This window comes from Canis lupus, chromosome 2, assembly GCF_048164855.1.
Source record: "Canis lupus baileyi chromosome 2, mCanLup2.hap1, whole genome shotgun sequence".
Taxonomy (NCBI): domain Eukaryota; kingdom Metazoa; phylum Chordata; class Mammalia; order Carnivora; family Canidae; genus Canis; species Canis lupus.
In genome coordinates, this window is record NC_132839.1 from 59,979,780 (window position 1) to 60,264,432 (window position 284,653).

The 284,653-nt window shown below is 51.8% G+C and overlaps 3 protein-coding genes and 1 pseudogene across 15 annotated transcripts; 2 read left to right on the forward strand and 2 right to left on the reverse strand.

Moving 5' to 3' along the window:
* Positions 1-588: 588 nt before the first annotated feature.
* PPP2R2C (protein phosphatase 2 regulatory subunit Bgamma) lies at positions 589-134,866 on the reverse strand. Of its 3 annotated transcripts, none has more exons than XM_072802507.1 (9): positions 134,675-134,866; positions 52,449-52,546; positions 50,200-50,365; positions 47,387-47,499; positions 42,623-42,800; positions 26,423-26,587; positions 16,218-16,387; positions 11,499-11,590; positions 589-3,381 (listed from the first exon to the last, which is right to left on the reverse strand). In XM_072802507.1, the coding sequence occupies exons 1-9, from the start codon at positions 134,742-134,744 to the stop codon at positions 3,090-3,092; spliced, it is 1,344 nt and encodes a 447-aa protein (XP_072658608.1). In that variant the 5' UTR covers positions 134,745-134,866; the 3' UTR covers positions 589-3,089. The 3 variants fall into 3 exon arrangements, with proteins under 3 accessions (XP_072658608.1, XP_072658618.1, XP_072658599.1); XM_072802517.1 differs by having other exon boundaries at positions 134,598-134,740; XM_072802498.1 differs by lacking the exon at positions 134,675-134,866 and adding an exon at positions 97,383-97,491.
* Positions 134,867-188,075: 53,209 nt separating this feature from the next.
* LOC140609532 (epididymis-specific alpha-mannosidase-like) lies at positions 188,076-193,744 on the reverse strand (annotated as a pseudogene).
* Positions 193,745-196,386: 2,642 nt separating this feature from the next.
* On the forward strand, positions 196,387-229,263 carry MAN2B2 (mannosidase alpha class 2B member 2). Of its 11 annotated transcripts, none has more exons than XM_072802603.1 (20): positions 196,387-196,401; positions 197,693-197,893; positions 199,803-199,949; positions 202,400-202,505; positions 204,127-204,299; positions 205,063-205,151; positions 206,321-206,498; positions 207,919-208,117; positions 209,984-210,174; positions 211,084-211,222; positions 212,792-212,925; positions 214,545-214,819; positions 217,949-218,140; positions 218,642-218,894; positions 220,032-220,142; positions 220,222-220,414; positions 221,942-222,082; positions 222,991-223,094; positions 223,506-223,618; positions 226,009-226,145. In XM_072802603.1, exons 2-19 carry the CDS (start codon positions 197,756-197,758, stop codon positions 223,602-223,604), a joined length of 2,862 nt encoding a protein of 953 aa, XP_072658704.1. In that variant the 5' UTR covers positions 196,387-196,401; positions 197,693-197,755; the 3' UTR covers positions 223,605-223,618; positions 226,009-226,145. The 11 variants fall into 11 exon arrangements, 10 of the variants coding, with proteins under 10 accessions (XP_072658704.1, XP_072658679.1, XP_072658660.1 ...); XM_072802578.1 differs by lacking the exons at positions 196,387-196,401; positions 222,991-223,094 and adding exons at positions 196,451-196,590; positions 224,453-224,573 and having other exon boundaries at positions 226,009-226,287; XM_072802559.1 differs by lacking the exons at positions 196,387-196,401; positions 222,991-223,094; positions 226,009-226,145 and adding exons at positions 224,453-224,573; positions 228,919-229,263.
* Positions 229,264-239,267: 10,004 nt separating this feature from the next.
* Positions 239,268-269,975, forward strand: LOC140609546 (epididymis-specific alpha-mannosidase-like). Its single transcript, XM_072784769.1, is given in 17 exon segments — positions 239,268-239,288; positions 239,427-239,454; positions 241,566-241,652; positions 242,178-242,342; positions 244,296-244,403; positions 247,188-247,230; positions 249,411-249,585; positions 254,175-254,466; positions 257,061-257,256; positions 259,303-259,494; positions 260,029-260,281; positions 261,419-261,529; positions 261,610-261,802; positions 264,162-264,302; positions 266,192-266,642; positions 267,264-269,483; positions 269,842-269,975. Coding segments are annotated over 15 exon segments (2,340 nt in total). The 3' UTR covers positions 266,527-266,642; positions 267,264-269,483; positions 269,842-269,975.
* Positions 269,976-284,653: the final 14,678 nt, after the last annotated feature.

Genomic DNA, 284,653 nt, shown 5'->3' on the forward strand with positions numbered 1-284,653 from the left:
ATATTTTCAAGTTGATGTGAGAGTGAAAAAGATCATGACAGTGTGAGAATACTGAAAATCATGGTGGACTATGTTCACCTGCTTCATTTTTTTTTTTAAAGGGTTTTATTTATTTATTCATGAGAGACACAGAGAGAGAGGCAGAGACATAGGCAGAGGAAGAAGCAGGTTCCCTGCACTGAGCCTGATGTGGGTCTCGATCCCAGGACCCCGGGATCACGACCTGAGCCAAAGGCAGACGATCCACCACTCAGCCACCCAGTTGCCCCTGTTGACCTGCTTCAAAATAAAACAAAAAAAAGGGCAAAAACAACGATTGTTTATTGAGAGCTTGTGTGCCAGACATTGTGCTTTGCAGGCACCATCCGATCCAATTCACTGTCATCTATCCCCTAACACCCCCAAATTACAAGGTTAGCTTCATTTCCCCAGTGCTGAAATCAGAGTTCAGAAAGTTAAAAAATTTTGTGGACAGAGGAAGCAGAGTCTTGAGGCAAACCAGCCCTCCCTGTCGGCCACACAGCCTCTTGACGGCACCCACTGCCCTGGGTTTAGCCTCGTTAGAAACAAACGGCGTCCTGAGTCTCATTTTCGATGTAACATTTGTTATTTTATTGGAAAAAGCTGGTATTAACATATTTATAATTTTATTCAACAGTTGGATAATCTGCGATACCGAAGAAAAACCAGAATGCACCCATGAGTTATGGAGTTCAAAATGATCGAGTCTGTCTACCTACCACCACATATCCAACGCCACCCAGAGCTCAGTCCTCAGAGTAGGAGAATAAAAACGAAACGACCCAACAACTTCACAATGACTATGTGAACGCTCATACATTCAAGAGCAGAAATTTTAAACAGAGTAAGAAGCAGAGTTTGTGACAATTTTACTGGCCCGTCTGCCGTGTCTAGTCTTGCCCCTCCCCCCCAACATGTATCATTATTCACAACTTGCTTTGGACATCATGATTTTCCAGGGATCTGAAGACATGCTTTTCCTCCAAGATCTTTTTCTTTCTTTCTTTTCCTTTTCGGTTTGGTATCCAAAGTTTAAAACCAGAGTGAAGAAGCAGGAGCTGTATTAGGACCTCCCTCTGAATGCAGTGTAAGAGTCGTAATCTGCAGACGGTAGATGCGAAACCCACGACCTGACAGTAACCTCCAGCTGCAAATGCAAGTCTCCTCTTAGCGTCCGAATCACGAAGGGAAATGGATTGTGCCAAATATCCGCGTAGTTGTGTAAGGCCCTCAGAGCTGGATTTTGGCTTCAACGAGATTTCTATACAATGCACCACATTCTTGAACCTCTTTACAAAGGGGGAAAAAAGGAATGCAATCCTGTGATCGTTAATTTTAATTAGAATAGATATGTACATATAATACTGTCCAGGTCACCTGGATTTTACAGTGATATATAAACAAACATTCTTCATTCTTGTTGATTAAAAAAAAAATCAGAACAAAACAATGGACCCATTTCCTTGTGTAAATATCATATGGCCAGAAGTGAATGCACATGCGTTTTGTGCTTTGACACACACAAAAGTACACCATTATCCACTGAGAAAAATCTCGGGTGGGTCTGTTTCCTGGGTTGGGTTACATCTTGTAAAAAAAAAAAAGTTGGCTTCGGCCTCTGCACGCACTGTTCTCTGAATCACGACGCACAGCCAGTGGTTCCCTGTAATTCCACGCCGAGAGGCGGAGTGGGTGGGGTGGGTGGAACCGGTCTCCAGGTCCACGCAGCAGGAGCAGGTGTTGTGGAGACGCGGCATTCAGTGTGGCCATCAGGAAAGAGTCCTCCGAGGCCGGGTCATTAAAGGAAATGTATCTTGAAATGGTCATAACATGCAATTTCCTCTTGGAGGCGGCTCAGTACCTGAACAAAGGGCTGGGGCTGGGGTACAGATGTGGGTGCAGCCTGGCACTCCAGAGGGGGGGTCTGAAGTCAGCACACAGAGCTTGGCACCACCGGGGTCTTCTCCATTCTCTGTGCCTCGGCTTGGGTCACCCCAGACTCTCATCATTGCCCATCTGCTCTGTTCTGCTTCACAAGACGAAGAGGTGTTTCCAGAACCTTCCAGGCAAGAACGTTGCTTTAACATGAGCTGCCAACGTGGTGGACTAGAAAGCGCCCAGTGCAAGTGAAGACCGGCTCAGGATCCCTGACTCCACCACTTGGCCGGTCCGTGCTTTGGACAAACTGTTCATTCTTTTGGAGCCCGTTGCCTCATGCATGTAGTGGGGATGATAACAATTCACCTTTCATCCCAGGCACCTGGCACAGCGCCTGGCACTCAGCGAGGGGCTGGTGTGTATGGAGTAAGTGAATGGATACCCACCTTAAAGGGTCACAGACTGAGCCGGCATAAGCTCTCATGACGTGCCCAGTGACCGGGAAGCATGACAGGAGAGCCCCGCAGAGCGGGCACCGAATCCATGTGCCCAACGGGTCGAGCACTGTGCCTGGCCCCCGGCCCACACTCAGCAAAGGCTGGAATAAAGGGTGAGAATAAGAGGCACACACACACGGGCGGATTTCACCGCCCCCTCTCCTCTCAGGGAACGCCAGACCCGGGGTATCGAAAGACTTTAAAAAGAGGAGCTTGCACCTGCCGATTCTCAGCATGAATTCACGATCCAAAAAGCAAAGGGAAAACCCTCAGCTCTGAGACAATGGAAACTGCTCCACTGATAATCAAAAGAATCCCTAGCTGGCTTGTTCAAGTCCATCATCTGTCCCAGAGCCCTGATCTGGGGGCCCGGGAGGCTCCTAGGGCGCCCGCTTCCTCCTAAAAGTTGCTGCTGGAAGAAGGGAAGCCGTGAACCCGGAGACATCCACGTCCTAACAGTGGAACGGGCAGCACAAGGTTATATCCAGGAACAGAGGCCTGGACCCCAAGGCGACAATCACGTCCATTTCACCGTTTGTGGCTGTGAACCCTCCTTACTCCTGTTTTCCAACAGAGAGTGGCCAGCAGAGGCGGCCTGGCCGGTGGGGAGAGCCGGGAGGGGACAGGGCTGCTCCTGCGTCGCCCTGGCTGTGCCCCATGCGGGTGGCATCGGGGACAGGGCCCCGCGCCCACCTAGTGCATCTCGGAGTTCACTTTGTCCTGGAAGATGTACAGGTTGTTGGTGGCCGCGATGGCGATGATGTTCTCGGCCGGGTGCCAGGCTGTGTGCAGAATCTTCTTGGTGAAGTCCAGGCTGTCCACGCTGATGTCGTCCCGCCTGCGCTTGCCCCCCACGCACACACGCCGTGGCTTGAGCACGGCCCGGGGCTTGCTGCTCTCCCTCGACGCCTCCAGGGTCACGTCGCGCTTCGTGTTCCGGTCAAACATGCGGAAGAAGTTGTTGTAGGCCCCGGTCATAATGACGCTGGTGGGAGGAGGAGAGACGTCAGGTGGGGAGGACGCGGGTGGAAATGTGCCACGCTGCAGGTGATATGCCCCGGGCTGCAGGGCCATGCTCCCTCCTGGGAAGGCTACCCCCCACCCCACTCCCCAGGGTGGAGGAGAAGAGATGGGTCCCAGTCCCCACCTTCCTCTCGGGGTCCCCTCCTTCGTCTCAGGCTTCTGTCCTCCCTCATGGCTCAGCTGCCATCTGCACTTGGCCTCTGTGGCCAGCAGCTAAGACCCCTTAATGCTCTGCCCAAGACATCACTGAGAAAACCCACCTGTACTCTCCTTTTCCTCCAGGAGATGCCTAACCTTCCAGAGAGACTAAGCACCAGCAGAAGGAAAGCCAAGGGTAAATAAACACAGAAGCTGAGGCCCAACTGTAGACTCCAAGGCTGACCCAGGGCTGGTCCTGAATTGACCTCACACCAGGCCCTTCATGGCAGGGACCCTGCTATTCTAGGGAGCTGAGGGACTACATACTCTTTGCACACCAGTGAAGTCCAAGTGTTCACGGACTTCCCTGTCCTGCTAAAGAGAATTTGACACTTGTCTTTGCACTCCATTTCTCTTCCCCCCACCTCCTCTAAGGAGAATGGGTTCCTGTGGCATGGGAAAGAGACCATGTTAGTCTGCTTGGTAAGAGCTGGGACAGCCATCAGGGCCTAGGCCTAGAGAAGGGGTTTGAGGGTTTGGCCCAGGAGAGAGGCCCCAGGACAGGCAGGGAGGGAGTGTGTGTGTGTGTGGGGGGGGGGGTGCAAAATAACTGAGGAGGGAGGGAGAGGATTCCACAAAATGGGGCCCCCTTCATTGTTCTTCAGGAGGGTGCCTACAGACTGGAGTTCCTTTCTTCCCTCTGGAAGCTGAATGTGTCCCTTAGAGGTGACACAGAGCCCTGCAGACCCCTGGTTCACAAGGGCTATGCACGTATGGTGTGTCTTTAAGCTTGCCCAAGTCAGGGGAACAATGCTGGGCAGAGGGGCAGGAGATGCTGGAGGCGAGATCCACCTGGACAGACCAGGCACCTGGGCTGTGGGAGTTCAGATGCATGGAGGGGCTTGGGGGCCCTGGGTGATGCTGAGTCACAGGCTGAGAGGGACACGGCTCCTGGTACCAAGTTCCCTTCTGTGGGAGAATGTGAGTTGATAGACATGGAGAGAGTGAGTACCCCAGGCCCCACCTGCAGCATCTCTACGAGAACTGGGGAAACCAGCCTCCTGGGGCCTGCACCAGACACACAGGAGTCCCCGTCACCTCACCTGTGGACCATCTCTCAATGTCAGTCCCTTCTAGATGGTGGGGCAGGGTGTATGGTGGGGAGGCCTGCTGCTGCCTGGCTCCTGGACCTGCCCGAGGGGAGAGACCTCCCCAGCGGAGGGCAGGGGGTTTGCCTCCTTCTGCCTCCTTTCTCACTGAGAAGGCGGCCCCTCAGAGTTCTGATCCTTCCTAGGAAGGGCCTTGTGTTCCCGGGGCCTGGCAGGTCTGGGACGGCAGCTGCTTTGCGGGAAGTACAGGCTTTGGCTTTCCACCCATGAGTGGCATCGGGCCTCCCCTGCACACTCTGCACGCGTGGTTCCCGGAGCTGGCCTCCACCCATGAGGCGAGGCTTTCCAATGCGGCCCATGATCTGCGGAGGTAGCATCGGTGTCCCCTCCCCCTGCCACCCAAACTGCTTTGTCAGACCTCATGTTGAGAGATCTGTGAGTGAGGATAGGAAACCTCCTCCATAAAGCGCTTCTTCTGCGATGTTCCTGGGGTGTCCAGGCAGGCCCAGGCGAGGATCAGAGGGCAGAAGTCACACGCCAAGTGGGTGACTGGAGGACTCCGTAAAGAGGTTATGCACAAATGTTCTGGAAAGTTCTAAGGGAACCACAGGGAAACTGCCGTGCCCTGAGGCTGGAACTTTTGGAGATTTTGTTGCCAACCCCCCAGGCCTGAGTGGGGAGGGGAGGAGAGCTGACGGAGCCAGAGCTAGAGCCGGATCTGTGTGGAGAGGCTGGCTGGCTGATGGGAGAAGCACCCAAAGGGACACAGTCGGCTGAGAGGACAGGGAGGGAGGTGGGACAGATCACCTGTCTCTCTCTCCCACCTTCAGACCTCCCTCCACTGTCCCCACTGCTTAAAGCTGGCCAGAAGCCAGAGGTCACCAGGCCTATTAAGGCAGGGCCTGCATGGTCGGCCTCAGGGCACAGGCTAGGGGAGCAAGAGGGGCAGGCGGGGGACCCTCATGGCGCTAAGCTAATCAGCGTGGGCCAGTGTCTGCGGGGACCTTGTCTCCACTGCTGGGTGGGGGTTCTTGGGGCAGGAGTGTCTTGTTTGAGCCCCAAGGCCCAGCTTGGCCTCATTGGGGAGAGGGAGGGAAAGAATGCAGAACCTTAGCCGCAGACACAGAGGCAGACCAAGTCGAACCCCTGGCCTGGTGCTCGAGGAGAAAGCAGCGAATGCTCTGTAAACTGCAGGGAAGGAAGTGCCCAGGAGCTTCTCTTACTCACTATTCACAGCCACACCTGCGAGTTCAGAGGTACGTGCCCCCCAGGTGCTCTTGAGGATCTGCTGGAATGAGGGAATGCAGCAGAAGGGTCACAGGCCCTCACAAGGACCTCGCCCATCCACCCCTCTGCATCTGACCTGGGATGGAGCAGGGGGTGGGGGTGGGGGCTTCTCTGCACCGGCTTTAGCCTGCAGTTTAGAACAGACCAGGCCACAGGAAGGAGAGGGGTCGGCAAACTCAGAGACCCAGAGCTGTTTTCCGGGGGAAAGACAGGTCCCCAACATCAGGCCCCCAGGAGACCTAGGGATGCCAGTTGGGGACACCCAGCCTGTGGAGTGCTCATAACTGGGGCTTTACATGGCCCATGCTGGAGGACAGAGCTAGGGCCGGGGACCAGGTGACGTTAGCATTGCCACCAAGGCTGGGGAACGGCAAAAGGGGCCACCCTGCAGCCCAGTGCCACAGTCCCACGGCCGAGGGGCTGGGGGCTGCAGGAAACAGGGCTCACTAGCTCCTCTTGATATAATAAGCAGACACTTGGTGGCCTGTTCATCGTCAGATCCTCGTGCAGCCCAGGAGGTCATGACCTCTCTCGGGAGCTTCTGCATCACATCTCTTGCTTCCCGGAACCGGGTGGGGGTGGAGGGCGAGGGGGGAATGTTTTTTTTAAGGCTCCACCCAGGTCCCTGTGGCAGCCAGTGGACGGGGACCCCCGGGCCCTATGGCCACCCACAAGGGTGTATGTGACCCGGTACCTGGGGTGGTCTGACTCTAAACCTTCCCCTCTACCTTCACCGCCCACATCACCCTTGTCCCTGGCCCCGAGGGACAGCTGCAACAGCCTGCTCACTGGTCACCCTGCCTCTGATCTCCAGCCCAGCCCCCAAGCCCATGACACCCATGCTGGACTCTCATGGCACCCACCCCAGGGAGGCCCTAGAGCACCTATGAACCCTGAGACTTAACCTCTGCCCTCACCTCCAAGCTATGGCCACAGCAGTTGTTCTTTTCCTGAGGCTTCTGCCGTGATGCTCCCTCTGCCCCAATGCCCTTCCACCCCCTATGGGCAAATTCCTACTGGTTTCTTGAGACTTGAAGGCACCTCTTCCAGGAGGCCATCCCCAGCTCCCTCCCCTGATAGGCCTCCACCCATTCCCCTCCTGCCCAGGCTTCCTGCTGAGCTTTGCTCTAGTCTGTGCCCTATAAGCCACATGGTCCTCCCACGGAGGCACTGGATCCCATCTCCGCTGTGTCCCAGGTGCCCTGTGCTCTCGGGGATGCCAAGGCTGGAATCTGCAGATCCCAGCTGATACCTGCCTAGACTCTGCCATGTGCCTTGTAGAGAGGGATGCTTGGACCTCGGGGGTCACCAGCTGGGATAAACTCTGACCTCCCGACCCAGGTCAGCAACCCATCAGGCCTGTCTGGCTCAGCAGACAATAAGTGGGGGCGGGGGGGGGGACCTGCCTGTGGCCCTGCCGATGCTCCCCATCAGTCCCACAGTGGGTGTCCACTGTTGTCAGGTGCTGGGCCAGGCTGGGTCACAGGGAAGGCCCCACCTGCCAGGATCCCACAACAAATGTACAGTGAGTAAGTGCTGATAAGCCCAGATGCCCACGGCCCCAGTCTTTATCAGAAGGTGATTCCTGCTTTCGCTCCTTCCTCATCACTCGCTGTGTCCAGCTCTGGGACTCACGGGGCAGTACTGAGATGTTAGCAAGAGAAGGTGGACTCTCCCCCTCCCCCAGGGCGAGCAGCTGCAGCACCTACTCCCTCATCTGGCTTCCACCCTATTAGGTGGTCACTGCCAGAGCCTGCAGAGGAAAGGCATCACCTGTTGGCCACAGACCTACCTGAGGAACTCCTAGAACCCATGCCAGCCCTGCCCCGGGGTGGACTCAGCAGCCTGGGGCCAGGGCACGGCTGTGGTTTCCGATACCCAGGCTGGATGGGGACACCTGAGATCCCTATGGGGTCAAGGTCTCCCCTCTCTGTGCCCAGAGTGGCTGCTGTGGAACTCCGACTGGGGTCAGGAACCTGCCGGGCTGCCCCAGGCGCCTGCAGTCTGGGCATGGTAACTGGCCTCACTGTAAAATATGGGGTCTCTCCCCACTTGTTTGCTTTTCTTGGGCCTAAAAGGCAAAGGCACGCCCCCACACCCAGGTATTGCAGGCAGGTGCTCAGGCCAGCCCACCTGGGTCCAAATTCTAGCTCTGCCTCTACCATGCTTCCGCTTCCCATCTCTCCCTGGAGGTTTTTCCATTGATAAAATGGGGGTAACAAGGGACCCTAGCTCCCGATGAGAATGGAATTTTCAGTAAAACGGGGCAGTATGGTGGCCCTGGGAAATTCTGCCCTTCGTTATACTACATGCCGACAGGTATTTCTTGATTTGAATCATCTTCCTGGCCTGAAGCCCCGCTGGCTAGCTCTGAGAGGGGATGCGTAAAATAGAGGAGTAGAAGGAACAGGGATGAGAACCAATTCTCAGGGAAGGTTCCTGTCAGGGGCCACACCCTCCCTCCAGGCCAGGAGGGCAGAGAAGAGAGGAAGGCATCCCCCCTTTGCTCACTTAGCCAGTGACAGCTTTCATGCAGCTCTCCCCCTTCTGGTCCACCAAGGGGAAGGTGGGGTGAGGTCACTAAAGTCCTGGCAACCCACACAATTGTTAATCCTCCTCCGTTGAGATGCAGGATCCAGCTGACATGGGCGGGGTTGGGGGGGACGGAGCCCCTTCCCCACCTGCAAGAATGGTCTCTCTCATCTCAGAACTCCAGGTCCCAGTACCCTGCGACCCACACCAGGACAGAAGGTTCCTTTAACAAAGTAAAGGGCAAGCCCCTGGCCTCTATGGTGTCTAGGCAGGTTGCTTCACCTCTGCTAGCTTCATCTTCTTCACCGGGGACCTCAGTGGTTGCTCTTTCCTGGGTGGGAAGGCTCTGGTTCCTATGCCAGCAGGTGGGGGCTCTACACGCCCCCTGCTGGCCAAGCGTGGCATGCAAAAATCACGTGCATGCTGACAGACTCCAAAAGTGAGCATGTAACCCAAAGGCAATCCAACCCTGACCCTCCGGGAGAAATTCCCATTGACCCGGGGACAGCGGCAGGCTGTGATATCAAGGCCAGGGGAACTACTTGGGACCATCATCCCCAGCAGCGACTGGAGCCTCAGCACAGGTTGAGGCTAGTGTGTAAAGAGAAGCAGGGAGGCACAGAGATAGGAATAGACAGGGAAAGCGATGGCCCAGGACACATCAGAGCCCTGGGGTAGCCTTGTCTGCACCTGCTCAGAGCAAGCTTAGGCTTGTCTGACCTCTGCAATTGGAAGACGCCTGGTTGACGCAAATCCCTTTGTCCCAAGCAGAACAGGTCAAGGAAAGCTTCCTAGAAGAGGTGGCACTTGAAATGGGACTTGGAGGCTCAGCAGGGTTCTTTGACGTGGGTAACAGGTATGTGCAAAATAACCAGAACTTCCACTGCCCACACAGACCCACAACCTTGCCAGGAGCCTCACATGCAGGGTCTCAGCTGTGCGTTTATTAGAACTGTGCACCAGGTGAGCAGACTCAGGAGACCCGGCAGCTCGTTCAAGTGCAGGACTGGAGAGTGGTGGAGGGTAGACCAGAAACCCAGGGTGTCTGACCCTTCCCTCTGCACCACGCTGCCTGTCTTGGTCTTGCTGGCGTTTGGTACGATGCCACCGTGAGGGACATCAGACAGCCAGCAGACCACTAAGGCTCCCCACTGATATCAGAAGCACCACTCGTGGTGAGCCTGTGGGGTTCAGAGAGTTGCTTTGCTCTGCAAGAGTGGGGTTCCCAGGGGGCAGTACTTGCTTCTCTCCTTAACCCCTGAGCTCCTAGAAGACAGGGACTCTCCTCCACAGGGCACAACAGGCTCAGAGGAGCGTTCAGGATGAAGTAGAAGGGGGTGACACACCCCTGTGCCTTCTGAATATGAATAGCCACCGGCTAGACACTCCTAGGGCCCCGCATGAACTGCTCAGGATGGGCTGGGCCACAGTCGCACCCTCATGGGCACGTCAGCCAACAGGGCAGGCAAACAGAGACAAGGAGAAAACATGATAGATGCTAAGACACAAGGGGCTAGGGGGGCCAACAAGGTGGAGAGGGCCCTTCCTGGAGGAGGCGGCCTTCAGTTGGGTCAGTAATCTCAGGTGCCAGCAGGAGTGAGCTAGGTGCAGTGTGGCCAGGATTTCAGGGCGCGGGGAGTGGAGCTCGTCGCAGAGCTACATCCCCTGAGGTGAGTAGCAGGACCCCCAGGGGTGGGGGTGGCTGTCATGTAAAGTGCATGGCAGGAAGTGGTGTGTGAGAGGCAGGACAGCTGAGCTCCAGGCTGGGCTGCAGCCAGGACAAGCTTGGCGGCTCCTGTCTGTTGGGAGCCAGGCATTGCCTGTTCACGAGTGCCCCCTGGTGGTAATGTGGAAGAAGGGCGTGCAGCGGCCGCAGCCAGAGGAGACTCCCCAACACATGCACACACGCACACACTCACACACAGTAGTGTTGGAATCCCCTCTGGCCAGCAACAGTCCCTCACCTGAAATTCTAGTGAACCCCTATCCCAAGACCCACTGCCAGTGCTCACCAGGGAACCCCTATGTGTCAGCGTCTGCAGCTCCGGGGTATGTGAGAAGCCCTGTCCTGGGTGGGGGTGCGAGGGTGTCTGGGGTCAGCCAGGGTGCGGGCACCTGGAGTGCCATGTGTCCCCTGTGACCTTCTGAGTCAGCCTGGTCTCCAGCCAGGGCCTCTACCCTGGTTTTCTGAGTGTTACTCAACAGACCCCCTGTGACCAGCATACTGGTCCCTGATGGAGAGCACTGCCTTGCTCAGAGACCCCAGGGGGCTAGGTGAGCCCCAGGATGTCAGCAGCAGCTATAGGGCATCCCCACCCCTGGCCACGGTGGCCTAGCCCCACATGGGGCCAGCCTGTATGCAGGTGGCTCCCTCCCAGCCCCATCCCTGTGGTTTCTGGACCTCCTCCCCACCCCAACCCTATGGTCTCAGCGTAGGCCTTCCTGTCCGCACCTGCCCTGGGCTGAATGAACCATCCATGGGGAGTCAGGAGCTCACATCAGGCCATTTCCCGGGTGGGTGGGTGGGGCTGTGAGAGGTGGCCAGACGTGGGGAACCCTGCCAGCCCCAGAGGCGTGGGAGCTAAGATATGCCCTCCTGCTCCAGCGGGACTGATATAGTGGAGCTGCAAGAAAGAGGCAGGTGCAGCCACAATCCAGGGTGGGGGTAGGGTGCACACAATGGCCGAAGCTCTCTGCCCCATGGGTGCCCAGACGCTGGAAACACCCCTCCTCCTGACAGCCCAGGGAAGCAGCCGTGTGCTAGGGACCCAGAATGGACTGAATGCTTCCACTACCGCTCAGGAAACCAAACCCGGGGCTCAAAGTGGAGGCAGTGTGGTTGAGGATGTGTCCTGAGTTCTCGTGGGTGCTGCAAGAAGAGGTGCTCAGCAACCTCCCCCTGCAACCCCAACACCTTCATTCACCAAGGCTCATTAGCAGCAGATGCTAGGTCAGCGGCCGAGGCCCTCTCCAGCTAGGGGATCACTGTCCTAGGATTGGACGGGGGGGTTACCTGTCGCTTCCGTTCCAGGCACATTCAAACTTGTCGAAAATGCAGTCATTCTCATATAGGGAACAGAGCTTGCTCCGAAGGTAATCATGGACCTAGTGAGAGAAGGGGCAGGGTGAGCTGATGCAGGGGGCACGTCTCCCTAAGTAGTGAGAGGCTGTGCCCTCCGGGGTCTGGATGCCCTCCCAATCCAGCCCTGCTCATTGAGATGGGCCCACAGCCTGTCATGGCCAATCCCTGAGCTGTGGCCAGAGAGAGGACAGTCGGGATGACAAAGGGAACAGCACATCGGGACCAAATCCTGGCCTCTCCCCTCCTACTGCTGTGTGATCCTGGACTAGTAACTTCACCTTTCTGGGCCTTGGTTTCTTCTTCCTTAGAGTGCTTAGAGCACATACCTCATGGGCCGTCATGGGATCAACCAGAGACTGCCTGGTGTAGGGTCATGCCCCCTGAGGACAGTGACAGTCACGTGAGCCCAAATCGTGGATGAAGGGGAAGGGGAGCTCACACAGGCTCCTTAACATGATCTCAGTAGATGTCACTCGTCCTGTTTTGTGGATGAGGCACTGCCACTCAGAGAGGGTAAGTAACTGGCCCAAAGTCACACAGTCAGGACCCTCTTCCAGAGTCACCTGACACCCTGGGAGAGATGGCGATGCCCCTGTGGACCATGGCCACCTGGCAGCAGCCTCATCCCACAAGCTCTCCCCCACCCGAGGGCCTCATGAGCACCAGCTGTCAGCCGGGGGTGTGGCCCTGCCTTCAGGGTGGGGGAGTGGAGGGCACCCAGGTCCCCAAAGCCCACATGCCTGTCTCGACCCCTTACTGTGTGACCCAGAGGGTCCCTTAACTTCTGTGTTCTGTGAGCCTTGGGTTTCCCATCTAGAAAGGGGGTCGGGAACCTCTTAATTCATCTTTAAAAAGATGGGTGCCCACCGGCAGCCTCGATGGGTCCCAGGATGTGCTGTCTCATCCCCTGCGGCTCTCCCTGGAGGGGCGTCTGTGGCTCCTGCCCCAAGTTTCTGTGTGGACCCCTCCTGCTCCGAAGGTTCGCCCCCATCTTACACAGGGACCTCCTCACGGAGGGAGGAGGCCACAGGGATGGGCGAGAGGCCCCTCCAGGCTGCCCACGAGCCCCCACTGACGAGCCCCCGGGCCCTCCACCAGCCTCCGTGCTCCCCGGTACTAAGGTCACAAGCAACAGCATCCCTCCCCCCACCTCTGGCTGGTCACACCCCACAAGCGGCTGGTCCAGAATCCAAAGTGATCCGGGGCCCAACTGCTTCTCACCGCGTCCTGCTGCCACCTGCTCCCAGCACCATCTCTCGGCAAACACCTCCCGACCGTTCTCCCCGTGCTATGCCCCCAACTCGTCTGTCTCCATAGGCAGCCGGGAAGACCCTCAAGAAACCACTGTGGATCATGGCACACTGCTGCTCGAGACCCTCCAGTGCTCACAACCCACCCCAGGCTCTGTCCCCAATTGCTTCTCTGACCTCAGAGTCTTCTCTCCTCTCTGCTCACTCTGCTCCAGCTGGCTCCCCACCATGGCTTGACCACCGCACTAACCATGTGTGCCTGCCTCAGGGCCTTTGCACTTACTGTTCCCGCCTCTGGGAGCACCTTCTTCCCCAGATGGTGGATGCCCTCACCTCCCTCAGACTCCAGCAGCCCTACTTTCTTTGCCCCAGCCCCTGGTTTGCTTTATTTGTCACACATTCTGCAGTTTGGGATTATTTTGTCTATTTGCTCAGTTTCTGTTCATCTCTCCCATTGGAACGGAGGCCCCTCGAGGCAGGATCTATCTTGTTCCTCACAGTTTCTCAATGGGGTGCACAGGGTCTGGTACAACACAGGGGCTCTATGCATTTTTTTAGAATGAACAAATGGGGTTAGAGACCCGGTTTATGGCTCCCCAGGTGCCACAAGGCTCTGGGTCTGGGGGAGGGCATGCAATGGGAGGATGATGGGCCTTCATCCCCAGCCAGAGGCCAGAAGGAGAAGGGTGAGACTTGCAATGGGCTGAGGAGGCCGGGAAGCAGAAAGGGGAGAGCCCAGGGTCTGTGCTGCAGGACCCAAGGGAGGAGGTGGGATGGTGGGGGGTGGGGGTTTTGTGCATCAACAGCACCTGGAGGGAGGGAAGCATAGGGCAGGGCTCAGGGACACCTGGGATGGAGCCACTGTGTCAGGGACTCCTGCCCTCCTCCCATGGTGAGCCCCCCTCCCCTGGTGAGCATGTGGGGTGGGGAGCTTCCTCCATGGGAGCCGGCAGGGCCAGGAATAAGGCTGCACAGACCTCGGGAGGAGGAGCATTGCCAGCTGCACACTGGAGCCCAGGCTGCCTCGGATGGGACCATGGCACAGATGAGGCCACACAGAGGGGACCCCTGATGGCTTGTGAGTCCCCGAGGAGCCAAGTGACAGAGGCCAAGGCAGCCCTGGGGGAGCCTGAGAGGAAGGCTGATGGACACACATGAGAGAGCACCAGGGGTGATGGAGGATGCAGAGCGGGGAAAGGGGAAACAGATGCGGGAGGGTGCTGCTATCTCCTTCAGACAGGTGCCCCCCTCGGGGAGCCGCCCCCTCCCAGGGAGTCCCCCGCTCCTGCAGCGGCACCTGGCTGAGGCTCACTGGGTCCCTGTCAAGGGGGTGAGGCTGTGGCCCCTACCTCTCCCTGAGCCCAGGCTCTCGCCAGGCACAGAACACACCTGCCAAACATGTGTAACCACCCAGATAGATGAGGGTGAATGGTGACTCTCAGGGGCTCGTGTTCACCCCTCCAGATCAGCACTATCGTGTGTGCTCCGCTCCCTGTGGGGGCACAGCAGCCTCACTGCTACACTCGTCCAAGCACCTCCATGCACTGTCCTGGCTCTCCCTCTCCAGAGCGGTGAGTGCCTCCTGCCCTCGGGTGGCAGGCCAAGGAAGAGCGTGGGCTCTGGGGAAAGCCGTGAGCAGCCACCTCAGGTGTGCGTTTGCTAGCTCTACTCCCACAGATGTACCGTTTCATTCCATTTTCTCCAAATAAAATGCGATCAACAGAACACTGGCCCCACTTCCCAGGGCAAATGTGAGGCTTTAAAGTAGAAAACTCTGCCAAGGACTCAGCTCGAGGCGGCATAGGCTGAGGGCTGGCTCACTGACGCCCTTCCCCACCCCCTCTCCCCTACCTTCCTCAAACACAGAGGCCATAAAACTCATTCCCCAGCCTGGTCACAGACCCATTCTGGCCAACGACTTGTAAGAAGTCTTCTGAGGAGTGCTCTGGGAAAGCTTGTGTACTCCCAAGAAAACATCCAACAGACCCAACTAACACAGCCTTTCACATTTCCTATTTCCTCCTTGGAATGTAGGCATGGAGTTCCTGGAGGTGTGGCAGCCGTTCTGCCACCATGAGGTGTCACACATGACGGCAGGGTGGACTTGATCACAGAAGGAGCTGCTGGGATACCATGGAGGTCCCAGAGCCATTCTCTGTTCTTGTGGCTTCTTGTGAAAGGAGAAAAGTCCCTGTGTGTTCATCACTGTGCATCAACCAACCGCACCCCTGCTGAGCCCAGTCCTAGAGCATAATAGCCAAAAATGTTAGTTACCATCTTGGTTTCATGTAACTATTTTATGATAGGGTCAACAGGCCAGGAGGCCAGAAGCCAAGCACCCAGCTCTTGGCCTTGTCTCCAAAACAGTCCCCTTCCACGTTATTGGGTCCCCACATACTTTGAGGATCTCTGGAGGCTACAGACCCTCTCTCTGCAAAATGCCCATGTTAAACATCACACCTAGTTTTGGGGTCTGTGGGTCTTTACTGATGACAGGGCCATGGAAGGTTGTCACTCCTGCATCCCTACCCCAGGCCCTGACAGGGAGGGAGGACAGGGAATGGGCTGGAGGCCCCCCTGGGCTCTGCGTCCACCACCGGCCAGCTGCAAGGCAGCTCCCACTTGTCCTGGCCTCTTAGCACCCAAGTTCCCTTCCAGCCAAGTGGAGCTGATGGCACCCATTTTGCAGGAGCGGTAAGGAATTGAAGTGACGACTGTTAAGTGTGTGACACCTTGTGGGCACCTAATATTTGGTGACACTGTGAGGGTCTGACCGGGGGAGCTTCCAGTGGGTTTCACTTTAACATCACATGAATTTCGTTTTCTACCCCCTAATATAACTGGGTAGATCATAACAGAAAACTGATAAATTATAACTTTCCTGGAAGGTGTCCCTGGCTTCAGCCTACGTGCCTGGCTTCCAAGGCCTGTGGTTGAGGATGTAGAAACAGAGCATGCCACCCTGTCCCCACTGCCTGCGCTCAGCAGGTGTCCCCTGGGGGAGGGCACTGTTTCTCCCATTTTAACCTAGGGCTGCAGACGCTGCTCCGAGGAGGCACAACATCTGTACCCTTAATCATCTGAACCCTCAAACTGGGCTGAGCCTGATGCTCAACCTTGTTCATCTGGGCCCCGGACCGCAGAGGCCAGCAAACAAGTGGACAGCACCCACCGACCCAGTGAGGCAGGACAGAGCAGGTGCTTCTGCTGGGGCTGGGGACGGGCTCCCTGATTACCTGAGCCTTAGCATCTTCGCCTACAATACAGGTGTATGAAGGCCACTTCTGTGGCTGGGGACACCCTGTCTGGGGGAGTTCTGGGCACAGGGCACGGAGGCCCGGGGTGGGAGGGTCTCCTACTCTGCAGAGGGGCTCCGATTTTTCTGGGCTGTGGCACCTACCTGGTAGGTCTCTATGGGCCTCGCCTCCATGTTCAGGTCCCAGACTTTGACCGTGAGGTAATCCCGGGTGAGCATGTACCGGCCGCTGTGGCTGAACTTCACGTCCGACACAGAGGAGATGATTTCCGAGAAGAAGGAGCGGTTACTGGGGTCCTCAGGCTCTTCAAACACTGTGAGGACAGAGAATCCATGGCCATCACAGGGCTGCTCGCCCCCACGGGCCAGAATAACAGACCGCTCTGTTTTCCATCCTGGGCTCTCGCTGTAGGGTCACTCATTCATTCCTCAAACCTGTAACTGAACACCCACTCTCCGAGGCAGTGGGCCCAAAGGGCTGTCTGAGGAGGGAAAGAACAGCTTTCGGGACAATGTTTATTGAGCATTTATTCTCAGCCTGATTCTGTGCAGAGCCCTTCCTGTTCATAACTCATCTAACCACCTAATAAAAACATCTGGTCAGTACCACCATCATTCCCTTTTCATAGCCGGGAAAACTAAGGCACAGATGGCTGAAATCCATGGCCGAGGCACTGAGCTAGAAGAAAGTTGCGGAGTGGGGATTTGGACCCAGAGTGGCACTCGCTGTGCTGCACTCGACAGCCGCCTGCTGGTGATGCTGAACACCAGGACAGCGAGGGGTCCTGACATTCTCGCCTGTGTTGGGCAGTGTCCTGGGCTAGCCTGGGCACTGCTGGTGGCCCTAGGGCTCTGCCCATGCAGCACTGGGCGCTTGCGCCTGAGCCCTGCTGGCGGGCACGCTGTTTGGTTGCCGCAAGGATTGTGGCAAAATCAAATCTCGCTGCCACAGACAGAGCTCCATCTCCCATCTCCTATTACCTTGGACCAGGTGCCCCACACAGGGAATTGCTTAGGCTCCCAATGGTGACAGCTTGCTGCCCCAGTCGGATGATCCCACTCTGGGGCGGAGTGCACGGTGAGCACCTCCCCAGGCAGCGCCCCCTCTCTGCTGCCCCCAAGCACCGGGCTTTCCTGACACGCAGAGGACCCCACACAGCAGGACAGGCTCTTCTGGGCTCAGTCTGTGGCTGGATGTCCCACCAGTCTGAGCACCAACAGCCTCATTGGCTAATCAGATCCTACAGTGGTCCTGGTGCTGGAGCAGGTGGGGACCAAACATGACCCAAGCCTCACCTTAGCTAACCAAGCACTAACTCGTAGGAGCTGGGGCACAGGGGGGCCCGGGGAACATGGAAGAGGATGGAGTGGTGGGCTGGCAGCTATTCCCCAGCCAGTCTGGAAGGTCTTAAACATCTGACAACCTGCCTAGCTGTCCCCATGGAAACCAGCTGAGTAGCTGCTCCACCTGCTGGCCCCTGAGCCCCTAGACCTGAAACAGGGAAGCAAGAAGCAAGAGAGCTGATCACATGTCCTTAGAGGCTCACAAACATGCCCTGCCGGCCGGCACCGCCCCCCCATCCCAAAGTCCCTCATCCTACTTCCCAGGTAGGTCTGTCCCAGCCCTGTATTCCCCCCTATTTGGGACACCAGATCTCTCTTCTGTCGCAGGTAGATGCCAGTTCCTGCCACTAGGGGTCAGAACAAAAGATGAGTTACAAAGACAAAACGTGGTCTCTTAACACCCCAACTCTGCACCCCAGGCCTGCCCTGGAGGTCTCTGGCCAGCCTCCATCGAAACCCCCAGGGCTGGTCCTGCTCACTTCACCCCTGCACCGTGCAGAGCATCTGGCATGCCTTGCAGGGTAGGTGGTGGCTTGGGATCAAAATCACAGAGAAGCGTCCGCACTGAACACCACGGAGCCATGGGCTTGTCTCCTGCCAGCTTCAAGGAGCAAGACACCGCAAAGGTCAAAGGCTGAGAGGATGCTCTAATCAATAGCTGAGAACAGAAACACCAAACGGCCCTCTGTAACCCGAGCTCTGGCTGTATGCGGGCATTTCTGATGGCTTTTTGAGCACAAAAGGACTGGTGCTGCACACAGTTAATGGGAAGAGATACTGACAGGTGTGAAAAAATTATATCTAAAAGTCCTTTTTATTTTTCAAAAATTCCTGTGAAATTTCTGATACCAGTATTTTTTTTTTTTTTTGTCAAAGGGTTGCAGAATGTCCTCTTCCATGTCAATTCCCGTTCCCCCCTCCCTGCTACCACAGGCAAGCCGCACGTCCCCCAGGGCGTCAATAACAGATAAGGGAGTCTCCCCTCTAATTGATGGAATCACGAAGGACAGTTCACAGTAATTATTGCTGCCAAGAGTTTAAAGAAATGCATCCCAGAGCCCCTGTCATTGTGACAGGCTCAATCCCCCGCCCCATTCTCCCCGATTACGTTCAGGTTGTAGGGTTCCGAATCCCCAGAAATGTCCTATTTCCTTTTAATGATTTTGCTAATTAAGGCTCTGTGGCCCCGGTTGGTTCCCTGAAAACCACCTCCTCTTGTCTGGGTGTCCATGGCATCGCTGCTGGCATACAGTGGGGAAGGGTGAGAAGCCCTTCACACTCCCCAAAATGAGGTGAAGGGGTCCTAGGGAGCCGAGCTCTGAAGCACCTGTGCACCCCAGGAATGGGAAGGTGAAGCCAGAGGTTGGGTGCGGGCCTTCCTCTCCAGCCTCGTCCGCAGTTGAGCGAGCGTTCCTCTGTGGCTTAAAGCTCTCTATGGCTTCCACTGCCTACAGGATCAAGATTCGGGTTCCTACAGGTAGGACGACAAGCTCCTTCCTAACCAGGCCTTCACCGGCTGCTTCTCCAGCCACCCTCCAACTGCCTCTCAACAGGGCCCCAAGGGCCTCGAAGAAGGCGAGGCCAAGCAAGGCCCCCAGGGCAATACACTGAACAATTCATTCTCAGGGTCCCCTTAAATGAATGCCTCTTCCAACACCCTGTGCTGCCATACCCAGCATCAGAGCAGAGCAAGCTCTGTGTGCCCTCTGGCAAGCCCCTTAGCCTGAGCACAATGTGCCTCACCTGGACAGCAAGCACGATGGGATCTCCAGAGGGAATCACCGGAAGCACCCAGCTCAATGAAGGGCGGGTCAGTAAAAACGTGTAGCTATTTTTAGAGTAATTTTTTCTCATTTTCTCTCCCTGAAATTTCCTTTCCCATTTTTACTCCTTGTCTTTCTTGCCAACTCCTATACATCCTTCAGAACCCTAATTCAAATGCCCTGTTCTACATGCATCTCATCCAGATTCTCTCCAAAGAAAATACTCAGCCTTGCTGCCTGCACAGCCTGAGCCTGGGGTACTCTCCTGGATGGCATCCGCAGGGATATGTGGTCACAGTCATGGGACTGTGAGCTGTTCAGGCAGGGCTCCTTCCTCTGTCCTTGGTCATCTGAGCATCCTTGCCCAGGCTGGAGCCTTACTCAGAGCCCAGCCCTACTCACAGGGTGGAAAGAACCTTCAGTGCTGCCTGTCAATGCCACCTCTTCTTGACATTTCTTCCCCAACCTAATATGATCCCACTGAAGTTTCTAGGCTTCACTCACCCACTGAAGCCTGTATCTGCTAGAAGTGGCTTCTGAGTGCCTGCAGCTCTTGCTCTGTGTCCCTCTGGGTGGCACCTGCTCCATCCCACTCCTGTCTCTGGTCATGGGTGGGTAGGAGAGGGTGAAACGGAACCAGGAGAGTTGATCAGATGGGGACAGGATGAAGGAGGGATCAGACTTAGAGCTAGACCTGCACTGACTTGAGCCACACGTTCAGCCTCAACTGTGCAGGCCAGTGAGGCCTTGGAGAGAAACAGACAGATGCACAGAGGAGGGGCTCTGGGGGGACACAGGAAGATGCGGGCCTGAAGGAGCAGATGGGGTCCTGCCGGGTTGTTGCTCATGCTGCCCTGGCATCGAGCCCCTCCTCCGCCCTGAATGATGAGCACAAGTCCAGGCTGGCCCCCCATCAGGCTCCAGGAGCCCAGGCTAGCCTTGCTGGGCACAGGAGGAAGAGTGGATTATGGGTCACAGGGCACCCCCCTCCCCTGACGGACACCTCATTGCAGCCACTGCTGGGGGAGAGGCCACCTGCATGACAGCCTCCCGGCCCCTGACCCCTGCAACCCCTGGCCACTAGGAAGGTAGAGGGGGTTCCAAGTGGGGAGGAACAGGGAGTCGTTACAAGGTGGTGGGTATAATGAATGTTAGCTGATGAAGAGCTGTCAATTGTCCCCTGCTCAGCACCGTTTGATGGACCTCAATGGACAAAATGAAACCCGATCCTCACTGTGGCCCTGGCCCTGCATGATCTGTCGCCACCTCTCAGCCAGCATCCATCAGCCTGCTCCTTCCCCAGTGCTGCAGCCAGGCCCCTCCCACCCGCTGGACTCCCCCCCAGCCCCGCCTCTTCCCAGGCTACTCCCACCTGCTGGGCCCTCAGCCCCGCCTCCTGCCCCCCCTTCCCAGGCTCCTCGCATGTCCTAGGGGCCCTCAGCCCTGCCTTCTGCCCCCACCTCTTCCCAGGCTCCTCCCACCTGCTTGCGGAGGGGGGGGGGGGGGGACTCAGCCCCGCCTTCTGCCCCCTTCCTTCCCAGGCTCACTTGCTCTCTTTCATCCTTTGAGGTGTGCCAAGAAGCCTCTTTGGACCATAGTAATCGCAATCGAGAGCCAACTGCAGCAGGAGACATCCTCAGAAACGTCCCCCGCTCGATGCTCCTGTTTACTTGGCATTTGCCTACCTCTCCACTCAGCTCTGTAAGGGCAGGAGCCTGCTCTGGGCACAGAGCCTGACGTCACCCCACCCTCTCCATTCCGGTGGCCTGGAGGGCCAGCAGGCTGGACTTTGCAGGGGGCGGATGCAGGACCTGACTGCCTCCCCTCCTCCACCGTGTCCCCCCGACTTGCGCATCAGGGAAGGGTCCCTGTGGCTCCTGTCCTTTCAGAGTAAACCCAAAGAGCTGGCATGGTCTGTAAGACCTCTGCCTGGAGACCTCTCTCTAACCACACACCTCTCTGCCCTCACTTCCCATCTCTGCCTGCTTTACTCCTGCCTTTGCACTGGGTGTTCCCTCTGTTGGAGACCTTTGCCCTGGCTCTGCCTCCAGATATCTGGAGCCTTCCTGGCAGAGGTGGCTGGGTCTGGTCTTCCTACCCCAGATTTGTGATCAGGAGTGAGTCCTGGAAGTCGGCCCCACCTGGCCCCTTTCAACGATCCTTGCTCATCCACAATCCTCATGAGAGTTCTTAGTTCTCAGGCTGTGAATCTTAGTGAAGATTAAGTGAGAAATGTACAAGTTCATAGGCGTGGGACCATCAGAGCCTCTATCCTAGCTCCACCTAGCTGTGTGATCTTGGGAAAACACCTTAACCTCTCTGTGCTGCAGATGTGGGAAACAGCAGCAGCCCCTAAAGATGTCCACTTTCTAATCTCTGGAACGAGACATATGTTACCCCACGTGGCAAAAGACTCTGCAGATGTGGGTAAGTAAAGGATCTTGAGCTACAGAGATTATCCTGGATTCTCCAGGCAGCCCCACTGTAACCACAAAGGTCCCTATGAGAAAAGTAGGAAGGTCAGAGGCAGAAGAAGGAGACGGGACGATGGAGCAGAGGTTGGAATGCCACACTCGAGATGACGGAAGGGCCGTGAGCTGAGGGATACAGCAGCCTCTAGAAGCCAGGATGCCTTTGCGGCTGTTGCAAATCAGAACACAAATGGTTGTTGTTGAAGCTGAGTTTTTAAACAGACCCAAAGATGAGATCTTTTCCTTGATACCTCGCTTCTGTCCACTGATCCAGTTGCTGCCCAAACTAAGGAGTGGCTGGTAGTGGCACTCAGAGATTCATGGTCAAGACAACATCCTCCCAACAGGTGAAACAGGGACTTGCCCTTCACTGGATGAAGGGTGTCCTGGATCACGAGTGGATGTTGATTCTGGCACAGGACAGTTAAGGAAATCGAGGCACAGAGAGAGGTGCGGTGGCTTCCCTGGGCCCTCTGTCAGGGGCAGAGCTGGGCTGCTCAGGCCACTCCACTGCCCAGCCTGCATCCTCACATCTTCCTCCATAGCAGTGGAAATTCGAGTCTTTTGTCTGCTAGTCATTATGACAGGGTAACCATGGAAACACCATCCATGATGCCTCAAAATAGACAGTTATTTCTGCTTTTGACAGCACAGAGCCTGTGCTGTGCCGGGGCATGGAGTCCCTCGAACAGGGGATCACGTTGGTCGCTTCCCCCTGTGGGATTCCTGTGATGCGCTGGCCCGGAGCTCGGGCAGCAACAGCCCAGCTGACGTTTGTTGAGCGCTTGCGAAACACGGGGTGCTGTTCTGAGTTTATGTCTCGGATCCTCCTCCGATCATCTGATCTGGGGAAAGCAAACACTCCGTCTGCTCACTACTGAAGGCAGGTGACGCAAGAACCAGAAAACAAGCCGCAAAGCACGCTTGGCGCCAAAAAAGACTGTGGATGATCCCTTGACTGGCATTAAAGGGAAAGTTTCTTGCAAGATACTGAGTTTGAGAACGAAAAAAAAGAAGTCTAGAAAAATTGAAAATACAGAATCTGTTCCAATAGCAAACCTGCATAATCCAATCATCGAAACAGATCTACACATGAGTTTCACTAAGACTTCAAGGAGCAAATGCTAAAATAACTTTTAGGCAAAGAAAGAGTGTGGCCCACCTAGCTTGTTTTATAAGAGTTGAATAATCCTAATAAAACTGGACAAAGAGTGAAAAAAAGACAGTTGAAGATTGTAATCTTCTTTATAATCATTTACATCACTTGTAAATGTTTATACAAAATGCAGAATTTTTGCATTTATGGAAAAATGTCTCTGCAAGAGCCCTGACCCCAGGGCTGCCTGGGCACAGCGTGAGGTCATGGTGGTCGGAAGCTACAGAGACCACTCCCTCTTCATGCCTTGGCCCTACAAACGCCTTCTGGAATCTCAACGTGATCTAGGAAGAGGCAACTCCAGTTACTATGTTCACGGCCACTCCGGGAGAGGAGGCCAGAAACACAAATGGAGTTGAGTCATCCAACATGAAGGTCTAATTCTTGCACTCTTGAGGTTGTGAGTGATTCACCTGCAGCGCATACACCCCAGGGTGTGTGACAGCTACATGCCCGAAATCCATGTGCGTGTGCCTGTGCTCTGGAAGCCTGCAAGTGATGGCTGCCCTGGTAGGTGGCCACTCACTCAGACCCCCGGGGAACCAGATGACAGAAGCCAAGGGGGACTCTGACTTCCCCTCCAGCACTTGAGAAACATCATTCAAAGAGTGCAGGGTGCACGGAGCTCTCTACTCCCCAGATCCCAGCCTTCCTGCACACGCATGTGTTTCCTGATTCAGAGTTAAAATCCAAGCTAAAATGCAAATACACAGACAGCTTAGATAGAGAAGGATACTGTATGACTTTCTAGAGCCCGCCATGCAGGGACCATTGCTTGGCATGTTTCTTGTCCCTGTTTCCTGTTGCCACTATTGGGCGAAAATAGTTTTTGCCTGGCTTTCTTACCCCCACAAAATACTTTAACATAACCTTTTCCTCGTGTCATTAAAAATCTTCTAACTCAATATTCTAAATGACCAGACAACCTTCCAGGATACAGATGGCACCGTCATTCACTTGTCGTTTGCTCTGTTGGATGTTTAGAGTGTTTCTGAATTCAGCCCCTATAAAAAAGGCTGGACCATGAAGTCTCATCCTCCTTCCTTCCTATGGGGCTCACATGGGCTCAGGCTGGCCCAGGAGCAGAGCCCAGGCTCTCCTCTCTTCACCTTGTTCTGTGCCAGTCTGACCCAGAGCTGCACACGGACAAGTCTCCATCCTGAGCCACAGGCTGCGGGCACAAGGTGGTCTGGGATGGGGGTGCAGAATAACAGCCCCAGAGCGGTCTGTACCCTAATTCACAGCACCTGGCAATATGTTACGTTATGTGGCAAAGGGGAAATTAAGATTGCCTATGAGCTCAATCATCCAGGTGGGCCCACTGTCATCACCAGAGTCCTTAAAAGTGGAAGGGGAGCAGGAGAGGCAGGGTCAGTGTGATGCAGCATGAGAAAAGCCAGCACTGGCTACGCAGTTGGAGGGAGGGCTGCAGCTGGAGGGAGGGCCAAGAGCCAGGCACTGCAGGCGGCCCCAGAGGCTGGAGATAGGGATGCATGGATTCCACCCCCTGTCCCCGGAGCCTCAGAAGGAACCAGCCCTGCTGACACCTTGATTTTTGTCGGATAAGACTCATGTCAGACTTCTGAACTGCAGAACTATAAGAGAAAAAAAAATCTGTGTTGTTTTAAGCTACCAAGTTTGTGGTCATCTGTTTAGGCAGCTCTGGGACCCCAATGCAGCCCTGGGCTGCTCTTAGGGGCCTGGGCACTGTCCACACTCACATCCTGGGCTTCCTGTCCATCCACACACACTGGAAACTTCATACGTTTATCTCCAGCCAGGACCCTGTCCCGATAGCCCTCCCTGGAGCCCAACACAATCCCACACGTACCGTGTCCAGAACAGGCCTGTTGGTCCCATCTCCGCTCCTGGCTGCCCTGCGCCCAGCATGTCTGCTGTCTGGCCCCTGGACAGGACCCCACCTCCACCCACCACACAAACCAAACCTCCGATGGAGTCATCATGGTCCACACACCACTTGGCAAAGCCTGCTAGCTCAGGCTTCAAAGAACACCCAGGATGGGACCTGTCTCCCCACCTTTGCTATCCCACCCAGGGTCCACTGTTTATTCTCAATGAACCCTGGCAGGGGCTCCTCCCACCCCTGCTTCCACGTTGACCTCTGCAGTTTCTTTTTTTCAAACACGTGTCTTGTGACATCCTGCCCTGCCCTCAACCTTCTGCTGGTTTCTCTTCTCATTTAGAATAACACCAATCCTTCCCCTGACCTGCAGAGTGCTGGCCACTCAGCCCTCTCAGCGCTGGAGAGAAGGCTGTTCCTGGGGCTGAGCATGTGCATGAGGGCTCTGTCTGGGCTCCCCTGGAGAGGTTTGGGGCTCATGGATGGGTGAAAGCTGCTTGAGCAGGTGCAAACCCAGAAAGGACACTGTGCCCAGTGAGGAAGCCCCGGACACTGGAGCATGGACGTGCCCAGGGAAGAACAGTGTGGTGAGAGGTAGGGGGACGGAGCTTGCCAAGGAGGGGGAGGGGCTGGCAGCTGCTGAGAGTCCTGAGCCTGAGTCCCTGTGCACCGGCTGAGAGCCACCCTCTTGGACTGTCCAGGGAAACTTCGTTCCTGAGGTGAAGAGAGTGACCCAGTCCCTCCCAACAGACCTCTGATAAACCCGCCTCCGCCAGCCTACTGGTCACTCATTCGTTTGTTCACTCAACAAGTACTTATTTCCAGACGCTGTTGTAGGCACTGGGGTGCATACAGAGATGAACAGCAGTCCCCGCCCCCCTGACTGGGTCCTGTCTGTCCCTGTACCCCTGCTACCATGGCAAGGTTACCTAGGAAGGACACTGTGGCCTGACTTCCCCTGATCCTCTGCCTTTGGGGGCCTCTGGGGATGCCAGCACCAAGCAGCCCAGCCTGGTGGTGAGAGCACCAGCTGGGACATCCCAGAGGCTTCAGGTCCTGCCTCACCACTTTTCACTCTGGGTGATCTTGGACCCATCCCTGGAACCTAAGTTTCCTGTTCTGTTCAGGACTCCGTCAGAACTCAAGTGAGGGTGAGAGGATGTGGCTGAGAGTTGTCTGGGCACCCAGCTCAGCGCATCCAGTGAGTGAGAGCTGTTGTGTGGTCGTGACAGTCGTCCTCTGGCATTCCCTGGACCTTGCTCAGCCCGGATCCCCACAGCACCCCTATGGCATCCCCTCAGCGGGTCCTGTAGTGGGTTCCAGCACCAGGAACTGACCTCGTGGAGCTCACAGGCTGCTGGGGGAGACTCCCCAGCCCACAGAAAGTTCTACAGGGTGTGGCCAGTCCATGAGAGGGAATCTCTGGGGACTCTGGGGGCAAAGAAGGGGCCCGAACCAATGTGGGGGTCAGGGAAGGCTTCCTGGAGGAGTTGACCACTGAGTATGGTCCCTCCTAAGCTTCTGGCTCCCAGCCTACTCCCTGACCCTTGTTTTAGCTGCCTGCTCCCTAGAAGCTGGGCAGCTCCTCTCGGGGAACCCGGGGGGCAGTGGGAGGCAAGACCAGGATCCCCCCAGCCCCAGACAGTGCAAAACACACCTATGCTACTCCCACCCGCCCCGGGTCACAGCACCAGGATGGCTGCTGCCCTGCCACCCCCACTTTGTACTGGGTCCTGGATGGTGTCGACACTTACGTTTGGAGTGCTTGTCACACAGGGCGGCTGCACGCATGTCGCAGAGACGCAGAGAGCCCTTGCTGCTGCTGTAGACAAAGAGGTTGCAGTGGTGGGGGTGGAACTCAGATGCTGTGATCACCTCTGTGAGGTCTTCCATGTTGGCCGGCTTGATGTCCACGATGTCTGGTGCTGTCAAGGAAAGGGCAGAGAAGGGAGGGCACCCTCGCCGCACTGCCTTCCCATCCACCCTGCATCTGTGCTGCGTCTCTATTCCTGAGATTCTTGGACAAAGCCCCAGACAGTATCTGTGCTGCAGACCTGCATGCCCAACCCCCCACTGGCTGCCCCTGCTGGGTGCCGTCTACTGTCCCCATCAGCCTGGACCCGCAGCCTCCCATCTGACCTGTGCTTTCTCCCAGCTGGCTCCCACCAGGTGCCCAGCCTCCCCTCCAGCCCCCTCACCAGGGGCCAAGCAGAAGGCAAGGAGGTTTTGAGTGCCTAGTATGTGCTGGGCTCCTGGTAAACAATTTCGGTTCTCCCCATCACTCAGTGAATTGTGCCTGGAGCTGAGCGTATGGGCACCCCCACCCCCGGAACCCACTCCCCTTCTGTCCGCAGCATCGAGATTCTCCCTGGCAGAAAAAGTTCTCTGCCTGTCTGGGTTCTCCGCTCTCATCTGTGCCTTCCCCTCCACTCGCAATCACCATGAGTGATGAGCACGTGGCCTCGGAGGTGCCAACAGAGGGGCTCCAGGCTTGAGACGTGGGGAATGCTGGGAGCAGCTCTGTCCTCTGCTGGGCTGGGTGGTGTGCAGAGGAGGGGTGCATACTTGCTGCTGTGACAAGGGAGACCTGGAGTCCACGGGTGGGGTAGATAGCCCCAAAGATAGACTGGGGGGAAAGACCTGGCAAGACCATTTGAATCCTGAATCAGGATTCATCAGAAGCCATGGCCCTTGGGTGATTAAGCGTGGAAGCCAATAAATCCACTTTCTGTTTAGGATCAAGTATTTTGTCGCCTGCAAAGAAAGTATCCCTGACAGATGCTCTAGAGCCCAGAGAGGGTAAGCAACTTGTCCAGGATGGCTCAGCAGTGAGTAGTAAGTCTGGGCCCCATCCATTGCTTGTTGCCTACAGCAGTGAACCGGAACCCCCTGGTGTAGCCTTCAGAGCCTGGCATCGCCCCTCTTCCTCTCCAGCTTCAGATCTGACTAGTCACTGGGCCCTAAAGTCACTTTCCTCTCTGACAGCAACATCCTCGTCTCTGGTCTCCCCAGCCCTGTGTGGGGCTTTTGCCCTCTCCTCCCTATGAATGTGCGTGTGGGCCCAGGAGTCCAAGGTTCAAATCCCAGCTCTGCCACCTTTTGCCTGTGCAGTCGAGGGGCTCTTCATGCCTCTGGTTCCTCACCTATAAAATAGGCCAACAGTTCTAACACAGTCTTGCTGTGAAAATCAGAAGAGGCAAAGCCCCTCGCTCACTGCTTGGCACATTACAGAGCTCAGTGAGTATCAGGGACATAAGTATTTTTTATCATGCGGAAAATTCTGATTGAAAGTCAGACTCACCGGCCATCAGCCCTCCCTCCCCCTCCCACCGCAGCCTCATTAAGAGGCATTTTCTGACTTTTGTGAACATGAGAGTTTATAAAACATCATAAAAGATGGATCTAAGTGACCAGAGGCAGCAAGGAGGGTCTGTGCACTCACACTCAAATACTGCTGCTGGAAGCACCTCACTATATAACCAGAAAATTAGAATCACATAAAAATAGAGAGAGGAGGAAGAAGGAACCTGGGCTGGTTTCCCAGGAAACTGCGGTTTTCTGGTATGATAAGAAGCAGAGATTAAATCATGAAAAATGAGACAGAACAGTAGGAGAGAAAAAGCCAACACTTCTGTGCCAATTCCCTCCCCATCCTCCGGGGGCTAAGCGCCTGCAGACACCTGCTTGGGAACAGCTTCAGTTTCTCCCCCAACTTATTTTTTTTTCTCCCCCAACTTAAAGTGGTGTCCAGGGAAAATGTGCGGTCATTTACGAAATGTCATGCACATTAGCACAGCACCTGTTTGATGCTCTGCACCAGAGGGACTGAATTCTCTTTGCAGAACGCAGGCCACAAAGGTCCAGTGAAGCCTGGGGGACACAGAAGCGCCCAGGCCTCAGGGGACGCAGGCTGGCTTGCAGTCGACATGTGTTTACGCTGTGTCATAGGGCTATGACTTCCCCGGGAGCAGGATGCAGTGGGATAAGGTGGAAACGCCCTGCCAACCACTGCAGCTTCCCTTCGGGGGCAGGGGGATTTGTCCACGGGCCCCCGTGGGACTCAGGGCAGCCACTCCCTTATTGCTCTTCCTGATGAATGGAAGGTGGAAGTGACAGGTACCATGTGTCACTCCCAGGCTGTAGTGGTGAGAGCCAGCACGTGGTGTGCAGTGACATGTTCCCCTCTGCTCTGAGACCCTCACCTTGGGTGGCCTGCTCTATGAAATACCCCTGGGCTGTTTCAAGCCTCTGAGATTTTCCAATCGTCTGTTTCTTCTGCACATAACCTACCCTCTCGACCCACTTGGTGTCCAAAGCCTCTTCACAGGCCCGCCTTCACATCCCACAGGATGTTCTAGAACACACCTCAATGGAGAAGGATCAGAGGGGTGACGTCTGAACTCCAATGGCGCTGCTTCCACAAAGACCAAAACTTTTACGTACCCGACGACAACGACAACTGTTCTGTTTACGACCGTTGTTCATTGTGAGTCATAGGCCATGTGCTCAGTCACCGGCCACCCACATTTACTTAGTGTCTGGCTCGTGGGAACGGAGGCTGGTGTTCATGAAAATCTTTTCACAAAGATAGGAAGACCGGGACACTTTGCACACTGGTGCCCATAGAGGGAGCACAGTGTGGGGGCTCAGAAGCCTCCTCTCCAGGGCCCCACCTGCCACTCTGAGACTCATGAGGGGCCCATGGCCAAGCCTTTTTGCTCAATTCCAGAGTGCATGCCTCCTGTGACCCCATGATGCTTAACCAATCCTGGCAGCCTCATGACAACATTTGTTACAAATATGTACGAGGCATGACGGCTTTTAGAAGTACAAGGTAGTCAATTATGTCTGCAGCCTTCTGCATCAAACAGGCCAGAACCAGGTGACACAGAGCTGGCTAAGGATGATGCACATGGATGGAGGGTCCTGTGTGTGGGCTCAGGAGACACAGCGTCCCCTGCCAGGGTCCCGCTGACAGCCCAGGACCCAGAGTTCTTAGCGCTCAAGCAACACTCAGGAAATCTCTTGCTGTTTCAAACAAAGGACTCTGGCTCCAGTGGGTGCTGGAGAGATGAATGGGAAATATTTCTATGTGATCCCAGTGGAGGAAGACAAAACCACAGTCATGGCCAACAGGCCAGGGCCCCTGTAGAGCAAGGGCTCCTGAGGCTCAGCAGGCAGTCTCACGCCTCTGAATCCCAGGGCAGGGCCCAGAGCCGTGCCCACATCTCCCGGGACAGCACAGCATCCTTCAGCGCACGGGCACCAGACCTGACTCCAGGGCAGCCTCTCCAAGACCTCGGGCTCCGCTCACCACAGGACCTGCCCTGCACCTGCTCCCCAGCTCCCTGCAGGTGCAGGTGGGTATTGAGTAGGGCCGTTCCTGTCGAGTTCCCTTCATCACATCACAGAGCCGGGCTGGAAGACAGACTCCTGACAAGGGAGGTAGGTGTGGATGAAGACTCCACGGCATGATAATTACATTATATAGATACTGCAGACCCTCCTCCTGGACTCACACTGAGTAGCCTTGTGCACGTGGGCCATGGGACATTTGGTCCAACTGTGACCATATGTGGCGGCTTTGGCTTTGGCGGGACCTGTGCTGGGTCAGAAGCTGGAGGCCTTGGGCTAAGTGTGTGGTCTTCATGCTCTCTGGACTGCTCAGTGCCACGCGCAAATGTCATTCCTGTTCCTAAAGCCTGTTTCTCCCATTTGCAAAATGAGGGGTTGGGCATGATCCTGGAGAACCTTTTCATTTGAAGCATTGACCCCCAGGTGGCCTCTCCCCCATTTCATGGTCAGTGGCATAGAACCCACTCATACATGGTGCTTGATGAGGTTCATGGCAGACTGGACTCCCTGGAGACTGAGCATAGTTAGACTCATCTATAAGCACCCCCCTGCTCCCCACCCCAGCAAAGCTACGTGAATTATTCATGTTCTGTTTTCTTTTTCTTCTTTTTTTTAATTTTTATTTATTTATGATAGTCACACACAGAGAGAGAGAGAGAGGCAGAGACACAGGCAGAGGGAGAAGCAGGCTACGTGCACCGGGAGCCCGACGTGGGATTCGATCCCAGGTCTCCAGGATCGCGCCCTGGGCCAAAGGCAGGCGCCAAACCGCTGTGCCACCCAGGGATCCCTCATGTTCTGTTTTCAATCTAATTGCGCTCTACCTGTCTGATGGGCTTCTGTTTAACCTCCAGTCACACCTTGACAACTAAGTTTGCAGACTAGGGAGGTGGAGAGAGGAGTAGGTTGTGTAGGGAGGAGGATGATGATGATGACAACTCCCCTGGCGCCACAGCTCCTGACTGAGCACGAGGGATTTTTTCCAGAACGGTAGGTTAAATGGTAGCCCCTTAATACCTATCCATATCCTAATCCCAGAAACTGTGAATGTGGCCTCATTGAGAAAAAGAATCTTTGTAGAATATACTGAAGCATCTTTAAGAGGAGGCCATCCTGGATTTCTGGAGTGGGCCCTAAACCAGTGACAGGTGCCTTCTAAGAGACCCCCACAGAGGCCATGTGACCACAGAGGCAGGCTGGAGTCAGGTGGCTGCCAGGAAGGCCTGAGGCCACCAAGAGCTGGGAGAGGCAAGACAGAGCCTCCTGGGTAGCCTCCAGAGGGAGCACAGCCCTGCCAGCATCTGGACTGCAAACTTCTGGCCTGCAGAACTGGAGGAAATTTCTGTTGTAAAGCCACACAGTTTGCAGACATTTGTTCTGGCATCCACGGGAAACTCAGACACCAGGCTGCTTCTGGGAGCCGGGCAGCAGTGGCGTGGCCATCGTACTAGTAGCCCAGTGCTCGCTGGTTGACTGCCCACCTTCCCAGTCTGTCAGGGTCACTGCTGCAGCACCCAGCATACAGCAGGGGCTTCTTAGGATAGCTGCTGAGGTCAGTGAGCCAATCAGCCTGTCCTCATGGGTCCCTGTGACCCGGGCCAGGCCGGGGCAGCGCAGGAAGAGTCACACCCATCTCAAGGGTAAGAAGCCCTTAAAGTGGAGATGAACCTGGGCTCAGGGAGACGCCAAGCCAGGGGAGCAGGGTGGGGGCCCTTTAGCAGGGGGCTGTCACTGACAAGGGCCATTTAAAAAGCCATCACCCTGCAGCACACAGGAAGCCTTGCTGCAGCCACATGAGTGCTCAAGAGCGCTACTCATCGGGTTTCTGCAAGGTTCTTGGGAAGGTCGGATTCCCCACAGTGCCTTCCTTAGGTCCCCACTGCACTCTGCTCATAGACCTGCTAGCACTGAGCTTTTCAGGCTGCAAATACTATCTGTCCTGTCTGCTTCACTCATCTGAGTGCGGGCAAAATTGTGTTGCCATTTATACACCTAACTCCAGCCCAGCACCTGGCACCTATATGCACCTGATATGCCCTGTGGGATGGCCACGATCACCCTGCTTCACATCTGTGTCTTGTTCCAACCTCTCCACCTGCAAGTAACATGCACCCCATCCTGTGGATGGGGACGTGGAGGCTCAGCAAGGAAAAGCCGTTCCTTGGGACTTGGCAGAGGGTCCCAGCCCAGGACTGGCTAAGCTGGATTCTAGAGCTAGCAATATACCCGCTATGACAGGGGCAAAGCAGAGCAGGGGTGGGAAGTGCAAACCCCAGCCCCTGACAGCCTGAGTGGGCGGAGAGGCGTGCTGCTCCCTGGAGCACTAGCCTCAGGGGAGGTCTCTGGCTCCTCCCGGCTCCTCTCCTGCCTCCTGTCATACAATAAATCCCTTTACCTTCAGTGTGAACGGGTGCTCTAGATCCAGGGCAGGTAGAGGTCTATAAAAGGCTAGAGAATAAACATTTTAGGCTTAGCAGGCTCTAAGCTCTCATCTCCACTTACCAACTCTGGTGCTCTATTGCAAAACAGGCACAGACAACATGTAGGTGAATGGGAGCAGCTGAATGAACATAAAATACCAAGAGGGGGGTTCGGGCCCTAGGGCTGTACTTGGATGGCCCCAGGCCTAGAAGAAGGACTGCAATCTTGCTTTTGTCACAGCAGTCTCCCTCCTTGATCCCACACAGGACCAGGGTATAAAGCAGCCCCCCTGGCCTGACCCCACCCCCTGCCACCAGCATGAGGCCATCCTCCGGTGCCCCCTGTACCCTGTGAGCTCCAGGCCTTCCCTGGGGGAGTCCGCAAAGCTCAGAAACAGGCATTCATCCCATCCTGGAGCAAAGTCTGTGGCTCTTGCTGTCAAGGACACTGGAATGTACTCCAGGCGGGCCTTCTGCAGAGTCATCAGGTTTGCAGAGATTTTTATAGAAACTCCTTCATCTCCTGCTGCCAAAGGCATGGCCTGATGGCCTGAAGCCAGCCAAGGTCACATCGGCATGGAGCACCGATGTCAGCCCTCAATCCCTGGGCTGCAAGCCCATGAGGCCCCACCCGGAGAGCCCCTGAAATGTCGGGGAGAAGGTCACAGGACCTCCAGTGGTCCCATTCTTCTGAGGTTTCCCTCTGAGCCTCATCTCCCCTACTCGAACAGGGGGTGGGCACAGGTACACAGGGCCATCTCTCATCCTTGGCCAAATTTCCCCTGGCCATGAAACAAGTTAGGCACACGAAATGAATAAATATCATTGGTTTGTTTGGGAAGGAGTTCAAGTGAGAAGTGGGTATGGAAACCATCCCAGAAACATCAAAGAGGTACACAAATATTAACTAACATCACAACAGGCTCTAGCGGCAGCACCACAACAGATGATGCTATAAAGATGCAGCAACTAACTGAGGTTGAAGACACAGTCAAACCTTCAGAGAGCTGTGGAGGGCAGCCCTGGACCCCGCATCTATGGGCCAGGCACCTCGCATCCCTGTGGGAAGGACTACCTACGCTCCACGTCCATGGGTGCTCCACAGGGCTGGCAAGTGACGTGCCAGGGACCACATGCAGAGCCCAGCAGAGCAAGGATAGAGTTCTGGCTTCCTAACTCCCAGCCACTGCTCCTCCCTGTACTCCCTCTGTTCTGGAGTGAGAGCATCTCCACACAATATATACAAACCCCCAGGCAATGCTTCTGGGGCACCCTGGACTGGCTTGTGACCCTGCAAGAAGGGTACTAATAGCGTGGTGGGGAGAGTTCAATGATGAGAAGGATGCAGCCTTGGGCTCCATTGATTGAACTGAGCAAAGCGTGGTTTATCTAGATGTCTCGGCTGGAACACGCTCTCAGGATGGGGGAGGCGGTTACCATGGTGACCGAGCAGCCACCACATGAGAATGGAGGCAGCTCCGCCAAGGACCACGCCAGAGAAGCCTTCCCACAGGCTCTCCAGAGACACTGGGTGCAAGTACCCCGGAAGGCCTCCAGCACACGGAGATAGTCCTGTTGAGGCACAGCCGGCAAAGCTGCCTTTTTTTTCAGCAGATTTTCTCCAAAAGATGACCTGGTTACAAAGATGAGCTAGAAGTACTCTGGCCAAACCCTATCGGATCCTGTAAAGAGGTTCCTGGCAACCTTTGCCTCTGTATGAATTTGCTAGGGGTTGCCACAACAAATGCCATAGATGGGCGGTTTAAACAAAAAGTTATTCTCTCCTAGTCCTGGAGGCTGGAAATTCAAGATCAGGGTGTCAGAAGGTTGATGTCTTTGAGGCTTCTCTCCTGAGTGTGTAGATGGCTGTCTTCTCCCCGTGTCCTGACATGATCTTCCCCATTATGGGTCCTAACCTCCTCCTCTTGTAAGGTGGATTAGGACCCATCCTGATATTTGTTTCACCTTAATCACCTCTTTAAAGACCAAATACCATCACATTTGAGGTCCCAGGGTTAGGATCTCAACATATATATTTTGGTGGGATGCAACTCAGCCCATGACAGCCTCTTTCCCTTCTCTGCTCAGAGCCTTACTAACTATGATGGTACCATCCTGCTCGGGGAGGATGCAGTCCTGCTCAGAGAGAAGAGTCAGATTGCTGGGACTATGTGGGGTCATGAAGAGGGGCGATCCCGTGTAACTGCTCACCACACAAGCCCATGGAAGCCCTTGTGGGTCTTCTCCATGCAGTGAGCCAGTCTACCCATCTCTAGCACAGCCAGCTTATGCGATTCCCAAATACTGAGCCAGAGAAGAGAGTACTCAGTTCTGAGTCACAAAGACCGAGGCTTGAGTGTCTAGCCCCATCACAAATAGCTGTGAGACCTCCAGAAAACTTCTCAACCTCCCTGCACTTTGCTTTTCTCATCTATAGAATGGACTGATAAAATCTGTTTGCAGGCCTATGATGAGGATTTAATGAGATGACATAAGTCAAAGGCCCTCACAATGAAAATAAATAAAATGACTTAGACATTTATTTTTTTTAAGTCCCTAGAACACAGTTAGTACTTTTAGCAAGAATTAAAGTTCATTAAATCAGAAGCAGAGTCTTTCTCTTCCTCTGGAAAAACAGGAAATTAAGCGGATTGCCAAAGGAACAGTGTATTCCCCCCGCCTGAAAAAAAAAAAAAAAACCAGGACTTGAGGGTTTATGCTGAATTGTATGCTTTGGCTCCTAAGATCTGGGAGAGAAACCCCAGACAGGACGGAGCAGGACGCACAACCAGGTGGCTATCTTTTCATGGTCACTGAGAAAGGGCAAACCAGAGCCCATCCTGACCTCCCCATAACCAGGCCTTCCGGCCCAGCAGTGAAGCCAAGAGGCCCACGATGATCATCCGGGAGAAACACACAGGGTACATGGGATGGGATTTTTGGGGAGGCCCTGAGCTGGTCTGGAGAGTCAGGGAGGCAGGGGTATTAAGCTGAGGACTTACAAGAGTAGGAGTTATCCAGCCAGCTGGAACCCGATGGGGAGAGGGTGGGAGAGGAGGCTCTGGAGTGGGGGCTGGGGTGGGTGGTTAATCTGGAGCATGTCACAGAAATGCCACAGAGGCCTGTCAGGAGGGATGAGAAGCACAGGAGAGTCATGCATTCCCACCACTAGAGGACACAGCAGCCACCCCCCCCCACTCCTCCCCCCCTCCCCGTGCACCTGGCCGCCTGTGTCACCTGTCACCTCTGTCACCAAACAATCCCCACTCTGGCCTGAAGTGGGGCAAAAAGCACCTGCTCTCCCTTAGGATCTAAAAGTAGAGCCAGGAAATATCACTGCCCAATGGGGCTGGACGAGCTTCTCAGAGCTTCTCAGGGCTCATCTCCATGCCACCCACAAAACAGAGAGAATGACAGGACCCCATGACAAGCTGATGTAAGGGCTTGAGGCGCTCCTGCCTGCAGACTGGAGGTGAAATAACAGTGGCTGCTGCGGGGCTTGCCGCTCTCACCACTGAGAGGCAGTGCAGCATGACAGTGAAGCGTGTGGGTTCTGCACCCAGAGGGCCTGAGTCTGAATCCTAGGCCCTGGCACTTCCCAGCTGGGTAACTCTGGATAATTACTTGCTCTTCCTGTGGCTTAGTTTCCTCGTCTACAAAAGAGGGATGTTAATAATGCCTACTCCACTGTGTTGTCAGGAGGATTAAAGAGAATTAGTATGTGCAACGTGCTTAGAGCTCTGTTTGGCACCGAGTAAGTGCTCACGAAGGGGTGACGGGGTGTGTGAGGTGGTCGGGAGGGGGACCCACAACACCAGCTGCCAGCAGAGTCAGCACCAAGGACAGCTGCACCGGCACTTGGGCCCCATTGGAAGCCCGGCCTTGTTGAGCCCGGAAAGCAGCTGTGTGCAGGCAAACAGCTTAACCACAGGCTTTCTGGTGGAAACCAATTTGGGGGATTCAGATTCGGGGCATTTCTGAGCAGATGTTCTTGTTCCTTCTCTGTAGAGTGGTACTACAGGAGAATGGAAAAAGGCAGCCTGTAGGGTGCCTGACAGTGGGTCAGGGCCCGTGTGGGTTGTGTCTATAGCTCATCAGGCCCTGCGCTCATTGGCTACTCCACCCTCTAGCCCCCAGCACAGGAGACACACCTGCACTGAACTGACGAGGAAAGCAAGGCTGGGGAAGGCTAAGTGACCAGCAGGGTCACCTGTGAGTGAGCAATGGAGGCAGGCTGGACGCCAGGCTCCAGGATTTTTGGCCCTCACAGAGCCTGGCACATGGAGGGGCCTCAGCCAGTCCCTTCCTTTGTTTCCTGCAAGGGGAACATGCCTAGCCTGCAGGTGGCCATGTGCAGACTGGGGTTTGGAGCCTCTGCCCCTACTGCCGCAACATCCCGCCTAGCTTCAGGACCTGCTCTCTAAAATGGCAATTAGAAACTTGCTCCAGACCGAGGCTTGGTGCAATGCCAGCTTCCACCATGAGAAATCGCTCAGGGGGGGAGAAAAATCAATTGAACCATCTTCGCAATTCTCCAAGTGCTAAAAATAAAGCAGAGGCCCATCAGCTGAGACCCTCTGTGCAATCTGTTACCTTTAAGAGGCATCGAGCTCCAGAAAAATCACTCAGAGCCGCCTAACTGTCTCAAATGTTGGTTAAAGGACGTGAGAGGTTGTTTAAACAGATGTGGACACAGCGCCAGGGAAGAAAGGGGGCTTCAACAATCAGAGACGACGCAGGGGTTTTATGAGAGCCAGCCTCAAAGATCTGGGGAGCTGCTGTTTAAGGAGGGAAACACGGGCCACCTGCTGGGCCCTGATTACTGCCAGGTCTCTAACGTGCATGATTTCTTTATTCCTTACAAATATCCTTAGGACAAGGTAATAGGCCCATTTTACACTGGGGGAAATTGGTGGCCCCGGAGGTTACACAATGAATCTAAGCACAGGTCCACTAGACCCCAGATTACTGCTCTTTAGGGGCTAGGGTCTCTGGGTCCCCCGGAACCCAGATTTATAAGGAGGTGTCTACATCCTAAGACTACATGGGGACTGGAATCCCTCCATCCAAAGTCACCATGTGTAGCTACTCCTAAGCACCTACTATGTGCTGGGCCCTGCATTATGTATGGGGATACAGAGAGGGCTCAGACTGGGTGCACCAAATCTCAAGGTTTTCACCAGAAAACGGGGCAGGCATCATACTAAGAGATGAGGAAAGTCCAGTGTGACCAGGGAGTGAGGGGCTCTGACAGCCTAGGAGGCAAACAGAGTGGACAGAGTCGAGATGACTGGGTGAAGGGGGCTGTGAGTGACACTTATGGGCAAATGGGAGCCAGCCAGGCTATGAGAAGGAGAAAGAGCGATCCAGGGAAGGAAGAGCAGAAGGCAGAGCGCCCCCACCTCTCAACCCCCCAAAACATGAAGAGAAACCCAACAGCCCAGAGGTGTGAGGAAGCCTGATGCACAAGAGTCACCAAGAGCTTTAAGCCAGGGCCCCACAAGGTCAGACCAGAGTTCTGCTGAGACGTGTGGGATTCAGGCAATGGGCCAGGCAGGAATGGTCTGGCTCCAGCAGGGCCTCTGGCAGGGATGGAGACGAAGGCATGATTCCAGAGCCAACTAGGGGGAGAAAAGAAAGGGCTTGGCACCTCTTCCCATCTAGCGGGTGAGGGGGAGGAAGGAGGCGCTGCACCATGTGTGTGCCCGGCACACAGAGAGGCTCCGTGAGCACCAGGCTCCCCTGCCTCTCCTCTCAGAGCAGCCAATTCTCAAATTAGCAGCAGAAAGGTCCTCTAAGCTTTCTTACTATCTATTCTCATTGGTCAAAACAACGCCCACCTTTTCTTCTTTATTACAAAGATTTTCCTTTCTCTTAAAACCTTTGCTGGAGATCAATTCTCCAGCCTAGGTGGAAATCGTTGCTATTTCGACATGAGGAGGTGGTGCTGCTGCAGAGAACTTCTGGTGGCTTGGAGATGGAACAGCAGCATTATGGCAAATCAAGACACCAGAAGGCATGAGTCAAAGGGAGGGTAAGCCCCAGGCCCAGACGCCCCCCCCCCCCAACCACGGGCTTGCACAAAAAGGGTCTCCCAATGCAGAGCCACTCTCCAGCTTGGCAGGCCTTGCCGGCCTCCTCCCATTTTGGAAATGAAACGCCTTGTTTAGTTACTCAGCTGCACAGGACCATCATCACGGCCACAGCCCATGGTCCTGAGGCCTTCCCTGTCAGGAGGCTGGCCTCTGCAGGGCAGGTGCTGGTCTCTGTGCTGGGGTGGGAGGGGTGACTCTTGTCACTCTGGTGGCCAAGCAGCAGCAGGCCCTGGGGAGCTCCCTGGGCCTGCTCTCCAAGGAGCAGGGAACCATGCAACATAGTTCCCTGATGAATTGGTCTCAGCAGGGGAGGTTTCCACAACCACCACGCACCCCTGGGGACTCCTCTCCGCCCCTTCCATCAGCCTACTGGGTACTCCCCTTCCACGGGCAGGAGCTGCCTGGAGCCCAGCTTGGCAACCATCAGTGTTCTGCAGTACCCACACTCCTCCACCTCAAGGGCCAGGTTGTCTTTACATTGTGATCAACTACCAACTCACTCGCACAAAATGAAGACGCAGCACACATGTTTTAACACGGAGTTAGGAGGCAGGACAGCAGAGAAGACTCTGGGTTCCCAGGAGGTCCTCCCCCCTCCAATGACTGATGTTCCTCTCTCGTCACTAGCCATCTCCTCCTCCTAGATTCAGGCACTGTCAGCTTCCTGTCTGCTTATTTACTTGGCAAAACCCCCCATCCTGGCTCATACTCCACCTAACCCACACCTGCAGCCACAGAGATAAACAGGGCTGGGAAAAATGCACACCACTGCGCTCCGTGGCCTCACTGCACTTGTCAGCTGCTTGCATGCTGGGTATGTTATTTGTTTACTATATTAATGGTTTATTGTCTGCTGGCTCCAGGAGGGCAGGGCTCTTTATCTATCTAATTCAAAGTCAGGCACAGAGCCCGGTACACAGAAGGTGCTCAATAAATACAGCGGTGAATGGCATGCTCTCCAGCATATGGACAGGGCACAACCTGCAGTGGATCAACCCTCTTTTCTTATTCAGGCCTAGCTTGTTCCAATGTCCTGTGGCCACCTTGGTCCTAAAGACAGTTATGAGACAGCCCACTGCCCCACTATGCCACTGCAGCCTGCCCATGGCCAAGCCCCTGCCTACCCATCGCCACCTCTCCTTGGATCTCCTTGCTGGGCTCCTGGCCTCTGGGCTTGCCTGCTGGAATCCAGTCCACCCAGGACACACATGCACAGCTCTCCTACCATCCTTACCCACCATGCCCCGCTATGACATGCCCACTGCAGCTCGTGCCGGTGCTGCCCTGCTCACAGCAAGGGTGATGTCCCTGATACCACCTGGAGGCCCCCACTGGCAGGGCCAAGTTTCTTTCATTGTCCCTGTGTCCCCGGGGCTCAGCATGGGCCCAAGTCAGAAGACATACCAGGAATTAATGGCTGAATGAAAGGGAACAGTAACCCTTACATAGCTGCAAGGCTTTACAGTTTGTAAAGGGCATTTGCAGTGTTCCTGAGTCCTTACAGCAGCCCAGCAGCGTCAATTGGGCAGGGGCTGCGTCCCCAGCATAGCCTGCGATGGGGGCTGCAGCCGGCAGCCTAAGGGCTGGGCCAACAGCCTGGGGCCAGGCTGCAGAGGCCCGAGCGCGAGTCCCACTCAGCTCTGCTTTGTCAGCCAGTTCTGTCTCCCAAAACCTCTATTTCTGCATCTGCAGAATGGGGTGATAATGCACCACTGCTTCCAGCTTTCATGCCAACATGAAGGCCTTGCGAGATAACGAATGGCAAACTGGTCTGTGCACTGGAGAGTGCTGGGAGGAAGAGCTGAGGACAGCCAGCTGCCATGACACAAGTCCCATGCCCCCACGCCCACCCCGTTTGCAGATCCGGGGCTCCCACATGACTCATTTTATTCTGCTAGGAGGCTGGTCAACACCTCAAAGTTGGCAGCAGACATCTGCCTGTGCATCCCACCATGGGAGCTCCCAACTGCTGAGGGAGTGCCTGCTTCTTCTGAGGGGACCCCCCGCTACACACTGACCCTCTCCAGCTCCCTTGGCTCAGACCTGGCCAGTCAGAGCATTGCATCCCTCACCCACAGTCACAGGTTCAGAGGGGCCCCTGAGGCCTAATCAGAGCCATGGGGTGCCTGGGGGGACAGTTCACAGAAAACTGGTCTCTTTTCTCTTGGGCTTTATTCTGGGAGGACAAGGCACGTGTCACTGGCCCTAATTTGCCACCATGTGGCACCTGAGATGAGCCAGAGCAGAGAGTAGAGGCAAGAAGCAGAGAGAACCATCTAATGACATTGTTTTAGCCCTTGAATCCACCTGTGCCTGAAGCCTTCTCACGGTCCCTAAGTCAGTAGAGGCCTGTGTTTTGCTTGAACCAGGAGGGATGAGGTGTTCTAAGCCTTGCAACCAAGAGTCCTGATCAACTGAAGCTCTAAGCACCGGGACAGGGGTAGGGCCCACTGGGCTTCCAGCCTGAATGGAGGGCCAGGCAGATGCCTAGCCCAGCCTTCTCCACCACACCAAATCTGAGCTTCCATTTCTTCTAAGTGGCTGCAGCTTCAGCCCCTCCTTGAACTTTTGTGACCACCTCAATCCACTTCCACCCTCCCGGCTCAGAGGGCACCATACCTTCGGGGCAGGAAGGAGACATGCAGAGCACTAGCTCTGTGCTAGGTACACCCAGGAGGGGCGCACTGAGTGTGCACGACACAGTCCTAGTGGAAAGGGGTGAGTGAGGCTCACAGGGATCCATTACTCACCAAGGTCCGCGAGCTGGAGGGAGCAGAGCGAGACTCCCACAGAGGCTCACACTGACCGCAAAGCCTCACATCCTCCTGCTGGGCTCAGGGAACAGCATGTGCTTGCTCGCTTCTCTGCTCCTCTGAGCCCCAGGTCTCTCTGCCTAGTGGCCTCCAGCCAGTCCCTGGCTCTTGGGCCTCAGAAGCTATTTGCTACCCCCTCTCTCTCCTTCAAACCCTCCAGACTGCTGCCTCCTACTCCCACACTCCCTCCCAGTCCATCCTGGCTTCTGCTCTGAGGGACACAACCCCCTCCTGACAGGTAAGGCAGCTGCAGTAGCAGGTCCGACACCCTGTGTTGGGAGCTTCTGCAGCAGGAGCTCCCTGGCACCAAGCACAGAGGGGGCACTTGGGGGACCATCAGCTGGCATGAGAGCTCTCAGGTGGGGCCTCCTACCCCATTCCATTGCACATCTTGGGGGACAGACTTCACAAAGGGCAGTTGAACATAAAGGTTAGAAATGGGGAGTTGGGGCCAGGGAGCCTGGGCTAGACACTTGCTAGATGTAAGCTTTGAGCAGGTCAACTTGGCTCCCTGGGACTCGGTTTCCTCATTTGTACAGGAGGTCATGATAGCACCTGCCTCCTGGGTTGTCGTGAGGGTGATATGAGTTAATATGAACATGTCGATGTCAGGCACAGAGCTGCACTGTGTAGGTTTATTATTATTGGTCTGCACAGAGTGACACAGTAGCAACCTGGCTGCTCTGTCCCCTGCGGCCCCTCCCAGGCCCATACTTGCGTACCAAGTTCTTCACCAGTCAGCGGGACCTGGAGTCCAGCCTATTGCCCCTAGCTTGCCTAGACATGGGGGACCACCAGGCTGAGCCCTCCTTTGACCCCATATAACGGGGCTTCTGACACCTTTACTGTCTGTCACTCTAAGCCCTGGGCGGGGGGTGGACCCCAAGGCTGCTCATCAAACACTGAAGCCCCTGCCTTGAGCAACAGGGAGGAGGGTCCATAGGAGCCTCTGGCTGACTCTCCCGTGGCTCACCCCTCTTCCAGGAAGTCTGACCCCAGGACTCTATCTCCTTTGTCGTCCCTGATGAGGTCCCATGACAGAGAACACAGCCACTTGGAGAAGGCAACAGGCTGAATACAAGCCTTGGCAGCCATGGCTTTAAAGTTTCATAAATCAGCTCATCAGGATTCCAAATTTGGGCCTCACTCACTGAAGAAGCTGAACAGAAACAGAAGCCCCCAAGTCGGCTCGCTTACAACCGAGCCAACCAGCCCCACCCAGAAGCACCCTGCCCTGGGAGATGGTGGGTGGCCACCACTGGAAAGGATACTGAAGCTCCTGTCAGTGATGGCCAGGTGCCACAGGTTGATGCGCAGGTCATCCGCTGACATGTACGTCTCACAGTCACTATTGACGGAGATGGAGTTGATGTGGTAGGTATGGCCATTAGCGAAGACTCTCCGTGGGCTCACCTCCACCATCAAATCCATGGGCTTCAGCACAGGTACCTGCAGAGAGGAGGGGGCAGTCTAGAGGATGATGAGGTGATAGGAGGGGGAGTGCAGGGGGGGTAGGTGCCTAGGGCAGGAAACGGCATGCCAGGGCTACATGATCAAAACTGGACACTGGGAATGTGCCAGTGGGCATCCATTCTGCACATGCTAGAAAGAAGCAGTGCCATGTGGCCAATGTCCATCACCCGCCAGCCCTGCATGAAAGCCTGGCCTCCTGGGATTGGCGCTGAGCCTGCTGCATGACTCTGAATAAGCGGCTGAACCCCACTGCCCCCAATTTCCTCACCTGTAAAATGGAATGAGAAAATATCGTGGCAGCACCAGCCAATTATCCACCATTTTTGTTCCCTTGTCACAAGGAGGTGGTTCCCCCCGCAAGAACTACATTTCCCAGCTGGCCATGTGACTAGTTCTGACCAATAGATGTGAGCACAGTGACACAGGGCACTGGTGAGCTGGACTGTTAAGAGGCAAGGTGTGCCTTCTCTACCTGCTTTCCCCTTCCACTGCTGGAAGGTGAGGACCCAAGCATTAGGAATGAAGGCCCATGGGATGGAAGGACCCTGCATCCCTGCAGGAGAGTCATGGGTCAACCAGGAACACCGATCCTGGACCTTTCTGTGAGTGAGGAATACATTTCTATGTGTTCCGCCCTGCGATGCCGGGGTTTTTTTTTTTTTTTACAGCTGCTGTTTGCCTAACTCATACAAAGTCCACCCTGGAGGGTTGGTGTGACAAGTCCCTGGACAGCACTGGGTACTATGCTTTTGCTTTCTTCCACATTCTCTGCCTGGAATGTTCACCCTGTGAACACTTAGTTAACGGACTCCTCCGGCAGGGCCTAGAAGCAACAGCCCCTCAGATTACAGCCTGCCCTGAGAGTGGGGCCCCAGGCCTGCTCACCCCCACCACACTGCACACATCTGTATCAAGGCTCATAGCATATGTTGCACTGTGCGTCGGGCACAACACCCCATCCCAGGAAACTGCGAGGTCTTTGAAGGTCTGGAGATAGGCAGACAGATGGACATGGCTGCATCAATCTCTCCCAGGCTTGGCCCAGACTCTGCTCAGGAAATGGGGACGGGCATGGCCATCCCATCCTGGGTGGGAAGACTGCATGCCAAGATGACCTGACATGTCGAAGTCACAGAGCCAGGAAATGCAGAGCCAGGGACGACCACCCCTCAGAGCATCCTGTTGGAAAGGCGGATACTTGAAACCCTACTGCCCTGCTGCCCACTAGGGTTACCCTCACTGGGGACCTCACTACTCTGGGCCTTAGTTTTTTAATTTCTTTCTTTTTTTAAAAAAGATTTTATTTATTTATTCATGAGAGACACAGAGAGAGTCAGACACAGGCAGAGGGAGAAGCAGGCTCCATACAGGGAGCCTGATGCAGGACTCGATCCCAGGACCCTGGGATCACGCCCTGAGCTGAAGGCAGATGCTCAACTGTTGAGCCACCCAGGCATCCCTGGGCCTCAGTTTCCTTAGCTCTGAGGAGGGGTACGCTGGCACCTGCTCAAGGGCTTCTGTGAGGACCCCACGAGTTCCTGCAGGTCCAGTGCCCTGAGAATGGAGACCCATATAGGGCTAGGTTGCAGCCAGAAGTAGTGCCCGATCTCCTCCTCAGGAAGTGATAGGGGCAGGGCCCAGGCTGGAACCCATGTGGCTGTGTGAGGGCTTCTAAGTCAGCTCCTAATCTTCCCTTCCCTTGCCTCAAGGCACAGCCACTGCCTCCCCAGCTCCCCCCACCCCCTAGGCCCCTGGACTCTCTCAAGTCACACCTGTTCCTGGAGAAGGTCAGAGCATAACTGGCCTAGCAAAGGCTTGGATCTCAGTCTGCCTTCCCTCCTTCTGGCAACATCACTTCCTCCCGGCAGCCCTGACCTACACCCAGGGCTCCAGTCAGTCACTGCCATCCCCAAACCATATTTCAAAGCCATTAAAAGAACAGAGGAGAGGAAGAGTGAAAATAAATTCGCCATGAAGGTTTGAGTGTCTTGTGAATAAAACACCTCCCCTCCCCCAACACTTCTAGAAGCCCTGGTCTAATTAAGGTGAGAAGCAGGAACCTAAACATTAATGACAGAACACTGTGAGATACAAAAAGCTAGAATGCACAGAAGCAGGATGAGGTTTCTTATCTGACTTGCCTAGAAACGGCTTTACAGAGGAGAAGGCTAATAGGGTTTTAAAGGATGAATAGGAGTTCGCCAAATCAACAAGGTGGAGAAAGGCCTCCCTTGTGTGTCCATCTGCCCAGTACTGACCACCAAGGTTGGGTGACCCCATGTCTGTTTCCTTGGGGGGCTGGGGACACTTTGGGGTCAAGGACTCAGCCTACCCTGGCCCACCTCTGAAATCCAGGGATCTAGAAGAGGTCTAGCGCAGAGCCACTTGTCAGTGAGTAACAGCCCAAGCCTCCAGTGAGCTCGGCAGGGATTGGGGAAGAGCTGCACGTGGCTGGGTGGCTTCGGGACACAGGAGGAGACAAGGAAAAGGCGAGAGCAGGAAAGGCCCAGGTGCCCCCATTCTCTCTCCCTTCCTCCTCCTCCAGCCTCAGCGGGAAGGTCAAGGGCCGCCTTGAGGCGTAAGTGAGACACAGAGCAAAGTCTCTGACGCTGGGAGGGAAATAAATGGATTCCCGTGGGCCACCAGCGCTGCCGCAAATGCCAGGCCCATCAAGAGGTGATAATTGCATCCTTCCCACTAGATGAAAGCCTCATAAACTTCCTGGGGGCTGGGGGTGGGGCGGGGGTGGGGCACGTCACTCCCATTACTCAGCGTGGAAGCTAATTGGCCTCCTTTCTGTGTTCTAGCTTTCTCAGAATTTATTTGCACAATTTGCCAGTCATTTAGAGGCGGATATGTTTAAACATTTATTTCTCCATCTCAAGAACAACACTGATTACCGTTTCGTATTTACGACAATAGGCTGGCCATGTAGTGAGCGCGTACGCTAAGCTGTTTTGGGGAAAGTGAGTCCTCATCCCCATTTGGCTGGTGAGGAAACCTAGGCCTAGGGCAGGGCCCTGCCTACGCGCCTTACAAGCCTTGGGTGGCTCTGGGAGCAGTCGGGGAGCCCAGGGCAGGAGCTAACACCCCTGCGCTAGGCCTCGCCACTGTCCCCCCGCAGCCCCAGAGTGGTGCACACTCATAGCTGTGAGTTGGTCCTCCTCTCCCAGGAGGACAGGCAGTTCCTGGGATGTGACCCCACCTTTTCAAACTGGCTAGAACATGGAAATGGGAGCTGAAGAGAACAGTACCCATGATGCTCATTCATGGGACTTGGGCTGCCTCCTCGGAGCCAGGACTGTCCCAGGAGCAGGGACACTAAGACTCGGACCCAATCTCGCCCCCAACCGCTCTGTTTCCCTGAGAGGTCTCCCAGGGCTGGGCTCAAAGTGGGCACTCAGTAAGTGTGCGATGAATGAATGCATCCAAATAAGCTGTGCCCCGGCATGACCTCCAACAGACGTGAGGGGGGCACCCACTGTGTTCCAGGCTCCGATCTGCAAGCCAGACATAGACAAGGTGGCCTCAGTCTACTTCTGCCCTGCTGGAGAAGGATGGGGGTGAACTTTCATGGAGTCTTCCAGCAGGACACCACGGAGCACCCCCATGGCCTTCCTGTGAAGCTGGAACCTCGTTCCCACTTCACAGGGGAGCCTGAGATGCCAACCCTGGAGCCGGACTTCCTGGGTTTGGATCCCAGCTCTCATTTCATCTGTAAAATGGGGTTGATAATCATGTGCCCCTTTTCTAAGACTTCAGGGAGGATTGAGTTACTACTATAGGCAAAGGGCTTGGAAGACACAGGCTCGCCACAAGGAGTGTTTATCTCACTCCAGATGGGGAGTCGGAGGCTTATGGAGGCCAAGAGCCTTGCCCAAGGGCACACCACCAGGAGGTGGCCGAGGCAGGATTGGAACGCAGATCCTGGGACTCCAGAACTCTTTCTGCCACGTCTCATAGCCCCTCCCCTGGAAAAAAGAGGAGTTCTTTTGCCTTTTAATCATGTGTGGATGAGAGTGTGCTTCAGCATGGCCCTGTAGCTCAACCCTCCTAGCCTCTTTTAAAACAATAGCCAACCTTCTGGCTGAGCCTCTGTAGAGGCCACAAGAATCACGGGTTCCAAGCCTCTCTCGGGCCCTCAACAAAAGGGCTTTGAATCCACAAAGTCTGGCCCATAGATTCTTCGTCCTGGCTCCACCACTCATACAACTGAGTGGCTGTGGGGGGACCGGCTGCTTCTCTTTGGGACTCGGTTTCCCTCTTGGTGCAGCGAGGGGTTCTAGTACTTGCTCTGCACCTGCACTTGCAGCTGAAGAATGCTTTATAGACACACATCAGCCCGGGAGGAAGATGACTGTCCCTGCTATGCTCACAAGGAGACCAAGGCTTGGAGCAGATAAAAGCCTGTGGCCACCTTACACATAAGTAGCCCTGCCAGGCCCTGAAGCTGGCTCTGGCTCAAATCTCAAAGGCCCTTCAAGTCCTATAGTCTTACTGTTTCATAAAAGCAGCACACACTGCTTCCCACTTGCCGGAATCTTCTGTGTGCCACATCTTACCTGCAATGACGTCACCGTGGACAGGTCCTTAAGCTTTCCTTCTTCATCTTTTAGGTTATAGCCCTCGGGCCTTTTATCTCGTTCGGTAATCTTCCATAATTTGATAGTTTTGTCTTTAAAAACAGAGCAAATGAGACAAGATGAAGAATTAACCCAAGCCCAGAGAACAGTCCACGAGACAGGGGCATGCTGAGCCAGGAATTACTGGGCTGTTAGCGTGCTCTTGGACATGCGGGGTCTTTCTCCTTCTGTGTACCCATGCATGAACATGGCTGCATTCTCTGGTTCCTCACAACCGATCCCAAAGGTGGAACTGCTAGGTCCAAAAGGAAGGTGCCTGTGAGGGCAGCTAGCACACCCTAACTAAACCCTCTTCCAGAAAGAATAGACAGATGTGGCTTCCTACTTTTTAAAGTCCTGCAGCAGCAGACAAAGAGAGGGTAACCCATTGGCGATTTCTGAGCTACCTCCAGACCCTGCAGGGGGCAGCTTCCCAGTGACCTCCCTTCTCTGGCCTCCAGCCATGAACAGCAGAAGAGTAACCTAGTGGCTGTGATGGTTCATCTATGTGTCAGTGCAGAGAAGCCAAGCCACCCAGATATTTGGTTAAACACAGACGGGTGTTGCTGTGAAGGTTTTTTGTGTTTTTTTTTTTTTTTCAGGTGGCATTAACACTTACATCCCTAGGGTGCGGGCTGAATGAAGCCTTAATTTGTTGTTGCAAGACTCTAGTGCTTTCCTGCCTCAGTTGTGGAAGCCCATATAGAAACAGGGGATGGAAACTCAACATAGTTTGGAATGCTGAGCCCCCATATGGAGAGCAGTTGTTCTGGAGAGTCCCACAGCCCTGAGATGGACTTTATGGGAATGAAAAATAAACCTTTGTTAAACCACACACGCACACACACACACACACAAAAGGAAAAAATCTATAGAGTGAAGCAGACTGCTCTCTATACTGCAGGTGGGCCTCATCTAATCAGTTGAAGGCCTTAAAGACAAAAGACTAACCTTCCCCCACAAAGAGGGAGTGCTGCCAGCAGATGGCCTTCAGACTCAAGCTGCAACATCAGCTCTTCCCTGGATCTTCAGCCTTCCAACCAGCCCTGCAAATTTTGGATTTGCCAGCCCCCACAATCATGTGAGACAATTTAAAATAAGCCTCTTCCCATATATCTCTATCAACATGTACATCCCTACCTACACACCTACACACACACATATGCTCATCGTATCTGTCCTGGGTCCTGTTTCTTCAGAGAACCCTGACTGCTACTGCAGCCAAAACAAACACAGCCATGCTCAGAAGGAAGACGGAGACAACTGGTATTGATTAAACCCTTGATATATACGTAGGATATGACATTAAGAAAGATGGGATTTAAACCTGGAGTAAAGAAGCTTTGAGGGGGAGTGAGGGTATAGGGAGCCCCTGAAGCTGACCCTCTCCCCAGAGGGGCAGGAAGAGAACAACACGTCCCACTTCCATGGTTCAAGTAAAAGCTGCACATTTGTGTGGCTCAGGAAGCACTGACCCTGTTCTAACCCATGATGGCCTCGTGTCATTTCATCCTCCCAATGCCTCCATGATGTGAAAGTGGCAGGGCCAGGATGTGAACCACATGAGGGGCTCTTATCCTTGGTGGCGGGGGGAGAGTATTCAGTGCCCCTGCTGCCATGCAGGGAAGGTTCCCCAATGGCTGAGCATGGCCCCATGCTAAGCGCCCTGAGGATCTCAGATCCTGCACCTGCCATGGTGAAGGATGAGAACAGCAGGAGCCCAGGGGTCAGGCCTAGGGTTAGGAGGGGCCTGAAGGGGCCAGGATTGCCTGCAGGAGGAAGAGTAGGCTCAGCTGAGAAGTCCATGAAGGCTCAGGGGGGAAGGGAATTCCAGTAGAGGTCTAAGGGACGAGGAAGGGGTTGGCCAGGTGAGGGACAGAGAGAGCAGCCTTCAGGCATAAGGGTGGGCTGGTAGGGTTGAGTCCGAGCAGTTTGAAGGATGCCTTCACAGATGCTCTGTCAGGGAAGGCAGGTGGCATCACATTGTGAGGTTGACACACTTATACACGTGACTCACAGCAGGGCTGGCTGGTCTCAGGTGCTGGCTCAGTGTGTCCCATGACCCCTCATCACAGCCCAGGGAGCTGTGTCCACATTGCCACACAGGTGAGGAGGGAACCAAGGCTCAGGGAAGCAAAGCCAGTGCACCAAGGCCACCAGGCAGGGATGGAGTCCAAGCCTGTCCAGGATGGTGGTGATGTCTCACCACTGATGACAGGGGCAAGAGATGCAGGACGGGGAGCAGGGGGAAGCAGAGCCTCTGGCCTCGGGAGCCATGCTGGGTGGGCGACAGCATAGCAGGAGTCTGGCCAGGGGAGTACCTGAGGTCTGGGGGTGTATGCGCTCTCTCTGGGGCAGAATGGTCAAGTGGCCAGCCAGGCTCCTAAACCCACGCCTGTCCCGTAGCCCAGCCCACACAGCTGAGTGACAACCCCACCCGGGGCTGCTCCAGGATTCCAGAGCAGTTATGTTTGCCTCCTTCATCAGGAATACAAAGCTCCTTCCACCCCCCAAAGAACAGTAATCACAGAGATGTTCCCGGAGCAGCCACCTGCAGCAGTGCAAACGAGCCTCATGTCCCCCTGTGGGCCAAGACTGAGGAAGCCCCAGGATGGTCACTGAGTGGAATCTTCTTGCTGCTCAAAATATTATTTTTGAGCTCTCAGGACCTAGAAATATGCTCATGATATAAGTGAGCTGGAAAAGAACATTTGACAGCCAGCGGTGATAGCGCCCCCGCACAGGCCCCTCACCGTTGGTGGACAGCAGGGAGTGGGCGGCATTCTGCTGCGGAAGCCACTTGATCTTGTTGATTTTTTCCTCTATCTCCAGACTCTTGAGATAGTCAAACTCCGGCTCGTGGCTCTGGAAGGTGCTGTAGACGTCATACTCGCCCTGGCTGTGAGGTGCATTTTTACTCTGCAAGAGAAGCCAGACAAGGGGGCCTGAGCTCCAGGATGGCAGGGGAGTACGCACCCCTGACCAAACCCTCAGAGGGCCTGACGCCACTGGCAGACCCGTGTCCAGAAGTGCTGGTGGATCCGATGCCAGGGTTAGAGGAAGCTCTGTAATTTAAGTGAACAATAACTTGCCACGTGGCTGTGGCCAAGCTTCGTCCCCTCCTCAGTCCAGTGAGTAAAAACAACAACAACCAGGCCGGCTCATGTTTACTGAGCACCTACTATGTGCTGGGTGCTGAGCTGAGTGCTTCTCACTCCACATCTTGTTCCATCTACACAGCCCGTTGGCAGTGGGCACTGTGATTCTCCCCATTTTACAGATGAGAAAGTGGAGACTCGGGGGTGAACTGACCACCCTCCTCAAGGCCATGTGTCCACTAAGTGCTGCCACTTGCCCCTCTAAGGTCTGTCTGACACCAAGGCCAAGACTCTGTCCTATTCCTCCAGTTGAGTGTCTGACCTGGTCGTGACTCAAGGAATGCATGCGTTACAGAACAGATTTTACACTGAGGCAGAACATTCTAGAATGTCAGACTGGAGATAGACCATCGTCCCCCCTCCATAGGTTTAGGCAGCAGAGTTCCTAATCACAAGGGCCCTCTTGATAGAGCCCTCAAAACAGTGGTGAGTCCATCGTGGGCACAGGGAGGGCTTTCACAGTAGACAAGTTCAGAGTTTGTGGCAATATGGAGCTTCAACCTGATGTATAACCTGCCTGGGAGCAAAACAGAGACATTCAACCAAGCACAATCTCAAGTTTCCTGTTATTTTTTTTTCTAAAAGCATGTATTGCTAAGTTTCTACATCTGTCCTGCTTCTGGAAAGCTTTCGAGTTCTGTACGGTTGCCTCTAATTCCCTTTATCAGCCATGAGCATGGTCTACGACTAAGGTCACTGGGACCAGAATAGAGAAAAAAGATTAAAGGAGAAAAATCCCAAAGTTGAGAAACTTGCATCTTCCCATTTAATTTCTTTCTGCAAAAAGGAGGCTTGGCTTTGCAATCCCTGGTGGGCTATACCCTGGTCCTTCTCGTGAAATCGGCACACTCCGGCCACAGGACGGTGCTTGGGTAACCCATTCTCAGCTGTCCGCTTTCTGGCTTATGGTCCTTGCTCAGCTACGGCACTCGCTCTGAGATCTGGTCTCCCCTGCGGCATGAGGATGCCAACAGCACCTACTGGCACCACCGGGGTTGTGGTGAGGGAGGTTACGGTGGGGGGCACACAGCTAAGGACAGACCTCAAGGACAAACCTCAAGGAACAGGCACTCTGGAATTGAATGGGGCAGGGATGCGTCTGCAACATCTCCCCTGCCCTCCCCATCCCCTCCTTCCTGCTTTGCTTCTCACTCCTCACCCCTCTTCCCTCTCCCTCCCCGCTGCCCCATCTTCCACCTCCTTGGTTTTCACCATCCTGTCTTCAGCATCTAATCCCCAGGTGTGTGAGTCGTCCCCTCTCTGGGGCAGGGTGGTTTGTAAGCAACAGAACACATGGTCTTGGTTTCGGTCCCTCATCTTTGCTCACCAGCTGGGGGGACTTCTCCAAGTGTCCTCATCTGTAAAATGGGTGTTGGTCTCCACCTTCTGAGGTGGGCAGTGGAGAGTAAATGAGAAAAGTATGTAGAGGACATAGCAAGGTTATGGCACATAGTAGGTGCTCAACCAGCAGGGGCTTTTTTGTCATGAGGCTCTTGCAGCAGTTCAGAAACAGCGCCGCTGGGGGGATTGTTCCAGGCTGCTCTCATCTTACCTGGAATTCTGTTGGACAACCAGCCTCGCGAGAGTGAGCCTGGGATTGAGCCAAATGGCCAACCCCAGCCTTAAGGCAGCCCCACAGCTGCAGAAAACTCAGTCCTCCTGTCCCCCCACCTCTGGCCGGGTCTGTACCGGCTCACCCATGTGGAGGGCAGTAATTGGAGGCTTAGCCCAGGGCAGCAGGTGGCCCTGCCTGTCCTGAATGCATTCCTGGGGTCCAGGACAGAGCAAGCGAAGGCCTGGGTTGGGTGTGACCCCCCTCCCGCCACCACCAGGTCCCGCCGCACCTCCGGCTCCCGCTGGAAGATGACAACCCGGCCACCCTTGTCGCCTGTGGCCAGCAGCTCTCCGGTGTGGTTGAACTCAACGGTAGAGATGATATCGGCTGTAGGGGGAGAGACAGGAAGGTGTGGCTCATTAGGACCCCAGTACTCTGCAGCTCAACAGAACTGAGCCTGCCCACTACCCAGAGCCTGCACCCTTGGGCCACCATCCAGAAGCAGGGGCCCAAGGAGTCAGGAGCACTACTGAGGGGCTGGTGGTTTCCCATCCCCTCCTGGCTGGCTGAGGACAGAGACCTTCCCTCTGTCTCCTTCCTCCTTCTCTTGTTTCCCTAAGCAGCATGGGGGTTTATGTGCTGACCAGGTGGCCGGGCCACAAATCTGACATTAGCCCTACTCTGGAGGCCACCAGGGCCATGGGCTCCTCATCGGTGGGACCCTGTAATCTTCACATTCCTGGCCTGGACTCTGTAGGCACCAGGATCTCTGATCCAGGTTTAGCACAGTGGAGCTACTTTCAAACAAACCACAGCTCTGATCACTGCCCCCACTCCATTCCCCTACAGCCACCAGGGTGGTTTGCCTCCTGAGTCACGGTGTGCTCTGCCCGAAACCCTCCAATGATCCCCCAAACCAGATGATGTTCCCTCCCAAAGCCCTTCTGGGCAGCGTCCCCCTCAGGTGGTGGCAGCTCCATTCTCCCCTGGCTCAGACCCAAGCCTTAGAGTCTCTCTGACCCCTTTCTCTGTCTCCCTCTCTGTGTGCCACATCTAATCCTAGTAGCTCGGCCATTGCATTATATCCGGATTCCACCCGTATCTCCCCACTTCTCACCTGGAAGATTCCAAGAGCCCCCTAAAGAATCTCTTCGCTTCCTCCCTGCCCCAGCTATAAGCTAACCCCAGCAGAGCAAGAGGAAGCCTGCCTGAAACCCTTTAGATCAAATCTACATTTGACCTGGGAGTAAAGCAAAGGTCTCAGAGTGGTCTAAAACCTGAATGGTCTGCAGTCCCCGGAGCAGACCACATCAGAAGCCCAGACCTTTACCCTTCTCCTGTATCTGCACACAACCTGGCCCTGCCTCCCATCCAAGGCTGGGCGATCACCCCAACCCCCACCCCCACCACACTCCCTGACTCTGGGGTTGGCCATGTCATTTGCTTTGGCCTATGGGACACCAGCAGACAAGCCACCATCCAGCCCCTGCCACTGCCAGAAGGACCTGCCCAGGAGGAGGGGGACGAATACAGCTGAGTCACCAGCCATGCCAGCCCTGAGCAGGGCCCCTGCCCACCCGTTCACGCAGCCCAGCCTAGCCCAGCCCAGATCAGCGGGATCAGCAGGTGCGTGAGAAAAAATGTTCATTGTTGAACCCACTGAGTTTTGTGTTTTTCACTCTCTCCCCCAGCCTCATCTCCCCTCCTGCCCACCTCGCTCTTCCACTCAGGCTGGGCCCCTTGCTGCTTCTCAAAAGTCCCGACCATTTCTCATCTCAAGCCCTTGACTGATTTGCACATTCCTGTTCAATAAACGCCTTTTGCTTTGCCAGTTAGTGCCTTTCAGAGGCAGCTTCTGGCTTGCACGGGCTTCTGAGCCATAGGTAACTGCCAGCTCCAACAGCAAAAGAAAACAGGAGAGAAGGTGGTTTAGAAGCAGGATGATGGGCTGGATATTTTCATTGATCAAGATAAAAGCACATTTCATTGAACTTAGAAAAACAAGACAAGGAGAGCAGCGGTCTGGGAGCGAGTAAACGTGTGCTGAGCACAGAGCTGGGAGTGCGTATGGTCCTCCACGGGGCGACCCGCCCAACCACCAGCAAAGATGAACTGGAGCCAGAGCCCCACACTGCTGGGTTCCCGGGCGGACAGCCCGTTCCTGCTCCTCTATGAGCACCCCCAAGGGGCAGAGAGCAGGACGTAAAATTGTATATAAAATGTTTTTAATTATATAGACCAGTGATCACAGCCGTGTTAAATAGCAAATACAATGGGCAGAGGAAGAAAAGCTGAAAACTGACCACCCACCACATGAGCAGAGGGTGCTCTGGGATGGCCAAAATAAAATATTTTTGCTTCTTTTTCTGCTTTCCTATCTTTTCTTGATTTTCTGTATCAAATGTAATTTTTAACAAATGTAATTTTTAACAGCTTTATTAGGATATAATAGATATACACACATCTTTAATATGTACAATTTTATGAGTTTGGATGTATGCATAATTTATATTATTTTTACGATGGAAAAATAAAATGCTATTAAATTAAAATACCAATGTGACCACTGGTACCCAGAGTGCATGCAGTCCATAAATGCTGGGCGGTTACCACAGTAACAGACACTAACATCTACAGGCAATTTACAATTTATGTGTCAGTTTCCCATCCGTAGCCTCCTTTGAAACTCACTCCAGCCCCTGAGGGAGATACCACTATTATTTCCATCCGCAGCTGGAGAGACGGAAGCCCCTGCAGCAGGACAACCTCCTGAGCTGCTTGCAAGCTGGTGGGAAGTCCTGGGTGGGAGTCCTGGCTATAGAGCCTTGGCTGGGTGGCCTTGAGTTGGTCACATAACTTCTCTGAGCCTCAGTTTTGTAGCATGGCTATAATAGAGTCTGCTCCGGGTCAGAAGCTCCATAGGGGCTCTAGGGTGTGAGGGTCAGGGAGGAAGGATTATGACTCTGAGGAACAATGAGTTAACAAATATATTGGATAGGAAACTGAAGCTTCTTCTCATCCTCGCTTCTGGCTTCCACAGACTTCCCAGTAGCTAGCTCAGAAGTGTGTGTGCAAGATGAATGGTGGTTCAACTTCACTGTGCAGGTTTGGAAGTTTTGACCTCCAGCACTGTACTAGTTCCATCCTACGAACACTTATGGAGTAAGCAGACCATGACATTGCTTCCTCAGGCCTTGGGGCTGGTAGATGTTTCACATCTATTCATTGCAACAGGAAGCATCTTCTAGGGTTTACCTTAGGAAAGATTGCCTCCCCTGAAAGCTAAAATTCTCATCAATAAAACTTTGAAATCAGAAAGTCTATTCTCTCATCTTGGAATGTCTGACACATGTCCAGTTCCAATACCACCTCCTCCAGGAAGCCTTCCTAGAGAGTTCCCTTGCCCCCCAGTTCGGTGGTCTCTCCTACAACTACAGTCTCATGTCTACTGTGTGCCCCTCATTGAATGTGGACCCCTTCCTACGGGTGTGTCTGCGTCCATGTTGCTTCTCATCTTGACCACAGAAGGGAACTTAGCAATGTGGTCAAAACTCACATGTTTACGTGCTCATTTGCCAGGCACTCTGTTCTAAATCTCTCCACATGAGTTTTTGCTTCTGGTAATAGCCTGATGGCTCCTGTTGGATCAACTCCCTCACCAATCACAACTATAAAGCCTGAACAGAAAAACAACAAAACCTAACTACCTGAAGGCACAGGAGGGGACCAAATGCAGGTGGAATCTGCAGGAAAATTAGCAATTGAAACTTACCCAGTGAGCCATTTTCATGGCTTTTACTCTGAGGACAGGCCTCTGTGTGTGCATGTAGCTGCTGAAACTCAGGTAGAAAGTCCTACTCTTAAGGCTCAATAAACTAGGTCACAGAGGCTGGGGAAGCTCCAGTAGTAGCTAAAAAGTGAGGAAGTAAATTCCAGAAATGGGATGCCCAGGGGAGGTCCCCAAAAGCAGCACAGAAACTCTGCCCAAAACTTTAGTCACAAAAACATTCATGCACATGACAGATCAGCAGCCCCACTAAGGCTAAAAGAGATGAACAGGGGTTTGTGTTGCTGCCTATCACCCCAGAGATGGGGTCTGCAGTTGAGTTCAACCAAGTTAACTGTTCATAAGATAAAATAAGACAAAAATGCTACAAAAATGATGTAATAAATGTCTAGAATCTCTACAATGTTATCATTCCCAATGCTTAGTATATAATCCAAAATTATATGAAGGCACACAAAGAAATAGGAACACATCACCCATACTTAATATAAGGATAATTGATGGAAACTGGCCACAAAATGCCCTGGATGTTGGAATTAGCAAATGAAAAAGCTTAAAGTAGATATTATAACTATGTTCAAGGATGTAAAGGAAAATTTGTTCCATTGAATGAAAAGAAAGGACATTTCAACAGAGAAAGAAAACTATTTTGAAAATAACCAAATAGACATCCTGTAACTAAAAAATACGCTATCTGCAATAGAAGACCATTAAATTGCTTAACAGAATATTTGAGACGACAGAAGAAAGACTTAGTGCACTTGAAGATACATCAATACAAATTACCCAATATGAACAATAGAGAGAAAATAAATTTAAAGAAGAAAGAACAGATCTTCTGGGATCTGTAGGTCAATATCAATTGTCTAACATACATGTAAGTGGAGTTCCAGAAGAAGAGAGAGATGATAAAGTAGGAGAAAGACTTCAAAGAACAATGACTGCAAAATTCCCCCAAATGGGAAAAGACATCAATGCACACATTTAGGAAGCTCAGTCAACTCTGAAGAGGATAACTATGAAGAAAACCACACCTAACTGTTAAACAGCTGAGGACCAAAATAATGATAACATTTTGTAAGTAGCTAGAATAAAACCATGTTACATTCAGAGGCACCAGGACTCAAATGACTGCTAATTTCTTATCAGAAATACTGGAGTCCAGGGGCACCTGGGTGACTCAGTCAGTTGGGCAAAGAGCTCTTTATTTCAATGTGGGTCATGACCTCAGGATCCTGGGATGAGCGAGCCCCATGTGGGGCTCCATGGTCAGTGGGGAGTCTGCTTCAGATTCTCTCTTGCCCTCTCCCTCTGCCCTCCCCCGTTTGCATGTGCATGCTCTCTCCCTAAAATAAATCTTTTAAAAAAGATTTTCTGGGGCCCAGAAGATGTTCAAAGTGCTGAAAGAGAATTTAAAAATCTGTGAGCCACAATTCTGCATCCATTACAAATATTCTTCAAGAATGAAAAGCAAGGGAAGATACTTCAGTTAAAGCCTTCTTCTGTGGACCTGTAATCTACCTTTAAAACAATCCTGTGTTGTCATTCTCTCTTTACAGATAAGGAAACGGATTCACTGAGAGGCAAGACACTTGCCCAAAGTCATACATGCAGCAGGGCCTCTGCAGTGTGCACTTCTGGCATGTCCCTGCATCCACACCACAGAGCCTCATGGTGCCACTGGCTAAAACCTCAGAGTGCCACTGGTTAAAAGCTCAGTGTCCCAGCTCAGCCACTCAGTGAGGTCTGCCAAGCCCACCCATGACTAGTGGGTGCTCCCAGTCACCCTTTCTTGGGTGAAGAAAAATCCCATGAAAGCCCATGCTGCTCTTTCACTTGGGAGGTCCCCTCTGCCTTCTGCTGCAGCTCTGGGGAGTCCCCCAAATGGCAAGGCAGGGTTGGAAGAGGCAGCTTGGACCATGGCAGAAGGAGACACCAGTTAACTCCCTAGAACTGGGCATCATGAAGCCCTGGCAGGAGAGACCCAGAGCTGCCTGGTCAGGACACCAGAAAGCCACACTGTGACCCAGGGCAGGCTTAGGGAGAGGTCAAAGGTGGTGTCCAACATGAGCAGCCAAGTGACAGTTCCACACTGGAAGCTGGACCAGGGATGGTGCTGTGGGTTGAATGGTGTCCCCCAAAAGAATTGATGAAGTCATAACCCCCAGATGATCAAGTGAAGATGTGGTCATACTGGATTATGGTGGCCCCAAATCCAATGACTGGTGCCCTAATAAGAAGGCTAAGTGATGACACAGGGACACACAGACACATCAGAAGGCCATATGACAACAGGGACAGAGATGTGATGCATCTTCAAGGGGAGGAACATCAGGGATTGGTCGGGGATTGTCGGCCACCACCAGAAGCTGGAAGAGCCTGGAACAGATGCTTCCCTGGAGGTTTCTGAGGAAGCAGAGCCCTGCTGACACCTAACTCTCAGTCTTCCAGCCTCCAGATTGTGATGGATGGGATCCCTGTAGTTTTAAGCCACTGAGTCTATAGTCCTCTGTCTCGGCTTCCCTAACCAATAAAGAGGGAGAATAGGACTAAAACAAGAGGTAATGCACACGCCAGCCCCAAGGACGCAGGCTGCACACACCCTGGGCTGTGGCTCCAGCTGGGGTGGGGTGGGGGGCTGGGTCAGCCTGAGGGGAGGATCAGCCTGTGATCTCTGGGATACCCACCATGGCTGACAGCAAAAAGAAGATATTTTGGTCCCAGCCCTAGTACTAGCTTGCTGTATGATCCCACCCCAAATCACTCACCCCATCTGAGCCCTAACTATTGCACTAGTAGGATGGGAAATGTATCCCTGCCCAGTCACAGTTCTCCTAGGGTTTATGCCTGGACTGGGAAGTTCCCTGGAAACTCTGGCAAAAGCCTGAAAATGCAACAGGGAGATTAAGATGCTTGGTTGGGGGGGCCTCTTCCCTGCTCGTCCTTCACCGTCCATCACTGTAAGTGCTGCTGACACCATTAATGATCCATCAGATGTCGGGGCTCACTGCAGAGGGGGGCCTCGGGAAGCCCAGCCTGAGCCTTCTGATGGGAGCATTGCCTTTAATTAGTATTGTCAGAGGCATCAGGCTGATGAGGTGGGAGGTGCAGGCAGAAAGAGGAGGGGAGGGGAGTCTGCCTGCCGTGGAAGGCAGCTCAGTGAGAGAGAGGCGGCCTGGCAGCGGGCACCAGCCCGGGACAGGACATGGTAAGGGGGCTTCCCCAGTATCTTCTCTGGGCTCCCCTAGGAGGAGGGGGCCACGTTGTCAAGGGAATCCAGGGTCCAGGGAGCCACACGCAGGAGGTGAAGATGTGGCTGGAGGGGAGGGAACTTCAGGATGGGGAGCAGCAGGATTCGACAGGGTCTGGAGGAGCCAGGAGGAGTGGCTTCCTGGATCCACACCTGCTATGGTGTGACTCTGCAGCTCTTCCCATCCAAAGGCAGAGCCTGTTTCCCATGCTTGACCCCACACGAGCCTGTCACCTGCTTTGGCCAGCAGAATAGGGTGGACACGAGAGGGGCTGGTTCTAAGCCCAGGCCTCACAAGGCCCTGTGGCTGCTGCATTCTTTCATAAGGACCCCCTGCTCCACCACGAAACCCTAGGCCAGCCTGCCGGAGGATGACAGGCAAGTGCAGCAGGGATGAGCCACAGCAGCTGAGGCCATCCTGGGCCAGCCTACAGCCAGTTGGTCCCCAAACATGGGAGACGGCCTGCAAAGACCAGCAGAGACGCCTTCCTGACCAAACTACCACCGATGTGGGAGTGAGCACAGCCAACATGCAAGAACACCCAGTTGACCCACAGCAAAAATAAATGCTTATTGTTCAAAGCCACTGAGCTCTGTGAAGGTTTCTTACCAGAGGGGGTGCCAGGCAGAGCTGCATCACAGTGTCTTTAAAACAAAGAATGGTCCCCCATCCAGCTCTGCTCTGCAGATTGCCTGCTTTTGGAGGTGAGGCAGTCATTGAAGAGGGAAGACTTTCCTGATCAGGACAAGCTCTCAACTATTCGCTAGATTTTCATGTGGGTGCACACTCCGTCCCCTGCCAAGGGGCCTCTGACCACAGTGCTGTCCCTTCCCGGCTCACCTGGACAGCTCTGATCATTCTCTAGGTCTCAGCCCAAGTGTCCAATCTCTGGGGGAGCCACAGAGCCCTCCATGCTGACACCCGGTTCCTTCGGGTCATGGTGGCCTGTGATGGCCCTGGGGATGCGAGGCAGTGGGAGGCAACAGGACAAGAGGCTCTAAGACCAGAGTCGGGCTCAAGGCTTCTTTGTGCACTGACCTGTGACCCAAAGCAAGTCTCTCCCCTGAGACTCAGTTTCCTCCATAACAGGGATAATGTCATCGGACTTCCAAGTAGCCCAATATGACAGGGATCAGGGCAGCAAAGGGAGCAGGAGTTCTGAGAACCCAGCCGTGTGTGGCTCTAGGACTCTGAGCCCTGGGACCAGAGCAGCTCAGAGTAACAGTTAACCCTCTGGTACTTCCCAGGAGTGACGCCATCGTCCCCATTGTACAGATGAAGAAACCGAGGCAGAGAGTGGATTAATAACTTTCCAAAACCTGCCCACCTGTTGTGTATGGGGCCAGGACTCACTCTCAGGCAGGTGGCTTCACAGTCCTTGCATTTGACTCCCAGCCTGGCATTTCTCAAGACGTTTACAGGGGTCAGAGATGGGAGTGGGGGGTGGGTGAAGACATTTGTTGGGAGAACGCAGGTGCTGAGGGGAGGGTCCCACTCATACCTTCCTTCTTTGGGCTTTGCAGAGCTCCAAAGCACGCCTCCTGACAGTAGGGGAGGGGACCCAGGCCCGAGGCTGGGAAAGCCAGGGGTTGGGGTTTGGCTATGCTGGGGACACAATGGCTTGTGCCCATGTGCTTCCTGGGGACAGCAGACAGCTGGCCTTGGTCATCTTAGCCTGTCTGCTGGCTTTCCAGAAGGGCAAGGAAGATGCAGGAGGGGGAGGCCACTGCACCCAGAAGCCGAGGAAAGCCACCTGACGTACAGCTGTGATTGCCTGGGTCAAGGGTTCTGTGAGAAAATGTTTGGCAGGAAACTTCCAGAACAGCTGGGGAAGGACCCACGAGAAAAACAGGTAGCTGTGTCCACTTGCCAGGTCCATCCAGAGCGGACAAAGCCACCAGAACTAGGAGGCGGCCTGTCTCCCTGGTGGCCCTGCCATGGGGGGCGGGTAGCAGCAGAAGCCACAAGACCCTCCAGCCCCTTCCCCTGCCCCACTGTCGGCCTCCAGCATGAGCAGGCTGCTGTGGGGGTGCAGAAGGGGACATGCCCAGTCTGATTTGGCTTCTGCACCATTACTGCATATGTGACAAGAGGCTACTCAGCTCCCCAAGGGTGACCATTGAGGCACTGCCCCATCCAAGTTCTTGTTTAAAGGGAACATGTTGGCTAGAATTTGGTGTTTTTAATGCAGACTGTGGGATAAAAGACAAAAAAAAAAAGCACAGAGTTTCTGTTTAGGACAATGAAAAAGTTCTAGAAATGAACAGTGGGGTTGGTTACAGGGCACAATAAGTGTAGTTTTTTTTTTAATAAATGCAGTTAATGCCACTGAGTTGTACGTTTAAAGATGCTTAAAATGGGGGACACCTGAGTGTTATGGTTGAACATCTGCCTTTGGCTCAGGTCATGATCACCGGGTCCTGGGATCGAGTCCCACATCGGGCTACCACAGGGAGCCTACTTCTCCCTCTGCCTGTGTCTCTGCCTCTGTCTCTCATGAATAAATAAAATCTTTTTAAAAATGCTTAAAATGGTACATTTATCTTGTGTATATTTTACAATAAGAAATTTAACTTATTCAGGCCCACCCAGGGATGCCAAAAAAGTTTTCAATTTTTAATTTAATTTTGTTTATTTATTCATGAGAGACACAGAGAGAGGCAGAGACAGAAGTAGGCTCCATGCAGGGAGCCCAACGCGGGACCCGATCCCAGGACTCCGGGATCACGCCCCGGGCCAAAGGCAGACACCCAACTGCTGAGCCACCCCATGTCCCAAAAAAGTTTTCAATTTAAAGAAAGAATAGTAACTGAGTACCTACTGTATCCCAAGCAGTGTTCCATACATGGGGAGCTCTGCAGTGTACACTCCCTGCAGGAAGCTCACTCTAGTGAAGGACACAAAGAGTAAGCAGATGTTTGTATACATATGTGTCACTTTTCTGGGGACAGGGGAGGAGCTAAGATGAAAAGTAAAGGGGATGGAAGCGGTGGGAGGTACTATTTTAGCTGGGGAAGTCAGGGAAGACTTCCTGGAGGAGGGGCATTTCAGGAGAGACCTGAAAGAAACCAGGGAGGGAGCCACACAGGTATTGGGGGGAAAGGGCAGCACATGCAAAGGCCCTGAGAGGTAGGAGGGGTCAGCTTGGTCTGCAGATCAGCAAGGAGGGAAGTGTGTGTGTGAAGGTGACAAGGGCAGGATGTGAGATCAGAGTGGCAGTCTGGGTGAGGTTCCTGGGTGAGGCAGGCCAGGGGGACTTGGGATTTGATTTCAAGTGACAGAAACTGCAGAGCATTTTGGGCTGGGGCACCTCGATGCGACAAGGATTAATGGCTGCTGCTACCTTTGTGTATGTCTCTCACTGAGGGAGATGAGCTCTTTCAGGGCGCAAAGTCCCTTCTCTGGGGACTGCACTTCGACAGTTTGGGGCCTCCTGTGTCTGACCTCTTTACCCTGTGTGTTCTCGACGTTCATCCACATGTAGCGTAGGTCAGCGCTCGGTCCTTTCTCGGCTGAGAAATACTTCACTGTGATCAGGATGCTCTCTAGAACAAGTCCTATTCCTTTTAAGCAGAAACTCAGGCCCCAGAATGTTTGAGTGGCAGCTGGGAACCCGTGAGTGTCCCTGCACCCTGAGGCCCCTGACCCATGCAGCACTTAGCTCTGCTGGTAAAAGGGCTGCTGTGGAAGCCACAGTGAAGGGAGAAGAGTGCTGCTTCTTCCACGGGTGCTCCCCAAGGGGCAGGGGCTGTGGCTGCCAGTTCTCCCTGCCAGGCCAGATGGGCGCCTGCCGGGTAGCCGTTGGCCTGGCCGGCACAGAGGCAGATGGCCTTGGGGGAGGGTGGGGACAGCGGTGGACTTGCCTATGGTCAGCAGGACCTGGTCAGGCCACCGGGTTTGATTTTGGGCCAGGTCAGCTTGTGCTCAGAGCAGGGGCAATGCCTCAGATCCGACTCCAACAGAGCCCCAGGCATCATCCCTCAATCCGACCCCAATGGTCCCAGAAGGTGGCCAGGAGGCCTGGGGCCAGCAGCTGGCCTCGGGACAGGGGCAGGGTGAAAGGGACCCAGAGCAGACCACCTGCTCCCTGTCTGCTTCCTCACAGCATAAGCTCCAGGAAAATCCCACAGCTCGGTCACCTGGGTTCTCTCCTAAAGTTGAAGATTCCTAGCATCCTGTCCAGACCCAGGGCCCTTCCCAGATCCAGTGGATCAGAATCGCTGGTGCCTGGAGTTTCCCTTTTGACAGTTTCTGTGATGTGCCAAGATGTGTGAGCCACTGGTGAAGTGCTGGGAGGTTTGGGAGTGAGAGAGAGAGTCTCAGTTCACTGGGGCTGTCTGAGCCTCAGCTCCTCGAGGTACATGCTATCATGCACAGTGGGTATCATGCTATCATCTCTCAGGGCTGGTTGTGCAGACTTGAAGATACATATACAAAGGTGCCTGACAAGAAACTCCTCAAAATTGAGCTGCAATCAGTAGAACATTGTTATTATGCATACAGACCAACAGAACAATCTGGATGCTGCAAGAAAGGGCATAGGGGAAGAATTAATACATGGGTGGGGGAGTTGAGATGTGCTGAATTTGCTGTTGGGGGACCTGGCTATGAGCCCCACTGAGTCTCAGTCCCCCCACTGTGTAATGGTAATGGTCATGGTATGAGCTGCCCATGCTAGAGGGCTCTGGAAATGGCAATGTGCTTTCTCGGGCCGGGATGACAGTGTGCTGTGGAAGGGAGGATGGAGGCCCGGTGCTGACCTAGACTGACCACTAGTGTCAGGCTGGGCCAGCTGGCCAGGGCCTCCCAGCACCTGGGGCCTGTAGGCCCCGGCTTCGCTGCTCAGGATGCAGCCAGTCCCTCTGACTCCTGCTGGCAGATGGGCAACCAGGGCCAAATGGCCCGATGACAAGGACACCCTTCGGGCCTCATCACATCAGCGTGTCCACCAATCCCTTTGCCAGACCTGTGTCTGCTCTGCTCCAGGGCTGGGCACAGGGCTTGGGCGCTGAGGTCATGGCTGGCACAGCCGGCCATCCCCTCTGCCCGCCTCTCCCACCTCTGCCCTGGTCCCAGCCATTGCTTCTTCTCTCCTGGAAGATTAGTTTCCTGCCTTTGCCCAGCCAGGTCAGAGAGTCTTTTGTGAAGCTGAAACCCTGTCACACCATGACCCTCCTTAAAATCTTCTGTGGCTCCCCATTGCCTTCTCCTGCCTCTCTCTCTCTCTCCCTCTCAACACAAACCCAACCCCTTAGCCAGCCTGGAGTTTCTGTATTTCCCCAAATGGGACCATTCGTTTATTCACTGAATACTTACTGACCACCAACTAAGTGCCAGACCTCACGCTAGGCAATAGGAATCCAGCAGTGCACCTAACAGGCACCTAACAATGCTTGCTGTACACATTCTTCCCCTTCCTCTTGGGAGGGCCCTGTGGCCCACCCTTGGGTGCCTGGTCCAGTGTGGGATGACAGTGCTTTCCTGCTAAGGTGTGGCTAGGGTGTAGGCAGTGCCTGGATACCCCCACAACAGGGGCTGGAATACCCATTGCAGCCCTGAGATCAGGGGTGCCCCACAGTTGGAGGAGAGTGAGGTGAGGGCATGGCCTTGGCAGCAGATGGGCTCTAGCTCTGCAGTGGCTGAGGACCACTGGCAGCTCAATGTCCAGAGGTTCACTTTCCTCATCTGTAAAATGAGCATGACTGTGCCTATGAAGTGGGATGCTGCTGGCAAAGGCCAGCAGGGAGTGTACCTGATTTTGCTGCTGCTGCTGGTCCTCCATGGGACCTTGTTCACTGGCAAGGAGCATCCTCAGGACACAAGGCTCCCTGCCCTACTCCTTGGTAGGAAGGAGTCCTGGCTTCCCTGGGGTTCCTCTCTCCAGGCCTCGAGGCTGACTGGGTGATGCTGCTGGCAGGGCCATTCTGTTTGGAATACCAAGGCCATGGACAAGGAGACATCCCCATTGTGGTCTGTCCAGGAACCCTGGTGGAACCTGGGTCCTGGGGGATCTGACTCACTAAGAGCCACCAGGTGCCGGACAGTGGCCAGGAACCCTACCCACATGGTGCATTAACCCCATTGCAGCTCTGGGGCTTTGGGCCATTCTACCATTTCCATGTAGGTAAACCTAGGCTCAAGCACATTGTATCCAGGAAACGCTGTGTGGGTGCCAGCTGTGGGGTCAGCATGGTGACTTGAATCTGGCATCACAGGGGATCCCTGGGTGGCACAGCGGTTTAGCGCCTGCCTTTGGCCCAGGGCGCGATCCTGGAGACCCGGGATCGAATCCCACATCGGGCTCCTGATGCATGGAGCCTGCTTCTCCCTCTGCCTGTGTCTCTGCCTCTCTCTCTCTCTCTCTCTGTGACTATCATAAATAAATGAATTTTAAAAAAAGATGAAAAAAAATAAATCTGGCATCACGATCACTGCCAGCACTTCGCACCTATGACCTGACTTAATGGCTGTGATGGCCTTTTGGGGTAGCATTACTCTTTCCCCCACTTACAGATGGGGAAACTGAGGCTCCTTGGGGATGAGGTCCTGCTGTGCTGGTAAATGGTTGACCACTGGCTCTTTAGGGAGTTAGGGGCGAACAGAAGCAACCACCCTGATTTGTGTGTTTGCTGAGCCTGAGACTTCAAACCACTCACAGTTTAACAACTGGCTTGCAAAATCCCCAAAAACTTAATAACCAGGGCTGAGCACAAAATTTCTGACACAAGACAGGTGTGCCACACCCTGGGCAGAGTCCCCCACATCCACGCCTATGTGGGTCCCAAATCTAGCCCCAGTCCCAGCCTTTAGCCTCCAAGCAAGATGCCTCTCGCAGCCCCACCGTGGCCCTGCGAGGGCAGAACAGCCCCTGGAAGCTCCATGTCTAAGTTAGCAGGACCCTCACCCCAGCCTCCAAGCCCACATCACGGACACCCTCCCAGCCCAGCATCACGGACGCCAGGACCAGGGCACCCATGGAAGACAGCCAGACTCCCAGGACACCCACACTCCTTCCAGCTGCAAACACTGTAGAATGGGCTAAATAGTCACATCTGCCTCAGGGGGCATTAAGGATTAAATGAGTGAACATGTGTTCATGTTAGATCAGGGTCTAGAGCAGCCAAAACAGTTTTACAGAACAAGAGCCAAGTTGGAGGCCCTACCCAACCTGATTTCAAGACTTCCTATAAAATCACAGTAATCAGACAGTGTGATATTGATTCAAGGACACACCTACACAACAAGAGAATGAAGTCAGAAATAGATCCACAAATCCAAAGGTGCCCAGGCAATTCGATGAAGAAAGGATGGTCTTCCCAATACATAAATAAACGTATGGGAAAAAAAAATAACATCAACCCTTACTTGTTGTCATGTACAAAATGACACTGGATTAAGGCACAGACCTAAATATAAAAGCTAAAACTACAAAAAACTAGATGAAAAGATAGGAGAGAAAAAAAAGGAGAAAATCCTTGCAGCTTTGATTTCTTAGGCAAGACATAAGCGTGAATGACGGGAAAAAATGAATAAATTGTACTTTACCGAAATTTAAAATTTGGCTCTTTGAAAGAAGCCATTAATAAGAACAAAAAGGCAAGCCATGGAATGAGAGATAATATCCACAATACATATATCAGACAAACCACCTGCATCTAGAGTGTGCACAGACTTGACTTTGTATAACTCAGTAATAAGACTGTGAACCACTTAAACATGGGTAAAAGATCTGATCAGATATGTTTTTTTAAAAGATTTTATTTATTTATTCATGAGAGACACACACACACACAGAGAAGCAGAGACATAGGCAGAGGGAAAAGCAGGCTCCTCGAGGAGAGCCCAATGTGGGACTTGATCCCAGGACTCTGGGATCACACCCTAAGCCGAAGGCAGACGCTCAACCAATGAGCCACCCAGGTGCCCCTGATCAGATACTTCTTAAAGCAAAATATATGAATGGTCAGTAAATATATGAAACTCAACATCACCGGTCACCAGGGAAATGCACATTTAAATCCCAATGAGAGGGCACCAGAGTGGCTCAGTCAGTAAAGTCAGCTCAGACCTGCCCTTTGGCACAGGTCATGATCCCCGGGTCCCAGGATCGAGTCCAGCATCAGGCTCCCTGCTCAGCAGAGCATCTGCTTCTCCCTCTTCCTCTGACCCTCCCCCTTCTCATGCTCTCCCTAATAAATAAAATCATTTAAAAAAATCCCAATGAGAGGGGTGCCTGAGTAGCTCAATTGGTTAGCCATCCAACTCTTGATTTCTGCTCAGGTCATGATCTCAGGGTCATGAGGCTCTGCGCTGAGCATGGAGTCTGCTTAAGACTCTCTCTCTCCCTCTGTCCCTCCCCACCCAGATCCAAGTTGGTGAGGATGTCACACAACTGGAAATCTTCATTGCTGGCAGGGAGGCACAATGATACGAACCCCAACAGCTGGCCAGTTTCTTACAGAGCTCAGCATATGTCGCTCATATGACCCAACCATTTCTTGTCACCACAGAATAACAAAGCCCATGGACACAGAGACTTGCACATACATGTTCATAGCAACGTTATGCACAGCAGCTCAAAACCGGAAGTGATCGAATATCCATCAACAGGTGAATGCAGAAAGAAACTGTGGTGTGTCCATACGGTGGGATGCTGCTCGGCAATAAAGATGGACATGCCAGTGATACATGCAACAACAGGGGTGAATCCCAGAATAATTATGCCCAGCGAAAGAAGCCAGACAAAAGACTATGTGGTCCATGTATACGAAGCTCCAGAAAAAGCAAACTGATACGCAGTGCCACAAGGCAAATCAGTGGTGGCCAGGACACTGGGCACGGTCCAGGACAGACTGCACAAGAGAACAAGGAAACTTTTGAGGGTGATGGAAATGTTCCGAATCCTAAGCCGGCCATTTCCTAAGTGTATACAGCTGTTAGAACGGTGAGACTCTGCACCTAAGCAGATCCAGTGTATAGCGCTTAATAACACTGTTTTTGAGTTTTTGTTTGCATCAAAGGGGAAAAGGAAGCCACCACAGCAGGCACCTACCATGTTCTGAAGCCTCCAGCAAGTGCTGATTTAATACTCTCAGGGCTCCATAGGCAAGCCAACCACCCGAGTAATTACATTAAGGGAAACAATCATTTGGTTCATTTTTCATCAACTGAGATCATTCATATTTATCAAGTTGCTAATTCATCTCGATTTGTCCAAGGAGGTCTGACCCACCCTGGCCTGGGCATGAGAAATGCATTGTGCCAGGCACTCAGTAAAATCTTAGTAATTGCACGTTGAATTAATTAATAATCATCCTGCTTCCCCAGGCACACGGAGCTCATCAGCAGCCAACGGGAAGCCAGAAGCCCACGTGAAGAGCCTGAGCTGACCCTGAGAGAAACCCAAGGTGTGCCCCCCTCCACAGATGGTGGCTTTACCAGGGCGTTCTCAGGTGCTGAGGCTTGGACCAGCCAGTGAAGGCAGTCAGGACCATTTTGATGCGATGTTAGGGGGTGGGGTGGGCAACATAGCAGTGAAGCTTGAAAACTTGTGAGCAGCTGATCCAGCGTCAAATGCAGGCTTCCACCAGAAATGTCCAGTCCAGCCGGATGATAGAAGTCTACAGCTGGATATAACTGCTGGGGACAGTAGAGCCAAAGCACGGGAGTCTTGGCTGGGGTTCTCAGGTCAAGCCAGTATTTTCTGGATACTGTCAGGGCTCTAAGATTCTGAGCTTCCCTATCCATGGATGAAGTAACCTGGGGTAGTGGGGGTGGGGGGGGGTGAGTTATGCTTTCTCTTTGGGCTTCATCCATCACCTATATCAGCAGTCCTCAGAGCTTCCAAGGACCCCCGGATGCTCATGGGGGTCATGCGTCTTCCAGCTACGTATTTGCACGAGGCTGGATGTTCTCCCACTTTAACCAGACGACAGATCCAAACAGGCTGAATGCAGAAGCAGGTGTGAGGACCCTGCTGTCATCTATTAAGCCAGACATTAAAGAGGTTTACAAAAATGCTACTCTTCTCGTGAATGCTTTTTGGTTTTGGAAAAAGGGACTTTTCCAGAGGGGGAAAAAAAGATTATTTATGTTAACATATAATGGACTTTTTTTGATTTTTAAATAAATAGATACATAAATCTTTTTAAGTGTCTCAATTTTAATTTCTAATATGATAAATATCGAGGGCAATAGCCCACATACACAGAAGCTTTTAGGGAATCCACAATAATTTTTAAGAGCGTAAAGGGTTCCTGACACCTAAAAGGTTGGCAACCACCACCCTAAAAGCATGGTAGGTAATTTGGGTGTTTGATCTATTAATGTGTCTACTAATCCACGCAACATTCCTTAGCTCTTAGAGCTCTTTGGTCCATCAAGGACCCTCCCATGCTCCTAGGCTGGTGCCATTTGTCACAAGATGCCCAGAGCCGAGAGGAGACATGAAGGTGAGCCAATGAGATCCTGACAGCACACATCCCAGAATTGCGCCAAAGCTCGCACCAGCAGGCTTGCGGCTCTCGTCCCTTATGATGCCCTGCCTCTGCTCACGAGGTTGCTGTGGTCAAGGCAGTGAGGGAGGGAAGCTCAGCCGGGAGGCGCCAAGAGAACATCTCAAGGGGGATAAAATGATCTCAGCTCACAGAGACATTCTGCCAAAAGCAGCAGTGTGTCCACTACACATTTAGCCAAAATGGTGCATGGCTGGATGCTACCATCAATACTTGGCCAAAGGTAAATATCACCGCCATAGAAAAAACTTCCAGATTATGAGACTAAATCTGAAATTGTATTCAACATTTGAGTCATGAACCCTATTGGAAATGTTAGCACACCATTCAGCTCGCCTGTCCTAGAAAAAAACCGGTGAGGTTGACAACACTTCTCTCCATCCCCTGGACCCAGCTGACAGCAAGGTTGCAGTTTCAGAGATGGACACTTCGGCCAATGCTTAAGGAAGGCACTTCTGAGTATTTCCAGCCTTCCGAAAGCCTTCCTCTGCTGTATATTGTTAATATTTCTGCACAAGCTTGCCCGCGAGTCGTTATGCACAATGTCTGTAATAGCAATCTCACTGATCCCCGTGAGTTCAGACAACAATGAGTCAGTTACTTGGCCTTCCAGAGACCAAGGACAAGGCCATGCATGGAACAGAAGCATGGGACTCCACGCAACTCAGAGCCCTATACCCTAGTGCATCCTGGTCTGAGATGCCCCGGAGCCGGGCTTGCATGTAGCATCCATGAGCCCAACCGCCTTCCATTGTCATACTTTATCCAAGTGGCTCCAGGGGCCACAGGTCAGCTCCAAAGTGTCCTGGCTGTGAGCTCACAGAGGAAAATTATGAGCAAGACAGGAACAAGCCTGAGCCAACTCTTCCTGCTGAACAAACAGCAGAGTCTGGGAGGGGAGTCTCCCACTTGGACACAGCAGGGGAGGTTACTGCAGAGTGTGTTGGCATGGTGATAACGGTGCCTGCCACTTAAGCACCCCCAGCAGCCAGAAACAATAATGGAAGCTTACATACTGGAGGCAGTGGAGCAGCACAATCAGTGGCACCAGTATCACAGCCAGAAGATTCAGGTTCAGATCCTGACTCTGCCATGCACTGGCTGTGTGATTTTGGGCCAGTTACTCAACATCTCTGTGCCTTGGTGTCCTCATCTGTACACCAGGGTTGATGATGAGGCGGGTGTCAAGTTCCTCGTGGGGCTGTGGGGAGGACACTCTTAGAACACTGCCTGGGCCGGTTTTCCCTGTTCTGACTGTCTCCTCTGACCCACCAGCAACCCAGGAGGTGAGTGAGGATTGCGGTCTCCACTTTAGGCAGGAGAGAAGCCACACTGGAAGGCTGAAGTGCCCTGTCCAAGGTCCTGCCTGACCCCAAGTCCTCTGCACTTTGCACTTCACCTGTGGCTTTTTCTTTAAACCATTCCTGTTTCACCAAAGCAAAAAGACACTCTTCTTTGCTATTTTAGACCTAAGATGGAAAGTAGGAGTGGTGCGGTGCTTGGCTCTGCCCATTCCCAGTCATGTATCCTCAGTGTTCTCATCTACAAAATGGACACAGTACTACCTGCCCTCCTTTCCTTCCTTCTTTCTCTCCTTCCCTCTCCCTCTCTTCCTTTCCCCCTCCTTCATTACAGCAGACACATGCTGTGCCACCACAGTAGGCACATTCAGTAGGCACAGTAGGCACATGTAGGAATTCAGACATGGAGGCCCCGGTCTCATGAGCTCCCAGTCTCCTCAAGGAGTCAGAGAGCTAAACAAACACCATGTGGTGTGGCCAGTGCTTTAAAGGAGAGAGACCTGGGGACTGTGAGGTCCCAGCAAGGGCAATCAGAAATGGCTTCCTGGGGGAGGTGGTGCAGAAGCTGGGTCTCATAAGGTCAGTATGAGCAGAAACAAGGCTGCTGGGGAGGCATTCCAGGTGGCCAGGGGCATGCACACGCACGGCTGGAGCACCCACCCTGTGAAGGGGCCAGCAGAGAGGGGAGGTAGACGGGGTCCTCAAGAGCCACTTCTCTGCGAGGCTCTGACTGGCCTGCTGAGAAAGACCAACTGAGTCAGGAAATCTGTGCATCCTCTTGCTGTCGCGTGACTAACTCACAGCTTCTAGGACCAGCTGGTAAATCTGGAGGCAGAGAAGCTGTAAACTCTACCGGAGCCAGAAGGAGCCAGTCTGGGCTAATTAGAACCACAGAGCTGTCTGAGGGTCTCAATTACTGAGCTCGGCAGGACGCGCGTCCCCACCGTTTGCGGGGTGATTAAGTCCACCGGGACATCGCTGGCGGCACGAGGTATTAAAAAGAAGCGGGGTCCCAGAGCAATTCTGTCTTGCTTAAATGGGCAGATTGTTCATCTGAGGGGTCAGAGCCTCAGAGGCAGAAACGCAGGACCGGGGCAGAGTCTGCGTTGGGAACTGGTCTGAACACAAGAATGGGAAGAATGACTCCCTCCCCTCCTTCCCTCCTCCCCTCCAGCCACTTCCTGGTGTTTTACTTAATTAAAAAATATATAAGACAAATGAAACTATGCTGAAATCACAACTCTGTTTCCAAGTGTGTAGAGTTTATCAGAGATGCAGGACAGAGCAGGTGGCCGCTGGCTGGGCCGGGCTGGCAGGAAGCCGGCAGGGACACCACTCAGGGAACGTGCTGACCTGCTCTCTGAGCCCCGAACCTCTTCCCCTGGCGGGGAGATTTAGTCCTGGGGGTTAGACATATGAACTGCTACCTCTGCCATTCTACCCTGTGACGGTGAGGGGACAGAGGAGCACCAGAAAGCCCCAGCTCCCTCCCAAGCCTGCCAGCGCCTCGCTGTTCAACCTTGGCTCCGGCGCTTGGCCTCTCAGGGTCTCAGTCTGGTCATCTGTGAAGTGGGTAGTGGTAGCTGGAGAATCAGGAAATTAGAAATTCTGCAACTCTACAACTTCCCAACATATAGAGGGATGGGAGTTGCCACATTGAGACATGACAACCAATTAAATCTGACCTTCACATAAACCACCAATCATTTTTTACCATAAGCATATCCCAAATATTATAGGGGACATATGCGTCCTAAAAAAATTGTTCTCCAAAATCAAATTTAATTGGGCAGTCTTTATCTTTGCTAAATCTGGCACTCCATCAGGCACAAAACTTACTCTAAATAGAGGAGGCAGTGATTCTGGCAGGGCGGGAGGAGGAGGGGAGGCGAGGGGCAGGGAGGTGGATCTTGGGCCTCCCATTGGAATCTCTGCATGTCACTCCCCTTTGAGAGTCACCAAGACAGGAACAGCAGGTGCCATGACTTCTGAGTGGCAACCACAGCTCCTGGTTGACCCCGGATGCTCATGGGAGCCAGTTACTTGGGCCAGTTACTCAACATCTCTGTGCCTTGGCATCCTCATCTGTACACCACGGTTGATGATGAGGCGGGTGTCAAGTTGTCAAGTTGGGGTGCACTGTGCTCATGACACTCAGGTGTGCCTCTGTGTCTCCCGACAACCCGGGGGTGGGGCGGAACTGTCATGCTGCTATTGTAAAGATGAGCAAAGGAGACCCAGAAGTGTGGAGGGACCTGCCTGGACTCACATAGCCAGTCTGAGGCCAGAGCCACCCTATGCTCCAGGAGCAGAGCGGTCCCCCCAGGCCTACCTGGAGTCTCCCTCAGACCCCATGTCCCACCCAGATCCTGGGCTGAGCCCTGGCCTCTGCAGCCACCCCCACTCAGTGACTCCCAGGGCCTCCCTTCCAAACTGCCTATCCTTGTCCCTTTTAGCTTAGTTCTGGTCAGCTGACAGTGACCGACCACCTGCTGCGCTGGAGCAGAGAGGTCAGGCCCACGTGGGCCTCCCAGGAGTGCACATCCTCACTGGTTAACACCTTGACTGTGATGAGTGAAGCTCCTGCCATGGCCTTGGGAATGCATGTGCACCACGCCACTGACCCTCCCACACCTCCTCTAAGGTATTTATTCCTATATCCATTTCTCAGATGGGGGAGCTGGGGTGCAGAGGGGTTAAATGGCAGGGCCAATTGTCAGAGCTGGGACTAGAACCCACCTGCAGTGTCCCAACTCCCTCCTGGAGGTGCTCAGAGCTTGTCTCCCTGGGAGGATCTGGAGTCTTTGAAGAGGGACTGTGGAAATTTCCTTCCTGAGCCAAGAAGTTGGGTTGCTCCCCAGTTCTGGGCTCTGTAGCAGGCCTCTGGAGAGCAACCTTGAAAAATGGGAGGTGTTGTGGGTCCCCTCCCCCATGCCTCCATCTCCCTGAAGTTCAAGTTTCTCTGGTGGCACCAACACCCAACCACCTCTCGCTCCCAAGTCAGACAAGGCACTGGCACACACAAGGTGCCCCGAAACTGCATGTGGAACTTGCTCTTCCACAGCCAGGAAAGCAGCCACTGGAAGTAGATGCTTCCAGCCTGTCCAACCAGAACCATCCAGGTCCACGGGGAAGTGCTGCCCCTGATGACCTTGCCCGACCACAAAGCACTTTGCAGATTCAAGGTGCATTTGTTCTGTTCACTTCCTGCGTCTGGCTGAGTGTTTGCAATGTTACCTGTGAAGCACCTGGGCAGCTGGCCATCCAAAGACAAAGGAGCTGAGACATGAGAGCATAACCTTCAGTTCCCTACGGGGCAAGTTATCAACCTGCAGATGCATCATAATCTCCCAGGGAGCCCGTAAGGAGATGATGGGCCCTGATATTTCTGAGTTGAGGGGGCCAAGAATCTGTATCTGTCAGGCTCTGCCGGGGAGGCTGGAGCACCTCGGGGAGCAGGGGCTGCATCAGGCCTGAGGGCAAGTAGGTACCAAAATTGTGGGGCGGTGGGGGGGAGGTTCGGGGTACCAGGTAATTGCAGCGGAGGGCCTGATGTGCAGCATGGGTGAGTGGGGGACCCCGTGTGTGGAGAGGCAGGAAGCTATGGGGAGAACTAGATGGGTTCATGGGTATGAAATTCTCAGAAGAGCCTCTGGCACAAAATGAGCACTACAGAAGCATCAGAGTCCTCACTGCCTTCACTGCCCCATGCCAGGTGTGTGTGGGGTCATTTCCGCCACCTCCTTCAATTCTCAAAGCTGCTTTGTAAGACAACTGCTATTCTATTAGTTGCCCCCAAATGAGAGGAGTTACAGGACTCTCCCAAGGTCACAGGGCTCCCAAGTAGAAGACCTGGGTAAGGTTGGCCGGGCTGCTCTTTGAAGACCCCACAGCCCTTCTTTCCCATCCCACAGGAGCCCGGCCACCTCCTACATCCTCTGTTGCAAACAGGAAAGACAGCATTGGAAACTGGCTCTAAGTGGGCACTTGACAATGGTTTCCTGAACAAATAAATGGATGAATAAATGGGCAAGTGGGGGTGGTAAGGAGTGCAGGGACAAAGGGAGAAAAGGGAGAAAGAACTTTCACATCCAGCTCAAAGGCAGAAGAAAGATCCCCACTGCAATGACGGGGAAGGGCAACCCCATGCCCGCAGTAACACAAGCTCTTTCATTACTGTTTATGGTTTCCTGGGCCCATTAGCAAATCCCCCAGGCTCCTGGGGGTGATTAGGTAGTGGGAGGGGCTAGGCCTGCTCCTAGGCTACACCGGAGGGTCTGGGTCTGGGAAGCATCCCATCTTGAATCCAGATGCTGACATGACAACATCACAAAATCTCATTTGCAAACCCAAATTAGTGCCATCCTGATGATCATATACAAAAAGGATGGGCATATAAAGTGAGCTGTGAACAAGCATGACCAAGGGTAATGGCATCACCAAGGAGCCAGGAGAGCTCATAAAGAAAGGCTTTTGTCACCAAAACCCATTTGGTGACTTACAGACTCAGCTTAATTCTTTGTTTTGTACCTTGGCAGGGGCCTCTTCTCTAGTTCATCGATTATCATCCTCAATAGTAATATAAAGGTGTATGATATGGATATAAATATACAATCATGATAATCACCATTGCAATGATGAGATGTAGCATTTATTAAGTGCTTGTACTGAGCTCGGCCCTATTCAGAGCATGGGACAGGTATCACCATATCTACTTTTGAGCAATGTAAGGCATCCTTGTCTTTCTGCATGCAAATGACTTACTTATCTATTAACTCCTGCCCAGTCCTGGCCAAAACGGTTTAAAGCCCAGCCAACATGAACCAGCACTTGTCCCCGGCACTGGCAGATGTGCTGGGTTAGTGTGCCTTTCCTACAGCCCACCGTTGCTGCAGGCATTCTGCAGCCTAGAAAAAGAAAACCACGTCTCAGCCTCCTCACATTTTCTTTTTTTTTTTTAAGATTTTATTTTTTTATTCATGAGAGACACAGAGAAAGAGGCAGAGACATAAGCAGAGGGAGAAGCAGGCTCCCTGCAGGGAGACCGATGTGGGACTCGATCCCAGCACCCCGGGATCATGACCTGAGCCAAAGGCAGACGCTCAACCACTGAGCCACCCAGGTGCCCCAACCTCCTCACATTTTCATTTGTACAAACACTAATGTTTCACTGTGGTGGGCCTGCAAGACACGTGCCCACGTTTTAGCCCCCAGAACCTCTATGTGTGGCATTAATTATAAAAAAGGTCTTGGTAGACATAGTAAAAATTAAGAATCTTGACATGAGATCATTTAGGGTCAACCCCTTACCTGCCACCAGCTACCTAGTGGTTCTCTGCAGCATGACTATGCCTCCACGCTGCCCTCAGCGGATTGGATCAAGGGGCAGACACACCCCCTTGAAAGCAGCCAATCATCAGGCTGCTGAAAGAGCTGAGCCAATCACCTTGCCCCCCCACCAGTAGGCCCACGAACAGTAGTGGGCTGTGAGTTCAGCAGGTGTAAGGCTTCCTAGGGGTTGCAGGACGCATAAGCCAAGGCCACAAGAACATGAATAATCCAGACCAGGGCATGATGACTTCCGTGGTGCTTGTTAAGAATGCAGATTCCTTGGCCCTGTCCCCAGTCTGGGTGGGACCTGGGAAGCTGTGTCTTAAACCAGCCCCTGAGTACATCTGCCACAGGAAGTCTGTGTGTCACACTGTGAGAAATCCCAAGGGCAAGGGTTGCAGAGGTTGGTGGGTAAAGAGAGGATAGGACAGATCAGGGGTGGCTGCCTTGGGTCCAGTTCAAGGGGCCAGAGCCAGTCAGGAATGTCACTGTCTCAGGGTCCCCAAAAGGATCCCAGGGCACTCACACCACAAAGCCCCCATCCTGTGTGGCCTCACAGCTTCGTGGAAAACTGGCCAGTGGGTGCCAGGTGCTCAGCCCTCTAATTTGAGCAGATGGATCTGCAACACTCTTCCTTTCTTTCTTTTGGCATCTGTTTGATGAAAACTCCATTTCACCTCCCCTTGAAGTCCTAGCTGGTTCCAGAGTTAAGGGCAATCTCTCAGGAAGCAGTTTATAGGAGAAGGTACACTGACGTCACCATCTGAACTACATATGTCCCTCATAAGCCCTTAAACTGAGGGCCCCAGCTCTGTGCCTCCGGCAAGCCAGCAAGAGATGAGTATGCCTGCGTAGAACTGGGCTCCCGAGCTCAGGGCCACTTTCTGTGGAGCCTGAGGTAGAAGCCCACCGGTGGCTGCTCCGAGCTAATGGAGCCACGTGTAACTGTAATTACACCAGCTCACGAGCCTGCACCGGGTGCTGGGCGTGCTTGTTCATGCAAGGCCTAATGAAGCATCCCATGTTCTACAAAACTTGCTGTGTGATTTAATTAACCCTCTGCTCCAAGTGTGCCCTAGTCACCCACTGTGAAGGAGGGGACCCCAGCCTAACTTGGGGAGCAGCTGCAGAGACCATGTAACTGGGGGTGTGCACCAGAGGGAGGTCTGGTACTGGGAGAGGGGAGCTCATGCACCCGCTAAGGGGGGGGGGGTCTGGGATTTGAGTTCAAATTAAGAAGGAAGATAAAATATCAAAAAAGATAATGAAGGGGATGCCAGGTGACACGTAGCATTTGGGGCAGTGGCAGGAAGGTCCAGCATGAAGGAAGGGGCCATCAGGGGGCATTCTAGCTGGTGTGTGGACAGGGCTTGGTCAAACATGAGGCGGTGCGGTGTATCTATAGCCAGACAGATGAGGATGAAAGGGCTCTGCCACTGACCACAGGAGCAAGTCTGGGCAAGTGGCTCTCTTTTAGAAACACACAGGATCAGAGTCCTTCACATACACTGAGCACTTGATCCTCACAGCAGCCCTGTGTGCGGGACAGTCATTACTTCCAGTTTAATGATGAGGGGACCGAGGGTCAGAGAGGACACGTAAGGTGCGCACAGTCAGGCAGGCAAGGAGTGCGGCTGGGATTCCAGCCCAGGCTGTCTGTGCCTACTTCTAGGGCACATAGGAGTGTTAGTGCTAACGCGTGGCACTCAGGCACAGAGCCTGGTGTGCAGCAAGGAGAAGCGGGAGAGAGGTTCGCTTCTCCCAGCCCATCCTGCCTTCCTCCCACCTCTCCTCCTCTTCACCCCTGCTCCACACAACCTGTGTTTTTCCCTGAACTAACTGCACTCTATACATTTTCAAGCTGGCGTCTCTTCTCCACCTGGGCTGTCCTGGTGTCTCTGCCATTTACATAATATTCATAGGGCCTCAGTTTCCTCATCTGGGAAATGAGAATAATAATACCTCAAGGGATTGTTTTGAGGACTAAACGAGTTAATAGTCAAAAATGACTTAGAACAGTGCCTGGCAAACATCAGGTTGTCTTTAAGTGTTAAATATGAAAGTCACTGTTTCCCTTCTCTTCCTTAGCGCTTCTTGCTGGTGGGAATGGGGGTGGGGGTGGCAGGCCCTGCCTCTACCCAGCTGGCGGACCAGACTTGGTATCGGGTCATATATGCCAGCCCAGCTCTGCAAAGGAGCACTCCAGGGTGTCTGGACCAATAATAAATTGACAGTGACCATGGCAGCCAACCGTGACTGGGCACCCATGTGCCATGCCCAATTTGGGTGCATGACTCACCTGCTATACCTCCTTCACTCCCCATGACAACTCTATGAAACATTGAGTGAATTCCCCCATTTTATAGATAAGGAAACTGAGGTGTAGGGGGTAGTACTCCTATGACGTTACCCATTTGTCACTCAGCAGGGGGTGTGCTCATAAAGACCAGGGTGCCCATGACAGCCACCAACTTTGAACAGGGCCACAAGGACCAGGGCATATGACAGTTGGAACTGCTGTGTGCTGGGTAGCTGGGTTTGATCACAGACATGTTATTTTAGAGCAACAGAGACAAACCCAAGTGCATTCTGAGCAGAACACTAAGGGGGCAGAAGGAATCCAAAAGCCTGTTCCAAAAGGCACCCTGGAAGGAATGTGGGATGCTTAGCCAAGACAAGGCTCACTCTTCAGGTGTCTGATGGGTTTTTATGGTTAAGAGGAAGCAGAAATTGGTCTGTGTCCAAACTGGTCCAGTGGGTGGACACTTAGGGAGGGAAAGTCAGCTCAGTTTATAGATAAACCCACCAGTCAAAGCTGCAGGTGGAATGGTGGGGAGATGGTGATTCCCTGGCACTGGACATGTGTGAACAGAAGGTGCAAATTCCCATGTAGAAAATGCTGTATCGGGAAACAAGCCATGCCTTAGGTGCTGGGTCCCCTCCAGCCCTGAGATTCTAGGAGTGCACGTTCCTGGGAGCAAGTCTGTCCCCTCCCTACTCGGGCACCCCCAGGGCCCTTGCCCAGGGAGGAGCATAAAGAGGGAGCCTAGGAAATCCTCACTGGATGAAAAGGTTTTGAAAAAGCTACCTTGGATAAAAGGTCTGTTTTAATTACATATATATATAAAACATTCTCTTAACAACTTCGGAAGTCTGATCATCATTTGCCAGTCAAAACCAGGAGGAGGATGTGAAGAGATGGAACAGAGTATTTATTTACAAATCATGTGTGGGGCCCTTGCTAAATGTTGTCATTGTTCAATGCACTGAAATAACCTGAAAATATCCTGCCCCATAGGTGGCATCACCCCATCTTATAGGTAAGGAAGATAAGGCTCAGAGAGGTCAAGCTGGATACCGAAGATGGCAGTGACTCCTGCCTCTACTGATATGTCCCCAGGCACACAGTAGGTGTCCTTAGATGCCAGCTGTGTGCTTGAGCAAACAATGAAAAACCACCCAAATAGCACCACTCCTGCGGGCGAGTAAGTGCGCAAGGGCGCAAGGGCTCTGAGAGCTTCACTGGCCCCACCCTATGCTTTTGTGCACTTGGAACAATCCCATGGCAGCCTCATTTCACATCCTGCACAGGAGACATCAGCTGGGTTCCAAAGAAAGTTCTAATAGAGCCATAGCCCCTGCCCACAGAATGGACATGCAATCCTTTCTTCAAGATTTCCTGCCCTTGGGACACCTGGGTGACTCAGTAGTTGAGCATCTGCTTTTGACTGAGGTCGTCATCCCAGGGTCCTGGGATAGAGTCCCACATCAGGCTCCCCACATGGAGCCTGCTTCTCCCTCTGCCTATGTCTTTGCCTCTATTCTCTATTTCTCTCATGAATAAATAAATAGAATCTTTAAGAAAATATTTCCTGCTCTTTTCCCCCAGAATAAACAGTCACACACACACATAGATTTGTGCACACACGTGTGCACACTCCCACCAGCTGAAACTGAACCCTCTGTTTATTCAGCAGTTTGGGGTCAAAGCCAGGGCCTTCAGATGTGGGGATTCACCCAATGTTATTGCTGCTGAAGCCCCATCAACGACCCCAGCACCACCTAGCTCCACCACAATTACACTACCAGGCGACGGTGCAGGGGCACATTCAGAGCCCATGCATATTTGTCTTGGCGCCATCTCCAGAGCCAGGACCTGTCCCCTGTGAGTGGAAGCCACCTCCTAGCTCCTTGGTCTCTGCAAGAGCAAAGCCTTGGGTCCCATGATGACAGCAAACATCGACTTGGGTCTCCTCTGTAGGGTTTTGTGTGACCCGCATTTTTAAATCTAGACACCCCAACAATCCTCTTGTTGGCAAGTGGAGACACCTGGGCTGGAGAAGGGGGAGTGCCTGGCCCAACAGCAAAACTATCAGGAGGCAGAGCTGGACTCCCACCCAGGGCCAGTCAGCTCCCAGCCACCACCAGCCTCTGAGGCCCCTGCTCATGCCCTCCACCCCCTCCTATGGGTTCATCCTCCTGCATCAGAATCAAGAATCGTCACTCGTGGCTCTGCAGTCAATGCCATGCTGCCAGTCAATGGCCAGAAACAGATCAGTAGGACCCAAATCTACCAAATAACGCTCAGGACAGCAATAGAAATTGCGTGTGCATGCATGTGGGTATGGTGTGTGCTTCGACAGATAAACATTCAAAGAAATGGAACACTGCCGATATGTCCTGCTCCTGGCTGGAGCTAGAACTGGTCTGAGCTGGTAAGTTGCTCAAGATTTATTCAGAAGTGCTCGGTATTGGGGATCCCTGGGTGGCTCAGTGGTTTGGAGCCTGCCTTCGGCCCAGGGTGTGTTCCTGGGGTCCTGGGATCGAGTCCCACGTCGGGCTCCCTACATGGAGCCTGCTTCTCCCTCTGCCTGTGTCTCTGCCTCTCTCTCTCTCTCTCTGTGTCTCTCATAAATAAATCAATAAATCTTACCAAAAAAAAGTGCTCAGTATTATTTTCTACCTGAACGAGAAGAGCTGGTTCTCGAAGATCTGCGCTAGGTGTGGGAATGCTCTGTCCGTGTGCGCAGTGGGAATTCTGGTGGAGGTGCTATGCGGGCGGCTCTGTTCCCTGCTGGGGTCAGGGCAGTCGGACAGGGAGTGGGAGGCCATGGGTGAGCACCAGGCAAACGCTACAGTCCCTTTAACTGTACAGGAAGGAGACAGACACTTACAGTTTATATAGAGCTAGTATCAGGCTCTCAAGTCACCAGTTCAAAGAGCCTTGCAAAAGTGGCAAGTGTTCCTCCCATTGTACAGATGGGGAAGCTGAGGCACAGAGACGCAAGAAGGCAGGGAAGAACACTCCGGGTAAGCTGCTGGTGTGTTCACGAGGCCCTGTGATAGGTGCCATCTAGAGCGAGGCCCTACAGTGTGGAGGGAGGACCAGGGAGTAGAGACCTCAGCTCCTTCATTGCTCCTGGCTGTGAAACCTCAGCCCAGTCACCCAATCCCTCTGAGCTTCGGGGCCTCCTGTGAAAGCACTTCCTGCCCAGGGCAGTGAGTGATGCTCAGCATGTGCTGCCAGCTTCCTGCACCAGCCTGCTGCTCCTGACTCTCCCAGTGGCCAAAGCACCATCTCACTCATGCTCACGATGATGGGATGGGCGGTGACAGCAACTGGTGCTGTCTGGGGGGACAGGACCATGAAATGCCAGGACAATGGATGGACAAAGAGCCCTGTCCTGGCACAGAGCTGATGGATCACAGCCACACTCTTGACCACATGTTCGAGGACCAGCTGCACTTCCCTTGCTCAGAGGTAAACATCCGGGACGGGATGCCTCCCAAAGGGCCCACGCCTGCCAGTGCCAGCGGGTCCGCCCTTACAGCCCGCAAGGGCTCAGAGCCCCTTGGAAACCACCAACGACACGTCTCAAGGTTAGACTTCCAGGTGTTTAAATCTATTTGCATTTGGCAGACGCTCAGCAACTTATTTTAAAGGCAAATTTGTGCCTGCTTTACTATTTCTGCTTAACACACACACGCGCGCACGCGTGCGCACATGCACACACACAGAAACCCTGGGTAAGCTTGTGCAGCCAAGGCTCAAGCAGGTGGGGACCAGGGCGACAGTTACACTTTGAATCCTGTGCAGAGGCCAGGCAGATGCCAAGGGCTCTCGAGAGCTTCGGACACACAGGAGGACACCTGAAGGTCATCCAGACCAGCCCTCTCTGGTGTCCTCTTTCCACGCCCCCACAGGTAGACCTCCAGCTGACTCTCATACCTCCCATGATGGGGACCTCACTACCCCCTTGCACAATCCATTCCAATTCAAGGTAGCTGTGGTGGGGAGAACATAGTTCCCCAAGTGTTCCCCTGCTGGAGTCCCCTTTTCATCTCAGTCTGCCTTCTGGGCCCACACAGAGCACATAGCCCCTGTACCCACAAGACAAGGGATAGGGACCCCCGGTTCAATTTTTTGTTCCAATCCTTGTTTGTCATATTAGGTCTTTCTACTTGGATTTCTCACAAGACATTGAAATACAACATGTCTAGGACTGCACCCACCGTCTTCCAAAACAAACCCACTCCTCTGCTATGTCCACCCATCAGCCCAGGTTCAAAGCCAGACTCAGCTCAATGCCCCTCTACCTCCCTCGGGTCAACATGCTAACCAGGATACCATACCCATGAGGCTGCCCAGCCCTGGGCCAGGTGCCCTATATGCACACCACAACTCCACAGTGGGGAGCTTCTCCCATTTCACAGATGAGAAAAGTGAGGTTCAGGGAGGTCATAGAACTTGGCAAAGTCAGACAGTGACCCAGAATGAGAGCCAGGATTCAAACCCAGGTCTGAATGAAATGTCACGGCCAATCCAGCAGCGCAGCCCATCCCTTCTGTTGTCTTGACACCCTTATCGTGCGTTTCTGGGATCCCCCAGCCTCCCCTCGGCATAGCGCTCACCACCACTGCCTCCAGCCTGGCTTTTCCCACACAGCAGACCAGCTGCTAGCTCCAGGAGGAAGTGGGAGCCCTGGCTGAGCCCCCAGCACCCCAATTAGGCTTCTCTCTTGCCATCCCCCCTCCCTCACCTCTGCTCCAGTTACACTGACCCACTGACTGAGTCTGTGCTGCCAACATGCCCTCTGGCCACACAGATGTCAAGTGGCAGAGCCAGGCTCTGTTCCTTCTGTTTCTTAAGATTTGGGCTCCTCCCACTGGGCCACACAGTCACCACCCCCACAGGATGGCTGGGACCACTTGCCAGAGTTGGGGGGACACCTGTTCCAGACTCCTGCTGCATCTCTGCAGGGGAGGCCCTCCTCCTGGGAGGGAGGGTAACTAACTGGTGCATCTGGAAGGAGGACTGGCACAAGGACCTCCACCTCTCCCCTCCCCTCCCCTCCCCTCCCCTTCTTCCTCAGAGCCAGGTGCCCGCAGGGAGGCCACCCACTGTGCTCTGCCCCTGCATGCCTGCCAGAGTCTAGAGATTGGTGGGTCTGCCAGGCCAATCCCGGAGTTCACTGTTAGGAAGCCCATTTGCCAAGATACCTAAGCCATGTCCCCTTATAGCCTGGGCACCCTGTAAGGACGTCCTCAAGGATGAGCAGGGGAGGGAGTGAATGGAAGGAGACGGGGACGGGGTAGGCGGATGCTGCTTTTGAGAAAACTAAAGAAAACAAGAAGAGCTCAGGGGTGCTCAGGCCCCAAAGACAAGGTGTTCACTCATTAAAGGCATGGCCCTTCCTCCAATCCTACCACCTGTGGACACAGGCTTTGGGCCTTGGACTCTTCTAAGCAGCAGCCCCTTTCTGGGGCTCCTGGTGCCCCCACTCTCTGTGGCCCTCCTGGGGCTTCCTCCCTGCAATATATTGCAAACAAGCTCTAGCTACTCGAATCCCAAGGACAGCTCAACAGGATGCATTTCCAGGCCCCAGCCTGCCTGGCTCCCCCTGGACCCTGCTCCAGTTTCTGAGTAAACACATTCTCCTGCAGAGACTCTTTGAGTCAGGGGCCCCCAGGGACCCCAGCCCACGGCCTCAGCCCTGTGGCAATAATTCAAAGATGACTCCTATGTGAGGACAATCAAACAGGCCTTCTTGGGACAGACTACAGACTGATTAAAGCCAGGAGAATCTAATCAAGGGTAGGCTCCAAGCTGTGTGTGTGCCTGGGGAGGGATGGGGGAGGGGAAGGAGGAAGAAGGTGGGTCCATGGAGCAGCCAGCCAGGAGGTGCTCAGTGGAGTCACCATGCCTCAAATGGCAGTGTTCCTGATGGATTTCTGTCATTCAATCCAACAATTTAAGATGACGGAGGCTTCTCTTAGCTCTGGCCAATGTGGTCCAACCATCTGTGGCCAAGACAATGAATGCCTTGAGCAGGCAGTGACTCTGGGGAGGTTGGGGGGGCAGGAGGAGGACCAGGCTGCAATCCATTCTGCCCTGTGCCTTGCCTTGTGGCCTCAGGTACATCACCTCCCTTGCTGAGCCTCTATTTCTTCATCTGTAAAATGAGGGTAGCCAGAACAACCCTTGCACAGTGCCAGGATGGGAAGGACCCAAGGGGATAGGGGACACAAACCCACTCCAGAAGGAGAGAGGCTTGGCAAAAACATGAGGCTTTATCCTTCAGAGCCACCTGGAAACCAAACTGTTAGGAACAGCAAGTGCCCCTGTATGCCAGGCTGCTCTATGCCATGCACTTTCCTTACCCTGTCCTCAGGACACACCCAACAGGAAGGCCTGCTGTGCCCTCCTCCAGAGGAGCCTGAAGCCCAGCAAGGTTAAGACATTCATGCAGGGTCACACAGCTGCCATGCTGCAAAGCTGGAATCCCAATCCGGGTCTGACACCAAACTCCATGCTCCTAGGACCGGCTGGCACTGCTTTTAGAAATCATTTCCCTCTTTTCTAGGTTCTGCATCTGGGGGACCAAAGCTGGGCCCTAGCACTTCAGCTGTTGCCAGGGTTGGGTGCGGTTCAACTCACCCGACTAGCTCAAACACCTGTCAGACATGCCTCACTTTCTCTGGCTCTTCTCCTCCATCATCAAATGCTGTATGGAGATGACTCAGCCAAAGGACCTGCCCTCCCGAAGGGACAATGACAGCATGAAGTCACTGCTGTGAAAGCGGGACCTGAGAACACCTGATCCAGAGAGAGCTTCTGGAAAGCTCCCTTTTCTTCAAACACTCTCCTCTGAGCTCCTGCAACGCACCAGACCCTGTGTCTAGCAACCCAGAGTGAAACGTGAACAAGATGGACAGGCCCTTGGCTCGGACACACAGATATGCGCCCGCCTAGCACTGTCCCATGGCCCTCACTCAGGAAAACCAGCCCTGTTCCCACTGACAGGTGGAAAAACCGAGGCCTGAGGGGCTCCAGGCCGGCCCCTCCAACAGCATGTGGCTGATGGCAGAATGCAGGACCCTCTGGCCAGGACAGCTGTGCGTGGGGCTAAGGCTCCCCATAGGCAGGGTTCATGCCTCAAGTCCAGGGGCTGGCAAACTACAGCCAGTAGTTTGGGCCAAAGCCAATCCAAGATCAAGAATGTTCTTTTGCATTTGTCGGAGCATCTGGATGGCTCAGTGGTTGAGCATCTGCCTTTGGCTCAGGTCGTGATCCCAGGGTCCTGGGATCGAGTCCTGCATCAGACTCCCTGCAAGGAGCCTGCTTCTCCCTCTGCCTGTGTCTCTGCCCCTCTCTCTGTCTCTCTCGTAAATAAATAAATAAATAAATAATCTTTAAAAAAAAAAGAAGAATTTGTTTTGCATTTGTCAGGGTGCATGTGTGGCTCAGTCGATGAAGCATCCAACTCTTGATTTTACCTCAGCTCATGATCTCAGGGCTGTGAAATCTCAGGGTCATGAAAGCTCAGGAGATCCTGAGATTGAGCCCCGCTGGGCCCGTGGAGCACACTTAAGAGTATCTCCCGCTCTCTCTGCCCTCCCCACCACCACCAAAAATGAGTGCCTTTTCCATTTGTAAAGGGTTGTAAACTTTTTTTTTAATTTAATTTAATTTTATTTATGATAAGCACACAGTGAGAGAGAGAGAGGCAGAGACATAGGTAGAGGGAGAAGCAGGCTCCAGGCACTGAGAGCCCGATGTGGGATTCGATCCCGGGTCTCCAGGATCGCGCCCTGGGCCAAAGGCAGGCGCCAAACCGCTGCGCCACCCAGGGATCCCCCATTTGTAAAGGGTTGTAAAACAAACAACAAACAATGACAACAAAGCAATGAAAACTAGGCAACAAACACAGACACTGTCAAAAATATTCTGGATCTGGCTATTGACAACGAAAATGTGCCACCCCCTACAGTGTCCAACACCTCACTTTGCAGAGGAAGAAAATTGGGGTCAGCGAGCTAGGGGCTGGGCTGGGTCTGTGTCTTTCCCGGTACACATTCGGAGGCTGGAAACGATGGAAATGTATTGTCTCACGGTTCTGGAGGACAGAGGTACAATGTCAGGGTGTCAGCAGGGCTGGTTCCCTCTGGAGGCTCCAGGGCAATGCCAGTCCTTTCGTTCTCCTAGCTTCTGGTGGTTGCCTGCAGCCCTTGGCCTCCCTTGGCTGGTATGCGTGTCACTGCAGTCTCTGCCTCTGCCTTCACATGACATTCCCCTTGTGTCTCTGTGTGTCCCTTCTCTTCTAAGGACACCAGTCATTGGACTCAGGGCCCACCTACTCCAGTATGACTTCATCATAAGTAATTACACTTGCAAAGACTCTATTTCCAAATAAGGTCATATTCTGAGGTTCTGGGTGGGTTCAAATTTGGAGGGGGACACTATTTAACCCACTACAGTCTGGAGCTCCCAATTTCTGCCCCCCACTAAAGCTGCCTCCCCTGGAGAACCATGTTATCAGGGGTGTGGACAATTCTGTCTCACTCGCGCATGCACACAGATGTTCTACTCCACAGGACAGGTGGGCAAGACTTCCCAAGGACAGGCTGTGTGACAACACGCAGGCTGGCACATGGCCACAACAAATGGCTTATTTTTTGCCAAGCCCCACTGACAATGCCTCCTTCCATGAGCACGAACCACCAGCGATAAAGGTGAGAATAAGATCATTTGCCGTGTGAGGATGGAGAATGTCCCCTCCCTCCCGTCAACCAAGCAGGCAGCAAGGCTCTCATAGGGCCTGGATTCAGAGCTGCCTGCGCAGCTTCTGGTCCCAGGGAGCAGACTTGTTCCAAAATTGTCAGCTTCTTCCAGTGAGCCAGCCGCAGGGGCAGGCCCCTCGCTGCTTCCCTATGATCACCTCTAGCTCCCACCTGCTCAGGTCTGGAAAGGGAACTGCTGGCGGCTGAGCATCTATGATCTGCTGGGGACACTGTCACCCATGAGTTTATCATCATGCTCTTCAGCACACCATGCAGATGCAAGTGATGAATTCCAGGGCCCTGTAGAGGGTAGAAACAGAGTAAAAACAAACCTACTGCCCAAGAAAGAAGGTTGGTAAGACAAGGTACCATGGCCATATATGTGCAGTGCCACTGACAATGACGGGACCGATGTGAATCTGACGTGTAGAGATGGTCCCAACATTCCTGACACCAGGGCTGTGCCTGCACACGGCATGCTCACTAAATACATGGCTGAACATCACTAATCGGATATTTGAGGTGACTGTAGCATCACCTGTTTACCAAATCTATGCTTTCTCCAACTGGCCAAGCGGCTTTGGGAGGGGCCTGAGTGGGTGGTCTGCTGGGCTTGAGGAGGGCTCCATGGAGGAGGGGTGCAGGCCTGGGCTGTGTAGAGGATGGAGGGTATTCCCAGTAGAGGGATCACTGGGTCAGAGGCACCAAGGCTTGACCCCATGTCAGTACCCTTCACCCCAAGTGCACTGGGGGACGTGCAGTGGGAATGGTGGGCATCTGCTATCCTTTTGGCTGCTCTGTGTGCACCGCCTTCCTATTTGGGGTGAACCCCCACTGCTCACATCTGCAGAAATACAGTGGCCAGAGACCCCCCTCTGTGCCCCAACCACAGGCAGGTAGGAGACCCGGGCTTGGCCAATCACGGGCTTCCTGGCTGCCACATGACCTGCACGGGCCAATCGGATGCCCGTAAAGAGAAGGAGCCCTGAATTCGGTGGTGGCCATGGTAGCTGCACCTGCAGTCTGTCTGTTCCATCCAAGGTCAGTGCAAGCTTCCTGGCTTCCCAGGCTGCCCGTTGACAAATCTGGCTCTGCAGCTCCTGCCTGGTCTGCAGGCCCCAGCTGGGACCAGTACCCGGTCCCATTCCTGGCAATCAGGCACCCCACCTGACACCTAGGTGTTACACTGAATGTTCATGGCTCACCGTGATGGACAACTCTGGAGAGAGAGCATCACCTGCTTTGTCCCAGGTGCCCACCGGCTGCCGCAGACCTGGCTGGCATAGTGCCTACCAACCAAGTGGCTTCCACTGCCAGTGAGCTGAAGGAAGAGGGAAGGGCGCGGGACACAGTGCTGCAGAGGAGTACCAGGCCTGCCCCTGCTCAGATGTGGCTGTTTGTGGGGTGTGGTCAGCATCAAATGAGATGCCGGTGAAAATGGGCTTAGTAAGTAGGCCAGGTTACATATGTACATACATTCTACAAAAGGGTTTGGGCAGGAACCTCTGAGCTTAGTGGCCTTGGGGGTGAAACCAAGTCCACCCACTTGGCCTGCACCAGCTCTGGAGAAGGACACAGTCACACTGGGAGGTGCTGGGGGTTAGGACCCAACATATGAATCTGGCGAGGGGACACACAGTTCAGCCCACTAAGAGTAACACATGGAAAGGCTCTAGCACATAGCAGAACCTCAATAAACGTCACATCTGCTTCGCCAAAGTCTCAAAATAATAACCAGCACTGAGTGCCCACCAAGTGCCAGTAACATGTTGTGCATTTTATACACATTGTCTCTATGTCTCTACGCCAGGGAACGACCCAGCGGTTCACAGCCTGCCCCACGGCCTGCTAGACACTCCCATATTCCCAGGGCTGTGCCCTGCATGGGAGGGACTGCAGTGCATACACCCAGCACTGGCTCATTCCTTCAATGAATATTAGGAGCCCTGCTGTGTGCCAGGCCCTGTGCTATCCATGGGGGGAGGGGCAGCTTAGTAAGCAAGAAACCTGTCCTTAAGAAACTTCATTCCTGCTGGGGAGGCAGACGTCAAACAGGCAAGCAGTGTGACTGAGAAGTACCTAGGGGAGCCCAGGAAAGGCCTCCACAAAGCAGGCTGTGCGGGGGTCTGGACTGTTGGTGGGGTTTGACACTGGGGGAGTAAGGACACTCTGGGCAGAGGGGCCGGGTGTGCAAAGGCTCAGGACTGTGCCCTATGTGTAGAGCTCTCTGGCAGAGGCAGGTGGGGCAGTGACCCTTCCAGCCACCACACCTCCCACAAGACCCGGGACAATGACCTCACCTCAGAGAGTCTACTTCTTCACTCACAAATGGCCAATGCTAAGACCTCAGAGGCACTTTCTAGGTTTTAAATCCCGACTCTAGCGCTGTCTAGCTGCCTGGCTGGCCTCTCTGTGCCCACTTCTTCCTCTGTGACTTGGGGATACATGTCTCCAGCTCGAGGATTATCCTGGGGAAGACTTAAGTTAATATAGGCAAAGAATTTAGCATGAGCCTGGGACCTAGAAGGCTCTAAAGACTATGTTCGCTGTTCTGTTCTCATTCATCTGGGGATGTCTGGGAAAGAGAGGAAGGATGTGGCAGTGCTGTATGCCCTAAGGCAGAGGCTGCATGGGGTAGGTCAAGGGCCTTCCTTCTCTGCTGGGTCCCTACAGTAGCCTATGCCCTGCCCTCCCCAACCCTGGTGAGCTATTCCCCGTTGGCCCCTCCGAGAAGACCCTGCGCCCAGCCAGGGCAGAAGCTCAGCCACACACCCTCCCCACGACCACTAAGAGCAGGCTCAGGAGCCCCATGCTAGCCACCCACAGCTCTGTGCCTCATTCGCTGTGTGTCCTAGGCATACACATAACCTCTCTGATCTGAACTGCCTCAGAGCAGTGCTGTCACCTGGAGAACAGGATCATGCCAACCCTTCCTTATGAGTCCTGTGAGGACCCTGGCCAGCCAGGTCTGACATGGCAGCGCTTCCCAAAGCCTAGGGGTGCCATCTTTCTATGGAGCAGCCCTCGTCCCAGTGCTCCATGAGGATTCAGAGCACATGTGCAGAAGCACAGACTCAGAAGCATCACATGTTCACCTCTGCCACCTGCCCCAAAGTGTGTACATGTGGCTTTTGGATCCTGAGCAAATGCAAAACCCTCTACCTTTCTGCAGGAACAGAGTACCAGGCAGCCCAAGCAGCTGCAATTTCCTGTTGGGCACACACAGAAACCCTTAGAAAAGCTTGTCCCTGCCCGTCCCCAACAGAGCAGCACAACCCTGCACTTCTGAAGCCACTCCTGCATCAGATCCTTTGGGCCTAACTTGAGGCCCAAATCCCCAGTGTGCTAGTATTTGGAGGTGGGGCATTTGGGAGACAATCAGGTCACAAGGGTAGAGCCCTCGGAGGGATGAGCACTCTCCTAAGAAGAAACAAGACAGCTTGCTTCTTCTCTCCCCATCATGTGAGAACAGGGCGAGAAGGTGGCCATCTGCAAACCAGGAAGAGAGCTCTCACCAAGAGCCACACTGGCTGGGACCCTGACTATTGATTTCTAGCTTCCAACACTGTGAGAAATAAATGGTTGCTGATTAAGCCTCCAGGCTACAGTCCTTTCTTAGGGCAGCCCGAGCTGAACCTGAGACAGCGGGGAGTGGCATTCTTTTGGGATTTGGCAAATCTGTGTGCAGGGAGAGCAGGGCCCCAGAATCACTACCTGAGTGTGCCCTGGAGGGCATTTCCCAGAGACAGGCTCTGATCCACGCAGCCAACCCAAGGAGCCAGGAGACACCCAGCCCACCCAGCCATTGCTATGGTGCCCACGGGGCCACGGCCCATCACTTCCTTCCTCAGGGGCTCAGTCCTGGGGACCAACTGGGTCTCTCTGCCGAGCCTGGGAGGGCCAGGATGTAGCTCCTTGGATCAGAGGTAGCCAGCAGTCTATAGCCCTCACATGACACGCTCATCATGGAGGGGAGAGGCAGCCTTGCAGTCCCACTACTTCCATGGTCAGCTGCTAAAAATCCCATCAGCCACAATCCTTCCATTTGCAGATGTGTTTCTACAAGCTCCTCCTGTGGGCCTACTGTGTGCTGGGCTCCAGGCGGACTGGAGAGGGAGACTGGACACAAGACAGTGCCTGGCCCTCAGGTGCTCATGGCCTCAGGACACAGGGTTTGGGACCCGCATGGGGAGCAGCTGGCTAGGTCTGCTCAGGGAGATGTGTGTTTGCTACAGGCATTCACACCTGCACGACCACGTGGTCTTTATGTTTCAGCTCCAAGGACCACGTCATCCCCATGAAGCCTACAGCAGCCCCACTTTATTCTGTGCACCCTGCCAGCATTCCAAAGCATTCTCAATGGCAGTGTTAGAAGACAGGATGGACCACTCTAGAGCAGAGCAGGAATGGCACCATGGAGGGGGTGGTGCTGGCCAGGAACCTCTAGAAATCAAGTCCAGCCTCCCTTTATAGAAAGAGGAACGAGCCCCCAAGAAGTTGGGTCAACTGCCCAAGGTCATCCAGTAGTCACCTGACAGAGCAGGATGCATGCTCAGCTCTGACAGGAAGCCTGCGATCTTCCCACCCACACAGTGGCCATCCCCAATCTCCTCTTTGGTCCAGAGCCTGGCTCTTTGCTAATAAGACCCTCACAGCTGGGTTGGGCCACCGTCAGACCCCTACTTACTGCTCTTAGACGGCCCAGAGGGATCTATCAGGCCCCTGCTGCATGCCCAGTGCCTAGAACAGGTCTGGCACACAGCAGGTACTCTGGACATGTTTGCTGAGCAAATAAAAGAACTGAGCAGAGAATGAGGGGGCTCAGCCTTCAGTACCTTGGTGCTCAAATGAAGACAAGGAAATCCTCACAGGACGATTCCCTCCAACTAACTCAACAACCACATCCCGGGTGTTGTCATCTGCAATCGGGCCATGCTGGGGCCTTCCCAGGATGATGCCCCTGACAGCATCGCAGCCTCCTCACTCCTTCTCCCACACTCAGCTCCAGCCAGACAGGAATGGGAGCAGCCTCCCCACTGCGCCTCTGGGCTTCATCCAGCTGACCCCTTGCTTGACCTACAAGGCCATGCCCTCTCTTGCCCTCCTCCCCATGAACCCTATCCATATACCCAGTGATGACAGCCACCACCCCATCTCTGCCACCTCTCTCTGCCACAGTCACTGGCTGAGATGCTCCCTGGTTATGTGTCTGTTTGCACATCTCCTGCTAGACGGTGAGCCCCCCACAGGAGTGGCTGCAGCAACAGAAGCCCCATAAGCAGTTAAAAGCAGAAGGAGGTTCCCATCTCACAGGCATGACAGGTATAGAGGTAGAGGCTCCGGGTGTCCAACCTACATGGGCACAGCACAGGCAGGGTGGTGGGAAGGAGGCTCCTGGGCCCAGGTCACAAATAATCTTAGCTCCCCCCTGACACGGAGTGCCACTGAGGTGGGTACTGGTGCTTCTGCTTTGCAAATGAGGAAACAAGCCACAGAGCAGGCCAGGTGAGCAGCCACGATTTGCACACACCTTCCAGGTCATCCAGCACTGAAGCACTTTCTGTACCATCCTCTTCATGCACCTGCCACAAGCTCATCCCATTTCTCCCCACAGTGGTTCCAGATCCCTAGATGGGGCCCCTGGGAGAAGACCTACATGGTCTCTGTTTGCCTCTGGTTCCTGTCAGTGTGGCTGTGCCTGACAACTTGTAGCAGCTGCTTGGATAGACACCTCTCTACAAGACTCGCTCACAGTAAGAAGTCAGGACACAGCTTGCCTGAAGCGCCCATCTTCCGACCACATTCATAGGAGTTGCTCTCAAGTGACACCATCCCAGTGTCCAGATCCTGGGCCCAGGTGACAGTGCAGTCCAGGGGCTTGTTTGGTTCTATGGAGGGTGCTAGGAGACTGTCACAGAGCCACCTGTGATTCTATCATCAAAGGCCAGGACCTCCATTTTTTTTTTTTTTTCTGGCTCAGAAACCATATCTTGGGACACTGGGTGGCTGAGTGGCTGAGTGTCTGCCTTTGGCTCAGGTCACGACCCAGGGGTTCTGGGATTGAGTTCTGCACTGGGGTCCCCGTGGGGAGCCTGCTTCTCCCTCTGCCTAAGTCTCTGCCTCTCTCTGTGTGTCTCTCATGAATAAATTAAATCTTTAAAAGAAAGAAAAAAGAAATAAAGAAATGAAGAAAGAGAAAGAAGAAAGAAAGAAAAAGAAAGAAAGAAAAAAGAAAGAAAGAAAGAAAGAAAGAAAGAAAAGAAAGAAAAAGAAAGAAAGAAAGAAAGAAAGAAAGAAAGAAGAAAGAAAGAAAGAAAGAAAGAAAGAAAGAAAGAAAGAAAGAAAGAAAGAAAGAAAGAAAGAAAGAAAGAAAGAAAGAAACCACATCTTGTCAGGGCAGCTGGAGTTTAGCAGCCCTGGCAGGCCAACTCCTCTGAACCAAACTCACAAGAGACTGATGAATAAGCCAGGCAACTTACTTACAGTGATAACATTGACAGTGATGGGAACAGGCACCAGGCCCCTTGTTAAGTGTCTCGGTAATGAACAATGGCCCTGCAAAGTGGGCAGCAGGTGACCGCAAGCTCCAGGAACAGAACCAGAATCCTGAGAGGTAAAGGGATCAGCTCCAAGTCCCAACCAAGAAGGGACAGAGCTGGGATTCAAACCCAGGTCTGCCTGACTCCGAGGATATGCAGTCTTTCCCTACGGATGGGTCTGACCCTGAGCCACACACTTTCTTCATATAGAGGGTTGGCATATGAGTCAGGGAAAACTAAACTAATAGGATGTTTATACAGAGAAAGAAATCTAATAAGGAATTGGCTCATGTGATTATGGAGGCTGAAAAGTCCAAAAGCTGCAGGGTTGGCCAGCAGCCTAAAGACTCAGGAAGAGGTCATGTTGCAATTTGAGTCTGATGCTGTCTTCTGCCAGAACTCCCCCTTGCTCAGAGGACGACAGTCTTCATTCTATTCCGGCCATCAACTAATTAGATGGGGCTCACCCATATCATAAAGGGTGTTCTGCTTAACTTCATGTCTACTGATTTATTTATTTATTTTTAAGATTTTATTTATCTATTTATGAGAGACAGAGAGAGAGAGACAGAGAGACAGAGGCAGAGACACAGGCAGAGGGAGAAGCAGGCTCCATGCAGGGAGCCCGATGTGGGACTCGATCCCGGCACTCCAGGATCACACCCTGGGCTGAAGGTGGCACTAAACCGCTGAGCCACCCAGCTGCCCCGATGTCTACTGATTTAAATGTTAATCACGGCTAAGAAGACCCTCACGGAAACACCTAGAATAATGTTGGACCACACATCTGGGCACCACCGCCCAGCCTAGTTGACAAATAACCATCACAGTTGGCAAACACTTTCTATAAAAGGCCAAAGAGTCAACATAGAAAGAGCATGGGCTGCACAGCTTCTGCGGCAGCTCCCCATCTCTGCGTGGCCATGCAAAGGCAGCCACACACAATCTGTAAATGAGCAGGGGTGGCTGTGTTCCCATAAAATTGCATGTAGAACAGACAGTGGGTTGGTTTTGGTCCACGGGCTGTCCTTGCCACCCTGGCTCTAAACCACACGACGGGGCAGAAGCAGCATGAATTTCTGACAGTGACATTGAGTTTCTCTAACTTAAACATCACATCTTTATTTTCATGTCTAGGCTTATTGTCACATCCCTTAAAAAAATTAATGTGTGGCTCAAATCAGATAATCAACAGTCAATTAATAGTAAATCTCAGGCCTTCATGCATGGTTAAAAAAAAAAACATGATGAGGACTACAAGCCTCACTAAGATGTGTTTTAATTTAAGACCATAAAGAAGGAAAACCATGAAAGTAATAACAACAAGGGGCACCTGGGTGATTCAGTGGTTAAGCGTCTGTCTTCAGCTCAGGTCGTGATCCCGGGGTCCTAGAATCGAGTCCTGCATTGGGTTCCCTGCAGGGAGCCTGCCTCTCCCTCTGCCTGTGTCTCTGCCTCTCTCTCTGTCTCTCTCATGAATAAATAAAATCTTTATAAAAAAAAAGGAATCAACAAATATTTAAGGAAAACCGAAAAGCAAGCAGTTCAGTATGAGAGAAAATGAATTCCAGCCCATTGATCAGAATTACACCCCAGTCCATGGTCACAACCAGCACAAGGGGCCCTAGTAGTCCTGGATGTTGCTCCAGATTAAGCTCACCCCAAATACATTGTGCTGCTCTCTCTTCTTCCCTTTTTCTGTAGTGAGAAAGCTCTGACAGGGATGAAAAGCTGAATTTATGACCTGTCCCATAGCATTTAACTGGCTCCTTGAAGCTTTATTGTATGCTAACACCATGGGCATCAATTCTTGACAGAACAGAGTTCACGGTCAGGGGATAAACGAATGCCCAGTCACGTCCAAGAAGCAAGGCTCCAGGAGTACAGGCAGGCTCCCAGGAAGCTTCCAGAGGTCTGAGGATGAGGGGGTCCTTGCTGCACATGGCCTGCTCCAACTGGTCTGTGCAGAGAGGGTGTAATAAGGGCACAGGCTCAGAGGGGCGGACAGCCTTGCCCAAGGTCACATATCACGTCTACAGGGGCCTGACCCCCATCTGAATGTCCCAGGTGCCTAGGCTAAGGGTGCCACTCAGAGCCTAGCCAATCATACCACCTCCCAATTGGGCCTGGACCAAAGTTGGGATGTGAACGTCCACTTAAGTGGCCACATGAATCCATTTCCTTCTCCACAATCAGCTGCATTTTGCCTAGTACCAAAATCAATGAGAGTCCGCCACAACTAGACCCTTGATGGGCGTGCTGCTTCACAGCTGCCACCCGCATGGTCTCCGCTGATCTCCCCTGAAACTCTGGGAAGTCCATGGTGATCATTCAGATTCCCTAGAAGGAAGGCGAGGCCCAGTGACGTCTAGCAAGCTACCTGAGGTCACACAGCCTGCGCCAGCAGTCTGGTTCCCAAATCTCTTCCACTTCTCTTGCCTTGTATCAGCAAAAAGCCAAAGGCAACCACAGGTTCAGGAAGAGAGAGCCCCCCCCCCCACTATGTGACAACAACCCCCTCACCCCATCACAGGGTGCTGGGAAAAACTGGTTTTCAGAGTCTCAGTGTGCAGTAAGGCCCACAGCCAGACATTCGCGGTTATACCGAGCACATAATCTCAGAGTGAGCCTACCCAACCCAGCAGCTGAACAACAGAGGGAGGAGGGGGCTTTACTGTAGTATCTGCCAATCTCCCTGGGGGAAATACTCAGACTATGGCCGAGTTCAGACTACTACCAAGATAGTGACCAGCTCACAAGACTAAAAGCTTAATAATTGGCTCTCGTGAGTAATTGGGCCACTTCAGAATGTGATGAAGTGAGGCTCATTTCCTGGGAGAAAATAAGGCAAGGCCACAGGACTTCCAGGGGCCTCCGCAGAGAGGAGGGCGGGGCAGAGAGAACAGCCGGCCGCCAGAACCCTGGAAGACCCAGAGGTGAGACCACTTCGCCCTCCCCAGTCTGTATCCCCAAGGGGACTGAGCGCCAAGCCTGCACAGAGGACACTGTCTTCCATCCATTCCCTGTTTCCCGTTTCCAAGCTCCCCCACCCTGGTTTCTCTGTGTGCTAGCTTCTGCCCATCTGCACCTAGAACTCTCTTGGAAAGATGCCCTCCAGCTCCTGGAGCTGCCTTCCCATACCCAAAGAGAGCAAGGAGGGCCTGGGAGTGGTGATGACTTTCCCCAGCCCCAGGTCCATAGGAGTGATGGCTGCCTTACCCCGGGTGATGACAAGGCACCAGGATCACCAGAAGCTTCTTTCACCTGAAATCATACCCTGCCCTGCCCCGCCCTGCTCCCCCACAGCCCTGCTAGTTACCCCTGGGAGTACTTCCTTAATCGCTTGCACACCTGTCTTGTCTCAGGTGTGGGGGACAAGGGTGTCAGCTTCTGGGAAAGCCATCCCTTAGAGCCTGGATTCTCAAGATCTGAAGCCTACCTCGGACACTTTCCAGCTGTGTGGTCTCAGGGTGAGGCTCGGCCAGCTCCCACTGACACTTCTCCAGCCATCTGCTCTCGGCTCTCCCCTCCATCCACGCCCTCAACCTGGTCTCCAGCTCCCTTTCCATGCTTGCCCACTCGGAGCCGTGCTCCAGCAACTGGAAGGGGTGGGTGGCAGTGAGTGAGCGTAAGTCAGAGGAGGTCCCAGCCCTGCCTTCCACAGACTACACACCCCGCCAGGAGCTCCGATCTGGGCCAGTGCCCCATGCTGAAACACGTTTCTATTTCCGTAGCAAAACATACGAAAATTCACACTGAAGGGATAAACAGAGACTAGAAATCAACTTGAGACATCAATTTAAGTCAGGTTTTGCTGCCAAACAAGTTACAAAAAAATCTTTTTGGAGCTTTTGGATTTGAGAAGATCGGTGAATGGTTCTCGTTGGGCAGAGCTGAAGAGTTTTTCTGTCCCAATACCCCAGGGAAGGGGAGAGCTGGACCAGAGGTGGGGGTAGCTTTCCCATGTCTCGACGTTAGCAAATCCCCTCCCAGGAGCTTGCTCTCATCTTTGCTTCTGATGGCAGTGCACGCGCATCTCTGCATCTCCATCTGACCTCTGCCTGGTGCTGGCGTTGTGAGACCTAAAGAGCTTGGCACATCTGAGGCGTTATGAAAGGGGACGGTCTCATTTCCCCATCTACTCGTTGTGACCCAGCAGGATGGCGAGCCCTGAGAAGCCTCCCCGTGTCGCCCAGGATGGACAGGTTGTCCCTGCTGGGCACCCAGCACCAGACCTCTTCCTTTCTGGCTGTGGCTGATCCAATGCTGGGCTGAGAGGCACATGGGCTCCGAATCCAGGCCCTACTTGTTCAGTCACGGACACAGTAATCGTAGCGCTAATTTTCCCGTACTTCTTATGGTTTGCCTAGTCATTGCACTTGAATTACGTCAGTTAATCCTCAACAACCTTACATGGTAATACCCAGCCACTCCAGCTGCTACAACAAAATACCATAGACTGGGTGGCTTATGAACAACAATTATTTCTCACACTCTAGAGTCTGGGAAGGGGAAGTCCAAGGCCAAGGCACCAGCAGATTTGGTCTGCGCTGAGCACCCACATCCTCAGCTGTCTTTTACTATGAGTCCACATGGTGGAAGAGACAAGCTAGCTCTCTGGGGTCTCTTTCTGAGACAGTATTCCTAACATGAAGGCTCTGCCCACATGACCTCATCACCTTCCCAAAGGCCTCACCTCCTAATACCACCCTCTTAGGGGTTAGGATCCCACATATGCATTTTGGACCACAGCAGGCAGGTACTACCCTTAACTCCACTGTACACATCTGAGACCCACAGAGGCCACGCAGATGGTAGGTGGCCCAGCCAGCATTTGGACTCTGCAGACTCTAGGACTTCTGGTCATAACATTTCTAAGCTCTGATCATGCAAATGTACAACAAAGCCAACAGTGACAACGAGCCTCCCTCACATGCTTCTCCCTCCTCACCTGCTCTCCTGCTTTGTGGCGATCTCTGTTAAGTTTCAAGCTATCATCCGGCCAGAAATATCATATAGAAAGCAATGACAACATGTCTCACTTTCCTAATCCATGGTATCCCAGATTGCCCACTACTCTGCACCTTGCCCATTTCACCTAAAACATCTTAGACATCAGCCCACATCAGGGTGCCTACGGCTGCCTCACACTTTCCATCGTGGAGCATCACCAGACTCTGGGATAATTTGCCTGGCCAGTCCCCTAATGATGGCTATATACCCCTACCCTTTGGTGTTGCCAGCAACTGTACGATGCATCCATGGATCAGTGTCAGTCCTCACTCATTGGAGTGTCTTTAGAAAGCAGTGGTCAGAAGTGGGCTTCCTGAGTCCAGCACTGAGATCATTTCCTCATTCCTGCCTCCCCTACACTCTCACTGGCACCTGCATGATCAGCCATCAGATCCTCAGCTCTATGATGGACAAAAATGGTACCTCATCTTCACTGTAATTCTCCCCAGTGTGTCTTTCCTCTTACTCACTCACTACACTTCCTTTTGATCCACAATTTCAAACCTTCTCATGTTTAGAAAGTTTCCTTGAAATTCTGGTTTACTTAATCCTTTCCATTCCCACATTCATGGACCTGTTAAGTGTATGTTGGATCCTCTCTGTCTCCTGTGTCACCTGCCTTTCTCCTCCTTGATGTATATGCACCTGTCTGGCTTTTCCCAGTCCCGCCTGCTGCATCTCCCAGTGTGTCTCTGTATTTCCGGCTGGGGTAACTCCATGGTGGACTTGCCCTCTCGGAAGGGTCTATTTTTCGGTCCATCTGCTTCACAGGGCCCTACCATGTTGCCACATCTCCTGAGTTCTTGCACCCCAACATCGCACTTCCATTTTACAGGTGTGGCCACCTCATGTGCCTCTCCTTCCAAGACATTCTGCACAGCTGAAATTGTCCTCAGCTTTGTGGCAACTTCTTCCTCGTGGACATTCTTCATCTCTTACTTTCCTGGTTTTTCAGAGTAATTTTGTATGGAGTCTGTGCTGGTTCTTAGTGACTATGACTCATCTTTGCATGAGGTGGGTTCTTCTCAAGCCACACATTCATACAAGATCCAGCCCCAAAAGTGAGACAGTTCTCATGATACTGGGCAGCTCTATCAGCCTTTACTGTTTTCCAGGCAAAGGTCAGAGGCCACAAGCATGCACCCCACACAGAACCTCTTTTTCCCCCACCCTGCCTCCCCAGAGAAAGCTTCTGGAAAATGTGGTAAGTCCACTTGAGACCGTGTTCAACCCACACTTCCCTGTTTTCCTTTGTATAAAACTAGACTGGGAGGGCTCCATGCCAGGAAGGCATCATTTCTGCTGCTCCACGGTGTGGAGAATTCGGCTTCCCTGCTCCATCTGAGCTCTGCAGCCCCGAGCATCTTCTCTCCCTCTGGAGGCTTCCTGCACCCACTTCTGACCCTTGCTAACCTTCCCCACACATGGGGTCCCAGATGTCACAATGAAATCTCCATTGTTCTACTTGTTGCTTCAGGATAACTTCCAGAGGAAACAAAAGGGGGGTGGAAATACTGTCTTTACCCTGTCGTTTTAAAGCTGGAATTCTCCAAGCCAGGCTTTGTACTCAGGTCATTCTGGTTCCAAATCCAGAATGTTTTCCCTGCCCCACAATGACCCCCTCAGGGGTTGGCACTCTTTTTCTGTAAAGGACCAGAGAGGAAACATTTTAGGCATTGCAGGCCTCACTGTCTGACAATCGCTACACTCCACCCAAACTTTATTTACAAAAACAAATGGCAGTCCAAATTTGGTCTGTGGGACATAGTTTACCAGCTCCTGATGTGGACTATAATGTAGAGATCTCAAATGCCCAAGCTGTCCCCTGGAACCCTGACCCGCACATGTGCTTTGGCCCAAATAATGTCTGAAAGCCTCTCAATGAACATTTGGAAATTTGCCAGATTTGACATGCAAACCTGAATTTCTGATTTCTTCTCAGAAATTGTACAAGCTGGCCACCCTCGAGTCCACCATGGCTACGCTTGCCAGCACAGCACACTCCCCACACCACTCCCTGATGCCTGCATGGAGTGTCCCCATGCCACTCCCAGCATCATACACATGCTGTGTCTCTTTAGGTGTGCCCGACCTCCCTGGCTTCTTTGGACATGCAGGTTTAATGGTCACCAAAGTAAAGGACAAGCCTCTTGCTCCATTTCCTCAAAAACGTTGGTAGAGTGCTAGGTGAACATTGCCATCAGGAGACATAACTGGAGTTGCTCAAAGGGAAATCACACTTCTGGCTTAAGCCATCATCTGACCTGCTGGCAACAGGGGAATCTGAGACATGAGGGCTGGAAAGGTCTTGTAGCCATCTGGTACAACCCTTTCCTTTTATTTATTTTTTATTTTTTAAAAAGATTTTTGTTTATTTATTCATGAGAGACACAGAGGCAGACACAGGCAGAGGGAGAAGCAGGCTCCCTGTAGGGAGCCCAATGCAGGACTTGATCCTAGGACCCCGGGATCATGCTCTGAACTAAAGGCAGATGCAACCACTAAACCACCCAGGCATCCCAACCCCTTCCTTTTAAAGATGGAGAATGAGATCCCAGAGAGGAACTTGGCTTGACCACAGCCAGAGAAGCCAGGAATGGAGCTCTTATCAATGTCCTTTCACCCAGGACTCTGTCATTATAAACCTGAGAGGGTCCCATCTTCAAAGCTGAGGCTTTGCCTCCAATGAGGCAAAGAGGGAGGGTAGAGAGAGCTGTGTCTCTTGCCATCTGTCTCCTGTGTTCACTGAAATGTACTTGGAAGGTCTCAGAAACAGGCGTAGGAACTTGGTGCACAAAGACACGCACAGTAGCTTCCTGCAGAAATGACAGGCAGTGGAGTTCAGCTGCAGGAGCGTATCTTTGCAACCTCAATGGCACTGCAATGCCACAGCCACCTCTGCTGTCTGTCCCTCCATACCATAGTTCATGGAATCCTCACAACACCCCTGGGCCTCGATCAAGCACCATCCTCCTCCCCACTGCCCTGCGTGAGTGAGCTGCCGATTCCTGACTCCTTAAGCAGATTTTCTCACATAACAACTATGGACCCTGGTGAGGGAGGGGATATAAATGTTTGAGCTAGTTCCCCTCCTCTCAGTCTGGACCAAGCCCCAAGAAGCACTGCTGTTAGCTTAACTACAGCTTTATCAGGTCTTCTGGAAGGCAAATAAGAGCACAGAAAACCTCTCCTTCCTGCCCTTTGTCATCATAGGTGCTGGATGAACAGTCCTGGTCCCAGCCCCACTACGGCGTCCCCAGCGCATGCTTGACAACACAGCTTACCATCCCACAAGTCAGTTGGGTTGCAAAGCCCAGTGGCTCACGTGTGATTCGCAAACAGGAGAATGATGTCAGGGTAACAGGAAAGTTGGATTGGCCCAGGCACGATTTTTCTTGGTGGGAGAATGTTTTGTGCCAGCCGGTGGAAGCAGCTGAACACAAAAGCCTCTCAGAGCTCAGCACAGCAAGACGCCAAGGGAGACCGCACGGGAAACTGTGCCAATAGGCTTGCTCCTTCCTCTTGGCTCAGTCTGGAAGGGTTTGGTGGGCAGGTCTCTCTTCTGTACGGGGACTTGTCTCCGCCTGTACATCAAACAACCTTCACCTTGTTTTGCAAGAGCAAATTATATAATTGCTCCAATATTTATTAGGAATTTAACATGTTTTTTTAGATTTTATTTATTTATTTGAGAGACAGAGAGAAAGAAAGAGAGAGAGCACATGCATGAGTAGGCGAAGGGGCAGAGGGAGAGGGAGAAGCAGGCTCCTTGCTGAGTGGGGTGCCTGACATGGAGCTTGATTCCAGGACCCTGAGCCACCCACCCACCCAGCACATTTAACTGTGCCAGATGTTTAGAGGATTGTTACTGCATTTGGTAGTATTCTGATTCAAGGCTACATAGATTTCCAGTGCTCTGCCCTGACCTCATTCTGCCCACCAGCCTGGGGTCAATGTGTGATTGAAAGGTTTCTCGGCGGCAATCTATACATCCTGCTCATGCGGAGACACCCACACTTATCTTTACTTTTCACTTTTCACTTTTGGCCTGATTTGCTGGTTTTCCATTGATGGTAGAGGGCCGGTTTTTAAAGAAAAATATTAAGCTAATAATAACATGCACAGTGCAGAAGTGGTCCCTGACCCACAGTGGTTTACGGGGTAGAAACCCGACATAGCATGGGCACAGAGCAAACACAAGATCAATGCGAGGACCAGATTGGGGTGGGAACACGCAGAAGTGATTACAGCATGTTCCCAGGAAAAGCCTGAGATCAATCCCAGGACCTCAGAACACAGAAGGCAGAAGACATCTGGACAGAGGATCCTTTCATGCTGAATCTCTCAGCAGTGCTAGGGATGTGGGAAGAACTCAGGAAATCATGTTTGTTACTATTATTGCCACACCTATTTATGGAAAAGGCAAGAATGAAATAAATGAGATGTTTCCCCTCTACAACCAGGCAGAAGAGCTCACAGCGACGTCCATTCAACAGCAGAAGCAGTTCAAATAAACTTTCTTTCCATTAACCCTGCATAGGCGCTGGTTTCTCAGCATCAGCAGAAATTACTAATTACTCCAGTCTGAAGCCCAGAAAGATAAAGAATTAGATTTGTTATAAATGCAGGGTGTGCACTCATGCAGAGATGACTTGCTCTATAGCTTGTGATGTGCACTGATTTACAGCAAGACGTTCTATGCTGCCTTTCCAGTTTCTAGTGCTCTAAATGAGACACAGATTACAAAGACCATCAGAAATCTAACTTTGGCATGGTTCAAAATAGTTCATTCACTTCCATCCCAGAAGAGCAGAGATGAAAAGTATCTCTCTTTCTTCTCAATTAAGGAGGCACAATTTGGGCTGGCGGGTGCTTCTGGTCACAGCCTCACAGCCAGACACTGGGACCAGCCTTCTCCATTCCCCTGGAAAGTCTGCAAGTCTCCCCATTGCCCTCTTCCCACCAGACTCGCTCGCCTCATCTCCTGTTCCCTCCAGACCCAGAGAGATATTTCTACATTGAAAATGTGACTCCACCACACTCCAGCTTAAATATCTTTGTTGGATGGCTATCCCTTCAGGGTCAAGTCCAAATGCACTGGCACATGCCCAGGAGTCCTTGCTAACCAAATCCACACTTCCAGCCCCAGCGTAGCCAGCTTAAGCTTAACCCACACGCAGCTATTTACCATTCTTCATGCACATCGTGCTATTTCACATTCTTCAGGGGCCAACGCAGCCACCCAGCCTGCCCTCTGCTTTCACTTCACTGCCTGGAAAACTCTGCTAATCTCTTAAGACCAGCTCAAAGAATGAGCCATGTTCCCCATCCCTCCATTAGCACATAGAGGTTTCACAGTTCCTGTGGCATCTTCCCTCCCAGAACTCATCAAAATGACACACACCGTAGTTGTCTCTTTGTCCAACTGTCTCCTCCCATCCACAACTACTTCCCCAAAGCATGACCTTGGAGACAGAGCCATCTCTAGGTCCTCAGTGCCCAGCATGGGGTCAACAAAGGGAAAACCATCCACACTAGATGGGTGGATAGATGGACCAGTGAACAAAGGCTTCACCCATTCATTTTCTGGGAAGTCCTCAGGAAAGTGTATCTATCTACCTTCATACCAGTGAACAACAATCCGTCCCATGTCTCAGCAAGCTCAAGGCAGAATTCCAATCCTATGCACAGGAAAGCAGAAACTGGGAAATCCAAAGTCCTACCAGATTCTGTCCCCTGGGGCCAAGGATTTGCAGGGTGGGTGTGGAGGGAGCAGACTAGCAATTTTTTAAGGGAGGCCCAAGCCCCTCAGCACAATGGCACTGATCAGAGGATGGCCTGGTTTTCAGCAGTGGCCAAAGAGGCTGGAGGTGAAATGCCCAATTTTTAAAGACTCCATTGTGGTCCTCGAGGCCTAGCCAATGGGGAGACACAAGGTAAAGAACCCAGGTGCCCACTCCCACCCCACCCCACCCATCGCTGTGCTGTCCATGGTGCTGACTTCAGCTTCCCGTTCCGCTCAGGCCTCAGCACCTCCTTCCCCATCCGCCTTTGCCTCCGAGCCCCCTGACTGAGCTGACAGCCACTGCCTGGGTCCTGTCTCATTGTATTTCCCCCGAACATCTTTTTGCATGAGGACCTCAGCTTCTTTGCTGCCCTGTATTAGGCTGGGTCCAGACGTGGACTCTGAGGCAGGTTCTGAGCAGAAATGATTGGTGCATGTTCCCAGGAAAAACCAGAAAGAGTGCAGAGAATGGGACCAGGGCAGGAAAGGAGACCAAGAGGGCAGTGAGGCCAAGAAAAGGCTTAAGGAGGACACCCTGGCTCAAACCTGAAGGGAACTCTGGGGACAGTGTAGGTCACCCCGCATGGTGTCCCGATCAGGAGCAAGGGGCCAGGGTATTTGTACCATGGCACCTGCTAGTCACTGCTGGCCCTCAGAGGACACAGATGCCCAGGATCCTTGAGCCCCACCCCAGGGCACGGACAAGGGGAGCTCCAGCAGCCTGATGGAGACCCAGCTGCAGGCTCTTGTAAAAGAAAGCACTTTGGTGGACCTCATGCACAAAATAGGTACAGGGCTCTGAGGGGGCATGGCAGAGGCCTGACAACATCAGCCACGGCCCCTCCCCCAATCTCCTCCCTCACTGATGCCACAGTGGCCTTCCCAACACAGCTCTGGTCTCTCCCTCCTCAGCTCAATGCCTTTGCCACTCCCACCAGGTGCCAGGAAAATCCAGTGTCCTCAGCCTGTCCCACGGGCCTCCACGACCCACAGCCCCCGATTCCCACCCTGTTCTACAGTTCTGCCTTACTGGGTGGACTGCAGTCTCCCCATGCACGCTTGGCTTCTGCCCTGCCTGTGTTCAGCTGTGACCTCCTCCTGAGAGCCCTCCAGGCTATCGGCCTCGGCATCACCCCCTGCAACAGGGTTACCAGTCGGTACACCTATGTCCAGGCTCTTCGCCCTCACCTAGACCTCTGTTCCTCAGCCTGGGCCTCTGCTGCCCTACTGGCCATCCCCGTGAGAAGCAGAGGGACCTCGGAGGTCAACTGAGTAAGTAATAAAGGGGTAGTGTTGTACAAGGAGAGGGAATGGCCCTCACACACGTGAGCCGATGGCTCCCCCAGGCACCATGTGTCTCTGCGCAAGGACCCAGATCCCGTGTCTTGTGTCTTCATGGGCAGCTCAGGATCACAGACCCTCCTCCGGCCACCCTGCTGTGGCAACTAAACACCTGCCGGGCAGCAGCTCCGCCCACCTCCCCCACCCCCCACCCACATCTCACACCTGGCCACCTGGGTGAGACCCAGCCCAGAGCCCATCTGAGTCAAACATGGACTGCTGGTAGGAGAAGCCAGTTGGCCAAGATGACCACCTCACTCCCTGATTCATCCTGTTCCTTGAGCTGCTGATCTCGGGCTGTCATATTCTGATGTGATTCAGAAAGCTGTGACATGTGGTGTCGTAGCATGCAATGAAAATGCCAGCGGCTTGGGTGGCCCCAGGGCAAGGAAGCCACCAGACTGTCCAGCATGCCATGTCCAGCGTCCATTCCCAGCACCTGGGCTGCTACTCCCCGCCATCTGCCACACCAGCAGAAGGCCCATGTCCCTCCCAGCCAGGGGCTGCAGATGATTCTCCTGCCCAGGAGGGGGAGGATCAGCTCCTGCTTGCTCTTGGCAGGAAGGTGGGCGAGTGGGCAGAGGTCTGGGCTCAGGACCAACCTACTTGGACACTCCAAAACTCACATGGGGAAGCAAAAAGTGCCCTCAGCCACCTGCTTCAGCCCCTGGGGCCGCCAAGCCATGATCATGATGCTCTGCTGACCATTCAGTTCAGTTTAGTTTCAGGTGGCAACAGGCCTCATTGCACACCACAAACGGCCTGGTGCCAAGGGGTTGGGCGACATGGTGATAATGATGCTGACCATGGTGGTAATCAAAGCCACCAAGACAAACAGCACTTTCTGTGTCTCAGGGACTCACAAAGTTTCTTTACGGATTAAATCATTTAAGCTTCCAATAATCCTAGAGCAGGATTGAGTCCCCTTTTATCATCCCTGTCATCCCTGTTTTACAGATGAAACTAGGCACAGAGTGGTTAAGTAACTAACTCTGGGCCACACAGCCAATAAGAGGAATCAGGTTTTGAATGCATGGAATAGCTGCAAGGCTGACTCCAGTGTTCTCCATAATGAGTTCTGGGTCCTCAGAATTCACTGAAGAAAGACACCTATATTTTCCCTATCGCAGCTGTGGAAATTGAGCCTCAGAGAACTTGCATGACTTGCCCAGGGCCACACAGAGGACCTGACCTTGAGTCTGCTGGGCTCTAAAGCACATGTCCTGAATTAGTGTGCTTGACTGCCTCCCTGCAGGCTCCTCACCGTCCACCACCCATTCCCACACTTTGGGGGAATCCTGTCTCCTTAGCATCATGGAAAATAGAGCCCTCCTGTGGCCCCAGTTTTTTAAAGTTCCAGAAGAGATGAAGCCCCTTCCCTCTCCCTTGCTCTGGTAAGGACCTGGTAAGACAGCCCAGCAGCCACCTGGCAGGACTAATTTTGCACACACACCAGCCTAATCAACCCTAATACTGTTAGCATCATTTCTCAGAAGTGACTCTGGCTTCTCCATCTTCCAGTGATTTTATTAGAAAGGTTTTTATAGGCAATGGGTATCTCATGACACACATGGGGTGCCCTCCACCCCAAACCTTCCATCCTGGCTGTCCAACACTGCTGCAGGAAGCAGTCCAAACTGGTGTGCAAAAGCCCAACGACGCCCTGGGACCTGGGGGTCGTCAGGCACCATCAGAGGAGCTGGCTTACTTCTACATGAATCACTCCCTATTTATGGATGTTTCCCATAAGTACTGCAGCAGTATTCAGCTACATGATGGTGAACCTCAGCAGCCTGGTAGAAAGGACATAAGCTAAGAATCAGGAAGCCCTGGGTTCAAATCTCACCCCACCACTTCCTGACTGTGTGAACTTCACCAGAGACTCAACCACTCTGGGCCTCCCGTTCCTGGTCTGTCTAATCACAATGGCAATGCTGGGCTTATAGGGCTATAGAGAGGCTCCGGAAGGCGCTGGGTGCTCAGTAAATGTATTCCCTCCCCACTCCACCCCCGGGTGTCCTTGCAGACCATCTGGTCCAAGGGCTGGGAACAGATGGCTCCTGGGTGCATCTTATCTGGCTGCCTCGTTCGGCCCACGCAGGCTTGCAAGCAGCATGATGAGGCCAGTGTCGAGCCAGCCCAGCACAACAGCAGCATAAGCCACCAGCCCAGTCACAGATTTGGGCTGCCTGCAGCCCTTTGCCCATGATCGAAAAAAGAATTGACAGATCAGGTAAACTATAGTCCAGAACCAAATCATGGACAAAGATGGAAGTACAGATGACTACCAAGCGCTCAATGCAGACTAGAGGTAGTCTCCCCAGGTACAGAAACCAGACTGAGAAATAAGACCTAGGCCCTGACACTTAGTCCAGGAGGTGTGTGTCTGCAGAGGCCAGGGTGGCCGGAGGAGGCAGGAGGCATGTCAGTCACTGTGACAGCCATTGTCCACACCCATATTCTTTCTCACTCTTCTCAACAACAGCAGAGCCTCATTGCTACTTCTCCCATTTTACAGATGAGAAGACTGAGGCTGCAGGAGGTCACATAACTTTCCCGGAGCCAGGAGTACTGGGAATTGCATACTCTCAAGGATTGTCTCAGGGGCAATATCCCCCAAGGGTCTCAAAGTTACCACATTCCTTCTCTCTGCCTCTCCCTGCCCCACTGCTTCAGAGACAGGGATTCTGTACTTCCAGGCTACTAAGGGTGGAGGGACTTAGTTTCTAAATTTCTTTGAACATAAGGAAGCTGCACATGGAAAGTTGCACAGACGCGCAATGTCCCCATGTTTCTGAGCGATGACTAGCTGGGCAGATGGTCCTACACTCAGCAGTTTTTACAGTGACATATTACAATGGTCCCACATAGATCAGAGAAACGTCCAGGGATCATTTCTGCAGGGCACCTTTCCATCCATGGCCTGGCAGCATCAAAAACCTCCTCCTGAGCCTTTTCAAGGTGAGTCCTGGTCACCTCTGTGTACCAGCTAAGAATGTTCCAGATTCTCGCATTCACTGCCCAGGTAAGACAGGACATGCTGGGATCATTTGCACATCTGCATCAGCAACTGTGCATTTAATTAATCCAACTGGAACCAATTTGGGGGAAGCTAATTAACTAAGTTTGCAGAAGGACAGACTGTCAGAGAGAATTCAGTTTCTTCATCTGTTACCCAAGCATCCAAAGAACAAGCGAGGTGGCTGCTCTCATCTTACACAAAGGCATTGCTTCATAAATAGGCTAGAGAGATTGTAAAGTTAAAATTGCAAGAGAGGCTCCTGGGTGGCTTAGGAGTTGAGCGTCTGCCTTCAGCTCAGGTCGTGATCCTGGGGTCCAGGGATCAAGTCCCACATCGGGCTTCCTGCATGGAGCCTGCTTCTCCCTCTGCCTGTGTCTCTGCCTCTCTCTGTGTCTCTCATGAATAAAAAAATAAGATGTGCAAAAATAAAAGTAAAAAAAATTGCAAGAAAAATGGAGCTCTAAATGTGTAACCTTCACGAATGCAAGGTTCAAGAGGCCTTTCTGGGGCACCAAGGTTCCTGCTCGCACCAAACATTCTCACGCCAACCTGGTACTCCAAGGGAATCGGAAGGACCTCCCAGCCTCGGCCCTCATATGTCCCAGAACTCGAAGATCCGCTGCCCCTGAGTGGCAACATGGCCTCAAGTCCACCCGAGGGGACTTATCTGGGTGCTGTCCAAGGACCACGCCCTGGCCCTGAGAGCTGGCATCTCCTGGCTGAGGGACTCTGGGCACAGTTTCCTCACCTTCAAAAAGCCAGTGACAATGGCAATGACAACCTACCCTATGGGGTCATGTTGAAGATTAAGACAAAGAGCTCACACAGTACCTGATCCATAGGAAGTGCCCCCAAAATATAAGTTATTATCCCGAGACTCTAGAACTCAGAGGTGTGCCTGTAGCACCTGCAGCTGGGCACTGCCTGGAGCACCAGAGTTGGATCAGACCTGGGCTTGAGCTCCAGCTCTGTCTCTTCCAGACGTGGGCACAGATCACGGTGCCTCCTCGAGCCTCAATCTCCTCATCTGTAAAATGGAAATGAATGTCAACTGCCTCCCCGGACTGGTGGAAGCATCAGCAAACAGGGCACAAGCAGGAAAGCCCGCAGCACGCTCAAGTGCGCTGAGCACACACAGGGGCTTTCGAGACCTGATGAGTCTCATCACCCTGAGGACACCTCTGCAGGTCGCCCCCCACCTCCAGGAGCTTGCTCCCCATTAGTCATCTGTGAGGCAATCAGAGCAGGTGCCTGTATCCCCATGGATCAGATGAGAAAAGGGAGGTGGCGGGGTGGGGGTGGGGGGCTATGCAATCCACATGAGCACTTTTTTTTTTTAAGATTTTATCCATTTATGAAAGAGGCAGAGACACAGGCAGAGGGAGAAGCAGGCTCCACGCAGGGAGCCGGACGTGGGACTTGATCTGGGTCTCCAGGATCACGCCCTGGGCTGAAGGCAGGCGCTAAACCGCCGAGCCACCCAGGGATCCCCCACATGAGCATTTTCATGGAGCAAAGGGTTCTTCTGGTAAAATGTAAGCCTGCTGGATGGAGGGGCGAGGGATGAGCGATGGTCTGATCCAGGCAGCAGCTGGTTAACAGGCTCAAAGTGCTGAGGCGGCACCCAGAGAACCTGGGGAGGCTGCTGCTATAGTCTCCACCTGCTGAAGCAAAGAGCACGGGGAGGACCAGCTCTGGAGGTCCCTGTGGAGCCAACCTGGGGGCTTGGGAGGCAGGGAGAGCATGGAGGGGAGCCAGCCTCCCCGGGGCCCGGCCTCCCAGCCTGAGTCCCACCAGAAGCGGAGGACAGGCCTGGCAGAGGCCTTACAGCCTTCAGCTGGCCCGCGGCAACTCCCAACACCCAACACACAAGTGCCGAGGGAGCCTCCCACTCTCCGTTTCCATGGGGATCCCCTTGAAATAACCCCGTAACAGGCTGCTGTCTTCCCTGCGGAGGAAGTGCTCAGGATAAATGTGATGGAGGGAATGGAGGGAGGCGGACGCCATGGAAATTTCTGGAGGCCCGGGCTCAGCCTCATGCCGCCCACCCCCTCACTCAGGCAGCAGAGGTGAGGAGAGCCCGGGGACAGATTTAACCTTTATTCCCTGCCAGCAAGGGGGTGGCGGGGGAGGCAGCAAGACCACTTCCTTGGCAAGTAAACAAGGAAATAGCCCACAGCATCTAAAACAACATCCATCCGTGTCCCTTTGGAGTCAGATCCAGGGTCTGTCATCCCAGCATGACCTGGACAAGCTCTGACTCTGAGCCTGCACGGTCTAAAGTGCCTCAGGTAAGAGCAGGTACAGAAGCACCTGCAGCTCAGAAATCACTGTTGCCCTCCCCCTGCAGCGGGATCCTGCTGGCCCAATAATCCTAAAATACCAATGGAAGAGTTCTTTGGTTTGCACAATCAAAGGATTTTGAGCTCCTGCTAGGGGCAGGGAGAGTGGGGGTGGAGGTCCCCGTGCATTCCCTACGGGGGCGCACCAGCCTGCAACTGGCAAGTGAGAAGGAGAGCACCTGGCAAGCGAGAACAGCACTGGCCACAAACACGTACCGGGCACTTTCTCTGCGCCACACAGTTCTCGAAGCCACCCTTGAACTTTGAGAACTGTTGCCCCTACTTTGCTGATGGGAACATGGAGGGCTTGTGAGGTCACACGGAGAGGGTAGCAGGGCAGGACTTAGGCCCAGATCCCCTGATGCTTGTTCACAGCCTGCTCTGGGGCCCCCCAGCCATGCCTTGCCCAGGTCGACCCACCTTCCCCAGGTCCAAGCCGTGGCTGGATGAAGGCTCAAGCTCTGGACCCAACCTGACCCTCGGGAGAGGCCCCCCAAGGGACATGCTGCAGTAAGGCGCCTGCATCAGGCTAAATGAGGTCCTGGTTAACAGGGGTTGGGGGGCAGTGCTGACCCCAGCAGGCAACCGAAATGTCCCTGCTGATGGCACTTCCCACAGAGAGCCCCCTTTGAAGCCCCACAGTCAGCCCTAATCACCAATGAGCCAATCTCCATCCCCCAAGAGCGTGCATGTGGGACTAGCCAGGTGTAGACAGCGCACCTGTGGGCAGGGCCTTGGCGCACTGGGCTCAGTGGCTTCCCTCCTGGGTGGCAGGCAGCACAGAGGCGGCCCCAAGATAGTTTCTGAAGGAAAGGCTTTGCAAAGGGTAGAAAGCCATAAAGCCCAGCTCTGGTGAGGACTGGGAAAGCAGGCACCACAGACTTGGCTATGTGAATCAAAATACATGGCATGGGTGTTCGCAGCATCCTGAAAAACAGGGAACAGAATAAAACGACACAACCTAGTCTGTCTACAGGTGACGGCTTTCCTTGGAGGTGCTCCGTCCCTGCCATGAAACACAAACACAAAGCACAGTGATGGGCCAATTCAGAAAGAACTGTGTTTTCATATTATGCCTCAGTGTGCTCCCAGCATTTTTTTTTTACCATATCAATATGTGACTTTAATTTTTAATAATAAAATGAGTTTGACTCTTTTTTTTTAATGATTGTAAAAGCAACTGCTAATAAAAGTCCACGAAACATGTATTTGGGATAAAGGAAAATACGGAGCAGTCCAGACGCAAGGACCCTGCAGCCATCCAACTGCCCCGTGCCTTCTCACGGGCCCCAACCCTGGGCTCTGTGGCCGAGGGACTCTCGTGTCAGGATACTCATCCCCATAAACAGGAGGATGCTTTGCACAACAGACAGGAGACTCATATATATATTCAGCAGGGAAGCAAATCTCTAAGTCTCAGGATGCCAGGCCACCTGGGTTGCACCCAGTCTCCCTGCTCTGTGGGGCCAGAATCTTCTCTTCTTTCACCAGAGGCAAATGTTGGTGAGCTATGACTGCCAAGGAAACAGCAAGTCCTGGGTGCAGGAATGGGGCTGGGAGGTAGGGGCAGAAAGCCCTGAAAAGAGGCAGATCCCAATCTGCTGGGAGAGCCACCACACCCTGTTTTTGTAGGATTCCCTCCTAATTCTCGCTCACTCATGCTGCGTGTCCTAGATAGCTTTGGGGGTGGAGTCTCAGGCAGCAGCAAAATTAGCTCCGGGAGATGCTGGGAGTGGTGAGAATGGCATACACTTTGGAGTCAGGAAGGCTGGGTTGAATCCCAAGTCCACCCTCCCTGCTGTCTGTGCAACCCTGGGAAGGGAGCCTGACCTCTCTGAGCCTCGGTTTTCTCATCTGTTGGGGGGCAGGAGGCAAGGGGGGACCAAGTGCAGATGGTTTTGAGGACAAGGACCATGGTTTGTGCCTCTGGCCAGTCTCCAGCATCTATTCCATGAAAAAGGGCTTCCTTCACCTGCCATCCTCTGTCTTAACCTGAACACAGGGTCCATTAGTGGGTGAATGGCTACCCAGTTCTTCATCTGGGTCAGAGAAAAATCAAGCAGCGGCTCAGCCGTACTCTTGAAGTTTGCCAAGTGCTTGAAGGAAAAAGCCAGATGATCTGCACAGTGGGTCAGCTTGGGGGATTCCGGCCCCGCAGCGCCTGCTCACAGCGTCCTGGCCAACAATGAAGGAAGGCTGTGGGCCATCCTGGACACGGTGCCCACCCCAGAACCCCAGGGGTGCAGGGAGGTCTGTGCACACCACAGGGGGGCTGAGTTTGGCATCTGCAGGCCTGGATTCAAATCCCAGCCCACCCACAGAGGAGCTGTGAAGCCCCCACCTCCATTTCCTTGCCTGACAATGGGAGGTGATGACAATCCCACACCCACAAGAAGTCCTGAGCCAGGCCTTCTTCCCCTTCTGTGCCACCCACTCCCTGCTCACCCTCTGAAACCATCTTAACCTCTCCTTTTCCTCCTTAGGTCCTAGAACTCGCTCAGGACCCTGTCTCTCCCAAACCAATCTCAATGCCTGCATGTAGCAGGCCTCAAAAAATACATACTGAATGAAAGCACTTCTTCCAGGAAGCCCTCTCTGACTTCCCATCACCCAGGAACTCCTCTGGGAAGCCCAGCCCCTCGGCTCCTCCCTGCTACCATCCCGGCCCTGACTCCCTGTCCATCCAGACTGTTCTGGGGACTCCTCAGAACACAGACCTTATCTATCACATCGATGGCCATATTCCCCACTCCCAGCAAAGCAGCTGACACACAGCACATGCTCCATAAACTGCAGGCCAAGGATTCACACCTCACGTAAATTCAAACACATGAGTCTCTTTCTCAGCAAGGTAAGCCTTCCTCCCCTTCTGCCTCTTTCCTCCCCCAAACATCCCATGCACCCCCCAACTAAATCCAGTTTCTTCTCTATCGGGACAAAGTTCATCTAACACATGAACACTGGACATGCCCTCTCTCCCGGCCCCTGTTTTTTTGTGCTCTCTACAACTGATGGCACCAGCCTTCAGAGCAGAGATGGCTGCTTTGCTCCTCCTCGGAGAGCAGCCCTGGATGAGGGCCTCAGGTTATAAATCCAGCGGAGCCTGTTTTATGGAGAAGGTGCTGCACTGCTGATAGGTTTTTATAGCTGCCTGTTTACAAGGCCGAAGCATAATTAGTTCTCAGCCACCTCCCTGCCACCCCAGCTGTCCCCTGGGGCCTAGTTTGGGGGTGGTCAGGGAGGCAGGGGCAGAGAGGAAACCCCCACCCTCAATGCTCCTGGGTGTACTCTGTATTCCCTGACAGGGAGAGAATTCGGTATGCAGGGCTGGGCTCAGCTGGGAGGATGGGGTGTAGTGTAAGCTCTAACACCAGCAAGACTTGCTCTTCTCACTCACCCCCACCCCCACCCCAGGCCTGGCACCTTAAGTCACAACTTATCCTGGACAAATCAGAACACCTTCTCACCACCCCTGGAGTGCCCAGAGTAGGGAGGGTATGGAGGACCCCTCCCAAGAGCAGGGCTGGGGGTCACAGCCTCCCAACAGCATGGACAGGAGACCAGAGGGCTGGGTCCCACTCTGCTTGTGCTTTCCTTACACATAAATGGGTCCAGCCACCTCCTGCTGGCCTGGGGGCCGTCTGTCCCTTCAGAATGACTTTATTTTTTTTTAAGATTTTATTTATTTATTCATGAGCAACACAGAGACAGAGAGAGGCAGAGACACAGGCAGGTTCCATGCAGGGAGCCCGACACGAGATTCGATCCAGCGACTCCAGGATCGCACCCTGGGCTGCAGGCGGCGCGAAACCATTGAGCCACCGGGGCTGCCCCAGAATGACTTTAAACATCCCTCTCAGACCCCGAATGTGTGAAAACTGGAATTGAGCCTGTCAGGGTACAGTGGATCTGCCTCGCTTCCCATCCCCTGCCCACCCCTCACCACCACCTCCTGTAGTGGGACCCTGCTCCTGGGACCTGGGCCTCATGGCTTCATGCTGCCTTCTGCAGAAAACACAACAGGCATTTGTGCCCTCAAGATAGCCTTCATTTCACAAACAAGGGAACTGAGGCCCGGGGAGGCCTTGTGGCCTCCCCAGGGTCATGCAGTCACCAGGATAGCCTGCATCTCCACGGGTTCCCCAAGACCATCATCATTACCCATCATCTTGTCACATGGCCCCTTGCAAAGATATAGCTATCAGCGAACCTCGACCTCCAGGTTTTCAGCCACTGCTCCAATTTATCACCTGCTGTACCACTGTCCCCATATGGACACACAGGTAGCTGGCCAAGTGTCCCAGTTTGGGGTTTTTTAAATTGGGTCACCCACAGGGAAGAGCCAATGGGGTACACTTGGGGTTCACATAGGGTTCACAGGGTTGACCAAGGGGCCTCCTGAACACTTCCAAGTCTGGGACTCAGGGAGCCACCTAGAAGCAAAGTCATCTATGGAGTCCTTCACACAAAGCCTGTGTGGGTCCTTCGGGCCAGCTCTGTCCCGCTAGCTGTCCCAGCTCAGCACAATCCTGAAGATACATTCACCCTCTGGCTCAGCACAGATCAGGATCCTCCCAGGAACACCACAGGCACTGCAGGAGCCGTCGGGGCTGGGCTGGCCACGCTGCCACCACAGCAGGCCTGACTGCCCACTGCTTGGACAGGTTGCTCCCTTCCCTGGGCCCTGCTCCTCATGGCCACAGTGCAGGATGCCCTTCAGCCAGTTAAAGGGCAGGGCTGGGATTGGGGTGGGTCAGAGTCAAGGGTCAAGGCTTTCAAAGCTACCCCTCAGCATCTTTCCCTGAGATGCCTACAAGCGCATGGGGGGAGTTTGATGGCTCCCTCCACATTCAGTTCCACTGTTTGGTGGAAGAGGAGCCTTTGATGGGACCTTTCTGAGTATCAGGCACACCCAAAGCTTTACCTCAGTCCAGCCTCGAAGAGACCCCAAAAAGACCTTCTTCTTGGCCCTGATCTAGAGATGAAGGTACAAGGGCACTATGAGAGGCAGGGGCACGTCAACTGCACGCAGGGCAGTGAATGCAAAGGAAGGCTAGCCCAGGGGTGACTGGGGTCCCTGCTGGTGCCCTCCTGGGTGGCAGGTGTCAAAGCACCAGGGACAAAGCACAGGGCAGGCCCTAAGACAGGAAAGAGTGGAGTCAGAAGTCATTGCAAGTGCCTGCAGCATCCAGAATCAGCACCAGCCCACCCCAGCTCCCCCTCCTCCTGGTTGGGGCAGGGTGTGTGTGGGGTCCTATCTCCCTGGCCGCTCTGTTTCCTCAGCTGTGAAATAGGGAGAATCACTCCCACTTCTAGATGCAAAAAAAAAAAAAAAAAAAAAGGTAAGGCACTGGTTGGCAGGAGGGGTACCTCTGTATGTCATCCAGGCACAGGCAGATGCTTAACCAACTGAGTCACCCAAGTGCCCCGAGTTGTACACTTTACATGGGCGAATTGCAGTGATTGTACCTCAAAATAGGTACAAAATACCTCAAAATAGCTGGATTTTTGTGTTTTGTTTTGTTTAATTAAAGGTATGAATATCAACAGGCTGCTGGAGCCTCAGGCTGGTCCGGAAGGGGCAGGCTAAGCCCATTCATGTCAGCCGAGCCCAAGGCACCCCCTGTCCCATAACCTACATGCGCCCTGGTGGACAGATTCTTTTCATTACCTTCACTGATACTTGGAGGAAGGGAAACACTCCCCTACACTTACTCTGAGGCCAGGGACCCAGCGGAGCCTCTCAATGCTCCCCTGCTCCAGAGAAGGGTCTGGAGGGGAAAGGTCATTGCCTGGGACTCAGAGATTCTAAGCCTCACCCTACATTGGGAACAAGACCCAAAAGTGTTCCTCTCTCCAGCAAAAGTGCAGCCTGGTAGAGCAGGGAGCCAGACAGGCTAAAGAGAGTCCTAGCAGTGAGACTCTGGTCGCTTCATCTCCCTGAGCTCATAATGACAGCATCTGCCTTGGAGATGATGCCAGGACACCACCCGCCCCACGCAGCAGGCCCACATGTGCTCCCACTCAATGGCAGGGCAGCTTCCGTCCCCTTCCCCACGTTCATTCAGAGCATGGTGTCCATCGCGCAGTGGGCAGATGCCATGGACACTGTGTCTGGGACCAAGCCATCAGGCCATAATGGTTTCCAATAAAACTGCTTCCATGAGGCTGAGCAAATAAGATGATCTGGGAGGTCAGTGTGTCCTTAGAGTCAAGCCAAGCAGAAAAACCAGCCAGCTCACCTGTTTCTCTTCTGCGGTCCTCCCCCACTGCAGGGGCCCTGGCAAGAAAGAAAGCACCGCTCCACCCAAAGCCAACCTTCCCTGATGTGGGCACCACACGGCGCACCTGCAGAGGGGGAGGGGCAGGGGTGACTTCTGCTGCACCCAATCCGGTCCTCAGCCGTGTTCATAACTTTTGCCTGGTGCACACACAGAGCGGCAGATCTGTAGGAAACATAATCTACCTCCTAAAGAAAGCTTTTATTCACCTCTTGTTTTCTATATTTGTGTCCAGCTTTACTGAGATATAATTACATACATCGTATAAGTTTCAGGTGTGTGAGTTCAACTTGCTGATTTGAGTGGCTTAAATGCTGCAAGATGATTACACCATAGCATCAGCTAACATCTCCACCATGTCACATGATTACCATTTCTCTTTTGTGATATCTAAGATCTACTTTCTTAGCAACTTGCAAATACAGAAGACAGTGCTATTAACTATAATCACACCATGCTGTCCATTAGATCCCAGAGCTTCTTCATCTTGCAACTGGAAGCTTGTACCCTTTGGCCAATATCTCCCCATTTCCCCCACTCCCAGCTCCTGGCACTCACCATCCCCATCTCTGTGACTTTGGCCTTTGTAGATTCCACATATGAGTGAGATCATATGACATTTGTCTCTCCCTGTCTGCCTTATTTCACTTAGTATAATGGCCTCAATTTCATCCACATCACCATGAGCTCTGTATTTAAACTGGCAAAAAGCACAGGATGCTTTTTGTACTTCTGGTCAGGGAAATGATACAGAGGAAGAGGCCTCTACTTCCGCTGTCCAGCCAGGACGGCAAGGGAGAAGGTCGCTCTCTGGAGATGCAGCAGCAGGAAGGTCAGACAAAGCCCAGTGCAGAGCTTGGCCTGGCCGGCGTCTGCAGCAGACGGCTTCCCAACGAGGGCCACAGCACGGTCTCCCATCCCATCTGCTCTTCCACGGTGGACTTGGCCTTGCCCACATCCGAGGGCAGAGTCTGCCTCCCCTTGAACCTGGGAAAGCCGGTGACTCAACTGAACTCAAGCCACACCCAGGAAGTCAGATTTTCCACCTGTTTCCTAACCCTGATCTGGGAAAGCCAGCTGCCCCCTAAGGAGTCCATCCACCCTGAAGCCACCATGCTAGAGAGGCCATGTCGACTGTCCCAGGGGAGCCCTGCCTCCCAGCCGTCCCCACCACACCTGAACATATGAGTGAAACCCTCTCAGATCCTGCACACCCGCCTCCCCACCAGCTTAAAAGGGGGGCTCAACACATGTCATGCAGAGCCAATTTGTCCAGCCAAGCCCTGCCCAAATTCCTGACCCACAGAATCTAGAAGACATAATAAAATGGTTGTCACCTTAAGTCGCTAAGACGTAGAGTGGTTTGTCAAGTAGTAACAGTAACCGAAACACCCACTGTGTGACTTCAGGCATGCAACCTGACCTTTACAGGGCTCTGTTTCCTGATATACAGAAAGGAGTCACTCCTACCACCCCCCAGGGTAGGTATAAAGTTCCAATGGCACATGACACTGTAGCAGTCAACAAATGGTAGCATCACCTGTCACCCTGACTGCCGCCACCACGGTCCTTCTCCCACACAGCTAAGAGAGTTGAAGATGCAGATACAGAGCATGAGTCCTCCCCAAACAGCCAAAGTCCATCACCATCAGACACATATCAAGAGACAACGAAACAGCCATAAGTCACCATGCACCACAGCTGAAATCAATTCTTTTTTTTCCCTCAAGCAGGAGAGATGGAGACTGATGGGTTGGCTGTAATCTACAGTTTGTGCCAGAGGTGCATATACACATGGACTTACTCTTTTAAAGATCACCCAAACAAAAATCTTTGCTAAATTTTATTTTTATTTTAGTAGACAACATGATATTCAAATCTTTCATTCAAGCCCTTAAAAGCTCTCCAATCCTTTCACCAAGAAATTGCATTCCCAGATAGCCAGAGACAAGAATATCCTGAAATATGGGAAAATATACATTCACAAGGATGCTCATCACACCTTACTTTAAATTAAAACACCCGGAGTTGGGATGCCAGTGTCCAGGAGTGGGGAGGTCTGTCCACCCTCGACCCATGGTGATCTGCGCTCCCAGCCTCCGGAGCACTCTTGCATTGACCAGACCACGAGAGGAGGCTCAACCGTCTTCCCTCTACCAGGGCACACCACCAACCCTCCCAGCCAATTTCCCCTTCCTGCAACACTCACCTCCACCTCCACCATGGCCCACCCCAGCAGCCTCACTGGCAGGAGGTCTTTCCCACCTCTCCTTGAGATTCTCACACCCCACTCTGATCTTCATCCCCCTCCCCACTTTACTCTCCAAACTCCCAAAGACCTCTGACAATACCTTCTCTCCCACTCTGATGGGCTGCTCCTCTGCTCCAGACTCAGCCTCTCTGCCCTGCCCCCACGCTTCAACGGGGTCTCAGCTATGGGGCCCCACTGCCTCCCAGCCCCCATCACACTGTATCATGACCATCTGTGTATGCCTCCCTGCTTCCAGACCTTCTCCAGGGAAGGGTTGCACCTTATTCCTCTTTCCCACACCCCGACCTCACCCCCTACACACACCCACTGCAGGCAAATACCCCAGTCTGATGAAGGAATCCATACCTAGCTATTGAGTGAAAAATTATATCTACGTGGTGGACTATTATGCAGCCATTAAAAATTATTTACTTGGGCATTATGATAATATGCGGAAATGTTTCAGCATGTTAACTATTTTAAAAGATACAAACTGTATTTCTGACCATCTATAGGGGAGTGGTAAGTAGGAAATATAACAAAACTGGAACAATGTTTCTGGGGCCAGCGACATCAGGATGTTATTACCCTACCCCGCCCCCTTTATTCTACTCCCTGCATTTTCAAAAATTTCTGTAATGAGAAAATAAATAGGAAATAAAATTAAAATCTTCTTGCACTGGGCATCTTAACATACACGAAACTTGGCTCCCGCAGTCTGATGATATGGGACACATTATGATGATGGATTATATTTTCACAGCTTCAATAAAGAGCCTTACCTCTCCTTGAGGCTATAAAATATTCAGGGTTGTTTTTATCACCTTTCACATTGAAAGCTGGTGTAGCAGCCACTATTGTCAGCCTCTGACTCCTTCAGCCAGTTCATTCCATGATGGATGGTTCCAAAACAGACAGGCTGGCTGGAGGTCTGCGCAATGAGCACAGTGGAGGGAAGGCGTGTGTCCCTCTCACAGTGATCCATGGGCTGCCTGGCCATTCCCACAGTGAGGAATTTGCATTATTTAATATTCTTGAGCTGCTGCCTTCAATAAGGAGGATATTGACTGTAATCTTCCAGCCAGGGTTTAGAACACTGTGGAAGGGCCATGCAGTATTAGATACTGCAATTTGGAATGAGCACAGGGAGCTCTCAGTTTGGGGAACCAAAAAAATGACGGTGTATGCCCAAATTATTCAAAGGGATCTTTTTTTTTTTTTTATTGGTGTTCAATTTACTAACATACAGAATAACACCCAGTGCCCGTCACCCATTCACTCCCACCCCCCGCCCTCCTCCCCTTCTACCACCCCTAGTTCGTTTCCCAGAGTTAGCAGTCTTTACGTTCTGTCTCCCTTTCTGATATTTCCCACACATTTCTTCTCCCTTCCCTTATTTTCCCTTTCACTATTATTTATATTCCCCAAATGAATGAGAACATATAATGTTTGTCCTTCTCCGACTGACTTACTTCACTCAGCATAATACCCTCCAGTTCCATCCACGTTGAAGCAAATGGTGGGTATTTGTCATTTCTAATAGCTGAGTAATATTCCATTGTATACATAAACCACATCTTCTTTATCCATTCATCTTTCGTTGGACACCGAGGCTCCTTCCACAGTTTGGCTATAGTGGCCATTGCTGCTAGAAACATCGAGGTGCAGGTGTCCCGGCGTTTCATTGCATTTGTATCTTTGGGGTAAATCCCCAACAGTGCAATTGCTGGGTCGTAGGGCAGGTATATTTTTAACTGTTTGAGGAACCTCCACACAGTTTTCCAGAGTGGCTGCACCAGTTCACATTCCCACCAACAGTGTAAGAGGGTTCCCTCAAAGGGATCTTAATAACCAATCTGGAAATTACTTTTTTAAGATTTTATTTATTAACTTATTTATTTGGTGGGAGGAGAGAGTGTGTGCACACGAGCACGAGGGAGAGGTAGAGGGAGAGAGAGAATCTTCAGCAGACTCTGTGCTGAGTATGAAGCCCGGCACGGGGCTCAAACTCACACAACACTGAGATCACGGCCTAAGCTGAAACTAAGAGTTAGATGCTCAACCAAGCCACTCAGGTGTCCCAAGTTAAATTTAAGGTCTGTGACTTAAAAAAAAAAAAAAAGTTTTAAGTCTTTAAAAACTCTCTTATTGATGCCTATAAGTGTATATACAAACTTATATATAAGTATAAAATTAAATAGTAAAGCCAATAAAATAAAATAGTAAATAGTAAAACCAATAATCTTTTTAAGATTGTATTTATTCCTGAGAGACACAGAGAGAGGCAGAGACACAGGCAGAGGGAGAAGCAGGCTCCCTATGGGGAGCCCAAAGCAGGACTGTATCCCAGGATCCTGGGATCACGACCTGATCCAAAATCAGACACTCAACCACTGAGCTACCCACATGCCCCCAAACCAATATTTATTTAGTACAGCAATTTAAAACATTAGAAACATTGATAATTCAAGTGTTTTTATTTCTTTGTAAAAACAAATGCAAGGAGAGTAGTTGGGACGGTGCTGCTCCTGCTGACCGTACGACTGCTGGCACCTTGTCTGTGCCCAGAGACCCGTCCTCCCAAGCTCAGGTCAGCTTCCAAGATTTTACTCCGTGCACTTCTAACATCATGAAACATCTAGAGTCCGTGAGTTCTCTTGTACTCAGTGGCCCTGTATTTAGCAGCTGTAAGCGAGAGTCTCACCAGGCAACAGCTTCAACATCCCCAGGATCGGCAATTTCCTCTGTAATTCTGCTCACATTCCGCTCACATTTCCCCTCCAGGGAATCACCTTTCACTCCCTTGTTGAACATCATCTTTGTTGACTAACTCCCATTTCTTGATTTTTCATTTTTGTAAAGCGTCACATGAGTTTATCATGGGGAGACAAGGAGGTAGCACTACCACGTGCTTTGCTGTTTGTGTGTGAACTAACAGGTGTGTGGTGGCCAACCAACGACAGACACAGAAAGAAGTGACTTGGTCACAGTCCCCAGTGCACATCTGTCATTTATTTAGCGATCTGTACACTGAGAAAGTAGTAGCAAAGTTTGTACTCTAGGCAGTCCTCATGGTTACCTTGCCATGGTAGCTCAAGTTTGATCCACGTGGCTGTGGGTCTGGCGTGATTTAACTGGAACTGTGGGAACTGAAATCTGTACAAACCTGACCTTTGCAAAAAGAAGACTATTTATGCTCAGGGAATTTGGCCAGGGGCAGGTGTGGCATTTGTTCACTTGGTCACTCAAACATGTGCTCACCTAGCATCTGGCCAGTGGCAGGTGCTGAGCCATGTAAGAGGAAGCAGATATGTCCAATATATGTATCTACTGAGGTCTCATGGGGTAGGATTCTAGGTCCTGTGTTTCAGTCTGGGTTCCAGTCCTGTCTTATGATCTGAGCTGAGTCACTCTCCTGGTTGGGACTGGGAATGAAGATTCTTTAGTCGTAAGTAACAGAAATTGACACAGGCTGACATACACAAGAAGGAAGTTCCTGGAAGGTTCTGGAAGAGCTACAGAATCAAGGACAGCATAGCAGTTGGACAAGGGGCCTCACAAGGAGCAGGAACTAGGCACAACTGGGAATTCAAAGTGAGAATCCATAACTAGTTCAGTTATCTACCGCTATATAACAAATCTCAAAATTCAAGGGCTTCCAACAGAAACCACTGCTCTTGTTCATGAATCTGCCACCTGGCTAGGTCTTGGTAAAGATGCATGCACCCCCTGAGCAACCTGCCCAGGGTCTCCCAGCTGATAAAGGGTGAGGAGGTCCCTGGAAGGAGAGAGGGGCACACCCCAGGGGCTGACTCCCAGGATCCAGGCAACCACTCATCAGCCATCTAGACCCATCAGGCAACTGGGAGCCAGACACAGGTTGGGGACACTCTGGGCAAAACTGTAATCTTTCCAAAAGAATAACAAATTTCTTCTGCAGTCAGTAGTCTGAAAATGGAATAGAGGACTGGCCTCAAACAGGAAAGACCTAAGAGACAGAACAGCCCCAAGCAGGTGCGGGACTGGGGATCCTGCTTCAAACCCAGCAACCAGAAAAGAGCATTTTTGAGACAAATGGGGACCTTGCCAAGATGGATGAGAATCAGATGGGAAGGCATTAGTGCTCATTCTGTCATGGAGGGTGGCGGCACTTGGTCAGGTAAGACATGTCCTGGCCTACTGAGGTACAGGTAAGATGACAGGAGTCCTAAATTGGCTTAAAAATTCTTCAGTCAGGGGATCCCTGGGTGGCTCAGCAGTTTAGCATCTGCTTTTGGCCCAGGGCGTGATCCTGGAGCCCTGGGATCGAGTCCCATGTTGGGCTCCCTGCATGGAGCCTGCTTCTCCCTCTGCCTGTGTCTCTGCCGCTATCTGTGTCTCTCGTGAATAAATAAATAAAATCTTTAAAAAAAATTCTTCAGTCAAAAGGAGAGGAAAGTTAATGAAGGAGGCATGGTGCAATCTTCAGAGCAGCTGGACCAAGGCCATGGGCAAGGAGCGATCCCAAATACTACTTCCTCTACCTTACCACATACTTGAAAGTTTCATTGAAACTTTTTTGAAATTGGGGTGCCTAGGTGACTCAGTTGGTGAAACGTCTGTCTTCAGCCCAGGTCATGATCTCAGGGCTCTGGGATAGAGCCCCACTTCGGGCTCCCTGCTCAGCTGGTAGTCTGGTGCTCCCTCTCCCTCTGCCTCTCCCTCCTGCTTGTGTGCTCACTCTCTCATGCTCTCTCTCTCAAATAAACAAATAAAATCTTTTTTTAAAAAAAACTTTTTTGAAATTGAAAAAAAACTCTAAAAGCTGATACTAACAATATAAGTAGCTGCGTTTTATGGAGATTTATGTCCAGTATACCGACTATTTCACCCAATACTCACAGAAAGCCCAGGTGGCTTGTAGTTCTCTCTGCCTCACAGGCGGGGAACCAGGTTCTGAGGCTGAAGCACCTGCCAGCTGGGCCAAGACCAGAGCTCAGGCCCCTGGAGTCTAGGCCCCAAACTCCAGCACTGGTGGCCCCAAAGTTCAGGGCTACAACCTCTGTAGGGTAGAGGAATACAGGAAGCCAGGCGAGCCCAGAGGAAGCCCCAGGCCTGAGCTGGCGATCCTATCCCTGCTTGGGGCAGCTGGGACCTCTGAGCTGCTTTGTTCTCCCTCAATGCGCCATTCAGCCCAGGACTCTGGGGGACAATAGCTTCCAGTGTACAAGGAGGCAGTGCCCATCCTGGACAGCACAGTGGCTCCCAGGTGGGCCCTTCACCCTGAGCTGGCTGGCAACTGCTTCTTGGGTTCAGACAGAAGAGCCTGGATGCTATTCGGGACAAGCCTATGCATGTTGCTTTGCACACGCTGTCCTGCCTGCCTGGAATGTACTAGAATGCCATGTCCCAAAGGGCATCACTCCCTCACCTGGGGAATGCCACTCCCTTCAGTGCCAAAGCACCTGTCCTCTCTAGAACTGCGACCATCCCCTACCCCCACCCCTCATTCTGTGAAAGTGATCCCTTCTCTCCCTGGCCCTTCTCAATTGTCTTTAACCACACACATGGATGTAACGGATGCACTGCTGCATGCTCAGCATGACCACACCAGGCAGTCCTGGGTTCAAATCCCAGACCCTTCTAAGCCAGGCACATAATCAGAGCTCAACGGATCTCCTGTCCCTGCCCTGTCAGTTCCTCCATACAGTGTGGAGGTCAGGAGTGTGGGTTCTGCAGGCAGATGGGCTGCATTCAAACCCCAGCTCTGCCCCTTATGGGGTTTGACTCTGGGCCAGTGCCCAAACCTCAGCTTTCTCCCCTGTAAAATGGGGAAAATACATACAACACCAGGTTTTGTTAGGATCCAATAAGATAATGGACTTAACATCACATCTGCATATAGTATGTACTCAATAAATGGCTAATCATAATGATGGCTTTTATGTTTGTTTTACAGTTATTTAATACTAAAGTCCACACAGGTCATTCTGCGCGAGGGCCGCAGGATACCATTGCAGTGAGAAAGAGGCATCTCTCTTACAGGGCCTGGTTTAACTAGGACTCCCCAGGGTACTCTGCCGGACACAGCTCTCTCTCAATGGCACCCAAGACCCTGGGAGAGACAGGCTCACATTTCAAGGACACAGCCTGGACTGCGAACACAAAATGAAACCGGGAGCAAAGAGTTATCGAAACGTGCCTTCTGGGACCTGGAGCATTGGCCCCAGAGGCAGTGAGACCAGAGAAGGGATTCAAGGGGCCGTCTAGGAGAGCAGAGAATAGAGAGCAAACTGTTCTGTGTGCCAGCTGGGAGACCTGAGTGGAGAGACAGGGCTGCAGCCCATAGGGGCTCACAGGAAGACATCACCAAAGCAGAGCCCCAGGGGACATGGTGCCAAATGGGTGTGAACACCTGAAACAGACAGCCAAAAGACACTTCTCGATACTGTCCTACCTGGTGGTGTGGCATCATTTAATGCCGGTGGTCCATCCTTCTTCCCTCCCCGGTCCCCTCCTAGCTGGATTGCCAGGCCTGGGACTCCACAGCCCTCCTGGTCCATTCCCACTTGGGTGATTACCCCACCTGAGCCATAGACTTCTCATTCTCTGTCCTTTAAATGTTGGTGAACCTCGGGTTCTATCTGAGCTGTCTCCTCTCCCTGCTCTTACCCCTCCTCACCCTCCCCACCCCAGCAACATGGGCATCTTCTGTGCCCAGAACACAGTGGCAGCTCCAGAGATATTCCAGTGAGTGAGTGAGTGAGTGAGTGAGTGAGTGAATGAGTAAATGAATGACAGCAATGAACTTGCTCCTCAATACTGCACGTCCAGCATCTAACATCACCCCTCCCTCCCCCAGCCTCTAAGGGGGAGCAGTAAATGTCTGTTGAACAAAGTGGAAAAAAATGTCCCACCTCATTGGTATTCAGACATAAATTAAAACAAATATTTTTCATCTATGATATTTGCAGAGGTCGAATGAATTAGGATACCAAATGCTGATTAGCATGTGGCAAAACAGAAAAATTCTCTGGAGAATAATTTGGCAGTGTCAAGAACATTAAACACATTCATAATTTTTACATAAAATTGCATGCATAGGATTCTCTCTTAAGAAATTATTCCAAAGTTAGGGGGAGGGATGGGACTAGGGTATCATCTTATATGACTGGTGCTCATTGGCTCAGCATCAGGAATGCTTATATAAGGGGAAAAAAGCCATCTCATTATCCAACAATCAGGGGGTGATTAATTGAACTGTGGCACACCTATCACAGGGATAATGCACAGCCAATGAAAGATGGCATCTTGGGGCGGGACTGAGGTTACCAGTTAGGCATCCCTCTCACCTACTGGACTTGAGACCACACAGGGAAGGTGGACAAGAGGGAAAATTTTTAAAAAATATGCTTTATTTTATGTATGCTTTATTAATGGTAATGGGGGTGGAGCCAGGGACCCCTAGTCTACAGCCCCTCCCCTTGGGCCTGTAGGGGTTGAGAGGTTTAAAGGCTGGCATCTGCAATGAAAGACCTGCAGGCCCCTCCTTGGAACAGCCCCCAAGATGAGGGGTCCAGTGGGTAGGGGAGGAACAGGTGGGATGCCAGACAAGGATTCTTAACCCCCTAGAATTCCAGCCTGTCCCCTACAGCAAAGGAGGGCCAATTTTATCATTTATAGGGCCCAGTGCAAAAATGTAGAGCACCTTGTTCAAAAAGCAGGGGGAAAGTATCATTTAAGATACTAAAATATAACGCTCTTTCATTTTCCCCATGACTTGCCATGGTGTTATTGCCACTTAATGCCAATAGAAAAAAATAAAAGTTTAAATTACTAGTAAGCATGAATAGTGCCAGTCATCATTCTATTATGCAATTCCAGTTTTAAATGCAAATGTGAGAGTATTTAACTGGAATGCAAAATCACTGAAATACACAATTCCTATCTGGTAGCTTCCATATGCACATGTAGCTCACTCTTACAGGGCAGTGGGAAACCAGCTTATCTGGTTTTATTTCACTTTTTGATGTTTGTACATCCCACACACGCTCCTCCACCCTTGGCTCAATGATGAATAAGGGTTGAAAGGAAAGGACCATGGATGTCCCATCCTCTCCTTTCCTTTCTTTCTGGGTCATCATTTTCAGTATCAGTGATTAGCTCACACAAGGATATAACATGGGTAAGAGGGTATGATAACCAGCTTCCTTGGTCCCTCATGCGCTTTGGAATGTCACTTCCTCCCTTCAGTATCCAAATCAAGTTCTGGTTCAGAAGAGTGGCTTCTCCAGGCTGTGAGCACCCACCGCGGCCTGCAGAGTCATGGGCACAGAACGCACAGGAGCTCAGTGGCACTCAAAGCCCACATGTGGTGTGTACAGGAGCCGCACAAAACAGCCAAAACACATGTTGTGTGCATCACCTCTGCTCAGGTGCCCGCCCTACCATCTCATCACATGTCACTTATAAAATCTGGGTTCAGATACAAAATTATAAAAATTTCAACAAGGCAACAGCGCAACATGAAATCAAAAACAGGAGGGTGCAACTGGACAAGTTCCAGCCAAGCACTGGAAAACTATTATAGGGTCATGCTTCTTTTAAAAAGTCGCCTTCAACATGGTTTATGTTTATATAGAGTGATTATAGTTCTTATTAAACACAGATGTGAGCATTAAAAAAAGACTGGAAGGAACTCCCACAAATTGCTAACAATGTGCATAACTGTGCGGTACTCTGGAGACTGTCCTTTCCCCTTCGTCCCCGTGGTGACTCCAGTCCTGGTCCTTAAACCCAGGGTTACACATAGCCATGCTTCCCCTTCTCAGGACCCATAACACCTCTTGCCAAAAACATCCCTTAGCTCAGTGGGCCTTCAAGGATAAAACCCAAAAGCTGTAGCAAGTGTAAAACAACCAGGAGACAATGTGGAAAGGTTTTATTAGAATTTGATTCCCATCTTGCAGGAAGAAAATGAGAAAAAGCCTACTCCATGACTGCACCAATCTTTCAGTTAGGATTGATTAAAAATAAGTGAGTATGTTGCTTACACCGTGGGAGCTGACCCCCTCAACAGTTTGGGGAAACTGGTAACAACAGTAACCCCTCCACATGGGCAGACCTTTAGTGTCTACGTGGCCTTTGCGCCTCAGGGCTGTGTGACGACCCAGGGCAGGAGGCAGTGCAAGGAGCCTGAGGCTCCGAGAGGTGGTGTGGCTGAACCGAGAACACCCAGAGGTGTGCCCCCTGCAGCTGCCTTCACTGCCCCCACCCCTGAAATGGAGACAGCATGAGCTTGGAAAACTCTAGGATTGTGATGGAAGTGATGTTCCTAACTGGAAGGGAAGGGGCGACGATTCAGCCGTCCATCCACAGCTTGATTTTCCAAACCAGAGGCTGGATCTACCCACTGTTCCTTGGAGCTGGCTTTAGGGCAGTGCCACAAGCGACACCATCTGAGCCTCCACTGCCCTGTGGAGTGCCGATGGGGTGAGGTCAGCCAGTCTGACAATGGTTCTAAGGGCTATTCTAACTCTCACCCCTAAGAAGGAGGCATTACTGTTGGCAGACAACATTTATTGAGCCCTGACCAGGCCCCAGGCTCTGGGCCGTGCATGTTTACACCCATCGAACCCATCTCACACCATGAATGCACTGAGGGTGTTCCTTCCATGGAGCAGGGTGGGGGGCTCATGACATGTCACAGCATCAAACTGTACATCCCACATTTCAAGTGCTCTAAGCAGCAATCCAGAGAAGACGCTAAGACTCCATAAGAATGTGTGACCTGCCCAAGATGGTGAACCCAGAGTCAGACCCCACTTGGAACGCAGGTCTCCTGACACCAGATCCTGGGATATCTCATTTGGCTGGAAATGCATTCTCAGGAAGGCCAAGGATGAAAAACCAGAACACAGCAGCTTTGACTACAATAAAAGAGATCACGGATGGTTCCTAAAACACAAAGCAAACGCATCAAACTCCCTCATGGTTTTGGGGACATCGTGGCCATGAGTGCCAGGACAGCCCCCTGGTCTTCTGGATAACTGGGAGAGAGGGTGTTGTCAGCTACAAGTCAAAGAATCTTGGCCTAAAGTGTGATGCAATGAGGAAATGTGCCGGCTGATGGAACTAGACGCCCAAAGGTGGGTAGACAGCAGGCCTGATTAACCCAGGGAATCACAATGTCCTCAGCTGCCACTCGCTCTCTGCCCAGACACCAACAGGGTTGTTGGCTTAGGACTTACTGCCTTCGTGATCTCAGAGCGGCTGCCGGCAACAATGGGGGATTCCCTGTTCCTTCACAAGAGAGAGACCGGCTTCCTGCAGCTCTGCTTCCCACTCAACCCCCAGAACTGTTTCCCATGTCCTGAAACCAGTCAGTGCAAGAGGGACACACTGCTCTTAAGACCAAGCTGGCCCAGCCTACGGCCACAGGTCTCTGGCTGGAAACCACTATGCTCTTGGTGGGGTGAGGCACTGGGTATTGGGGAGGTTAGTCTCAGTACCCTCCATAGGGGGCACATGTGGCTGAATGCTGGTCTCTCGCCAACAGCATGCCTCTCCAGTGTGGTCTAGGCCTGGGCAGAAGGTAGATATTATTCCCACGCTATTAGTTCAAAACACAAGGACATGCAGTGGAAAGTGCCCGAATGCCAGGTTCAGACAAGCCTGCGACATCCCCCCAACCATACCAACTCCTTGTCTGAGCCCTGCTTTATTTCTTCAACCACACAGTCTGTGGGAATATGCCCATGGCCCTGAAATCACATGGAACTTATGCGGATGGCAAGCATATGGGGTCAACAATGCAGAGGTGCCTTTCTTTCCGTGGACAGGAGAGGTGCGCATGTATGACAGAGGTTAATGGCTGAGATGGCTGAGGGAGGAAAAGCTGGGACTACGGTCCTAGCAGGAAAGGGTGGCCCTCAAGTGCCTTCCCCTCCAGGTGCCTGGGAGAGACTACTGCTTCCCAAAGAGGCCCAGCCTCTGCCACCTGCCCTGGGCCGTTGGCCCCCCGTGTCTGACCCCTCACTGCCTGCCGAGGACTACACCCAGCAGAGAATGGGCCTGGAAAACACAGCTAGGTGAAAGGGATGAAGGGATTTGCAGACCAGTCTAGCCTAGGGACACCCACTTCACTCACCCCAAAGCTCAGCTCTGTGGCTGCAGCAAGGGAACACACAGCCAGACCTCCCGGCACTCTCCTACCCCTGGCAGTCCCTCTCTCAAGGGTCCAAGTCCTTCTACTGTCTTGAGAGACTTAATCGTACTGCTCTTCCCAACACCCACCCAATCTTTACAAAGTTCTCTGTGTCCCAGGGTGGCCTGCACCCATGCTTAGTGATCACAACAACACTCAATCAGCTGAGCTGTGCCAAGAGTTGTGGGAAGGGGGGATTTAAAAAAAAAAAAAAAAAAAAAAGCTGCTCTAATTCATACCAAGGTATGAATGACTAACAACACCTAAACTCTTCCCAAAGTATTTGAGATTTTACAAGAGACTCAGGAACTCAAGCAGGACTCCCACTGGCAAAGATGGTGTTAAATGTGAGAACTAAAGGATGAGGAGTCAGCCATGAGAAGAACAGGAGGAGGATATTCTAGATAGAGAACACAGCCAGTGCAAATACCATGAGGTAAGAAAAAAAAAAATGACCTGCAGGTCATCTGGATGGCTCAGTTGGTTAAATGTCTGCCTTCAGCTCAGGTCATGATCTCAGGGCCCTAGGATAGAGCCCCACATCTGGCTGCCTGCTCACCGGGGAGCCTGCTTCTCCCTCTCCCACTGCTCCCCCTGCTCCTGCTCTCTCTCTCTCTCTCTCTTGCTATCTCTGTGTCAAATAAATAAATAAAATCTTAAAAAAAAAATGACCTGCTTAAGGCACAGGAAGTAGACCAGAGCCACTGGGGTGTAGTGAGCGAGCATTTGTAGGCCAAATGACCAGGTGGAACAGGAATCTGTACACCTGGGTCTTTTGCAAAATCTCAGCATCTATTATCTGCTCATGAAGCTCTTCCAGGAACCTTATAAATTATACCAGTGTCATTGATTACATGCCTCCAATAGACCAAGCACTGTGCTGGGTATTTTCTGTATTAGCATAATCACTGATTGTCCCAACAAGCAATAATGCAAGATAAGTTATTATTCTTTCTCCCTTTATAAAGGGAGAAAGTGAAGCTCAGAAAGGTTTAATAACTTGTCCAAGATTATACAGCATATGAAGAATCAGAAGCCAGATTTGAACACAAGTCTATCTGACATCGAAATCTGTGATCTACCCTGTGCTCTGAGCACAAAAGGCAATATACAACACTGGGCGAGTCTTTTTTCATGCAAGGAGGCCAGAAATCTCATATAATTCTAACAATTATAGTTATTGCTTCCTCTCCTAGACCCTACCGTCCCTAAGAACAAGAATTTCTGATCTTGCTGGTCTCGGATCCCAGCCTCCAAGCTCTATGTCCCATATATCCTGGCACTCAGTCTGGGACATGGACAAGGTCAAGACTCGGTTTCTTCCATAAAATGGGGATGGTCTTGTGTGAGGTCCCAGCATACAGAAGGTGCTAAGCATACTTCAGCTGCCAGTTAACAATTTAGAGTTCTGAGCTGGCTCCCTCGTCCACCAACCCACCTGACCCTCACAACCCACCTGACCCTAAGACCTGGCAGGCAGGATGGTATTATTCATCCCCTTCTACAGATGGGGAAACCAAGACTTCGTGCGAAGAGCTTCCTCTCAATATCACAGAGCTCCCTTCTAGAACGTAGGCTGCCCAAGGGCAGAATCTTGGTCTAGTCCCCAGGGCTAAAACAGTGACTGGCACGTAGAAGGTGTTCAGTAAATATTTGTTGAATGAATGAAGAGGAATTAAAAACATCACTTCTTCCTCAAACTATGCACCTCCCCCTCGCTCTCCTCTGCTAAGAGCTGGTAAATGTATGGAAGAAAGCTGGGAAGGAAGAGGGTGGGATGAAGAAGGAATTAATGTTTGCAGATGTCCACTATGGGTCAGGCATGGGGCTTTGTACTTTTAATTACAGAGTCCTGCATCCTATCCCATCATCCTCAGTATAGAGATGAGAAAACAGAGATTTCCTGCAGAAAGCCAGACCGGAATGACCTGCCAAGATCCCCTCTCAGCCAGAGCCAGAGCACTAGGGCACCTGCCAACAACCCAGAGGCCTCTTCACCCTCCAACGCTCGTGACTCGGCAGCCTGCAAGCAGAAAGCACACCCCAACGCTGGCTGATTCTTCCTCAACCTCACCGAGGCAGGCGATAAAGGGCCGCCTTCAGCTCCCTGGGCCCCTGGAAGCCCTAGCTTGGGGGCTGAGCCCTCACCCAGCCAGGCAGCCCTGTCCCCCCTCCCCCCACCCCCATCAGCAAAGCATGACTCAGCGGTTCTCCTAGGGGAGCGGGGAAGCGCCACCCCTCAGCATCCCTCCACCCAGGTTACACACCCAGCCTCTGCTCTCCGGGACCAGGGCCCGACAGAGGGGTCCCGCCTCGCGCTGGTCCCACGGTCCCAGGCCTCTGCAGGGCTCGGGCTCCCACTCGGCCTCATTTCCGGCGGGGCCAGGCACTAGGTACGCGGACACCACCCAGGAGTCGAATCACCGCCTCCAAGCCCACACAGGTTCCCTGACACAGGCACCCACGCGCGCCAGGCCCGCGGAGCGCAGTGCCCACGGCCCCTCCCACCGGGGCACCCACCCGGGGACCTCTTGCCACCAACCCACAAACACTTATGCTGCCAGTCTAGCAGCCCCTGGGGAAGGTGCAGCCAGTCCCTAACCCCCCCCCACCTCCGAGGTCTCGGGCACAAGGGTCCCTACTGCTGCATGCAGACACCCCGCGGCTAGCTCTCCCCATCTTCAACCAAGCATTCTCTCCGCGGGCCCCTGGCTGCGGCTTGGGAGCTGTCCCCACCGTTCTCTGGGCAGGGTTGTAGGGGGACCCTGGGAAGTCACTGATCCTTCAGCTCTGACCAGCTGGGTTCGACCACCTCGGGGTGGGGGTTGGGCTTGGGCCAATTTAAGGGATTTCAAACGCAGAGCCCGTTTGGGATGGCATGTCCCACTTTTGGGGGGAAATTCTGACAGTTTGGGGCCAGCTCCTTCTGTCTCAGTATAACTCACTGGGAATAAAAGACCAACCCCAAACCCGCCGCCTTCTCCCACCCACGAGGGGCCCCTGCCTCTGGAAGCACAGGGAGGGGCCCAGGACAGCGAGCCTCTGGAGGGATGGGGGGCGGGGGATTGGGAATCTGGCAATGAATTTTTTTTCCCCCTGGATCCCTCTTCGTCTCCGGGGAGTGGGCAGCCTAGAAAATTCTGTGGGCTTAGGGCTGGGCTGAAATGGCAAACCCAAGATTCCAAGCCATTACATCTCCCGGTTTCTTCGCCAGGTTAGCCGCAGAAACGGCCTTTTTGCAAACGATGGCCAGGGCCGATTCGAGATGCCGCCAGGCCTGGGGGCCGCAAGCTGCCCGCCGGAGGGCGGCGCGGAGGAGGGCGCTGGACAGCGGAGGCCGGCACCCTCGGGCTCCCTCCCTCCGGGACCCGGGGCGGGGCGGGGTGGGGTGGGGTGGGGTGGGGGGGACACGACACACAGCGCGCGGTCCAAACCTTCGGAGGGCATTCGGTGCGACGGCATCCCCACGCCGCGGCCGGCCGGAGGGGGCCTCAGACAACACGTACGTTACCTTCAGTCACATAGCTGTGGTCCCGCAGGAAGCTGTGGTTAATTTTCCGCGTGTCCGTGTCCTCGCCCATTGAAGGCCGTGCCCGGTGCCCTGGGCATGCCCCGCCGCCGCACACCGATGCAATCCGCAGAGGTCGCGCCGGGCGCGCGGGCCATGCCGCCGCAGCCTAGCAGGGGCGCGGGCCGCCGGGGCCCCGGGGGGCGGGCATCGCGGCCGGGGGGCGGCCGGGGACGGGCGGGGCGGCCGGGGCGGGCGCCGCGGTCAGGCGAACGCGCGGCGGGCGGGCGGCGGCCGCGGGTGGGGGCGGGCCGGGGCCCGGGCGCGCATCCCGGCCGGTGCGCGCTGCGTGGTGCGCCCGGCGGCGGCGGCGGCGGCGGCCTGGAGCCCGGGCGCCTGGCTGCGCGGCGGCGGGAGGGGACGCGCGCGGCGCTGCGCCGACCGAGCCGGGGCCGAGCCGGGCTGCGCGGGCTGGGGCCGCCGCCGCCGCCGCCGCTCCGCAGGCCCCTCCCTCGCGCCGCCCGCCCTCCGCCCCCGCGGCCCGCGCAGCCCGCCGCCCGCCGCCCGCCGCCCGCCGCGCGCCCGCCGCCCCGCGCCCTGCAGGTGGAGCCGCGCCCCGGCCCCCGCGGGCGGGCCCCTTCGGCGGCCGGGGGTGCGCGCGCGGGAGGGGGGAGGGGGCGCCTTGGCCGCCCAGGTGCCGGAATTGCGGAAGAGATGCCCCCCGATGGAGGGGTTAGAAGAGGTAGGGCGGGCGGGCAGCTACCGGGGGGCACACTGGAGCACTGAAGACTCGAGAAATGCGGTGGGGGGCAAGCGCCCCTTCGTTGGTAGAGGAGGGTGGGTCGTACAAGTTGAGGACCCCTGGAGCGCAGAACTGGACCGGTGGGGGCGGGGCAAACCCGCATCCTCCGAGGTAAAACTCCGGGAAGTTGGCCTCCCCCAGGCAGAGCTCCGTGATCTATCCTCTCCTGCGCAGTCTTCTACGTACCGGTAAAGATGAAGTATAGAAACAGCGCTGGGAGCACTCCAGGCTGGAAAACGGGCCCCTCTACCGGGCTCCCTGTCCACCAAACCCAGGGCTTCTGCCAAACGGGAGCCTCCCGGCCTCCTTTCCCTTAGTCACCAGGTCGGCTCTGCATCACACACAGTGCCTGGCACAGAGCAGGCCCTCAAAAAGTATGTCCCCCTCTTTTGTCCAAACTAACCACTTGCCTGAGGGATGGAGTTCCCTGCGGGGAGCACAGGTCTTACTGGGGGCTTTTGGGGGAGGGGGGAATGGACCCCCCAGTACCTTCCTAGGTGCTCAGCAAAACCACTTTGGAAAAGAAGGAAAGGTGGAGGCTGCACGGGACGGGTAACAAATGCTGAGAGGCCTTCAGCCCCAAGTGGAAGAGGGAGCTCGGAACCCCCAGTCCCACAATGCTGCGAGGCTCTGCTTCTTTCAGCTGATTTTCTGGGGACTCCAGGCAGCTCCCCAAACTGCAGGGGGGCCATAGGAGTCCAGAAGGGGCAGGGGCAGAAGGACGGGATCAGGGAGACTGGGGCAGGTGGTCACTGCCTGAGGTTTCTCCCCCCGGGAGTGGGAGTTTGTCAGCTAGAGATGGGCTTTCATGTGACAGAAGTGCCCAGAATGGACCCATGAGGAGGCCCAGCCACCCCTGCCCCGGGTTTAATGGAAAGGGCTGGACTCCTAAGAGTCCTGGGGGCTCTGTCAGCACCACCACCTGCTTCCAGAATGACCCCCCCCCACCTCTCCCACCCTCAGCTTGGGCACGGTGTCCGCCTCAGCACAGATGTGCAGGTTTAGTGCAAGGACCAGGTAAACGCAGGTCAGATGTGTTTGCTCTTCCTTGTTGTGAAGGAGGCTGATGTCCATGTCCTCTCCCACCCACCAGCCTGGCTCATTCTGCTCTCTCCCTCATGCCTGGGCTGCCTGAACCTCACATCCAGAACCCAGCACCCCACTCTCTTTCCATACTCTGCTCACCTCTCTAGTTCCATGTAGCAAAAAGACGGCAGCCTCCAGCTCCGGAAGACACAGGCTGGGTTCAAGTCCTGACAGGGAGGGGGCGGGCAAGCACAGCCTCACCTGTGAGATGGATATGATCACAGAGCTGGTGTGGCCAGTTCATGCTCAGTAGGGGCCTGGCCTCATCCACACTCTGGAATGTTAGCTGTCACCATCATCATGCTGAGACTTGCCTCCTCTCTGATCTTAGGGAGGACCCCCTCACCCCATCCTCCCCAACTAACAGTTCTGTGGAAGCACCCACCCCACCTTCCAGGATGCCCTGGAACACCATAGAAACAGCCCTGTCCTGGTCTAACACAACACACCCCTTGGCCCGCTTCTGAGCCAAGTGGGGGACCCCGGACCTGATGGGGACCCCAGGATACAGCATCAGCCCCTCTGCACTCTCCACCTGCACAGTCTTCTCTGATTTCCTCCAGGGTCCTCCAGACTGTCTCCTCCAATCCCCTGAAGCACCTCCCCCATCAGAACCAAGGCCCTTACCTCAACCTCCTGCCCACCCACCCCCCACCTGCACTCATCCCTGTGTAATCCATTGCTTCCTCTTCGTGTCTGCAAATATCCCTACCTGCTCAGCGCAGGGCTGAGCTCCAGATCTTTCCTCTTGGTCCCCCCATCCCTAGTCTCTCTCTGTATACCTCTCCATTGATTCGTCCATGACAAGTGTTTCTGGAGCATCTACTGTGTGCAGGCACATTCCCAGCACGGGGGTAACATGGGGAACAGAACAGATAAAACTCTCCCCTCCCGTGGGGTTGATCCCCTAGTGAGGCGAGATCAACAAGGTGAAGTAAGTACATAACATGTAGGTCAGGCAGGGACGGGGATGGATGGGGGGGGTCTATTGTACAAAGCGGGAGTGGCAAGGACCTCTGTGATACAGTGAAATTTGTCAGCAATCCCCTTGGGGCTCCCCACAGCAAAGCCTGACTAGCTACTAGCATGGTGCCCTTCCCCTTCACAACCAGAATGCCACAGGACACACCTGCATTCCACATCTCCTCTCTGCACCCCATCACTTGCTGCTAGAGCCCTCCACCAACCTGGCCTCTTATCACCATCCCACCCTCCTCCCCAGAGGGAAACTGGTCTCAGCAGAGTTGAGGATGACTTTCCTGTTCCTAGAACCGTGGATGAGTCTTTGGCCTCCTCCCGTGGCTGACCTCTCAGCAGCCTTCACCCTGTGGGTCACCCTGCCACTCCTTCCCTCTGCTTTGGGGACCCCATCTTCTTCTGCCTCTCAGCTGCTTACCAAGTTATGCCCTTTCTGGTGGTCCCTGAAATATCGTGTCTCAACTGATGTTTAGTTTGTGTAGAGAAAAGCATACAAAAGTTAGATGTGCTGCTCCCTGGACTGTCACGGGGCAAACATTGATTTAACTACCACCCCAGTGGGGAAAAGAAGACCTTGCCATCCTCCAAAGGCTCCTCACCCCCCACTCTGACCACCCCGCAGAGAGCCCTATCTTGACCTTGACTTCTAACTCTGTGATTTCCTTGTCTGGGGGGCTTTCTGCAAAGAGAATCACAGAGCATGAGTGTTTGGGGATCTGGTTTTGTTCAACATTCTGTTTCTGAGGCTCACTCCTCAATGGCATATTTGTGACCTTATTTTATTCTTTTTTCATTATTGTCTAATATTCCATTGTGGAAATGCTCTGCAGTTTCTTCTGTGGATGGGCACTTCACTTGCTTTGGGTTTGGAGGTTCTTCTGAATACAGCTATGTCTCAGCATGCACCTGTACCCACTTCTGTGGGGTGCGTGTAACTCAGCGAGGAATTGTGGGTGACGGGGTCTATGCATGCTGGGCTTTAATAGCTGATGTCTAAGAGTTTACCAAGGAGGTAATACAGGAGAGTTCCTGTTGCTCCCAAACCTCCTGAAATGAATTGTCATTGTCTGTGACTTTAGTAGTTCACCACTTGCAGTGCGGCACTCACATCCTCTCTGGCAACCGAGACTGGCTCTCCTCCTCATCCCCACTCAAGATGGACTGGAATCAACCTCTACCCATCACCCTCAAGTGATTGTGTCCTGTGAATCTTCCAGTCCCATTGACTTGCCCTCAGAGCTCACAGATCACCCTCCTCCTACCAGCCTCTCTGCCCCACCAGAACTCAGGGGTTCACCCCTTCCTCACATGGGCAGAAAGCTGACCCTGTTCACTTTCCTGTTTACTACATTTCTAGGCTCCCAGCTGCCACATACTAACATCTAAATCCAGAGGTCTTCATGGAAGAACTCCAAACTGCATCTCTGGCCAATTTCCTGTGTGCACCGTTGCTCCCTGAACATCTGCAATGTCCCCAGCAAGGCAGGTGCCTTCCAGGCTCTGCATTTGTGTATGTTGGTCCCCTGCCTAGAATTTGGTCCCACATGCCAATTTTCCCCATTTGGAGTCAGCCTAAAAGGTCATGGTGAACAGTAATTCCAGAACCAGTCACCATTCATCAAATGCCTGAAAGGAAGTCCCGGTGCTGACCTCACATACCAGACTTCCTCCTTCTGTGCAAAGGGTGGATTTGCACTCCTGCTCCTTTTAAAATTGGTTATAGGCATGAGTCTTGCTTTGGGCAGTGAAATGAAAGGGAAATGACTTGCATCTCTTCTGAGCTGGAGCTTTACAAGCCTGAGTGTGGTTTGCCAGATTCTTTTTTTTTCCCTCCTGACTCAGGGTCTTGAAAAAAGCACCCATCAAGATAAGGCTTCAGGATGCATGGGTGGCTCAGTCTGTTAAGTGTCTGCCTTCAGCTCAGGGCCCCAGGATCAAGCCCACTTTGGGCTACCTGGTCAGCAGGAAATCTGCTTCTCTCTCTCCCTCTGCTCCTCTCCTTGCTCACTCTCTCTCTTTCTCTCTCAAATAAAAAAATTAAATCTTAAAAAAAAAAAAAAAGAGTCTCCACCAGCTGGGGTCCCTGAACAGGGACCCCTATAAAATGTATAATGTGAATGAGAGATACACATATGATGTGTTTGGTCACCAAGATTTGCAGGTTGTTTATAGATGTATATGACTTCTCTTCTCCCAACTGTGACATCCCTATACGCCACATGGTGGCTATGCACTTCACATACGTTATCTCCTTCTGTCCTCCAAGCATGAGCACCCTGTCTCAGCCAGAATGGACTAGGAGGTATCGCAGCAATGAATAACCTTCCACATGCAGCAGTGGACAGAATCTGTCTCACTCAGGATCCCAGCTTGGCTGCACCTTTGATCCTCGCCATCTGTACTCTGGGGACCAGGCTGATGGAGCAGCCCCAAAGCTGGACGAGCTGGGCTCCTGGCAGAGGCAAGGGAAAGACGGAGGCCTTGAGTTCACTCTTGGAGCTTTATTGCCTCAATTAGGTCCCATAACCACCACCCATGAGTTCAACAGGGCAGAGAGGGACACTGTAGGTCACATGGCCACGTGACCTCAATGGAGCACACAAGACAACCCTCCCCCAAGAAGGAGTTGCATATGGTTTGCACAACAATGCAATCTACTATAGTACTCAATTTATAAGGGAAAACAGAGACAAAAACAACAGGCACCAAGTCACTTTTCCCAAGTCACCTAGCTAGTCAGTGGCAGAGCCTTATTCATCTCTTGTGAACCCAAAACTTATATAGTCAACTCATACTAGCTGGTACTAATTTATCTGCTTCTTGCCACTTTTGCCTCTATGACCACCCAGATCCCCAGATCCACCCTGGGATCTGGGTGGTCTCTCGGTATCGCCACCACCATGAACCATCTGTTTCATCCTATAGAAGTTTCCTGGAACAGTGCCAGGGTGGATCTTCTCACAGTAAAACACCAGACAAAAACCCACACCCGACTCCTAGTCTAGTCACAATGCCTCAGATGGAGGCGGTCTGAGAATTCTGACAGGTGCTGAGACCATCAAATAGACATGCCAGCATGCATGGGCCCAGAGCCCTTACCCAGCCCAACACTCACGAGCTCAGTGGCTTTTTGCCACTGTGAAGTCACACTTACCCAGAAGAGAAAATGTGAAACTAAAGGACAATAGAAAAGCAACGGTCCAGGGTCTCTCAAGGGGGTTCTGTTTTTATATAACCATGATCATATTTTATTTTTGCATTATATTTATGTTAATAAGATACTGGACTGTGTTTTAACAGTCCCCTCCCCCTTTTGAATATTGATTCAAAAGGAATCAATATTAATATTCTGACATATTTGCATCAGCTCTTTTAATTTAAAAAATAAAACTGTGGAGATATGCTTAAATTATTTGTGTTCTTTCTCATATACTTCTCTTTCCAAAGGCAAATGCTACCCCCAAATTTTTGTTTTCTTCCGAGCCATGTTCTATTCTTTAATGCATATATGTAAATTATATCATTTGGTGTAATTTAAAAATTTATATAAACATGATCCTATTGATTATACCATATTGCAAATTGCTATTTTTCTAAGCATTATTTTTTCAGCTCTACCCAGTTTCTTCATTGATCTTAGATGCTAGGAGAAAACAATCAATGGTGTCCTGGAGCCTACTCTGAGGACCTTACCAGGAGCTGATCGTGTGTGTCTCTTCCCAGTTCTGCATTCAGTGATGTCACTGCGGTAACCAGAAGTTAGCCATGGTGGGAACATTTGTATCCTGGAAATCAACAAATGCTACAATTTAAGGCTTTTTTTCCCTAGACAGTGGGTTGTTTAACATTTATCAGCATACCGGTGACCACAATTCATTTCTTATTCCTCCCACCCAACTCTACCCATGTTAGGGTGTTTTAGGTTGTTTCCAACCTTTTGGGTTTTTAAACAACATTGCAGTGACATCACTGTACCTACTTTCTCTTACCCAAGTATGAGGGTTTCCCAGGATGGACACCTGGTGACAGGGACCACTGGGTTGTAGTATCTGTACCTTTGTAACCTCCTACATGTCACCAGATCAAGAAGCAATTTATGCTCCTACAGCAGTGTATCACATTCCTCCTCCTAACACTTGGAATTGACTTACATGCATGTCAAGTTGATGACTGAGCTGATATATGATGACTGATTAATTTGCATTTCTTGATTCCTAGTAAGGTTGAGAATCTTTCTGTTTAGCCTTTGTGATTTCCTCTTCCATGAAGTACCTGTTCTTCCTCTGCCCATTCTTCCATGAGGTTACTTGAATTTTTTTTCTTACCGATTTCCTGTAGTGTCATATAATTTTACTGTCTACCCTCTGTCTGTGTTTCACACATTCTCTTATAATTTGTTGCTTTTCTCCTAACTTTGTTTATGGTACTCTTTTCCCACAGAAGAAGCTTGTTTTTGATGTGGTGAAATTTATCAATATTTTCTTTTAAGTATTTGGTCTTTTGTGTCCTGTTTGATAAATAGTTCTCTATCTCCTGAGTTGTATCAATGGGCTACAGAATGTTCTTTTATATTTATATTTTAGCCCATCTGGAACATGCTGTTCTGTTTGGGGTAAGGTAGAGGCCAAATTATATACTTTTTCCATATAAAAGAATCTAACATCCAAATCATTTTTTCAATAGCTCATTCTTCATCCACTGATTTATAATGCCTTTTTCTTTCTTTTTTTTAAGATTTCACTTATTTATTCATAAGAGACACAGAGAGAGAGAGAGAGAGAGGCAGAGACATAGGCAGAGGGAGAAGAAGCAGGGAGCCCAATGCAAGATTCGATCCTGGGACTCTGGGATCACGCCCTGAGCTGAAGACAGATGCTCAACCACTGAGCCACCCAGGTACCCCTGCCTCTTCCTTTCTATTCCCATATACATGGAGGTCTATTTCTGGACTCTGTTCTGTTCCATTGGTCTTTCTATCTGACCCATGTGCCAGTAATGCCCTATCTTAGATTGTGTAGTTTTATATTGAGTCAATATCAAGTAAATCAAATGGCACAGGCTTTGTTTTTCTTCAAAATCGTCTTGACTATTCTTTCAACTTTGCTTTTCTACATAAATTTTCACTTTTTCAGATCTCATTTAAGAATTCTGTTAGTGCAGTACCTAGGTGGCTCAGTTGGTTAAGTGTCTTCAGCTCAGGTCGTGGTCCTCAGGTCCTGGGGTCCTGGGATCCTGGGATCCTGGGATCGAGTCCTGAGTTAGGCTCAGAGGGGAGTCTGCTTCTCCTTCTCCCTCCCCCCCCCCCGCTCATGCTTTCTCTCTCTATCTCCCTCTCTCTCAAATAAATAAAATCTTAATTTTTTTCAAAGATTTTTATTTATTCATTCATGAGAAACAGAGAGAGAGAGGCAGAGACACAGGCGGAGAAGCAAGTTCCACCCAGGGAGCCCATGTGGGACTCGATCCCGGGTCTCCAGGATCACGCCCTGGGCTGAAAGCAGCGCCAAACCACTGAGCTACTGGGGCTGCCCTAAAATCTTTTAAAAATATTCTTTTGGCATTTTCATTGCAACTGCAAAGACCTTACCAATTAGCCAGGAGAAAATTTATATCCTTCTTTTTATATTTTTTTAAATTTTTTATTTATTTATGATAGTCACAGAGAGAGAGAGAGGCAGAGACACAGGCAGAGGGAGAAGCAGGCTCCATGCACCGGGAGCCCGATGTGGGATTCGATCCTGGGTCTCCAGGATCGCGCCCTGGGCCAAAGGCAGGCACCAAACCGCTGCGCCACCCAGGGATCCCAATTTATATCCTTCTAATACTGAAATGTCCCATCCATGGACATGGTCTATCTCCAGATGCATTCAGGTGTTTTCTCACATCCTTCAATTAAACTTTGTAATTTTCTTTGTAACAATAGTAGCAAACATATATATGCAATATTTGTGCAGCTACTGTTATAAAAACTTTATATTTAACTCAGTTAACCTTTCTGACTTCCCTATGAGGTAGATATTATTATTGTCTCGCTTTTACAAATAAGGAAAATGAGGCATGTGTGATCAAGTAGTTCATCCAAGCCAGTAAGCGGTAGGGATGCATGTGGAACCAGGCATTTTTGTATTGGAAGCCCTGCTCTGAACCACTCTGCTAGACTGCCTCCATAAAAGGGCTTATACATCTTTCCTAAGATTTGATCTTGAGTACTGTTTTGTGTGTGTGTGTGTGTGTGTGTGTGTGTGTGTGTGTGTGAAAGAGAGAGAGAGAGATATCAAGCCCTGCACTTGACCTCCATACCCAGTGCAGGGCTTGATCTCACAACCCTGAGATCATGACCTCAGTAGAAATCAAGAGTTGGATGCTTAACCAACTGAGCCACCTAGGTGCCCCTAATCTTTGAGTACTTTCAAGATTTTACTGCCTTTGTAAATGGGGTTTGCCTCTAAACAATGTAGCATTGATAATGCTGTTCAAGAGGAGAGCTGTTGGTTTTAGCAGTTGTCTTGTACACAGCAGTTTTGTTGAACCATCATATGGTTATAATAGTTTGAAAGCAAATTCTCTTGGATTTTCTAGGTAGACAGTCATATCTGCAATTAAAGACAGCTCTGGCTTTTTCTTGCCTTCTTCACCCATTTGCTGTCTGGTCCAATTGGTTCCAATACAAGGTAGGGTTGAGTAGAAGTGGTGATAGTAGGGGTCTTTGTTGTGGCTCTGTTTTTTTTTTCTAACTATGTTTTTAAAGTTTCACCATGAATATTGTTTGCTATTGGGTCCTTATAGATACCCTTTTTCTTCCTCCCTAGTTTTCTGGGAGTTTATTAAGAATGAGTGCTTAAATTTATCTAATGTGAGTGATTTTTGTTTGGCTAATTACTTTGTGTGGTTGTATCTATTGATATGATAAACTGTCTTTTTGGCTTTAATCTGATAATGAAGTGAGTTACATTAACAATTTTATCTTCAAATGAGTCTTGTAGTCTCACTGTGGACCCTACATAGTCATAAGATATATATTTTTTCCCTCTTTCTGTATTTTTATGAAATAGTTTGTTTTTGATAGAAATCATATTCCAAACTGTTTCCAAAGTGGTTATACCATTTTGCATTCCCAACAGCAGTGTATGAGAGGCCCAGTTCCTTCACAGCCTTGCCAAAATTTGGTATAGTCAGCCTTCTTCATGTTAGCCATTCTAATAGGTATGTAGTGATATCTCACCGTGTTTTTTTTTAAGATTTTATTTATTTATTCATGAGAAACAGAGAGAGAGAGAGAGGCGGAGGGAGAAGCAGGCAGGCTCCATGCAGGGAGCCTGATGTGGGACTCAATCCCGGGACTCTTGGGACTCAATCCCGGGACTCCTGGAACACACCCCGGGCTAAAGGTGGTGCTAAACCACTAAGCCACCGGGGCTGCCCTCACCGCGGTTTTTAAATTTGCAATACTCCAGCAACTAATGATGTGCATCTGTTCTTGTGCTTGTCATCTGTATATCATCTTTGGTGAAGTGTCTCCTCAGACATTTTACCCATTTCTTATTTAGCTAGTTTGTTTTTCTTATTATTGAGTTTGAGGATTTTTAAAAATATAGTCTAGTTACAGCCATTTATCAGACATATGTTTTGCAAAAATTTTCTCTGAGTCTAGGGCTTGTCGTTTATTCTCTTAATGATGTCTTTCAAAGAGAAGACATTTTTAATTTTGATGAAGTCAATTTGTGAAGTTTTTTTAGCTGCAGATCCTGCTTTGATGTCATATCTAAGAAATCTTTGACTAACTCAGGTCATGAAGTTTAGTGTTGTATGTCTTCTTCTACAACAGGTGTCAGCAAACTATGACCAACAGGCCAGCTGCCTACATTTATATGTAAAGTTTTATTGGAACACAGCCACACCCATTCATTTCTGTATTTTCTATGACTACTTTCACATCACAATGGCAGAGTTGTGTTGTCATAACAAAGACCATAATGTCCATAAGCCTCAAATATTTACTGTGTGGCCCTTTAAGAAAAAGCTCATCAACTCCTATTTTAAAGTTTTCTAGAATTAGGTTTTATATTTTGGTCTATAATCCATTTGAACTAATTCTTATGTATGATGAGAGCTATGGTCCTTTTTTTTTGAAATATAGTTCAGTTTTAAACACATATATACACACACATACAAATTGTTTTAGCACCAATTGTCTATATATTCTCTACTGAACTATTTTTTCACCTTTGGTGAAAATGAGGTGTATCAGCTGCTATATATGTGGCAATCTATTTCTGGACTCTCTATTCTCTTCCATAGAACCACTTGTCCATCTTGACACCAATATCCCCTGTATCAATTAACAAAGCTTTATAGCAAGTTCTTGAAATCAGATTATATTGATCTTCTGACTTTATTCTTTTTCTTAGGACCTATGCATTTCCATATGAATTCTAGCATCAGTTTGTCAGTTTCTAAAAAGAAAAGAAAAGAAGGAAAGAAAGAAGAAGGAATGTTGAGGTATCAACTGGATTGTGCTGAATTTATAGATCAATTTGGGGAGAACTGACATCTGAATAATATAGAGTTTTCCAATATATGAACATGGTATCTCTCTCCACTTATTTAGCTCTTTAATTTCTTTCATCAGATTTATTTTTTTTAAGATTTTATGTATTTATTTATTTATTTATTTGAGAGAGAGAGAGAGAAAGAGAGAGATCACAAGCGGGGGGGAGGGCAGAGGGAGAAGCAGACTCCTTGCTGATCAAGGAGCCTGAGTGGGGCTTGATCCCAGGACCCTGGAATCATGACCTGAGCCCAAGGCAGATGCTTAACCAACTTAACCACCCAGGTGCACCTCATCAGTGATTTATAAGTTATAGTCTGTAGGTTTTTCACATCTGTTGTCAGATTTTATTCCTCTATATCTCATATTCTAAATAGTATTTAAAGCTTTTCAATTCTGATTGATTTTATCCTATAAACTTGCTAAACTCATTTATTATTTCTGGCAGCTTTTTTTGTGGGTTCCATTGGATTTCTTTATAGATAATCAGGTTGTCTGTGAATAAGGATGGTTTTATTTCTTCCTTTCTAATCTGAATGTCTGTTATTTCTTTTTCTTGATTTTTTTAAAAAAAGAATTTATTTATTCATGAGAGACATGGAGAGAGAGAGGCAGAGACACATGCAGAGGGAGAAGCAGGCTCCATGCAGGGGCCTGATATGGGACTCAATCCCGGTATTCTGGGATCGTGCCCTGAGCCGAAGGCAGATGCTCAACCACTGAGCCACCTAGACGTCCCTTTTTCTTGTTTTATTGCACTGGCTTTACCCTCCAGTAAAATGTTGCATAAGCATGGTGAGAGTGGCCATCCTCATCTTATCACCAATCTTAGAGGGAAAGCATTCAGTCTTTCACCAGTAAGTCTGTCTGTAGGTTTTTTACAGATACTTTTCATAAAGTTGAAGATGTTCACTTCTATTCCTAGTTTGCTAAGAGATTTGATCAGTAGAGGTTAGGTTTTATCAAATGTTTTTGTGTGCCTACTAGAATGATTAAATAGCTTGCTGTTTGTTTTTGAGGTTGTAAATATAGTGAATTACATTGATCAATTTTCAAATGTTAAACTCACCTTGCATTCCTGGGATATTCCCACTTGGTTATGATGTATTATCCTTTCTCTATATTGTTGAATTAAAGAATTTTTTGTATTGACATTCATGAGGTATTGGTCTGTAGTTTCCTTTTCTCATAAGGTCATTATTTGGTTTCGATAGCAGGGCAATGCTGCCACACAAAATAATTTGGGACATACTACCTCTTTGATTTACTGGAAGAATTTGTGTAGAATTGGCATCATTTATTTCTTAACTATTTGGTAGAAATCATCAGTGAAGCCAACTGAGCCTGAACTTTTTTTTGTGGAAAGGTTTTAAATTATAAATTCAATTTCTTTAATAGTTATAGGACTACTCAGGATATATCTTTCTTCTTCAGTAAGTTTTGGTAGTTTCTGTGTTTCAAGGAATTTATTTATTTATTTATTAGCTTTAAAAATAGTTTATTTCCTTCTTCACAAACACTCGAGCCTTCTAAACATTATGCAAGGCACCACAAATTAAATAAAAACATTTATTAGATTCTAATTGTCTTACACAATTCAAAAATAAGTGGGATTTTTCAAAGCAAATAGGTGCTAACTGTGGGGGGCTGGAGTAGGGTGGTAGGGGGCATGAATGCAGGCATCGGGACAGGGGGCACGTGCTTTCCTACACGGTCTACTCAAACAGGCAGTGACAGTATGTGAGCATCAGATGAGCAGTAATTCAAAATGAGCACACCCAAGAGAGGTGCTGCATCTCATGGATTCTCTGTCTACAGGATACAATGCCTCAAGAACCTCCCTAAAAAGACTTCTCTAATAGTCTTGATACCACTAACAAAGTACGATTATTAAACATCTTCAATGTGGTTTTCATTACAAAAAAAAAGTTTCACATAAAAGCTTCATAATATAATCCAGAAATAGAATTAGTATATGTTTAAAATCTGAAGCCAAGCTGGCTAATTCTGATCTTTTTTTTTTCATTACTTCCAGTGTTGTTGTTGTTTTTATAGTGATAAATATGCACCCAGTTTCCTACCAGTTGAAACATGCATGAAACACTTTGCTCTGAGCACCATGCTTTGTTCACTCCATCTAAGTTGTTGAATTTATTAGCAAAAAGTTGTTCATCATATTCCCCATTGTTATTATTTTAATATCTATAGGATCTGCAGTGATGCAACCCTCTCATTCTTGATATTGGTAACTTGTCTTCTCTCTTGTTGTCCTGGTCAGTCTGGCAAGAGGTTATCAACTTTATTGATAAAAACTCAAAAGACTCAGCTTTTGGCTTCATTGATTTTCTTTATTTTATTTGTTCTATATTTTGTTAATTTCCATTCTGATCCTTATTATTTCCTTTTTTCTTCTTACTTTAGATTTAATTTAATTTTCTTTTTCTAGTTTCTTAAGATGTAAGCTAGTATAACTGACTTGAGAACATTTTTCCCAATATAGATGTTTTAGTGCTATGAAGTTCCCTCCAAATATTATTTTAGCAATATTTCAGATTGTGATACAATATAATTTCATTTTCATCCAAATTATTTTTTGTAATTTTTATTAAAGTTAGCTTTGCCAACATATAGCATAACAACCAGTCATTTTCATCCAAATTAAATTCTAATTTTCCTGTTGGTTTTTTCATTTATACATGCATTATATAGAAGTGTGCTACATAGTTTCCAAATATTTGGAGGTTTTCCCGAGCTCTTTCTGTTATTGATTTCTAATTTAATTCCATTGTAGCAGAGACCATGCTTTTTATGACTTGAATTCCTTTATGGATTTTAAAACCTCTTTTGTGGCCCAGAAGATGGTCTATTTTGGTAAATTTTCTGTGGTGTGTACTTGAAAAGAATATGTGTTCTGCCCTTATCAGGTGGAGTGTTATTGTTGGTTGACAATGTTGTTCATGTCTTCTATTTCCTTACATATTTTTGTTCTACTCTTTTTATTAATTATTAAAAGAAGGTTGTTGAATCTCCAACCATAATTATGGATCTATTTCTCCTTGTATTTCTATCAGTTTTTGCTTTGTGTATTTCAAAGATCTGTTATTAGATGCATAGACATTAAGATGACTGCATTCTCTTTATCATTATGAAATTACTTTCTTTCACCCTGGTAATATTTTTTTGTAAATCTACTTTGAGATTAGCATAGCCACTGCAGCTTTCATTTGATCAGTACAGCATATCTTTTTCATTGTTTTACATTTAATCTATTTCTGTATTTATATTTAGAGTGTGTTGCCTATATTTGAGTCTTTTTCATCCAATCTGATGATTTCTGCCTCTTAATATGAATATTTAGATGATTGCCATTTAATGTGATTATTGATGTAGTTAGGTTTAAATCTACCACCTTTACATTTGTCTTCCATTTGTCCCATCTTCCTTATTTCCTTGTTCCCTTCTTCCTCTTTTATTGCCTTTCTTTGGGATTAATTGAGCATTTTTTTAAGATTGCATTTTATCTACTTTGTGGTTTATTAGCTATAACTTTTTGTTTTTTATTTTAGTAGTTGCTTTAAGGCTTACAGTATACTTATCACAGTCTACCTTCAAGTGATATATCACTTCACATATAGTTTAAGGAAGTTATATTTACTTACAATAATGTACTTGCATTCTCCCCTCACAATATTTTTGCTATGCTGTCATACATTTTTATTTCTACATATGTCAAAACCTCCTATTACATGATTATTATTTTTGTTTCAAGAGCCAATTACATTTTAAAGAGACTAAAATAATAACAGAAAATATATGTTCACCTACAAAGTTACCATGTCAGGTGGTAATGCTCTTCATTCCTTTCTGGAGATCCATATTTCCATCTAGTATCATTTTCCTTCTGTTTGAAGTATACCTTCTAACCTTTCTTATATTCAGGATTTTCTAGAGGTAAATTCTTTTAGTTTTTATATGTCTGAGAAGTCTTTAATTTGCTTTTACTTATGAAAGATTTTTCTTCTGGTTATGAAATCTAAGTTGACAGTTTAAAAATATCAGAACAGTATTTTAAAGCTGTTGCTCCACTGCCTTCTCACTTGCATTGCTTCTTACATGACATATGCTGTAATCCTTACCCTCATTCCTCTGTAGTAACATGTCCTCCCTCACCCCTCTTCTGGCTACTTTCAAGAGTATCTCTTTATGACTTATTTTGAGCAATTAAATTACAATATGCCTTAATATGGTTTTCTTCATTTTTGCTTTCCTGGGATTCTCTGAAATTTTTATATCTGTGAAGGCATAGTTTTCATCAAATTTGGAAATTTTCAGTCATCATTTCTTCAGATATTTTCCTGTTCCTCTTACTCCTCTTTTTCATGGGCTCCAATTACACATTTATTAGACCCCTTGTCATTGTCTCATAGTTCACCAAGGCTCTGTCCTTCTTTTAAATTATTATCATAATTGTTTTTCTATTCTATGTTTCTTTTTGGGAAATATCTATTTCTGTCCTCTAGTTAACTAATCTACTCTTCTACAACATCTACTCTGCTGTTCATCCCACCCAGTGTGTCTTTCATCTCAGACATTGTGATTTTCTTCTGTCAGAGTTTGTTTTAGGTCTTTCTTACATCTTCCATGTCCATCATATGTTCCAATTTTCCTCTAACTTTTTGAGCATATGGAATATGGTTATAATAACTGATTTGGCACCCTTATCAGCTAATTTTTAACATCTCTGTTCATTCAGGATCAGTTTCAATTGATTGACTTTTCTCTTCAATACGGGTTGTGTTTTCCTGCTTCTTTGGATGGCTAGTAGCTTTCTACTGGCTTCTAAACACTTGACTTTTACCTTGCAGGTACTGAATATGTTTGTGTTCCTATAAATATCCTTGATATTTGTTCTAAAATGTAGTAAACTAAAAATAAAATAAAATAAAATGTAGTAAACTTACTTAGAAATAACTTGATCCGTTCCGGTCTCGGCTTTGGTGATTTGCTAAGCATGTTTGGAGCAGTTCTCAATCTAAGACTAATTATTCTCCACCAGTGAGGCAAGACTTTCCTAAGGAAGCTATTCAATGCTCCATGAATGATGACTTTTTTTATTTGGCTGGTGAGAGCAGACAGGGTCCTAACTCTGTGTGTGTACAAAGCACTATTCCCTCAGGTGGTTCTTTCCCTGAATTTGGATAATTTCCTCACATTGGCTGATTGGTACCCAGTTGAGTACTCCATTTGGACCTCTCCATATCCCCAGAGCTCTCTCTTTGCAGCTCTCTCTCTCCATGATTCTTCCCTGTGAACTCTAGCTGGCATGGTTTCCCCAGACCCTCAGCTCAGTCTTCTCAGCTTGGGGATTCTATCAGGCTTGGCTTGGACAACCTCTCCCTGCAACATAGGAAGAAAATTCTCAAGCTAGAGCAATCCTTGAGCTTACCTTGTTTGTTTTCATCTTTCAATGATTGCTATCCCTCACTGCCTGATGTCCAATCTTTTTTTTTATTTTTTTTTAATTTTTATTTATTTATGATAGTCACAGAGATAGAGAGAGAGAGGCAGAGACACAGGCAGAGGGAGAAGCAGGCTCCATGCACCGGGAGCCCGACGTGGGACTCGATCCCGGGTCTCCAGGATCGCGCCCTGGGCCAAAGGCAGGCGCCAAACCACTGCGCCACCCAGGGATCCCTCCAATCTTTTGAAAAAGGTTGTTTCATATGTTTTGTCCTTTTTTAATTGTTTCTGGTGGGTAGGTAAATCTGGTCTCTGTTATTCCATCTTGGCTGGAAGCCCAGCAGCTACATTTGAAGCTTTGAGTCATCAATCCACACTTAACTTTAGAGAAGGGGCAGGCCTCTCCTCTTCCTCCTGCTTAGCAGGGATAGGATTCCTAGTACATACAGTCCCCAAAGACATACTCCCCACAACCTCCTTTCATTACCCATCACTCAACCCTTTCATCTTTGTCATTCTTCCTTTGGAGTGGAAGAATCTTTGCAACCAGATTTGGGCAATTTTATTTGATAAATCTGTTTCTTTATTTCGGTCCCCACTTTGGTGTTTTATATTTATTTTAGTGGAATGTCTCAGTGGTAATGGAAGGAGATAATATACACAGAGTCTGGTACATCACAGGTGGCAGGGAGTATACAGTGCCCCTCATTTCTCAGATTCCTCCAGCCCATGACTCAAACAAGTATGTCAAATCTTGGCATGATGGAGGCACACAGAGCAGCACATCTTTGTAATGCCAGCTAGGACAGGAACCCCCTTTAGCACCTGAATTAATCCTATCCACAGTTTTAAAACTTAGCACCAAAGAGAAATGGATGGCCTCCCTTTTCACCCCAAAGACTGGATTGAAGCAAAATAAATGGGCACAAAGCAAATCCGTCCCCTGGGCCAGCCCTAGGGAAATTTGGATAACAGACAATTAAGCGTGATCGAGCAGTTTTGCCTAAGAGGGAAATGACCTTGCCTACACATTGCTCTCTGGTGATCAATAATTCACAGCACTGCTGAGTATGCCCCCTCCATTCATCTATTTCTCGACCAGCTGGCCTAGACCTTTCAAGAGGGTCCTGAAGGCCCGCCTCTCATCCCCACTTCCCACCTGGAGCTGGCCATGTGAAGGAAAGAAGACTCCAGGCTTCCCATAGGTAGGCTTAGCAAACCAAACCACAGCCAAACTCTCTGGGGACACATATTCATTATAATGTTCTCTGCAGTGAATAGAGATCTACCCAGCCTATGCCAGTGAGACAGCATTCTTCTTTCCCACTGGCAGTTCCAAGCCCTCCTCCCATGACACTTCTTCCATGGAGTCCTCCTTGATTGCTTTGGTGCTTAAAGTCATCATTAGGTCCTTATTCCCCACTCATTAATTTAATTAGAAATTATTGATCACTCATTAAGTACCAGGCCTGTAGTAGACATGCAAGCAGAAACCAATGAATAATACACATTTCTGCCTACAAGGCCTCAAGGAAACCAAAGTGCTAATGGACAGATGGACAGGAACCCATCCAGGTGATGCACAGACCACACTGGCACCAAACCTCAAACAACTGGATTGTTCTCCCTGTGTCTCCCAAGCTTGGCATTCCAGGGAGAGAGACCATGTCAGGGCACAGAGCATTAGAAGTTCTACACATCTCAGGCCTAAGAAGAAATATTACCTGTGGAGAGAAGCTAAGGTTGAGGCCACTCACATGACAAACACCATGCAAACACTCCAAACGTGCCATTCTACTCCACCTCCCAAACCTCCATGGGTAAGGAGGTTAGCATTTAGCATTTCACAGATGGGAAATGGAGCTGCTAAAGCTCAAAGCTCAAAGAGGTTGAATGACCTGTTAAATCACACATGAGCAGAGGAGACACTCAGACCCAGGCAGCCCAGCTCCAGTGCTGGGCTGTGAACTCCACCCTATGCTGAGAATGGGATATCCCCCGTTACCTCCCCCCATGGTGCCTCCCATAGGGAGTGGTACAGACTATGCCATGGGCACATGGGGCAAGGCCAACTGGGGGCAGCGGGGATGGGGAGGTGGGTGAGCCAGGGAGTCATACAGGGCAGCAGAACCATTCCAAGCATCCCTTGGGACCCAGAGAGGCAAGTCCAACGGGGCTGTTGAAACCCAGAGGACCTTGAACAGCCAGGGAAGTAGTGAGCAGTTGGGCATCCTAGTACCAGGGCTTGGCAGGAGCAGCTGTGCCAGGCTCTACCTGCTGGCCTTCTGCAGGCCCTGAGAACCACTCTCCTTGAGGGCCTGGTGGTGCTCAGGATGATGAGCATTGCTCAGCACTCTTGAGCTGCAAGTGACAGAGAGCCAGTCTGAACTGGCTTAGCAAAAGGGGACATAAACCCAAGCCTTTGAAGGTGGACCCAGTCCAAAGAACAAGTGGAAGCTAGGGTTTAAATGCCGTAGGACTCTGTCTGCCCCTCTTCTCTGTTGCTCCCAGTGGGGAGCCTCCTTCTCCCCTGCTGCAGGCTGACTTTTGGGGTGTGGGGAGCCCATGGCCAGCAGCAGCTCAGAGGCTATGTCTCATAGCATCTCAGCCGGAGTAGAAGAGCCCCTCATCACCTGCCTCAGCTAAACCCCTGGGATGCACTCTGGTTGCATCAGCCAGGACACGCCTACCTCTAGACCAGTCCCTGCAGCCAGAGCAGTCCTGTCCTTGGCCTGCCCAGGGTCATGGTGCTGAAGAATGAGAACGGGGCTGGGGAAGATGTCATGAGACCCTCAGCCCACCTCTGGTTCTAGCCACAACTGTGCTGGACCATCAGCCCAGGCTCCAACTCGCCCTGATATATATGGCCTTACCTCAAGCTCTGGCTTCATGCTGCATTCCATCTCCAGGCCTTCGAAATGCCACTGGGTCTTGGGCTATGCATTGCCTGCAGTGTAGGAAATCAGTACCTGAGGCCTGAGGCACCCACCACCAATTTAGAAGGCAAAGCCCTGGAGAACTGTCTCTGTCTCTGCCTTTCAGGGATCAGTTCTGGAACCTTCTGGATACATTTCAGGGGACTGAAGCCCTCATTTCCTGCAGCAGAGACCAGGTGATGTGCCCTGGGATCCCCTTCCACATAAACCACCTGCACCCATTTCTGAGAGTGCTTCTCAGGCTCTGCTTTCCAGGAGCCCAAACCCAACTGCACTGCAGAGAGAGCCCCTGGGAGTCTGGGCACAAGCTGCAGCTCATTCAGAAAGGGGCAGGGAGGCCTGTCAGCAAGGTATGGGCCCCAGGTGTGGGACTGGATCTTGGGGTCAGGATTCTGACCCAGGAGTGGCAGACATGAGAGGAGCATCGAGCAATCACAGACAGCCTGAGGCCCCTGAAGGAGCCTCTCTGCGCCAGGAAGCTGGATGAGTGCCCACTCCCAGACCTGGAGGCCCTCGAAGCTGTCCTTGCTGCCCCATGATGAGCACCTACTGTATGCCGGGCATGGTGTAAGGCCCTTCACTAGCACTTGCCCAGGTGGGTGTCATGGGACAGCCTGGCAGTTAAGCAGAGTGTTCGGGTGACTATGAGTGGCTGAGCTGAGTTAGGATCTCATTCTCCCCTGGCTCTTCTGCTGGCTTCCTCTCTTCCTGTGGTCTCAGCTCAAATATCCCCTCCTTAGGTAGGCCTATCCTGATGTGACCACATCCTAGATGGCAATTCCATCATTGTGTAGTAGTTTAGAATAGCATAGTAGACATGATATTATTGTCTGCTTGTCTATTTGTCCATGTTCCATCTTTGTCTAGAATATACTCTTCATGAGCTGAAACATCATTTGGCTATACTCAATGTCCAGTGCCTCTTGAGGGGCTGGAGGGAGGTGAGATTCATGGTGGGAGACACTGGGTGTCTCCTGGCCTATCTCCTGTGCACTCCACAGGACATACCCCCTCCCTCCTTCTCATCTTCCCTCCCATCATTCATTTGTTCAGCAGCCACTCGTAAGTGGGCTCTGGAGCGGGGTATAAATCAGCTGGGGCTCAACCCCTCAGTCCAGAGAGGGGGGCCTGACGTGCTATTACAAGAGATGGTCTCAGGGGACTGAGGGCTCCAAACATTGAGGGCACACGTGGGGTCAGAAAGACTGCAGGTGGAAGGGACATTGAGCTGGGGCTAGAGGAGGAAGTGGGAGCCAGTACCATTGATGAAGCACCTTCCAGAGCATCTGCAGACAGTGAATGGATCACAACCCCACCTACTGGGCACTGTCGCCTCCCTTTCAGAAATGGAAACATTGTCTCAGAGCCCTGGATGAAGCTGGGCTGGCCGGGGCTGTGCCTTACGCTCTTTCCGAAAGAACCCGAGGGTCCTGGTACAGGGGAAGGGGCAGGTGCCTGCTTCAGACAGAGGGTCTCCTTGCACCCTCCTGCCAAATGACATGCAGCAAGCTCAGCTCATCTCCCAGCTCTTCCAGAAGGCTCCACAGACCACTCAGCCCACATGTACCTCTTTCCATGCTCACTCTTTCCTTCTCTACCTTCCCACCTTCCTTCTTGCTTCTCTCCTTCCCTCCTACTCTCCCTCCTGATCACATTTTCTGAGCACCCTTCCTGTACTGGGCATTGGGGACCCAGAGGTGCATCAGACCCCACCCCTTTATCCAGGGTGCTCCCAGCCAGTAGGACATGGCTGGCATCCCTGGCATCAGGGAGCCAGTTGTGAAGCATTAAGATAAAGGCTGTGAGCTCATGCCAACTCTGAGTGTGGACATTGGTTGCCCGGAGTGCCCACCTGAGCAGAATCCAGAGGCGAGTCCATCGGTGATCATGGTCAAAGTCGATCATGATCACTGTCCATCAACAGTGATGCCTGCCCCAGCTATGGAACATGATGGAGGCCAGCGTCCAGGTCCCTATGTATTTGCCCCACCTGTGCAGGTAAAAAGTCACAGGGGACTCTGGATGCACAGAAGGGAGGGTGGCTAACCCAGCTGGGGGTGGTAGGAACCTGGGCTTGCCTCCAGGGTTTGTAACCTGACACTGAATCCACTTGTTCAGTGAAGGCATGCTTCTTCATGGGAGGGAGAATGCAATCATTCAGTGTCTATTCTGTGCCCAGTGCTGGACCGGCTGGCCTTTTTCAAAACCCACAGCCATTTCTGCCAAGTAGCTGTCACCACCTCCATTCTGTAGATTGGCAAGGAAAACAGGGGCTGGAGGGTGAAGTCACTTGTCCCAGGTCACACAGGGAAGCTCACAAAAGAGCATCTGACCCTCACTGTTTGCCCCTGGTGCCTGCTGTCAACCTCTGCTCCTCACATGTCCCTCCCTGTGTGGTTGACAGGTAAGATGCCACCAGGTAAGGACTCTGCAGGTAAGGAGTGGGCAAGTGAAAGTCCAGTTCCAGGCTCAGCCACTCATCAGCCTCTGGACCTGGTGCCAGCCAGAATGCACCTCATGGCACCTAGTGGCACCTGCAGGTGCCACTCAGCCTCCTTGCCCATGAACCAGATAAATGAGTCACACACCTTTCAGGTTCAAGACACCCCCAGCACAGCCCCTGGTACAGAATGGCCCAGGGAACCACGGCTCCCTCTCCCCACCGAGCCTGTGGCTCTTCCTACCACCATGTGCTCCCAGTGGCCTGAGGATCCTACACCACCTTCTCATTTTCCTTGCTCTCCCGCCAGCTCACTCCATGCCTGCCAGCCACGTTGGCCTCCCTGCTGCTCTCCCAGCACCTGCTGGACTGTCCCTCCACCGGGACTGTTTTTCCTTTGGATGTCTTTAAGACTCAGCCCTTCATTCCTTCAAGGTTTTGCTGAAATGTCACTTCCTGGGTGAGGCTGGCTGGGAGCCCCCTACTTACAATTGCAACCAGCCACTCCCCTCTGCATACACCCCCCCAACTCCTCTTCCTGTTTACTCAGCTCTGCTTTTTCTTTTTCGCATAAGATATTATGTGCTTGTTAATTATGACTATTACTTGGTGTCTACCTCCCCCAACCCGAAAGTCAGCTTCACAAGGTGGCAGTGGCAGGGAAGGTGGGGGGGACTTCTGTTGTGTTCACTCTTGAACCCCAGCAGGCATCGGTATCTGTTCGCAAATGAGAGGTGGGAGCCATTTGTGATGTAAAATGAGGACAATTAATCCTGACCATCGGGATTACACACTTCATGCATTTTGTATACTAGCGGTGCTGTGTTAGAAACCTGACACGTACTAAATTGATTTACTGCAAAATCAAAGATAAATTCATGCTGGTGCCTTTCTGAAGGAGAAGCCCACGTCAGCAGCTGGCTCTCCTCGCCGGCAGCCTGCAGTTGAATACCCCTGTGAAGGATTGCAAACACGGAGGGGTGGATATCCTTGGCTTCGCTCTAATTGCTTCTTACAGTATCCAATCCTCTGGGCTGCATTTAAACCCAGCCCCACAGCCCCCCAGCCCGATTAATGGTTTTCCCTTTCTGTCGACTCTTTGGTTGGGAGCCCTGGCTTTAAAATCACACCTGCCTCGGTGTACTCAGTGTACTGTTACCTAGCAACAGCCATAAATCACCAGAACATGCTGGAATGTTAGAGCAAACCACCCTGGCTGTTAGATGCTTTGGCCTTTTTCAATCCAAACATGTTCATTTGCCCCCACGCCCCATCTGCACCCACCTTTCTGCTGCCTGGCTTCATAGAGCCCCTGGGTTTATACATTTTTAAGCTAGTTTACAGCCTTTCTGATTTCTCAGCTTGAGTCTCTTGTGCATTTTCAGCACTCTGGCCAGCGCCCAGGAACAGGACTTGGCCTGTCCGTCCACGCAGAGTGCTTCCCTTGCAGCTCTATAGCCAAGGGGAGCTGGGTTGGCCCCGCAGAGTGTCTGGATGGAAAAGGAACACTAGTCCTTTCTGCAGATCCTCCAGTAACCCACCATAGTGGGCCAGACAGGATGGGTCGATAAGGATATGAAGGCACCTCCTGGGTACCTGACATTGGCACTCATCCTGCATTCATTCACTCATCTGTGCAATCACTTAGTCATTCAACATTCACTGAGCACTTCTCTCCTGTAAGAACTTGGGCCAGGCCCCTGTCGGCAGAAAGGAACAAGGCCTGGGCCTTGCTCTCAGAGAGTTTTCATCCCACCGGGGAGGAGCTGACTGGAACCCAGCAACACAAAAGCAACAGGATTCCCCAGACCAAGGGCCACCCAGGCTGGACTGGATCCAGACACTCAGCGTACAAGAGGCAACAAGACAAACCCAATCCCAAATTCAGGATGCTCCCAGCTCATGGCAGAGGCCACCAAGCATGCAGGGTGGGCAGGGACGCCATTCACGTAAGTACACAGGGAGGGTCAGGGTGGGCCAGAGAAGCCATGTGAACCCACACGCCTCCAGAGAGGCCTCCACAGAGGAAGCATCACCTGTACTGAGTCTGAAAGAGTGGGAAGGTGTCCACTGGGGTTCCAGGAAGAGGAAATGGGGGTGCATAGCACATCCAGCTCCTTCCTGACTGCCCATCTGTCCAGTGCAGCTGGAGAGCCAGGAGCTGAGCATGCAGTGCAGACATGAACCAAAGCGCTGAGTGCCAAGCTGTGGCCGAGAGGATGGGAAGAAAGGGGATGGACTCCATCAGAATGGTCTGATTCAGAAACCACTCTCTGGCTGCTGTGTAGACAGAGGCTGCCATGGAGGTGAGGCCAGAGGCTGTTACAGTGGCATAGGCCAAGGTGCTGGTGGCCTGGCCGTGGCCATGCTTCCTGGAGGAAGCAGGAGACGCTGAGTGTCTCAGAAGGGGTCGAACAGATTCAGGGGCCAGGGGAGTGAGGTGTTGAAGGAGGAGGAAGGAATAGAGGAGGTTATTGCCCATGTGACAGAAGCTGTCCACAGAGTGGGAGCAAGTGCCGGAGAAGGTGCGACTCACCAGTCACCGACTAACCCAGGGCCCTAATTCTCCAGCTGCTCAGCCTGTCCTGCCAAGTGGCCTCCACGGCCAGAAGGGAAGCCCTCAAGATGAGAGCCACAGTGTTGACCAGCTAGCAAGCAGCTCTCTGAGTACAGGCTATGGACAGGCCATCCCACAACCCGACCCCCCTGCCAATGGCACATCTGTCACACGTGAGCCCAAGGAGTGGCAGCAAGTCTGTGAGTCTGTGTCAGTGTAGCAAATGCTGCCCCAACCAGGAACAAGCTGGACTCCAGGACTCAGCAGCAGTGGGGTGGGGGATGAGGGTGTGTGGTGCTGAGAGGTGTCTGGTTCCAGAGGGCTAAGCCAGGCTCACTGCAGGATCCAGTGGGGTTCAGAAGGAAAACAGTGCTGAGTCAGGATATGAGAGGGGTGGGGATGCTTTCTCTGCCTGGAAAATGGAGCTGTCGGGTCCCTGAGCCCTCATCCCAGGGCTATGGTGCCGTCAGCTCGAGCTGACACAGCAATGCTGTCTAGAAGGGAGGGAAGGGTCAGGGGCTGGCTTTCCCAACTGTCTCCTGCTGGATAACTTCTGCATGGTACATTACTTTTCCTAGGGCTGCCACAACAAATCATCATCAACTTGATGGCTTAAAACTATAGGAATTTATTGTCTCACTGTTCTGGAGGCCATAAGTTCAGGATGAGTCTTACAGGACTAACACTGAGGAGTTAGTAGGTTGGTTCCTTGCAGAGGCTTTAGGAGCAAATCCATTCCATGTCCGTCCTGGCTCTTGGAGGCTGCTGGTGATTTTTGGCATCCTCCGGTTTGTAGGTATATTTCTGCCTCCTCTTTATCTGTCCAGTATCTTTTCTATTATGAGGGCTCCAGTCTTTGGATCTGCAGCCCCATCTAAATCCTGACATCCATTTAACGACATCGGCAAAGACTCAATTTCCAAATATGGTCACACCCACTAATACTGGGGGTTAGAACTTGGACATATCTTTCCAGGAATGCAAAATCAACCCACTACACATGAAAAGAGAATTCTGACTTTATAGACATTCATGGGCGTAAAGACTCAGGTCAAAGATAATCCTGTGTGGTGGTCAGCCTGACCAGGCCTCTGAGGATGGGATTCTCTGAGAACAGGTCTTTGAAATGGGTATAAGATAGGCTTTGCTTGAACATTCTTCCTTTCATTTTCACTAAGAAAACTCACCTATTACAAATATGAGATGAAGGATTGTGGGAAGGAGCATTTTAGGGAAAGATGAGGCCAGCTGAGGTGGAAATATGATTAGTTCTGATGGGCATCCCTGAGCACCTCTGTGCATCAGCCCCTGTGGTGGATGTGGGGTGGGTGATGAAGGGAGTCAGGACCAAGGGTGGGGGGTGGCTGGGGCCAGCCAGGGGTAGAGAGCTGTCAGGGGAGGGGGCAGCAGCCGGGGTTGTGGGAGCCAGTGGGGGGAGGGAGCCAGCTGGGGGTTGGAGCTAGATGGGGGAAGGGAAGGCAGCTAGGATTGAGGGGTATGAGTAAGCAGCAAGCAAGTGCAACACAGCGCATGAGGATAATTGAACCCAAAGAACAACTACCTAGCTCTTTATGGGACTGCCCTAGAAGCCTTTAGGACCATGATGCTTAGAGCAGAGTGTACTACCGAGTAGGGCTTTTGCAGGCAAAGGGCGGAGACGGCACCCCAGAGAAATGAAACAGCACTGGAGGCAAAGGCAAGATGACAAAGAGCTGAGTGTGTCTATGAATGCAGAAATAGGAATATTGTAGCTAGTTACTTATTTTTAGAAGAAGAATGCACTTGGGAGGAGGCAGTACTGGAGGGGGCGGGGGTGCCCTATAAGACAGCAGGACTTCATCGTAAAGCTCTAATTCTTCAAGCAGTATGACATTGGTCAGTGGAGCAGAACAGAATTCAGACCACACACACAAGGAAACTGGTGTAACGTGGAAAGGATGTATTGGTTAGACAAGCAAGAAAGGGTAGACTTCATGAAGTAGTCCTGGAGGAGTTGTTCTACCTTTGGGAGGGAAAAAAAACTTCATTTAGATCCCTACCTCAAACCCTACACAAAAATCAACTCTGAGTAAATTAGAGATTTAAATATGAAAGGCAAAACTTGAAAACATTTAGAAGGCATTATAGAAGGCTATCCTTATGACCCTAGAGTAGGATGGGATTTCTTAAACAAGTCAAAAAGAGGAAGACACTTTACTACAGTAAACCACAAACTTGCGACATCATAAACGGAGTGAAAATCCAAGCCACATGCAGGGAGAATGCATTTGCTACCCAGGAAATGAACAATTATTAATGTAGGAAATGCCCAAATAACTTCTAAATGTCAACAAGAAGTCAAAGAAACCAATACAAGGCTTTGCAAAGACCAGCATGAGTATTTCATAGATGTCATGAGAAACTCCTGGAAACATATGAAAAGGTAACCAGGGAAAAAGAAATCAAAATCACATGAAAGACCATACCCGCCAGCTTGGTAAAAATCTAGAAAGTGTGTGAATGTGGACAGTCAGCATGGTCTCAGGTCACTGAGGGATGGTGCACTGGAACCAATGCTTCAGAACACTAGTTGTCAGTACAAAATACAACTGATGTTGTACACACCCCAAACCCAGCAATTTCTCATAAATGCCTAGAGAAATTCTTCCAGTCACATCCTTGGAGATGCATATAGTCATGGTTGTGGCTCATCATCCTACCAACAAAGTAAGGGCAACAACCCAAACGTCCATTCACTAGAGGATGGGTAACTGCTGGCACATCCATGTGGGGGAACAATGCATAGCAGTGAAGATGAATGCAGAACCACGACACACGTCGACACACACATTGAATGTCCTTGAAAAACACACAAAGAATATTCTATTTATATAAAGTTAAAAAGCCGTACTCACTACACTAGATGGTTTCAAGCTATAGCTTTGTCATAAAGCTGTAAAGAAACAAGGGAATGATACAGAAAACATTCAGGATAATGATCCCTCTGTAGACAGGGAGGCAGCGGGTTTAGGGTGGAACAGAAGGACCGAATATCATACTGGATGCTTGGCATAGAGTTCACAAATGCTACCATGCTCCATAATCTGCACAACCCCTATCTTATATTATTTTGTACGTATCAAATATTTCATAGTTTAAAATATAGAAAAATAGAGATGTAAGATGCCAAACATTAAGAAAAAGAAGTGAGAAGTGGAACTGACTCACCAAGTATGCTATAGAATAAGGAGGGACAGCAGTTAGCAAGGGGACCATGAGAGGTGACACCCTGAGGCAAGGGAGCTGACATTGTGCAGAGGCCAAGGAGCCTGGGCAGAGGGGAAGCAGGTGAGCCACCCTGAGCAGCCAGCTCATCCACTCCTATGTGGATCCCAAGGAGCACCCAGGCTGTGTGAGGGCCCAGTGGGGACACAGGTGGCTCAAACAGCCATCCACAGGAAAAGTATCTCTTCCCTGAGCCCAGAGAATCCAAAGACCTAGTGTTTAGATCTCCGAGACCTGTGTTGAGAGGCTGGAGCAAAACCAAAGGAAAACCCAGACAAACAAACAAACCAAAAACCAACCGTGAGCTGCTTGGAGGAAGGAGTAACTCATTTCCAAATCCTCCAAAGCACCTGACTCAGGGTAACTGAAGGAGTGAAATAGGTGTGAAGTCCACTTAGAATGATCCAGAACCCATCCCCTGCAGGCTCCACCACCCACTCCAACCTCACGTCCCATTCTTCTCTTCTTCCTCCACCTCAGCCTTCTCCTGGTTCCTCTGACACCCGAGCACGGTCTCACCCCAGGACCTTGGCACATGCCATTCCCTCTGCCTGGAAACTCCTACCAGGTGGCCTGCACCCCTCTGTCCCAGACTTCATTCAGGTCTCGGCCCCAGGTCACCTTCTCCTCTGACCACTCTGTGGCAGGTGTCACCAGGACTGCCCTCTCCCCTGCCAGTCTCCTCCCCTTCCGGGCTTTGCCTTCCTTCACAGCCTTGCCCTTTGCTGTCATGGCTGGGATCATCTGTCTCCTACCACTGGATGTGTGCCTCACAGAGGAGGAAGCTTCTGGTTTTCCCCCTTGTATCCCTAGGCTGGAAGCAGACGTAGGCACACGTGGCCTTGATCAATGTTTAATTCCTGAATCAAAGCTGCAGGGACGAAGGTTGTCTATGGTGTCTGCTTGGAGGAGAATGAAGAGGGGGAGATGGAGTCACCCTGACCCCACTGACCTTGTGCATCCAGGGCAGTTGGCCTGGGACTGACCATCATGTGGAAGGGCCCATCTCCCAGGGACCCTCTGCCCTGGGGCCCCTCAGCCCAGCCCCAGCCTTCCCCAGGAGGGGCCCCATGTGCAGCGTCAGGGCTCTGGGTGATGAGGTCAGTCATCTATAGTGAGCCCTGGGGTGTGTTGGGGCCTTACAACCCCCCCACCTTACAGTAGCCCAAGGGCCCTGCATGGCCCTCACCCTGAGGGCACTCAGGGTTGATGGTTCAAAAGCCATGACATGGGGACAGATTGATCTGATCTGAGGATAATCTGAAATCCTGCAAGGACCCTAGGGAGCTGGGTGTCCCTGGTAATAAAAGCTGACATGGGAGATCCAGTCACATCAGCCAAGGCTGCCCGGAGGGCGCCGCACACCTGCTCCCGGCCTCCTGCAGCCCGAGCTGGGCTGAGAGGCTGATATGCAGCACCGGGACCTTTACAACTCTGGGAGGAGAAGTAGGAGTTTGATCCAAGGCTTCTTTTAAGCTGGAATATTAACCATGAATTATTCAGTGATCTGGATCCGGTTTTCTGGCAAACGTAAGCCTCACTCTGCTCCCTCTTGCCCTGTGACGGGGATGCTGCTCTCTGATCTGATGCATTAACCCAGCTGCTGCCATAAAATGTACGTGGCTGGTTCTGGAACAGACAAAACAAATACCCACTGGGTCTTTGAACTGCAGGCAAGGGGCTGGAATCTGTGTCCCTTCCCCTCAGGAACACACTGAAGGACATCCTCAGGGTCACCAGAGCTTGCTCTTGGGATGGGCAGTGCAGGTCAGCTGAGATCCCCCCGGAAGGATCGACCAAGCCCCTACAGGAGTCACATGGGCTCATGTATGTCAGCACCATGAACCCTCATGACGCTTTGAGCTCTTCCTTCATTCAGTAGGTGGCTCTCCCCTGGCTCTGGGTTCACCTCCAGAGACAGAAGCCAGGGGGGAAAGATCTGTGGTCCTGGCCATTGTCAGGGAGCCTGGTCCTTGGCCCCTTTCACAGATGAGGAAGCAGAGGCTTAGGGTGTCCCAGGGGGCTGTAGAGTCACTCCTCCCCTTTTCACTGGCTCCCAAATGCTCCTGAAGGCTGGAATCTGGCCTCTAGAGTGGAAGTGGCACATCTGCTCTAGGCACTCCCCGAGGCGGGTTCCATCATGTAAGCCAATGGGGCTTCTCTGTCTGGGTGGTCCAGGGCACAGCCCAGAGCTGGTATATAGAAGGTGCCCAGAAGTCACTGGTTGGAATAAATGAGGATTCAGAATTGGAATCAGGGAGGGTTTGGTCTGGAGAAGAGGTGACTGGGGTTCCTCTCTGTCCTCCCTGGTGCGGGGCTGCCAGGAACAGCAGTCTTCCCTGGGGCTGACTTGCTTCTGGAATTTGCTGTTATCCACTTTGGTTTAACAAGAACCCAACATTAGTTCCTGTTTTCACTACTTGAAAGACATCAGATTTTTTGTATTAACACAAAATGGCAAAACGCAAAACTCATGTTCAGTACTGGTTTTATAGGGAGAGGAGCAGGTGAAGGGCAGAGCACATCTGAGCAGCAAGTGGCACCCCCAGTGACTTCTCCAGGGTCCACACTCAGCATTTGGGCTTCAGGCTGCCAGAGCTCAGAGCTGTGTCTGTAAGTTCTGGGTTTTTCTCCGTTTCTTGTGTGTATCCATTAGTAATATTTCTCCTAAGGTACCAGAAAAACCTAAGAGAGTTGATTTTCTTAGGGTGAGAACACTCAAAAATTTTTTCCATATAAATGAATGATAATTGCTACTTGGCTTTATCCCATTTGGCTCACAAAAGGTTTCACAAGAATGCCCTATTTTCAGAGAGTGAAGGGAACCCATAACTGTAGGGCTGGCCTTAGGTGAATGGGGGCCCATCTCTGACCTTGTCAACTTTGGGCACTTTGAGGTCAGGGACATGTGCCTTGCTGCTGTGGAGGTCCTACAGGAGAGCAGAACCAATGTGCCAATGAAGACTAGACCACTTTCCCTTTCTGAGCTAGCCTCATGTGGGACCAGCTGCCTACAATGTGGTGGAGCCCTGGCTATAGGTAGGACTCTGCCCTGAGAAGCCCAAGGTCATTTTCTTCAACAAAGCATATCGCATCTACTTCGAGGTTTGTTCTGAAAGGAGTCACATGGCTCATGTATGTCAGCACCATGAACTCTCCTCAACAAATATAGCCACTGAGTACTTCAGGCATCCAGGGGAAGAGAGACAATACATTCTGAACCATGAAAACCATTAGTCTCATGGCTGCCCTTGGCTTCAAACTTCAGCTGACCTCTCCTATGGGAGAGGCAAAGAGGGAATAGAGAGAAAGACAGCCCTTCCCTCCTGACTCATCCAGCTGGTGCCCCAAAAACTGTCCAAGAACAGAAGCAGTGGTCAACTAGGGTGACTTATCAAGTATCCACAGGCACATCTGGGCCAGACATGCACAAACAAACCTACAAACCCTATGTTATCCTCTCTACCCAGACAGACCAAAGTCCAGAAAGCTTATGTTTGCCTAATATGCAAATGTGGTTGTTAAAAGCTCAGGTCTTGGTTGTAAGAGTGGCCAAGCTCAAAAACTGCTCCATCACTTATGACCTGCCATGGATCTACCTCCTGAACACTCATTTTCTTCCTATTGACACATGAATCAATAAAATACCCTGGTCATCAGATTACAGAGGATTGAGATAACCCAGGTAAAGTACTCACTGTAGGGCTGGGACATAGTAAGCACTCAGTAAATGTTGGCTGCTATTATTATGTCTTTCTAATCCCAAAGCTCTAATAATTTAACAGATGACTTTGATAATTATTGCTACCATTTGTTGGATTATCAAGGGCTGGCACTGTGCATTTGTATACCATTTACTTTCAGAACAAACCTCAAAGTAGATGTGATATGCTTAGGATGCATATGAGAACATGGAGCTTTATTAACCAGCTCAAGGTCACACAGCTGGTAAGAGACTTCCACTCACAAGCTGATATAGCAGTAGCCTGTCATGGATGGCCAGTCTCATCTAAGGCCTGTTAGGTCTTTATAGAGCCCTGAATCAGAGGCCAGACCATCTTGGGTTCTTGCCCTTTCTGCTGCTCACAGGTAAGTAATTCAGTGTAGTTCAGCAGGCAGTCCATGAACTCTTGTCTGGATGAGGAGCCAGACCCTGCTGATTTGAACTGAATGACCTCTTAACAATCTCTCCCATTCCACATGCCCATTTATACCATGGCTTTGTCATTCTTTCCAGTGAGAAGTAGAGTCTATGTCCCCTCTACTAGAACCCAGGCCAGTCTGTAACTTGCTTTGACCAACAGAAGAAGACAGAAGTGACACTGGGTAACCTAAGAGATTTTTAAAGCTTCCACTTCTGCACTTTTGCAGCTCTGAACCACCCTACAAAGAAAGCTAGCTACCCTGTTGGACTCTCTGTGCAGAATGGGGGAGACTCAGCCAGGCTCCAGCTGTTCTAATCATTTGGCTGATGCACCTTGGACCGGCTTGGCCCAGCCAGCATATGAATGACTGCCAGAGGTCACTGAGTAACCTAAGGTTAACCAGCAGAAGAACCACCCAGTTGAGCCTTGCCCAGATTGCAGAATTCAGAGCAAAGACATGGCCATTGTTTTAAACCACCAGACTTGGGGGTGGTTTGTTATACCAATAGCCAACTGATATACTAAGTAAAACCTAACCTACCAATCCCCATATCCTACCCTAAACTTGTCCCCTCAAGATCAGCTCTCACCTTCTGGGCACATCATTCAATACTTGAACCATTTCCTCGTCTATCAAAAGGTAAAGTGCATGATTACTAAAGTATTTTTTAGCTCTGAAAATTCTGTAACATGGAAAGACCTGAAACAAGTTAGAATGAGCTTCAGAGCATAAAACAATGACTAGTGTTTGACTCTTAAGAGGGGTAATCTGACCATTGCTTTAACTGCAGTGTTTAAAACATCTTGAACTTCTGGTGTTTCTTCTGTGAAACTAGCTTTCCTGTGGTTGAGAAAGGACAATTGCAACATTAAAACACTCTAACTTGAAAACAAAAGGTAGAACCTGAACGCCTCAACCCAGAGCCCCCTTTTTTTTTTTTAAGATTTTATTTATTCATGAGAGACACAGACAGAGAGAGAGGCAGAGACACAGGCAGAGGGAAAAGCAGGCTCCATGCAGGGAGCCTGACGTGGAACCCGATCCCGGGTCTCCAGGATCATGCCCTGGGCTGAAGGCAGGTGCTAAACCGCTGAGCCACCCGGGCTGCCCTCCAGTGCCCTTCTTGAGAAATGGTGAACCAGTTTGTGTCTTGGTTCTCCCCATAATCATCCACAGGGCCATGCCATATGTCAAAGATTTATGAACTAAAGCACAAGAAATATTCAGGAGGGGGGATCCCTGGGTGGCTCAGGGGTTTAGCGCCTGCTTTTGGCCCAGGGCGCGATCTTGGAGTCCCGGAATCGAGTCCCACGTCGGGCTCCTGGCATGGAGCCTGCTTCCCCCTCCTCCTGTGTCTCTGCCTCTCTCTCTGTCTATCATAAATAATAAATAAATAAATATTTTTTTAAAAAAGAAATACCCAGGAGGGAAAGTTGAAATGCCATTTAGAAATTAGCAAGTGCAATAAAAAAAAAATTGAGCCTCTGGCTGAAAAATGAGTTAGTGGGGTGGTGAACACTATAGGAAATGGCATGTTCAGTAAATCTACAAGAAACCTAGCCAAATGAATCTGTTCTTACTTAATCACATTCAAGGGGTCTATCTCTGATCCACTGAAGCACCGTTGCTGGGAGCTTGTACCTGCCCTGGTACCCACCTGCACAGATGTGAGCAATGCCACTCTATACCAGCTTTTCCATCTCTTCTTGCCTCTGGCTCCAGCACCTTCCCACTGCATGACCTTAGCTCTCTGTGACTTAGTTCTTTCCTTTGGTTTCCATGGTCCTAAGAGCAGTACCTACCCTTTCTTCCCTTCTATTCCACCAACAAACTTGAGTAGTGCCTGGTGAGGGTGAGTATTCATTGTCATCAGTGGTTCTTAGCCTCTTTCCTTGCACCCCACGTGTCTAGCAGATCCATTGTTCTTGTTGATTCCATTTGCACGACATATCTCAAATGCTTCTAACTTCCTGAATTTCCATGGCCACTATCATGGTCCACACAGCTCCCATCTTTCACCTGGATGACCCCCAGCACCTTCAGACTATTGTCTCCATCTCCTTCCCTGCTCCCTTCAACCTATTCCCTACAAAGTCACCCAAATGGCCTTTTAATACATGAGAAAGATATGCCACCTGCCTGCTTAACACCTTACCTTTAGCACCCAGAGTAAACCCAGACTCCAACCCACACCCACATGGCCTGGCCCTGCCCATGGCCCAATCTCACCCCACCACCCTGTTCCCTGCTCAAGATGCTGGAAACTCACCAGCCTCATTCTGCTCCTAGAACATGGCTGGGTAGTGGCTGGTGTGAGGTTTTGGCACTTGCTGTCCCCTTCCCCTGGAACTCCATCCCCAAATCCACCCTTTCTTGTTCTTCCAGTCTTGATTCAAATGTCATTTATTTCAAATGTCAAATGTCATATATTCCTTGACCATCCAGTCTGAAGAAGCTCTGCCCCCTCAATTTGTGTCCCAACAACGTGCTTTAATTTTATCACAACATCTGTATCTCTCTGAAATTATCTCCATTCATTTGTTTACTTCTTCATTGTCTGTGCTCTGACCCTGGCCCACCCACATGCACACACACATGCTTGCTTCCAGGCATTCACACACGTGCATGCATTTATGCATGCACATATGCATACATAAGCACAGTTACAACATGCAAGAATGTGTGCATGCATATGTGCCATACACAGGCACATACACATATTCTGGGCTGTAAGTCTCCTGCTCCTATCTTGTTAGCTCTGTATCCCTTAACCCCTGGAATGGCACATGACTTGTACAAGATCCTCTCAAAAAATATTTGTCAAATGAATGATGAGACCAAGTATCTGATCTGATCTCCAGCTCTGACACTCACTAGCTCTATATTTGAGAAAGTCCCTAAGTTTATTATAATCTCAGTTTTCTCATCTATAAAAATAGAGATCATAACAGTTGTTTAATAGAGGTTAGGTGAGGATTACCTGAGAAAAACATGTTAGACACTTAGACTAATGTCTGAAAAGGATTAAGTGCTCAATAACTGTTAGTTTTTCTGGTGATGATGGTAATGTGATAATGGTGGTGGTGGCAGTAACAGTGGTGATGGTAGTGATGGTGGTGGTGGTGGTCGTGGTGATGGTGGTGATGGTGATGGTGGAGATGGTGGTGGGGGTGGTGGTGGAGATGATGGCGATGGTGATGATGGTGGTGGTGGTGGTGGTGGTGGTGGTGGTGGTGGTAATGGTGATTACTAAAGGGGGGGAGGAGATTGACAATGAGACATTATTGGGCCTGAGTTCTGTACATAACATATATAAGGACTTAGAGTGATACTGGACAAATGGTAGGTGCTGGTAACTGTAGTTTCCATTTCACAGTTCAGTTTAGTTCAAAAGCAAATGTGTTATCTTATGATAAGACTCAGTGAAACCAGGTCCAATAAAAGCACACTATAAAATTCTGATTTAACAGCATTAGCTGGTCACGTCAGGATTACAGAAAGGACTTCACTGTATTTTATTGCATCTTGGGGAATTTTGTAAATAATATAATTTATTTTGCTCTAAATGTGAGGGATTTAAAAAGACTTACTGCAGTTACTATAATTTGGTTACATCTAGAGCTAGAAAACTCTCCAAAGAATACATGATTCACTCATTCACTCATGCATTCATTAATTCACAAATATTTAATAAGCATCTACTCACTAAACATGTTCATCTTTGAGAAACTCTTCCTGGAGGCTTTGGTTTTCAATTCAGTACAACAGACCCCGGGGTAAGATGGAGTCTGTCCAAAGAGTGAGGACAGAGATGAGTGTCTTCAAGGAGCTGTTGTACAGGCATGGAGAGAGGAGATTCCTCACTGGATGGGAAGGAGGGTGAGGAACAAGGGAAAGCAAAGCTTCTTCCTAGGAACCTGGAGGGAGGGTGAGGGAAGCCACCTCAGCTGCATAGATGGGCACCTGTTTGTCCTGCTCCATTATGCTCCGCCAGGCTGGAGGGACTTTGTGTGAGCCAGGTGAGTGTGAAGGGGACAGGTGTGGCTTGTGAGGATGGACGAGGGTAGACCAGTTCACAGAGGACCTCCAAACCAAGTTAGCAACAATGCAGTCTCAGGGAAAGGACACACATAGGAGGACACCCTGGAAAGGGTAGGAAGGGAATACTTGGACTGGAGAGGCCAAGGAGGAACCTTGCAGGCCCCCACTTCCTCCCTGCTTTGCCTAGTCTTCTCCTTCCAGGAGCACACACTCCACAGACACCACCCCTTCACTCTCCTCATGAACGACCTACAGTTCAGAATAACTTAGGAAAATATTTTGCAAATCTCTCATGAAAATAAATTAAATCAACACTAACTTTGAGGCATTCTAAAAACATTCAAATACAGATGGGATGTATAAATTGGGCCTCTTCTATTTAGGAAGCGGAAGAAAACAAAAACAGAACCGTGTTAGCCAGCACCAAATTAATTTTATGCAAGGAGAAAATAACTTTCTTCCCTTTGACTTTGTTTTTCTTTTTGACTTTTTTTTTAATTTATTTTTTATTGGTGTTCAATTTACTAACATACAGAATAACCCCCAGTGCCCGTCACCCATTCACTTCCACCCCCCGCCCTCCTCCCCTTCCACCACCCCTAGTTCGTTTCCCAGAGTTAGCAGTCTTTACGTTCTGTCTCCCTTTCTGATATTTCCCTCACATTTCTTCCCCCTTCCCTTATATTCCCTTTCACTATTATTTATATTCCCCAAATGAATGAGAACATATAATGTTTGTCCTTCTCCGACTGGCTTACTTCACTCAGCATAATACCCTCCAGTTCCATCCACGTTGAAGCAAATGGTGGGTATTTGTCATTTCTAATAACTGAGTAATATTCCATTGTATACATAGACCACATCTTCTTTATCCATTCATCTTTCGTTGGACACCGAGGCTCCTTCCACAGTTTGGCTATCGTGGCCATTGCTGCTATAAACATCGGGGTGCAGGTGTCCCGGCGTTTCATTGCATTTGTCTCTTTGGGGTAAATCCCCAACAGTGCAATTGCTGGGTCGTAGGGCAGGTCTATTTTTAACTGTTTGAGGAACCTCCACACAGTTTTCCAGAGTGGCTGCACCAGTTCACATTCCCACCAACAGTGTAAGAGGGTTCCCTTTTCTCCGCATCCTCTCCAACATTTGTGGTTTCCTGCCTTGTTAATTTTCCCCATTCTCACTGGTGTGAGGTGGTATCTCATTGTAGTTTTGATTTGTATTTCCCTGATGGCAAGTGATGCAGAACATTTTCTCATGTGCATGTTGGCCATGTCTATGTCTTCCTCTGTGAGATTTCTGTTCATGTCTTTTGCCCATTTCATGATTGGATTGTTTGTTTCTTTGGTGTTGAGTTTAATAAGTTCTTTATAGATCTTGGAAACTAGCCCTTTATCTGATATGCCATTTGCAACTATCTTCTCCCATTCTGTAGGTTGTCTTTGAGTTTTGTTGACTGTATCCTTTGCTGTGCAAAAGCTTCTTATCTTGATGAAGTCCCAATAGTTCATTTTTGCTTTTGTTTCTTTTGCCTTCGTGGATGTATCTTGCAAGAAGTTACTATGGCCGAGTTCAAAAAGGGTGTTGCCTGTGTTCTCTAGGATTTTGATGGAATCTTGTCTCACATTTAGATCTTTCATCCATTTTGAGTTTATCTTTGTGTCTGGTGCAAGAGAGTGGTCTAGTTTCATTCTTCTGCATGTGGATGTCCAATTTTCCCAGCACCATTTATTGAAGAGACTGTCTTTCTTCCAATGGATAGTCTTTCCTCCTTTATCGAATATTAGTTGCCCATAAAGTTCAGGGTCCACTTCTGGATTCTCTATTCTGTTCCACTGATCTATGTGTCTGTTTTTGTGTCAGTACCACACTGTCTTGATGACCACAGCTTTGTAGTACAACCCGAAATCTGGCATTGTGATGCCCCCAGATATGGTTTTCTTTTTTAAAATTCCCCTGGCTATTCGGGGTCTTTTCTGATTCCACACAAATCTTAAAATAATTTGTTCTAACTCTCTGAAGAAAGTCCATGGTATTTTGATAGGGATTGCATTAAACGTGTATATTGCCCTGGGTAACATTGACATTTTCACAATATTAATTCTGCCAATCCATGAGCATGGAATATTTTTCCATCTCTTTGTGTCTTCCTCAATTTCTTTCAGAAGTGTTCTATAGTTTTGAGGGTATAGATCCTTTACATCTTTGGTGAGGTTTATTCCTAGGTATCTTATGCTTTTGGGTGCAATTGTAAATGGGATTGACTCCTTAATTTCTCTTTCTTCAGTCTCATTGTTAGTGTATAGAAATGCCACTGACTTCTGGGCATTGATTTTGTATCCTGCCACGCTACCGAATTGCTGTATGAGTTCCAGCAATCTTGGGGTGGAGACTTTTGGGTTTTCTATGTAGAGTATCATGTCATCGGCGAAGAGGGAGAGTTTGACTTCTTCTTTGCCAATTTGAATGCCTTTAATGTCTTTTTGTTGTCTGATTGCTGAGGCTAGGACTTCCAGTACTATGTTGAACAGCAGTGGTGAGAGTGGACATCCCTGTCTTGTTCCTGATCTTAGGGGAAAGGCTCCCAGTGCTTCCCCATTGAGAATGATATTTGCTGTGGGCTTTTCATAGATGGCTTTTAAGATGTCGAGGAATGTTCCCTCTATCCCTACACTCTGAAGAGTTTTGATCAGGAATGGATGCTGTATTTTGTCAAATGCTTTCTCTGCATCCAATGAGAGGATCATATGGTTCTTGGTTTTTCTCTTGCTGATATGATGAATCACATTGATTGTTTTACGGGTGTTGAACCAGCCTTGTGTCCCAGGGATAAATCCTACTTGGTCATAATAATTGGTGAATAATTTTTTTAATGTACTGTTGGATCCTATTGGCCAGTATCTTGTTGAGAATTTTTGCATCCATGTTCATCAGGGATATTGGTCTGTAATTCTCCTTTTTGGTGGGGTCTTTGTCTGGTTTTGGAATTAAGGTGATGCTGGCCTCATAGAACGAATTTGGAAGTACTCCATCTCTTTCTATCTTTCCAAACAGCTTTAGGAGAATAGATATGGTTTCTTCTTTAAACGTTTGATAAAATTCCCCTGGGAAGCCATCTGGCCCTGGACTCTTGTGTCTTGGGAGGTTTTTGATGACTGCTTCAATTTCCTCCCTGGTTATTGGCCTGTTCAGGTTTTCTATTTCTTCCTGTTCCAGTTTTGGTAGTTTGTGGCTTTCCAGGAATGCGTCCATTTCTTCTAGATTGCCTAATTTATTGGCGTATAGCTGTTCATAATATGTTTTTAAAATCGTTTGTATTTCCTTGGTGTTGGTAGTGATCTCTCCTTTCTCATTCATGATTTTATTAATTTGAGTCTTCTCTCTCTTCTTTTTAATAAGGCTGGCTAATGGTTTATCTATCTTGTTAATTCTTTCAAAGAACCAACTCCTGGTTTTGTTGATCTGTTCCACAGTTCTTCTGGTCTCAATTTCATTGAGTTCTGCTCGAATCTTTATTAACTCCCTTCTTCTCTTGGGTGTAGGATCTATTTGCTGTTTTTTCTCTAGCTCCTTTATGTGTAAGGTTAGCTTTTGTATTTGAGTTCTTTCCAGTTTTTGAATGGATGCTTGTATTGCGATGTATTTCCCCCTTAGGATTGCTTTTGCTGCATCCCAAAGATTTTGAACGGTTGTATCTTCATTCTCATTAGTTTCCATGAATCTTTTTAATTCTTCCTTAATTTCCTGGTTGACCCTTTTATCTTTTAGCAGGATGATCCTTAACCTCCACGTGTTTGAGGTCCTTCCAAACTTCTTGTTGTGATTTAGTTCTAATTTCAAGGCATTATGGTCTGAGAATATGCAGGGGACGATCCCAATCTTTTGGTATCGGTTCAGACCCGATTTGTGACCCAATATGTGGTCTATTCTGGAGAAAGTTCCATGTGCGCTTGAGAAGAATGTGTATTCAGTTGAGTTTGGATGTAAAGTTCTGTAGATATCTGTGAAATCCATCTGGTCCAGTGTATCATTTAAAGCTCTCGTTTCTTTGGAGATGTTGTGCTTAGAAGACCTATCGAGTATAGAAAGAGCTAGATTGAAGTCACCAAGTATAAGTGTATTATTATCTAAGTATTTCTTCACTTTGGTTAATAATTGATTTATATATTTGGCAGCTCCCACATTCGGGGCATATATATTGAGGATTGTTAAGTCCTCTTGTTGAATAGATCCTTTAAGTATGATATAGTGTCCCTCTTCATCTCTCACTACAGTCTTTGGGGTAAATTTTAGTTTATCTGATATAAGGATGGCTACCCCTGCTTTCTTTTGAGGACCATTCGAATGGTAAATGGTTCTCCAACCTTTTATTTTCAGGCTGTAGGTGTCCTGTCTAAAATGAGTCTCTTGTAGACAGCAAATAGATGGGTCCTGCTTTTTTATCCAGTCTGAAACCCTGCGCCTTTTGATGGGGTCATTAAGCCCGTTCACATTCAGAGTTACTTGTTTTTCTTTTTGGAAAGCATGAAACCTGGTATAATTGTGTTGTTCTTTTCTGATGTTATCTAAATAGCAGGTGAAAACACTGTATAATTAATCTTTGCAATTTTGTGAACCTATGGTACTAACCATAGTAGAAATTCAACTTCATTTATGGGATGAACCACCCAACAGAGGGGTCTGATATTCTATTCAGGTTAAGAAGCATTTGTTAAAGACTTTGTGGAATCAGGGATCCCCGGGTGGCACAGCGGTTTGGCGCCTGCCTTTGGCCCAGGGTGCGATCCCGGAGACCCGGGATCGAATCCCAAGTTGGGCTCCCGGTGCATGGAGCCTGCTTCTCCCTCTGCCTGTGTCTCTGCCTCTCTCTCTCTCTCTCTCTCTCTCTCTCTGTGACTACCATGAATAAATAAATAAAATCTTTAAAAAAAAAAAAAAGACCTTGTGGAATCAGGTACTGCCCAAGTGTTGGCACATCTTTCCCCACTTCAACCTCACACCTCTCAAGGCAATATGATTATGGCCACTTTTATAAGAAGTTCCTGGAGGTCAAAAACGTTATCTGATTGGTCCTAGGTCTCAGACCTGGCAAGGGACTGACTCCAGAGCCCTGGATTTTTTCCAGGACTTCACCTCCCTGACCCGCATCCACGGGGATGCAATATATTGACTTGCTCTGAAGGGAGAATGTTCAAGTCACTTTAACTATTAAATTGAGGAGGAAGTTCAGATGCCTGGGTTCTAGAAATTGCTGGAAGAAGGTGGAATGGAGGTTAGAATAGGATGAGCCCAAGTCAGCTTGTGGCCAAGCCTGGTGCATGTTTGTTTCTTGTGGTTGCCATCGCAGAGCACCACGAACTGGATGGCTTAAAACAGCATAAATGTAATCCCTCACAGTTCCAGAGTCCAGAAGTCTGAAATCTGGGTGTTGGTAGCACCACACTCCCTCTGGAGGCTCTAGGGGAGACTCTGTTCCAAGGCCTCTCTCCCAGAATCCCTTGGCTTATTAATGCATCACAATAATCTGTCTCTGTCCTTACTTGGAGTTTTCCCTGGTTGAGTCTCTGTGCCTCTTCTTATAAGGACACATTTATGTCTCATCAGAGCTGACCCCCCAATCTAATATGACCTTATCTTGACTTGACCACATCCGCAAGGTCTTATTTCCAAAGGGGTCATATTCACAGACATCGGGGTTAGAAACCTCAACAGATCTTTTTGGGAGAAACAATTCATTCTGCAACAGGATACTAATATAAATGGGGGCTGGTCAGGGAAGGCATCTTGGAGGAAGTGACAATTTTAAGGATAGAATCAAACCAGCTCTGCTTCAGTAAATCTTGACCAGTCACCCAGAGACTCTGGCAGACAGGTTGAAAAGTGACACTTCTCTTGTTTGAATTGAAGACTCTTGCAGAATCTCAGAACTTTGTCAGCACATCTGGGGAAAGGCAGTGGACAAGTATGAGGCGGTGAGCATTTATCTATCACCTATTATGTATTGGTCAACAGGCTGGGTGGCAATATTGCAGTGCTGCCCAGCAAGAGCTCTGGGGTTTGTGCCACTTGGCTCTGCATCTTAGCTCAGCTGCTTACATGACCCTGGGCAAGGGGCTTGTCGCTCTGTCTTGGTTTCCTCCTCTGTAGAGTGAGAACCGTAGTAGCACTCGCCTCAGATGCTTGCCCAAGTGTCCTGCAAACTGTAATTGTACAACTATTTTCAACCATCATCAGATCCTGCAGCCCAGTGTCTGCTATAGAGCAAGCACTCGATACACATCATTCACTCATCATTCACTCAGCAAGCACGTATCAGGCTCCGACTGTGTGCCAGTGCTGTGACAGGCATTTGTGTCAGTTTCTTGGGGCTCCATAGCCAAGTACTGTAGGAAGGTTGGAAGTCTAAAGTCAGGTGTCAGCAGGGCCACACTCCCTCTGAAGCTGACAGGGGAGTCCTCCCTTGCCTGCCCTAGCTTCTGGGGTTGCTGGTCATCCTGCTTCCTGGGCTTGTAGCTGTGACAATTCAGTCTGTGCCTCTGTTGCCACTTGGTGATGGTGGTGGTGGTGTGTGTGTTCTTCTCAAGACACCAGTCATGCTGGATTAGGGCTCACCCTCCTCCAGTATGACTTCAGGGTAACTAGTTACACCCATAATGACTCCATCCAAATGAGGTCATGCTCTGAGGTATGAGGGGTAGGACTTCAACCTATTTTGGGGGGTATACTCATATCATCATTGGAGACTTCTTTGCCTGGCAGGTGTGCTCAGAACTCACTTCATCATGTCCCTAGCCACCCACCATCCCCAGTGCATCCCCAGAGCCCTGCCCCAGGGGGCACTAGGCATTCCAGACCAACCTAGTTGTGCAACTTGCAGAGAGGACCATGACAATGACTTCTTGTACGGGTCAGCAAATTGTTATCCATCATTCTTGTACCATCCTTGGTGTCACATAGAGATAGGCAACACTAGCCTTACTTGCAGATAAGCAAGCTGCATCTCATAGAGGGGCTGCTTTTCCTTTCAACTCTGTATCTGCACAACTGAGCCCAAGGCCCAGCCTCCTGATCGGGTTTATTCACCCACGATGAATGGGTAAGGCGGTGCCCCAAAGCCTCAGGCTCTGGTACTCCCCATCACCAGACTCTGTGGGCACGAGCTGTCCATCCCTGTTTTCATAAGATTCTGGAAGGATTAAGGCAGCTAGAACCCCAAAGACAGATTTCCATTAAAAAATGTATTGGGGACACCTGGGTGGTTCAGTGGTTGAATATCTGCCTTTGGCTCAGGTTGTGATCCCAGGATCCTAGGATCATGTCCCCCATTGGGATCCCCGCAGTGAGCCTGCTTCTCCTTCTGCCTATGTCTCTGCCTCTCTCTCTGTGTCTCTCATGAAGAAATAAATAAAATCTCTAAAAAAATGTACTTGGGCAGAAGGGGAAGTCAGAGAGAGAGGAAACAAAGCAAGACAAGGATTTGACACACTGCGGCTGGCTTTGAGGAGGGAGGAACCATGCCTAAGAAACAGAGAGGCCTCTAAGAGATGAAAATGACTCCCTGTCTATTGCCAGCAAAGAAATGGGAACTCAGTCCTGCAAATGCAATTTGTCTGAGCTCCCAAAAGCCTCTAGGTAAGAGCCCAGCTCAGATGGCACCTTGCTTTTGGCCTTGTGATACCCGAAGCATAGAACCTACTGAGCCCACCTGGACTTCTAACCTACGGAACTGAGGTAGTAAACAAGTATTGTTGTAAGGGGGCAGGGGAGTATTCCATTTACTGGCCTGCCCTTCAGTCTGAGATGATGTGTTTTCTACTTTTTTGGCATTGTCATAGTGCTTCTTTTATGACATGATGGTGATAAGTGATTTCAGAAGCCCTTACTGGGCAAGATGAACAGCTGTCAACAATGCTGACCCCTGGGGTTTCTGTGGGAAGATGCCACTAGTTTGTGAAATCCTGCTCTGGCTGACCCCAAACTTCCTTCCCCTGTGAAATCCTTCAATAGGTGTGTGGAGCAATACCCAGGCAGGGCGCTATCCACCTCACGTCCCCAAACCGTCAGAAGCTCAGAGCGCATCAGGGGGCTATTTATAGACAAGGCACAGTTTTCTTTAAAAAGCCCTGCCGCAGTTAGCTCCCCCAGCAGCCCCCACAGACCCAGAAATAACTCTATGTGGCCTTCCCCTTCGCCAGCCCCCGGTGACGAGAGACACTGATGCACATACGCACCCTTCCCCACCCCCAGGTGGCCCACCTGGCAGAAAGGGGCAGGGCCTCCGGGTGGAGGGCAGGACTGACCTGTTCTGGTGACCCCTACCCTCAGGGATCACCACTGGGAACCTGCCTTAAGGGGTAGGCACTATGCTGGACACGTGACCCATCTGACCTCAGCTTAATGCGGAGCCCTAGAGTCAGCCCTAGGAGCCAAGCCAGGCTGGGCAACCTGGTAGCTACGGGGAGCCCAGAAAATGTCCTCAAGCTCCCTGGACCTCACCGTCTCCTCTGGGACATGGCAAAAGTGACAACTTTCCAGGGACAGTAGGAAGGTGGCATGTGACACAAGCACTCCTTCCATGCTGGGTGCTGCTGTGATCAGACTCTGAGTGTATGGCGCCCTCATCTAGCAAACGGGGAGGCGGGGGCTCTGAGAGCATCTGTGGCTGGTCTACATCCCTGGGACACAAGAGAGAGAAGAAATGAGCTCTCGGGCTGTCCAGAAAGCCCTCCTGCAGAAACGCATCCCCCCCTCTATGCTCCTCCTTCCCTCCATCCAGAGTTTCCACACACCCTACCCCGCTAGTGTCCGCTGTGCTGAGCTCAGCCTTGGGCTGGGGCAGGAGCGGCTGAACATGTGGGTTTGGAAGTCAGGCGGACGGGGCTCCACCCGCAGCTCCCACACTTCTGGAGACTCCCGGGCTGCTGAGTCTCCTCCCTGCCCACGGGGAGCCCGCTAGGTCATCAGGGCTGCCTGGGCTCAGGCTGAGTCTGGCAGATTCTGGGGCTTGGCCTGAGGAGCCCCTCATCCTCAGATGTAAGCCACATTTTCCACTACCAGTTTTTTCGGCGACAAGACTAATATTTTGATGTCACTTCTGCTTTGTCTCTTATCTTTTAATTGGCTCCATATCTGGGCTGAGAGGTTGCATTTTAGCCTCCTCAGATTCCACTACCAGCAATCAAAACCTGCATCCAATGGGCATCGGGCAGGAACTTAGACTTCACCTGTCCAGAACAGCAAACGGTCCCTCCCCACACCTGGGCCTCCTCAGCTCTTCCTTCCCCTGTCCCCGCAGAAGGCATCACCACTGCTCATCTCACCAAGACCCTAGAGTTCAGCCTCGCCTCCTCTGTCCCTGCCCTGGGCTAGAACCCTTCACCTCTGTCTCAAGACCTGCCCCAAGGCCTCCCTTGTTCCCAGCTCCAGTCCATCATCCCCCCAGGACCCCACCTCTTACCTGGAGCAGTTGGATGGAAGGGCAGAGGGAAGACCCTCATTGGACCAGCCCCTGATCTGGCCCTCAGACTTCTGCACTGGTTGGGCCTCCCATCAGCCCTGGCCCCGGTCTGGCCTACCTGAGGGTGTCCTGCCACACCTGCAGCTCTAGCTCAGCACAAATGCCTCTGAGGACACCCTTTCCTGAGGCTCAGGGGATGGCAGAAGGGAATGGGATGCAAAAGAGACTGGTCTCCCAAGTCTTCGAGGCTCGGAACACCTGCAGGACTCTAAGCTGGCAGCAGACTGAACAGTGGCCCTCCTGAAAGACACGTTCATGCCCTCGCCCCTGAAACCTGCAGGGATGAGCCTCCTGGGGGAGGGGTCACAGATTGCCCTGGGGACCAATGGGGTCACAGCAGCCCTCTGTCAATGGCTGGCATTACCGTGGAGACTGGTACCATCTGCATCCCAGTGAAAGAGCACGTCTGTCTGTCAGCGTCTCACTGTCCATCCTCCTCTGGACAAGGTTTCTCAAGTTGCTGTGCTGAGTAGAGTGGCTTCTGTCCCACATCAGTGGCAACCCCGCCAATACCATCAGGAGGAGAAATGCAGTTAACACACAGGTGAGGGGCTGCCCAAAGCAGATCGTGACAAGGCCGTCCCAGAGTGCCAAGCCAGTCCCCAACAAGTGACACTTGACAGTGAGCCTCCAGCTGGACATTTGGTTGAGCATCATGATTCAGGTCTGATGGCACACACCCTCCTCTGCCAGCAGGGCCCTCACCCCCACTTCAGAGCTGCGGCAAGATGTAGGGTGGGCTGGGCATGGGAGAGCACTGGACTTGGAGCCTGCCGACTGGAGGTGCTGCTGCCGCATTGGGAAGGCCCATGATGTGCCAGGGAGGCTCCGAGCCTCCCCTCCAGTGGGTCACATATTCCTTCCAACAACCCTCAACGTTGGTCTCATCAGCTAGCTGCATTGTACACACAGAGAAACTGAGGCAAGAGAGGCAAGGTACATTTCTCTCTCTCTCTCTTTTTTTTTTTTTAAGATTTTATCCATTTATTTAGTGAGAGCAAGTGAGGGTAGGGGCAGAGGGAGAGGGAGAGAGAGAATCTTAAACAGATTCTCTGCTGAGCACAGAGCCTGATCCAGGGCTTGATCCCATGACCCTGAGATCATGACCTGAGCCGAAACCAAGAGTTGGACACTTGACCAACTGAGCCACCAGGTTCCCTGAGGCAAGTTACACTCTTAATGACCCACAGCTGGCAAGAGAAATACAAGTATACCCCACTTCCATACCCTCTGGACGATGCTCTGGTACAGCCTTCCTCTGACAAACACGCTGATTTCACCCAGACTCAGTTTCTTCATCCATGAAATGGGGAGAATGAGCCCACATTAGAAGATTGTTCGGAAAAGCACAAGTTTAAATAAAAAGAAGCCCACAAAATCAATTTGGAAGCCTGAAATCTTTACTCAAATATTAAATGCTCTTATCATCTCTCACAGGAGGCAGAAGAGAGCAGGAGATTGCAGGCTGTGGTCAAAATCCCACCTCCACCACATACTGGCTGAGGATGCTGGGCAACGTACAAGTCCTCCCCGGGCTTCCAGTTCCTCGTCTTTAAAATGGGAGTAATGACAGCACCTGCCTTGCAGGGATTTTGTGAGGATTGGCTGAGAACATGTGAAGTTTTTAGAATGTGCCCGGTTCCTAGCCAGTCCTCTGGAAATGTCTTTATTCTTATTACCATGGGGACCTCCAGGGTGCGCAAACCTCTTTGTGCTGATGGGGCAAAACTCAAGAGAAGAGCAAATTCATCTCCGTCACTGAGCAGAGTCTGAAATGCACAAATCTCGGAGAGGAGGTTCAGAATGGTTAGGTGACTGCCGGGAGGCCACACCGCATCCGTGGCGGAGCTATGCTGGCCCGGAGCCTGCCTGACTCGGAGCCTCGTGCCCACAGGATCCGAACGTGCTAACAGAACACTCAGTTCCGAACACGGACGCCACAGGAGCCTTCACGGCACAACTCCTGAGGGCTCTGTGCAATCTCTGCATCTTCTCACACGTGGTGGGTTGTGCTCAGCCAGCAGGAAACCACTACTCACTCGAGGTATCCACTGGTCACCTGCTCTCACTGGGAGTGGCTCCTTTACTTGCTTTGACACCCATAACATTGTCATAAAACCTGTGGCACAACCTTAGTTCTTACCCCTATCCCTCCTCCAGTGGTTCCTTACTCAAAGATCCCAATTTTCTTTGGGGTGTCTAAAAACTGCCCAGCATCCTTTGCAGCTAAGATGAGACAAAAGTGAAGATTGTTGGGGGGGTGGGGAGGAGTCTTCCAGAAAGGTCCTATAAAATGAACCAACCTCAGGATCTTCATCCCTTCCTCCTTCTTCTTGCCTGTAAAACAGGAGCACAGGGATGCAGCAGCCATTTTGTCACCATGAGGCTATATGCATGAGGACAATGGCTGCGCACTAAGCATGGCCGAGTGGAAAGGTGGCAAGAGGCAGGGTGCCTTGTGGTGTGAGTGAGCTTCTTTCTCACTAGCTCTGGACGACCCCTGGACCTCTTGGTGTTGGAATGAATAAACCTCTTAAGGGTTAAGCCATGGTGCGAGGTTGTGGAAGGAAGTCTCCAGTGTCCTCTGGAGGAGTCTTGCATGGAGTTGTTCCTGTCCTTCCCTCCAGGAGGTTACCGTATCCTCGGTGCCTGTTCTGGTGTCTGCTGTGTGTGCCAGAATGTCCCTCTTCTTGCAGGGCATCTTGCAGGGCAGTGCTCTTGCAGGGGTGCCCTCCCCTGCTGCCCCCTGCAGGCTTCTAACCCCGGGCGCTAGCTTCTCACTGGGCCCACTCAGCACACTCCTCATCCGGGTACATAGAAACTTCAGTCCTACTGACCATGTGATGAGGGACCACGCTTATCCCATCCCCGCCCCCCCACCCCGGCCCAAGGTTTCTGTGCACATGAAAGGAGCTCCCTAGTGAAGACCTGGCCTCCCCCGCCCTGCTCCCGCTTCCCAGGAGTGATGACACTGAACAACAGCCTCTGCCCTGACCATCTCTCTCTCGGCAATAACAGGCCCAGAGGAAGCCTACGTTCAGCTCCACTCCTCTAGGGCACCAGATGGACAGCTGCTGGTGGGGTGGGGAGCAGGGGTGCTGCCATGCCCACAGCGGAGGTCCTGGGCATGATGAGGTGAGTGAGTTTGATTCAGGGATTCAGGATACCGGTCCTCTTGCTGCCAAGCACCCAAGCCATGCTCTCCAATATCACATTGCTTAGGGAGGTGCCATTCAGTTTCCCACAGTAAGGAGCTGAAGTGTGTCCCCCCCAAACTCATACGTGGAACTCTAATCCCAGCATCTCAGAAGGTGGCTGTATTTAAAGATAGGCCCCTGGATGTAATTAAGGTAAGATGAGATTGTTAGGGTGGGTTCTAATCCCATCTGACTAGTGTCCTTATAAGAAAGGGGGATTAGGACACAGACACACGGAGGGACCTCCGTGTGAAGACACAAGGAGAAGGCGGTCATCTCCATGCCAAGGAGACAGGCCTAGGAGGGGACCAACCTGCCATGCCTGGGTCTCGGGCTTCCAGCCTCCTGAATGTGAGAGAATAACTGTCTGCTGTAATGCCCCTGCCCGTGGTGCTTTACTGTGGTGGTCCTAGCAAACAGAAACACCCATCTACCTTCATTGAGTGTGATCACTTGGGTGGTTTGGAAGGGAGTGCCATTCATCGAGCCCCCCTCAAAGCCCTGACGAGGGACATCCTACAGAATGGCCTGTCCCGGAGGTCGCTGTAGGAGTCTGCCCATCTGGCTTCCTGGGTTCTCTCTTCACCCCCCTTCATGCCCTACAGGGGTGAGGGGAGCTACATCAGTTTTATCTTTGGAACCCAAATCCCATCTTGGCCCTCTGAGGCTCTTCACTCCTGCCTGTTGATAGGACTCAGTAGGTGGAAGTGCTGCAGACAGAACTGGGCCGCTGTACACACTCCTGGGCCAGTGTTTGCTCCTGTCAATCATCCTCCAGTGGCCCACTGTTGCTCTCATTGTGCCCCGTACCCAACAACTGCCAGTACCTACTGAGCACCACCATACACCACGAGCTGAGCACCACTGTACACCACGAGCTATCCATGAGGTAGGAGTCACTGCTACTGCTGTGTTGCAAATGGAGAAACTGAGGCATGGTTAGAGAAAAGCCTAGGATGCATCCAGGTCCATCGGCCTCTGGAGCAAGCCAGCCATCACTGTGCAGTGGCCAGGACTTTGCTCTCACTGGGTTCTGCCCTCCCTACAAAGCAACAAGGTCCCTGAGCCCAACCAGCGGGGGACTCCAGACAACTGGGGCTAGTGAGCTCTGAGAACAAAGACTTATTATTTCTGAGCCTTCTCCAGTCTATTCATGGTGCGCTGCTCCAGCCTGTCACCCCCCAGCCCCATTTAAAGCTCCCTCCCGCACCATGTTTCTCCCACTGGGTCCAACAGCTAAGCCTGCTGGTTGCTCAGGCTGGGGCAAGACCCAAAACAAAAGGGCCCAGGAAGGTCAAAGTCCTGTAGCTGTTCATAGTGAACCCAACCCCAATCACAGCTGGGGCTCTCCCCATCACCGCTGACCCTTGCTCTGGAGACCAGACACAGAACCAGGAAGGTTTGACCCAGACCCTGCAGCCAATATTTGGAGCAGGGGCAAAAGAACCCAGGTCTGAGACTCCTAATCCTTCACACTTCCCCCTGCATCTGTCTCCAGAGCTTCCCCAGGACACCCCTCCCGTCCTGGTAGCACCCCCACCCTGTCCCGCACCCTCAAGTTCCCAGGTGTGGGTGGGCCCTGGGGTTAGACAGGCTCACTTATGGGGGCAGACAGAGCATCGAGCTCTGTACAAGTGTAGGCCTAGTGGCAGGCAGTGGGAGCTGTCAGCATGGCTCCTCAGTAGATGGACAGGGCCCGGGGGCTGCTGGGTACATGTGTTTCTGATGCCACAAGGAGGTAGTTTCAGCAGGCACCACACCCCAGGCCTTCTCTACTTGGCCCAGTAACTCTTGGCTAACATAGGCTGAGCCAGCTCTGCTGCCTTGCCACCCAGGAAGGAGACAGAGACATGGAAACAGGGAATGTCTCTTGACAATTCCTACTGGCTTTCTAAGCCACATCAGATCCCATCCTTTCTCACTGTTTTATAGACAAGGAAGCTTACATGATGAAACCCGCCTCGGGGAGTGCCTAGAGCAGATGTGCCACTTCCACTCTAGAGGCCAGATTCCAGCCTTCAGGAGCATTTGGGGGCCAGTGAAAAGGGGAGGAGTGACTTCACAGTCCCCTGGGGCACACTAAGTCTCTTCTTCCTCATCTGTGAAAGGGGCCAAGGACCGGCCTCCTTGACAATGGCCAGGACCACAGATCTTCCCCGCTGGCTTCTCTTTCTGGAGGTGAGCCCAGAGCCAGGGGAGAGCTTCCTACTGAATGAAGGAAGAGCTCAAAGCGTCATGAGGGTTCATGGTGCTGACATACATGAGCCCATGTGACTCCTGTAGGGGCTTGGTCGATCCTTCCGGGGGAAACCCCAGCTGACCTGCACTGCCCATCCCAAGAGCGAGCTCTGGTGATCTGAGGGTGTCCTTCAGCGTGTATGTACCTGAGGGGAAGGGACACAAATTCCAGCTCCTTGCCTGCAGTTCAAAGACCCAGTGGGTATTTGTTTTGTCTGTTCCAGAACCAGCCACGTACATTTTATGGCAGCAGCTGGGTTAATGCATCAGATCAGAGAGCAGCATCCCCGTCACAGGGCAAGAGGGAGCAGAGTGAGGCTTACGTTTGCCAGAAAACCGGATCCAGATCACTGAATAATTCATGGTTAATATTCCAGCTTAAAAGAAGCCTTGGATCAAACTCCTACTTCTCCTCCCAGAGTTGTAAAGGTCCCGGTGCTGCATATCAGCCTCTCAGCCCAGCTCGGGCTGCAGGAGGCCGGGAGCAGGTGTGCGGCGCCCTCCGGGCAGCCTTGGCTGATGTGACTGGATCTCCCATGTCAGCTTTTATTACCAGGGACACCCAGCTCCCTAGGGTCCTTGCAGGATTTCAGATTATCCTCAGATCAGATCAATCTGTCCCCATGTCATGGCTTTTGAACCATCAACCCTGAGTGCCCTCAGGGTGAGGGCCATGCAGGGCCCTTGGGCTACTGTAAGGTGGGGGGGTTGTAAGGCCCCAACACACCCCAGGGCTCACTATAGATGACTGACCTCATCACCCAGAGCCTTGACACTGCACATGGGGCCCCTCCTGGGGAAGGCTGGGGCTGGGCTGAGGGGCCCCAGGGCAGAGGGTCCCTGGGAGATGGGCCCTTCCACATGATGGTCAGTCCCAGGCCAACTACCCTGGATGCACAAGGTCAGTGGGGTCAGGGTGACTCCATTTCCCCCTCTTCATTCTCCTCCAAGCAGACACCATAGGCAACCTTCGTCCCTGCAGCTTTGATTCAGGAATTAAACATTGATCAAGGCCACGTGTGCCTACATCTGCTTCCAGCCTAAGGATACAAGGGGGAAAACCAGAAGCTTCCTCCTCTGTGAGGCACACATCCAGTGGTAGGAGACAGATGATCTCAGCCATGACAGCAAAGGGCAAGGCTGTGAAGGAAGGCAAAGCCCGGAAGGGGAGGAGACTGGCAGGGGAGAGGGCAGTCCTGGTGACACCTGCCACAGAGTGGTCAGAGGAGAAGGTGACCTGGGGCCGAGACCTGAATGAATTCTGGGACAGAGGGGTGCAGGCCACCTGGTAGGAGTTTCCAGGCAGAGGGAACACCACTGGCGAAGCCTCTGGGGTGGGACACCCAGAGGAACCAGGAGAAGGCTAAGGTGGAGGAAGCAGAGAAGAATGGGACCCAAGGTGGAGTGAGTGGTGGAGACCAGCAAAGGGGGCAGAGAAAGTTATGGATCACGCTGACAGAGTCAAGAACCCAGACCACACAGCATGCTAGAGGCTTCCAGATCATATCAGGTGCCTAGGACAGAGCCTGACACACAAGAATGGCAATGGGGTACATGGGAAGGGTGCCTAAGGATGGCTGTGATGACAAAGGACAGTCCAGTTCCACTGGACCATCCGTCACATGAAGCTTGGAGTCCATGCAGCTGAAAGTGTGGGGAATCCCCTTCAGGCTCCGACTCCCACCTCAGGTCCCTGTCCTAGGAGAGGGTCACATGGGACTGGGTACTTGCACCATTTCCAATATAGACCATGGAGGACCACGCAGAAGCCCTGAAGTGAGAACAGAAATACCCCGCAGATCCTGCCACCTGGTCTCAGCACCCAGTCTGTGGGGCTCAGGACTCAGGTCAGCCTGCTCTTTGCATGACTCCTGCCCGGGACTGGGGGTAACCTTTCCATCCTGAATGGACACCAGGCCCCCATGCTACCCACAGGCTCTGAAGGCCCTTGCAGTACCCACCCCTCCCACCCCATCATTAGCCACACAGTAGGCCCGCACGTAACACTGGTGACCTGAGTGAGAAGGGATGGGGTCTGTGTGGCAGGTGCCTTTGCTGTCATGCTGGGTATTTCACTGCCTTATGGGAGCTTCCTGAAGACTCCTGCACATGCATGGGGAGTGTGAGTGTGTGGGCAGACATCATCCAGGTGGTGGGATCACAGAGACAGGCTCTAGTGCCCAAGGAGACTGTGTGGGTCTGTATAATGCAATTTTTATTTAAAGATTTATTTATTTATTCATGATGGACACATAGAGAGAGGCAAAGATGTAGACAGAAAGAGAAGCAGGCTCCCCCCGGGGAGCCTGACGGAGGACTCAATCCCTGGACCAGGGATCACACCATAAGCCAAAGACAGACACTCAACCACTGAGCCACCTAGGCATTCCTATAAAACAATTTTTACTTAAAGCACAATGAGCCCCTAATATGACCATTTTCTACGTTAGCCTATCAGGTGGACAGCTGTTCATCCCCCATCCCTCCATGCATGCTTTTTTCATGTCTTAGGTCGTTTTCTTTTTCTTGGGGTCCCTGGGGCCTCAGAGTCTGCCCTGGGCTTACTGCTATGAAAGTGGATGAATGATGTCCGGATTTTCTTCAGGTACATGGTGACCTTGGTGCCTTGCAGGGGTGTTGAGTGAGATCTGGAGCTGCCTAGGGGAGCAGAGATGTCTGTCCTTAGACCTTAGAGCTACCTGCTTCCACAGGACGTTTCCACCCAACAACCCCCTCATATACCGCACCTGCCTCCACTCTGTTATGGATCCATCATGAAGGCTCTTGGGTGCCCCCTTCCTGTGGAGACTCCCACTGCCATGGACCCCTTGCATTCTTGCCTTCCCATGAGGGTAATGTGTAAGTAGTCCTGGCCATACATGGCCTCATTCCCCATAGGGTATAGCACTCAATGCCTAAAGCTTTCTCCCTCAGGTCATCTGGTGGGGCCTGCTCTTTGTATTACTGGGTTCCACTAAATTCAACCTTCAGAGGGAAATTTCATACATTCATCCACCCACCCGTCCAACCATCCATGCATCCATGATTCATTAGTCCATCCATGAATCCATTCTTCCTTTCACTCATTCAAATACTCACACGTCCATACTCATCGATCCATACATACATTCTTCTTTACATCTATCATCCATCCATCCATCCACGTGACTACGTGTCCAGCAATGTAGATGGCACTATGCTGTGTGCAGCGCACAGAGAAGATCCACAGCAAACAGGAAAGAGGGGGAGAGGACAGCAGGGAGGACCCTGATCCAGCACTGGATTTCATAGAAGCTTGAGTAGGAGCAGGTCAGAGGAAAAGGGACAAGGGCCATGCAGGCAGAGGGAACATCATGGAAAAGACTGGGAACCATGAGGCTGCCAGTGATCCCCAGGAGCTGACAGTGTGTGTGCAGCATGAGGCATAACATGATAGGTGTCAGAACCCCCTGGAATATGCTTGCCAGGTCAGGACTCAGCCAGGACAGAGGCAGAGGGTGTGGTCTGCAGACACACATGCGGGTGTTCACCCACGCACTGACCTGTGGTAGATACAGGAGGGGGCAGATTCAGAGAAGCTAAGGAGCCTGTCAAGGTCCCAAGGGCCATAAGGGGCAGAGCTGGATCTAACAGGTTGGCCCAACCTCTGAGCCAGGCTGGGGGCTGCTGGGATACCCAGGCAAGGCCTGAATCAGGGGCTCCCAAACCTCTGTGGTGGGGAGGCTCCTGTGTCCTCCAGCTCCAGCGGTGTAGTGTGTTCCCATCCCAGGTCCCTGTCAGTGAGCGATCCTCCACCGCCCCCACGGACCCCAGCCCCTGCAGCAAAGCCTGCAGAGACAGGAGCACAGAGAGGGTGAGCTACTCCAAGCCCCAGATCAGAGCAGGTAAAGCAGGAGTAGGGGGGGCAGTCTCACCCTGGGCACAACACACTTCCTCCTTAATTCTTACTGCAGATCCCCAGACAGGAACTGTGTCCACATTTTAGAGATGAGGACACTGGCCAGGGTCAGCATGCTTCCCCTGGCACTGTCCTGGAAGAGCACACTTGGGGGTGGTGGACACAGGAGCTGCCTCCTGCATCCAGACCCCTTCTTTCTGGTATGGCTCAGCGGGCGGCCCCAAGGATGAGGCCAGGCATCCTTATCCCTCCTCTGTGCCAAGTAAGCACAGACCCAGCCTCCTGTGCAGGGAGGGAGGGAGGCGGCCCATTCTGGCCTGAAAGAAGGGACCCTCTGCTGTCCAGGAGATGGGAAGGTTCTAGAGAAGCTTCCTGGCATTGAAAGGAGGAGAAAGCACAAGGGGGCACAGCCCTTATTGTCTCTGCCTTCCCAGCTTCTGCGGATATATCTGCTTGAGAGGCCCGTGCGGCGGGTGACCACAGGGACGAGCAGAAGCAAAGAGCCAGCAGGCTAACCAAGGCCGGCAGCAGGACAATGTGCCCCAGGAAGGGAGTAGAGGAAGGAGAAACAGCATGAATGCAGGAAGAGGGGGGTGAGGTGCCCCTGCGCCCCCAACAGCACCCACTCCAGGTTGAGCCAGAGCTCCCACAGCCATCTCTTTGCCCATGTCTTGCCAGAGGGGATTTTCAACTGGGCTTGTGTCTCTGCTGGGGCTTCAGGCCACAGCCAGGAAGCCTGTCCCAGGTCTGAGGGCACTTACCTGCAGATTGACCTTCACTGGCTGAGACAGGACCGGGTCCTTGCCTTCCTCATACAGGTGGTGGAGCCGCAGCAGGACATGGCAAAGTCAGCCTTGGCCTTCCCTCGATGGCCTTCAGGGATAGAAACACCCACATTGTTTGTCAGGGCCAGCACTTGACTTGGCGGCTTCCCTGTCTAGTCTGAGAACTCTGTGAGTCCGGGGTCCTTGCCTACCATCGCCTCTGCTGATTACCCACCGCCTGGCACAGGAGACAGTTGTTCAGTGAATGAATGGAAGCCCCGGATAGTCAGGCTTCCTGAGTTCAGAGGATGAGTGGGACTTAGTTGTTCCCAGCTCCAGGAGGAGTCCCTGAGGAAGCAGACTCCACGGCAGGCTAAGCATCCGGCAAAGGTGGACGATGGTTGGGGTTTGGTGGTGGGGATAGAAGGGATCCTCAGAGACTGGGTGTGGACAGGTCCTCCTCTGGGGCCCTGCCGACTGGGTGTCCTGCCTACTGAGGGACCCCGGTCCCCCCACTGCCTCTCTGTGGGCCTGGGTCTCCCCATTGGGCAGATAAGGGGAACAGGGGACCATGCAGAGCCAGGACAGCTCTGAGAGGAGCCCACTTTGTCCGGTGATGGGCGTGGGGCCAGGTTGACATGAGGAGGGAGGAGTGACTCTGGTTCCCTGGACACCCGGCTCACGTTTCTGGAGATCCTGCAGGTGCTCCGTGTGGTTGGAGCTGTAGTTCCAGCCCGGGATGCTCAGGATCTACAGGTGAAGACTTGGGGGCAGGGTCACGGCTTCTTGCTGCTGCTGGGGGCCTGGAAAAATCTGGGCAGACTCTGCAGGGCAGACACACAGAGCCAGGACGAGGATTGGGCCCCACGCCTCCTCCTGGCACCGGGAGCTGTGTACACTCTGGCCCCCATTCCGGGCAATCCGGCTCCTGCCAACTCGTGCCCCTGAGGGAGGACAGCCTGAAGCCCCTGCTGGTCCAAGCGCCTCGGGCACCCCGTCTAGCCTTTGCCCACGGACATCCTTCCACCTGAATGCCTTCCCTCCCACACGTCCAGGGGCCCACACCACAGAGTCTAAGAGTTGGAAGGATCCTGAATCTCTAGGTCAGCTGTTTCCAAGTACAGATGGGGAGACGACCGCCCAGAGAGGTGATGTGGTTTGTTCTAGATCACAGGGCAGGTTCACACAGAGCCTCGGTTTCAATTCAAGGTCTAGGATGCCAGCTCCTCCCTTGTTAGGTCATCCTTGGTCCCCTGCTCAGAAGCACCCAAGGCCCTCCTTCCAGGAGAGGACCTGTCCCTTGCCCAGTCCCACTGCCTCTGCTCCCTGAAGCCTGGATCTGTATGAGCATGGCCCCCCAGCCCATAGCTCAGGAGAAATCCTGCAGGAGAGGCCTGGCCCTTGCCCATCCTCAGTGTGCAGCACACAGCAGGCACTCAGCCCGTGTTTTGTGCACGTGTGAGCAGCAGCCTGCCCGCTTCTACAGCCCTGGGAGGGTCCTGCTCTAAAACTGAAATAAGGATAAATCATAACCACATTCTCTTCCAAACCTCTCAAGTGAGTAGAGAGGAACAGTTCAAGGATTAAGGGAAGGATACGAACTGTATCTAAATGATTCATTCTTTAAAAGCTGCTGCAGAGTACCATATTTACACATGATCATTACTTATTGTTTCTCATCTTCAATTATTTCTGTAAAGACATAGGCGGTTTTAAATCTGAAGAAGTCTGACCGAGGGACCCCTGGGTGGCTCAATGGTTGAACATCTGCCTTTGGATCAGGGCGTGAATCCCAGTGTCCTGGGTATAAGTCCTACATTAGGGTCCCCGCAGGGAGCCTGCTTCTCCCTCTGCCTGTCTCTGCCTCTCTCTATGTGTCTATCATGAATAAATAAATAAAGTCTTAAAAAAAAAAACCAACGAATTTTGAGTGGAGGCAATGCATGAATTTTGCACATCAGACCATGAACTTGAACTAACCTTGCCTGGTGACAGCACACCCAGAAATCAAATAAAACAAGTCTTTTAATGTTGATCTACTAGGGGTGAAGCCATCGAGCCATACATGTCATATTATGGAAGATAAAGAGTCATCAGAGCAGAAAGTGAGGGATACTCAGGGAGAGGATACAAAGCAGAATCTGTGTGATTCTCAGAAGTGCTCGCTACTCCATGTATAAGCTTGGGTGAAGCCTGAAAGTATTTGCACACACTTTGCCCACACATTAAACGAGGGCTTGGATCAGAGACCCCTGAGCTCGTTTCTGATCAAAGTTTCCAGATCATGGTGGCCCACACGGTCCCCAGGTCCATCCCAGCCAGGGGGGCTCTTTCTGGGGTGAACACTTCCTTACCATTCAGCTCTCTTAATAGCACTACAGGTGCGTGCTGCAGCGCTAGCCCACACCTCTGACGCAGGCGGGTGGTGAGAGACTGGGGTCCCAGCAGGAGCCAGAGCACAGGGTAGACAGTGGAGGTGTCATTCAGGGTGAGATCATAATCCAGAGCCCAATCAAAATTGTTCCAAAGCCGGCGATGGAGCATGACCTGCAGGGAAGAGCTGTCTGACCGGCCCCCCTGCCCACCTGCTCCCACCCCTGGGTGACCAGCAGGGCCCACTTCCTACCTCTACCTGCCCGTTCTCTTGGCTGGACACGCCGTGTGCCTGCTTGGACAGCAGCACCAGCCTGCTTCTGCCGTCCTCAATGAAGGCGGACTGAGCCATGGGGTAGTAATTCTGTGGACACAAACATTGCCAGGCTGGCGGTCGTGGAAGGGGACAGGAAGGCCTCTCGGTCCGGGTCCCCCTCCGGCCACCCCACACCCTCCACCCCACGCACAGAGCACCAGCTCAGGGTGGAGATGGAGACAGAGGTTAGAGGCTCTGACGTTGGACACCAACAGACTGTCACTCCAATCCAGCTCCACTGCTTCTGACCATATGAGCTGGGGACTAAGCCCACTCAAGCTCGGTTTCCCCACCAGTACAAAGGGCCCAAAGACACACTGTGCACAGTCCTGCAGGAGTGAGGAGGGGGCGTGTGGGGTCCAGCCTGATAGGGGAGCTAGGTGGAGAGTTGCTCCAGAGAGAAAGGGCCATGTGTGTTCTGGGAGAGCGGCCCCTGTCCCCAGGTCAGTGCTCTGCTGGAGCCAGATGTCCCGGGTGGACCCATGGGAACTGTCAGCAGCCCCTGCACAGCCCATGAGGGCTAGCAGGTAGGGACGAAGGGACCTGAGCTCAGAAGCAGAGGAGGGTGGGGACACATGCCTCTGGGTCCCCTCAGGAGGAAAAAGAACTGATTATTGAGGGCACAGGAGGCCCCCAACGGGGGCTTCACCTGGATTGTCCCCCCTGACCCTCACAGCCCTGGGTCTGTTCCCTTTCTCGGGTCTGCAGGGAGTCATAGGGAGGCCGGCCCAGCTCGCCCAGGATCACAGGGCCAGAGGCCTAGGACGTGGGAGCCCATCTGGCTTCGGGCCATGCTCAGCGCTTGGAAGAAGCTGCCAGGGAAAGTCTCTGCCACAGCACCTGGGATGGGTCAGGCACACTCAACCTGAATCTCAGAACACCCCACACGAGGCGTTCATTTTCCACAAGAGGAAACCGAGGCACAGACAGGGACAGGGACGGTCCAGTGCAAGGGTGCACACAGGGAATTTGAGGTGGGGCTGGTCCAGCAAGCACTGTCCAGCTGGGGGACGAGGCCTGACTCAGAACCATCCCAAGGCTAGCCTGAGGCCTCTGCCCTCCATGTCCTGACCAGGTAGGCTCAGAAGTTGTCTGGCCCTCCCTGGTTCCAGGTGCTCCCCACACCCCCTATGTTGGCTACTGGGCCGTCCTCCCACCTGCCACATCCTCTCTCAAGAGGATCTTTGGAGTGATGAGGACAGAATTGTGATGGACCCCACGGCAGGGGACTTCCTCATGCTCTGTGGCTGTAGGGCTGTGGAGAGCTGCCTTCAGGGGTTGGACGTTTCATCAGGATGGGTACCCTCAGTGTTTGGACCCAGCCATCCTGAGTGGCTCCTGAGACAACAGGCACAGGTATGTGTCACCTGTCCGTTCTTTCCCCCAAGGAGCACATTTCCCATACCCTCTGCAGCTGGCAGTGGGTCCCGCTGCCATTCCGACCTCACTGGGTTCACGGGGACTGACCTGACCTTGCTTCTGGCAGCTGCATGCCGGCCCCTGGGCTCTTATGTGTGTCCTCTTACCTGCAGAGCCCCCAGCACACCCAGTGCTGCCCTGGCCCCACTTCGTTGGCTGGGCCGGTTGGGGAAGCCCATCTCTCTGAGCACCTAGTGGACTGGTTGGTGCTCCTGCAGCAGGTAAGAGGTGGGGTTGGGAGGTGTACTGGACTGAACTTCATACCTTGCACACTGGAGACCACCTAGATCCTCCAGGGAACAGGGGTCACGGCCATGTCATACAATCACCCTCACATGCACTTCGGGGAGAAAGTGCCAGGAGAAAGTGCCTCATTCAGGTTTGAATCCTGAGGCGGCCCTACAAAGCCTCATGGCGGGCAGAGCTGTGGGTGAGGACGATGTGAACCACACACACATAATAGGGATTTATAAACAGAGTGAATGCTATGGAGCAGGAGTGAGAGGCCATGAAGGGGTCTCTGTGAGCCTTTCAGCAAGACAGAGAGGGAAAGTGCTGCTTCCCAGCCAGGGAATGACATGGACAAAGGGCCTGGGGCGGGAAAGGCTGGAAGTGCTGGGAGAATGTGGCCAGGCAGCACTGGTGGAGGGAGGAAGCTGGCTCACTGCAGCTGGATGAACCACAGCAGCCAGAACACGGCAGAGGGAACGGGTCATGAGGATGGGGAGCAGTGGGGCCCAACAGCAGCTGCCGGAAGGAATGGAGTCCAGGGGGTGGGGGGTGAGGCCAGAAAGGCAGGGTGAAGAAATCTGAAAGGCTCTAAAACTCAGGCAGAGGATCAGGCTCTGGAGGGGAGACACTGGGAGTTATGGAAGGTTGGGGGCAAGAGGTTTCCAGGATCGAGGCTGTGGCCCAGAAAGTCAGTGGCACTGGCGGCAGCCCCCAGGCACTTTGACCAACAGACTGCCAGAGCCTCCAGGCCCATCCCAGCTGCTGCAGAGCACAGATAACACTGAAGTCACAGGGATTAATTGGGAGATGGTGCAGGTGCACCTATCCCACAACCTCCTACAGACCAACAAAGGAAGTTCAGAACGTTCCTTTTTCTAGATCACCCAGAACAAGTCCTGGGCACCTAGTGGGTGCGGGGGCCCGGTTCGGGGGCACAGGCCAGAGGACCCATGTGTGGCACTGGGCACACATTAACGTTGCCCCCAGGGAGCACCCAGCACCGTGTATGCTTTTCCCGGGGCTTTGACTCAACTGTGCAGCGTCTAGGGGCATCTCACTGGAGCACGGAAAACACGGCTCATGCCGGCTTTCTCCAGAAAACTGTTGGTGACCAGGGACAGATGTCACAGAAGTCACAGAATCCAGAAACCAAAATAGCCTCCTGAGGCTGAGCATTCCAGGGCCTGTTCCCAGAGAGTTCTGCTCCTACGCTGCAGCCTTGTCTGCAGGGAAGGCCAGCTCCCTCGTCAGGGAGAGCCGGCGTTCAGAGGATGGCACCCAAGCGGCCCCCATGCTCTCCCCAGCCCTGGGGGCACCCAGCCTGCAACCCTGACAAATTATGTCTGGAGCTGGAGCTCCATGCTGTGGTATCTTGTGACGGCAGCTCCAGTAGACCGTGCTCACCCTCTGCGGACCAAGCTCGGGGAGGCGGCAGAGAGAGAGTCGTCCACTCTGCATGCAGAGGAGGTGCCAGGTCCACCGTGACCTCTGGAGGGAGAGGGAGGGATCAGAGATTGGGCAGGTGAGCATGGGCTCCCAGGGGACAGTGTGTGAGGTGAGAAGCCTCCGGGTGACAGTGCTCACGGGAGGCCCAGGGACACTCGTCTTACCAAGCTACAGCACACAGGGAGCTCGGAGATGGGCTGCCCCCAACCAGCCCGGCCGACGAAGTGGGGCCAGGGCAGCACTGGGTGTGCTGGGGGCTCTGCAGGTAAGAGGACACACATAAGAGCCCAGGGGCCAGCACCCAGCAGCCAGAAGCAAGGTCAGGTCGGTCCCCGTGAACCCAGTGAGGTCGGAACGGCAGCGGGACCCACTGCCAGCTGCGGAGGGTACGGGAAAGGCGCTCCTGGGGGGAAAGAACAGACAGGTGACACACACCTGTGCCTGTTGTCTCAGGAGCCACTCAGGATGACTGGGTCCAGACACTGAGGGTACCCATCCCGATGAAACGTCCAGACCCCTTGCTCAGGTGCCAGCCTGACTCAGGTTCCAAACCCAAAACCCACAGATGGAAGGAGACCCCAGGTCCCTAGGATAAAGGAGTTGCAGGGCCCGGCAGGGGCCTATTGGAAGCATTCCTCCCCCCCTTCCCCAAGGAGGCTTCTGGTCATTGACTGGACGCTGGGGAGACGGGATTCCTAGTGCTTTGAGGACCGCAACTTAAATCAGCACCAGACTTTCTGGGGTGAGGAATTCAGGAGTGATGCAGCTGGGTGAGTCTGGCTCAGCATCCTTCATGAGCATCTTCCAGTAAGGACTCTTGCAGCTGGATGGGGGCAGGGTCAGGAGGGGTGGCTGCAGAGCCAGTCCAGGCTGTGGGTGGGACGCCTTAGCCCCTCTCTGTGTGGCCCCTTCAGAGCTGCTACAGGGACCTGGGTATGGAGGCTGACTTCCTAGAGGTAGGGTTCCAAGGGGGGAAGCATCCCGGGAGAGCCGCCCTGGGGCTTGGGATTCTGCTTAGATGTGGACATTATTGGAGCACCTGGGTGACTCAATGGGTGAGCATCTGCCTTTGGCTCCGGGTGTGATCTCGGGGTCCTCAGATCAAGTCCTGCATTGGGCTCTTTGCAGGGAACCTCTGCCTATGTGTCTTTCTCTGTGTGTCCCTCATGAATAAATAATTAATATCATAAAAAAAAGAAAAGAAGTGGAAGCGTGGACAGGACTGGAGGGGAGGGCGGAGCAGGAAAGTTGGTGTCCATGTGCCACCCCTGGCCTAACTCAGGTGACAGCAGCACCTCTGCTGGCCCTGCTCCTCCTGTTCCTGTCAGCTCCTCCCCCAAGTGTGCTGATCCCTGCTGTCTGTCTAGGGGACCCATCCCTGGTGGCCTGCAGGGACAGCCAGAGCAGCCCCCGGCTCCCCTGGCAGCAGCATGTGGTCGGTCTGCTGGCTCCCCGTGCTCACACAGCTGCTGCTGCTGCGGTTCCTGGTGGCTCAGCCTGTGAGCCCCATCAGGGTGTTCGTGGTGCCCCACAGTCACATGGATGTGGGCTGGATCTACACGGTGCAGGTAGGTGCCTGGTCGCTGCTTCCCACACGCCCCTGGAGCTCAGCCTCCTTCTCCTGCCAGATCCCAGTGTGGTTTGAAGCCTGGGGTCAGCTGCCACCTGGGGGGGGACCAGCCTGTGTGAGTCCTGACTCTGCTGGAGACAGAGGACACTGACCAGGGCTCGGTGCTGCTGTTCTCTGGCTTCAGTGTCCCCATCCGTGCCAAGGAAAGTGGGATGAAGAGGCGGGGACCTGACTCAGGCCATGGTCCCAGTGCGACACTGGGGCACCCTGGGTGGACTGTGTCCCATTTCGGAGCCTCCGGGTCCCCCTTCCGTAGGATGGCACTGGCCTCCCACCCTTTGCACTGGTTTTTCCTCTGCCCAGAAGGCTATCCTTCCACACACCTGCAGGACTCAATCTGCCCCATCCTTTGGGGGGGCTCCACAAAAGGTGCTTCCTGGCCAGGCCTCCCTGGCATCCCTGTCTGTGCCCTATTTCCTTCCCCATCCTCCTTTCCTGCCACATTACTTGAGGGCTAGTGGACAGTCCTTGTCCCCACTAAAGGCTAGCTTCACAGGGCACAGGTTGGTTCATTTTATTTCCTGACACTCCATACATTTCAGACACAAGAGGGACACCAGGAATCACTGAATGAAGGAATGAAGGAATGAATGATGAATGATGGAAAAGGAGAGGGAACAGCCTCAGATTGTCCAGGAATCTGGGCTGGTGACTGAATATTGTCACCCAGGCTACCTCCAGCTCTTTTGTGGGAAGAGGCAGGAAACCCAGTAGAGAACAAACAGTCTCTGGGATTAGGGATCTGGTAACTTTCTGAGGTCGTTGCTAAGTGGGCAGCTGGACTCATCAGGAGAGAGAAGCAGCAGCAGGATGTGACTCTGGGCAGTGGGGGAACCTGGTCCTGGACTCACTGGGCAGCCTCTGGGGGACACTCGTGGGCCCTTGGAGATGGCTAAAGGGGAGGAACGAGCTTGCACCCCTCAGTTACAGAGGAAGAAACTGAGGCCCAGAGGGGGTTGGTGACTTGCCTGAGGGCACCCAGGAATGACCCCCACCGCCCACTCCTGAAGCCTCTCAGCCCAGGCTCATTAACTCCTTTTTTTTTTTTTAAGATTTTATTTATTTATTAAAGATAGAGAGTGAGAGAGACACAGGCAGAGGGAGAAGCAGGCTCCATGCAGGGAGCCGGACGTGGGACTCGATCTAGGGTCTCCAGGATCACACCCCAGGCCGAAGGCGGTGCCAAACCGCTGAGCCACGGGGACTGCCCTTATTCACTCCTTTCAAGGAGCAGGTCTGGGCACCGCCATGTGCCAGCCTGGAGACAGCTATGAGAAACAGGTGCGGCTGCATCCTGGGAGCCCCCAGCCAGAGGGGGGAGGTGGGCAGGCAGGTGCCCAGGACCAGCCAGGGGGCCGGGGCAGCTCCTTTCAACTTCTGGTCTCAACACCGGCTCCCCTCATCTCAGCCCAGGCAGGCCCCGAGGGCACCCTGGACCCCCTCCCCTGTCACTCCATGGCTGCACTGCGCTGTCTCCACACCCTAAGGGCCCCTTCGGGAAGCCGTCCCTGATCCCTGGTTCAGGCTGGCACGTCCTCCGCCCACGTCGTGTGTCATGGTCTGGAACGTCATCTCTGTCCCAAGAACAGCAGTATCTCAGCAGAGGTGGGAGGGTCATGAGGCCCTCTCAGGCCCAGCCGGCACTGGGTGTCCAGCACCTACAGGGCACCCGGGGTCCTCCAAGTGAGCAGCAGAGGGAGAAGCAGAGGAAGAGCCCTGGGCGCATGCCTGCAGGGGGTGGCGGGGCCCAGGGACACGATGTCACTCTGCAGTTTGCTCCTGGAGCCTTGGGGCCAAGAGTCCGGGAGCCTCCCCAAGGGCTGGTGTGACGGCGGCCCCCTCCCCAGGAGAGCCTGCGGGCCTATGCTGCCAACGTCTATACCACAGTGGTGGAGCAGCTGATGCTCCAGAAGCAGCGCAGGTTCATCGCGGTGGAGCAGGAGTACTTCCGGCTGTGGTGGGATGGCATCGCCTCCTACAGGCAGAAACGCCAGGTACCCCCACCTACAGGGGCCTCCAGGGGGAGGGTGGGGTGCCAGGGCTGTGTGGCTTGAAGCTCAGGCCCAGACACACTGGGCGGTTCCCAGGCTTGTTACCTCAGGTTTGGGCTCAGACCCTGCCCCCAGGACAGGTTGGGGGTTTTTTTGTTTGTTTTCTTTTGTTTTTTTTATAAATGTATTTTTTATTGGTGTTCAATTTGCCAACATATAGAATAACACCCAGTGCTCATCCCGTCAAGTGCCCCCCTCAGTGCCCACCACCCAGTCACCCCCACCCCCTGCCCACCTCCCCTTCCCCCACCCCTAGTTCGTTTCCTAGAGTTAGGAGTCTTTTATGTTATGTCTCCCTTTCTGATATTTCCCACTCATTTTTTCTCCTTTCCCCTTTATTCCCTGTCACTATTTTTTATATTCCCCAAGTGAATGAGACCATATAATGTTTGTCCTTCTCTGATTGACATTTCACTCAGCATAATACCCACCAGCTCCATCCACGTCGAAGCAAATGCTGGGTATTTGTTGTTTCTTTTTTATTATTATTATTATTAATAATCATAAACATTTATTAAGCACCAAGAGTATACTGCAATGGTTGTTATATAAAAGCTTATTTAACAATATAGTGTCCCTGCCATCAAGCTTACAATCTAAAATGAAATACAACAAGAATGCTGTTAAGACTACCTCAAAATTTCCTTAACTTAGAAATGGCTATTTTGGCAAGGAAGTGAGGCAAAATGGCCTATCATTTTAGGTACAATGTTAATAAGGCTTTGAACATGATCCGGATGTCAGTGTGCAGCCTTAAGCCAGCACCTCGACATTTCCCTCAATTATATTAGGCTTGGCTTGGTAAGAAAAAGACCACTTAGAAGTTGGGTAAGAAGAATGAATTATTTCAAATTGCCTTGTAGGACTTTAAACAGAGAAATGCTTACCAGCCTGAGTTTTTCCACAGCCAGGAAAAACTCTACAAAAAATATTATGAGCTCAATCAAGCCCGTCTTCTATGTATTTGTCGTTTCTAATGGCTGAGGAAGATTCCATTGTATACATAGACCACATCTTCTTTACCCGTTCATCTTTCGATGGACACCGAGGCTCCTTCCACAGTCTGGCTATTGTGGACACCTGCACCCCGATGTTTATAGCAGCAATGTCCACAATAGACAGGTTGGGTTTTAATCAGCCTCGTGGCGATTGGTGTAAAGTGTCAGCCTGGCAAGCCAACTGAGCACTCAGCTGGTGCTGAATGGGGTCACTTCTGACCTCAGCACTCCGGAGGGGCCCTAACCCCACCTCCTGCGTCACCGACCCCACCGACCCCTGGCCCCACGGGCACGCAGCTGGCTACCCTCCCAGGTGCCACAGTCCCTGAGTTAGTGGGCTGCAGGAGGCATCACAGGCTGCAGGAGGCATCACAGGCTGCAGGGTCACAGAGGCCTCACCCCATAGGGAGGCAGCCTGGGACCCGGCTCCGCCTGAGGCAGGGGTGCACGCTGTGAGCTGGGGGGCCCGCCTGCGCAAATGGGAGTGACCTCCCCCTCCTCGGAGTGGACAGGCCAGATGATGCAGGACGGGAACACCTGGGAGGACGCTGTGGACCTGGTCCCCTCCCTGCCATTCACCTTCCTTCAGAGCAGTCACCGATCGTGAACGTCAGGGAGGCTAGAGACGTGCCCAGGGTAGTAAAGCTGAGAAGGCAAAGCAGAGAGTCAGTCCCCCCAATCAAACTGGGGGCTCTTCACCCTGCAGCCTGTGGAATCCCGAGGAGGAGCCTCGCAATCATGGGCGCCGGCTCTGCTTCTCACACTGGATTAGCTACACTGTTGCATCCGTGTCAAATGTCCTATGTGGAGCCTTACACTATGTTACACTATGGTTATAAGCACCCTCTCCTGACAAGCACAGTGAAGGACCTGGGCGCAAGGCTGCTATGTCTAACTGGTAATTTCAAATGGTGTAGAGAAAACCCTCCCAGGTTACAAGGAGATGGGGGAGCGCTACGGCAAACAGGTGAAGAAGGTTCACAGTGAACGAATCCGCGGAAGGGCTCAGATTCCCCGGGAGCCACTTGCATACTCCTTGCAAGTCTTTCAGAAATTTCAAATTATTTCCACAGCGAAAAGGTAACAGATGTGGATACAGACATGAAGACACAGAAAAAGATAGACAAGGAGGTAGAAACAGAGGTAGAGAAAAAGGTAGACATGGATGTAGAGACAGAAGTAGAGACAGAGGTGGACACAACAGAGATCAAGTACAGCCAAGGGCCAGGTGCTGGCGCGGGGGGTGGGAGGCAGTGCTGACCTGCTGCTCTTGCAGAATGAAGGCACGGCAGGACTTTGATGGAGGACACCATGAGACGCCGGAGGCATGTCCCCACAGATCCAGCCCTACTGTGGGGTTCTATCCTGGCTTTGTTCTCTCTGCTTGCCACCAAGGTCCGCCATCTCCTGGCCACGAGACGCCTGGAGTTTGTCATCGGGGGCCAGGTCATGCATGATGAGACCGTGGCCCACTTTGATGACCAGATCCTACAGCTCACAGGTGAGGTCCCCCTTCCCCATCCCCCGGGTCTCCTGGGGCCTCCAATCAGACTGGGACTGGGTTTCTGAGCCCAGGTCTGAGCCCCGTCTTCCCCTCTGAGCAGGACCCTGAGGCCAGTAGAAACAGGCATTGGCGAGTGGCGTCCTCCTGCCAGTGCTGCTGAGTGCAGGGCTGTGGACGTGGACTGGAGACCACATGGCCTGGCGCTGTCCTGCCTCTGCCCATTCCCAACCCTGTGACCCAGGCAAGGGACGTCACCTCCCTGGGCCTCTGTTTCCTCATGACTTAAATGAGTGTGAGTGTGATGGCACTGCCTACCTCCCAGGGTAGTTGTGAGGATCAAATTCGGACAATTCATTAGAGCACTGGGAGTGGAGCCTGTGGTTCCCAGAAAATGAGTAGTGAGGTTAGATGCCATTGCTGCCTTCCCCACCCGTACGTACAGGGCCACAGCAGCAGCACGGTCACCCTCCAGCCTTCCCCCAAGGGCCACCACCACCACCACCTGTATCATCTTACTACCACCAACCACACTGACTGCCACTGCCCCACATACACCACCTGTGTCCGCATCACGATGACCATCATCATAATCTCCAGCATCATCACAACTAGCTTCGTGACTTCACAGGCCCATCCACACCCCAGCAAATACCGCCACCCACTCCCACTTCATGGCCATCACCCCTCAGGGACCTCCTAGGTCACAAGCCCTGTCTCTGCCCGGTGCAGCTACCACTACGGCTACCATCACCACCACCACCATTACCATGCACATTTGTCCTAAAGACACTTTCCTCTCCATGTACCGAATGCCCTCAGGAGCAGCAGCTCACCCTGTCCTCTCCGCAGGCTGCTGTGAGCACATGGTCTCCAGTCTCCATGTGCTCAGATGACCCTGACCAAAGAAGGGCCAAAAGTCAGTGGATGGGCCGGGTCTTCACTCAGGCCTGTGACTGCAGCCAAGCCCTGAGGTCACTCCATGACACAGGGGCCCCATTTACCCTTGTTGTAAACCAGAAGGATGGAAAGGGATGCTGTCTAATGACCTGCTCACACTGTCTCCCCTGACCCCGGCTTGAACGATGGTACTTTCTAGCCATGAATAGCTAAAGCCAATGAAAATTGATCTCTTGAGCTGGGTGAGGTATCGTCAGGCCTGGCTTGCTCTGGCTCCCTGTCTGTAGAGAGGACTGTTCCTCAAGCTACCCTCCCCCGATCCGGTGATGCTGTTGAGCATTCCCTGACAAGCTCAGGCCCCACAACCCCGAGGTCTTCCCTCCCACTGCTGCTTCTTCCTCGTCTCCTCTGCTTCCTGCCCTGAGTTTTCTGACACAGTACGTGGTGGCAGGCCTGGGAAACAAGAACCAATGTCTGGCACTAGTCTGGAATTTCTTTCCCCTGCAGCACTCAACCTGACATCAGACTCATGGGGTGGCTCTACAGTCGTGAATGAGTACATGGAACATCGGGTGATCCTGCTGTGGCACCCTCTGTGTTAGGCCCTCTTGCAGCACACCCCAGGATGGCACTCCAGCCCCCTGGAAAGGCAGGGGCCCTGAGTGAGCAGGTGGGGAGGGACCACCCTCCTGTCACCAGCAAGGCAGGGCTCTCTTTGCAGAAGGACACGGCTTCCTGTACGAAACCTTTGGGATCCGGCCAAGGTTCTCCTGGCAAATCGACTCCTTTGGTGCATCTGCCACGACCCCCACCCTATTTGCCCTGGCGGGCTTCCATGCCCACGTCATCTCCCGCATCGACTATGCCCTGAAGGACACCATGCAGAACTCGCAGGTGAGCCGTGAGCCACATCCGCTGCTGCCTCTCGCCCCTGGTCCTTCCCTCTGTGTGCAGGGCCCGTTACTAAGCCCCTGCTGTAGCGAGTATCGTGTCTTGGGTAATAACGCTCTGGGACAAATGCTGGCTGCGGCTCGCAGCGGTAGACAAGGGTACAGGTGGGCTCTAGCTGGGCAAGAGGAGAACATGTCCTGAGCCCCACCTCATGCCACGCTGTGCGCAGAGTTCACTTCCCATGTCAGCTCATTTCTGCCGCTGCTGACTCTGTGAGCTGCGTGGGGCCCTCCCCATTCCTCCCATGCAGAAACCGAGTCCCGGGGGACTCAGGGAACATGTGCATCGTCCCAGAGCCAGTGCTTAATAGAACCAGGATTTCCCCCTGCTTTGTAACCCTGAGCGGGTCCCAGTCATGAGAGCAATGAAGAAACAGACCAGAGGATTAGTGAGAGGTGAGCAGCTCCTGTGCCAGGAGGTCGTCAAGCAGAGCCAGAATGAGCTTCGCTGGCAGGCCTTGGTAGAGAGGGTCCTTCCCCGGGGCAGGCGGCGGGGGTGGCGGGCAGTGAGCAAGCGGGCTGGCTCCCACTAGAGGGCAATTTCCACAAACATGGGTGGCCTTGGGGGGTCAGAGGGAATCTAGAGGAGGCAGCGGAGGGGATGGCCCCTGGAACCACTGAGGGAGACCCAAGTGGGGCTGGAGGAGGCAGAACCAGGGCCACCGTGTTGCCCCTGGGCCGTCACTCTGTTCCCTCTGGGTTTGCAGGGGCTGCAGTTTGTGTGGCGAGGGTCCCCAACCCTATCAGCTCAGCAGGAAATCTTCACGCATGTCTTGGACCAGTACAACTACTGCTCGTGAGCACCTTCCTGGGGAGCCCAGTTCAAAGCACTCTCCCTGTGTTACCTGAGAAACGACCCACCCTCCCGTGCATCCTCTTGGGACACTCTGGCTTACACAAAGAGAAACTGAGGCAGGGTCACTCAGCCAGGGTCCCAGGGCCCACAGTGGCAGAGTCAGGTTGGTTTGGACAGACTATTTCCAGGCCTCTAAAGCATGGGTGCAGCCAGGCTGTGGGCTCTTGGGACGAGAGGCCCTGGGTCCAACTCACTCTGGCCCTTTCGACCTTGAGGCCATAGAGAATTGAGCTCCCCTATCCTGGAAAAGGAGAGATTATTGGGCAAGGTGAAGGATTTCATGACCTCTTCTCTAGCCCACGCTGTGCACCAGGCAAGTTCTCCAGGGCTTTCCACTGATGTCCTTTATTGATTCTAACAACCATCAGGACATTAATGGATGAGGATACCTGAAGCTCTGAGGATCCAAGTGGCCACTCCTGGATGCTGGCCCGGGTCACCCCTATGTCACTCTATGCTGCCTGGAATGAGGCAGGGGGGACCCTAACTGGAGCATCCGGACCCTCAGGGTCGGTCTCGGGGTCTGTGTCATACAGACCAAATTGGAGCCTGAGACAAAAGGGAAAATCCGAATACTGCCCTTGCACTTGGGGGGAATGTTGGTATTCTGTTCATCGCCATTTGTTTCACATTAATTCTGAGTTTTGAAGCATGACACCAACTTACCTCCATGTCACCTCCTGTGACTGGGCTCCCCCTTACACTCGCAGCCCAGGGCACTGTGCATCACAGCCTCACCCTGCCCCAGCCCTGCTCTGTGCTTTGGACTCAGGTCTGAGGGTACCACAGTGGCCTCCGTGAGATCCCCAGTGGGAATGCAGACTGTGGGCTCCATGGGGCGGGGGAGGCAGTGTGGGCCCAGGGAAGGGGCCGTGTTCCAGGCCCCACAGCTGGCAAACTGTGACATGTGGATTTGAGCCCCATCTGTCAGAGGAGCTCTTGTCGGCCACCATTGACCCTCCCAACACACAGGTGTGAGAAGGAGGCCTGAGCGCCGATCTGTACACCCTGAGCTGCCCTGTGGCCTGGCCGCACCTGCCTGTCCTCCTGGACCCCGAGCTGCCTCCCCTCTCAGGGCGGGGCTCCTCTAACCCTTCTCTCCCCTGCAGGGAAGGCTTTAACTGGGACGGCACTGCAGTCTTCCCGAACTCACCGCCAGACAGGGTATTTCACCCGAAGTCTGTACCCATCACTTGGAACAATATCAATTACTATGTCAGTCTCCTTGTGGACAATGTGAAGGAGCGAGCCACCTGGTTCCGGACACCGCACCTCCTCTGGCCCTGGGTAAGGTGGGATCCCAGGCCTCAGTGACCTGACCACAGCCCTGGATTCCTGTCCAGTCTCACCCAACCATGCTCTTTCCAGGGGACAGGCCAGACAGCCATCTCAGATCCGAGGTGGTGCCTCTTCCCTGCACACCACAAAGCCTCACCCCTTCCACCAGCTCCTGCCACCACCCTGGACTCCCCAAGCCTCTCTCACCTGAAATACAGCCCTGGCCCCTGCCAGCCCCCAGTTCCACCCAGATCCTTGATCTTCCTCTTCCCATCTCAGTGTTGGGACATGAGGCTGGGGTAGGAATCCTGAACCCCTGCTCAGACCCTGTGTGCCTCGACCCCTTTGGGTCTCACTTTCCTCATCTCTAATGTGAGGATCATGACAGTCCCTGACTCACAGGCTGAGACTGAGGGGAGGCATGCCCCGTGTCAGTGTCAGAGTGTCAGACACTCCCTTCTCCTCTTCCTCTTTGGCTTCCTCCTCAACATTACATTCAGATCCACCCCTCACTAGCCTCCCCAGGGCACAAGGCACCTTCTATGTGATACATTTGTCTCATCCTCTTAGTCTGCCCATGGGCCTAGAAGGCAGACACTGCTGGTATCCCATTTTGACAATGAGAGACCTGAGAACCAGAGAGGTCAAGGGATCGTCCTGAGGCCGCACAGCTACTTAGCAGGGCAGCTAAGATGGGGATTTGTGATCACACCCTGGCTGGGCATTCCCTACTCTGTCTTCTTATGTCTTGAGTGCCTATGGGAAAGTGCACAGAGGGTCAGTAAATGTGGGTGATGGCTGTTATCCCTGGCATTCCTAATTTTCATATTATTATTGTTAATGATATTGATGAAGAGTCATACTGCTGGTCTTTAAGAAAGGCCCACGGAGTGAAGTAAGTCAGAAAGAGAATTCCAACCCTGCACAACCTCATTTAATGTGGTTCTAAAAGCATCAGATGTAGAGAAAAGAGATGAGTTTTTTAGTTCCCAGACTTGAGGGGTGAGGGAGGGTCAAAGGTACAGACTTTAGTTATATGAGAAACATGTGTTGGAGGTGTAATGTAGAGCATGATGTAAAACCTAACAAGATTTTAGTGAGAACAGTAAGCAGAAAGGAAGGAGGAAAGGAAGGAAAGAAGAAAGGAGGGAAGGAAGGAAGGAAGGAAGGAAGGAAGGAAGGAAGGAAGGAAGGAAGGAAGGAAGGAAAGAGGGAAAAGGAGGAAGAAGGTAGGAGGGATGGGGGAAGGAATGAGGGACGGAGGGAGGGAGGGAGGCTCGCAGGAAGGAAAGGGACACAGGGCTGCACTCGGGAGCTGGTGGGGCCTCTCCAGGCAGAGCGGAGGGCCCTGGATGGCCGAGGGAGGCCGCTCGCCTGGACTGGGCTCAGCCCCGCAATCACGGGGGTCGCGCTGTGGCCCGGCCTGCAGGGCTGTGACAAGCAGTTCTTCAACGCGTCGCTGCAGTTCTCCAACATGGACCCGCTGCTGGACTTCATCAACAGTAACTCGTCCAAGCTCGGCATCTCCGTGGAGTACGCCACGCTGGCCGACTACTTCGAGGCGGTGCAGGCTCACAACGCCTCGTGGCGCGTCCACACCCACGGGGACTTCCTGCCCTATTCCTCCGGTAGGAGCCCGGGCATCCTAGGACGGCAAGACATTCCCGGGACGCCCGGGAGGCTTCCTGCTTCCCTCCCCTCATTCCCTTCCCTTCCAGGAGATGCCCCAAGGAGCCCCTCGCAGGAGCTGCCTCCCGGGGGCGGGCGCAGCCCTGACCCGCCCGACAGGACGGCTGCTCCAGCCCCTGGGCCCCCACCTCTCTCTGTGCGGCTGCCAGGGGGAGCTGCACGGCTGTCAGGCCTTTTTCTGTCTGACCAGCATTGGTGGCCGGCCAGAAAATCCCGCCAGGGAAAGAGGCTACAGGGATGTGTCCAAGGTTGCACTAGAGGAGGGAGGTTTCTAGCTGTGGGCGGGGTGACAGGCAAAGCGGAGCGGGCCCATGAGTGCGGGCGCGGTCACAGGGGAGGGGGCGAGGCTACTCCCAGTGGGTGGGGTGACAGGCCATGATGTGGGCGGGGCTGTCGGGGAGATGGGAGGGACACAAGGGTGACCTAGGGATAAAGACAGGTGCCATGGGATTCCATGTGGATGTGGCTCACTCAAGACAAAGCAGCTACAGTGGAGATGGGATGGGCCACAGTGATGGAGGGGATGGGTACAGTCCAGGTGAAATTGGATATGTTGAAGTGAGGGGCTGTTACAGGTGAGGTGCGAGGGGATACTACAGAGACCTGGGAGTGGATTCCAGACAGAGGTGACACGTGCAAGTGGGCGGGATTACCGTCAGGGTGGGCGTGGCTACCCTGAGGTAGACAGGCTGACAACTGAGATGAAGGCCACATCCACAAGGCTTTGGCTGCCATCCTGTGGGAGGACATACAAGGGTGTGAGTTTGGCTGGGGTGGAAGTGGGAGGGGCAAATTGATGTGGGCTGGTTACAGGTGCAGTTCCAGGACCATGTGCCTCTGGGCGTGGTTACGGTCCAGGTAGGGGTACTGTTCAGGTAGGTCCAGACAGGGCGATGTCCAGCAGGTGTTCTGTCCTGAATGGGCGTGGCTTGCTGTAACCCCCCAGCAGAGACAGTGTTTATGTGGAGACTGGACAGGTGCGGTGAGCCCTGGGCCCTGCTCTGGGTCACGGGCGCCTTAGAGCTGAGGCTGTGGAGAGCCCCTGCCTGGCCAGGACACTCAGCCTGCTGGAGGGGCTGTGGACAGCACATCCACCTGACCCCATGGCCTGTGGCCTTTCTCCGGGCCAGTGGGGCTACCCTTCCTGGTGTCCTCAGGCCGTGTGGGGAAGGTCAGGGAATGGGGACACAGGCCAACCTGGGAGGAGGCAGGGGGCAAGAACAGTGGGAAGAGTCAAGCAACTTGTGAGACCCAGCCAGGGCCTGGGGAGGCACTCCGCACCCCCTCCTCTCACCAGAGCCCAGAACAGGCGTCATCCTCTGGGTGCAGGTCAGCACAGCAGCTAGGGAATCCCTCAGCAATCCCCCATCCCAGCTCCCTGGGCTGCCAGTGGAACCCCACTGATTGCAGGCTTCCCCTGAGTCACAGGCAAAGGCCTCTGCCAGCACTCAGAGCACGTGCCAGCTGGTGCTGCCTGCTGGGCTCCCACCTCCCCCTGTACTCCTCAGAGGTCTCCCAGGCCCTTGGCTCACAGGCTCTTCAAATTCCCAGGTCCTCCCTGGACTGTCTGGTCCCCCATCCCAGGCCTGGCCCAGCCCAGCCTGATCCTCCCACCTGCCCCAGCCCCCACAACAGGGATCCGCGGGCCATTCCTGGCCTGGCTGGACAGGAGTCTCTGGCTGCCTCTATAGGTGACCCAGGCAGAGCCAGACACCAGGCTCCAGTTTCCCCAGCTTTACTGGGCTTGGGGTCTGGAAGCCCCCACGCCAGGGAGACTCATGCCAACTGCCAGCTCTTCTCTCCAGATCCATTTCAGGCCTGGACGGGCTTCTACGCCTCCCGCAGTGGGCTCAAGGCGCTGGCGAGGCGAGCCAGTGCTCTGTTGTATGCCGGGGAGTCCATGTTCACACGCTACATGTGGCCTGCCCCCCACCAGCACCTGGACCCGGCCTGGGCCCTGAAGCAGCTCCAGAGGCTCCGCTGGGCAGTCTCCGAGGTAATGTCACACCTCTCAGCATGATGTCAGGTTGAAACCTCCTGTGTAGTGCACTTCCCCAGCCCCTGGTCGCTAGAGGTCACTTTCCAGAGGAGAACACTGAGGTGGTGGGTGTGTGTGGACACTGGACCAAGGCTAGAATCACGTCCTGACAACGCTCAGCTGGTGGGTTCAGTAGGCTTTAGAGCCAAAGGGCAGAGGGTAAAGGGCAGACAGGAGAGGCGTTAGTGTCCTGTGTGGATTCAGTCCTCCTCTGCCGGTGGCTTCAGGCTCAGGACTGCCCTCTCTGAGCATAATTCCCTCCCTGGACAATGAGAAATTCACGCCCACCCCAGGGTGGCGAGGCTACTGAATGTGATAATGTACATAAGGTGCTGGGCACGGTGGCTGCCCCATAACAAGTGGTTCCGATCTTCCGTCTCCACTTGTCCCCACTGTACAGATAGGAAAAGTGAGATCTGAGAAATCCTGTGACTTGTCATACCCAGCCAGAAAGGGTCATGCTGGACGTGACATTGGCATGCTCACCTGAGGGAGTCACTGGCAGATGTGTCACTGGGGTGAAATGGGTAGACCTTAGAGTCCTTCAGAGGGGGCTGGACAAGAGGCTTCACTGGTAGAGTCTCAGGTTCCCTCGGGCCGGAAAGTTAATCCCAGTCCCACTCTGGCGCAGAGAATGGAGGGTGCCCGGAGCATCCCAGCAGCACTTCCTGGGAGGCTGGACAGCGGAGGTGAAGCAGGGGCAGGTCCCTGACAGAAGTCTCCTCTCTTCCCGAGCTAGGGGACACAGTGGGTCTCCGTGAGCCCCTGGGGAGCGGGAAGGAGAGCCAGCACCTAGGAGGTACCCGGGTAGGTGGTGTGCAGAGGCAGGCCAGATCCCATGTTTCCCCCAATCCTGTCGGGACGCAGGTCCAGCACCATGATGCCATCACTGGGACCCAGAGCCCCAAGGTGAGAGACATGCACGAGGAGAATCTGAGCTCAGGGATGCAGGGTGTGCAGGAACTGATGGCCTCCATCGTCCGTGACAGGACCCCAGCCCACTCGGGTAAGCGAGGCCTATGTATGGTGGCCCTGCAGGTCAGTGGTGGGAGGTGGCTCTGACCATTTCTGAGCACAGAGCCTGGGGTCAGGGAGAGGATCTGAACAACCGGAGCCTCAGACCCTGCCACCACATATCCCTGTGCAACCCTGACCTTGGCCTGAGCTTGGCAAGTGCTTGGCTGCTCAGAGCCTGTGTGTCCTGTGTGTGTGTGGGAAGAAGGGTGACATTGCCATGAGAGTGAGGCCTAGCGGCCGCCTCAGCACTCTGCACGCAGTGGTTACTGAATGCCGGGAGGGTCTGTAAGCTCGGGGCTGTTATCCTCACTGCGCAGCTGAGGACACAGCAGAGCCAGAGGCTGTGGACCTGTCCAGGGTCACTCAGCCAGGAAGGAGCAGAGCAGGGCTTGAAACCGTGGCCCCGTGCTGCAGGGTTACAGAGCATGCAGGTGTCCTCGGGGATCTGAGCCCAGCCTGGGTCCCCCAACTCCCTCGTCAGTGCAGTTTGAGTGCTGATGTCCAGCCTCGTTGATGGTGAGGGTTCCACATGTGCAGATAACTGGTCATGCCAGTTTGGGCCTGAGGAGGTTTGAGAACCTCCCCCTTGAAAGGCCCAGGCACCAGGACACCGTGGTGTCTCTCCCAGTGCCTGAATGTGACATGTACAAGGCCTGATGAGCCTTCCCTGCTCCCCAGCCCAGCATGCACTCTGTCATGGGGCACCCCTCACATCGGCCCTCGCTGCTCCCCTGGCCGGCGTTTCCCTCCCCTCTGAGTCTATGTGCAATGCCATTGGATCCTCAAACTGAGGAAGGCCCACGGGGACCAGGTAGCAGCACACAGGGTCCCAGCCCATAGATCCTGGGGCAGCTGGTACAGACCTTTGCAAAAGAGCTGGAACCTGGGGTCGGATTTCCCTGCTAGGTGGGACCGGCCGTTCCCGTGACCTCACCTGGGCGGTTGCCCAAGCAGTGAGCAGAGGGAGGTCAGGAGAGGTGTCCCAGCCATGGGGACAGCCTGGGCAGGGGCTCGGGCCTGGAAGTGTGTGATGTGTTTAGGAATCATCAGACATGGCCAGAGTTTACCTCACTGAATAAATAAAGGATGGAACAGAGAGGGAGCCCAGGTGCACATCGCTGGGGCTCACACGTTGGGCTAGGCGATTGGACTGGACCCTCCAGCCTCCCAAAAATTCTCCCGTCCATCCCGAGGCCAAGCACTCAAAGCTTGGCAGCCACACCTCAGTAGCAGGCCAGGTGACTGTACATCTCCGGGCCTGTTCAGTCCAGTGGGGCTGTCAGGGGTGATGTGTGAGGAGCATGGGGACCCTCTCTGTCAGAGGAACACTGTGTCTTCCCTTCCAGCCTCTCTGCCTGGGGACCGGGAACAGAGCACTGAGCAGAGTATGGGGCCCCTGGGTGTAGCAGTGACTAGCCCACTAGTCCCTGTCCTCAGGTGCCCTGGCAGCTATACTGGGATGTGTCTCTCCTGCCTCCAGTTTCCCATGTATCCAGGGGTACCCAGGTGTGTTGGGTGAGTCCAATGGCAGCAGGTAAACTCAGTTCTCTGTGTGCAGACCAGGAACCTGTGGGACACTCTGCCGTGGTCTACAACCCCCTGGCCTGGACGGTCACCACCATTGTTACCCTGACTGTGGGCTTCTCCAGGGTCAGCGTCACAGATGAGTCAGGCCAGCAAGTGGCTGCACAGGTATGGGTATGACTTCCTGCACGTGGCACAATTGCCGTTGCTGACACTTGCTCTCTGAGGGTGCTTCAAGAAATGGGAACAGTTTAAGTGAACATGTGACAATGGGTGCTCCCTTGGAGTACATCCCCATGGGGACCCTGTCCAGTGAGGTTCCGTGGGATCCACCAGGAGGCTGGCACTGGGCTATGGGCCTCTGAAGTGGCCAGAAGGGCCCCACTGTCCCTTCCCAGGAGGTTCTCCTGGGTCATTTGCACTGTTTGGGAGGCTCTTCTCCCGCCCCCCATCCCCCCCCCCCCGCCACGAGGCATCTTTATATTCTGAATGTCAACTTCCACTTTGTGTGGGAAAGACCCTCATGGGGCTTCCTGGGGCACTTGGTGGAGGTGCTGATGTTTCAGACTGGCCTGCCTGAAGGTGTGCGCACCCAGATGCCAGCATGCCCGTGATCTGTTCTCATGTCCTTCCACGGCCAGGAGCCAGCAGGGCCCCAGGGACCTGCCTGTCCCCCAATGCCAGTGTTTCCCTGCAGAAGGGCAGGAGTTGCTGACCTCAGCCATTTAGCAGACACTCCGAGGGCACATTCTGCTCCCGCCAGGGCTGAGTGCTCATCCCCAGGACGGCAGTGCCACCGTGGGGAGGCTGTTGCAACACTTGAAGGACACGTGTGGTGTGGAGTGATGACCTGGGGAGCCAGGGCAGCTGGCTTTGCTTGACGCAGAAGGAGGAGTTCATGTGACGTGGGCAGGGAGATGAGATAGGCTTGCTCTCACAGACCCAACTCCTAGCACCCCTTTCTTCCCCCACATGCAACAGCATGCAGATAAATGCTCTTAGCAAATATTTCTGGAGACTTGCTTTGTGTCAGGCCTGCCCTAGGGGCCAGGTTTCCTTAATAACCAGGCATATGAAGTCCCTGCCTGCGGAGGACTCATATTCTCACCCTGGGTGACAACAGGAAACAAATAAGATGGTGTGGAATGTGACAGATGGTGGTGGCTCTGAGAGGAAGTTCTCCAGAGCAGGATGGGGGCAGGTACGGGGTGTCTGCTGAATGTCCCACAAGGCCTGGGTGGGACGCTGTGTGCAGACATCCTGGGGTGACTAATGGAGGCCCCAAAGCTACCCCCAGCAACTGGGATGCTGCATGCTTCCCCTAGAGAGTGAGGGGTTCCTCTGAGTGTACCCTGTGTCCTCCTCCAACCCTCCCAGTTCAGGTGACAAGGGGAATGGGAAGGCCAGGAGGGGAACAGGAAAACACCCCCTTGGGAAAGTTGGAGGATGTGAAATCAGGGTCCCCTCAGAGAGCGGACCCTCCAGGGAGAGGGCACATCATGAGCAAAGGCTCAGAGGCAGAAAACAGGGTGCTGAGAAAGGAGGGCACTGCTGATGCTGGACCCTGAGGAGTGAGGGGCCAGGGAGGGAGATGGGGCTGGGGAAGGTCCTGTTGAGCAGGGAGGATGACTAGAGGGAACTCAGCACAGTCCAATGATGCAAAGACCCTGCTGCCCGTGAGCAGTGAGCGCCTCGACTAGGAGGTGTGCAAGTCACAGGTTACTGAGGACGCTGAAGGTCTTCCAGGCCTGAAACCAACCACATTGCCCTATCCTTCTGGCCTGCAGATCCAGGAATCAAAGAAGACACAATCTGCATATGACCTGCATGTGCTGACCACAATCCCAGGGCTCAGTTACCGATACTACAGCATCAGGAGCACCGAGGGGACCCAGGAGGAGACGAACCAGTTGGGTGCCAGTCTGGCCAGAACCTCCAACTTTGGCCGCAAGAAAAAGACACCTGCTCGTCCAAGGGACAGGCACCTGATTCACGTGGAGAATGACTGTTATACTGTGTTCCTGGACCGGGACACTAACCTACTGCACAGCATCTGGGAGAGGTGAGGCGCAGCCATGGTGGCTCTGAGGCAGAGACGTGCACTGAGACCTGGGCACGTCATTTCCCCACCTGTCTCAGTGTCCTCATCTGCTAGGGGAAATCATCAGAAGGTGACGAAGGCCCTCCTTCTGTTACCCTCTCTATTTCTGCAGTTCTGAGACTAGACAAGTACAATAGAGCCCTTCTTGAATCTGACCATTTCAGGGCTGTTGATCCACATCTACCCACCTTTCTGTCCATCCATCCATCCACTAACTTTTTGTTCATGCATTTACCAATGGCCCAATCACCCATCTATCCTCTCATCCCCACAACCGTCTTTATAGCCACACACAAAACAACTCATCCACCCACCCATCCTCCTCTTCCAGACGCCCTCTCATCCATCCATCCATCATTCATCCATCCATACATCCACCCATCCATCCCACCACCCTCCTTCCAACAATCCACCGTACTCTCAGTTTTCTATATATTTATCCAATCACACATTCAACAATCCATCTACTCACTCAACTATGCACCCATCCATTCACTACCCTCCCATCCACCATATATCTACCCACCCATATACCTAACCACACACTGGTCATCCATCCATCCACTCATCAACTTTTCCACCCATCCATATATCCACCTACTTACCACTCATTCACCCCTACATCTATCCACCAACCACTCGATCTATCTATGTATCTGCTTATCTGTCCATGTCCACCCATCTATACATCCATTACATATCCATGCATTTAGCAACTAATTGTTGACAGCAGAGAAGGCAGGTCACCCCAGGAAAAGGACTCTCAAGTGTTTGGGGCCAGCCCTGTCCATCATCAGGCCACATCCCAGATAGTTGTCATGCCACCCCAAATGCCTCTGCCAGAACAGCCAATTATGTTTCCCAATGTGACATCCAAACAGGATTGGAAGTGGAGGAGGAGCAGGAAGTCTGGGAAGAGTAGCTGGCAGAAAGTGAGGGGAAGGAAAGAGAAGGGAGCGGGCAGCATGGGTGTGAGGTGAATGGCCCCTGGAGCTCAGCCTGAAGGCAGCTGTCCACAGCTCTGCAGCCACAGAGCATGAGAAAGTCCCCTGCAGTGGGGCCCATCACAGCTCTGTCCTCATCACTCCAAAGATCCTCCTGAGAGAGGATGTGGCAGGTAGGAGGAGGGCCCAGTGGCCAGCATAGGGGGTGTGGGGAGCACCTGGAACCGGGGGAGGGCCAGACAACTTCTGAGCCTCCCTGGTCAGGACGTGGAGGGCAGAGTCCCCAGGCTGGCCTTGGGATGGTTCTGAGTCAGGCCTCGCCCCCCAGCTAGACAGTGATTGCTGGACCAGCCCCACCTCACATTCCCTGTGTGCACCCAAGGGAGGCCTCATCCTCAGCCACATCCCCCACCCAACATTTCTGGGTGTACAGCTCATGGTTGCCGACCATCCATCTGACCCCAAGTGTCTCTATTACCTTTGGCTGGAGTGAGGACTGGGTATTTCTCATAAGACTCTGAAATCCCCTCCAGGGTAAACTGCTAGCTCAGCACCTGAACTCTGGTAACAGAGAAAAGGAGCTGTGGGAATGGAGAGCAGGAAGCGCAGAGGACGCTTGGTGGGCAGGAGGCATCTGGAGCCGGGCCTGAGGACTGGAAGGGCCAGAGCATCCACGGGCACAGACGAGGGGACAGCTAATTCCACGGAGGCAGTCTCCTGTGCAGAGGACCGAATGGGAGGCCACCATGTACAGACCACCCCGGGCCAGGTTGTGTTGAGGTTGAGCTTCTCTTCTTACATGACAGCACTGTGGATATAATTCACTGACCATGCACTTCAGCCATAGAAATGGTCCCCATCTATGGTATCAGGACACTCACGGGCCCTGTTAGCATCACCATAGTCATGGCCCTTCTCACCCTTCTGTCTGGATGTGTCTAAATTGGACATTTCATACCTTGGGATCAACTCCAGTTAGCCCTTTGGGGTTGGCTTCCTTCCCTAGAATCATGTGTTCAAGCTCCCCATCCATGCTTCAGGTGCATGAGGGACTCAGCCCTCCTTGGGCTGAGTGTTATTCCCACGACAGATGGAGCACATTTTGCCCATCCAGTCTCTGGCTGATGACGCCTGGGGGATCTGATGAAGAAAAGGGGGCAGCCTGCAGCCAGAGGGAAAAGCCTTGGGGGCCAGACTCATGAGAAGGATTCTTTTCTGGCCATTCCAGAGGGACTACAGGGGCCCTTCACGGATGACTCCCTTGCCTTCCCTATCCATCTCCCCAAAATTAGCACAGAAAACCCCAAAATGGCTGAGGAAGTGACACTTCTCCATGTTCTGTGGCTGCAGGGCCATGCCTAATCCTGGATACGTGGCTTTGCCTCGGCTTAGACCACACAGAGATGTACACGTGTACACCATACACAGGTCTACAAGGCTCTGAGTCCCCACCCACTCCTCCCCGCTCCTCCGACCCAAGCAAAACATTGGAACAGAATAGAAGGAGCGAGAATATACAGTTGAGTCAGAACCTGAGTCCTGGCCTGAGCATTTCCCAGACATGTGATCCTATGCCAGTGATGTTAGGGCCCCAGTCTTAGGTGACTCGGTAGCAAAACGGGCTAATATTCCCTGCCCTCGAGAGTCAGGAGAAGGTGAAATGACTGACAGTGCTGGTTCCTGACATCTGGACACCTTGGGGTCAGCATGACAAAGTCTTTGTGGGTCCTCCTTGGGGTACCTCTGAAAGGTATAGGGTGGCCCTGGAGGCAGCCTGATAAGCAGGCACCATTCCCTGGGATGATTCCTCTGGGGCAGCGTGACTGCTTCTTATAGGCTCTCAGGGGCCTAGGGTGAGGCCTCTGTCCCCCTCCTGTTTTGGGATCCCCACTGGCACATGGAAAGATCTAAGGCAGTTTTGGCTCAGGGGAGGGGCGACTCCCAGGGGCTTTATCTGAGGCAAGTGCACGGGTGTCACCGAGTGGCCTCCTGACTGTCACTGAGCTCTGCAGAGATCACTTTTCTTCACTTCAGGTGGAGCTTGGTGTCTGCATAGAGGGCTTCTTACCGGCTTCCAGATGAGAGGACCATGCTTGGGACATGTGTGCACGAAGATAATGCTGTGTCCCATTTCTTGTCTCTGCAGAGGGAGTAACCGCACAGTGCAGGTGACCCAGGAGTTCATGGAATACCATGCCAATGCTGATTTGAAATATGGCTTTGTATCTGATAATTTTGTGTTTATGCCCATCGACTCTGCAAAGCGCCCATGGAACAGTGTGGGAATGCAGATTGTGGCGGGAAAGCTCATGACTGAGATCCGGCAATACTTCTACAGGTGGGCTCAGGCTCCTAGGTGCTTGCCGGCAAGTGTGGAAGGGAACGAGGGTCCATGTTTGTGCCGGATCCCTGCTCCTGGGCCCGTGCTTGGCACATGGTCCTTCTGGAGGGGAGATTGAGGAAGACGTGATTGCTCTGGCCTAGGGCATCCTGGCTCCATCGCACGTGCTGGACCTTGTACGGGGTGTCCAGGTTCAGAGCTGGGACAGGGACAATGAGGGGACTCTTGTGTTTTCATGAGAGCACACACCTAAGCCATCCGGGTGAGGCACCCCAGCTCCACGTTATCCCAGCTCCACATCATCAGGGGACCAGGTTCTTTCCATTATGTTGATAAGTAATGCTCCCTGCCCCCCTGCCCCCCTGCCCTGGATGAGGGAAGGAAGAAGTGAGGGAGGGATGGAAGGAGTGAAGGAGGAGGGAGAGAGTGAGGGGAGGGAGGGAGGGGCATTCCAAAGGAACCCAGAGCCTGAGCCACCCATTCCCTATTTTGCACCAGGAAGGTGGGGGACAGGAATCACACATATGCCATCTACTCCCGGCTCGCCCACGTGCCCCTGGCCCAGGGAGCGGAGCTGCTGTGCCGGCGCATCGAGCAGGAGTACCGGGTGGGCCCCTTGGAGCTGAACCGCGAGGCCATCCTGAGGACCAGCACCAGTCTCCACAACAAGCAGGTCCTCCACTCAGACAACAACGGCTACCAGATGCAGCGGAGAGTCTTCCAGAAATACTCGAGCAATGGCATCGCCCGGGTATGCTCTAGGATGCCTGTTTGCTCTGCGGTCCCGGAGCGCGGGGGGGTGGGGGTGGGAATCCCTGATGGTGCTTTTCCAGAAGACAGGAGGAGGAGGCCCATTGCAGCTTCACCATGGAGCGGCAGAGGCCTCTGGACAAAACTCCAGCAGAGCCCCCTTGCCCACCTGTGCCGTTAGGAGTGAGGCCCAGGCTGGGCCACCTGCAGTGTCTGAAATCCGGGGCCACCACATGCACTAGACTGTCCCTGTCCCTGTCTGTGCCTCGGTTTCCTCTTGTGGAGAATGAACGCCTCGTTTGGGGTGTTCTGAGATTCAGGTTGAGTGTGCCTGACCCATCCCAGGTGCTGTGGCAGAGACTTTCCCTGGCAGCTTCTTCCAAGCGCTGAGCATTGCCAGAAGCCAGATGGGCTCCCACGTCCTAGGCCTCTGGCCCTGTGATCCTGGGCGAGCTGGGCCGGCCTCCCTATGGCTCCCTGCAGACCCGAGAAAGGGAACAAACCCAGGGCTGTGAGGGTCAGGGGGGACAATCCAGGTGAAGCCCCCGCTGGGGGCCTCCTGTGCCCTCAGTAATCAGTTCTTTTTCCTCCTGAGGGGACCCAGAGGCATGTGTCCCCACCCTCCTCTGTTTCTGAGCTCAGGTCCCTTCGTACCTACCTGCTAGCCCTCACGGGCTGTGCAGGGGCTGCTGACAGTTCCCATGGGTCCACCCGGGACATCTGGCTCCAGAGAGCACTCAGCCTTGGGACAGGGGCCGCTCTCCCAGAACACACATGGCCCTTTCTCTCTGGAGCAACTCTCCACCCAGCTCCCCTATCAGGCTGGACCCCACACACCCCCTCCTCACTCCTGCAGGACTGTGCACAGTGTGTCTTTGGGCCCTTTGTACTGGTGGGGAAACCGAGCTTGAGTGGGCTTAGTCCCCAGCTCATATAGTCAGAAGCAGTGGAGCAGGATTGGAGTGACAGTCTGTTGGTGTCCAACGTCAGAGCCTCTAACCTCTGTCTCCCTTCTCCACCCTGAGCTGGTGCTCTGTGCGTGGGGTGGAGGGTGTGGGGTGGCCGGAGGGGGACCCGGACCGAGAGGCCTTCCTGTCCCCTTCCAGGACCGCCAGCCTGGCAATGTTTGTGTCCACAGAATTACTACCCCATGGCTCAGTCCGCCTTCATTGAGGACGGCAGAAGCAGGCTGGTGCTGCTGTCCAAGCAGGCACACGGCGTGTCCAGCCAAGAGAACGGGCAGGTGGAGGTAGGAAGTGGGCCCTGCTGGTCACCCAGGGGTGGGAGCAGGTGGGCAGGGGGGCCGGTCAGACGGCTCTTCCCTGCAGGTCATGCTCCATCGCCGGCTTTGGAACAATTTTGATTGGGCTCTGGATTATGATCTCACCCTGAATGACACCTCCACTGTCTACCCTGTGCTCTGGCTCCTGCTGGGACCCCAGTCTCTCACCACCCGCCTGCGTCAGAGGTGTGGGCTAGCGCTGCAGCACGCACCCGTAGTGCTATTAAGAGAGCTGAATGGTAAGGGAGTGTTCACCCCAGAAAGAGCCCCCCTGGCTGGGATGGACCTGGGGACCGTGTGGGCCACCATGATCTGGAAACTTTGATCAGAAACGAGCTCAGGGGTCTCTGATCCAAGCCCTCGTTTAATGTGTGGGCAAAGTGTGTGCAAATACTTTCAGGCTTCACCCAAGCTTATACATGGAGTAGCGAGCACTTCTGAGAATCACAGATTCCGCTTTGTATCCTCTCCCTGAGTATCCCTCACTTTCTGCTCTGATGACTCTTTATCTTCCATAATATGACATGTATGGCTCGATGGCTTCACCCCTAGTAGATCAACATTAAAAGACTTGTTTTATTTGATTTCTGGGTGTGCTGTCACCAGGCAAGGTTAGTTCAAGTTCATGGTCTGATGTGCAAAATTCATGCATTGCCTCCACTCAAAATTCGATGTTTTTTTTTAAGACTTTATTTATTTATTCATGATAGACACACAGAGAAAGGCAGAGACATAGGCAGAGGGAGAAGCAGGCTCCCTGCGGGGACCCTAATGTGGGACTTATACCCAGGACACTGGGATTCACGCCCTGATCCAAAGGCAGATGTTCAACCATTGAGCCACCCAGGCGTCCCTCGGTCAGACTTCTTCAGATTTAAAACCGCCTATGTCTTTACAGAAATAATTGAAGATGAGAAACAATAAGTAATGATCGTGTGTAAATATGGTACTCTGCAGCAGCTTTTAAAGAATGAATCATTTAGATACAGTTCGTATCCTTCCCTTAATCCTTGAACTGTTCCTCTCTACTCACTTGAGAGGTTTGGAAGAGAATGTGGTTATGATTTATCTTATTTCAGTTTTAGAGCAGGACCCTCCCAGGGCTGTAGAAGCGGGCAGGCTGCTGCTCACACGTGCACAAAACACGGGCTGAGTGCCTGCTGTGTGCTGCACACTGAGGATGGGCAAGGGCCAGGCCTCTCCTGCAGGATTTCTCCTGAGCTATGGGCTTGGGGGGCCATGCTCATACAGATCCAGGCTTCAGGGAGCAGAGGCAGTGGGACTGGGCAAGGGACAGGTCCTCTCCTGGAAGGAGGGCCTTGGGTGCTTCTGAGCAGGGGACCAAGGATGACCTAACAAGGGAGGAGCTGGCATCCTAGACCTTGAATTGAAACCGAGGCTCTGTGTGAACCTGCCCTGTGATCTAGAACAAACCACATCACCTCTCTGGGCGGTCGTCTCCCCATCTGTACTTGGAAACAGCTGACCTAGAGATTCAGGATCCTTCCAACTCTTAGACTCTGTGGTGTGGGCCCCTGGCCGTGTGGGAGGGAAGGCATTCAGGTGGAAGGATGTCCGTGGGCAAAGGCTAGACGGGGGTGCCCGAGGCGCTTGGACCAGCAGGGGCTTCAGGCTGTCCTCCCTCAGGGGCACGAGTTGGCAGGAGCCGGATTGCCCGGAATGGGGCCAGAGTGTACACAGCTCCCGGTGCCAGGAGGAGGCGCGGGGCCCAATCCTTGTCCTGGCTCTGTGTGTCTGCCCTGCAGAGTCTGCCCAGATTTTTCCAGGCTCCCAGCGGCAGCAAGAAGCCGTGACCCTGCCCCCAAGTCTTCACCTGCAGATCCTGAGCATCCCGGGCTGGAACTACAGCTCCAACCACACGGAGCACCTGCAGGATCTCCAGAAACGTGAGCCGGGTGTCCAGGGAACCAGAGTCACTCCTCCCTCCCCATGTCAACCTGGCCCCACGCCCATCACCGGACAAAGTGGGCTCCTCTCAGAGCTGTCCTGGCTCTGCATGGTCCCCTGTTCCCCTTATCTGCCCAATGGGGAGACCCAGGCCCACAGAGAGGCAGTGGGGGGACCGGGGTCCCTCAGTAGGCAGGACACCCAGTCGGCAGGGCCCCAGAGGAGGACCTGTCCACACCCAGGCTCTGAGGATCCCTTCTATCCCCACCACCAAACCCCAACCATCGTCCACCTTTGCCGGATGCTTAGCCTGCCGTGGAGTCTGCTTCCTCAGGGACTCCTCCTGGAGCTGGGAACAACTAAGTCCCACTCATCCTCTGAACTCAGGAAGCCTGACTATCCGGGGCTTCCATTCATTCACTGAACAACTGTCTCCTGTGCCAGGCGGTGGGTAATCAGCAGAGGTGATGGTAGGCAAAGACCCTGGACTCACAGAGTTCTCAGACTAGACAGGGAAGCCGCCAAGTCAAGTGCTGGGCCCTGACACACAATGTCTGGGGTGTCCCCAGACTCACTGAATGAAAGTCCCTCCTCCCTGGGGAGCAGTGAGTGAGTGGCAGAGGGAGAGGAGCCTCAGGGATGCAGTGAGACACCCCCACTGCTGTCCTCGAGCTCAGGGCCACCTTATGAAGTAGGTATGTGGTCATGGACATCAACGTGTCTCAACCCCACCCCCACCTACACCCCCAACAGGACACAGACAACGTGCCCAACCCTTGGGCTGAATCCACAACCACCACCCTGGAACACATCCAAGAGATTTTATAAACCCCTTGTTCTGCAGGACCCAGGAGCCCACATTCCCCTGACCCAACACAGCCTCGTTCCTTTCTCCCCTGTGCCACAGGTCCAGTGGGCTCAGCTCATGGCCCTTGTCACTGTGGCCACCAGGGTCCCCAGCTGATGGAGGCCATATTCAGCACCTGCTTCCTCCTTCCCGGGGATAAAGAAGTTTGTGCAAGGGCTACATCCCTCCTGCTCCCTGTGCCTTGACCTGGGAGGGTTGGGGCCACACCAAAGCACACAGGGGGCAGGGAAGAGCTGTCCAGCAGGCACTGGGAGGCTTAAGGATGAGCCTAGTGAGGAGCACAGCAGCAGACGAGGGCAGAGACTTGCAGGCACCCCTCAGCATTAGTCCCTGGGTGTGGGGAGAGGCCTCGGAGGCTGCCAGACCTGGGCTGGAATCCTCTGTCTGGTGCCCACCAGCTGTGTCTTTGGGCAAGTGACCAGACCTCTATGAGCCTGGTTTACTTGTCATCAATAAGGGACCGGGTCAGCTGCCTCCCAGGGAGGTGTGGAGTAGGAAGTGCTGGGCCCTGACTAGAGGATTTGGGGCCAATGTGGGTCCTTCTGTCCCTGAAGGCCATCGAGGGAAGGCCAAGGCTGACCTTCGCCGTGTCCTGCTGCGGCTCCACCACCTGTATGAGGAAGGCGAAGACCCGGTCCTATCTCAGCCAGTGAGGGTCAATCTGCAGGTAAGTGCCCTCAGATCCCTGGGACAGGCTTCCTGTCTAAGAAGCCCCAGCAGGGACACAAGCCCAGGGTGAAAATCCCCTCTGGCAAAGACGTGGGCAAAGAGATGCCTGTGGGAGCTCTGGCTCAACCTGGTGTGGGTGCTGTTGGGGCACAAGGGCACCTTGCCCCCCTCTTCCTGCATTTTTCCTGCATTTCTACTTCCTCTGCTCCCTTCCTGGGTCATATTGTCCTGCTGCCAGCCTTGGTCAGCGTGCTGGCTCTTTGCTTCTGCTCATCCCTGTGGTGACCCACCACACTGGCCTCCCAATCAGATGTAGCAGCAGAAGCTGGGAAGGCAGAGGCAAAAAAGCCCATGCCCCCTGTGCTTTCTCTCCTGTCAGTGCCAGGAAGCTTCTCCAGAACCTCCCTGTCTCCTGGACAGCAGAAGGTCCCTTCCTTTTCAGGCCAGAATGGGCTGCCTGCCTCCCTCCCTGCACAGGAGGCTGGGTCTGTGGTTACTTGACACAGGGGAGGGATAAGGATGCCTGGCCTCATCTCTGGGGCTGCTGCCTGCTGAGCCACACCAGGGAGAAGGGGTTTGGATGCTGGAGGCAGCTCCTGTGCCTGCCACCCCCAAGTGTGCTCTTCCAGGACAGTGCCAGGGGAAGCATGCTGACCCTGGCCAGTGTCTTCATCTCTAAAATGTGGACACAGTTCCTGTCTGGGGATCTGCAGTAAGAATTAAGGAGGAAGTGTGTTGTGCCCAGGGTGAGACTGCCCCCCCTACTCCTGCTTTACCTGCTCTGATCTGGGGCTTGGAGTAGCTCACCCTCCCTGTGCTCCTGTTTCTGCAGGCTGTGCTGCAGGGGCTGGGGTCCGTGGGGGCAGTGGAGGAGCGCTCACTGACAGGGACCTGGGATGGGAACACACTACACCGCTGGAGCTGGAGGACACAGGAGCCGCCCCACCACAGAGGTTTGGGAGCCCCTGGTTCAGACCTTGCCTGGGTATCCTAGCAACCCCATAGCCTGGCTTAGAAGCTCTGCCCCTTATGGCCTGTGGGACCTTGAGCAGGCTCCTTAGCTCCTCTGAATCTGCACAGGTCAGTGTGTGTGCACACCTGCATGTGTGTCTGGAGACCACACCCTATGCCTCTGTCCTGGCTGAGTCCTGACCTGGCAAGCATATTCCAGGGGGTTCTGACACCTACCATGTTGTGCCTCACACTGCACACACACCATCAGTTCCTGGGGACCACAGGCAGCTCATGCTTCTCAGTGTTTCCCATGCTCTTCCCTCTGCCTGCATGGCCCTTGTCCCTTTTCCTCTGACCTGCTCCTACTCAAGCTTCTGTGAAGTCCAGGGCTGGATCAGATTCCTCCTCTGCTGTCCTCTCCCCCTCTTTCCTGTTTGCTATGGATCTTCTCTGTGCACTGTACACGCATAGTGCCATCTACATTGCTGGACACTTAATCATGTGGAGATGGATGGATGGATCATGGATGGATGGACAAATACATAAATGAAAGGGTGGATGGATTGGTAGATGGTTGATGGATGATGGATAAGATGATGGATGAGTGGATGGATGTATGGATGGATGTGTGACAGTTGGATGGATGATGGATAGGTGATAGATGATAGGTGGATGGATAGATGGATTGGTAAAGAGGTGATGAATGATGGATAGATGGTGGATTAATGGATGGATGGATGAATTGATGGATAAATGAATGGACAGGTAGATGTGTAGATGGATGAGGATGATAGATTGATGATGGATGAATAGATGGATAATTGGGTATATTGAAGGGTATTGGGTATTTGTGTGAAAAGATGGGTAGAAGGATTGATTGATGGGTGAATACGTGGTGAATGGATAGATGGGTGGATGGGTGAATAATTGATGGAGGATTAGATGATGAATGATGGAGTGAAGGATGGATGGCTGGGTGGGTGGATGGATGAATGGGTCTATGGAATTATGAGTTTTTGAATGGGTGAAAGGACAAATGGATTCATGGATGGACCAAGGATCATGGGTGGAATGATCCATGGGATGAATGGATGAAGAAATTTCCCTGCCAAGGTTGAATTTAGTGGAGCCCAGTAATACAAAGTGCAGGCCCCACCCAAAGACCTGAGTGAGAAAGCTTTAGGCACCGAGTGCTACACCCTATTGGGAATGAGGCCATGTATGGCCAGGACCACCTACCTATTACCCTCATGGGAGAGCCAGAATACAAGGGGTACATGGCAGTGGGAGTCCCAGGAGGAGGGGGGCACCCAAGGGCCTTCATGAAGGAGCCACAACAGAGTGGAGGCAGGTGTGGTATATGAGGGGGATGCTGGGTGGAAATGTCCTGGGGAAGCAGGTGGCTCTAAGGACAGACCACCTCTGCTCCCCCAGGCAGCTCCAGATCTCACTCAACACCCCTGCAAGGCACCAAGGTCACCATCTACCCGAAGGAAATCCGGACATTTTTTATCCACTTTCGTAGCCATGAGTCCCTGGCAGACTCTGTGGCCCCAGGGAGGCCCCAGGAATCCCAGAAAAAGGAAGACGACCCAGGACATGGAAAAGCATGGAGGGATGGGGGATGAACAGCTGTCTGCCTGATAGGCTAATGTAGAAAATGGTCAGGTTGGGGGGTTTGTTGTGCTTTAAATAAAAATTGCATTAAACAGACCCACACAGTCTCCTCAGGCACTAGAGCTGGCCTCTGTGATCCTCCAACCTGGGTGATATCTGTACATACATCCACACTCCCCATGCATGTGCAGGAGTCTTCAGAAAGCTCCCATAAGGCAGTGAAATACCCAGCGTGACAGCAAAGGTACCTGCCATACAGGCCCCATCCCTTCTCACCCAGGTCACCAGTGTTACATACGGGCCTACTGTGTGGCTAATGATGGGGTGGGAGGGGTGGGTACTGCAAGGGCCTTCAGAGCCTGTGGGTAGCATGAGGGCCTGGTGTCCATTCAGGATGGAAAGGTTGCCCCAGACCCGGTCAAGAGTCATGCGAAGAGCAGGCTGACCTGAGTCCTGAGCCCCACAGACTGGGTGATGAGACCAGGCGGCAGGATCTGCGGGGTATTTCTGTTCTCACTTCAGGGCTCCTGGGTGGCCCTCCATGGACTATATTGTAAATGGTGCAAGTACCCGGTCCCATGTGACCCTCTCCTAGGACAGGGACCCGGGGTGGGAGTCGGAGCCTGAAGGGGATTCCCAGCACCTTCAGCTCTATGGGCTGAATCTAAATGTCGACACCCAGGGTGCCTCCTATATGGAAGAGAATCCTCTGGGGAATTCTGGTGAAGCATAATAGCAAGTGTTCTCCCACACACACCCTGTGTGAGACACAGCCAGCCTGCAGGGAGGAGCTACCCACAGGATCAGGGTCTGGAGGAGATCTGTGCCTCAGTCTGGGCAGTCCCCATCCCTTCCCCTCCTGTCCTTTTCTCCTTCCCTCTCTCTCCCCTCTTTTCTTCCTCTTCCCTCCCTGTCATCTCCCTTCCATTCTCCCAAACTTCCTCCCTGTCCCATCCCTGAGTTCCTATACAACTGCTAGAACCTGCCCTGGAGCCTTGGGTTCCATCCTGTTGGGGACAGAGACAACAAGGTAGCAAATAAGACATTAAATGATTTCAAGATACCCTGGAAAAGCCAACACAGGGAACAGGATAGAGTGACTTAGCCTTTTCCCATTCCCATCCCTCCAGCAAGGGTCTATTGCCACTTGGCAGGATCAATATCCAGCATTTAATTCGAGAGCACTCAATGCTCAGGTCATGATCTCAGGGTCCTGGGATGGAGTTCCAAGTCAGGTCAGGCTCCCTGCTCAGTGGATAATCTGCTTCTCCCCCTCCCTTTGCCCCTCCCCCGCACACCCCTAATCCCTGCTCATGCGTTCTCTCTCTCTCTCTCTCTCTCAAGTAAATAAATAAAATCTTTAAAAGAGAGAGAGAGAATTGAAGTGGACAGAGCTTTGGGAAATAAGCAGACTCAACTTCTGGAAACTGGCACAGAAATGAGGAGAAAAGCATACATGGGAGCACCAAATTCTGTGTGTGAGCTTTACCCAAAACTCTGGCTTCACAAGGCAAACACCAAATAGCCCAGCAAGTGTACGAGAACCACACTGAGATTCTAGCCACTCCCCTCTGCAAGGGAGACATCTTACAGTGTGAGTTCACATGTTAAATGTACATAAAAGGCAATACCCTCAGGAGTAACAGAATAGAATTCAAACTATCTAGTACTCACAACATTCAGGACCGAAACCAAAATTACTTGATAGGAGAAGAAACTCAACTCAGAGAAAAGAGAGTCAGCTGATCCCAAATGTTGGAATTTTCAGATAATAATTTTAAAGCAGATGGGGTGCCTGGTTGGCTCAGTTGGTAGAGTGTGGGACTCTTGGTCTTGGGGTCATGAGTTTGGGCCCCTCATTGGGGGTAGTGTATTTAATAAAGAACAAAATTTTTTAAATAATACTTTTTTTAATATTTTTTTTCAATTTTTATTTATTTATGATAGTCACAGAGAGAGAGAGAGAGAGAGGCAGAGACACAGGCCGAGGGAGAAGCAGGCTCCATGCACCGGGAGCCTGATGTGGGACTCGATCCCGGGTCTCCAGGATCGCGCCCTGGGCCAAAGGCAGGCGCCAAACCGCTGCGCCACCCAGGGATCCCTTAAATAATACTTTTAAAGCAACTCTTGTCATGATGCTTGAGAATGTAAAGAAAAATATGTTCATGATAAATTGATATAGATAATCTCGAACTATTAAATGAGCTACATGGAAAATCTAGAACTAAAATTATAGTATCTGTGGGGTGCCTATGTGGCTCACTTGGTTGAGCATCTGCCTTTGGCTCAGGTCATGATCCAGGGGTCCTGGAATCGAGCCCCATGTCAGGCTTCCTGCTAGTGGGGAGTCTGCTTCTCCCTCTGGCCCTCCACCCTGCTCATGCTCTCTCTCTCTCTCTCTCTCTCTCTCTCTCTAATAAATTAATTCTAAAATCTTCAAAAAATAAAATAAAATATAGTATCTGGGATAAAAAAAATTCACAAAATGTGCTTTAAAAAAAAGTACATATTCTACAAGAAATCCTCAGTTGAACTTGAAGAGAGATGAGTAGAATCTACCCAATCAGAAGAACAGAGGAAGGATATCAAAATAATGTAAACCAGACCTTCAAGGTCTGTGGGACAATACCAGAGTCTACAAGTGTAGGTCAGTGTTGTCACAGAAAGTGTGACAAGAGAGAACAAGGCAGACAAATGTAATGATGGCTAAAAATGTTCCCAATTCAGGAAGAAACATATACAATGAAAAATATCCCAAGGCACATGTCATGGTTAAACTACTAAAAACCAAAGAGAAACACTCAAAAGCAGCAAGAGAAAATAAAAGATGTATTACAGACAAGGGAAGGACCGTGTGACCATCACTGACTTCTCATCAGAGATAATGGAGGCCAGAAGTCAGTGGAGTGACATCTGGGATGTATTGGAAAAATCTGTCACTGAAAAAATGCTATCTTCCATGAAAATATTCTCCAATAATGAAGATGAAATAAAGACATTTCAGATGAAGGAAAAAAAAAACTCAGAAAATACAGTGTTAGCAGACCTGCATTCCAAAGAATGCTAAAGGCAGCCCTCCAGAGTGACAATCAACATGCAAAGTGGAAACCTGAACCTTCCAGAAGGAATGAAGACCATTGGAAATGGTGAGTACATGGGTAAATGTAAGAAACTTGTTTCTCCTCATTTCTTTACAGTGCATGCAATTATGCACAGAGAACTGATTACATTGCGGGGGTTATAATGTACCTTAGATATAATACATACGATAACAATAGCAAAAAGGATGAAGGGAGTCTACCTTTCTGTTTGTGGGGTGCTTCCATTGTTTGAAGTGGCCCAAGATTGACGAAGTCCTCTGTGAACAGCTGAGGATGTATATAGTACAATCCTAGAGCAATTGCTGAAAATTTAATGAGAGACAGAGACAGGACTGAAGAGCCCACAGAAAATTGAAAATGGAATTCTAAAAAACTGTCCAAGAATGAAATACTGATTCGTGCAAAAATACAGATGAGTCTCATGGACCCGCAGAGCCCAAGAAGTCAAACACAAGAGGACACAGTGGAAGACTCCACTCATACAGCATTCTAGATCAGGCAAATTGATGTGTTGGCTCTTCAGAAATCAGAAATGGTTGGCTCTACGAGGCAGAGGACAGTCTACCAGACAGGAAGCAAGAGATCTTTCTGAGGTGATGGCATGCATACACATTTGTCAAAACTCATCACGTTGAATACTCAGGATCTGTTAGCTTTACTGTATGACATTTATACCCCAATTTAGACTTTTTAAATTTAAAATGTTTATAAGAGTCTCTGTATCATGATTCTGGCATTTAGATGGAAAGCCAATTGCTGAACACCAACAGCACCGAGGATATGGCTCTGCCAACACCCATAGCAGATCTCATTCCTGTGAACACAGAGCACAAAGGTAACCAAAAAGCCACCAGAATGAGATTCAGCGAGGCCTCTCTGAGAAGTGCCTTCTTTTTTTATTTATTTATTTGTTTATTTATTTATTTATTTATTATAGTCACACAGAGAGAGGGAGAGAGAAGCAGAGACACAGGCAGAGGGAGAAGCAGGCTCCATGCACCAGGAGCCCAACGTGGGATTCGATCCCGGGTCTCCAGGATCACGCCACAGGCCAAAGGCAGGCACCAAACAGCTGCGCCACCCAGGGATCCCTGAGAAGTGCCTTCTGAAGACAGATCATTGAAAGGAAGGGATCAGTCATGAAAATGCAGAGGAAAGAACTTCAGGCATAGGAGGCAGGAGAAGGAAGGGACCGGAGTCAGTGTCCCAGTTCCCTACTGCTGCATCACAAACTGTTGCTTAAAACAACAACATGTTATTATCTCCATGGTTCTGTGGACTGACAAGACCATCCCAGAAACATGCAACTTCAGGTTCCTGAGCTGGGGTCCCTGACCTTCCCTTCTCTGAGGTTGGAAAGGAAGCAACCACCATGATGCTTAATGAAGGTGTGGCGGGAGAGGGCTTGGTCTGACTCTGCCATTCATAAGCTATTGGCCCTGGGCTGGTCACTCCACCTCTCTGAGCCTCAATTAATTGCATCTCCTAGAGGATTGTTGTGAGCATTAGTGAGATAAGGCATATTGGAGCCATCTCACTAGCATTATTTCTGTTACAAGTACCACCGTCAATACTTACTGAACACCTCTGATATGTCAGAAACCCCTCTGGAGCTCCCTCGCTTCCAGGTGTGATGTCTGGATCTGGGATGAGCCAGCCACACCCTGCCTCACTGTGGCCAACTGGAGGACTCTGGTCAGACTGCAGTTCTGCTGTTGACCTGACACCTTCTTCTGCTATAAAACTCCAACCACAACCTTGACCTTGCAGTTTCCTTAGATACATCTACAGAGGTCTGAATGCCATGGCCAGCACACAGTGGCACCAAAGCAGTGACAGCTGCCATTATTCTCAGGGCCCTTCCCATCAGCTGTGCACTGGTTCCATGCCTTGTGGGCAATTCCCTTATAGATCCTCAAATTTCTGGAGAAACACCCCCATAGGGGCTGGTGCTTTGTACAGGTGCCCTGGAAGCTTCCTGCCTCTATGGAACCCTTTAGAACAAAATCAACAATGTGGATACTTGGTTGACCATTTGGATTTAGCTACCAGTTTGAATGCATGTGGCGAGCCTAAGAGGAAAGCAAAGCCTGGCTTACTTGTACCCAGTTGATGGAGGCCCCCGGGAGAGAGATCACTTGCCACAGTTCCCCAGTGTTTCAGGCACTGGCACCTACCTACATCTCATGATTCATTTTCTGACTGACTCCACATGCAGGGACTTGGGGATCCCTGGAAGAGGAGGGGTCCTCAGAGATGACACAGAAAAAACTGTGGCCAGGGAGGTACAGTGACTTGCCGAAGATCTCTGAGTCAATTACAGGAGAGCTGGGAAGAGAGCCAGGCCCCTGACCCTGGATAAGCATCCACTGCTCTAAGCCTATTTCTTTGCATTGAGCCTATAGGTGCAGAGGAGAGTGGACCCATGGAGGAGAAATATGCCCCACTTTTTTTTTTTACCTCTGACCCTGCGGACAGTAATTTCCAGAGATAGACAATCCAGACAATCCAGAGATTGTCTCCTAGGGCCTGCAAATCAGGAATATCTGATTTCACACCCACCACACCTTGAAAGCATCTTGTTCATGCAGGTAATTTACCCTGTAGGTCCCCAGCTATACTGCCCCTGGGATGAATTGTAATGCGATTTGGTTTGTTTGTGTCACTCAGGCATTTGTTGAAACACAAGTGCACTAGTAGAGCTTTCTGAAATGAGCTTTCTATACATGCTTTAAAAATATGTGAGTTTTCCCTAATGCACTGTGAGAGGTAATAGGCCTGAATTTTGTAGATCAATGTTCTTCAATCCATAACGTATTTCCTGGTCCTGAGAAGGGGTGGGTGAACACCTGCAGGCACCAGTGTGGCATTTTGGAAGCCTGTGTGACATTAGACAGCAAGAGCTACAAACTCTGTCTTCCTCCCTGATGCAGCATTTTCATTTGGGGGGACTTATGTTCAGTACATTAGATGAAGAAGGAACAATAAACTCGTATCCCTAAACATACTCACTGAAGAATTATTTAGCAGTAGAGACTGAACAAAACAAATCTGGAATCAACCCAAAGATGCAACCACAGGGATGTGGTTTTCAGTTATGCGTTTATTTGCTTCTGTTACTTTGTATGAACTTGCTCCTTTTGGTACTTACAGACCACAAAGGAAAGGATGTGGCTGGCCAGTGGTGTTTAGTCTCAGAGAGAGACTCTTGCCCACACTTCCTTCTTGTCCACTATGAGAGTCTCTGTGGGGACGTGTGTGTGCAAGTAAATGCATATCATTTAGGGAAGCATTTGGCTGCAAGTAAGAGAAAAATTGGCTCAATGGACTGCTGATGGCTGGAGCCTAAGGGGCTAAGGTTGAGCCCAAAATGTTAGAGTCTACAGTCCAGAAGTAGTAGTGTAGCTCCATGACATCCTCAGGAGCCAGGCTTCTGCCATCCTCCAGGACTGCCATGCTTGACCCTGGACCAGAGCCCCTCCATTGTATCTGCTTCTCTATCTCAGTAAACCAGTGGGGCTGGGGTGAGGGAAACACTGGGATTCCTTCTCCCCCTCCTCAGGGGCAATCCACACTGGGGACGTGGAGGTTTTCCTTCTGAGACAGACCCTCCCAAGCATCTGTGCAAGATAGCTCAGCGTCTAAGGAAGGTGAAGATGAGAGCCCATAGGAGAGCCTGTGGGGTAGCAACACACCCTCATGGAGAGGAACATTCCAGCTTTATGATCCCTAAGACATGGGTCAGTATTTTGGGGTGTGGCCTTCTTGTTCCTGGCCAAGAGGTGGCCGCTACACACCCAATTACCAACCCGTGGGAGGTTGGGCAGGGGCCAAAGGACAGAACCTCCTTGGAAGGCTGTTTCTTTGGTGGCTCTCTTTCCTGTCAGTCCATGCTCCTGCTTCATGGGACAAGCTGGGTCATCTGAGCTGCTTCCCAGGCCCCACACCCCATGGGGGCGGGGGAGCTACTCTTGTCAGAGGTGTGGAGGTGTGGGGGCAGTTTCCTGCCAGCTACAGCTGAAAGCCTTTCCAGCAGCTGGTCTGCGGCCCAAGACCAGAGCTGCAAGCCTCCACCAACGAGGCAGCATTTCTGGGGCCGCTCTGCAGCATCTGTCAGTAGGGAGAACCTGCAGCCCCACGGGAAGAATTTGATCTTCTGGGAAAGACAAAGTCCTCTGGAGCTGAGCTGGTGGAGAAAGTTGGGAGCAGACAGGGATCCTTCCTTTTTGGTTGGAAATAGGGTCTGAATTGCCGCCCCCCTCCCCACCGGCAGCTTCAAAGCCCTTTGGAAGACAATGAGTGCCTCCTTCAGGCCTCACATACCTGGGAGGCTGGGGTGAAGTGGGGGGCTGGGGGAAGAGCCACACCCCAGTGGAGAAGCCATTGCAGACCTGAGAGTGACTTTCACATGGGCAAGGATGGTGTCTCTGTGAAGGCATGGCCCTCTGTCCCCTACCTGCCCCAGACAGACACTTGACCAGACCGAGCAAGCTCTGCACAAACCTGCTGCTGTTTCCATGGGTTGGACGTTTGCTAAGGAAAAAATGTGCCCTTTTCTGTGCTAAGATTCTGCAGGGTTCTTCTGTCCACGTTAAGTGGAGCTGCAAGACTCAGCAAGTTAGGTACCATTCAGGACGATAGGCAAACCCACCTCATCAGACAAAAGGAGGAAGCTGACCTCTGCAAATCTCTTCTAGAACAAGTGTTTCACTAAACGCCACCTCCTTGGGCTTAGTCGAGCCTCAAGTTCAACAATCCTTGGGAATATCGCATATCTGTCCCCACACAAAGGAAGCTGTCTGTCTTAGTCAACAGACCTGCAGAGGGAAACCTGACTTTATGTAAGACACAGAGTAGAGTGCGGGTCTGCCTTCCACCGTGAGGTGCTGGCTGCATAACCACCGCCTAAGCTTCCCTGCAGTGGTTTAGCTCAGCATCACAGCACCTCTGGACTTTGCCTAGCCTTCGCTGGCACCCTGAGCCACACTCCCTCTAGGATCTGGGTTCACAGTAGTGTCTTTTCGACCCAGGGATGAAGTACAGGTGACAGGAATGATGCTTTTGTGTTTCCCAGGCACAGACATCATCCTTCCTTTGTTCACTGTTGGCCCTATCCTTTCATGCACATGGATAATATATCACATATGTAACAGTATATAACACACAGATCTCCCTCTCTGTCTATACAAAACCTACATGCACATAAAAGTAATGTAATTAATTTCTGTGCATTCACCCCACCCCCAGGTTGAGATAGAATATTCTAGGACACTTGAAGCCCCCTATGGCCCTCCCCTTGAAGCAGGAGTTCACTGGGATCTCATCCACTTCACCTTCTAAGGTAACCACCATATGGAACATTCCATCAACAAGTCCATAGCTTTCTTTATTGTCAGTGTTTCTAAAGGATGCATCATTCAGCTTTGCCTGGTTTTGCAATCTAAATGAAAGAGCAGGTCTTGCTTTTGGCCACCGGACAGTTTTTGAACACTTTGTGTTTTGAAAACTCTGTGATGCTATGTACCCCTAAAGGTCACTCATTTTCCCTGGCCCATGGCATTTCATCTCATAAAAAACCACACTTCCCTTATCTAGTTTACTGTTGATGCATATCTGGGAAGCTCCCCATTTTTGGTGTTACCGGGTTTGGCCCTATCTCCTGGTGCACATGCCAAGAATTTCATATGCTCAGGAGCAGATCCACTGACCCATAGAGCATGAGTGAATTCAGTTTTTCCAGGTAGCTGCAAACTGTTTTTGCAAAGTGACCACCAGCTCTGGAAAGCAAGAAACTGCAGCCATTCAATCCAGGTGCCACACAGGGGGATGGGGCAGAGAGGAGCTGTCTGCAGTCCTTCCATGGGGATTGGGACAAGTGGCCATGGAGCTGGTCTCTGCCTCCCCCAGGAGAACAGTAGACCCTGGTAGTCAGGACTGAGAGTTGTCCTCCTGCTGCAGGACCTTGAGATGATCTGAGTCCCTGTGGCCACTTGTCAACTTGCAAGTTGTGGAGGTGAGGTGGGAACAAGCACAGCATGCTGAGTGCAGTGCCTGACCCATTGGATGCTCAAAAAAACCCAGCTCTAATTATTTCATTTCCCTGTGTATGCCTCATCTCTCAGCTCCTCTCCCTTTCTCCTTCTCTCTCAGTACCTCTATCTCCATGTGTGTGTTGGGGCACCTTCCCACACATACAAGTGGGGTCCCCGCTTGTCACTGAGGAGCATAGTTCTTCACAGCCCTCCACTAAAGCATCCCACACACAGGCCATCATTTAGGAAGCCCACTTCCTACTGTTGGACATCCAGGCTATTTTCACTTTTCTTAATTATAAATATGTGCAACCATTTCACCTTTGAAATGTATTGAGACACAAACAACATGGTTAGAGAATCTTAAAAATCTCCTAGGTGGCTCAGCAGTTGAGCGTTTGCCTTCGGCTCAGGGTGTGATCCCAGGGTCCTGGGATTAAGTCCCACATCGGGCTCCCTGCAGGGAGCCTGTTCTCTCTCTGCCTGTGTCTCTGCCTCTCTCTGTGTGTCTCTCATGAATAAATAAATAAAATATTTTTTATAAAATCTTCCATCCTGCATTTGGATACCATCATCAATCATGGACCGTAGGCCTCAGGGCCATTCAGCCTTAGGTACCATTAACATTACAGTTAACTCCCCATCCCCATTACCCTAGTCCCCAGGACCGCTCTGGACAGGGCCCCAGGGCAGCTAGTGGAGGCGCCATGAGCACCAGGCCCCAGCACCTCAGGAGGCCATGACTTTGTGAGGATGACAGCCAAGCTGACTCCCTTCCCACATTTTCTGTGTCACTCTATTGGCTTTTTCATAGGAGGTTGGCAGGCTCCACAATCTAGGACCACGTTCAAAGATTATATACCCCAAGCTGAGCAGATTTGGCAGTGGCCAACACCACTGTTTATTCTTTATCTGATCATGCTCTTCTAGGCCATGGGAGTGTGTTCATATGACTTCTCCATTTATACCCAAGGATGCTTCTGAATTCTAGAGCATCACATGCCTTTCAAGCACAAGTGAGGTCATTCCAAAATTTACTTTTGCAAGCCTGGATGAATTCTGTGTCATCAACCCTTGATCAGGAGATGTCTTCTCATTCTCCTGCTGGAGGTGGGCTAGTCCGCCTTGTGGGCTGGGCTGAGGGTCTGAGGAGTGTAGCTGCTCCACATGTTATGTAAAGTGTAAAGCATGATATGGGGGGAGACAGCATGGAGGGCAGGGGGAAGCCAGTGGATAGGACAGCCAGTCAGGATGGGGTGCCACCCAGGGGGCCTTTGTACCTGACCCAGGTAAGGCCCCCACATCCATTTCTTTGCTGGTTCCACTGGGAATCCCAGCTGCCTCTGTCTGCTCCCTTCATCTCACACCAGGTTGGTGGGTACCCTCATGTGCCCCAGAGTGGCATCCGATATGTGAGCCTCAGTACCCACATGCTGGCCTCCTGCACAGCAGACAGGCAGTGGTGGATTCAGGCAGCCACATCATTTGCTCTCCACTCCCCCCTGGACACCACCCAGCTGGCGTCTGGGCCATGCTCCGGGCTTGTGCATCAGCTTCCAGCTAATGGCCTTTAGCAGCATTGGCTCATTTCCTAATCTGGAAAATGGGAATCATTCCTGCCTCCCAGGATTGCTTCAAGGATTCTATGAGGCCAGGGAATAACAAGCACCATCTGGTATCAGCATTTAACAAAGTCTCCTTGCAGCTTCATGGTGCCAGCCCTGCCTCTTCTGAGGCATCATGCTTCTTTGCCTCCTACAAGCACAGAAGATAGTTGTTACTTTTTTTAGGTTCCCAGCAGCTAAACCCTCTTAGTCTGGAAATCCTCTGCCTTATGAATCTGAGCTCACCTCCCACTAGAGGAATGGAGTAGAAGATGCCCCCCTTGCAGCTAGGGCACATGTATGTGACTTGGGCCCTACCCACCCAATGCACCTGCCTAGGACTTTGGCTGGGAAGCCAGTGAGGTGACAAAACAGGGACAGGGCTGGAGGCACCATATGGGGGCCAGGGGAGGGTCCCCAGTAGCGGAGGCAGCCATGGAAAACACTGTGGACTTAGTGGTCCCTTCCCTTTGCAGCCTCAGAGATGTAAAAGTCTTGGAGCACAGTTCTGGAGGGTAAATGTATTTTCAAAGAACCAGCAAATGTGGCAGCAGCCCCTCAGGGACCCATAACGTGGTTCGCCTGCGGGTCAGAATTTCAGGACCAGGGACAGCGGCCGCCTTAGGCCCATGGCGCCCTCTCGTGGCCGTCATGAGAAAGAGCGGGGCAAGACAGGAGCTTTCCCAGCTCCTCAGCCCCATCCCTGAAAAGTTGCAGAAACCAGGAGGGAAGGGGGAAGAAATGGGAGGACAGGAATGGCAAAGGTCCTAAACATGGAAGGGCACGGTCACTCCCAATGTGTCCAATGGATCACTTCACCTGAAAACCTTGGCGGGGGAGGAGAGGGCTCAGATTTAGGTTTATGGAAACTATTACTCACACTCAACATTGGGATCACTCAGATTCAACAATTACCACAATTCTGCTGCCCTGGCTTCATTCCTCCCTCTTCCCTCAGGCTCATTTTCTTTTTCTGGAGAATTTAAATTACAACCACCACCTTCTCTTCAGCAGGCTTATTTCTTACACAATCACAGAGCCATCATCGTGCCAGGAACACAATCATTCCTTGGATCATCCAGTAGAGCCCCTGATCTAATCTTTCTGGCACTCTGCAGCCCCTCCCCATTTTACCTCAGCCATGCCTGCGCCCCTGATGCAACCTTGTATGTGTACCCATCCTTTCCTGCAAGGTTCTCAGTGGTCTTGGAATGAATAAATATTTGCAGCTCCTCCTGGTGGCAGTGGCAAGGCTCAGCTGGGCACCGCAGTAGCCTCCAAAGTCCTCTCCTGCTTTCCACCTTGACCCCCAAAGGCACGCTCCACAGAGCATGAAGGGAGATCTTGTATCACCGCTGACCCCTCTCCAGCTAAATCCCTGCCCTCACCCCTCGCTCTCTGCTCCAGCCACACTGACCTCCTCACTGCTCCAGAATACGCCAAGCTCATTTCACTCCCAGGCTTATACCTGTTGTGACCTCTGCCTGGGACTCCCTTCCTTGCATCCTTCTTATTATTGAGATCCTAGCTAAAAGGTCACCTCCTCCAAGAGGCCTTGGATGACCACCCTCCATCTGGAGCTGCCTGTCTCTGGATCCTCCTCCTCATTTTATACTGTTCTTATATTTGACACCATTGGAAACCATCTGATTTATATAAAGAACTTATCAAACTCAACACCCAAACAACAAACAATCCAGTCAAGAAATGGGCAGAAAACATGAACATACATTTCTCTAGTGAAGACCTACACATAGCCAATAAGCACATGAAAAAATGTTCCATATCACTGGGCATCAGGGAAAAGAAAATCAAAACCACCATGAGATACCACCTCACACCAATGAGAATGGCTAAAATGAGCAAGACAGGAAACAACAAATGTTGGCAACAATGTGGAAAAGGGGAAACCTTCTTACATTGTTGGTGGGAACACAAGCTGGTGCGACCACTCTGAAAAACAGTGTGGAAGTTCCTCAAGAAGTGAACGATAGAGCTATCCTATGACCCAGCAATTGCACTACTGGGTATTTACCCCAAAGATACAAAAGTAGTGAAACAATGGGACACCTGCACCCCAATGTTCACAGCAGCAATCTCGCCTCTGCTTGCTGGACAGTCTCTTATGACAGCAAACATGGGCTAAGGAGACCCGACCCTAAGAAAAGCAGGGACTTGGGAGCTCTGCCCCTGCGGGCCAGGTGGCCTTGGGCAAGCTGCTTCCCCTCCCTGGGCCTCTGTTCCTGCTCCGTGCAATGGGAGCCAGAGCGCAGGGGCAGCAGGCCGTGGTGAGGACTCAGTGGGATGGTGTTTGAAAGCCCTTGGACACGCAGGGCGCCATGGCGCGGCTGTCACATCAGGTGATATAGGCCACCCCTCTGCACAGGCTGTGTCCATTGTGTCCTCCGTACTTCGGGTCGCCTGCCTTGGAGGCCACCCAGGAGAAAGGAAGATAGGAGAGTGCAGAAGCTCCCATCATGGCCACTCCCCACCTGCAGCAACGCTGCCCTGCTGTGCAGAGGAAAGGTGAGGTCCTGAGGCGGTGAGTGATTCGCCTCAGGACACAGGCTAGGCAGGGGAGGGGCCTGGGTGGGCCAGTCCAGCCCACTTGCCACCCCTGCTCCTCCCATACAGAGCCCCATCGGAGGCTCAACAGCAGAGAGGCCGAGGCCCCCTAGTCAGCAGCTCAGGAGCCAGCCCTCCTCAAGAGGCCTGTTAGGGGAGGGGGACATGGCCCCCTCAACCAGGCCCTCAGGTGCAGCGCTGTTCATGGGGCTGTCACCGGCGGGGACCTGACTCAGAGGGATGGGCAGAGGCCGGGATGGAGCCACCTGCGTGGATCGCCACCAGCTCTGGCCCCACAGAGAGGTGGGCTCTCCATGTCTGTCCCCTGAGGCTCAGAGAGGTCGGCACAGACCACAGCACAGCACATCCCCACTCAGCGTGAGGGCTCCCTTGTGACCCCCCCCCCCCAAGACCATGGGCTTCAGAACAACCGTTTCTAAGCCCAGCAGAGGCCACACTGCGGGGTGATGGCACCAACACCTGGCTGGGCTCTCTCCATCCTACTTCTAGCCCGCAAAGTAGGTCTAGGTGGACAACCAGCCAACTCCTCAGCACCCGGGCCTCTTGGCCACCCCACCCAGCTCCCTGGATCACTCTGTTTTTCTGTCCCGTAGCCCGTGACCCTTCCATCTTCCTTCCTGTACTTGGAGGCACAGTTCCTTCACCCCCTTGTCCAGGTAAGCCTCTGCAATTTCCAGGAGCCCTCAAATAACTGGAGCAGTCCCCCGTGGGCAGCACCCACCAAGGCCAAGGCCTGACTTCCACCGCAAGGGCATCCTGAAGCAGCACATCTCCTGTTCAATGGCCTCCCAACCCAGAGCCTGGCACAGAAGCAGGAAAAGGGTTTATTAAGGGATAAAAATCTAAAAATACGTCCAAGGAGCAGCCAGCCCTAGAGCCCAGAGAGGGAAGACCTGCTGTTTGTTACTGAGTACACGTGTTGACTCAGACACAGACGGTCACTTTACTTTCCAGATGACTTAACAAAACCTCCAATAGACCAAAACATCTCCATTTCACAGGTCAGAACCCTGAGGCTGTTAGGCAGCAGGGGTTGTGCCCATGCCCTGATCAAGGTGGAGTGAATTGATTCTATGAGGTGACAGGTGGGGTTGGGAGGTGTACTGGACTGAACTTCATACCTTGCACACTGGAGACCACCCAGGTCCTCCAGGGAACAGGGGTCACGACCATGTCATACAATCACCTTCAGGGAGAAAGGCAGAGCTCCTCCTCATTCAGGTTTGAATCCTGCAGCAGCCCTACAAAGCCTCATGGCAGGCCAAGCTGTGGGTGAGGACGATGTGAACCACACACACATAATAGGGTCTAACAGAGTGAATGCTATGACGCAAGGGTGGGAGGCCATGAAGGGGTCTCTGAGAGCCTTTCAGCAAGACAGAGAGGGAAAGAGGTGCTTCCCAGGCAGGGAACAGCATGGACAAAGGGCCTGGGGCGGGAAAGGCTGGAGGTGCTTGGAGAATGTGGCCAGGCAGCGCTGGTGGAGGGGGGAAGCTGGCTCACTGCAGCTGGATGAACCACAGCAGCCAGAACACGGCAGAGGGAACGGGTCATGAGGATGGGGAGCAGTGGGGCCCAACAGCAGCTGCCGGAAGGAATGGAGTCCAGGGGGTGGGGGCTGAGGCCTCAGATTTGTCCAGGATACTGGGCTGGTGACTTGATATTTTCACCCAGGCCGCCTCCAGCTCCTTTGTGGGAAGAGGCAGGAAACCCAGTAGAGAACAAACAGTCTCTGGGATTAGGGATTCGGTAACTTTCTGAGGTCGTTGCTAAGTGGGCAGCTGGACTCATCAGGAGAGAGAGGCAGCAGCAGGATGTGACTCTGGGCAGTGGGGGAGTCTGGTCCTGGACTCACTGGGCAGCCTCTGGGGGACACTTGTCTGCCTGTGGAGATGGCTTAAGGGGGGAACGAGCTTGCACCCCTCAGTTACAGAGGAGGAAACTGAGGCCCAGAGAGGGTTGGTGACTTGCCTGAGGGCACCAGGAATGACCCCCACCGCCCACTCCTGAAGCCCCTCAGCCCAGGCTCATTCACTCCTTTCAAGGAGCAGGTCTGGGCACTGCCGTGTGCCAGCCTGGAGACAGCTATGAGAAACAGGTGCGGCTGCATCCTGGGAGCCCCCAGCCACAGGGGGGAGGTGGGCAGGCAGGTGCCCAGGACCAGCCAGGGGGCCGGGGGCAGCTCCTTTCAGCTTCTGGTCTCAACATCTGCTCCCCTCATCTCAGCCCAGGCAGGCCCCGAGGGCGCACCCTGGACCCCCTCCCCTGTCACCCCATGGCTGCACTGAGCTGCCTCCCTCAACACCCTGAGGGCCTGCACCGTGCCCCCTCGGGAAGCCGTCCCTGATCCCTGGTTCAGGCTGGCACGTCCTCCCGCCCACATCGTGTGTCATGATCTGGAACGTCATTTCTGTCCCGAGAACAGCAGGATCTCAGCAGAGGTGGGAGGGTCATGAGGCCCTCTCAGGCCCAGCCGGCACTGGGTGTCCAGCACCTACAGGGCACCCGGGGTCCTCCATGTGACCAGCAGAGGGAGAAGCAGAGGAAGAGCCCTGGGCAGATGCCTGCAGGGGGTGGCGGGGCCCAGGGACACGATGTCACTCTGCAGTTTGCTCCTGGAGCCTTGGGGCCAAGAGTCCGGGAGCCTCCCCAAGGGCTGGTGTGACGGCGGCCCCCTCCCCAGGAGAGCCTGCGGGCCTATGCTGCCAACGTCTATACCACGGTGGTGGAGCAGCTGATGCTCCAGAAGCAGCGCAGGTTCATCGCGGTGGAGCAGGAGTACTTCCGGCTGTGGTGGGATGGCATCGCCTCCTACAGGCAGAAACGCCAGGACCCCCGCCTGCAGGGGCCTCCTGGGGGTGGTGGGGAGCCAGGGGCTGTGTGGCTTGAAGCTCAGGCCCAGACACACTGGGCGGTTCTCAGGCTTGTTACCTCAGGTTTGGGCTCAGACCCTGCCCCCAGGACAGGTTGGGGGTTTTTTTGTTTGTTTTCTTTTGTTTTGTTTTTTATAAATGTATTTTTTATTGGTGTTCAATTTGCCAACATATAGAATAACACCCAGTGCTCATCCCATCAAGTGCCCCCCTCAGTGCCCGTCACCCAGTCACCCCACCCCCCGCCCACCTCCCCTTCTCCCACCCCTAGTTCGTTTCCCAGAGTTAGGAGTCTTTATGTTCTGTCTCCCTTTCTGATATTTCCCACACATTTTTTCTCCATTCCCCTTTATTCCCTGTCACTATTTTTTATATTCCCCAAGTGAATGAGACCATATAATGTTTGTCCTTCTCTGATTGACTTATTTCACTCAGCATAATACCCTCCAGCTCCATCCACGTCGAAGCAAATGGGGGGTATTTGTCGTTTCTAATGGCTGAGGAAGATTCCATTGTATACATAGACCACATCTTCTTTACCCGTTCATCTTTCGATGGACACCGAGGCTCCTTCCACAGTCTGGCTATTGTGGACACCTGCACCCCGATGTTTATAGCAGCAATGTCCACAATAGACAGGTTGGGTTTTAATCAGCCTCGTGGTGATTGGTGTAAAGTGTCAGCCTGGCAAGCCAACCGAGCACTCAGCTGGTGCTGAATGGGGTTACTTCTGACCGCAGCACTCCGGAGGGGCCCTAACCCCACCTCCTGCGTCACCGACCCCACCGACCCCTGGCCCCACGGGCCCGCAGCTGGCTGCCCTCCCAGGTGCCACAGTCCCTGAGTTAGTGGGCTGCAGGAGGTATCACAGGCTGCAGGAGGCATCACAGGCTGCAGGGTCACAGAGGCCTCACCCCATAGGGAGGCAGCCTGGGACCCGGCTCCGCCTGAGGCAGGGGTGCACGCTGTGAGCTGGGGGGCCCGCCCGCGTAAATGGGAGTGACCTCCCCCTCTTCGGAGTGGACAGGCCAGATGATGCAGGACGGGAACACCTGGGAGGACGCTGTGGACCTGGTCCCCTCCCTGCCATTCACCTTCCTTCAGAGCAGTCACCGATCGTGAACGTCAGGGAGGCTAGAGACGTGCCCAGGGTAGTAAAGCTGAGAAGGCAAAGCAGAGAGTCAGTCCCCCCAATCAAACTGGGGGCTCTTCACCCTGCAGCCTGTGGAATCCCGAGGAGGAGCCTCGCAATCATGGGCGCCGGCTCTGCTTCTCACACTGGATTAGCTACACTGTTGCATCCGTGTCAAATGTCCTATGTGGAGCCTTACACTATGTTACACTATGGTTATAAGCACCCTCTCCTGACAAGCACAGTGAAGGACCTGGGCGCAAGGCTGCTATGTCTAACTGGTAATTTCAAATGGTTTAGAGAAAACCCTCCCAGGTTACAAGGAGATGGGGGAGCGCTACGGCAAACAGGTGAAGAAGGTTCACAGTGAACGAATCTGCGGAAGGGCTCAGATTACCCGGGAGCCACTTGCATACTCCTTGCAAGTCTTTCAGAAATTTCAAATTATTTCCACAGCGAAAAGGTAACAGATGTAGATACAGACATGAAGACACAGAAAAAGATAGACAAGGAGGTAGAAACAGAGGTAGAGAAAAAGGTAGACATGGATGTAGAGACAGAAGTAGAGACAGAGGTGGACACAACAGAGATCAAGTACAGCCAAGGGCCAGGTGCTGGCGCGGGGGGTGGGAGGCAGTGCTGACCTGCTGCTCTTGCAGAATGAAGGCACGGCAGGACTTTGATGGAGGACACCATGAGACGCCGGAGGCATGTCCCCACAGATCCAGCCCTACTGTGGGGTTCTATCCTGGCTTCGTTCTCTCTGCTTGCCACCAAGGTCCGCCATCTCCTGGCCACGAGACACCTGGAGTTTGTCATCGGGGGCCAGGTCATGCATGATGAGACCGTGGCCCACTTTGATGACCAGATCCTACAGCTCACAGGTGAGGTCCCCCTTCCCCATCCCCCGGGTCTCCTGGGGCCTCCAATCAGACTGGGACTGGGTTTCTGAGCCCAGGTCTGAGCCCCGTCTTCCCCTCTGAGCAGGACCCTGAGGCCAGTAGAAACAGGCATTGGCGAGTGGCGTCCTCCTGCCAGTGCTGCTGAGTGCAGGGCTGTGGACGTGGACTGGAGACCACATGGCCTGGCGCTGTCCTGCCTCTGCCCATTCCCAACCCTGTGACCCAGGCAAGGGACGTCACCTCCCTGGGCCTCTGTTTCCTCATGACTTAAATGAGTGTGAGTGTGATGGCACTGCCTACCTCCCAGGGTAGTTGTGAGGATCAAATTCGGACAATTCATTAGAGCACTGGGAGTGGAGCCTGTGGTTCCCAGAAAATGAGTAGTGAGGTTAGATGCCATTGCTGCCTTCCCCACCCGTACGTACAGGGCCACAGCTCCAGCACGGCCACCTTCAAGCCTTCTCTACAAGCACTGCCACCACACCCTGAGTACCTCCATCACATCACCAGCTCCACTGCCACTACCTGCATCACCACGCCAGCACCGTTCACACCGACAGCGACAACCCCCTGATCCCACGTGTTCCCCTGACGATATCACCATCATCACTTCACCACCAGCTCTGTGACCGCACAGCCCCATCCACACTCCGGGAAACCACGCCACCGCCCCTGCTATGACCATCCCCCCTCTGGGACTTTGACGGCTACAATCATTGCCCCTGCCCCTTGCTTTGAGGCACCTCTTGGCCACCACAGGCCCCCTCTCGTGCCCGTGCCCGCAGGGCCTGAGCGTCACCCGCCCGCCCTCCCGACCTCCTGCCTCCGGCTGCCTCCCACACCACCTTACTCTGGACCTGACATCTCTCTGCGGGGAGTGGCACCTGCCCGCAGCACCCGGGCGACCAGGAAATGCTGAGTGTGGCCGCAGCCCCGGGGATGGCAGCCGTCACCCGCCTCGCTGAGCCGCCAGCTCCGCAGCGGGATCCTCACCGGGCGGGTCCCCCAGGCAGTCCCTGGTGCGAGAGAGCCCGGCCAGGGCCTCCGGGCTGCGATGCCACCTGCAGCAGCACAGGGAGGCGAAGGCCCGACCGGAGCGAAAGACACATCTGAAACAACCCGGGTTTTCCCGCCTCAGCACCTCCTCCTCGACCCCTACCGCGGCGGTCACCTCTCTGCTGCAGTGCATGCTGGGGGATGTAGTCCAAAGCTCCTGCTCCTCTCTCATTGGCCAGGATGTGATCATGTGACCAAGGCGGCCCTCCAGGGGTGCGGAGGAATTCAGTCCCTTGCTGGGGTCACAGCGCGCGGTCAGCGGGGAGGCAGGGGCCGTGGGCGGCGGGGCCGTGGGCGGCGGGGCCGAGCCGAGCGGCTCTACACCTGCCGAAGCTCGGGGGCGGCTGCACCTGATACCCCTAGAAACGGAAGACCGTTCCATGAACAGTTAGCACTTTTGTTCCCTAATCTGCTCTTCATTTGGAGTCAGGATGCTTGTGCCGGAGGGCCCGGGACCCTGAGCAGCAGCGACTTGACAGGTCTCCACCTAAGCACGTCCCATTTACTACACTGGCTGGGATCGGTTTGGAGTCTGGGCAGCTGCTTCATGTTTCCCTGAGTCTCCTGCGCCTCCCCTCCAGGTCCCAAAGGGGGGCCACAGCTCCAGGCATCACATTGCCATATATCCCCACTCAAGGCAAGAAAAGAGACGAAGGGTCTTCGTCCTGACTCCCTCTTTTTAATGCAGGTGGGAAATCTTTCCCAAAAGCAGACCAGGCTTAACACGCCCATCTTTTTGGCTCCACCCGTGGTCCATGCCCCCCTCGAGATTCCAGACAGGCTGAGAATGCAAGTATCTGGCAGAAGGGAATAAGCTTGTATTGAGCAGCTGAGTCCATGACAATCCATCCCTTGGGGTGCAGTAGGCACCCCCTGAACAAAATAAGGATTCTGTGAGTGGACGGGAAGGGGCCACTGAACAGGCATCGTCAGGCGTGGCCTGCTCTGGCTCCCTGTCTGTGGAGAGGGCTGTTCCTCAAGCTGCCTGCCCTCAATGTGGTGATGCTATTGACCGTTCCCTCATAATCCCAGGCCCCACAATCCCCAGGTCTTCCCTCCCACTGCTGCTCCTTCCTGGTCTCCTCTGCTTCCTACACACCCACCCTCTGCCTCCTTCCCTGCTGACCCAGGCCACCAGTAGCTCCACACCAGGTCTATGCCCCCTGGCTAGTCCTCATACCCTCCTGCGTGAATCAACCCGGACTTCCTAGCCACCCACACCTGCCAGCAGGCACCCCTCCTGACTTGGCCTGGCCTCTGGTCTGATCATGACTCTTTCCCACAACCTGGGGTCCTGTGGGCCAGAGCCAGCATCCCCAAGCCTGGGAGTGAGTAGTGAGAGGCAGCGTGACATTCTCTTACTCCAGGAGACCTGGTTTCTCTCCTTCAAATGCAGACTGGAGCCCAGGCCCTGGGTTTGCTGACATAGCCCCATAGGTGGGAGGCCTGGGGAACAAAAATAAATGGCACTAGTCTGGAATTTCTTTCCCCTGCAGCACTCAACCTGACATCAGACTCATGGGGTGGCTCTACAGTCGTGAATGAGTACATGGAACATCGGGTGATCCTGCTGTGGCACCCTCTGTGTTAGGCCCTCTTGCAGCACACCCCAGGATGGCACTCCAGCCCCCTGGAAAGGCAGGGGCCCTGAGTGAGCAGGTGGGGAGGGACCACCCTCCTGTCACCAGCAAGGCAGGGCTCTCTTTGCAGAAGGACACGGCTTCCTGTACGAAACCTTTGGGATCCGGCCAAGGTTCTTCCCTCTGTGTGCAGGGCCCGTTACTAAGCCCCTGCTGTAGCGAGTATCGTGTCTTGGGTAATAACGCTCTGGGACAAATGCTGGCTGCGGCTCGCAGCGGTAGACAAGGGTACAGGTGGGCTCTAGCTGGGCAAGAGGAGAACATGGTCCTGAGCCCCACCTCATGCCACGCTGTGCGCAGAGTTCACTTCCCATGTCAGCTCATTTCTGCCGCTGCTGACTCTGTGAGCTGCTTGGGGCCCTCCCCATTCCTCCCATGCAGAAACCGAGTCCCGGGGGACTCAGGGAACATGTGCATCGTCCCAGAGCCAGTGCTTAATAGAACCAGGATTTCCCCCTGCTTTGTAACCCTGAGCAGGTCCCAGTCATGAGAGCAATGAAGAAACAGACCAGAGGATTAGTGAGAGGTGAGCAGCTCCTGTGCCAGGAGGTCGTCAAGCAGAGCCAGAATGAGCTTCGCTGGCAGGCCTTGGTAGAGAGGGTCCTTCCCCGGGGCAGGCGGCGGGGGTGGCGGGCAGTGAGCAAGCGGGCTGGCTCCCACTAGAGGGCAATTTCCACAAACATGGGTGGCCTTGGGGGGTCAGAGGGAATCTAGAGGAGGCAGCGGAGGGGATGGCCCCTGGAACCACTGAGGGAGACCCAAGTGGGGCTGGAGGAGGCAGAACCAGGGCCACCGTGTTGCCCCTGGGCCGTCACTCTGTTCCCTCTGGGTTTGCAGAGGCTGCAGTTTGTGTAGCGAGGGTCCCCATCCCTGTCAGCTCAGCAGGAAATATTCACGCTTGTCTTGGACCAGTACAACTACTGCTCGTGAGCACCTTCCTGGGGAGCCCTGTTCTTTAAAAAAAAAAAAAAAAAGATTTTATGTATTTATTCATGAAAGACAGAGAGAGAGGCAGAGACAGGACAGAGGCAGGCTCCATGCAGGAAGCCAGATGTGGGCCTTGATCCCGGGACCGCAGGATCATGTCCTGAGCCAAAGGCAGATGCTCAACCGCTGAGCCACCCAGGTGTCCCCTGTTCTATGTACTCTCCCTGTATTACCTGAGAAATGACTCACCCTCCCATCTACCCTCTTGGGAGTTGATCTGGCTTACACAAAGAGAAACTGAGGCAGGGTCACTCAGCCAGGGTCCAAGGGTCAGGTTGGTTTGGACAGCCTGTTCCGAGGCCTCTACATCATGGATGCAGCCAGGCTGTGGGCTCTTGGGGGTGAGTGGCCCTGGGTCCAACCCACTCTGGCCCTTTACCTGGGAGGCTATGGGTAAGCCGACTCCCTGTCCTTGAACAGGGGAGATAGCGGGCAAGGTGAATGACTTCAGGACCTGGCATTTGCTTTTGTCAGGCCCACTCTGTGCCAGGCAAGGTCTCCAGGGTTTTCCACTGATGTTTGTTCTTCATTGATTCTTCATGACAACCATCAGGACATTTATGGATGAGGAGACAGAGGCTCTGAGGATCCAAGTGGCCACTCCTGGAGGCTGGCATGGGTTATCCCTATGTCACCCCATACTGCCCTGAGTGAGGCAGTGAGGACCTCCACAGTTGATCTTAGGGTCTGTGTCATGAGACCGAATTAGAGCCTGAGACAAAAGGGAAAATCCGAATACCGCCCTTGCGCTTGGGGGAATGTTGGTGTTCTATTCATCACCATTTGTTTTGGATTAATTCTGAGTTTTGAAATATGACACTGACTTATCTCTATGTCAGCTCCTGAGACTGGGTTCCCCCTTACAGTTCGTCCCCCCAGGGCACTGTGCCTCACTGCCTCACCTGCTCCAGCCCTGCTCCAGGCTTTGGACTCGGGTCTGAGGGCACCGCAGTGGCCCCAAGGTCCAGAGATCAAAGGACTCTTCGAGATTGCCAGTGGGAATGCAGTGGGAATGTAGACTGTGGGCTCCATGGGGCGGGGGAGGCAGTGTGGGCCCAGGAAGGGGCCGTGTTCCAGGCCCCACAGCTGGCAAACTGTGACATGTGGATTTGAGCCCCATCTGTCAGAGGAGCTCTTGTCCTGACCCTCCTGACCCTCCCATCACACAGGTGTGAGAAGGAGGCCTGAGCGCCGGTCTGTACACCCTGAGCTGCCCTGCGGCCTGGCTGCACCTGCCTGTCCTCCTGGACCCCGAGCTGCCTCCCCTCTCAGGGCGGGGCTCCGCTAACCCTTCTCTCCCCTGCAGGGAAGGCTTTAACTGGGACGGCACTGCTGTCTTCCCAGAGCCACCCCCAAATAGGATATACCCAAACATGATGGAGCCTGTCACTCAGAACGTCAGAGACTATATCGTGGCCCTAGTGAAAAATGTGAAGGAGCGAGCCACCTGGTTCCGGACACTGCACCTCCTCTGGCCCTGGGTAAGGTGGGATCCCAGGCCTCAGTGTCCTGACCACAGCCCTGGATTCCTGTCCAGTCTCACCCAACCACATTCTTTCCAAAAAAAGTGGGAGGGCCGTTGATGGGGGTTGAGAAGGGGCCACTCTGCCTGGGCTGGGCTCAGCCTATTTGGGGAGCCAGGAATTTCAGGAAAGCCATCAGAGCTGGCAGGGTGGTGCTATTGTGCGGGCCATAATTCGAGGCGCCCAGGTGACCCATGTGAACAGCTTCACCAGGCTCAGGCTTCGACTACTGTCAACAACTGCCGGCCTCACCTCCTCCCAGCCAGACCCCCATCACTCACATGTGTTCTACAAAACTTCATTTCCTATCTTACTCTCCATGGCAAACTTTCAACAAGGACAATTTAGAGTTACCGTGACTGTTTGTGGTGGGGGGGTGTCTTGTTTTAATGCTACAACTCTCTCTCTTTTTTATTGAGATAAAGTTCACATATCACTGTATATGAGTTTTAGGCATGCAACATAAGGATTCCATTTTTGTCTATGTTGCAAAATGATCCCCACGGTAAGTCTACTTAACATCCATCAACATACACAGTTACAAGGTATTTTTCTTGGAATGGGTGCTTTTAAGATCTATTCTTTTAGCAACTTTCAAGTACATGATACAGTATAATTAACTAGTCACCATGCTGTATGTTACATCCCCAGAACTTACTTATCTTCAAACTGGTAGTTTGTACCTTTGACTCCTTCACCCATTTCACCCACTCCCCATCCCTAATTCCACCTGTAAGTGAGATCACATGGCATTTGTCTGTCCTTGTCTGATTTATATCACAGAGCATACTGCTGTCAAGTTCCATCCGCCTTGTCCCAAAACTGAGATTTCCTCCTTTCTTTGCTGAGCATGATTGCCTTGCACATATGCACCACATCTTCCTTATCCACTCATCCACAGATGGACAATCAGGTTGTGTCCAGATCTTGGCTATTGTGAATAATGGGGTAAAAGAATAAAGAGGAGAGGCGCCAGGGTGGCTCAGTGGTTTAGGGTTTGCCTTTGGCTCTGGTCGTGATCTCAGAGTCCTGGGATCAAGTCCTGCATCAGGTCCCCACAGGGAGCCTGCTTCTCCCTCTGCTTGTGTCTCTGCCTCTGTGTGTGTGTCTCTCTCATGAATAAATAAATAAATAATATTTTTTAAGGGAACATAGAGGAGCATGGAAATGAGCATGGGGGTGCATACATCTTTTCAAATTAGAGTTCTCAGTTCCCTTGGGTAAATACTAAGACTTGGATTGCTGGGTCATAAAGTCATTCTATTTTTCAGTTTTTTTTTTTTTAAAGATTTTATTTATTCATGAGAGAAACAGAGAGAGAGGCAGAGACATAGGCAGAGGGAGAGGGAGAAGCAGGCTCCACACAGGGAGCCTGATGTGGGATTTGATCCTGGGACTCCAGGATCATGCCCTGGGCTGAAGGTGGTGCTAAACCACTGAGCCACCCAGGCTGCCCTATTTTTCAGTTTTTGAGGGACCTCTGTACTGTTGTCTGTAGTGGCTACACCGATGCACAGTCCCACCCACACCTTTGCCAACACTTGTTCTTTTTAGTTGTTCTGACAGAAGCCATTCTGATGGCTGTCAGGTGATATCTCATTATGGATTTACTTTGCATTTCCCTGAATGGTGAGTGATGTGGATGGAGCATCTTGTCATGCAACTGTTGTCCATTTGTAGGTTTTCTTTGGAACAATGTCTATTCAGGTGTTCTGTTTTTAAATGGTTTTTTGGTTTTGGGTATTGAGTTGTATGCATTCTTAGATGTTATGGATATTAATTCTTTATCAGGTATTTGATTTTCAAATATTTTCTCTCATTCATTAGGTTGTCATTTCATCTCATCAGTGGTGTCCTTGCTACACAGAAGCTTTTTTTATTTTTATTTTTATTTTTTAAAAATATTTTATTTATTTATTCATGAGAGAAACACACACACAGAGCCTGACGTGGGACTCCATCCCGCGTCTCCAGGATCACACCCTGGGCTGGCGCTAAACCGCTCAGCCACTCGGGCTGCCCAGAAGCTTTTTTTTTAATGTTTAGTTTTGCTTTTGTTGGTTTTACTGTTGGTGTAAAATTGAAAAAAAAAATTATCACAAGACAGATGTCAAGGAATTTTCCCCTTCTGTTTTCCTCTAACAGTTTTATGGTTTTAGGTGTTATATTCAAACCTTCAATCCGGGGCAGCCTGGATGGCTCAGCAGTTTAGCCCTGCCTTCAGCCCAGGGCATGATCCTGGAGACCTAGGATCAAGTCCTGGGTCAGGCTTCCTGCATGGAGCCTGCTTCTCCCTCTACCTGTGTCTCTGCCTCTCTCTCTGTGCTTCTCATGAATAAATAAATAAATAATTTTTTAAAAAATCTTCAGTCCATTTTGAGTTAGTGTGTGTGGTGTATGATACATTTCATAATTTTGCATGTGGCTGTCCAGCTTTCCCAACACAATTTATTGGAGAGACTGTCCTTTCCCCTGTGTATACTCTTGGCTCCTCCATTTCAAATTAACTGACCATATATGTGTGGGTTTATTTCTGGGCTTTCTATTCTGTTTTGTTGATCTCTATGTATGGCTTTATGCAGATACCATTTGGTACTGATTACCATGATTTTACAATGTAGTTTGCGATCAGAGAGTGTGATGCCTCCAGCTTTGTTCTTCATTCTCAAAATTGCTTTGGCTCTTCAGGATCTTTTGTGGTTCCATGCAAATTTGAAGATTGTTCTATTTCTGTGAAATATGCCATTTAAATTTTAACAGGGATTTAACTGAATATGTAGATTGCTTTGGGTGGTATGGACATTTTAACAATATTAATGCTTCCCATCCATGAGCACAAGATATCTTTCTATCATCTGTGGGGCTTCTTCAGGTTCTTTCATCAATGTCTTACAGTTTTCAGCATACAGGTCTTTCACCTCCTTGTTAAACTTCTCCCTAGGTATTTTATTCTTGGTATGCAATTATACATGGAATTGTTTTCTTAATTTCTCTATCCAATAGTTGATTATTAGCATACAGAAATGCAACTGATTTTTGCATGTTGATTTTTTATCCTGCCACTTGTCTGAATTTGTTCATTAGTTCTAAGCATGTCTCGGTGGAGTCTTTCAGGTTTTTTATATACCATGCCATCTTCAAATAGTGACATTTATTTCTTCCTTTCCCATATGGATGCCCTTTGCTTCTTTTCCTTGCCTACTTGCTCTGGCAAGGCCTTCCAATGCAATGCTGAGTAAATGTGGACAACATGGGTATCCTTGTCTAGTTCCTAATCTCAGAGGAAAACCTTGCAGCTCCCCACCATGGAGTATGGTGCCAGATTTGGGGTTGTCATAAGCAGCCTTTCTTATATTGAGGCATGTTCCCTCTATACTCACTTTTTGAGAGTTTTTATCATAAATGGCTGTTGAATATTGTCAGTTGCTCTTTCTGCGTCTGGAAGAGCGTCATAAAAGTTTTATCCTTCATTTTATTAATGTGATGCATCCTGTTGGTCCATTTGTGGATGTCAAACCATCCTTGATTCCCTGAAATAAGTCCTACTCTATCATGGCATATGATCTTTCTGACAGGTTGTTGACTTCAGTTTGCTAATAACTGTTGAGGATTGTTGCATCTGTGTCCATCAGGGACATCAGCCTCTAATTTTCCTTTATGTGGTTTTAGTAACAGTATAATGTTATTTCTGGGATATGAGTTTGGAAATGTTCCCTATTTTTCTGTAACTTTGGAAGAGTGTGAGAAGGATAGGTATTAATTTTTCTATAAATGGTAGAATTCACATAATAATTGGTCTGTTGAGATTTCTATTTTTTCTTGATTCAGTCTTGGTAGATAGATTATTAGGAATTTATCCATGGTGTTTGACTTTATCTCTTTTTTTTTTAAGATTCTACTTATTTATTCATAAGAGACACAGAGAGAGGCAGAGAAATAGGCAGAGAGAGAAGCAGGCTCCCTGTGGAGAGCCCAATGCAGGACTCAATCCCAGGACCCCGGGATCACAACCTGAGCCAAAGGCAGATGCTCAAGCACTGAGCCACCCAGGTGCCCTGACTTTATCTTTTTGAAAGTGAGTTCAAGGTCAGTAAATGTGAGTTGTGGCTGTCATCACTGTCATTCATAATTATCATATCATTAAAATTAATGATGTCGAAAATTAGTAATATAGGTATGTGTTAAGAAAAGTCCAGGAGTGAAATAAGTTAGACAGCAAATGCCCATCCATTGTAGTCTCACACATATGTGGGATCTAAGAAAACCAGACTGATGAAAATAGGGATTAGATTTATAGTTGCCAGACGTGTGCGGGTGGGGAGGTGGGGGAATTGGGTGATGGTGTTCAAACGGTACAAACATCCAGTTATAAGATAGACAAGTACTTGAGATGTAAAATGTGATGAAAGAAGGAAGGAAGGAAGGAAGGAAGGAAGGAAGGAAGGAAGGAAGGGAGGGAGGGAGGGAGGGAGGGAGGGAGGAAGGAGGGAGGGAGAGAGATGGACACAAGGATGTACTCGGGAGCTGGTGGGGCCTCTCCCAGGCAGAGTGGAGGGCCCTGGATGGCAGAGGGAGGCCACTCCGCCTGGACTGGGCTCAGCCCCGCAATCACGGGGGTCACGCTGTGGCCCAGCCTGCAGGGCTGTGACAAGCAGTTCTTCAACGCGTCGCTGCAGTTCTCCAACACGGACCCGCTGCTGGACTTCATCAACAGTAACTCGTCCAAGCTCGGCATCTCCGTGGAGTACGCCACGCTGGCCGACTACTTCGAGGCGGTGCAGGCTCACAACGTCACATGGTGTGTCCACACCCACGGGGACTTCCTGCCCTATTCCTGAGGTAGGAGCCTGGGCAGGTTGAGATGCAGATCTGGTGCCGAGGAGGGTGCCCACCTCCGTGTCTGCTCTGCCCTGCTGATGGAGCTGGTGAGGGTCCCTGGGGCTGAGATGATCCCTGCCCCGACCCCCGACTGTCCCACCTAGACATCCTAGCTGCCTCCACACTTGTGCCCATCAGGTTGAACCTCTTGCTATTGGCTGCACACAATAGTTTCCAGCTGAGAGTGCTCCACTCCCACTACCCCTATCCTTCCACCTAAATCCTACTTATCTTGCAATGTCACCTTCTCCTTTCCTGACATCAGACCTAGATCAGGTGGGTTCTTGGTGTCCCTATGGTTATCTTTCATAGTATTTTCAAAATTGTTGGGGAGCCCCACCTGCTTCATGCCTGTGTTATTGAGGCAGGGACTGTGCTGGCTCTAGACAGTACAGCCCAAGGGTGAAAGGGACCAGTCTTGGAGTGAGCCTACTCCCTGGCTGCATGCAAGTCCTGGAACCAAACTGTGTCAATAAAATGGAGAGGTTCATGGTGCTCAATCCATTGAGTTATAAAAATGAAATGAGGCAAGAAAAGCTCTTAGCCTAGGGTCTGCCACAGAAGAAGGGCAAGGAGATATAGCCATTCACAGTTGTGTCATCCCTAGTCCTGTTGGGACAGGTCCTGCCATGCAAATGATCGGTCCATCCCTGTGAGGAGGCTAACTGAGGGCCTGCAGGGTGCTGTGAAGGCAGCCTAGCAGCACTACTCCCAGGCCTGCCCCAACCCATCCCCCATGCTAAGCTCCCTGCACACCCCAGCTCTCTGTCCACAGTCCAAGCTAGAATTAGAATCTAGATCTAGAATTAGATCAAGAACAGAATGACACAGAGCTGAGGGAGCAGAGAACACCATCCTCACCCCACCCCTGTCCTGGCACATCACTGGGGAACAGTGTTGACCAAACCATTGACCTTCTAACATCTTTATTGCATAAAATGGGAGAGCCCTTGAAGGGTTTCTGTGGTCCTGCTCTGCTCCTGACAGAAGGAGAAGCCAAGGGGATGTGGGGATGCAGTGAGGTAGAGTGGTAAGGGGCCAGGACAGCTTAGGGAGCTGATGTAGCCTCTACTCCCAGCCAGCTACCCCCAGTAGGCCATGGGCTAGTTGGAAAGGTTGCTTAGGACAGGAGGGTTGAGATGTGGCCATACCAATCATACAGGTGGAAAACCAAGGCTTGGAGGGGCTCTTGCACGCTGAATGTTCACCAGAAAAATGTCTGGGGGGGGTCTGGTCTGCACCACTGACCAGCAGCCAGAGTGCCTGAGGAGGGCCAGCCAGGCAGTGGCTCAGACCCATACCTGGGTTCGGATCACAGTCCCTTTCCTCACAAACTGTGTGGTTTGAGGCAAGTGATGTTACCTTTATGAGCCCAGTTTTGTCATCAATGAAGCGGGTTCTCGAAGGTTTGGGGGGACAGCCATAGAAAGTAGCAGTGTCCACTGCCTCAACCTTGGTGTCCCACCCACACCCTAGGGTGTGGGCGGGACACTTGTAGAAGGGCTCCTCAGCTTCCATTTGCTTATCTTCCCAATTTCCTTCCCCTTCCAAAGAGATGCCATGGTGGGCCCTGATACAGGTGGATCTGGACAGGCACTGCCCTGGTTTGCCCATAAGTTGATTTGTTGTCTGTGTGGTGAGAATGTGGGGCTTCATTATTCTGAGAACAGGACAATTTAGATCTTGTGGACGGAGAGCTGGCCAGTGCTGGAGGTAAGAGGATATCCTTCAATGTGACTATGGTTACAGAGAAGATGGGAGGAGCTACTTTGATGGGTCACATGGAGAGCCCCTGCCTGGCCAGGACACTCAGCCTGCTGGAGGGGCTGTGGACAGCACGTCCACCTGACCCCATGGCCTGTGGCCTTTCTCCGGGCCCGTGGGGCTACCCTTCCTGGTGTCCTCAGGCCGTGTGGGGAAGGTCAGGGAATGGGGACACAGGCCAACCTGGGAGGAGGCAGGGGGCAAGAACAGTGGGAAGAGTCAAGCAACTTGTGAGACCCAGCCAGGGCCTGGGGAGGCACCCCGCACCCCCTCCTCTCACCAGAGCCCAGAACAGGCGTCATCCTCTGGGTGCAGGTCAGCACAGCAGCTAGGGAATCCCTCAGCAATCCCCCATCCCAGCTCCCTGGGCTGCCAGTGGAACCCCACTGATTGCAGGCTTCCCCTGAGTCACAGGCAAAGGCCTCTGCCAGCACTCAGAGCACGTGCCAGCTGGTGCTGCCTGCTGGGCTCCCACCTCCCCCTGCACTCCTCAGAGGTCTCCCAGGCCCTTGGCTCACAGGCTCTTCAAATTCCCAGGTCCTCCCTGGACTGTCTGGTCCCCCATCCCAGGCCTGGCCCAGCCCAGCCTGATCCTCCCACCTGCCCCAGCCCCCACAACAGGGATCCGCGGGCCATTCCTGGCCTGGCTGGACAGGAGTCTCTGGCTGCCTCTATAGGTGACCCAGGCAGAGCCAGACACCAGGCTCCAGTTTCCCCAGCTTTACTGGGCTTGGGGTCTGGAAGCCCCCACGCCAGGGAGACTCATGCCAACTGCCAGCTCTTCTCTCCAGATCCATTTCAGGCCTGGACGGGCTTCTACGCCTCCCGCAGTGGGCTCAAGGCGCTGGCGAGGCGAGCCAGTGCTCTGTTGTATGCCGGGGAGTCCATGTTCACACGCTACATGTGGCCTGCCCCCCACCAGCACCTGGACCTGGCCTGGGCCCTGAAGCAGCTCCAGAGGCTCCGCTGGGCAGTCTCCGAGGTAATGTCACACCTCTCAGCATGATGTCAGGTTGAAACCTCCTGTGTAGTGCACTTCCCCAGCCCCTGGTCGCTAGAGGTCACTTTCCAGAGGAGAACACTGAGGTGGTGGGTGTGTGTGGACACTGGACCAAGGCTAGAATCACGTCCTGACAACGCTCAGCTGGTGGGTTCAGTAGGCTTTAGAGCCAAAGGGCAGAGGGTAAAGGGCAGACAGGAGAGGCGTTAGTGTCCTGTGTGGATTCAGTCCTCCTCTGCCGGTGGCTTCAGGCTCAGGACTGCCCTCTCTGAGCATAATTCCCTCCCTGGACAATGAGAAATTCATGCCCACCCCAGGGTGGCGAGGCTACTGAATGTGATAATGTACATAAGGTGCTGGGCACGGTGGCTGCCCCATAACAAGTGGTTCCGATCTTCCGTCTCCACTTGTCCCCACTGTACAGATAGGAAAAGTGAGATCTGAGAAATCCTGTGACTTGTCATACCCAGCCAGAAAGGGTCACGCTGGACGTGACATTGGCATGCTCACCTGAGGGAGTCACTGGCAGATGTGTCACTGGGGTGAAATGGGTAGACCTTAGAGTCCTTCAGAGGGGGCTGGACAAGAGGCTTCACTGGTAGGTAGAGCCTCAGCTAATCCCAGTCCCACTCTGGTGCAGAGAACGGAGGGTGCCTGGAGCATCCCAGCAGCACTTCCCAGGACAGTGGATGTGAAGCAGGGGCGGGTCCCTGACAGAAGTATCCTCTGAGGAAAAAGAGAAAAATAATTAAAAGACCATGAGGAAAGGTTAAGGGAAATAAATGACAGCCTCAGAAGGAAAAATCTACATTTAATTGGGGTTCCAGAGGGCGCTGAGACAGAGGACCAGAAAGCATATTTGAACAAATCATAGCTGAGAACTTCCCTAATTTGGGGAGGGAAACAGGCATTCAGATCCAGGAGATAGAGAGGTCCCCCCCTAAAATCAATTAAAACTGTTCAACACCTCGACATTTAATAGTGAAACTTGCAAATTCCAAAGATAAGGAGAAAATCCTTAAGGCAGCAAGAGATAAGAGATCCCTAACTTATATGGGGAGAAATATGAGATTAACAGCAGATGTCTTCACAGAGACCTGGCAGGCCAGAAAGAGCTGGCAGGATATATTCAAGGTCCTAAATGAGAAGAATATCCAGCCAAGAATACTCTATCCAGCAAGGCTCTCATTCAGAATAGGAGAGATAAAGAGCTTCCAAGGTAGGTAGAAACTGAAAGAATATGTGATCACCAAACCGGCTCTGCAAGAAATATTAAGGGGGACTCTAAAAGAAAGAGGAAGTCCAAAGATATAATCCAGAAAAACAGGGACTGAAGAAGCATTATGATGACACTAAATTAATATCTTTCAATAGTAACTCTGAACGTGAATGGGCTTAATGATCCCATCAAAAGACGCAGGATATCTAGCCACCAACCACTAAACCATTCATCCATCCATCTCCTTACTTACCCATCTACCGATCCCTCACCCTCGATCTATCCATCCATCCAACCACCATCCATCCACTAATTTTGTTCATCCATCTATCCAACCACCCACAACCCATCCATCACTCACTAACCCATCCATCTGTCCATCCATCCAAGCATCCTCTATCTTTCTTGTTCATCCATTTATCCAGTGACCCAACCACCAATGCTGGCCACCTGATAAGCAGGCACCATTCCGTGGGACGATTCCTCTGGGGCAGCATGACTGCTTCTCGTTGACTCTCAGGGGCATGTTGTGAGGCCCCTGTCCCCCTCCTGTTTTGGGATCCCCACTGGCCCATGGAAAGATCTAAGGCAGCTTTGGCTCAGGGGAGGGGCGAGTCCCAGGGGCTTTATCTGAGGCAAGTGCACCAGTGTGACCGAATGGCCTCCTGACTGTCACTGAGGCTCTGCAGAGATCACTTTGCTTCTGGTGGAGGTTGGTGCATAGAGTGCTTGTTACGGGCTTCCAGATGAGAGGACGATGCTTGGGACATGTGTGCATGAAGATAATGCTGTGTCCCGTTTCTTGTCTTTGTAGAGGGAGTAACTGCACAGTGCGGGTGACCCAGGAGTTCATGGAATACCATGTCAACAATCATAGTTTGAAGGACAGCATTTCTAATAACTACATATTTACACCCACCCAGTCAGCACAGCGCCCATGGAACAGTGTGGGAAGGCAGATTGTGGCGGGAAAGCTCATGACTGAGATCCGGCAATATTTCTACAGGTGGGCTCGGGCTCCTTGGTGGTCGCCAGCAGGTGTGGGAGGAAATGAGGGTCCATGTTTATGCCGGATCCCTGCTCCTGGGCCCATGCTTGGCACATGGTCCTTCTGGTTGGGAGCTTGAGGAAGACGTGATTGCTCTGGCCTAGGGCATCCTGGCTCCATCGCACATGCTGGACCTCATATGGGGTGTCCAGGTTCAGAGCTGGGACAGGAACCCACAGGGACAATGAGGGGACTCTTGTGTTTTCATGAGAGCACACACCTAAGCCATCCGGGTGAGGCACCCCAGCTCCACGTTATCCCAGCTCCACATTATCGGGGGGCCAGGTTCTTCCTATTATGTTGATGAGTAATGCTCCCTACCCCCCTGCCCCCCTGCCCTGGATGAGGGAAGAAAGGAGGGAGGGAGGGAAGGAGTGAAGGAGGAGGGAGAGAGAGTGAGGGGAGGGAGGGGCATTCAAAAGGAACCCAGAAAACAAAACAAAAAAAAAAGGAACCCAGAGCCTGAGCCACCCATTCCCTATTTTGCACCAGCAAGGTGGGGGACAGGAATCACACATATGCCATCTACTCCCGGCTCGCCCACGTGCCCCTGGCCCAGGGAGCGGAGCTGCTGTGCCGGCGCATCGAGCAGGAGTACCGGGTGGGCCCCTTGGAGCTGAACCGTGAGGCCATCCTGAGGACCAGCACCAGTCTCCACAACCAGCAGGTCCTCCACTCAGACAACAACGGCTACCAGATGCAGCGGAGAGTCTTCCAGAAATACTCGAGCAATGGCATCGCCCTGGTATGCTCTAGGCTGCCTGTTTGCTCTGCGGTCCCGGAGCACGGAGGGGAGTGGGGGGTGATCCCCGATGGTGCTTTTCCAGAAGACAGGAGGAGGAGGCCCATTGCAGCTTCACCATGGAGCGGCAGAGGCCTCTGGACAAAACTCCAGCAGAGCCCCCTTGCCCACCTGTGCCGTTAGGAGCGAGGCCCAGGCTGGGCCACCTGCAGTGTCTGAAATCCGGGGCCACCACATGCACTAGACTGTCCCTGTCCCTGTCTGTGCCTCGGTTTCCTCTTGTGGAGAATGAACGCCCCGTGTGGGGTGTTCTGAGATTCAGGTTGAGTGTGCCTGACCCATCCCAGGTGCTGTGGCAGAGACTTTCCCTGGCAGCTTCTTCCAAGCACTGAGCATTGCCAGAAGCCAGATGGGCTCCCACGTCCTAGGCCTCTGGCCCTGTGATCCTGGGCGAGCTGGGCCGGCCTCCCTATGACTCCCTGCAGACCCGAGAAAGGGAACAAACCCAGGGCTGTGAGGGTCAGGGGGGACAATCCAGGTGAAGCCCCCACTGGGGGCCTCCTGTGCCCTCAGTAATCAGTTCTTTTTCCTCCTGAGGGGACCCAGAGGCATGTGTCCCCACCCTCCTCTGCTTCTGAGCTCAGGTCCCTTCGTCCCTACCTGCTAGCCCTCACCTGCTGTGCAGAGGCTGCTGACAGTTCCCATGGGTCCACCCGGGACATCTGGCTCCAGCAGAGCACTGACCTGGGGACAGGGGCCGCTCTCCCAGAACACACATGGCCCTTTCTCTCTGGAGCAACTCTCCACCCAGCTCCCCTATCAGGCTGGACCACACACACCCCCTCCTCACTCCTGCAGGACTGTGCACAGTGTGTCTTTGGGCCCTTTGTACTGGTGGGGAAACCGAGCTTGAGTGGGCTTAGTCCCCAGCTCATATGGTCAGAAGCAGTGGAGCTGGATTGGAGTGACAGTCTGTTGGTGTCCAACGTCAGAGCCTCTAACCTCTGTCTCCCTTCTCCACCCTGAGCTGGTGCTCTGTGCGTGGGGTGGAGGGTGTGGGGTGGCCGGAGGGGGACCCGGACCGAGAGGCCTTCCTGTCCTCTGCCCCAACCGCCAGCCTGGCAATGTTTGTGTCCACAGAATTACTACCCCATGGCTCAGTCCGCCTTCATTGAGGACGGCAGAAGCAGGCTGGTGCTGCTGTCCAAGCAGGCACACGGCGTGTCCAGCCAAGAGAACGGGCAGGTGGAGGTAGGAAGTGGGCCCTGCTGATCACCCAGGGGTGGGAGCAGGTGATCGGGGGGGGCTGGTCAGATAGCTCTTCCCTGCAGGTCATGCTCCATCGCCGGCTTTGGAACAATTTTGATTGGGCTCTGGATTATGATCTCACCCTGAATGACACCTCCACTGTCTACCCTGTGCTCTGGCTCCTGCTGGGACCCCAGTCTCTCACCACCCGCCTGCGTCAGAGGTGTGGGCTAGCGCTGCAGCGTGCACCCGTAGTGCTATTAAGAGAGCTGAATGGTAAGGGAGTGTTCACCCCAGAATGAGCCCCCCTGGCTGGGATGGACCTGGGGACCGTGTGGGCCACCATGATCTGGAAACTTTGATCAGAAACGAGCTCAGGGGTCTCTGATCCAAGCCCTCGTTTAATGTGTGGGCAAAGTGTGTGCAAATACTTTCAGGCTTCACCCAAGCTTATACATGGAGTAGCGAGCACTTCTGAGAATCACACAGATTCCGCTTTGTATCCTCTCCCTGAGTATCCCTCACTTTCTGCTCTGATGACTCTTTATCTTCCATAATATGACATGTATGGCTCGATGGCTTCACCCCTAGTAGATCAACATTAAAAGACTTGTTTTATTTGATTCTGGGTGTGCTGTCACCAGGCAAGGTTAGTTCAAGTTCATGGTCTGATGTGCAAAATTCATGCATTGCCTCCACTCAAAATTCGTTGGTTTTTTTTTTAAGACTTTATTTATTTATTCATGATAAACACATAGAGAGAGGCAGAGACAGGCAGAGGGAGAAGCAGGCTCCCTGCGGGGACCCTAATGTGGAACTTATACCCAGGACACTGGGATTCACGCCCTGATCCAAAGGCAGATGTTCAACCATTGAGCCACCCAGAGGTCCCTCGGTCAGACTTCTTCAGATTTAAAACCGCCTATGTCTTTACAGAAATAATTGAAGATGAGAAACAATAAGTAATGATCATGTGTAAATATGGTACTCTGCAGCAGCTTTTAAAGAATGAATCATTTAGATACAGTTCGTATCCTTCCCTTAATCCTTGAACTGTTCCTCTCTACTCACTTGAGAGGTTTGGAAGAGAATGTGGTTATGATTTATCCTTGTTTCAGTTTTAGAGCAGGACCCTCCCAGGGCTGTAGAAGCGGGCAGGCTGCTGCTCACACGTGCACAAAACACGGGCTGAGTGCCTGCTGTGTGCTGCACACTGAGGATGGGCAAGGGCCAGGCCTCTCCTGCAGGATTTCTCCTGAGCTATGGGCTGGGGGGCCATGCTCATACAGATCCAGGCTTCAGGGAGCAGAGGCAATGGGACTGAGCAGAGTGGGGGCTTGGTGCTTCGGGGACCAAAAGCCTGGAGAAGATTGGGGTCCACTTCGAGGGCAACAGTTGAGTTTCTCTTGTTTGTAAGTGACAGAAACTGAAGGGGCTGCTGGTTGGGCGGAGCTGGGCAAATCCTGGAATCAGAGCAGCAGCACAGGAGGCCTGGGATATGGGATGGGGGCAAGGCAGCTGGGGGTCTGTGGGGAGCAGGTGTTCACCGTCATCCCTCCAGGACTGCCTTTAGCTGCCTGCCTGGCCACCTCTGGGTCTCGGGCTCCTGAGAGGGGGATCTGATGCACCAGCAAGTCGGGCTGCTCCAGGCTCTGTCCGTGGTCCCTTCCAGGAGGCTGGGAGCCCCTTTCTCTGATGGGGATGTCATCCTGTCTGAGTGGGCCCCGAGACTAGGTCGGCATCTCACACTGCCCCCCTCCCCGGTCTCTCTTGATTGAAGGGGAGAGAAACTGAGCGTTCACTGGCTGAGCCACCAGGAGGCTCTGTTGCGAGGTGTGGGCACAGGCTGTGGGGAAGGGCAGGGGTGCCATGGTGCTCAGAGGCTGGAACCTTCATGATGCCACCCTCCCCCCCACACTCTCAGCTGTCCTGCTCCCTGCCTGCAGACCTTCTACTCCTCCTACAGGGATGAGGCTGTGAACCGCTGTGCCTTGCGTGTCCCCTCACCAAAAGGGACCCAGCCTCACCTTTCCAGGCTCAGGTGCTGGAGTCCCAGGGAAAGCTTCTGATTGGTGCTGAGAGGAGCACCTGGCCTGACCCCAGACCAATCACTGTGGCCGGAGGGCGGGGCGGGACCGTGTCCCAGCTGAGCCCAGGGCTGAAAGGGCATCTCCTGGAAGGAAGGCCTTGGGTGCTTCTGAGCAGGGGACCAGGAATGACAAAACAAGGGAGGAGCTGACATCCCAGAGGTTGAATTGAAACCGAGGCTCTGTGTGAACCTGCCCTGTGATCTAGAACAAACCACATCACCTCTCTGGGCGGTCGTCTCCCCATCTGTACTTGGAAACAGCTGGACTAGAGATTCAGGATCCTTCCAACTCTTAGACTCTGTGGTGTGGGCCCCTGGCCGTTTGGGAGGGAAGGCATTCAGGTGGAAGGATGTCCGTGAGCAAAGGCTAGACGGGGGTGCCCGAGGCGCTTGGACCAGCAGGGGCTTCAGGCTGTCCTCTCTCAGGGGCACGAGTTGGCAGGAGCCGGATTGCCCGGAATGGGGGCCAGAGTGTGCACAGCTCCCAGTGCCAGGAGGAGGCGCGGGGCCCAATCCTTGTCCTGGCTCTGTGTGTCTGCCCTGCAGAGTCTGCCCAGATTTTTCCAGGCCCCCAGCAGCAGCAAGAAGCCGTGACCCTGCCCCCAAGTCTTCACCTGCAGATCCTGAGCATCCCGGGCTGGAACTACAGCTCCAACCACACGGAGCACCTGCAGGATCTCCAGAAACGTGAGCCGGGTGTCCAGGGAACCAGAGTCACTCCTCCCTCCCCATGTCAACCTGGCCCCACGCCCATCACCGGACAAAGTGGGCTCCTCTCAGAGCTGTCCTGGCTCTGCATGGTCCCCTGTTCCCCTTATCTGCCCAATGGGGAGACCCAGGCCCACAGAGAGGCAGTGGGGGGACCGGTGTCCCTCAGTAGGCAGGACACCCAGTCGGCAGGGCCCCAGAGGAGGACCTGTCCACACCCAGTCTCTGAGGATCCCTTCTATCCCCACCACCAAACCCCAACCATCGTCCACCTTTGCCGGATGCTCAGCCTGCCGTGGAGTCTGCTTCCTCAGGGACTCCTCCTGGAGCTGGGAACAACTGAGTCCCACTCATCCTCTGAACTCAGGAAGCCTGACTATCCGGGGCTTCCATTCATTCACTGAACAACTGTCTCCTGTGCCAGGCAGTGGGTAATCAGCAGAGACGATGGTAGGCAAGGACCCTGGACTCACAGAGTTCTCAGACTAGACAGGGAAGCTGCCAAGTCACCAGCCAGTGACATTAATGTTCACAATAAGCCCCCAGCCCGGCCTGATGGAGATGACACCTGCCATGAACTGACTCATCCTGTTGCCAAAGCTCCAGCTGCACCTTATCTTCCCCTTGGCACTGTGAGCAGCTCACAGGCAGGGCTGGCTGCCCCGCAGGCACCCTCTTGTCCCCAGAGCCCCACCAGGGCCTGGCAGGCACCAAAGATGGCTCAGTAGGAATCCTCAAATTAAGAAGGAGGGAAGGAAGGAAGAGGCAACAGGCCAGATAACACCATCTGATCTAGTGGATCTCTGGGACCCTGGCACATGTCTGTAGCCAAGGAGCTTTCTAACACTGAACCCCATCATCAGGATCCCCCCTTGTCATAGAGGACCCTGGACCAGCAGCCTCTCCTACAAGGAGGAGCATTCCCTTCCCCCTTCTGTGTGTGGCCACACACAAGACAACTGGTCTCCTCTAGACAGCTGGCTCCCAATAGGAGGAGAGGGGTCTGGCCTGGGGGTGTCCCCAGACTCACTGAATGAAAGTCCCTCCTCCCTGGGTAACAGTGAGTAAGAGACAGAGGGATAGGAGCCTCAGGGATGCAGTGAGACACCCTCACTGCTGTCCCCGAGCTCAGGGCCACCTTATCAAGTAGGTATGTGGTCATGGACATCAACCCCACCCCCACCCCCACCCCCAACCCGACACAGACAACGTTCCTGACCCTGGGGCTTGAATCCACAACCACCGCCCTGGAACACATCCAAGAGATTTTACAAACCCCTTGTTCTACAGGACCCAGGAGCCCACATTCCCCCGACCCAACACAGCCTCGTTCCTCTCTCCTCTGTGCCACAGGTCCAGTCGGCTCAGCAAATGGCCCTTGTCACTGTGGCCACCAGGGTCCCCAGCTGATGGAGGCCATATTCAGCACCTGCTTCCTCCTTCCCGGGGATAAAGAAGTTTGTGCAAGGGCTACATCCCTCCTGCTCCCTGTGCCTTGACCTGGGAGGGTTGGGGCCACACTACAGCACTCAGGGTGCAGGGAAGAGCAGTCCAGCAGGCACTGGGAGGCTTAAGGATGAGCCTAGTGAGGAGCACAGCAGCAGACGAGGGCAGAGACTTGCAGGCACCCCTCAGCATTAGTCCCTGGGTGTGGGGGGAGGCCTTGGAGGCTGCCAGATCTGGGCTGTAATCCTCCGTCTGGTGCCCACCAGCTGTGTCTTTGGGCAAGTGACCAGACCTCTCTGAGCCTGGTTTCCTTGTCATCAAGGAGGGACCGGGTCAGCTGCCTCCCAGGGAGGTGGAGGGTAGGAAGTGCTGGGCCCGGACTAGAGGATTTGGGGCCAATGTGGGTCCTTCTGTCCCTGAAGGCCATCGAGGGAAGGCCAAGGCTGACCTTCGCCGTGTCCTGCTGCGGCTCCACCACCTGTATGAGGAAGGCAAGGACCCAGTCCTGTCTCAGCCAGTGAGGGTCAATCTGCAGATAAGTGCCCTCAGATCCCTGGGACAGGCCTCCTGGCTGTGGCCTGAAGGCCCAGCAGGGAGACAAGCCCAAGGTGAAAATCCCCTCTGGCAAAGATGTGGGCAAAGAGATGGCTGTGGGAGCTCTGGCTCAACCTGGAGTGGGTGCTGTTGGGGGCGCAGGGGCACCTCACCCCCTCTTCCTTCATTCTTGTTGTTTCTCCTTCCTCTGCTCCCTTGCTGAGTCACATTGTCCTGCTGCCGGCCTTCGTCAGCGTGCTGACTCTTTGCTTCTGCTTGTCCCTGTGGTCACCCACCTCATGGACCTCCCAAGCAGATATATTGGCAGAAGCTGGAAAGGTAGAGGCAAAAAGGGCCTTGCCCCTCTGTGCTTTCTTCTCCCGGAAGCTTCTCCAGAACCTTCCCACCTCCTGGACAACAGAGGCTCCCTTCTTTCAGGCCAGAATGGGCCACCTGCCTCCCTCCCTGCACAGGAGGAGGGATAAGGATGCTTACTTGGCACAGGGGAGGGATAAGGATGCCTGGCCTCATCCCTGGGACTGCCCGCTGAGCCATACCAGGTAGAAGGGGTCTGGATGCTGGAGGCAGCTCCTGTGTCCACCACCCCCAAGTGTGCTCCTCCATTGCAGTGACTGGGGAAGCATGCTGGTCCTGGCATCCAAGGAAGATGACCTAAGACATAGAAAAGCAGCATGGAGGGATGGGGGATGAACAACTGCCCACCTGATAGGCTAATATAGAAAATGGTCAGGTTGGGGGGTTTGTTGTGCTTTAAATAAAAAATGCATGTGTGTCCTCATCTCTAAAATGGGGACACAGTTCCTGTCTGGGGATCTGCAGTAAGAATTAAGGAGGAAGTGTGTTGTGCCCAGGGTGAGACTGCCCCCCCCCACTCCTGCTTTACCTGCTCTGATCTGGGGCTCGGGGTAGCTCACCCTCTCTGTGCTCCTATCTCTGCAGGGGCTGGGGTCCGTGGGGCAGTGGAGGAGCGTTCACTGACAGGACCTGGGATGTGAACACACTCCACTGCTGGAGCTGGAAGAGACAAGAGCCTCCCCACCACAGAGGTTTGGAAGCTCCTGGTTCAGGCCTTGCCTGGGAATCCCGGCAGCCCCCAGCCTGGCTCAGAGGTTGGGCCAACCTGTTAGATCCAGCCCTGCCCCTTATGGCCTATGGGACCTTGAGCAGGCTCCTTAGCTTCTCTGAATCTGTCCCCTCCTGAATCTACACAGGTCAGTGTGTGTGGGCATGCCTGCATGTGTGTCCGTAGACCACACCCCCTGCCTCTGTCCTGGCTGAGTCATGACCTGGCAAGCATATCCCAGGGGGTTCTGACATCTGCCATGCTGTGCCTCACACTGCACACACCATCAGCTTCTGGGGGACTACAGGCATTTTGTGCCTCTCGGTCTTTCCCATGCTGTTCCCTCTGCCTGCAAGGCCCTGTGCCTTTCCCTCTGGCCTGCTCCTACTCAAGCTTCTATGGAGTCCAAAGCTGGATCAGTTTCCTCCTCTGCTGTCCTCTCCCCCTCTTTCCTGTTTGTTGTGGATCTTCTCTGTGCACTGCACATAGCATAGTGCCAACTACATAGCTGGACATTTAGTCATGTGGATGGATGGATGGATGGATGGATGGATGGATGGATGGATGATGGATGGATGGAAGAATACATAGATGGATGGGTAGATGGATTGCTAGATGGTTGATGGATGATGGATAAGATGATGAATGGGTGGATTAATGGATGGATGGATGGATGGATGGATGGATGGATGGATGGACGGGTAGATGTGTAGATGGATGAGGATGATAGATGGATGAATAGATAATGGATGGATGGATGGATGGATGGATGGATGGATGGGTAGCTGGATGGTTGAGTGAATAGGTAGATGTGTAGATGGATGAGGATGATGGATGGATGAATAGATGATGGATGGATAGATGGATGAATGGATGGATGGTTGATGGATGGATAGGTCTATGAAAGTGTCAGTGTTTGAATGAGTGAAAAGGATGGATTCTTGGACAGACTGATGGATCTTGGATGGGTGGATGGTTGGACAGGTGGGTGGACGAATGGATGAAGAAGTTTCCCTCCCATGGTTGAATTTAGTGGAACCCGGTAATACAAAGAGCAGGCACCACCAGATGACCTGAGGGAGAAAGCTTTAGGCATTGAATGTTATACCCTATGGGGAATGAGGCCATGTATGGCCAGGACCACCTACCTATTACCCTCATGGGAAGGCAAGAATGCAAGGGAGCCCATGGCAGTGGGAGTCCCAGCAGGAGGAGGGCACCCAAGGGCCTTCATGAAGAAGCCACAACAGAGTGGAGGCAGGTGCGGTATATGAGGGGGCTGCTGGGTGGAAACGTCCTGGGGAAGCAGGTACCTCTAAGGACAGACCGCTTCTGCTCCCCCAGGCAGCCCCAGCTCTCACTCAACACCCCTGCAAGGCACCAAGGTCACCATCTACCCGAAGGAAATCCGGACATTCTTCGTTCACTTTCATAGCAGTAAGCCCAGGGCAGGCTCTGAGGCCCCAGGGACCCCAAGAAAAGGAAGATGACCTAAGACATAGAAAAGCAGCATGGAGGGATGGGGGATGAACAGCTGCCCACCTGATAGGCTAATATAGAAAATGGTCAGGTTGGGAGGTTTGTTGTGCTTTAAATAAAAATTGCATTATACAAACCCACACTGTCTCCTCAGGCGCTAGAGCTGGCCTCACCCAACCTGGGTGATATCTGTGCATACATCCACACTCCCCATGCATGTGCAGGAGTCTTCAGAAAGCTCCCATAAGGCAGTGAAATACCCAGCAAGAAAGCAAAGGCACCTGCCACACAGGCCCCATCCCCTCTCACCCAGGCCACCAGTGTTACTTGTGGGCCTAATTTGTGCCTACTGATGGGGTGTAGGGAAGGGTACTTCAAGGTCAGGGGGCCTTCAGAGCCCCTGGGTGTTATGGGAGCCTGGTGTACATTCAGAATGGCTATGGAAAGGTTACCCCCAGGCCAGGGCAGGAGTCATAGAAAGAGCAGGCTGACCTGAGTCCTGAGCCCCAACAGGCTGGATGCTGAGAGCAGGTGGCAGGATCTGCTGAATATTTCTTTCTGTTCTCACTTCATGGCTCCTGGGCGGCCCTCCATGGACTGTGTCAGAAATGATGCAGGTATCTGATCTCATGTGACATTCTCCTAGGACAGGGACCTGGGGTGGGAGTTGGAGCCTGAAGGGGATTCCCAGCACCTTCAGCTGCATGAGCTCCTAGCCTCATGGGACCAACAGTCCAGGAGAGTGTCCCTTGCCATCAGAGGCAGCCTTAGGGGCCCTTCCTGTGTAACCTCATTGCCATTCCTGTGTGTGCCAGCCTCTGTCCTGGGTACCTGACATGACCTGGAAACCTCTAGCACATTATGTGGTCTGGGTTCCTGACTCTACTTAACTGATGAGAACCATGACTTGGATTGCTCAAGTCCCTCTCCCAGTGTCACTGGGGACTAACACCCTGGCCCTGGCTCCTTGTCCAGGTGGCTGCACTGATATATCAGGCTGGAGGGACCTAAGATGGGACCCAGTGGAGGCCATAGCCACACACAGGATGGTGTATCCACTATAGCCTTCTAAGGAGCTGCAGATCTTGAAGAACCTGAAGGAAAGCTGAAAAGAGACTCCTGGATGCTGTCCTCTGGAAGGTGAGGCATCTATGTGGCTGCTGACACCAATTCCAGGCCCATGAAGGGTGGAGGAGGTGATAGCAATGACCACTTATGGGCCTGAGTCCAAGGGGCCCCTCTGACCCTCAGCTGCCCTAGCCAGGAGCACGGGAGAGAATTAGGTATGGCCAGAGGATTCTGGACTCATTCCAAATAGAAAGCCACAAAGTCCTGCCCGGGCTGTGGGTGGAGGAGGACTCCAGGCATGGGAAATTTCAGGAGTGTCAGTGGCTCACAGAACATCCCTGACTAGGTCACTTTTCACAGGTTACCTCATCTGGACCCTAGAAGGAGCAGTCAGAGATGACCCACTTTATACCTTAGATGCTCTCAGGATCTGCGTGTAATAGAGATCCTTCTACAGAGTGAGTCTAGGGCCAGACAGGTGCCCTAGACCTCAGACTTCTTTAGATCTTAGAGATAAAGTGCACATGTCCTGTGTCAAGGAATACCCTGCATTGGATCTGGGGCAGTACCTGTGATTAAATACTGCCATGGGCTGAATTGTGTCTCCCAAAATTTGTGTGTTCAAGTCCTAACCACCTAACCGCTCAGAATATGGCTGTATTTGGAGATAGGGTATTTTAAAAGGTCATTAAGGTAAAATGAGGTCATATGAATGGCCTCTAATCCAATCCCTATTTTATGCTATTTTATTTTTAAAGATTTTATTTACTCACTTGAGAGAGAGAGAGCGCAATCGAGAGCAATAGAGAGCATGAACAGGGTGCAAAAGCAGAGGGAGTGAGAAACAAACTCTCCAGTAAGCAGGGAACCTGACACGGGCTGGATCCCAGGACCCTGGGATCATAATCTGAGCTAAAGACAGGCGCATAACCCACTGAGGCACCCAGGCGCCCCTCAATCCTTATTTTAAAGGGAAATTAGGGGGTGCCTGGGTGGCTCAGTAGGTGAAGCATCTGCCTTTGGCTCAGGTCATGCATGATCCCAGAGTTCCAGGATGGAGCCCCGAGTCAGGCTCCCTGCTCCCTAAGCAGGGAGCCTGCTTCTCCCTCTCCCTCTGCCCCTCCCCCTACTTGTTCTCTCTCTCTCTCTCTCTCTCTCTCTCTCTCTCTCTCTTTCTCAGTCTCAAATAAATAAATCTTAATGGGCGTCTGGGTGGCTCAGTGGTTGAGTGTCTGCCTTTGGTTCAGGTCGTGATCCCAGGGTCCTCGGATTGAGTACCACATCAGGCTCCCTGCAGGGAGCCTGCTTCTCCCTCTGCCTATGTCTCTGTCTCCCGTGTGTGTGCGTGTATCTCATGAAAAAATAAATAAATCTTTTTAAAAAAGAAAGAAAGAAATCTTAAAAAAAAAAAAAAGATTAGGATGCAAACAGAAGAATGACCATGTGAGGACACAGGGAGAAGACAGTCGTCCACACTGCCAGGAGAGAAGCTTCAGAAAGACACCAAACCTGCCCACATGCTGAGGACGTCAGCCTCCAGAACCCTGAGAAACAAACTTTTGTTGTTTAAGTCTTCAGCCTATGTGACTTTATTCTTGGGACCCTGGCCAACTGACACAAACACTGATATTTATGCAGTGAAAACATGATTTTCACAGTAAATGGAATAATGTAAGTGCTACAAATGTCCTCACATCATCTCAGCCAAGGTTTGCCATCAAAGGAAGTAAGAAGAGATGTTTCCTTTTCAGAGCTTTTTGAGTTTCAGAATTGCAACTGTGTAAGTGTGTAGCTGTAAGTAAACGCATCATTGACTTATAGGAAATGCTAAAACACGAAGTGTATTTAGTAGCCCCGCATCACTGTCCATCTTCCACTTGTATTGCTTTTAGAGTCTTGAGTAAACAAATCTCTCCAGGTACCACCAAGGAAGGGCAGATACCAGAGGGACCCAGGAGGCTGGTAACAAGGCCAGTGACAAGGTGAGACGGTATGGTGAGCATCAGGCCCTGATGGGCCCTGTGCAAAGGAACCCACTGATTGGCTTAGGAAAATGTACTTGACACATCTTTGAGGGAAAAACAAGTTTCAGACCACCCTCATATTTGTTTCCCAGGGATAACATTTCAAAGTACCACAAGCCGGTGCGCTTAAAACAACAGAAGTGACTTCTCTCATAGTTCTGGAAGCCAGAAGTCTAAAATCCAGGTGTCAGCAGGGCCAGGCTGGGCCCTGGAAGTTCACAGGAAGGATCCTTCCTTGCTCTTTAGCTTGTGGTAGGTCCAGCAATTCTTGACATTCCTTGACTTGTAGATGCATCCCTCCAGTTTCTCCAACACTGCCATGCTCACAGGACCATCTTGCCTATGTGTCTCTTCCTCTCTTCTTACAAGGACACTAATCATATTGGATGAACGTGATTAATCCACCCTACTCCAGCTTGACCTCAGTTGATTACTTCTGCAAAAATCCAATTTCCAGATAAGGCACTGTGGATCAGGACTTCAGTGTATCTTTGTAAGGAACACAATTCAACCCAGTACAACCCTGGATAGTACAGTTTGTGTCTCTGTGTGATGGATATGTATAGAGAGATCTCCAGGTACCAAAAGGTTTTGGGAGATCCCAGCAAAAATTTCTCAAAAATACCTAAGATCTTTGTTCTCAGGAACAGATGGGACTAACAGATTATAACCATTGCCCTTGAGCATTATTCATTGTTCATGATAGCCATAAATTGTAGGTAACCTGAAGATCCATCCCCAGCAGCATGGATAAATAGAGAGTGCAGTGGGTCTCAAAGTGTGATCCCAGGACCAGGAATATCATCATTACTTGGGAAGCTGTTAGAAATACAAATTATAAAAAAAAAAAAATTATCAAGGTGCCTGGGTGGCTCAGTCAGTTAGGCATCTGATTCTTGATCTCTGCTCAGGTCTTAATCTCAGGGTCATGAGTTCAAGCTCCGCATTGGGCTCCACATTGAGTGTGGAGCCTACTTTAAAAAAAAATTTTAATGAAGAAAAAGAAATATGAATTATCAGGGGCTCCTGACTGCCTCAGTCAGAAGAGCATGTGACTCTTGATCTCTGGGTCATGAATTGGAGCCCCACATTGAGTGCAGAGATTACTTAAATAAATAAAACTTTTAAAAAAAGAAAAGAGGGACGTCTGGGTGGCTCAGTGGTTGAGCGCCTCCCTTTGGCCCAGGATGTGATCCTAGAGTCCCGGGATGGAGTCCCACATCAGGCTCCATGAAGAGGAGCCTGCTTCTCCCTCTGCCTGTGTCTCTGCCTCTCTCTGTGTGTCTCTCATAAATAAATAAATAAAATATTTTTAAAAAGAAATACATATTTTAAAGATTTTATTTATGTATGAAGGACACAGAGAGGGAAAGGCAGAGACACAGGCAAAGGGAGAAGCAGGCTCCATGCAGGAAGCCTGATGTGGGACTCGATCTCAAGATCCCGGGATCACGCCCTGAGCCAAAGGCAGATGCTCAACCACTGAGCCACCCAGGCATCCCAAGAAATACACATTATCAGGTCCTCCTCTAGACCAAATAAATCAGAAACTCTATGGTGGGCCCAACAATGTGTTTTGACAAGTTTTCCAGGTTATTCTGATGCAGGCTCAAATTGAGAATTACTGACATAGAGCAATCAAAATGAATGAACTATATTTGCAGATGACGTGATACTATATACAGAAAACTCTAAAAACTCTCCCAAAAATCTACTAGAAATGATAAAGGAACTCAGTATGGTTTCAGGATACAAAATCAATGTACAGAAATCTGTTGTGTTTCTAATAAACACTAATAATGAAACAGCAGAAAGAGAAATGAAGAAAACAATCCCATTTACAATTGCACCAAGAATAATAAAATACTGGGTGCCTGCGTGCGTGGCTCAGTGGTTGAGCATCTGCCTTTGGCTCAGGTCATGACTCCGGGGTCCTGGGATCAAGTCCCACATTGGGCTTCCCGCAGGAAGCCTGTTTCTCCCTCTGCCTATGTCTCTGCCTCTCTCTGCGTCTCTCATGAATAAATAATCTTAAAAAATAAATAAAAATAAAATACCTAGGAATCAGCTTAACCAAAGAAGTGAAACACTTGTATTCTGAAAACTATAAAACACTAATAAAAGAAATTGAAGATAACACAAAGAAATGGAAAAACATTCCATGCTCATGGATTGGAAGAACAAATATTGTTAAAATATCTATGTTACCCAAAGCAGTCTACACATTCAATGCTATCCCTATCAAAATACCAACAGCATTTTTCACAGAGCTGGAAAAAACTACCTAAAATGTGTATTATGCCACAAAATACTCCAAATAGCCAAAGCAATCATGAAAAAGAAAAACAAAGCTGGAGGCATCACAATTCCAGACTTCAGGTTATATTACAAAGCTGTAATGATCAAAACCGTATGGTACTGACACAAAAATAAACACATACATCAATGGAACAGAAAAGAGAAATAAGCCCACAGTTATATGGCTAATTAATCTTCAACAAAGGAGGAAAGAATATGCAATGGGAAAAAGTCTGCTCAATAAGTGGTGTTGGGAAAACAGCACAGTAACATGCCAAAGAATGAAACTGGACTATATTCTTTTACCACTCACTAAAATAAATTCAAAATGGATTAAGGACCTAAATGTAACACCTGACACCATAAAATTCCTAGAGGAGAACACAGTAACTTCTCTGACATCTCCATAGCAACATTTTTCTAGGTATATCTCCTAAGGCAAAGGAAACAAAAACAAAAATAAGCTATTGGGACTTCATCAAGATAAAAAGTTTCTGCAAGTGAACTAAACAATCAACAAAACTAAAAGACAACCTACTGAATAGAATATATTTGCAAATGACATCTGATGATAAAGGTTTAGTATTCAAAATGTATAAGAAAAACTGATACAACTCAAGACCCAAAAAACCCCCAAATAATCCAATTTGAAAATGGGCAGAAAAATAATAATAAAATAAAAATAAAAATGGACAGAAGATGTGAACATACATTTCTCCAAGACAAACAGGCACATGAAAAGATACTCAATATCACTGACCATCAGGGAAATGCAAGTCAAAACTACAATATCACCTCACTCCAGTCAGAGTGGCTAAAAACAACAACACAAGAAACAACAGGATGTGGAGGAAAAGGAACACTCATGCACTATTGATGGGAATGCAAACTGGTACAACCACTCTGGAAGACAGTATAGAGGTTCCTCAAAAAGTTAAAAATATCCTACAGTCCATTAATTGCACTACTGGATATTTACCTTAAAAATACAAAAATACAAAAAAATTTTAAAAAATTAAAAATACTAATTCAAAGGTATATATGCATATATATAACATACATATATATAAATAAACACATCCTATGTTTATTGCTGCATTATTTACAATAGCCAAGACATGAAAGCAACCTGTCTATTGATTGATGAGTGGATAAAGAAGTAAGAAGAAGTGACATATAGATATATAGTTTATTCAGCCACAAAAAAGAATCAAAGTTTGCCATTTGCAACAATGTGGATAGAGCTAGATAGTATTATGCTAAGCCAAATAAGTCAGAGAAAGAAGAATATGATTTTACTCATATGTGGAATTTAAGAAACAAAACAAATGAACACAGGGGGGAAAAAGGAGGGAGAGATAAACCAAGAAACAGACTCAACTATGGAGAGCACACTGGTGTTAACAGAGGGAACATGAAGGGGGATGAAACAGGCGATGAGGATTAGGGAGTGGACTTGTGATGAGCACTAAGTATTGTATGGAAGTGTGGACTCACTATTTTGTATACCTGAAACTAATATTACACTGTATGCTAACTATGCTGAAATAAAAATTAAAAACTTAATTTAAAAAATGAGTGAGCTATACCTACCTGCATCAACATAGGTGAGTCTCCCATACATAAAATATTGAGTAAATGAAGCAAGAGACAAAGGAGAAACTATGATTCCATTTATACAAAGTTAAAAAATAGGGGGAACCACTTTATTATTTACTATTGCATTCAGAGCCAATGAAACAATAAAGAAGAGCAAAGATATAACTAACCAAAAGTCACAGGAAAGGTTACCTCTGGGAAGGTGGGTAGCAGGAGGACTGAATTCAGAAGAAACACACCAGAAGCTCTGGAAGTGTTGGCATGGTTTTATTGCCTGACCTGGTTGATGTTTATATGTGCATTTCCTTTAAAAGCATATATTAGGGCCCCCTGGGTGGCTCAGCGGTTTAGCGCCACCTTCAGTCCGGGGCCTGATCCTGGAGACCCCGGATCAAGTCCCATGTCGTGTCTCCCTGCATGGAGCCTGCTTCTCCCTCTGCCTGTGTCTCTGCCTCTTTCTTTCTCTCTGTTTCTCATTAATAAATAAATAAAATCTTTTAAAAATAAATAAAATAAAATAAAATAAAATAAAATAAAATAAAATAAAAGCATATATTATGGGTTTCCCTGGGTGGTTTGGTGCCTGCCTTCAGCCCAGGGCGTGATCCTGGAGACCCAGGATCAAGTCCGTGTCGGGCTCCCTGATTGAGCCTGCTTCTCTCTCTCTGCCTCTCTCTCTCTGCCTGTGTCTCTGTCTCTCTCTCTGTATCTTCCATTAATAAATAAATAAAATATTTTTAAGTATATATTATGATAATTATATATACTATACACAATACTGCATATATAAAATGTTACATATATTCTATATATATAGTGCATATATACATATATTGTTATGTTCACAGAAACTATTGAAAATGTTGAAAAGGGGCACATTGTTGGCTCAAGTGGAGGAGCATGTGACTCCATCTCAGAGTCATGAGTGTGAGCCCTACATTAAATGTAGAGATTACTTAAATAAAAATAAAACTTGGGGCACGTGGGTGGCTCAGTCTGTTAAGTGTCTACCTTTGGCTCAGGTCATGATCTTGGAGTCTTGGGATTGATCCTGCCGTCTAGCTCTGGGCTCAACACAGGGTCTCCTTGGGATTCTCTGTCTCTCCTCCTGCTGCCCCTCTCTCTCTCACCCTCTTAAGTAAATAAATAAATCTTCAAAACAAAACAGTGAGTGTTTTGTTTTGAAGTGCCACCTCTCAATGGCAGGTACACTTGTGCTAAGCCCACATCACCAAATGAAGACTTAACACCTAATTTAATTACAGTTTCAGCCTCTTCCAGCAGTTCTGTCTCAAGCCAGTCAATCTGGAATCACCTGGTCAGCAGTGACCAGTGAGGTCATCTGCTGGATGGGTCCATGCTGTCCCCTAAAGGAAGATGACCTTACCTCAGACAATCCACTCTGCTGGTAACTTCCTTGTCTGGCCCCTTTCTGCCTACACAAATCTTTCATTTTGCACAGCTCTTGAGAGTTCCTTTCTGTCTGCTAGATGGAATGCCGCGTGATTCATGAATCATCATAAAGCTTGTAAGAGCTTCAAAATGTACTCAGCTGAATTTTGGTTTTTAATGGATTGCTTGCTGATTGGACTTTATTTCTTCTCTCTTTCATTTACTGTATTGTTTTCTTTCTCATTTTTTCTTTTCTTCTTTTCTTTTTTTAAAGATTTTATTTATTTAATCATGAGAGACACAGAGAGAGAGGCAGAGACATAGGCAGAGGGAGAAGCAGGCTCCCTGCAGGGAGCCCAATGCAGAACTTGATCCCAGGATCCCGGGATCATGACTTGAGCCAAAGGCAGATGCTCAATCACTGAGCCACCTAGGTGCCCCATTTTTTTTCCTTTTCAATTGGTCAAGCTTTCGTTTTATTCTCTCTAGTCGTTTCAATTTAATCTCAGTTATTTCCTGAGATTTTTGCCCTGATAATCATGAATAAATCTGTATTTCTTTATTGGATATCAAAATAAAATAATCATTATACTTCGCTACCGCACAGAGGACTTTGTCACCTATGCTCCTTCCTCTTCCTCCCAGATAAGATAAAGCCTGTGGGCCATGTTAACATCCCCACTCTCTCTACCATTTCTGAAAACCTCAGGCTTCAGTTCAGGTCTCAGAGAAACAAGCAAAAGAGAGACCAGAAGAAGTACGGCAGTCTGTGCTCTTGTGGGCCAGCAAGTGCAAATAGCAAAAAGAGAGGAGTCCTATCCCTCTTGACATCCTTAGAGGCATACACCAGACTTCTGCCAACCCTGGGAATGGGGAGTGACTTAACCTCTGAGCATCAGTCTCTCCCAGGACCACAAGTGTTTGAGCAGCTGTAATGCCCACCATCCCACATCCCACCCTCCCCCGCTCACCCCAGTGGACTTCCGGGCATCCAGAGAGGACTCTAGGACTCATTAAAGATGGTCTGTGCTGCAGGCTCTCCCTCTGGGCCCACAGCATCACCTCTCCGACAAGAACATCAAGAAGGATAAAAGATCCCTCTTCCTGCCTTTCCTCAAGGTTCAGACCCAAGTCATATGACTGGGAGTTCCAACGTTTCCCCCCATGGCTTTGCCATGTGTCAATGGATCCACAGCAAATGGTTATTCAGTTTCCGACTTGGGGAAAGTCAAGACCCCACATCATCTATCTAGCTGAAACTGCCTGGCATTATGCTGCCAAGGCCCCTGGAGCTGCCACATGGGACATGAACCTATTTGCAGACCTGCATCTTTGAATTTGCTAATCTGAACAGATGGAAAAGAAAAATGTTATAGATTCTCTTGGGAGCACAAGGGGTGTGTGTGTGTAGAGTAGTAGAAGACCAAGGATGAGGCATTAGGAGGCAGGCAAAAAGAATGCAATGTCTATAGGGGATTTAAAAACAATAATAAGGACAGCCTGGGTGGCTCAGCGGTTTAGCGCCGCCTTCAGCCCAGGGCGTGATCCTGGAGTCCTGGGATCAGGATCGAGTCCCACGCTGGGCTCCCTGCATGGAGCCTGCTTCTCCCTCTGCCTGTCTCTCTCTCTCTCATGAATAAATAAATAAACAAAATATTTAAATAAATTAAAAAATAATAAAACCGACTAAATCTGTCTGCTTTCTGTTATCACTATGTATAGGCAATTCTAAACAATGTCAGTGATAAAATACCCCTCCCTCAAAACACAACCACTGCAGTTAGTGTTGAGAATATATATGAGGTGGGCTGAATAATGCCCCCAATGATGCCCAAATCATAATCCTGTAAACCTAAATACCATCTTAAGTGCCCAAAGAGATTTGCAGATAGGATTACACGACCGATCTAGAGATGGCCAGTTTATTCCAGATTATCTGGATGGACCCCATGAAACCATAAGGTCCTTATAAGAAGAAGGAGGATCAGAGTCCAAGAAGAAATCGAGGTGACCACAGAAGCTAGAGGCTGGGGACAGAGGAGGCGCTCCAAGCCAAAGAACTTGGGTGTCTCTAGAAGCTAAAATCTGGCCAGGAACCAGATTCTCCTCTGAAGAGGGAGAGGTTTGAGGCCATGATGACATCTTGATTTACACTTCTGATCCCAGGTTTGTAATATAACAAATGTGTATTGTTTCAAATCACTAAAGTTGTGATAATGTGTTACAGCAGCCACAGGAGATGAATACAATATGTGAGCCTCCAATTAGATCATCCTAATGATTTTTCCTTTTATAAACATTTATTCTACATAGAAGCTGATTCAGAGGCATCCCCACTTCCATGGGAACAGAAGCTCCCTGGATAGTGGGATATTGGAATTGTCTCTATTGGCTGTTCATTAATATCCTCTATTATGTCCCTTATCATAAACCAGTAAATATGAGTGTTTCCCTGAGCTCTCTCTGCTATTGTAGCAAACGTAAGGAGGGGGTCATGGGAACCCTGATTTATAGTTAATTTGTCAGAAGTACAAGTAACAACCTGGAATTTTTTATTGGTGTCTAAAGTGGGCACACTCTTACAGGATTGAGCCCCTAACTCGTGGGATCTGACGCTAAATCTAGGTAGATGGTATCAGAATTGAGCCAAATTATACGACACCCTGCTAGTGCTGCAGGAGAATTGCTTGCTGGAAACCCCGCATATAATGGTGTCAGAAGTGAAGCAAGGTATTGTAAGTGTGGATAGTAGTGTGAGAGTAATGGGGAAACACATTTTTCATTACAGATTAGTCTAGTAGGAAAATAATTTTTTTAAGATTTTTTTTATTTATTCATGAGAGACACAGAAAGAGAGAGGCAGAGACACAGGCAGAGGGAGAAGCAGGCTCCATGTAGGGAGCCCGACGTGGGACTCCATCCCCGGTCTCCAGGATCACGCCCTGGGCTAAAGGTGGCGCAAAACCGCTGAGCCACCTGGGCTGCCTTAGGAAATAATTTTATGTAACTAAGTGCCTAATGTTAGCAAGTAGATTTTAATAAAATATAAATAAAACCAAAAGGCACAATTTAGGAAACCAGTAAATTATACCACTGATGCAACATTTTATTTTCTTAATACTTTAATTTTGAAACAACAATTTTAAAAGGCAGAATATATATATGTATATGTCTTTTTTAAAAGATTTTAAGTAATCTCTACACCCAGTGTGGGGCTTGTACTCAAGAGTTTGAGATCAAGAGTCTATGCTCTACTGACTAAGCCAGCCAGATGCCCCTTACCCATATTTACTGGTTTATGATAAAGGATATAATAAAGAATATGAGTGAACAGCCAGATAGAAACAAGAGTTCCAAGTACAGGAGCTTCTGTCCTCATGGAGTGGGGATGTATCATCTTCCACATGTAGATGTGTTCACCAATCCAGAAGCTCTCTGAACCCATAAGATTGAGATTCTTATGGAGGCTTCATTGACTATCCAGAGTCACATCATTAGAAGGAAAGACATACCTATCACCCAGAAAATTCCAAGAGATGTAGGAGCTCTGTCAGGAACCAGAGTCAAAGACCAAATATTAGAACAGTAGTTTTTCCTAGGGCTCTTATCACTTAGGATTTTAGGAGCTCTGTGTCAGGAATCTGGGACAGTGACTAATATATAGATTTCCCATTATTTCACAAATCACAAGAGCAAAGATCAAACCACTAGGTAGCCATCAAAGCTATTGAGTAAAAAGTTCTGCTTGTTTTTCTTTTGGGAATTTGGAGGAACTTGAAACCTTTTGTGTTGTGAAACCAACAATTGGCCCATAATTATTCTTAATTTCATTAGGAAATGAGAAGCGGGCACCTTGAAAGGCACTGACCCCCATGGAGTTCAATGAAGAAAAATTTTAAGCAAAAGAGGAGACAATTGAAGCAATATCTGGATGTATTTTGGAATAAGAAATGCCCACAATATCCCAAATAGTTTAATTTCACATTTATTACTGCAAATAATTTGCCATAGAAAGTAGAGGATATTAAAAATTATCCCTCCTGAAGACTATCCACTGGAAAAAAGACAGTTTCTTCAATAAATGGTGCTGGGAAAATTGGACATCCACATGCAGAAGAATGAAACTAGACCATTCTCTTACCCCATACATAAAGATAAACTCAAAATGGATGAAAGATCTTAATGTGAGACAAGAGTCCATCAAAATCCTAGAGGAGAACACAGGCAACACTCTTTTTGAATTTGGCCACAGTAACTTCTTGCAAGCTACATCCATGAAGGCAAGAGAAACAAAAGCAAAAATGAACTATTGGGACTTCATCAAGATAAGAAGCTTTTGCACAGCAAAAGAAACAGTCAACAAAACTAAAAGACAACCTACAGAATGGGAGAAGATATTTGCAAATGACCTATCAGATAAAGGGCTAGTATCCAAGATCTATAAAGAACTTATTAAACTCAACAGCAAAGACACAAACAATCCAATCATGAAATGGGCAAAAGACATGAACAGAGATCTCACAGAGGAAGACATAGACATGGCCAACAAGCACATGAGAAAATGCTCCGCATCACTTGCCATCAGGGAAATACAAATCAAAACCACAATGAGATACCACCTCACACCAGTGAGAATGGGGAAAATTAACAAGGCAGGAAACCACTCATGTTGGAGAGGATGCGGAGAAAAGGGAACCCTCCTGCACTGTTGGTGGGAATGTGAACTGGTGCAGCCACTCTGGAAAACTGTGTGGAGGTTCCTCAAAGAGTTAAAAAAAATAGATCTGCCCTACGACCCAGCAATTGCACTGCTGGGGATTTACCCCAAAGATACAGATGCAGTGAAACACCGGGACACCTGCACCCCGATGTTTATAACAGCAATGTCCACAATAGCCAAATTGTGGAAGGAGCCTCGGTGGTGTCCATCAAAAGATGAATGGATAAAGAAGATGTGGTCTATGTATACAATGGAATATTCCTCAGCCATTAGAAACGACAAATACCCACCATTTGCTTCGACATGGTTGGAATTGGAGGGTATTATGCTGAGTGAAGTAAGTCAATCGGAGAAGGACAAACATTATATGGTCTCATTCATTTGGGGAATATAAAAAATAGTGACAGGGAATAAAGGGGAAAGGAGAAAAAAATGAGTGGGAAATATCAGAAAGGGAGACAGAACATGAAAGACTCCTAACTCTGGGAAACGAACAAGGGGTGGTAGAAAGGGAGGTGGGCGGGGGGTGGGGGTGACTACGTGACGGGCACTGAGGGGGGCACTTGATGGGATGAGCACTGGGTGTTATTCTATATGTTGGCAAATTGAACACCAATAAAAAATAAATTAAAAAAATATCCCTCCTGAAAAGGATAACAAGGGAAAGGAGGGGAACTGAGTGGGAAAAATTAGAGAGGAAGACAAACCATGAGAGTTTCCTCACTCTGGGAAACAAACAAATGGTTGCAGAAGGGGAGGTAGGTGGGGGGATGGGATAACTGGGTGATGGGCACTAAGGAGGGCACTTGATGGGATGAGCACTGGGTGTTACACTATATGTTGGCAAATTGAATTTAAATAAAAAATGTAAATTAAAAAAATTTATCTCTTCTGAGTGTCAAATATGCTAGGTACTCCACCAGGAGGGAGAAGAGAGGGGCCATAAGCCTCCATCCCATTAGTTTCATTACCCAATCCTGCCAGCTTCCACTTGGAAAGGGGATAAGGTGGGGCTGGCTGGTCTCCAGGTCCTCGAAGTGCAAACAGCTTAGGGTTCCTGGAATACCTTCTCCCTTAATGCCCTCAGGTGAGAACATCCTGTTCTAAAGCAAGGTACATACAGGATCAGATACTATAGAAAACAGATAACTGAGCAAGCAGCAAAATGATATTAAGATTTTGAAATGAGGGTAGGGGTGACTGGGTGATGGGCACTGAGGTGGGGCGCTTGATGGGATGAGCACTGGGTGTTATTCTATATGTTGGCATATTGAACACCAATAAAAATAAATTTATAAAAAAAGATTTTGAAATGATAAGGAATGATGTCAAATCTAAGAAGCCATCAATTTTTAAGATTTATCCTTCTTTTAGGTAATGCTAAAAATGTGAATACAATTAAAATGTGAATCAATTTTTTTAAAATCATAGCAAATGGGGGCACCCGGGTGCCTCAGTGGCTGAGCATCTGCCTTTGGCTCAAGTAATGGTCCTGGGGTCCTGGGATTAAGTCCCACATTAGGCTCCCTGCAGGGAGCCTGCTTCTCCCTCTGCCTCTGTCTCTGCCTCTCTCTCTGTGTGTTTCTCATGAATAAATAAATAAAATCTTTTTTAAAAATCGAAGCAAATGAAAGATGCAGCACAATTTCAGAAAATTTAAATGTGAAAACAAGTTGCAATGAGAATCTGTGAAAAATAGTACTTTAATAAAACAAAAGAGAAAGAAAAAAATAGCCAAGCAGACTTGGGGGCCGGGGGGGGGGGAACCTTCCTGAAACTTCTATTGATAAGAATTATATGAGGATTCTAACCTCTGTGCAAGTGAATAAAATATCTGCATGTGTATATGTGTGTGCAAAAAAGTGATAGAATTACAAGAAGTTAAATCCATCAACATAAAGACATCATTGGTAGGTCAAACGGACAACACATTAACAAGGTTATAGAAAATATGAAAAACACTATTAACTTCTCATTTCATTCATTTAGCAAATGGTCAAAGATCCTAAGGAAGTGAGAGCAGACACTCACGCTGATATCTGAAAAAAGAGCCTTGTTAACCTTGAAAATAACACTACCAGTTATTTTACCAGCAGAAAATGGGTTCACTCGGGACCAGCAGAGAATTACAACCCAGGACAAGAAACCTGTGGCAAAACCATAGGTGAGCACCCACAGTAAAAAAAAGAACACTTTTTTATAGAGGAAAGGGGGAGTTAGGAGGGCTGTTGTAAACAGGAAATCCACTGGAGTAAACGGGGAGTTTGAAGTGTAGTGGCTTCTTATTGGCTGGACTGTTGCTAGGGGAAGAAGTAAGCCCTTCTTCCTCCTGCCAAGGACAGTAGTAGTAGGTTAAGTAGATCCACCTGCAAGGTTTCTTGTGCCTCTTCCTGTTGGATTTGCTATTGACAAGGAGACAATGAGAGCTCACCCTGCAGAACCTCCTGATTCAGGTTTTAATGAGGTTTTCCCTTATTCAATTTTCACAAGGCCAAATAATGCTTTGCTGTCTGGATTACCACAGTTTATTTTTCCATTCACCTCTTAAAGGACACTTTAAGGGGCACTGGATGGCTTAGTCTGTTAAGTGGCTGCCTTTGGCTTGGGTCATGATCCTGGGGTCCTGAGATCTGGCCCCACCTGGGGCTCCCTGCTCAGCAGGGTGTCGGCTTCTTCCTCTCTCCTC

Excerpts from the sequence above, each read along its gene's own strand:
- PPP2R2C (XM_072802498.1), bottom strand. The coding sequence starts at position 97,476 with ATGGAGGGGAGAGCCGAGAGCAGATGGCTGGAGAAGTGTCAGTGGGAG. Across the intron at positions 52,547-97,382 it reads ACAGCTGGAAAGTGTCCGAG|CCGATATCATCTCTACCGTT; the intron begins GTAGGCTTCAGA and ends CTCCCCCTACAG. Across the intron at positions 42,801-47,386 it reads CCACGGTGACGTCATTGCAG|GTACCTGTGCTGAAGCCCAT; the intron begins GTAAGATGTGGC and ends TCCTCTCTGCAG.
- MAN2B2 (XM_072802578.1), top strand. The coding sequence starts at position 197,756 with ATGTGGTCGGTCTGCTGGCTCCCCGTGCTCACACAGCTGCTGCTGCTG. Across the intron at positions 214,820-217,948 it reads CTGCACAGCATCTGGGAGAG|AGGGAGTAACCGCACAGTGC; the intron begins GTGAGGCGCAGC and ends TTGTCTCTGCAG. Across the intron at positions 218,895-220,031 it reads CGAGCAATGGCATCGCCCGG|AATTACTACCCCATGGCTCA; the intron begins GTATGCTCTAGG and ends TTGTGTCCACAG.